Source organism: Pongo pygmaeus, chromosome 17 (assembly GCF_028885625.2).
Source record: "Pongo pygmaeus isolate AG05252 chromosome 17, NHGRI_mPonPyg2-v2.0_pri, whole genome shotgun sequence".
Classification (NCBI taxonomy): Eukaryota; Metazoa; Chordata; class Mammalia; order Primates; family Hominidae; genus Pongo; species Pongo pygmaeus.
In genome coordinates this window covers 69,587,229-69,826,440 of record NC_072390.2, presented here as the reverse complement: position 1 = coordinate 69,826,440, position 239,212 = coordinate 69,587,229, and the positions used below count along the sequence as shown (strand labels likewise).

General features: G+C 37.7%; 1 protein-coding gene across 3 annotated transcripts; it reads right to left on the bottom strand.

Annotated features, from left to right (window-relative positions):
- Window positions 1-5,520: 5,520 nt before the first annotated feature.
- Window positions 5,521-190,620, bottom strand: RAB27B (RAB27B, member RAS oncogene family). Of its 3 annotated transcripts, none has more exons than XM_054460512.2 (7): window positions 190,547-190,620; window positions 190,337-190,415; window positions 23,299-23,470; window positions 21,591-21,676; window positions 16,496-16,599; window positions 12,888-13,011; window positions 5,527-11,783 (listed from the first exon to the last, which is right to left on the bottom strand). In XM_054460512.2, the coding sequence occupies exons 3-7, from the start codon at window positions 23,449-23,451 to the stop codon at window positions 11,594-11,596; spliced, it is 657 nt and encodes a 218-aa protein (XP_054316487.1). In that variant the 5' UTR covers window positions 23,452-23,470; window positions 190,337-190,415; window positions 190,547-190,620; the 3' UTR covers window positions 5,527-11,593. The 3 variants fall into 3 exon arrangements, with proteins under 3 accessions (XP_054316485.1, XP_054316487.1, XP_063509775.1); XM_063653705.1 differs by having other exon boundaries at window positions 190,343-190,415; XM_054460510.2 differs by lacking the exons at window positions 190,337-190,415; window positions 190,547-190,620 and adding an exon at window positions 73,271-73,517 and having other exon boundaries at window positions 5,521-11,783.
- Between the last annotated feature and the right edge of the window lie 48,592 nt (window positions 190,621-239,212).

The following is a 239,212-nucleotide window of genomic DNA, read 5'->3' as shown; positions in this document are numbered from 1 at the left end:
ATATTTGAAAAAAGAGTTATAAAATTAAGAGGAACACACACACACATACACACACATACACACACACACACACACACACAACTTCTCAGATTCATTCATGTTTACTTTGAACATCTCTACCTCTCTTCTGACCTGCAAATAAATACAGAATCCTCATCAATATCCAAGTAGTTACTCTATCCACCCAGAATTGAAAAGTCCCCCAACTAATATTGCAATCATTATAACTTCCTTCTTGTCTCCCTTCCTTCCTTTCTTATTTTTTGGTGGAAAATATTAAGGAGGCAATAAAGATTTAAGTGATAATATTAATTGATTTGTTATTAAAGTATATACTAATGATGGCTTTCAGGACATGCTACCCCAAAACATGGCACCTTGGCATTTGAGAAAACAGCAGAAGCAGGAAGCCCACTCTTACTTTTCCCTCCTTCTCCCCTGAAGCAGGTCACAAAATCTAGCAAGAATTTTTTTTTTTAACTTTCCCCTATAGGACCCTCATTCATGAGGTGTCCCCCTTATACCCACCGGAAAGGAATATCCTTATCTTGGAAGACACAGGGACATAGAGAAGAATCTGAACAAACAGGCCTTGCTAATTTCCCCCGACTTTGTTAACATTAGCTCATACTCCTTTTCTCCAGTATACTTCTTCACAACTATCCACATCTTCATCAAAACTAGCATTAAAAAAAACACAGCTTTACCCATCTCTTCAGGTCTTAATTTTTTTATAAGGCTCCTATTGCTACATACAACTTAAATAAATTTGTATATTGGTCTCTTATTAATCTATCTTTTATTATAGATGCTTCAGCCATGAAACTAAGATGGGAAAGAAATATATTTATTTTCCCCTACACAAAAAAATTGTTTAAAGTTGTGGTAGAATTATGGAAAATTGGGATTTATCCTAGGCATGTAAAGTTGGTTTATCATTAGAAAATCAACTAATGTAATTCACCATATACACATAATAAAGGAGAGTAATTATATGGTAATTTTAGTACATGAAAAAATCACTTTACAAAATTCAGCACCTTTTCATGATAAAAACATTAAGCAAACTGGGAATCATAGAAAACATCATTTCTGATAACGAGCATTTATGAAAAGCTTTCAGTTAATATAATTAATGGTGAAAGACTAATGCTTTCCCTACTGATAGTGGGAAAAAGGCAAAGATGCCTGCTTTTGTTACCACTTGTCTTAAACATTGTGCTGCAGGTCCTAATCATTGGAATATGGCAAGAAAAAGAAAAGAAATAAAATGAAAAGAAAAATAAAAGAAATAAAATGAAAAGAAAATAGGAAGAAGAAAAAAAGAGAAAGAAAAGAAAGAGAAAGAAAGTGAAAGAAGAAAGAAAGAAGAAAGAGAAAGAAAGAAGAAGAAGAGGAAGAAGAATAAGAAGGAGGGAAGGAAGGAAGAAAGGAAAGGGCATACAGATTGGAAAGAAAAAAGTAAAACTATTCACTTTTTGCATTTCATATAATTATTGATATAGAGAACTCTAATAAAACTACAAAACTACCAGATATTGTATACTTGAACTTTGCTAAGGGTATAGTTCTTAAATATTTTCACCCCACCCCCCACACACAGAAGGTAACTATGTGAAGTGATAGATATGCTTATTAGCTTGATTATAGTAATCACTTCACAATGTTTATGCATATCAAAATGTTATATATCCTAAATATATATAATTTTTATTTGTTAATTATATCTCAATAAAGCTAGGAAAAAAACTGGAAAAAGTGAAGTTAACAAGGTCACAGAGTACAAGATTAACATAAAAGAATCAACATATTAGCAGTTGGTGAAAAGACAGATATATCAATGGTTGGAAAAAAGAATCCATAAATAGATCCATCTAGATGATTGATTGATTTTTGAAAAAGATGTCAAGGCTATCCAATGGGGGAAGTAAAGTCTTCCCAATGGTACCAGAAATACTGGAAATGTCTGCATGGGGTGGGGGGAACAAGTAAACATTGATCCTTACTCAATACCATACACAATAATTATGCCTAGATGTAAAGCTAAAACTACAAAATTTCTAGGAGAAAACCTAGTAGATTATCTTTGCAATATTAAGGCAGGCAAGATTCTAAAATAGCACACAAAGAACATAAGCCAAAAAATAAAAATAAATTATAAATCAAATTTTATTAAAATTCATCTCTTTTGCTTTTTGAAAGACACCACTAGAGAAACAAAAAGTAAGCCATAGAATTAGAGAAAATACTCACAACATATATAGGGTTTGAATCCTGAATACATAAAGACTCTTAAAACATAAAAATAATAATACAATAAAAATGGGCAAAAATGATTGAACCATTGCTTTACAAAACAAGATATACAAAAGCCAAATACACACCTGAAAAATGCTTAATATGTTAATACAGTCAAATGCAAATTAAAACCACTAAGAGATGCCACATTAGTGGTGTCTAACACTCTAACCCATTAGAACAACTAAAATTAAAAGGACTTGCCATTAGTGAGGATGTGGAAAAACTGGACTTTTCATTTAGTACAAGTGGAAATGCAAAAATAGTATAACCACTTGGAAAACAGGCTGTTTCTTAAAAATTTAAATATGAACTTGCCATTTGATCTAGTCACTCAATTCCTCATTATTTTGCCCAAGGGAAACAAAAGATTCTTTCCACAGAAAGAATTGTATGTGAATTTTCATAGCACTTTATTTGTAAGAGCCTCAAATTAAAAACAAATGTCCATTAACCGATAAATAGATAAACAAAATGTGGTACACTTATATATTAGAATATAACTCAACAATATAAAACCACCAAATCACAAACAAATATATACAATGGATAAATCTCAAATCCTTATGCTAAGTGAAAGAAGCCAGAGGGAAAAAGAAGATATACTATATGACATCATAATGACAGAGAGCAAATTAGTAGAGTTGACCTTGAACAACACGGCATTGAACTGCAAGGGTCCACTTACATGCAAATGTTCTTCCACCTCTGCCACCCCTAAGACAGCAAGACCAACCCTCCTCTTCCTCCTCTTCCTCAGTCTATTCAGTGTGAAGGCAAAGATGAAGACTCTCATGATGACCCACTTTCACATAATGAATAGTAAGTACATCTTCTCTTCCTTAGGATTGTCTTAATAACATTTTCTTTTCTCTAGCTTACTTTATTGTAAGAATACAGTATATAATACATATACCAAATATGTGTTAATTGAATATTTATGTTATCAGTGAGGCTTCTGGTCAACAGCAGACTATTAGTAGTTAAGTTTTAGGGGAATCAGAAGTTATATGCGAATTTTTGACTTCCTGGTGAGGGGATGGTCTGTGCTTGCAACCCCCACATTGTTCCAAGGTCCTGGGGACAGGAGTAGAAGGAGGAAGAGACTACAAAAGGGCATAGGGAAACATTGGAGGCCATAGCAATGTTCAGTGTCTTCAAAATGGTGTTTTTCATGGGAACATTCATGACAGTGGTCATTACATTATACAGTTTAAATATGTGCAATGTATTGTATATAATATTTGCTTCAATAAAGTAGTAAAAGACATGAGCACTGTTATTCTACAGTCCACCTAATCAGGTTCTCTGGCAGGATTCACTCATTTTTCTTTCAACGAATATTTATTGATCACATCCTATTTGCCAGGCACTGTTCTAGATGCCAGGGCTACAGTAGTGGGCAGTTTGGTGGTGGGGTAGACAGGGAGGGGCAGGGAAGAAAGAAAAAGTCTTTAACTTCATGGGAATATATTCTAGTGAGGAGGGACAGATAATACAGTCAGAGGTGTCTGAAGAATTGAAGAAAAATAAAGCTGAACCCACAAATGGGGAGTTTTAGGGATGACAGTGTGGTTGCAATTTTAAATTGGGTGATAATTTAACAAATGTTAACTATAGATTTGCAATTTAAGTAGGAGAGTAAGACTCAATATCATCTAAATCCTTAACTATGCATATGTTTTGTCATATTTCCTTTGTGTAAATCATTCCTTTTATTGGATTAGTAAGTTATCCTTCCAATTCTTTGAGTGCTGAGCAGTAATTAGCCAACAATTTTTTGGAATCTGTATCTCAACCCCCTCTGGGTCTAGTTTCCCTAATATACTGAGAAAGCCCATGTTCTCTGCAAAAAGCATCAAAAGAAAAACTGCGCCTAGATGGTTCAGTTAAGTGGTCTTGCTTTGATTTCTCCTCTTGGCTAGAGGAAAGGCCCTTGAAAGTAAGGGGAGGAGAAACGGCCCAAGGTTGCTCAGAGTGGGAGCACTCATAATTCAACGTTCTAACCAGCACAACTCCAAATCACTCCTTTTGGTTCACTTTCTCATGAGAGTGAACGAGCTCGTGATGTAACTTTCTTGGGGGTATCAATTGAACAGATGAAATCCTCTCTTGTAATCTTGCTGGTTTTAATTTTTATCCTTTTGGTAATGGACATTCTTTTGTCTTTCTCAGAGAAATGGTCCAAAACTATGATCATTACAAAAGTCAGATTACCATCACAAAACATTGGGTACCTATAACATAGCTTTAGTTAAACTTCAGTTAGTGTATAGGTTTCCTAAGCTGTAATGCAAGTCACCTAAATGAGTTTCTAAGAGAACAGCCATGCTCACACTATTATGGCTATTCTTTCCCCACAAGTAGCAATCCATATTAGAAATTAAATTCTCCTTGGCATGGAGAACTGTGAATAATACACCTTATATATGGCTTCAAAAACAGAAATTCTATAATTACAGTGAATGTCCAGCAGCCCTATTTTATTTTTCCTCAATATGGGGCATGCTATGACTTTTTAAAAATTCTATAAAACCATTAAGAAAAATGAGTTCTCAATTACTTATCTTGAATTATTTAAGATGAACCCAGTGGGCAAAAGATTCTGCCTGTGAGAAACAGCATTATTGCTACTGGGGAATAAAGTTGAGAGAATGGTGCCAAGGATTTATTTGCCTGCAGTGGGAGAGCTGTTTATCTTTAAATTAAGAACTTATCATTATCTTGGCAAAGCCGATCTAAGTAACATATGGAGGGAGATCCACTCTGGGAACAAGTCAGCCTTTGCAAATGAACTTTGTAAAGGAAGCTGTACAGTTGTCGTCTGGAGTTGGCCTCGAACACCATCTTTCACCATTGTGCCACTAAGGTGGATACCACCACCCGCTCAGCATTTTCTTATGGAGAAGAAATAGGTTATAATACGTGGAAGTGCTTATGTACTAGGGAACACTTCAACATGTTAATTGCTAAGTTTAATAAATGTTTCCTTCAAAATTATTTTAAAAATTCACTTCCAAAGCCCAGTCTTTAAATAATTAATGAAAAGTTTGGAGAGGTAAGTAAAAATCACTTTGCTAAGTCCAAATCACTTATTTCCTAGTTGGGAATGGAATCCATTTTTAATGTGATACAAGTTCCATGCTAATACTGGTTTAATGTTCCCCACTCACCATACACTCAACTTCAGCACAGAAATAAAGTTGCTTTGAGTACAGAAAATAATTAATAAAAATGCATTTTTTATTTGAAAAGTGTGCAGCAACAATCACTGAATACAATTCTCAACCATAGTATTCAAACCCAGACACCAAAAAATCATTGGATGCTATGATTTCTGAAGCCACTAGAACTTTGGTACAACAAAATAATGACCTAACAGTGTGCGTCAGGAACCACAGTCTATTAAGGGGCATATAGAATAAAAACTCCATGTTTATAGTTTTAAGTTACATTCATAGCACTAGACAAAACAGATCTATGTAGGAGACAGCCAAAATAATCAAACGTGCTTAGCCTAAAAATAAAGATAATATTACTTGAAGGTAAACTGTTGGGATACAATGAAGCACTTCAGTGTTATATTAGAACATCATCTACTTTTAACACACTAACTAAAGCAGGATAATTTATTTTTTTTTTAAATAATTTCAGATACAATCAGTATCTCTTACAAGGCTGTGGACACAGAAGCCCTATTTGTACATGGAATATTTTGACCAACTTGTAATATACTACCTAGAATTCATTGGTTTCCTTGAAATAAATACAAGATGACATATTTTGTCAGTAATGAGACGTATTAAACATTTTCAATCAAATACAATGACTTCAAGTTGCCTTCCCATTTTCAGTTTTCAATACCTCTACTGTACGAAAATTAGTGTGTTTTCCCTGCTATGATACCTCTTTTTACATCAAGCAGTTTAAATTACAACTGTGGTTTTTTATTAAATTTTAGTTTGTGAATAGTGTCTGTTTATGAAATGGGACATAATTTACAAACCATTTTCTTATACATATCTCCTTTGAGCCTGACACGAACTCTGTGAAGCACATATAAACACACACAGGATTTATAAGCCCTATATGTGGATAAATCACTAAGCTATTTAATGACCTACTCATGGTCCCAAGTTGTTCTTTCTGGCCACTTTCCTTTCTACAACACTAGGTGTTTTCGCAAAGAGCATTTGAAAACAAAATCACCTGGAAAAAGAATAAAGATAAGCATATGTTATTACTTTTCTAGGAACAGAAACCATTTTGATATGCCAACAGACATAAAGACAGAAGCCACTGATTGAATAAGGGATCCATTAAGTTAAGGTCAGACATGCTTGCTCCTACAGAATTTGCTAATAATCCTTGTAGACAAAGTCAGCTGAGGGATGTTAGCCATTACTTCCACAACCAGCTGGAAAGGAACCAGGGAATCCACTTAATGAAAAGATGACTTCTTTGTACATTTTTTTCTCAAAAGATGACAAAATAGTTCCACTATTTTGGCACTAAAGTTTTTGCTTGTTTGTTAGTGATATTTTCTCTATATAGGAAATAAGAAAACGTCTCAACCATAGGCTGTTGATATGAAGAACTCTGCAGGAAAGCATCTTTGTGATGGTACGCCTTGAAAAACTAATCAAGTGCTTTATGAAAATATCATAAACCTAATTTATGGAAAAATTAGATTTATATGCAATAAACAAAATGTCTCTAAGTGTACCACATTTTTATGCCAACAACAAAAGGTTTTTTGTTCAGATATTCTTACTAGTTTAGTTCTAAGGGCATAAACCTCTACTTGGTAGAAGAAAATGGACAAAAAAAAACTATCTGTTACTAGGTTTTTCTTTGTTTGGACTCAAAATCGACCTTTGAAGTCCTTCTCCAGGTTCTGCTATATTTAAGGGCACAATTTAAACAACTTTTAACTCTAATTATCTTTATAGTTCTTGCATGACAATGTCATTGTAGTTGGGTCTCCACCCAGGAATTCTAAGGCAATAAATTTATAAAATTCTCTATATATCCAACCAAAGTTTGTGTCACTTCTACTTTATGAGACAAGCAGCTTCATGGATTTATAAAGCATCGAAATGACACTCATCCCAGATAATAGCCTATATCCATTTTCATGTATAAGAGCTCAACACCTTCCCCAGAAATAAGCTGACATCACCTTGGTCAAATATCCAGAAGAAAATATAGCTCATGGTGAATTCTTAGACAACTTTTGCAAACATAAGCAGCATCTTGGCATCTTAAAAAATGATAAAGCTTTCTCTAAAATATTCAAATACACTAGACTTCTTTTAATGTCTTAAAGCTTGGTAGTAGAGAGGAAAAAACAACTCTTCTATCACTTTGGCAAATACCAGCTCTCAGATCTTCTTTATAAACAGTTGTTATGTATCTTAGGAAACCAGAGACTTGGAATATTATTTCTTTATAGTTGAGTTTTAGATTATAAATCCAAAATCCTTTACGAATGAGGATTTTTCCCTCAAACGTTTGGTGTAATATGCAATGAGGAAAGAATTGTGTGCACTTTTTAAATGAAGAGAGATGCAGAACAATGAACAACCTGTTTCACGAACACAAGGTTATACACTACGATTAACTCACCACTGCACCAGTTGCACAATATTGCTTCTCTTTCTAACTGCTGCACTCACTCCACTGGTGAAGAGATAGACAGGCTTCATCAAATTTGTTGATTCCCAGTGTACTCAATTTGCAGCTTAAAGAACATCATATTGTGGCTACTAAATTATTTTTAATGTACTCATGTCCTCCTCTATGGCAAGCGTCTCTTTCTTACAAAGGGGACAAGAAAAGATTGATTAAAACTCTTCCCTGGTTCATCTACCTGTACAGGCTGGCAAAGAACAATTTATAGTAGAAGGATGACAAAGACACCTATCTGGTTAAAAGCAACAGATAAAATGTTTACTTTAGAAATAGCTGGTTTTGAATATTTTACAGGGCGATAATAGGAAAATGATAGCAAATTGGATAAAGTGGTAACTTGCAAGAGTTTTAAAACTCTTACAGAGAGACCCACAGGCTCAACTCTTGGCGTTTAGTATTTTCTATGCCAAGCCTTGACTTCTTATCATTATCAGACCAAGACAAACATTATGTTCTCTGGATTATTTTTGATACATTTTTCAAAGGATCTTTCTTTTTCTACCCTAAAAGGTAAGCTTGTACCTAATCACAGCTAAGAGTCTCAGGTAATGCCAACTTCATAAGAAGTAAGTGAGGAGACCAAGAGAAGGTGGTTAAACTCTCCAGATTCCAATAAAGTCCTTGCATCCGTTGCTGATAATATCAGATCTTTAGCTGTGTTAGTGTCTCTGTGAGGTCTTCCTATGATATAACATTGTAGGAAATGAGCTATGTGGTTGGAGACAAATTTGGTCACAGAGGTATCTGAGGCACCGAGTTAGAGCAATGTAAACATCAAACCAGTGAAAATACTCCAGAAATGGTTTCTATATCAGAAAAGAGCTTCATGTACATTTTCAACATTTCTCCTAAATACAATATGTTTTACTAAAGCATTGGGAGATGCTTAGTAACAGAACATATCTTGGCTAAAATTACATGCTGTTGTGGGGTAAATTAGGGGATTTGGAAATCTTTAAAGTAGTCTGTATACTTTATGTCACCAGATCAATTTGAAATTGTAGAATGAATTATACAGAACTATTAATCCTGAAATAATGAAAGAAGGAATTTCTAATAATGATTACATAGAATCTGGGGTCAGATGTCAAACTTTATGGAGAAAATTTCTTTTAGATCAAGCATTTATTTATAAGTAGAACAATATTTTAAATCAATTTTGTCACTTCTCATTCCTCTTGAAATTATTACCCAATAATTGTTATTTTTACAGGAATAGTCTTGCAATTATGGGCATCATCAGCCTCTGTTTCATGCTACAGCTATCAAATAATGATCTTAAAACAGACCCTGAAAAAACACTCATTAAATAACTGACGGTGACAGAATCTTGGCATAAGTAAATCAATTATATAACTGAAAATGAATAGAAACAAAAAAACATATCAAAACAGAATACTTTTAGAGTTTTATAAAGGCTTCACATTCCCTATTAAGGAAATGCAGGGGACATTACAATTTGAATTCAAAGAAAAAGTTGATATAATGACCACAAAAGTTCACCAAAATTTGCCACAGCAGTGGCAATATAACTTGTTCCTGCTCACTTTCCTTCCAGAAGAAACATCTTAAATGTTAGCTTACAGTTTTCTATCTTCATGGCACAGGCATTGAGATAATGAAGAGCATCCCAGAGGAAACGCCATGGGAGGGAATACCCAGCCACAACCCATCTTAGAACCTGTTGTGATGCTGCAGAAATCAGAGGAGCTGGCCAGTTAATGCTGAGAATTTCATCAGGGGCTAACAGCATGAAAGCTTTCAAATTATTAATATTTTGATTCATGGCACATTTATGGGTCTAGTCCATCCTAAGGACATTATAAAGAGACATTTCCTTGGATCTGTCTGTGTTTCTGAAACTGATTCAGTGCCATATAGAAGTTCATAGAGGGAAGCTGAATGATGGACTGGGATTGTTAGGGTCTTCAATGTGTATAACTTCACAAAAAATATGCACAGAGTATGAAAAAAGTAGGTTTGATTGGAAAAAATTCATACGACGAGGAAACAGCCTGTCAAAAAATCATATGCTCATAACTAAAAAAAAAAGAAAGTATATTGTCTTTGTTATTTGGTAAAATTGACTGAAATAATATTTTGATAGGAATGGCTTGTGTTTATCAGAAACTAAGATTAAAAATTAATGTAATGTTAGTTTAGACACAAGAACAGAATAGGCCAATGAAAAATAATTTTGTTATTATTTTTTAGAAAGAAAAGGAAGCTTTACATTAAAAAAAAAAATACTGGCCAGTTTTTTGGTGAGATAAGATAGAGGTCCTTCCTCACCCAGTCCCTCCAATACAGCTCAACTATAGGTGTCCTGCCTTTGGCAAAATCATATTGTAATACAGAATCAGGTATTATCAATTTTTATGTGATTAATGACATGAAAATTCAGAGTGACCATAGAATTGATCCATAATTGTTCCAAAGTTATTGATCAACAAAGTAACACACCTGCATTTCTGCAATTGATTCAAAGTCAGGAATGGGTGAGATTTGGAGGGAAGAAATATGATTCCAGTACTTTTGTAAACTAAAAGGAAACCTGCAATAATTGTCACTTTTTATTTCATATCACCATCATATTTTATCTAAAAAAAATTCAAGGCTAGTTTTCCTTGACTGCATTTTAAAAGAGATTTAATAAACCGTAACTGTTAATTACTCCTTGTGACTATTTTATCAACATGTGCTAAGAAAAAATGAAATGTGAAGCTGAACACCAAACCGATTTCTAAAATTTTGTTTGAAATGGAAACCTCTGGAGTTCTCTTAATTCCAACTGATAATGTCAGCTCCTAACTGGCTTGAGTAAAATTTGGCTAAGTAACCCTTCCAGACATCTCTAACAGATACATTGAATTTCAGCTGTACAAATGCCAATTTCTCATACTTTCATTTTTTTCCCAGGGTATTTATCTTGTACTTTGTCATTTACAGTCCTGTTCTTATCAATGTGCTATTTATTAAGAATATAAAGACGGCATTATGACACTATCTCCTGCATTTTAACAGAAGTGTGACATTTACCTATTTGTAACCTTATCAGTAATTTATTCATTCTAGTACAGCTTATTGGGTGTACATAGTATATCATTCTTAATTAGCCAAATAGAATTCTTCATTGTGTATCCATTTTTAGCTAGTACGTTTTCCCCAATGCAAATCTAAAAGTACGCATCTGACTCAATATAAGAAGTAAATCCAATATTTTAGAAATTCTTCTGTGTTCTCCCTTTAGTGCCCACCCTTTTCTTCAATGTGACAGGTAACTTGTTCTTATTTAAAACTCACTGATATTTCTTCTTGTATATCGTCTTATATACTTTCTCTATAAGATAAACAAATTGAGTATCCATGATGATGAGATCACATTGGGAAATCTTTGATCATGTTTGAAAGGGCCTCAGGGATAACCAGTCAATTCTTTTGAACACTGTTGACTATTCTGGTTTCTTAAAATAGATTTTCTGGCAGAAAAAGAAAGACATGCCATTGTGCATGGTTTACTCAACAACAATTATGTGGTTTGTCATTGTTTTTAAAAGTAATATTTTGGTGGGGTTCTTGATGTTCAGTTTCTATGTAGAGTCTAGCAGACACATTTCTTCTCTGGTGGCTTTTCCCCATCCAACTTTCCAGAATTTCCACCATTGACAGTATCAGGGATTTGTGTCTTCTCCACACACTGTTCCATTCGCTTCATGATTAAGTCCAAAAGGGTTTCTACAGCTTTCTCCACATTCTGTCCAGTTGCTGCACTTGTTTCAAAATATGGTATGCTAGCATAGAAAGGATGGCAAATATTTTTGAGAGGAAGAAATCAGAACAGATACAGCAAGATGTACAAGTGAATCACACATGCAAAAACGGCTGGCTGAGAGATTGTGAAATAATTATGGTTGTGCTGGCTAAGTTGGAAAGCATCCTTGTTTTTTCCTCAGTGAGTAAAAATTGGTGAGCTGCTCTTTAGTATGATTATAACCAGTTTTATGGGCAAGGAAATTGACACAAGAGGTAGTCAGGAAGTTGAAGCCAAGGCATTATCACTGTTTAAAAAAATTAGGAGGGGAAAAATACCCTCTGATCAATAAAACTACTGACCAACATTACTATTAAAATACTGCTTCCCTTCCACTCAATTATCTGGAAATCTGCTTTAAAAGATAGGTATGCATTGAATAAGGATATTTGTGTGAATACAGTCAATGGTTATTTGGATTTAAAAGTTTCAAGAAGACGTGTAAATTGTACAGCCTGCAGGGAGAATTCTTCCATAAAAAATTGGCAGATATGATAAAACTACTTTAAATTTAAAAAATAATGACAGATTCTGCCACGGAAGTCAATTTACAATTACATGGGGTGTTGTTTCTGTTTTTTTTTTTAAGCTGCCATTCAAGCTCAGCTGGGATAAAGACCACATTTTCATACCCATGTCAGGGATTATTTCTTGGAGTTTTACATCTATTGATTGAGAGGCAGAAGAATACAGTGTTTAAGAGCATGAGCTTCGATCTCAGACTGCCTGGATTGAGTTTAAGCTCTGCCTCTCACTAACAGCGTGGGGTGGCCTTCCATCAGTTACTTAATCTCTCTGTGATTCAATTCTTATATATAAAATGAGATAACTCTAGTTATGATGGGTTAAAATGAGTTAATGTCTAGGAACTGTTGCTAGCACATTATAGGTATACAGTAAATGTTAGGTGCTCTTATTATTAAGTAATTCATTAATACATGACATATATCTCTCTGAAAGATCTTTTTAATCCACATGCTGTTCTTGGTTAAGCGGATTTCTTCTAATATCAATCTAATGTCTCTGCTCCATTTGTTGAACAGCAGTGTGCAAGTCACATGCCATCTCAGTGTAACCGACTTACCCATATTTGTCAGCCAGTTCCCGAGCTTGCCGTTCATTGACTTCCCTCTGTTCTGATAGGTCTGCCTTGTTGCCAATTAATACTATATCTGGATTTTCACAATAAGCATTTGCTTGCAGTTGGCCTTGAAAAGAAAGCAGATGGAACCAGCAAGTTATTGATAAGTAAGTGATGTCAAATGACTGCTCTTATTCCAGATTCCTGATCTAATTGCTTATCTCCAGTTTGGTTGCTTACTAGTTATATTGGCCAAGTTACTTCCTGTTCGCAGTCACAATGTGCTTACTGTAAAACGGAGATAACACCTTACAAATTGCAGATTATGAAGGGGACTAATAATATATATGAAACACCTGTATCAATACCCAACATTTAGTAAATGTTAGGTGCTTTTATTATTAAGTAATTCATTAATACATCACATGTATTCCTTTGGAAGATCTTTTTAATCCATGTGCTGTTCTTGCTTAAGGAGATTTCTTCTAATTATATATGAAGCACCTGTGTCAATACCAAATATTTAGTAAATGTTAGGTGCTTTTATTATTAAGTAATTCATTAAAACATCACATATATTCCTCTGGAAGATCTTTTCAATCCATGTGCTATTCTTGGTTAAGGGGATTTCTTCTAATAATACATATCAAGTTGCTAGCACATAGTAAGTATTCAGTAAATATGGAATACATCTGGGGAAATGCTCCCTGAGATGGCCATAACTGCTTCACACCATTTGTTCCTCAAATATAGATGGAGGTAAATAGAACATGATTTTTAAGTGGGTAAATTTGCTTTTTCCTTTAGGAAGTTGCTACCTTTCCTTTCCCTAACCTCTGAAGTGATGATCTATAGTGTGGAACATTTTTTAATCACTACAAATTCATGTAGAAACAATTTTAAGACAAGTAATTTGTTTTTCTCTTTTCTCCAAAAAACACTATGTGTAGGGGGAGGGGGGAGGAGAGAGAGAGAGGAGGAAGGAAGGGAGGGAGGGAAGGAAGGAAGGAAAGAAGGGAGGGAGGGAGGGAGGGAGAGTTGGGGCAGGGAGGGCAGGGCAGGGCAGGAAGGAAATGGTAAGAAAAAAAGGGAAAAAAATATAATAAACCTGTCAAGCTGTGTTTTTGAGGTTACAGAGGCTGCTCTAATATCTATCATAAGGCATGCTGTGTGCTACCTTGCTGAGACTAGAGGAAGAAGACAAAGAAAGGCTTACCCTGTAACACCAATTACTTGGGTGTTAAAAATTAAAGTGTTATTAGGCATGACAATTAATTATCTTAAATCTCAGCAATATCCTTCTGGAGACGTTTAAAAACAAGGGAGACTCTCATCTGCCTTTAAAAAGGATAAACAAACCATTCTCTGAAAGAATTTAATAAGCTTATTATCTCCTTGTCTCCTCAGAATCTAATGCTACCACCAAAATTTGTGTAAGGAAATACAGTATTAAATGGAAATAAAGGACAGGTCCTAAGATAAACATTCACTTGGAGAAGCAATTATGAAAGTCAGAATTTGTTTCCCCATTAGTTACAAGGTTATTGAACCCACACTGAGAGTGGTTCTATGTAATTATTATATATAATCATGAATTATATATAAAATATGTTATCAATTTTGCATAATATGTAGTGATAAGAAATATATCTATTTTGAGCATCTACTCTGTTCCAGGCACTCACCCAGGTATGGCATATTGCATTCAAATAAAATGGAAAAGTCTACACTTTCATAAGAGCTTACATTCTCGTGGTAGAAAGCATCAAAAACACAAGCAAACCAAAAATACATCACATCAAGTCAAGTGATGGCTGGGACTGAATGAACTCTAAAGTGTGTTAAGGGGATAGAGTGATGAGTACTATTTCAGATGGGGTGGTCAGTCAAGAGACAAATAAGGTTTGGGTAAAACTTGAAGTGGGTGTAGAAGTGATATGGTTTGGATCTGTGCCTCACGTTGAAATATAATCCCCAGTGTGGGAGGTGGGGCCTAGTGGGAGGCAATTGGATCCTGGGGGAGTATTTCTCATGAATGGTCTAGCACCATCCCCTATTGCTGTTCTCATGATAGTGAGTTCTCATGAGGTCTGGTTACTTAGAAGTGTGTGGCACATCCCCCTTTGCTCACTTGCTGCTCCTGCCATGTCAGATGTGCCTGCTCCCCCTTCACCTTCCCCATGATTGTAAGTTTCCTGAGTCCTCCCCAGAAGCCAAGCAGATGCCAGCAACATGCTTCCCATACAGCCTGCAGAACTGTGAGCCAATTAAACCTCTTTTCTTTATAAATTACCCAGTCTCAGGAATTTCTTTACAGCAATGCAAGAATGAACTAACACAACAAGTAAACCAAAAAATACATAACACATTATCAGGTGAGGGTCATGACCTATAAAGAGTGTTGAGGGGATACAGAGTGATGAGTACTATTTTAGATGGAGTGGTCAGTCAAGAGATAAATAAAGTTTGGCCAGAACTTGAAGGGAATGAAGAAACTGGCACAGGGCTGTAAATGGGAGAAGAGAAAACAAGATAAAGGAAATGGCAAGCTTTTCATATTGGGAATAGCATGTGAGCCAGTTTGGCTGAAGGCTAGTGAGCGGGGCCCAAGTAAGAGGGAATTATGGAGGAAGCCCAGACATCATCACAGTGACCTTGTAGGTAAGTGAAGGACTCTGGATTTCATTCCGGATAAGATGGAAAGTTACAGAAGGACTTTGAGCAGGAAAATATCATGATCTAGTTTTTAAAAAATACAACTCTAGCTACAGATGGCCCAGACAAATCTGGAAATGATAAGAGCAGCCCCATAGGACGACTCAGCTGTCCTGCTACTTGTATATCCTGCTAGGATCAAAATTCTTATTTGTAATAAAAAATACAAATGAAATATGCCCTTTATTATGACATCAAGTAAAACATAAAGGAAAATTCCAATACTTCTCTCCTGTGTTGATGTATGTCAATATGACTTTAGTAATTGATCAGGCAACATTTCAATTTGTACTATATCGAAGTTTCCACAGGGGCTGGAGATTTGTATTTACATGGTTTCCTCACATTTGAACCCTTTTTTAAAAGAAAAATTCCCAAGCGAGCTGACTGACTGACACACTGTGCTGTGCCTCACCTTATCATCATGCGACTGGTCTGCTCTGGTTTCACGCCTAATTAACCCACTAGTGTTTAACACACCTTAAGTGCCAGTGTCCCCTCAGAAAATACTGCCGATTTTCCCTGTAATCTCTCCAGGTCAAATGTAGTAGCTCACTTAGTTTTAAGAAGTCCTTCAAGACTTACTGGAAAAGTGGAATTAATGGCCTTTCAATGACAATAATAAAGATCTTAAATACAAGTGGTGATAAAGCCACATAGGCTTCCTCTAAAAATATCAATTTTTAGATATTTAGAAAATACAATTCCAAGCTACCTAGGGTGGTCCACATAAAGGCCACCACTTCGAAGGTGACACAGTGGCACAGGCAACACTAAACTCATGACTTTGAAAGTTAATCTGTGGTACCCAATCTGGTTTCATCTTGCAAGACCAACAAGCACCTAGGGCAGTTGGGTCCCAAAGCGGCCAATGCACATTACTCAGTCCCACTTACTCATCCAGTTTCTGACATTTAAGAAGCTCTGTTGACTGGTGAGGTCAAACATTAATAAGAAGCCCATGGCGTCTCTGAAAAATGCAGTGGTGAGACTCCGGAACCTGCCGAGGAAACACAGTGGGTAGTTCTGAAAGTTAGTCCACATATCTTTGACAACAACACAAACAACAGTTTCCCTTTCAGGTATGAATTCTCCGTGACTGGCCCTTACGGAATATCTTAGGGAAGTGGGAACGTGGGCAGAGAAATTGCTGAAGAACCGAGAGAGAAGATTTGGTTGTAGATTTTTTTTTTTTTTAAGACCACTTCCTGGCTTTCTGATCTCACAGCACTTTACACACACAGTTTGTAACATTCAATCATGGATTTGCTTACACAGCTTCTTGGAATCTTTTTGGCTTATGGGCATTTTGTGGTCCACAATTAAAATGTAAAGCACTTTAGAGTGGGGACTTTAACTTATACTTTCCATCTTTCTTGTCTGTGCCCAGAAGAAAGCTTGGCACACAGTAGCCTGAAAATGAATGCCTGTGATGATATGAAGGAAACCACAACTTGTTAGCTACAGGAATTGGAATTCTTTTGTAAGGAAGAATATTGATGACAAAACTCTTTTCAAAAAGCACTGTTTGGGGGTAAAACTGAGCTTCAGGTTGGCGTCTAGGATTCACGAGGAAATGGAAGATGATTGGAGGACTGAGTGGGGGTCAGGACAGAAAAGAGACATAGTCATTGGGGAAAGAAGGAAAGAACTCTCATTTCTAATGAGGATTTTAGAGAATTTGCTCTTTCGTGTGCAATGCAAAGTTCTTCCCTGCCTGGTCAGCTTTCCATGCCCCCACCCCTGAACCCAGCCACCATCAACCATCTTTAGTGAAGTTAAAGATGTGCTGAGATTCACTTCAATATGAGCAATGGGCAAAACCAGAGACCACATATAGGGACCAGAGAAGGTTTTGAATTTGGCAATGGGTTTTTAGAAAGGCACATAACTTTGAACTAGAGATATCACTTCCTATCCTAAATGTTCTTCTAATTTTTGGTCTCCTATTTTAGCCTATTTGTAGATCCTTTTTGTTGGTTTCCTCAGAGGTCTATTCTTGACCCCTCTCACTCTATATACATTGACTGGATAATCTTATCCACTTCCCTGGCTCACTTGTAGCCTGTGTGTTGAGAAGCCCAAAATTAGAGATCTAGAGGTTCCCTGCCTTTCACATTAGATGCTTAATTACTTGTTGGATACTTCCACCTGGAGGAAACTCAGGCATCTCCAACTTCATACATCCAAAACCAAACTGGCCACTCTTCCTAATTTCTTTTTCTGTTTATGACATCACCATCCTTCTGGTTGCCACGATCCCTTCCTCCTTCACCTCATGTCTACAGTTAACACATATCTTTTCACCTTCTCATTTCTGGCCATCTACTCTGCCACTACTCTACTTCCAAACCCATTCTCTCTCACCTGGACAACTTCAACAGCTTTCTCATTAGGCTTCCTGTGTCCAGTTTTGTTTGGGACCCTACTCCTATCATCACTCCATTTCTTCCCATAGATTGTATCAATGCTCTACTAACAATATTTTAATGATTAGACATCACTCGTAAGCTAATGCACAAACTCCTTACAAAGCTGGCAAGGCTCTGGAGGAAGTGATCTTTGTTCATCTATCCAGCTTCAATCCCTTTGACTACCCACAGACATGCTGATCTTCTTTTAGTTCTTAGAAAGTTCACTCTGCTCCCCTGGGCTTTCACACATGCTGGTCTTTCTGTGGGTTACTTTGTCTTAGTGCTTCCTTTTCTTCCTACCCCTTCGTTGAGCCTGGATAGCACTCACTCATACATTGTGCATGAGCAAATACATAATGGTATCAGAGGAAATATCACTTCCCCAAGGGGCCTTCCTAACACTGCATGTGGGCTATGGGCTCCTCCTGGTGGGCCTGCCTATGTCTTTGTTTTCCTGTTAGTATCCTAAGGCTCCACTGCAATTGTTTATTCATCCAAATTCTACCCTAGACTGTAAGCTCCAAGGGGAAGGGAGCTGTGTTTCTAACTTGCTATCCATCATATTTTCATGGCTCAGAACATGGTATTTGCTCACTAAATATTTGTGAAGTTAAACAGTGCAAGCGAAAGAAAGAAACAGTAAAAGATATACAATTATTAAATATTTTAAATGACTGCAACAGAGAATGATACTTTTCATACCAAAAGATGGGAGAAGAGATATTTTCATTGCTATTTATTTCCAAAGTAGGATTTGTTTGTAGGGCATCATCATGATCTAAAAATGTAGAGCAAAAATACCAAAAAAATTTATTCAATTTTTTCTTGTGGATTTGTTTCTACCACTCCTTGGAAGCCCACAGAGATTATAGTGCTTTGATTGAATAGTTCTCCCTCTTTGGAAACTAGCTGTACCCACAAAATTGTCTCCTACTCGACCATAATTGTGTCATGCCAGGAAAACTGCTCTTTGTTCTCTCCTTAAGTGTGTGTGTCTCATTTGAGGACAAAACTGTGTGTTATTCCCTCTCATTGCCCAGAGCGTATGACAAAGTTACTCAAAAACATGCTTGCCATAGTGATCTGATTAGGGCAAACAATTTCTCCTCCACAGCAGCATGGATAGGACATGCTTGTTCCAGAGCAGTGACAGACATCCTGCTCTATTCTATCCAGTATCTTTGATATCCCCCATTTCCCCCACGGGGAGACAAGTAATTCATTTCCAGCCTCCCCCACCCATCTCATTCTGTCTATTGAGTCAGCAGGGTGGAGGAACCAGTGAAACCATGTTCCAAAGAGTTAAAGAAACCAATGATGAACAGAAATTGAGTTTGCAGGATGGCAGATAAAGAAGGAAATAACTTGCTGAAACACTGAAACTCCGTCTGCTTATGAGATAAGAGAACTGGCTGAAATCGACTGGAACCAATATGGCCGACTGGAATCTGTACAGAATGAGCTTGCTAATGTCACAGCCTGAATTTCTACCACGTTTCATACTAACTCCCCTTGAATTTCCACATGTGACCCCTGAGATAGAATGCAGGGATATGTGCCCATGTCCAAGGACTTTCCAGCCCTCCCCTTTAGAACCCACCCCTGCCACAACCTTTTCTAATAAAAATACTACTTCAAAAAGCCAGAACAAAAAGACAGATTTGAGCTTGACCCTCCTGTCTCCCTGCAAGTCGATTTGCAATAAAACCTTTCTTTTTCTCAAAATCCAGTGTCATAGTATTGGCTTCTAGCGCATTGAGCGATGAGCCCCTTTTGCTCCAGAACACTAGGATCATAGAAGAAACAGACCCCAAAGCCACATTATCACTCCTCCCCTTCACTGGGAATGAAGTCTGTGCCCTGTATCCTTTAAGTTTCCTTAAGGGCAACTTAAAGGAAGTTTTCCTTAAGGAAACTTAAAGGAAACTTAACTTCCTTTAAGGGCAACTTAAAGGAAACTTAACTTCCTTTAAGGGCAACTTAAAGGAAGTTTTCCTTAAGAACAACTTAAAGGAAGTTTTCTCTTCCTTCTCATGATGTGACTTCTATCAATACCCATTATCTTACATGGATTGCACAGCCAGATGTCCTTAGGCACAGGGCTGAGGTGTGAGGCATTGTTTATCTTGTTGCTTAGTTACACCTTATATATACACAGAATGCAAAATTCTCAAGCGATGAATAACCCAAGTGTTCTGAAGGCTGCCCTGAGTATTCCCCATTTCCCCCATAGAGCAGCTGCCTTCAGGGGACAGACAGAGAAGGCTGCCATCATGCAAGGCTGACATATCATGTGCGAGGACATATGGGAACCACATTTTCTCATATTACTTCTTCAAAAATGAATTAAAGTGCTCTATAAAACATACATCTTTGTGACAACAAAACTGACATATGAACAGAGATTCTCGTGAGGAATGGCTTCAGAGGAACCAGCAGTGTTGAAGGGTGTGTGTAAATGGAATTCACAGTCAAAAAAGCTAACAGAGAGGGCCCAGCACCTCTCCTGGCGTTTACACTCGCTGAAAGCGAGAACGCTTTGGATGCATTTCAAAGACGGAAGTGTTTACAAGCATAAGCATTCTAAGACATACGATGCAGGATTTGGAGGTATGTGCCTTCTAAATATCCTCTCTGCCAATTTTTTGCCACTTTTAATTTAATCTAATATTGAAAAGCTTCATTAGCTTGGGGTCTTTTGCACTTTGAAATTTTGGATCCTTTTTTTTTTTCATCTAACAATGGAATAGTACCTCCAGCTCTAAGGAATTAACACTACTGTCTACCGAGTATTAGCTTGGACACTGTACCAGAGACAATGCTGGAAAGCCAGGCAAGATCTCCACACCTGTAAAGATGACAATTTTGTTGGAGTGAGAAGGTCCCAAGTGAATCAGTGAACAACAGTTAAAAATACAAATAGAATGTTCATTTCATGACAAGGTGGCATATAATTATTTAGACCTTAAGAGTGAAATAACTGGTGTCTGCAGTAGTTCAGAGGAAAAGTGGGAGTTTGTTTCAGCTGGGATGTTCAGACAGGTTTCATAGAAGAGAGGAAATATGAGCTGGGCCTGGTACAAGGAGAGGATCAGAAAAAGTTGGAAGAGAGTAAAATATTCTGGCTGGAGGGAAATTGTTTATGATCAAAGTCTGAAAGGACAAAGCCAGTTGCATGGCATGGGACAAAGAGGCTGTGTTGAAATAACAGAAAGAGACAAGGAAGATCTTAACATCCTTTCTTCAACTCCCTCTTCAAGTAGCACTTATAACGGTGTTAATTTCAATTAAATTCTGGAGAACATTTTTTTTCTTCTAAAAAGTGCAAAGACAGTGCATAGCAAGAATCTTCAGAGAGATTTTTGAAAGTCTGATTTTTGAAATTCATACCAACTGCACAGTGCTACTGTGATTAATTAATTACAAATCATTTATTTTTATTTCTGGATACAAAGGTCTATTTTGAAACCAGCAGAAGAGTTGCATATTCTTTTTTTTCAAGTTCACATACAGAATTCATTTTAAAGTAAGTTTTTCTAAGCTATGTGTAGCTACAAATAAAGCAATTTACTATTACCGCTCTTGTCCCGCAGTGTCCCAAAGCTGAAGATGCACTTTAAATGCTTTCCCTGAAGATCCATTTGGTCCTTGTGCATTATAAACCTGAAAGATACAATGTTCATTAGTTGAGGTTGCTTTAGACTTTGTCAACACTCAAATTCTTTGGGTTCACTCAGCATGTTTTTTCTCAATTACTATAATCAAAGTTCATAGTGCAGAATAAATATTTGCTTTATTTTTTTCCAGAATTATCACATGTACTCTCACTTTTAAATGTCAAGTGCAAGTATGATTTTCAACACAGTTTAGGCATATTGCAAACTTAAATTAGACACCTTCTGTCATTTCCTCATGAGGCAGCAAACATCAGATTTAGGACCCAAGTTCTAGGTTCAAATACAAACTCTTCATTTAACCTCTTAGAGTCTTATTTTCTTATCTCTAAATTGAGACCCATAACCCCTTCCTGATTTACAGAGTTACTTCAAACTGCAAACTTCAGTGAAATCACAGATGTTAAAGCATTTTTTTTTTTAAACAGTAAAGTGCTTACAAATACCCAAATATCTTTTACTGTGAAATGGACTTTCAAAATGACTTAGCCATGAAATATGCACAGACTTTCTCAATAAGTTGACACAGGACATTTCAAGCCTTTCTTCACTAGTCATTTAGTCAAAGGCTATTTTTAGGTAAGTTTAATTTTTTAAAAAAATTCTGGCCTTTCTATTGTTTAAGCAAAGCCTAAAATATTTAATATTTACTCAGTTCCTTAAGTATAGTTTAGTGAATACGTTTTAAAGGGAAAATTCTGCAAGGACATACACCCAGATACTGGAAAGGAGAGAAGGCAGGAAAACCCTGAATGGGTTGTCAGGGAGTTTGCTAAGCCTACACAACCATGTATTGACTTTCAGATCAGGTCCAGCACATTATAAAAAACCGTGATTCAACTTCCCAGGCAATGGCTTCCAGTTACCATTTCTTTTGTTTTCTTTCCCAATTCTCAAGGAATGAGTAGATTTGTGACATCAACTGGAAGCCACAGCCATCTTGGCAATCAAGAACACCCAGGGTGGCAGTAAATCTGGCCTAGCTTCTGTGCCTATGCTACACATCTCACATGTCACAATATCCTTATTCCTGTCAATAGCGTCTAGCATGGGAGAAGGAAGTGGTTGTGATTCTCACTTAAACTCTCTTATCTTGGAAAATAGCATGATTGGTCTCACATTCTGTTCATAAGAAGTCAGTGATTGATGGCTGAGTCTACACATAAATAAAAATGCAGCAAGAGCTTACAAAGCTCATGTTCCAGATATTTGCCAATCATACTTTTAACTTCTTAAGAGTGTGTAAATGATCACTTGCTCTTATTGAGGACTTTAACTCAGATCAGAGTTAATGTTTTTAAATTCTAATAACTCAAGTTTTGAAAGATTTCTTAAGAATTTGTAGAAAACACACTATGCAAATCAGTAAAATATTGATTTGGGTTGCCTTGTACACTTTGGGAGACAAGAGAGAGTGCCACTTAATACTTTTCTAGGAAAATGTTATTTATAGTTGAAAAGTAGTAAATAATATTCGAAAATAAATTAAAATGACAGGTTATTAATTTCATGTGACAAAAGACAGACTCCAATGCAATAAACATAGCTTCTTGATTCTTATTTTATATAGGGGGATGAGTGACAAGGTTAGCAGTACAATTAAAAACTCACCACACGTTTTTCCCGAAAGTCTATTCCTACTGTAGTGATGAATTTGGGATTGAATTTATTATCTGTGTATCTATAAAGAAATGTTGTCTTCCCCACCCCTGAATCCCCGAGGGCCAGGAGTTTGATCAGATAATCATAGTCTCCATCGGTCATAGTGATGGTCTTGGTCGGTCTGTATAGGAGAGGGAAAACAAGTATGTTTTGATTAAAGTTGATTTTCCTTTGCTTTATATCAAAATACGACATAAATTTAATTTTCAGGGTTAAAAAGTTGAATACCTCTATTCTGCCATATTTGAAATTAACTTGATCAAAGCAGCTTTAGGGGTGAAGGCACATCTAATGTTTTACTCAATGCAAATCTTTTTACCTCATATCACCTAATATGGAAAAATGTGCAAAATATCAATTGCCACAGTGCATTAGTCTGTTCTCATGCTGCTGTAAAGAACTGCCTGAGACTGGATAGTTTATAAAGGAATGAGGTTTGACTCACAGTTCCACATGGCTGGGGAGGCCTCAAGAAACTTACAATCATTGTGGAAGGAATCTCTTCACAGGGTGGCAGGAGACAGAATGAGAGCTGAGCAAAGGGGGAAGCCCCTTATAAAACCATCAGATCTTGTGAGAACTCACTATCATGAAAAAACATGAGCAGCATGAGGATAAATGCCACCAGGATTAAATTACCTCCCACTGGGTCCCTCCCATGAAACATGGGGATTATGGGAACCACAATTCAAGATGACATTTGGGTAGGGACACAGCCAAACCATATCACACAGCAATAGTAGAACTTAATGTAAAAAGTTATAGACTTGTGTTTTAAAACCAGTGCATTTGGGATTAGGAGGATGGTATTAGGAAGAGAAGAGAGTCACAGGGAACAGAAAACCCAGTCCAAGATGATGCAGATATCCTACAGAGAGACATCACTTATAGACAGATAATGGAATAAAAAAGGAGAGGGAAAAGTTTTACATCTATCCAAGCAGGATGAGCCTTCTATATAATCTGTAAACAAATTATTCCTTTTTAATTTAAAACATTTAACAACTGACATGACAAGTTTTAATCCTGTACTGGTAACACTGAGAATACCAGGACATGTATTTGAATGACGCAATTACCTACTTGGTGAAATCTCCACTCTTGAGTTGAGCAAAATAATTTACTGCTCGGTACAACTTTCTGAATCATGGGCTATATTAATTGAAATGGGTTTGTCATATCTCATGTAAAGGAAGGCCTATGAAGATTTTTCTAGAATGCAAAGTTTTATCTCAGTATTATGTGACAGGGAGGAAGACTTCCCCACCTCTGAAGATCCAGAAAACACTGTATTCTTTAAGCATTCTGGGGTAATTAAAATTAAATTTCAACAACAGCCTATTCTATGGGCATGATATGTTAGGCTTTGTGTCCCCACCCAAATCTCATCTTGAATTTTAATCCCCATAATCCCCACATGTCAAGGGAGACCAGGTGGAGGTAATTGAATCATGGGAGTGGTCTCCCCCATGCTGTTCTCATGATAGTGAGTGAGTTCTCATGAGATCTGATGGTTTTATAAGGGGCTCTTCTCCCTTCGCTATCTCTCTCTCTCCTGCTGCCTTGTGAAGAAGGTGACTAGCTTTCCCTTCACCTTCCACCACGATTGTAAGTTTCCTGAAGCCTCCCCAGCCACGCTGAACTGTGAGTCAATTAAACCTCTTTCCTTTATAAATTACCTAGTCTTGGGCAGTTCTCTACAGCAGTATGAAAATGGACTAATAGAGGACATATCTAAAATCATTAGCTAATTCTAATAACTTTTTATGTGTAAAAAATTGGTACATGTACAGGTACAAAAAATTAAAACAATTTTTTTTGTTTTTATATTGTTACTTTAGTCACCAATCAAAACTGAAACCTTTTATGTCTTTGGGTAAATAATGATGCAGACTAGAATGAGGTAGTCATCAAATAATCCAGTATCATTATATCATTTGGAATATTTGCATTGCTTTACATTATACTTTATTATGAATGTATGTTTCTTTCATGAATTAATGCTTTTTGAGGTAGGATGTTTTTAAAGCTGCAAATTCATACTTTTGCTCTAAAGCTTTCCTGCCATATAACACACTTTCTTCACTAGTAGAGCTCTCTGGATGGATTTTTGCTGACCACGGATGTTCTCGTTTTTAAAAAAAAAAAAAAAAAAAAAAGATCTAGACAAAGAATAATCATTTCCCAGGAAGAGATCCATAGCACCCATCAAGACCAGTCTTCCTTAATAAAAGGATACACATGTCTCAATTATTGCCATGAAGTATACACATGTCTCAATTATTCCAACATAGACATTGGAAAATGTCTATATTGTGTGACTGCCTAGAATGAACTGGTTTCTCAGATTCTCCAAAAAAAATTTGTTTCTGGAGAAGACAGGATCTCACTCTGTCGTCTAGGCTAAAGTGCAGTGGCATGATCAGGGCTCACTGCAGCATCGACCTTCCCTGGCTTAGGTGATCCTCCCAACTCAGCCTTCCTGGTAGCTGGGACTACAAACATGCGCCTCCACACCTGGTTATTTTTGTGTGTATTTTTTGTATAAATGGGGTTTTGCTATGTTGCCCCGGCTGGTTTCAAACTCCTGGGCTCAAGCAAATCACCCTTTTCAGCTTCCCAAAGTGCTGGGATTACAGACATGAGCCACCACGCCCAGCCAGGTAAAATATTTTACCAGGACTGTATCATTGAATATGTTGCTGCTCTTATTCTTAGTTGCTGCTCTTAGTCAACCCAAATGGATAGCCAGAGGAGCTTTCTGCTGTAGTATGATTTCCCCCCACACTTAAGGTCTGTTATCACCATCACTCTACCTTTTTCCCTCTTCCCCTAAACTTACTCATGTAAAACTATTTTGGAGGGTGATGTTTGTCATTTCACTAGTAGAATTGGATGAAACTGTTAATTTTCAGAAAAAACAAAGTGCTTAAATTTATTATAAGATATTAGTAACTAAAGCCAAATTCTTCCCTAGGCAAAAGCCTTAATTTTTTGAGCAGAGTTTTTGTGGTGGGGGTGTGAAATTGAAGACACTGGATTCCGTGGCCCCCAGAAAAAATGAAAAGAATAGAGTCAATAAGACACATCTACATACTTTAAAATTTTGCTTAAAGCTAACTGTTTTTTTTTTTTTTTTTTTTAGCAAATGTGTGTGTATGCATGGGTGACAGTCTCAAGAAATGCTAAGTCATGAGCAAATCTAGTTAAATGTCTTCAATACATAGTGTCAGGCCCAAAGATGAAAATTTTAAAAATGGAAGTTCTAGTCTAGCTTCTGACAAGGTCTGAATTTACTTAAAAGTGAAATAAGGATCTGAGAAAATACAACATAATTTTGCAAGGTAGAATGATTAATTGATAAATGAGTCAAATCTTGGTTGTGTTTTTAATTCAAACAAAACAGTGTCTTCATGGACTGCAGTGATCCAAGAAGACTGCAGAGGAAGGAAAATTTGCATTTAACCTTATAGCATGGAGGGGAATTAGACATGAGGAGAGGAGATACAGGACCATGGCATGGGAGATTACTTCCCACTTGTAGAATGAGACTATTACCACTTGCCAACTACACGACCTATCATGTTTTCCTGATTGGCAGCCAGACTGTTCTCTGTCTTTTGTACATAAACCTGCCTGGGGCAATAATGGTGCCACCTCCCAGTCAAAGTCTAATCCAGAGTGAACAATCCAGGCTAACACAAATCATTTCCACTGTGGCCCACATTGCCTCTTTTCTATAAGCGAAGGGTGCTGGACACTTTGTGACATTTAACACAAATTCCACCTGAAATGAATGCAAAGCTTGGCACTGTGGAAAAATCTTTATTTTTCCAATAGGCTATTTGACTATTATTCCAATAGGCTATTAAGCTAGGTATGAGATAGTTCACTTCTAAGCTCCTTTCAAAAATGAATTTTATTTCTTATTTATTATATCACTACTCTCCTTTCTCACTCTATGTCTATCTCTGTCAACACACACACACACACACACACACACATACAGGATTTGGCTCAACTCCTCTTTTTATTATTACGTGATTTTTTTTGAGTCCTAAAATCATATAGCCTCAATATTCTATTGTTGGTTGTTGGCATGGCAAATACAACACCATAAAAAAAAGCCTTGGCAAATTTTCCTAGAACTGGGCTAAAAAAAATGATGTGGGAAGGATCAAAAGGCTGACAAGTTTAACAGTATTGTTTATTCCTGCACAATGACTGATGGTCTTGCTGGTTCTTGGTTCTGTGGATATAAAAGGGAAGAAAAGGCCAGAAGACTGCAGGGTTTCAGGAAATGCATCTCACTTAGTCCTTATCGTGGTGTCACAAGCTGTACCACAAGAACCAGAAGGACTTTTAGACACAGACAAGCCCTTCATGGGAAGGCAAGGGGCTAAAAAGAGTAGGGAAAAGAACTGAAATGTATCACACCCATGAGGCTCTGTTTAATGAAGAGTCGTAAAGGTAAAAAGGAATTCAAGTAATCAGGTGGTCTAGCCCCTCAGTTTTTGGATGAGAAGTCATACACAGAGAAAGAAAATCCAAGATTATTATTATAATTTGAAATACAAATTGTGTTAAAAACAAAGTAGGAATATTTTTATTTTATATGGAAAGGGAATTTTATCCTGGATATATGCAGAAACAGAATTTCCATAGCTAGAATAACTCAAATGAAGTTGCTCATGGATTCACTCTTCCCCACTCTCTCAGCTCCCGCTATTTTTGTTTAATGTAAGTTCCATTAGCACTGAAATCTTTTTTGATCTCTTTTGTCTACTGCTGGATCCACACAGCTCAGCTCAGTGGCTGCCATATAGAAGGATCTCCATACATATTTGTTGAGTGTATAAATTTATTTAAGCTATCTTCAGCCATGCAAATGTCATGATTAATGAAATTAATCTCATGAGCCATTTGTGGAAGTGGTGTCCATCCAAGTGCAAGGACTTGGATTCTCCCTTCTTATCAGTGAGGTAAGTATTTAGATTAAAGACTCACTGTAGTGCTTTCCAGGTCTGGCTTCCTGAGTTCATTTTTCTTTTCTTTTTTTTTCTTTTTTTTTTTTTTAAGACAGAGTTTCACTCTTGTTGCCCAGGCTGGAGTGCAATGGCGCCATCTCAGCTCACCGCAACCTCCACCTCCCGAGTTAAAGCCATTCTCCTGTCTCAGCCTCCTGAGTAGGTGGGATTACAGGCATGCACCACCATGCCTGGCTAATTTTGCATTTTTAGTAGAGATGGGGTTTCTCCATTTTGGTCAGGCTGGTCTCGAACTCCTAACCTCAGGTGATCCGCCCGCCTCGGCCTCCCAAAGTGCTGGGATTATAGGCATGAGCCACTGTGCCTGGCCCCTGAGTTCATTTTTCTATCTTAAGTTTGCACAAGAGTACAAAACCTTCTCAAAATAGAATATATATTCAGAGGAATAGTTTCAAATGACATGAGAAAAGGCAAAGCACAGAGAAACTGCACTTGAAAGTAAAATTTGTGCTAGCAGAGAACACATAAAGCTGTCAGTTGAATAGGTCAGGGCTCAGAGAACTGGGCTCCTCCGTATAAGCATCCATTTGCCATCTAACATACCCTCATCACCACCTCTTACTTGCATGGCATTTTGCATGGCTCTGAGGATATACTCCTTGCTCGCCAGTGGGGAGCTTGGCAAATGCTACAGTTGCTGTAGCATTTGTGTGTTGATGGCTACTCCACATTTGGAATTACCCACACAAACTTTGGTGCTCTTTGCCAGTCTACTGGATAACAGTCTCAAGAATGCCTTGACAAGCTATGAACCTGTGACTTTAACGTATTAAATTAACAGAAACCAACTTAATGTTTCTTTTTTTTTTTTTTTTTTGAGACGGAGTCTTGCTCTGTCGCCCAGGCTGGAGTGCAGTGGCCCAATCAAGGCTCACTGCAGGCTCTGCCTCCCAGGTTCATGCCATTCTCCTGCCTCAGTCTCCCAAGTAGTTGGGACTACAGGTGCCCGCCACCACGCCTGGCTAATTTTTTGTATTTTTAGTAGAGACGGAGTTTCACAGTGTTAGCCAGGATGGTCTCGATCTCCTGACCTCGTGATCCTCCTGCCTCGGCAACTTAGTATTCTTAAGACACTTTGGAAAGCTCAAAATAGTAGGCAGATAAGGTATCAGCGATATTTCTTTGCATTCCATGTACAGAGTTTCAGTAAAATAAAGCTGTCAAGCACAAGATAAGCAGATGTTTTATATTTCCTCATTTATCTTTGTTGGATTGGGTTATGTCAGGCTTTAGTAGGTACATTTTCAGATCTGGAACTCTCACAGCAAGCACTTCACTGTCTGAATGATAGCCTCAGGGTGGTTCCCACTAATTGACTATGAAATATTCGTTCCCGTAACCACATTTATGTCCTGAAGGTTAGAATTAAACTATGGGTGGCTAAAGTACTCTAAGGACCTGCAGACTACCAACAAAACAGAAGGCACATTTCTGAGGGAAGGGGAAGTTTCTTTAGTGTATTCTTTTAGCATTTTGTTCTATTAGGAAAGCAGTTAATTTTTATTTCAACTCTTCTTAAAGACTATTTAGAATTAATTGATGAATGCCCATATGAAAAGTTTCAGATCAAATTGCAAATATAAATTAACATCAGCCAAAAAATTACTTTTTCTCTAAATAACATATTTGCCTTTGGCTTAGTTTAGTTGCATCTTTTGAAACTATATGAACATTCTTTCACTTTTTATTGTGGAAAATTTCAAACATATACTAAATTTGAGAGAATAGTATAATCAATCACTCAGCTTCTAAATTATCAATATACGGCCATTCTTCTTTGATCTGCCCTATAACTCTCCACCTACCAGATTATTTTGAAGCAAATGTCAGACATCATAATGTTTTTTCATAAATAATTCAATACATATCTGTAGAATAAGATCTCTCAACCTTACCACAATTGGCATGGTGTGTATCTATACAGAAGGTTCTTAAGTTGGCTTTTTAAGAATCAGATAGGTCTGAAATCATGTGTTAATGATGTTTTAACCTATATTTCACTTACAACAAATCAAAGTCAAATATGTTTTCATATGTTTAATGGTTTTTCAATTTATTATTTTGAATTTTCTAGATGTACAATCATATCCTTTCTTAATAGAGCTTTAGGTCTTCCTCTCAAATTCTTATGCTTCTATTTGTTTTTTCTTATCCACTTTCACTGGCCAATACCTCTATTATAAAATTAAAGAGTAGCAGTGGGGATTAGACTTCTTTGTTTCTGATTTTAATTGAAAATTTTTTTAGTGTTTTCCCATTAAGCAACATGCTGGCTGCTTTTAACATGAGTAGATATTAAATTTGTCGATTGCACTTTCTTCCTCTATTGAGATGATCTTCTGATTTTTCTCCTTAGCTGGATTTTAATAGATTTCCTTATGTAGAATCATCTTTACATTTCTGAAATAAATTTTACTTGTTCATGATGTATCATTTTTAATGTGCTGTTGGGTTCTGTTTCTTATATTTTATCTAATTTTAAAAATTGGTATTCATAAGTAAAATTTGTCTTGTTTTTGAAACAATCTTTGGTTTTGACCTTTGCATTATATTAACTTCATAGAATATAAAATGTTTCCATCATTTCTGTGCTCTGAAATAGTTCATGTATTCTTGGGATTATCTGATTTTTAAATGTTAGAAAGAAATTCTATGTAAAACCACGTTGTCCTGGTGATTTTGTCTGGGACTGTTTTCTGAATTATCTTCTGTATTCTTTGGTAATTGGTCCATTTAATCCTGTTTTTTCTTAGGTCAATTTTGTAAAGCTGAAGTGTTATAGAATGTTAACCATTTCATCTAGGAATTCAAATGTACTTACATGGAGTTGTACAAACTATTTTCATGTGATTTTTTAAATTCCCTCTGTTTTGATACTTATTTCCTACTTGACATTTTTAATTCTATATATTTGAACCTATTTGTGGAAGGCTTTGGAAAACAAAGCAACAGTGTTATTTCTTCAAGAGTTTATTTTTATTAATAATATAGCTTAGGTTATTAATCCTATTTTCTACCACCATTCACTTTTCACTTAGAATGTCCTCTTCAGCACTGCTCTATCTTCTAAATTTAATCACACCCACAATTCTGCTGTCCATGAGTTCTTGCACTTCTCCAGTTTTACTCCAGTTTCTATACACCCACTAAAAGACAAGTGCTGTGGGGTCAATTTCTAGTGAACCTTCAAAATCTGGACATGAATTTGCTAAAACCCAAATTTGCTCAAGGAACATTCTTGCTGGGAACTCTGATGCTTGTCAATAATGTTTTATAATCGGTGTTGGGAAAGGACTTTTCCATGATCTAAGACATTTTGCCTGAATTGAATGTGTTTTTAAATCACTGTTTACTAATATTGATCCATTCAGATCAACGCTTGTTATGCATTTCCCTGCTACAAATGACTACAACTCAGCAGGACCCAAACCAGCACAAAGCTATTTTGTTCCCAGGTGCAGAACAATATTGACAGATACTCCAAATGGATTCCATCTGAGAACAACATGAAAGCAAAGAGCTAGTATTATCCCTGAAGCTCACATATATCCATGGATAGAAAGTGAATCCCTAATTAATATATCCTTTAAAACACTGTTTTGCAGACAAGACCCAAATCTCAGCGTTAGTTAAAACAATTTAGGCTTTTGTCTTCAGATGAGAAAATGATCAGGAGGAACAAAATAGTACTACACAAATTTGCTGTTTCAGATTCAGAGAAGCCTTTGTGAGGGCTTGTGTTTATGGGCTATAAGTAATTGAGAAACATTTTTAAATGCTGATAGCCTAAAATAACTCTTAATAAAAACAGAGAGTTTAGTTCGTGACCAGCCTGGCCAACATGGTGAAACCCCGTCTCTACTAAGAATGCAAAAATTAGCCAGGCGTGGTGGCACATGTCTGTAATCTCAGCTACTTGGGAGGCTAAGGCAGGAGAATCACTTGAACCTGGGAGGCAGAGGAGGTTGCAGTGAGCTGAGGTCACCCCATTGTACTCCAGCCTGGGCAATAAGAGAGAATCTCTGTCTCAAAAAACAAACAAACAACAACAACAAAAACAAACAGTTTAGAATGTCACATACAACAATAAACAGAGTTTAGAATGTCACATCCTTCTTGGAAACATAAATGATAAATGTGTGCAACACCAAAGTGTGCCCAAGGTTATGCTGAGGGCTAAGTGTACTAGGCCTTTCTTGAATTGCTATAAAGAAATATCTGAGACTGGGTACTTTACAAAGAAAAAAGGTTTAATTCACTCACGGTTCTGCAGGCTTTACAGGAAGCATGGTGCTGGCATTTGTTTGGCTTCTGGGGAGGCCTCAGGAAGATTACAATCATAGTGGAAGGCAAAAGGGGAGCAGATACATCATATGGCAAAAGCAGGAGCAAGCGAGAGAGCTAAAGTGAGGGGGGAGGTGCCACACACTTTTAAATGACACAGCCAAGGTTCCTGACTGGGCCTTAGAAGTAGAACACCCCACTTAATTAGTTCAAGCTGGTGGCCAGAATAAGGATTTAGAGGCATCTCCCCCACTTAGAATCTCTCCCACTTTTATTTTAATAAAATAAGAACTAATCTTGTGCGAACACACTCACTATCACAAAGACAGCACCAAGCCATGAGGGAACCAACCCTGTGACTCAAACACCTCCCAGCAGACCTCACCTCCAGCATTGGAAAACACATTTCAACATGAGATTTGGATGGGGACAAATCTCCAAACTATATCACTAGGTGTGTGTGCAGTTCCATGGGAAGCCACCAGTTTCTTTGGTAAGTCATTTGCACTACTGAGGTTTGAGGTGGTGAGAGAGGCAGGCAAGTTCTCACTTTTCTCATGGATTCCTATTGAATCTTGTTTCCCCCACTTCATGTCCATCTTTCTTTGCTGCCCCTGGTTCTGCTAACTTCAGGTTCATAAGACATAAAAGCACCAGGTGGCTGGGCATGGTGGCTCACGCCTGTAATCCTAGCATTTTGGGAGGCCGAGGCAGGCGAATCATGAGGTCAGGAGTTTGAGACCAGCCTGACCAACATGGTGAAACCCCGTCTCTACTAAAAATACAAAAATTAGCTGGGCCTGGTGGCACGCGCCTGTAATCCCAGCTACTCAGGAGGCTGAGGCAGAAGAATCGCTTGAACCCAGGAGGCAGAAGTTGCAGTGAGCCGAGATAGTGTCACTGCACTCCGTTCTGGGCAACAGAGCGAGACTCTATCTCAGAAAAAAAAAAAAAAAGAAAAGAAAAGAAAGCACCAGGCTTACAAAGATATGCCCAGCCAGCTCCTACGATTGCATAAGGTCTAATCTGATTAATAATGCTATTGTTCAGTACCACTCTGCAATGGGAACAGCACAGCCAAGGTTGTTGGCTGCACATTAGCAGTAGAATACCACACCTAATTGGCTCAATCTGGTGGCCAGAGATAAGAATTTAGAGGTACCTCTCACACTTAGCATCTCTCCCACTTTTATTTTAATAAAACAAAGACTTATTTTAACCAAAAACTCATTTTTGGTTATTTTGGTTAAAATAGGTTTTTAAACTTAAACCAAAGAAAGTGGGCTCCTCACTTCCTGCTCTTTCCTTTAAAGAGACTGTTCAGGAATTTGCCCAATACTTTAGTGTAACCCACAACCTACTCCTTATATACATTAGTTGCCACGTGCTACTTGCTCTTCTTGTTCTCTGACTCTTCATTCCTGCCTTGTGTGACTAGGGGATGAAGGACTGTTTCACTGACTCATCGCACCCTCCCTGCCCAGGATCTGTACATAAAAACCTTTGAACTTGTTTCCCGTTATGGTGGTGCCTTGAATTGGTGTCTTCCATCTAAAACACGAGGAGCTGCCCCACATCGGGTTTTCTCCAAGACACCGAGGAGAAAAAATGGTTTGGCTCCCAGTGCCAGAATGATGGTCAGTCAGGCATAAACTGGACACAGGTCAGACAAGAGCCACAAGAGTGTCTGTCAGTATAAGCATTACCTGTTTGAGGGACCCCTGCCCTCCCCTCCCCTCCCCGTCACAGGTAGGACAACTAGGCATCTGGCTGTCTGCCAGGTAAAAGAAGGATACCTGCTGGGCACAGTGGGTCACGCCAGTAATCCCAGTACTTTGGGAGGCCGAAGCAGGCGGATCACCTGAGGTCAGGAGTTTGAGACCAGCCTGGGCAACATGGTGAAACCCCGTCTCTACTGGAAACACAGAAAAATTAGCCGGGTGTGGTGGCCCATGCCTGTAATCCCAGCTACTAGGAGGGTGAGGCAGGAGAGTCGCTTGAAACCAGGAAGCGGAGGTTGCAGTGAGAAGATATCGCGCCATTGCATTCCAGCCTGGGCTACAGAGGGAGACTCCGTCTTGGAGCGCGGGGTGCGGGGGGCGGGGACGGGGAGGCCGGGAAGAGAAGGATCCCACCAGGATCCCCTGAGAGTCACACTGTAAACACCCAAGTCCAGCTGCCCTTCATTTCCCTTTAGGACGGTGTTGCTAGCAGGTCTGGGATTGGAACCCTAATTTAGCTGGGGGCTCTCAAAACACACTCATAGTGATTCTGGTTTTTTTTGTTTTTGATAAAACTCTCACTGATAAAACTTTCCAGAATGCTGATAATACAGCATGAGGTATCTGTCTTTATTTTTTAAAGTTTAGAAAATTAAAGCATAGCTACTGTTACAGCTAGGATAGGGCCATGGACTGAGCTGCTATTTCAAATCTGATATGCTGCATAACTTACTTCCAACCTATAAATTCCAGTTTTGAAAGACAGCCATATAATTACCATATGAAGGTATCCTGCTTATATATCCTGATAACCAGCTGAGAGGGTCTTTCAGTGAATTGGCGTATAGTTGAAGTGTTTATTGCATATTCAATTTCAGTATTTCTATATCCACTGAAACACAGTTATGAACATTTAACATTAGCTTATTTAACTCTAAGGTGTAGTTTTGGCATTTTCCTCCAAATTCTTCAAAAGAAGACCTGTGGATGCTAACTTGTCTTAAAATCAAATCGCAAATGGATCAAAGAACTTTTGCTTCGTATCCACGTATCAACCTTCAGCTCACATTGATGACAAGGAAGGGAAAAGTTTGGCTCCTTGTTCAATTTACAGCCTATTAAGCCAAAGGAAGAATAACTCTTTCATGGTTTGGAATAGGGCACCTTCAGAGATTACTCTTAAGTTAAAGGCCTCATGAAATCCATAAAGGGTAACTGGAAACTTCATAGATAGTTCTTTACAACATTATGGTATAGAATTTTATGGTTATTTCCTCAGACAGGTATACTTGGCAATTCTTATGTACCAACTAACATAATTTCCACATAAATCTAATAAGTTTTTATCAAACAAAGCAAATAGTGACTATGAAGAGAAAAAGGCCACAGACACACACACGCACACACACACAAAAGGTTATTGCAGTAAAATTAACAAAAAAATAAAAAATTAGAAAGGAATATTTGAGGCAACTCAAATGATAGTAGAATAATGATAAAACGTGCCTGATGTATTTGTATGTATTTAATCATAAATATACTTAATCATATATAATACATATTTAATCAGGTACTGTTCTATCACTATTCCATTATCATCTGAGTCTATTATCATTTAGTCTAAGCACTAAACACTAATAATTAACACATTTAGTCTTTAAAACAATGTCACAACACTACACATTTAATTTAATCCCTCTCAAAATCTAGTTGCCTTTTCACAAAAATCACAAGCTGATCCTAAAATTCATATGAAAATGAAAGGGACAGAATAGCCAAAATGATCTTGACTGAAAAATAATAAAGTTGGAGGACTTATACTTCTCAATTTCAAAACTTACTGCAAAGTTACAGTAATCAAGAGAGTGTAGCACAGGCATAAGGATAGACAAATAGATCAATGGAAGACAACTGGGAGTCTAGAAATAAACTCTTAAATTTACGGTCAGTTGTGACAAGGATGGCAGGACAAATAAATGGGAAAAAGAATAGTCCTTTCAACAAAGAAGCTTTTATAGAAAAATTATTTTAAATGGATCACAGACCTAAATATAAGAGCTAAAACCATGAAATTCTTAGAAGAAAATATAGGAGTAAGTTTTCATAACTCTGGATTAGGTAATGATTTCTTAGACTCAAAAAAGAAAAAAAAACAGATAAATTAAAAACTTTTGTGCTTCAATAGACACCAAGAAAAAGAGGAAAATACAACCCGTAGGCTGGGTGAAAATACCTGCAAATCATATATCTGATAAGGAACTTATATCCAAGGCTACATAAAGAACTCTTATAGCTCGATAAAAAGACAAATAACCAAACTTTAAAAATGAGCAAAGGCTTTGAAGAGATATCTTCTCAAACACTACATATAAATGGCATGTGAAAAGAAGACAAAACAGCATTAGTTATTAGAAAAGTATGAGTCAAAACTGCAATGAGATACCGCTTTACACCCACAAGGATGGGTATAAAGAGATGGACAGTAACAAGTGTTGGTGAGGATGTGGAAAGTTGTAACCCTCCTATATTGCTGGTGGGAATGTAAATGGAGCAGCCACTTTGGAAAACAGTTTGGCAATTCTCCAAAAATTTAAACATAGATGTAATGCATGATCCAATAATTCCACTTCTGGGTCTAGACACAAAAGAAATGAAAACATATATTCACTCAAAGATTTGTACATGAATGCTCATAGCAGCATTATTCATAATAGCCCCAAATTATAAACAAACCAAATGTCCATCCACTGAATGTGTAAACAAAATGTGGCATGTATGTACAATTCAATGTTATTCTCCATAGAAAGGAATGAAGTGCTTATGCATGCAACAACATGGATAAACCCTGAAAACGTTATGTTAAAGTAACAAAATCAGAAGCAAAAGGCCAAATATTTTATGATTCTATTCATATGAAATACCCAGAATAGATAAATCCATATAGACATAATGTATATGCACTTTTGCAAGTGGCTGGTGAGAGGAAGATTGGGGAATGACTGCCAATGGATATGGGTCTCTGTGGGGGAAGGGTGAACGTGTTCTGGATTTAAATAGTAATGGTGGCACAACTTTGTGCATATTCTAAAAAAAACAGTGAACTGTACTCTTTAAAAGGGTAGATTGTATGATACATGAATTATATTTCAATAAAGCTGTTATTTAAAACCCCAACAAGGTAAGAATATTATATTTTCTCTTACAATAATTTTTCAGGCGTAGCTCCACAATGTTTGTTTGCATTGTAATTACTTACTGGTAAGTATCATGCATATTCAAACAATATGAAACCCTCCTGAAACCAAATGGAAATTGCCTATAGAATACATTTTATCTATAGGCCATAAAATACATTTCTTTCAAAAATTAGAAAGGAATATTTGAGACAACTCAAATGATAATAGAAAATGATACAATAAGGCCTGATATAGATGCATATATTCAATCATATATACCTTTAATTATCTATATATTTAATCATATATTATATATACTTAATCAGGCACTGTTTTATCATTATTCTATTATCATCTGAGTCTATTATCATTTAGTCTAAGCACCAAACACTAATGATTAACACATTTAATCTTTAAAACAATGCCACAACACTACACATTCAACTTATTCCTCCTCAAAATCTAGTTGCCTTTTTGCAAAAATCACAAGCTGATCTTAAAAACTCATATGGAAATGAAAGGGACACAGAATAGCCAAAACAACCTTGACTAAAAAATAATTCTCACAAATAATTTCTCACAAATAATTTATTATTTATAAAAATGTTTGTTATTTGACAAAGTTCCAACAGCCAATCTTCTGTGCACATGTGCTCACAGATCAGGACTGAATAATTGAAAATCACTGAGAAACAGCAGGGCAGGTTGGTGATCCAGGCACCGCCAAGCAATACTGGATCAGAACTGGAGTGTGTATATAATGCAGTGGGTCCCACGCTGGGGATCATCAGTATTCCCTCTGAAGTTTACAAATACCAACTCGAGGGACTTTCTGGATAAGCTGAAACAGAGTGTCTTCAGGCAGGTCTTGGACCAGCGGAAGCTTAAGCATTCCAGTAGGAATCAACAGAAGAGCAGCCAGGTCTGAAAACCATTTTTCTCCATCCTCATCCTTCACCTTGAGACATGTCTAGAGGGCACTATTCCAGAATCTTGAGACTCTGTAAACCCCTTCAGCACCCAATTCCAGTGCAGAAAACCCATTGGTCAAGAAAGGAGCCCATTTATCTATTAATAATTTGATCCTGTGGCAGTTTAGAGTGATTTCTCCTTACTGATGGCTATCAGCAAAACTTGGCACATAGCTTGCGGATTTCTCCTTCTGCTGAAAACTGTTATAAATGTCCTTAATGTGCTTTCCCCACTACATACGATTTTGTTCCCTCACAAATTCTAAATTTCCCTGAAAATTAGGAGTAGCCCCCAAAATATTATAATTTTACTCACTCAAAACAGATGCACTGAGATGTTATATAAATGTTTGGATTAAATAAACTCACTTCAAGAATTTTTGGAAAGACTTATCATTTGATTTCAAAAATTTTTCTGCTTGTCTTCTTAAGTTGGTTGCATGACTCAGTTTTTCTAAGGGAATCATGCTTTTTTTTTTTTCTTTAAATGCTTTCCTAGATCCTTTCTGCCAGGACTCCAGCTAGGGAACAAGAAAAATAAATGTAAATTGCTTGAAATTCTGTAAAGCTGTATATTGAAAGAATCTTTCACATATGTCTCTTCTAAGACTGAAAACACTTGTGATGAGATGAAGCAGAACGAATGTCCATTGAGCAGACTAGGAAATACACACAAAGAGGCCAATGCCTTCCCTGAGATCAGTCACCAAGACAGAAAAATGGGTTTTCCTAACTCAGTGGTTCTCAAACTTAGCTGCTTTAAAAACTCCCCAGTGCCCAGGCCATAAATCAATTTAAGTATTGTAAATCTGAATTCTGATATGACAAAAGCATGTGTACCTTTTAACACTCTCCCTAATGATTCCAACATGTAGCCAGGGTTAAGAAGCACTGCCCTACCTCTTAGCCCAGAAACTCTTCACTGCCAATTAATGATTCCTAAGTCTCACTCTACAGCTACTAGAAGAGTAGACCACACTCATAAAGACATATCTTTTTGTAGGACAGTGCTTAGTTAGGAAGATGATTCCTTTCCCACCATAGGCACCTGATTCAATGGGCTAACCAGCACCAGTCACAGCATGATTCATTGCCCTTATCATGAAAATGATATGCTACCCTCAGTGAAGCAGATAATCCATTCTGTAGAGTTATGTGATATATGAAAGGATATTAAATTTATATATGCAAATTGAAGTTTCTACTCCTAAACAATGTCTCCATAGAGAACAAGATTTGGTTTTAAATTAAAGATATGGCTTGTTTAATAAAATGATTTACTAAGTTTTCTGACATTTGCCTATTACTTGCAAATTGGGTTCATTTTCTAGCTGCCTGCTGCTTTGAGGAAGTCGTGCCAAAGTTCCACTGCTTTGCTTTATTATCTAAGAAAGGGCAAACTAATCAAAATATCTGCCCACAAGTTCTGCCTCCCTGAGATGTGGGGAAGTTGAATTAGATAGCATCTATGAGTTCATAGGCAAATATCTATGAAAATAAGATATGTCATTTTATTAAAAATTTCTCACTTAAATATAATTCTAGATAACTCACAGAGCCATGTGATTCCAAGGAAAAGCCAAGATCTCTTTAGAAAAAGAATGTTGGCTATTCATTTTTTTAGTGGATATTTTACAAGAAGCATTTTATGAATTTAATAAATACTGGAAAATGGAGATTATATCTACAGAGTATGGAATTAGTCCAAAGAAGGTACTTGTTTGTTTCACCAGGCTCTTTCTACCCTACATAGAGGCCTATAGAAATAAAAATCTCTGACTTGGAACTTTCCTTCTGTGATGTGCATGATTTGAAGCTGAACAGAAAATAAGGAAGGCAATTACATATGATTCTTAACTCTTATGTGATTGGGGAAAATGTTTCTTCATCCGCTAACTTATTTGGAATGAGTTCTACCTCAGAAAATCTAGGGCTCTAAATCTGACAGAGGAGTTCAGAGGAGAGAGGAAAAACTCATAAAGGGATGTTTGGTGGGGTGGGCAGAAATAATCAGGAGGGCTTCATGGAGGAGATGAGATGAGAGCTGGAGTTTGATAGGGAAAGGAGAGAGGGAGAGCTGGAATGAGAAGAGTGGTGGTCCTGGAGGTAGAATGTGCCTGAGTGTCATTGGTTACAGGAGATTCGGCTTAGATAGAAGCAGAAGCTTCTGGGGGCCATGGCAGATGAGGAGGGTTCCGAAGGGTCATTGTTGTCGATGGTATAATGGAAAGAGGCAGGCACTGGAATCCACAGCCCTGAGTTTAGAAGCTCAATTTTAGCCATTTACCAACTACAGGAAAAAGTACTTAACCCTTGATTCTTAGGATGTTTAACTGCAGTCGTGAGTATGTAACATAGCTGGCTCCCTGCCTTGAAGAGGAATTCACCATGAATTCCTCTCCACTCTTGACATGCCAAGAAATAGGGAACCACAAAACCCTTTTGACAAATACCCAATGTAACAAAAACACAAAACAATTAATCAATTATTATAGGCTACTTACTAAACTAATTGAAGTCACCAACTTCATCAGAACAAAGGTGGTATAGAAATCCCAAGGGAAAGGCATGGCTGAGTTTTTAAAATCTGGTTTTACTTCTGCTTCACAAAGCCCTAGATTATTTCACTAGATGATTTCAGCCACTTCATCCCCTACTGGAGCTCTGATTAAAAATACAATATGTCAACAATGACTAATTACAGCTTTAATAAGTCTATTGTTTACTTCTTGGCAGTAACCTAATTGATTGACCATGTTTCAAACTCACCTAGTGTTGTCAGATATAAAACATTTATAATTTTGTCTTTGTCGAGTTTCACTCCCCAGCTGTTACTAGTGAGAAAAGTCATCATTAGCACAAAGACATTTACAGCTATGACCACCTTTCCTTCTGTTTGGTGCATTTTAATAGAAGAGAGCAGAAGGCAGATTCTTGGTGCCTCATTCAGAGCCTGCTAAGGTTCTGACAACGGAGGGTGCCATTCCCAATTCTACAATATTCTTTAGCTTTCAAATAGGTGATTTTTCTTTTTTTTTTTTGGTTAATTGAAATTTTTGGCTGACAAAAGTCATGAAATATTTGAAAGTGGATGGTTTGATGAAATTACACTTATAAAAAGGTTGCTACTTAGAATTTTGCATTATACTTTTGCTCAACTTTTCATTAAGTTGAGACAGGGACCTTCATATGGAAACATATCCTGTTGACTACTCATATTCACAGTGACTGTTCTTCCTGAAAAAGAATCACAAATTCAGCAATAAAATAAAATAAACATCAAGAATTATAGTTCTTACAAACTAAGATTTGTTATAAGACAGTTGTTATGAAATAGCTTTGCCTGTATTTTCCAGATTTGATCTAAAAGGAAAGTTTATGGCACTCAGAAAGGACACAGACTGGGGTGTGTTACATCTCATCTCTGCAAAGTCACCGACCTGAAGCCTACTCCTGGCCAGGAAAAAATATGACAATTTCCATTAAAAAGTGATATGTTAGTTTCTCATATTTTTGAACAAAAGGACACATATAACTTACTACATTAAGTCAAACACTATAAGGTAAATGTTAACATTTTAGTGGAAGAAAGATCACAAAAAGCTGTCATTCACAAAGAATAGATTTGCTGTGTCTGACACTTCCAGTTTATTGATGGTCCAGTCTCAAAGAAATTCTTGGGAATCATTCTACTCCTCCAGTGTTGGAGAATGCTCTTCCTAACTCGTTTCTGTTAATTTTTAAAAAGGAAAATCCAAATCCAAATTTTATTGTGTAAGTTTCTAAAAACCTAAACTGCAAGCAGTGGAGTGGAGAGAAGGAGATTTTTAATAGCTAAACGCAAGAGTTTTCCTGGCCGGGCGCAGTGGCTCACGCCTGTAATCCCAGCACTTTGGGAGACTGAGGCCGGTGGATCACGAGGTCAGGAGATCGAGACCATCCTGGCTAACACCGTGAAACCCGTCTCTACTAAAAATATTTAAAAAAAAAAAATTAGCCAGGCGTAGTGGCAGTCACCTGTAGTCTCAGCTACTCGGGAGGCTGAGCAGGAGAATGGCGTGAACCCGGGAGGCAGAGCTTGCAGTGAACGAGATCGCACCACTGCACTCCAGCCTGGGTGACAGAGTGAGACTCCGTCTCAAAAAAAACCAAAAAACAAAAAAACAGTTTTCCTGCTGGAAGCTGAGCCCATTTTGGTAGGTGTTATTCTTACAACAAAAGGCATAATTATGAAAACTAAACGCTTACATATTAAATTTCAAGCATATAAATTCTAATGCATAGGATAACAAAATAGAAATGCTTCACATTTGCTCTATGAATACATTAAATTGAATATATCATTGTATGTGACTATGAGAGGGTTTATATTTTAGGAGAATGTTAGCACTGTCCTTCTCTGATAATATTACTCAGTAGTTAATCAACTATTTCATATTTACACGATGATGAATACAGACTAACATAAGGTCCATTATCTTTCTCCTAATCAAGCAAAGGTTGGGATTATGATGTTGTAAACTTTAAAATCTTCCAACATCATCCGAAAGAGCTGATTTTCCCTGGGATCTAAAATGGAAACTAGTTTTATAAATCTAACTAAAGGGAAGATGCTCTTGTTGAATATCCTTTATCTCATGGTACATAGGTTTATATTTTCTTAAGCAATCTAATTTAATAGGATAAAATAGGAGGAATAAGGATGCAAGCTGCAACATTTTTTTCTGAAGCATAACAGCATTGACTGGGCTATATCAGGTTTATGGATTATAGAGGATGAGCAGGGTCATAATGAGTGCATGTGCACATGTGTCTGCATGCCTGCCCACATGTGCACACATGAATGCACGCACATGAACACATGAACATACACGATATACACAGGCACATCAAGCGTGTCTCCATCATTAAGCTCGTGCATGCACATCTTCTATTTATATGCCAGTCTTCTATTTAACCTGATCGTGTCAGAAGATATGTCTATTTTGAATGTTTATGGAGTAAGCCATAAATATATACAATTAACAATACAAATTTTATAAGATACAAATTTGAAATTTTTTAATATTCATAATTCAAAGTAGGAGAGTGAGATGCTCTTTTTTATTGATAATTTGATGAAAGTTATCCAACATGCAAAAGCTACTCTACGTCTAAAGGGTGTGGTGGGTACAATGGAAATGATTCATAGGTCTCTTTACCCGGAAGTAAGGTGGAATTATTTCCCGGATGGGCAGAAGAGAACAGAGGAGAGAGTTTTTTGTAAAAGGTGTGAGTGGGTAGGTAAGACAGCACATACCATTAGACTTGTTAAATGAACTCTGACAGTGTACCCAGGTGGAGACCTTATGAGGTTGGGCATTAAATGTGGAACAGGATGCTTCAAAAGGAAAGATCAAAAAGTTTCCTGGGGACACTATACTGTTAATGGTCTCTCTGGTTCCTGACTTTGATTAAAATGAGTACAGCAAACACATTTATGAAACCTTTGCATGTAGAACGCTAAACCCAAGAGAGGGAAGAAAATGAAGAAAATGGAAATGCATGTACAAATGTTTAAAAACATTTGAAAAGCAGCAATTATGACGTCTTAGGTAAGAAATTAAAGAAAGAGTGTGGGTTTTATCATTGGAATTAGAGTTCACAATATGCTTGTAGCATAGATTCTTTTAAGAAACGAAGATACTAATCTTCCCCAGATTAACTGATTTACTCATTAACTCACCCAGCAAACATTTATCAGGTGCTAATATGCATTGGGAACAGAGTTTATTGTGAAGATTACATGAAGCATCCTAAAAGGCTCCACAGCTCTCTCTCCAGCAAGACCACTGTTAACAGCTGAAATGACCACATGCCCTGGTCTGCTCAGCACAGGCCCAGTTGACATTCCCCGTTCTGTTAGTGGCACCCACTTTCACTCTCTGAAAGGCCCTGCTTTGGATAAACTGCATGGTCACTGCAACCAATAAGAGCCTCCTAACTTGTCTCCATGCTCCCAGTTTTGCCCCATCCATTCTCCACATAACAAGCAGAGTTATCTTTTAAAAATCTAAGTCAGACCACATTACTGTTCTGCTTAATATTTTCCAGTGGCTTCCCATCAAGCTGAAAATAGAACCTAAAGCCACTTGTCTGGCTTACAAAATGTTGCATGATCTGGCTCTGGCTAGTTCTCTACTAAGACTCTTTGCCCTCTTTGTTATATTCCTTGAAGAAGCCAAGTTTCATCCTGTCCCAGGGCCTTTGCACTGCTGTTCTCTCTACCTGAACTTTTCCTCCTCCCCGACTTTCATAAGCTGACTCCTAATTATCATTCAGTTCTCAGCTGAAATTTTTCTTCCTCAGAGAGATCTTGCAGAACCTGTATCTAAAGAAGGCTCCCATTCATTTTCTATGGCTTCCCCATATTTTAATTATTTTTTATAGCCTTTCTCCCCAGCCAACGTCTGTCTTCTTGTTCATTATCACTTGCTTTTCCCTCTAGCGTGCAAGCTCTAGGAAGGCAGAAGCTTTGCACGTCTTGCATTTATTTCAGGGTCTAGCTCAAAATCAGTGTTCAACAAATGTTTGCTGACAACACTAATATATGCCCTGTTGGATCTAATTCAGTGTGGTTGTATAATAAAGACTACTGGTCTTGGAGAACTTCAGGGTGTACATTTAAGAAAACTGAATACTGCACTTTATATAAGAAAAAGTATCTTTACTCAAAGGTACCTTGTATGTTGAATCCAAAGAAGAACCCAGTCTAAAACTCACAAATATAAAGCTATAGAATTAAAGGACTCTGTTGAATGAGTATATACTTTTCAATAGTATACTGAACCCTGTCGATAGCTGCATTTAAGACAGTAAATTACTGAATACATACTTTTGCTTCTGTGGTTTTCAGAACCATGCTCAGCAAAAATATGTGTTGGGGATTTTAATGAGGTACTGGAACAGGTCTTATTTAGGTGCTCAAGGGTAAGACTACTGAAGAGGGAATTCCACTCAAGAGAATCATTGGCTGAAATGCTTACTTCTATCTTGTATCCAAGGCTGCTAATGGAGCAACAGAATACCTTGGACACCACCCTTTGATGATATATAATACAAATAATTTGTAGTTTAAATGAAGGCAAGAATCATGTTAAATCAGGGGTCCCCAACCCTTATGCCATGGACCCTTGGCATGGTCCTATTGGTCAGTGGCCTGTTAGGAACTGGCCTGCACAGCAGGAGGTGAGCAGCCAGTGAGCAAGCAAAGCTTCATCTGCATTTACAGCTGCTCCCCATGGCTCAAATTACCGCCTGAGCTCCGCCTCCTGTCAGATCAGCAGCAGCATTAGATGCTCACAGGAGAGTGAATTCTATTGTGAACTGCACATGCAAGGGATCTGGGTTGCAGGCTTCTTATGAGAATCTAATGCCTGATGATCTGTCACTATCTCCCATAACCCCCAGATGGGACAGTCCAGTTGCAGGAAAACAAGCTCAGGGCTCCCACTGATTCTACATTATAGTGAGTTGTATAATTATTTCATTATATATTACAAGGTAATAATAATAGAAATAAGGTGCACAATAAATGTAATGCGTTTGAATTATCCTGAAACCATCCCCCCCCACCCCAGTCTGTGAAAAAATAGTCATGAAATCTGTCCCTGGTGTCAAAAGGTTGGGGACCACTGTTTTAAATGGATAAATATGGCTAGTGTTTCAGGAAAATTCAAGAGAACATTATCATTAAAGGATGTAAATAACTCACATTATATGTAAACTAAAGGATGAAGCTTGTATGGTACCATTATTTTTATTTTGGACTTGATTCTTCAGCAGCTGATGAATTAATTGTTCTGTAAGGGACTGGACTCTGAAAGCAGGTCTGCTTGTGGACAAATTTCAGCTATGCTGAGTTCTCAGAACCTGTATTATAGAGATCTAAATGGTGGGTTAGGAAATTTCACACTTAATTATTTTTTTAATCTCTACATATTTTTAAAATAAAGGTTATGTTTAATCTCATTACTCACACAACCACCTAAACTAAGCCTTTCATTGATTTGCAGAATAGCTGGTAAAAAGAGGCACAACATATTTGTTGAATGGTTAATGGAAAAGACACAAAGAAAGAGTTGGAATGGGACGTATTTCTACCAATGAAAATCCTAAATGGGAAAGTGGAGAACTAGAAGCTTACTAGAATAAAGTCAATAGGCACATGGAGAGACACTTAAGAATGAAAAAGTGTGTATGTGGATGAGTGGGAGGATCTGAAGTCAAGCCCCTGTCTTCTCTTTCTGACAATTTTGTTCCTGGCTGACTCTAAAGATATTGTAACAATTTCTAAATATCTGTATTTTAACTGGTCTCAGCCCACGTTTGTTGAAATCTTGGGATTCTAAAGACAAATGTAAATAATTAACCTGGAAGAAACCTCTCTGCCCCTTACCGGTGGCATTTAATTGAATGTACAAAAATCTGCACTTTCACTAATCCCTAAAACTAAAGCTATGTGTTGAAACAAGATGCAGTAAATGGTGGGGACTAAAGGAGGAATATTAAATTGTTCATCTAGAAGTTATAAAGACATATTGGCATTACTGGATTCTGGATGTAAAAGAAGCCACAGGCAAAAAGCTACACAAAAAAATACAAATGCAAAAGGGTGGAAGAAAGAGGATAATGTGAGGTGAAAAAATATCAGACATGAGATAATGAAAGGTCTAGGCTGGAAAAAAGGGAATTTTATAAACTAACAAAAGCAACACATCATTCCGAGCTTATAACAGGTAGTCCACCCAAAAGTGGATGAAGGGAATTACTAACAGTAATACCCATAAAAAAACCCCACTGTATATAAAGCATGCATGATTGTGATACTTCCAAAAAAGACAGAATCAAGAAACTTCATACCGATTAATAGGATTAGCAAAATACTAAGTAGTTAACCTAGTTTCCATTTCTCTTCTTTCACAGTACTAGAGAAAACTATACTTACAATTTCCTTGTTGCTGTCACAGCATTATCTTTTGAATTCTGGGTCAAGACCCAAGTCAAAACTACTGGAATCAATCAAATTGTGGTTTCATGGATTTATATTTATATATAAAGCAAGTCCACAACTTGCCATAGATTGCCAGGCATCAAGTTCTCTCTGAAATTCACTGACTTTATAAAGTTCTTTCTCATCTACTTATTGCTGAATGTTAAGATTTCAAGTTCAGTTGCTCTTCTAAAGATGCTTCTAAATGAATTGAGACTGCCAAAATTAAAAGAATTTAAGATCCCATTGCAGTTCTATGGTCTCTGACTCATAATTGTGCCCTCACTGACACATTGCCAAGTTACTCAGAACACAGCATATCCTCAGTTTTCAAAAAGAACGTCAAGACAGTTCATCCAACCTTTACTGAACATCAACTATATGCAAGAGACTTTCAAAATTGCTTTAAAGATGGAGACATAGGGAAACAGCTAAGCCAGGAATAGAGTTCAGTCCTACTCTCCTCCCTGAATTTATGCCTCAAATTTACTGGAAGATAATATTATCAGGAAATGACCTTGAAACAGATACTCATATTGTGTTCTCCGCTGCAGAAACTAGAATGGTTTTGTGGTCTGTCTCTACATCCTGCATTTCAAAACACACATTCATAAAGGAAGAGAAACAAGATAGTTGGCATATGCAGGAACAAGATATTCACCCTTAGTGTTTTAAGTCAATTCGTTCATTTTAGTGGCACATCAAGACATGGATATGATATACCCACAACTTGAGGGGAAGGTTCATTAGCAAAAGACACTACTTCCTTTCCCCCGAAATCACAACTTATATACTTTCAACAATTTCTTTTAATAAGCCCTTCATGCTCAGGTGAACCAAGGCATGTGAACCAACAAACACAAAATCCAGAACTACCTTGTAAAGGCTTTAATACAGATCAAAGAAACTTGAGCCTGAAGAAATTTGACCTGTTTGGTTTCTCTTGATTGGTTCTCTGGAGAAGGCATTTTGGCTGAGATAAGCATCTGCTGAGAAACAAATAGCTGTTCTCAACCATTTTCCAAATTAAAAATAGGAGTTTCTGAATCGTGTGAAGAAAGGTGGAATCTCAAAATTATGCCATATTGAGAAGTATCCTTACTAAGAATTTGGGGTTAAACATGTGGTTTGAATCCTAACTCCTCGCAATATTAGCTATGTGGCTTGAACAATTTCTTTAACCTGGGCCTCAGATCCCTCCTGTATAAGTAGGGATTTGTAGGGTCATTCAGTATATGTGAAGCACCTGGCGTACCACTTAGCCAGTGGGGAGATCTTGAGTAGGTGGAAATGATCTCTTGGTACTAAATACTGTCTGCAACTATTTCTTCGCAACCTTTGCATTTCTTTGTAACAAGTGTTGCAACTGCAAACACTCATTAATAACATTTCTCATTTTGTGCATTAAACCTAAATAATGACTGAAATAAAGAACTCTGTTGTTAGTCAACCTGTATTTATCTGAAACACAGAATGCTCAAGTCCTGTGAAGAAAAGTAGCATAAAATACAAAGCTTGCTCTAAAGGGTTTACAATTTAAGAACAGATTTTTGGGTGATCACCAAAATAATTATTAAGTAAAAACAGGTGTATAGATTTGTCATTTAACTCATTGAATGGTACACTTAAAATGGGTGCCTTTTTGTTAAATTATTCCTCAATTAAACACAATCACAGAAAAAAATACTGTTGCCCAAGAATGATCCTTGGAGATTCTGATGAAATTGGTCTGGAGTGTGTAGCTTGGGCGTGGGAGTTTTAAAAGAGTTTTAGATGATTCCAATGCAGAAAAAAAGAAAAAAAAGCAGACAAACAAGATGCAGAATAGGGTGGATAATAATTTATGCCAGGTTTAGCCAATAAAATTCAGGACACCCACTTTAATTTGAATTTCAGATGAAACACCAATTAATTTTTTAGTGTAAATATGTCCCAAATACTGCTCATTTAACTGATGTCCCGTATTTCATTTGGCAACTCTATATAGTATGCTAATTCTTGTGCAACAAAAGGGAAAATAATTATATTTGTGCCTAAATGTTTTTATATGCATAAGATAGATTTTGCAGGTTTGCTTCTGGGTAGATGAACTATGGCAGGAGACAAGGAGGAAAAAGATGTTTTTACTGTATACTTGGGTGGTTTTTGAATTTTGAGTCACATAAACATATTACATATTTTTGAAACAAACACTATTATGAAGTTGAAAAATAAGCAATTTCTAACAGGAGCTAAAAATCAATATAGGGAGACAAAATGAATAATACATGTGATGCACTTAGCAAACCAAACCAATAGAAGTTTGCCCAAATATTTGGTTCTATTACACTCTGATCTTCTCAGTGTAGATATATATAAAATACTAACAAACACTTGTTGTGTTGCCAGACTGTAACTCAAATTAATATTAGCAACCTCCTGTTGCATTGCACTTTCATATATTAGTTAATTGAATCTTCAAAATAATCCTCAGAGGTTTTGCCAATTAAAAGGCTTAAACTCAGACCGGGTAAATAATTTGCCCAAGACCACACAGCTAATGAGTAGCAGGCCTGAGGTTTGAAGGTCTGTCAAAACCCACAGCCCTTTGCTTTTAAATAGAACACAACACAACACTCTCTTTAGGAATATGTATTCCTAAAGAGTCAGAAAATTAATATTTTAAATAATTTTAAAAATATTTAAATTAATATTTTATTAATTTAAAATTAATAAAATAAATATCAATGCATAAAGGAAAAGCACTGAATAAGTCCCTTCATCAGTCACCAAGCTATGAAATATGACACACTGGCAAAAAAATACATTCTGAGGCCAGGCACGGTGGCTCACGTCTGCAATCCCAACACTTTGGGAGGCCAGGATGGGTGGATCACTTGAGGCAGGAGTTTGAGACTAGCCTGACCAACATGGCGAAACGCCATCTCTACTGAACATACAAAACATAGCTGGGCATGGTAGTGTGCACCTGTAGTCCCAGCTATTTGGGAGGCTGAGAGCATCGCTTGAACCTGGGAGGCAGAGGTTGCAGTGAACCGAGATCGTACCATTGCACTCCAGGCTGGGTGACAGAGTGAGACTCTGTCTCAAGAAAAAATAATAATTCTATATATATATATATATATCTCCTGTTTGTTTGCTTTTAAATAAATATACAGGTATACTTCACTTTGTGTAATGCTTGTGTTCCAGGAAAGTTGTTTGTAAATTACATATATGCAAATATAATTATATTTAGAATAAAATTGGGAGTCTGCTTCTTAGACAAACTCTGTTAAATGTTTTTTTAGACAGGAAGATATTTTTATAATATGCCAGAGCCCAGTTTGTTTATTTTTGGACAGGATATAACGTGAGATGATCTAGGAGTTGGCTAATTGCCCTTCAGATTTGGGGGTCTTAATACAAAACATGGTTTTGTATTAAGTGGTTTATGTGTGAAGAGGAATTTTGCCAAATTTCAAAGGATTTAACTAGTTAGATAAAGTTTCTAACTCGAGCCTACCTTTAGCTAATTTTTCCTTTTAAAGGTATGAGTAAATATTTACCAGAGAACAGCTGAATGCCTCTTAAGTGATGGAACAAGTACTATTTTCATAGCTTATTGGAGACAAGAGTGTCAGAGGTCTATTCAGTTTCCTTTTGTAAATGGATTCAAAAAGGTTTTTTCTAAAGTCTATTTTGTCATATAATTTCTATATATCCCCTAGTGATTTACCTTCTTTTTGTTTGTTTGTTTTGAGACGGAGTCTGGCTCTGTCACCCAGGCTGGAGTGCAGTGGAACTATCTCAGCTCACTGCAACCTCCACCTCCTAGGTTCAAGAGATTCTCCCGCCTCAGCCTTCTGAGTAGCTGGAATTACAGACACATGCCACCACATCTGGCTAATTTTTGTATTTTTTTAGTAGAGACAGTGGTTTCATGAAGTTGGGCAGGCTGGTCTTGAACTCCTCACTTCAAGTGATCCGCGCTCCCTCGGCCTCCCAAAGCGCTGGGATTACAGGCATGAGCCACTGCTCCTGGCCAATTTACCTTCTTTATAGTGCAGGTGCTGGTGCAGAGTGGGAGGAAAGAAGATTTGGAAATGGCAATAGAAAGCTAATCTTTCAAGAGCTGTTAAAGTTAATAATTTTTTAAACAGTTGACTAAAAGCTAGCATCCCATTGGAAAGAGATCCACAGGTTCCCTGGATAGTTGGCAGGATCTCCAACCAACGTCGGTGTGGGAGTGGTAACCAGGAGGTGAAACAGCCCTTCGCAGATCTCTCTAGCCCGAGTGTACCAAGGCTGGGCCCATGGAGGTTCAGGTAGGCCCTGAATTCCCCATACATTTTCTCCCATTACATCGACATTTCTGAGCTGGCGGCATTACAATGCCAAATCCATGCTTTAAAAAATCAGCTCAGGACTCAACATCTAAAATGAAATCCCAGACGTTCTGCTGGCCTGGCGATGGCTCCATTTGTCCATATCATTGCCTTTCTATTGCAGTGTTTGAGCCATTATCTGAATATTCTATTTCTTATTTATTTCTAATCAAAGTGATACTTTTTTTGAAAGAACAAAATGAAAGAATATGTATAATATGCTAGATCTATGTCATCAAAGATTATGTCTAAAAGCAGCAAGTAATTAAAGAGTTTACATTACTTTTAGCTCCCTGGGAACAGACACCCCTCCTATCCCCTCTCCCCGCCATACCATGAAATCTTTTTATGTTTTTACATATTTGAGTCAGCAGATACTTTCCAGAATGCATTACATTCTGGTAAGGTACTGCCTACAGTTAATCTGCATTAAAATCGTGTTATTTTCAATAAATCAAATTGCATCTCCATTTAATTGTATTTGTTACATTTAATTGAATCAAATTTTTGTTTACTCTTCTAAATATTAAAAAATAAAGGAACTGAATGGTTTATATCTTTTATAAACTATGATAGTTTTAAACTGAAGCTCTCATTTTTCTCCTTGAAGATCAGCAGCCCATTCTTACCCAAACAGTTCTTTACCTGTAGTCTGGGGAAATAGATGAACATCTATTTATGAATAAATTCCATGATTTTTCCTATTTAATATTTTAATGATATAAAGGACCAAGACCTAACATAAAAATCTCTATAGTGCAAAAATTGCTGATAATGCAGTTATGAGACAGCCATAAACATTTATTTGTATAAATTAATTCTTCCAGAATGTGTATTCCTAAAGAGTCTGTTAAATCAAGTTTAGCCTAAAGCTGCCTTGTTACATATTTAAGTTCAGCCTAAAGGTTTCTCTGTACATCATGAACTATACAAGTGGAGGTGTAAACCGACCATATCCCACACCTGTGCCAGTCACCGAGTTTGGCCAATCAAATGTAGCCAATTGTTCAAATAGTGTTCAAACAAGGCAAACGCAGAGCTTGTAATCAATCCAGTTGTTTCCATACCTCACTTCTGTTTTCTGAACATCACTTTCCTTTTGCTGTCCATAAATTTTCTTCCACCATGTGGCTGCGCTGGAGTGTCTGAATCTGTGTGATTCTGGGCCTGAGGGATTCGTGAATTGTTCATTGCTCAATTAAACTCCTTTAAATTTAATTTGGCTGAAGTTTTTTTTTTTTCTTTCTTTCTTTTTTTTAATAAGTCCCAAATGTGTTAATAACCAAGTTTGGAAAATCAGGACAAATTAAGCTCAAAAATTTGGGCATCAACAGCCAATCCATAAAATATATGGGGAGGTTTAAATGAGTTGATAAGCTTTTACTCAGTCTTCTGTTTTTTTCTGAACGTTTCTTTACTCACTATTTGAACCTATATTTAGTATGTTTCTCCACATAATATCAGAAAATTTTAACATCAGTAGTGAGACAAATTAACAAATTAAAATGAGCATAGGTATTTAAAAGAGTCAAGGACTTGGAGAAGGGAGTTTCAGATACATCTAACGTCATAATTAACACAACACTTCTAACATCATATTCCTAATTGGGATAGTCTATAATGGGTTGGAGACTATTCTCATTTTTCTGGGCTGCCCTGTGTTGACTCTTCAATCTTTAGGTAAATGCAGATGTCTTCTTTTTACAGTGGTTTTAGAGGTACCAACACAGCAGCTCACTGAAACATATCTCGCTTTCCAGTTTACCAGAGAACTGGGTATTTCCATCATTAGGATAACTTCACATGTGCAGTAGAAACGTATTTTATGTCAGAGCCCCAGAAACACACAGAACTTCAGATCCCTGTAGGAATGCGTTCATAGGTCAACAAAAATAGCATCAGTGCCTTGAGCTTCATTATTGTCAATTTAAAAAGCAGTCATGGCCAGGCATGGTGACTCCCTCTTGTAATCCCAGCACTTTGGGAGGCTGAGGTGGGCGGATCACTTGAGGTCAGGAGTTCAAGACCAGCCTGGCCAACACGGTGAAACCCTGTCTCTAGTAAAAATACAAAAATTAGCCATGTGTGGTGGCGGGCGCCTATAATCCCAGCTATTTGGGAGGCTGAGGCAGGAGAATCGCTCGAACCCAGGAGGTAGAGGTTGCAGTGAGCCGAGATCACACCTCTGCACTCCAGCCCAGGTGACAGAGGGAAACTCTGTCTCAAAACAAACAAACAAACAAACAAACAAAAACAGTCATGTGAAGTCCATTTCTACTTTATTTATAAAACTACAATGAGAAACATTGCCATTATGTGCTTTGTGGCATAAAGTTACTCTTAGAATTTACTGATAGAAAACAAAAATGTGTCTCTCCCAAAAATCTGATATATTTGCTTTAGCCTTATAAGAAAAGCTTATGATATTCATTGCCTTCTTTTTTTGCCTCTATTGCCTGGAAGCTCAGAGTTCAGTTTTTTGCTCAAATATGGTAGGTATCAAAGGTTCTCTGGTTCAACTACTTTACCTCTCTCTACTTCTAGACTTGGCTTGGTTCTTGCTTGTTTTTTATTCTTCTTCTACGTATTTAATCTCATTTTTATCTCTGTTCCTAAATAACTGCAAATTATTTCACGGGAGGAGATAAATAGAGTTCATTCTTGTTATTCACAAGAGTTATACGTTCTATAAAGTTGCTACAAACACTGAATTAGTGAATACCAAGCCATTGCTATTAGAGGAAATGGGATTAGGCTCCCACGAGCCTCTGGCCACCAGTGTTTTCATCAACTGAGCAAAACAGAACCTTGTTTTCTATGTGCTTTCATTTAAAGATATCTTATATAATATATAGTTGATTTGTTAACACTGAACTCATCGTCAACAGCACTATAACTCATGCCTGAATGAAACTTATCTATGTATCTTCTCCTTAAGGCACATATAGCCTGCTTGCCCTTAGGAACACTAGACAGTCCCTCAGCACTGCCTGTGGGGGACATTTTAAACAGAGAGACCACCACTTGAAAGGACAAAAATGTGAAAAATGTAACATTAAATAAATCATGAAAAGGACACTTGTTTACAATATGAGAGCTAAAACAAGAATGTACAGCACCAACTTGTTTGACCACAGCTGAGAATATGCAAGTTGGATGACTCAAATTTTTACCACTCTGTATATGCCTGCAAATGACTAGAAAAGCACCATGGTATTGATTCTGGGGTCACAAATAAATGTTATTAAGCAGGCAGATTTGCAAATACATGATGAGTGAATCAAAAGGATTGATGGTATGTTATCTCAAAATTAATATTATATTTTGGCCAATTAACATATTTACAACAATTAGAATAGCAGGTTAACAAACAGAAAGGAAGGTTCTGTGGGAATGGAACTGGTGAAAAGTACACTTGGATAACCTTGTAGCAATATGCAAAAGGCTAGGACAAAGACAAGACAAACATATTCCAGGGGGCAGCCAGGGGGTCCGACCAGCGACTCAGGGCCCTGGGAACAGACTAGGAAAAACAAGGTGAGGCTAAAAAGGAGACAGCATTAACTTATTTCACAATTTTCTTTTTTTTTTCTATTGCAATGATCCTTTTATTATATTCATTATTGCTTAGCTAGAGGTATCCGGAGGGACTTATTTTCTTCCTAAATAGATTTTATTTCCTTTTTTTTTTAGGTGGAGTCTCACTTACCTCCCAGGCTGGAGTGCAGTGACGTGATCTTGGCTCACTACAACCTCTGTCTCCTGGGTTCAAGTGATTCCCCTGCCTCAGTCTCCCAAGCAGCTGGGATTACAGGCATTAGCCACCACACCGGGGTAATTTTTGTATTTTTAGTAGACACGGGGTTTCACCATGTTGGCCAGGCTGCTCCCAAACTCCTGACCTCAGGTGATCCTCCCACCTCGGCCTCCCAAAGTGCTGGGATTACAGGCATGAGCCACTGTGACAGGTCCTAAGTAGATTTTTACCCTACACTTAGACAAATACATCAGGCCATGTGAGTGGGCATTGTGATGCTAATACGTATGTCTTAGAAAAAAGTAGCCTAATACATAAGGAGCTTTGGCCAAATTGTTAGTAAAAGTTGAGATATCAGATTCTAAAAGAAACCTGATGTCATATTTCTAGAGTTGATGATGAAAAACTTTATTAAACCTGAAAGAGCCAACTCCCTCCCTATACCTCCATTTTCACAGCAACACCCACATAAAGACACCCAACCGGCAAAAACTGGTAGAAAGGCAGGCTGGAAAATAAACATGTGAAATTTGTAGGACAAAAGAAGCAGATCAGCTCATTTATTTAGGATGCTGCAACATAGTAGATTCTCAGTATCTCAGGGATCTATTATGTAAGAAGTAGATCTACATTTGGCCGGGCACAGTGGTTCACACCTATAATCCCAGCACTTTGGAAGGCCAAGATATGCACATCATTTGAGGTCAGGAGTTTGAGACCAGCCTGGCCAACATGGTGAAATCCCATTTCTACTAAAAATACAAAAATTACCAGGGTGTGGTGGCTAATGCCTGCAATCCCAGCTACTCGGGAGGGTGAGGTAGGAGAATCACTTGAAGCCGGGAGGTGGAGGTTGCAGTGAGATGAGATGGTGCCACTGCACTCCAGTGGGTGACAGAGCAAGACTGTATCAAAAAAAAAAAAAAAAAAAAAAGAGAGAAAGAAGAAAGGAAGAAAGAAAGAAAAAAACAAAGAAAGAAAGAAGAGATAAAAGTAACTCAAAATGAAAACTACGTTAGTTCATGAAGTGAAAATTCAGTAAATTTTCTGTCTGTACTGGGATTGTCTTCAACTTTAACCCTCACAGATCTTCCATTTAGTGAAAATTTTTAGGATTATTTACACCACAGACCTCCTTAGAAATTTTAACTCATAATCATTTGTCAGGGTGATTGGCTAATTCACTGTCTCTTCCCACAGTTATATCCCTCAGAAGATATTGATATATTGAAAAACTATATATGTTGTGTTTTATTCATGAACTTGGCTCAGTTCTCAAAGTGGCACCCTCATTATCTCAGACCCCACCCTGATTAATATGACACTCTTCTCCTCCTCCCTGTAGCCATCTCAGGGTTATGGGATGGCTTTTCTTCTAGTTCTGTGGCTCTTATCCTTCCTGTCCTTCATTTGGACTGTGGTCCTAAACTTGTTTGGATGGGTAACCAACGTACAGATTATAGTGTAAGAGGGACCGTTGCCCATATATTCATGATTTTTAACATTAAATGTTTTGATCTTGTTATTTGGCCAAATTTTATAGAATTTGAAGAAACATTTCAGAAAAGACTTTATATTAACATTTTCCATTTTAGAAGAATAGAAATAATCCTCATGTTATTATGATACATTAAAGTGTTAGAATCAAGTAGATTGACTTGAAAGTTAGAATATGCAGCCGGAACACACCAGTGTGGTTTATTTTGATTGATCAGCAGATGTCGTGCTAGTTGTTCAATGTGTTTAATATCACCCTTAGTCCTTGGAGAATCAGGAGAGGAAACAGCAGAGATGAGTGCAGATATATTCCTGACACTCTTAAAAATGACTCTTCAAGTGTAAATTCTCTTTGCAGTGAGTCAGAAAGAAGCATCTTCTTAATATAGAATAGGTTAGCATTGCTAAAAAAAAAATGAGTTTTATTGAAAATCTAAACTTATAGGTATGTTATTACCACAAAGCTTTAACAAATATCAACTCTACAGGGCATTAATTTATTGTAATTTATTGTAGTGCCTTCTTGAACTTCAACAATCAGAGATATTTTTACTAAAAATTCTATGCAGGTTATATTTCTTGCTGACACAATATCCAGTGACAATGGTACAAATGAATTTGAAAGACAGCGATTTACTTTATAGAAGTTTATGTTGCCTGTCCATTAAAAAATAATATTATTGGCCGGGCACGGTGGCTCACACCTGTAATCCCAGCACTTTGGGAGGCTGAGGCGGGCAGATCATGAGGTCAGGACATGGAGACCATCCTGGCTAACATGGTGAAACCCTGTCTCTACTAAAAAATACAAAAAATTAGCTGGGCGTGGTGACGGGTGCTTGTAGTTCCAGCTACTAGGGAGGCTGAGGCGGGAGAATGGCGTGAACCCGGGAGGCAGAGCTTGCAGTGAGCCGAGATCCCGCCACTGCACTCCAGCCTGACTGACAGAACGAGACTCCATCTCAAAAATAATAACAATATTGAATAAATTCAAGAAACTTGCAACAAATACTTTTGTCTGAAACTAGTGGATGGAGGGTGAAATTAGTTGCAGCAGCCCTGCAGACTAAGAATGTTTTTAAATAAGCATTTTGTTCTTGAGAGTAGATAGATAAGACATAACAGCAAGATGTGTCTTAAAATTTTAGTCAATGTTTTGATTTTTGCTTTGACGCATAGGAAAAAGATTTCTACCTATCCTATTAATATATAAGGTTACCTTGTTTATCTTTCTTGATATTATCTTCTAAACTTTGATGGGCTTAAGAATGTCCTGATAAATCTAGTTATGCTTAAAATTACTTGAAAATGTTAAAACAAATTTTCTTTTATACATAAAGCTTTACAGAAATCTCTTCTGAAAGATAGTTCAAAAACCGTATGCCCTTGAAGTAAGACTGGAAGCTATTTTGGTATAGTTCATTAAGTCCTCTAGCAGTTCTGTAAGAAAAACCCATAAATTCTCTCTAAGAATATCAATAGTTTTATCTGATCTAGGCTTTCCTTGTGCTAGAATAAGCAAGAAACTGTTTACATATCTTTTCTTACAAACAAGTGGGAAAACCAATTCCACATTCGTATTCTAAATTTCTCTGACTTGAAATTATCATTTGGAGATAAGCCAAGTACAGATAGAAAACCAGAACTAAATTTCTCTGTGATGAACGAATTAGTTTAGTTTAGAGCTATTCCTCACATAGCAGTCTTCTGCCATTAGACATTTGACCTAACTTGTTCCTTCACAGTCACACACACATGTTCATGTGGCAAATACTGGACTCCATTTAGCTTAATTAATAAGATATGTTTTTAAGGAGTCAAGCTATTGTCTGTGATCCCTGCGAATTGTCTAAATCCTTAATTGTGAGCCATTTTATTCTGTGTACTGAGTCTATTTTTCTAGGCTGGAGGACTGGAAATTGGACTGAATAGTATATTGGTGTCTTATTTCTGAAGGCAATCACTCAGGAGGCAATATAGCATTAATGATTACTCTAAAATTATTAAGGTGCAATCAACCAAAAGATCTTTTGCTATCATATATCTTTGAGGTTGGCCATTTAGTTTGCAATGGTGGACCTGTTTGCTGAACCTACAGTTATTTATAAGCCCACCTCTTATCCTGGTAGTTGGCTAAATTTGGCTTAGAAAATAATGTCACCATTCTCAATGGAAAAATGCTCAGGCTAGTTGATCAGTTACTAATACTTTAGTCTGCAGAATTACCACAGCATATGCCAATTCACAAGTTCAATCTATTTACATATACAGTAGTTTCTCAGTGTTCATGGGGGATTGGTTCGAGGACCCTCAGTGGATACTAAAATCCACAGGTGCTCAAATCCTTGTATAAAATGGCATAGTATTGGCGTATAATGTTCTGCTATATATTTTAAACCATCTGTAGATAACTTATACCTAATGCAGTGTAAATGCTATGTAACTAGTTGTTATACTATATTGTTTAGGGAATAATGACAAGAAAAAAGGTCTGTACATATTTAGGACAGATGTAATCATTCATTTTTTTCCCAAATATTTTTGATCTGCAGTTGGCTAAATCTATGGATAATGAATCCATGGATGGGGAGGACTATCTGTACTTTTCCCGCCCCCCGCCCCCCCCCCACCCCATAGACAGAGTCTTGCTCTGTTGTCCAGAGCTGGAGTGCAATGATGTGATCTCGGCTCACTGCAACCTCTGTCTCCCGGGTTCAAGCAATTCTCCTGCCTCAGCCTCCCGAATAGCTGGGATTACAGTGTGCACCACCATGCCCAGCTAATTTTTGTATTTTTGGTAGAGACAGGGTTTCACCATGTTGGCCAGGCTGGTCTCGAACTCCTGACCTCATGATCCGCCTGCCTCAGCCTCCCAAAGTGCTGGGATTACAGGCTCGAGGCACCCACCGTGCCCAGCTGGCTATCTGTACTTTTAAATGTTAAATAGGTGGGAAACTGAGAACTTATTGTCAAAGATACCCAGTCAAGTGTTGTTGACAGTATTGGTGAATGAGCCTCAAATTCTATGAAATTCCCTTCCTGAGGATGGACTTAGAAACTCTACAGGAGGAAGACAAAAGGCCCTTTCTACAAGAGAGGATAGTGACCATATTTTCAGAACTATGGATCAAAATGTTTATTTAACTTGTTAAATATTTATTATTCATTTAACCCTGACTCTGCCAGTGTAATAGAATATTTAAAGCAGTAGCTGCTCCAGAAATTCCAGGCCATAGCACTGCCATCCACATGGGTCACATTAGATTTTACTGATAAAGTTATTTTTGCCCCAAATTCTTCTCGTACAACTCTATTTTTAAGCCTGGAGCCTCTAACATTAGGCATGACTTTGGATTTTTGTTACATGTAAACAAGCAAATATATTTACTGGGAACAGTAATTTATAGCTGTTTTTAGCCATAACTACTTTAGCAGAAATTAATTTATCAGGAAGACTGGCCAACAAATCATTGATTTCCTAGCTTTGGGGCTGCAAAATGGCACTAAGCACTGTAGAAAAACATCAAAAGAAAGAAAGATGGGCTCTGAAATAAAGTTCTAAGAAAGGCCTAATTTTACCCATGATTTGTACTACAAGGAAAGAACTTTACCCTCAATTAATATGAAAGATACTCAAGAAGACAATCTTACCTTCATGATAAAATAGACAAGTCATAACATTATTTACCCAGACAGAATTTTAGGAGCCATAGAGAATGTTTGGCCTTATAAAAAGCTTCATTATTTCCAATTAAGTAGGAGAAGCTGAGGATATATTATTTCTTCACAAAGTCTGCAAAAAAGCATCTTTTTTTTCTTCCTTAATAAGGTGTCATGACAAAGCAACTATTATTTAGAATGTTATTGACTTATGTATAGACATTATTGCTATAGTGTAAATGTACTTCTGGAAACATCACTGGAATAAATTTCATAAAAATATTCACTCCTGTAATTCTAGTATAAATTCATTTCTGATCCATGTGTACAGGGTAATTTTTTTATTTTTATTATTATTATACTTTAAGTTTTAGGGTACATGTGCATAATGTGCAGGTTAGTTACATATGTATACATGTGCCATGCTGGTGTGCTGCATGCATTAACTTGCCATTTAGCATTAGGTATATCTCCTAATGCTATCCCTCCCCCCCTCCCCTCCCCCCACCCCTCCCCCCACCCCACAACAGTCCCCAGAGTGTGATGTTCCCCTTCCTGTGTCCATGTGTTCTCATTGTTCAATTCCCATCTATGAGTGAGAACATGCGGTGTTTAGTTTTTTGTCTTTGCAATAGTTTACTGAGAATGATGATTTCCAATTTCATCCATGTCCCTACAAAGGACATGAACTCATCATTTTTTATGGCTGCATAGTATTCCATGGTGTATATGTACAGGGTAATTTTAAAGTCAGAGTAATGAAGTGATATTTGCTGCTAAAAAAGCAAAAAGATATTCACCAGTCAGTCTATTTCTTAGACTTTTCTTAATTAGTGTTGGATTTGAGGTATACTCTCAGCATCTGGGGGTGCTAGATAGTACATCAGGACAAAGAAATAGGACCTTAGTAGATAAGAAACATTTACTTTTCTGCCCTTATATTTATTTGTCCTTGGGACCCTGTGGTTTGGAGAAGACCTAACTGTTGCCTGCATCACCTAGTTCAGTTGTGCCTTGAAATCATTCCTTGGGCTGATTTTGGTAATTGGGTTACCTAAAACTGGACTCAGAAAGATTATGGCTACAATGGGAGGATGTTTGTTACTTTAACTCTCTTTCATCTTTTCCATGCTGTGCATATTTATGGCACAAAGGTCTTGTAATCTTAACAAGTTATATGTAAAACTTATTCCAAAGAGAAAGCAGTAGTAGGAAAAAATAGAATTTGCGAAACTGTTCCCATTAAAGTCAAAATTACTAAACTTTTGATTTTCTTACACAATAGCCTAGACTTGAACCCCATTATATTCAATGAATGTATGCTTTTGCTGATAATAGTTCAAGGTGAAAATGGGGATGTTTATTGTCAGTCTTTAGTCAAGGGTTTAACATCAATGCACATTTTCACCCTTGATAACCATGTCAAATAGTCATCATTTAAAATGATTCACAAGTGTTCATCATAAGTTGTAGGAGGACTTTTTTTCCAGCAATATTTGTGTCCTTTTTCCATATTTATTATTACTGTCTCATATAAGTCCATATACTCTTTACAAAACAAGAGATTTGTCCCTATAATGTTAGCTTACTTAAAAACAAAACACAAGAAAAAACACATTGATATTTCCCAAAAGAATGTGAAATGTTGATCAATTTACAGATGGGGATAACATAGAAGATTAACAGTTGGATACTAGTTTAGTGAATAACGTAAGTAGCCAAATGCTTAAGAAAAAAAATTAAAGACCGCAAGATTGTAATCAGAAATCTTGCCTGGAATATTTGTAGGTATGTGTCTAACTCGTACATGAGTCATTTAAATGTTCTCCATCTATGATCTCCACAACAGAAATAACTCAGATATTGCCATATTATAAGGAGCTTTTATGAAAAACATATTTGTTCAGAACTAGATGTCTCAAATGATGGATCCATAACAAAGAAAGTGTTATACACCTGAAATCCAGAAAGAACACAGAGAATATCTCAATCGAACAAGTAGGCATACAATATGTTCTCATACTAATTATTAAATAGTCAGAAATACTTGTGATGGAGAGTGTGAAGCACCCAGATGGTGGTATAAATAATTTTTATAAATGTAATAGAATATTCCCCAAACTTTTTCAAACAGTGGACTAGAAAAAAAATATTAACACGGAGATGAAGAAGGGGAAGAGAAGAGGCAGAAGAAGAGACAAGGTAACTTTCCCTAAATTTGGTCAATCATTTGACGTGTTTTCAAGTCAATTTCTTGACAATATTTTACATATTATTGGAATCTACACAAATACTCATTACTAGACAATTATTTTGTAATTTCTCTAGAACATCAAGATACATTTTGTTATGCTTTGGTAAGTAGATCTTGAGGATAAAAGTGTTATCAATTTAGTGACAGCAGAGCTAGAACAAATCTACTAATTAAAATGAAGAGAATGGGAGTTAATTTGCACTTAAATTAACATTGGCTGGACATCAACTATTAGAGCATGATATTAATGAGCCAGAATCACTTGATTCGATCACTTTCTGTTGAGTTCCCAATCTCTAGTACTAGAACATATTTCTAATTGAGACACGACTTGTCATTTTTCACAGGGTGGGTTGGGAGAGAACATAGGTGAAAAGAATTATACATGAAGGAAACATTACTTAGTGATTGCCCCCACAGAAGCTACAGGCATATTTATTATGTCCTTCAATTTAACAACAATAATTTTAATAATAAATACATATATATACACACATATATATAATTAGATATATAACCTTAAATTTTCCCCAAGTCCTTCCAGAACTTAAATGTCTTTATTAGCCAAAGCAGAGTAGTGCTTGCAGAAAATAAAGAAAATAATTATTCCTCTCTTATGGTTACTCCACCTCCTTCTTTCCAGGACCTCCTTGACAGATGGCATTTGGTCTCATAGATTTTGGAGATCACCCCTGTGCCTGCATTTCCCAGTCATTATCACCAGCCTGACCTCTCCTGAGAGGTCTAGATTTCAAGAGTCATTTTCTTGAACATATGCAATTGAATAACCACAGGTACCTCAAATGCAGTACTTCTTCCTCCCCCAACCTGCGTTTCCTTTTGTATGCCTGATTTCAATTTTGAGGACCACTATTTATCCATCTATTGCCTTAGTACAGCCAGAAATTTAGACTTTATAATAATTTCTCCTTTCCCCCAATGTCTGGTTAATGCCCACCCTTGCTAATTATTTCTTTAATATTAATGTAAGTTATCTTCTCCAACTTTACAATTTCAGACCTTTTGTATTTGCCATTCCTCACTGATCTCTCTACAGTTTTAACCTCCTTAAATTTATCTTCCTCTTTATTACCATAATACTGCCTTCAAACCACTAACTGAAAACTTATCAAGTTTCATTAAAATTATCTGCTCATGTAACTCTCTATTTTACTAGATTCTAAGTTCTTTAAGAGCAGGAACTATATCTTACTGACCATTACAACTAAAGTATCTAATATGACCTGACAGATAGTAGACACTTAATGAATGTTTTAAGAAAAAAAAAATTATACCAGAGATTAAATTGGTATTGTCAGGTTTAACATGGTGACCAGGTCTTTTGTTGTAATAACATCATCAGCTTTAACCAACTTAACATTTTTCCTAATGTTTATAATGTCCTACAACAGGCAGAAATTTTGCTCCTCGAAGAATGTCATTAATTCTTGGATTTCTTATTTTCGTCTTTCTGATCAAGTGACTATGCACAATGCATGTTTACTGTGGAAAACACCAGTTAGAAAGCAGTTTTGAGCTATGTTTAAATCCTCCGATTCTAATGTCTACACACTTTTAGAAAACATGATTCCTGAAAAATAAGACAAAAATATTTCTACTGGTTATAAAATATTGCAATGCAAACAGAGCATCTTTCTTTAAACATACAGTTAATATTTATGAATTTTAATTGTTCCTTTTCTATTTTGAGTTAGTTCTCTGTTCTCAAGTTGCCAAGCTTACACCTTCATGTGTCTCAATATTTACAATATTGATTTTAAGAATCAACCTCACTGCTCTGGACTACTTAGACTTTGAAGGCTTTGTTTTACTAAAATCACTAGAATCTAATACCGTCTAGAACTGAAGAATGGGAAACTGGTTTCTGGGTCCCTGGCCTCATGCATAAGCCTACCTTAAAAGTCAAACTGAACTTTGAAAGGGTGAAAACTGTAAGGAATCAGAACCATGGAAAATACACTTGATAAGAAGATCTGCTGGGAAGCAGAATAACAATATAATTTGAGGGAAATTCATCTTCAAAGCAACTCAGTTATTATCATTTAATCATTTTCCAATGAAAACCACAACGTAGAATTTTATGACTTCCTCAGAGCTTGCACAGGAAACAGATGCCCAGCAAGGTTTCTTCAAGTCTACAGAGGACACAAAGCCTGCAGGTTTGTGTACCTGCACCTAGTGATCAGTATGTTCTGTCTTTATCCATTTTTCATCTCCTCCTCACTTTTATCTAAATATAAGCTGCTCTGTAATCACAGATGCATAAATTCTCATCAAGCACGTACATTCCTGAGGGCACCCAAATTAAGCATGTTCAGAAACAATACTAATGAGTACTTGTTGGGTGCATTTTACTTTTGTCTTCTTGGTTTTCCTAGTAGGTAAGTGAAAAAATAAAATATAGCAAAGGATATCTGGGGAGATTGTATAGGCCAATTTCAAAATAAGTATCAGCTGATGATGGCCTAGTGCAGTTACAAGAGAAAAGCAAACCCGAAGTTGCTCATTTCATCTTATTACTATTACTGCTATGCAGGCTTCATCAACTAGCATCTCGTTTCCAACTGAAGATTAAAGAATAGACTTTTCAAACATGATGCCCTATTTAAGTCTATTTTATTACATTTTAACTCTCAGTTATAAATATGAGAATATTTTCATTACAGCAATTTTTTCCTGTAACATATGTTTTGCAGTGTTGTTTCCTAGGTTCTTCCTAATAGAAGCATTTACTTCCAAACCTTGAGAGGCAGTATTTGAGAATAGGTATTACAAACCTTAGGAAGATTAAATCAAAGATTGAGTGAGAGAGGGATAGATATAGGGACTGGGAATTACAGTTTCCATACAGTTAGTTGTGATATCTATCTTTAGTTCGCTTAAAGAATTAATAAATTAGCAAACAGGTTGCATTGCTCCTATATTTTGCAGCATTTGGGAGAAAGTTCCAGAAAATTAGAGGCTTAAGTTACTCCAAGGAGGCACCTGAGTCAATATGTGGCACCTCTTGATATTAGAAAAGATGTCTACTTTTTTTCAAAGGCACTAAGACATGACTAGTTTCTCTTTCCCTCTGAAAAATCTAATTTCATTTTGTATTTTTAATATTTAGATATGTACAGGAACACTTATCAACAGTCTATTTTGTTTATGAAAATAATATATTTTGAATAATAGACCATAAGAACTGAATAATTCATTTAACGAACTTCTCAGGCTCTGATTACCTTGCCTAAGTTAGATTGGGCAAATATAATACAAGCTGATTTTGATTTTACTAATTATTATTGTGCTGGTATATCCCTCAGGTCAGATTTCATACATAATCTCATTTTTTTTCTGAGCAAGTAAAGGAGAGAAACAAGAAGAAAACAGATTAAGTTGACCCCAAGTTCAATACGATTGAAAATAAATTTATGTGCTAGAACGAAGCCAGAAAGAGGACTAAAATGAAGTCTTGTGCTTTTTCCCTAAACATTTTAAAATGAAATTTTCCCTCTATTATAGAGTTCATATGTTTCTATCTCTTCTTCCATGTTTACATATATGCACACACACACACACACATATACACTTATGCACACAGATTTATGTATAACATAAAGATAACCTTAGGTAGATCTAAGGTTATCTATCTATCTATTTATCTATCTCTACCTATCATCTATCTAGAGGGATAGACACATAAATGGAAGAAAGAAAAGGAAAAAAGAAGGAAAGAAGGAAGGAAGTAAACATCAAACAAGAATTATGTGTTGCCCAAGTCTAGAGCTGAACAGTAGGGATGTTAAAATAATCAACACTTACCTTTTATTTTACACAGGAGAAAATCAAGATCCTTAAGGAGACTGAATGCCCTGTCTATAGTTATAAACTACTCAACACTAGCAATATTTGACTAATAATAGACTTTCTACTGGTTTGATTTAAATCCTACCAATATATGAAGTCTATATCTCCTTTCTATGAAACTGTCCCCAAAATTATGTGAGTGGGTCTTGGTATCCTTGAATACAGCTGTAGCTACCTAGAAACGTTTTTCCTGCTTTTCTGGATATTAAACATTTGCTTTATATGGCAGCTACTACTTAATTTGCTTTGATCTGTTTTATATTTTATAAGTAAACTTTCACTATCAATTCTTAATTTTAAAAATCTAGAACACATTATCAAATATTAAACAAATTGTGTTCTTGTATTTGTAGGATTATAGCTTTGGATGAGAATTGGAGGATTGTTTAGTTCAATCTCCCAGTAGAAGCCATCTCTATAACAGCTCTGACAAGTAAGTTTTAGGTTGCTGCACTTCCTGATTTTCACTGGTCTTGTCTAGTTTCTGCAATGACTTCCCCATTGGTGCCTCCAGACTCACCTTGTGCCTCTCTCTGCCACCTGCTTTCCATTCTCCAAACTCCTTTTCTCAGTTTCTTTTTTTTTATTTTATTTTATTTTATTATTATTATTATTATACTTTAGGTTTTATGGTACATGTGCGCAATGAGCAGGTAAGTTACATACGTATACATGTGCCATGCTGGTGCGCTGCACCCACTAACTCGTCATCTAGCATTAGGTATATCTCCCAATGCTCTCCCTCCCCCCTCCCCCCACCCCACAACAGTCCCCAAAGTGTGATGTTCCCCTTCCTGTGTCCATGTGTTCTCATTGTTCAGTTCCCACCTATGAGTGAGAATATGCGGTGTTTGGTTTTTTGTTCTTGCGATAGTTTACTGAGAATGATGATTTCCAATTTCATCCATGTCCCTACAAAGGACATGAACTCATCATTTTTTATGGCTGCATAGTATTCCATGGTGTATATGTGCCACATTTTCTTAATCCAGTCTATCATTGTTGGACATTTGGGTTGGTTCCAAGTCTTTGCTATTGTGAATAATGTCGCAATAAACATATGTGTGCATTCCAAGCTCTTTCCCAAGTTAAGAATTTAGCAAATCCTTTTGCACCATCTGGTTTGTTCTTTCTCAACCCCTTCACCTGACTAGCAACCAGGCAACCTTTAGGTTTCAACTGAAATGCCCTTTCCTCACAGAGGTCCTCTTGACCACTTCTGCCATTAGTCTTTCTCATTTAAAGAAGTTATTTGCAGTCACAATAACTTCTCAGCTTTCTTTGATTTTAATTTTCTTTTGGTGTTGTCTAGACCTTCCATTTTGAAGGCTATTTTCTTTCATGTAGAAAGAAGAGGGATTCATGGCTGGGTGCAGTGGTACACACCTGTAATCCCAGCATTTTCGGAGGCCAAGGCAGGTGGATCACCGGAGGTCAGGAGTTCAAGACCAACCTAGCCAACATGGTGAAACCGCACCTCTACTAAAAATACAAAAATTAGCCTGGTGTGGTGGCACATGCCTGTAATCCCAGCTACTTGGGAGGCTGGTGGGAGAATCGCTTGAACCCCGGGGAGGGAGATTGCAATGAGCTAAGATCGTGCCATTGCACTTCAGCCTGGGCAACAGAAACTCCATCTCAAAAAAAAAAAAAAAAGAAAAAGAAAGAAAAATAGAAAAGAAAGAAGAGGGAGATGACCCTTCTTTATTCAGTGCTTTGTTTCAAACAATGTGAAAATAATCTTTTGCTTTCCTGAGCATTTTTTTCCCAAGCTTCAGCTCACTGTGCATTACTCTTCTTCAAACTATGCTTACAGCTCAGACAACACCTTTGTTAAGTATTTCTAATTATATGTTTCCTTTATTAATCTGTTCTACAAGTCATCTTTAAAAAATTGAATTTATTAGAGCTTCTATGTACGTAGTCTCATGAGTTTTTCTGGGGGCCTCTTTTCAATTCTCTTTAGAATTAGGTGAAATGCTATTTTCAGAATTTTTTAAAGTTTAATTTAAAAAATTAAACTTTATTATTATTTAATTTATTTAATTTAAATAATAATTTAAATTAAATTATTATTTAAATTAAATTTTTAAAATTTTCTGAATATCTTATTTTGAGAACTCCATCTCTTTCCCGAGCTGCTAATGATTCCACACCACCACATGCAATCATCACTTCTCTGTCCTCATCTCACTGTTAATCTTGGCCCTGTCTGACACCATTGACCACGCCCTTCATCCTAAAAAAACATCCTGGCTTAGGTTCATGATGACACTCTCTTCCGGTTTGCCTTTCACTTGAATGGCTTTTTACTGACTCCTCCCATGCAAGGTCCCAAATGTCCGAATAAGCCAGAGCTGCATCCTCAAGCCCCAATTTTTTCTCTGTAATCTCTGAGTGATGTCCTCAAGGCTATCACTCTAAATAGTATCCATAGCCACTCTCAAATTTCTATATCCAGCTATGATGTCCTCTAGGTGCTCCAGATTCACATATGCAAAAGCCCAAGCTGATAATTCCACTTGGATGTTGAAAAACGCTTCAAAAGGCTGCAAAGAAATTCTGCATTTCCCATTAAAACCGTTTCTTCCCTAGCTTTACCCATCTTAGGAAATGGTCTTCTGTCTACCCAGTATCTTCAGTAGGAATCCTGTTGATCATTTGGTTCTTTCTTTTCTTCATCTCCACTTTTATCCAATTTATTAGCAAGTTCTGTCAGCTCTGCCTTCAAATGTTTCCTGAATCTATCTACTTCTCTTGGAGGCCACTGTTCTGACCCTAATCTATGCCACTGTCGTAGTTGGTCTACTGGAATAGCCTCCTAACTGGATTCTCTTCTACTCTGGTCACCCTACGACTTACTCTCTTCAAGGAAGCCAGAGTGATCTTTTAAAAACATGACCTGGCCGGGCGCAGTGGCTCACGTCTGTAATCCCAGCACTTTGGGAGGCCGAGGCAGGCAGATCACGAGGTCAGCAGATCGAGATCATCCCGACCAACGTTGTGAAACCCCGTCTCTACTAAAAATACAAAAATTAGCTGGGCATGGTGGCACATGCCTGTAGTCTCAGTTACTCAGGAGGCTGAGGCAGAAGAATCACCTGAACCCGGGATGTGGGGGTTGCAGTGAGCCAAGATCGTGCCACTGCACTCCAGCCTGCTGACAGAGCAAGACTCTGTCTCAGTTAAAAAAAAAAAGAAAAAAAAAATCACCTCCCCTGAGGCTTTTCTTGACCACCGAATCACACAGTCCCCTTCAGGTCACTCTCATTATATTACCCTTTAACATTTTTTTTTTCTTAGTATCACTAAAAGTTCCAGAATTACTAATTTGTTTATTTACTTATCCGTCTCTCTCCAAACCCCAGATATAATGTCCATGACAGCAGAGGCCTCATATATCTCACTAATATCTGTTATCCACAGGGCTTAGAAGAATATTAAAGTTCATAGTATGCTAAGTAAATATTTATTGAAAAATGTTCAACGGGCTATATCTAAATCATAGTGTTTTGTCATTTTACTTAGAATAAAAAACAAAGGCCAACATGTTTATTAGGACCTTCAAAGTCCTCCAAGACCTGTCCCCATTATTTCCTCTCCCCCATTTCTTGCTACCCCTATCTCACTCCCTCTGTGCCAGGTGCATGGGCTTCTTTGCTGTTCCTGAAAGATGCCAGAATGCTTCAATCTAGAATGCTCTTCCTCCACATATCTACATGGATCATTCCATTACTTGCCTCAGATTGATATTAAAATATCTTCTCAGTGAGGCTTTTCCTGGGCATCTGATCTAGAATTTCAGTCCTCCCTGACACCGGCCACTGACACTTTCTGCACGCCTCCTCGGCTTTATACTCTCTGCTGAGCACTTCTCGCTACTGTGCCATAGACTCACCCTGCTTATCTGGGTTGGTCTTTGTCTCCCTGGTAAAAGATAAGCTCTATAAGGTCAGGAATTTTGGTCCACTTCTGTCCACACAGAGCCCAGAACAGTGCATAACACTCTTAACAAATATTTGTTGAACAAATGAACAAGCAACTTAATTAATTATCTCAGTATACTGAGCAGTTGTTTAGTTAAAAAGACAAAATTTATTGAAGATTTTTTCAGCCATTTGATAAATAGAGTGTTACTCTCCTTATTGGCAATCTAGACAAGTTTGTCTTATTTAAGGAGTGCCAGTGGGAGGTTAATATTTGGAGAACATGAATAATGATTGCAAAGCGTGTGAAAGAAATTGAGTAATACTATCAACTCCATATTTGGGGTTTACAATAGGTATGTTATTATGCGTAGTGATGTTGCTGCTTCCTACTTCTATAGGATATACCTAAGCCCATATATACCTAATAATGAGTTTTTAAAAAAATCATTCCCATTTGGCAGCCATCTTTAGAAAGTGACATATTCTTCATGGGAAACACCTGGTTTGTCCTGTCTGTTTTTATTGAAATCATTTCCTTGCATCTCAACATTACAATTACTTGCTTAAGAGGTGAACTATTGGTCAACCTGGCTTGATGAATCAACTGAAGAAACTGGATTAATTGTGAGATGAGTTTTTTATGAGTAATTGTTCTATATTTCATGCCCTACTGATCTGAGAGCCCAAAAACCTAACCAAAAATTTGCAGGAGTGAGGGTGGGAAAAGAGCAGGTTTCTATTCTGAACTACCTGGACATTTGGATAACTTCCATTTTTCCAGAAAAACAGTGAAATAAATGAACAGCAATTCTGAAAGCAACATATAGTTGTGGTGTAAACTGGCATACCAACTGATCTTCTACCAAGAAGATCAATTATATTAGGGTTACCTTCCCTATTGGGTCAAACATGCCTGTTCCAGAAATGACCTATGAGAAAGGGGAACTGTGGTTTGCTTACATTCAACAGATTCCCTTTATCCCTTCTTGGCAACTATGAGAACAGGCTCATCCAGTTTTATCTGCTATGTTTTGTTTTCCTTTCGAAAGCAATGACAGTAACACTGTATGGGAGGCCATAGTCAATTCTGAAACAGAAAAGCTCCATTAATATTAAACTATCTGTCAAGATTACCCTTTTGTGGTCATTGGTAGGAATCACCTCTTGCCTTTAAGGATGGCTGACCCCGTCTGGGTAGAGGATTATGCTAGGAAACTATGAAAAATAACTATTTGAGGGGCAATGGCACATGACAGGTATGTCTCTTTCTTCATCACTGCAATATGGACTTTACAGCAGCTTGAAAATTCATTAAACTTAAATATATGAGTTTATAATAATGCTTAAGTCTATCTTTTCCCTCAACTTTTCAAAATTTATAACCATAAAACCCTGTATATTCTATATATAAATGAATGTGTGAATATAACTAAATATTGAGAACTGTAGACATTTTTCTTATAAACAGAACAAAATAAAAATTCAGAGCTGTATTATATTAAATAATAATTTTGTTGTTAATAACCTTGAAATTATATGTTATTACTTTGGGCTTAATTTAATGATGTGCAGTTTAAAACAACTGGAATTACATACCCTTAGCTTTACATCTTGACATAAAAAACTCATAAAACATGATAGAGGTGTGAAGGCTCTAACCAAACACAGCTTTTCCCTAGGAATGCAGTCTCTGCTTACAGTTCACCTACTTCAGTAGTTTTCAGAGCCTTAATTAAGGTTGCATTGGGTGGGAAAGTCTTGAAAGCTAATTTATTGTGACCAGTTGAGTGAACACACACGCACACATATACTCTAGTTGGTGTGACACTTAGATCAGAATTCGAAAGTAACAGAGCAAAAAATTGGAAAACAGAAAGTACTCTTAAGGTCTCTGGGGCTATTTCATCTAAGGAAGTGCATATAAATGTCTTATTGCTCTCCTGGCTTGCCTCACTAAGTCATTCCTCCTGGAATGAAACTCTAAGCACATCATCATCCATGCTTTTTCTTATGCATTATTTTGGTTGTTTTTTGAGATGCAAATGAAAGGAAATTGGCATTGCTGTGCCTAGACTTTTTTTCTTTTTGCTTTTTTTGGTGGTAACCAGCTGTTTGATAAGCAAACACTCAAAGAGAGCCAGGTCGAGTTGGCCCATGCCATCCGTGCAGCACACATCACTACTGTCTTCTTTGCAAGGATTTCTGCTGGAAACCGCGATTGAAGGTGCACACGCACTCACACATGCACACACACACACACAGAGGCCTCACTTCCCACGGCACAGGCCGGCGCTGCAGCACCCGGGTGGGTGGGAACGTGTTCCAGCAGCAACAGCCCGCCTTCCCAACTCACCAGCCTGCGAAGTTTCCTTGCCGGGAGAGCAGGTGTCGGATTTCAGAGAGGTTTCCTTCCCCTTCCCAAGCCCTGGAACTCCCGGGCTCCACCGTCAGCAGGGAGACGGGATCTGCTCCACAGGGCGATGAGCACGGGGACAGCTCCTTATCTCCTCCAACCTGTGGCTCCGGATGGGTCCAAGGCCGGGCGGTCCGCAGCCCCTGCCCGTCAAAACTGCGAGTGGCAGGGCTGGTGGCACCACCCTCGGAGTCCGCCGCGGCGGCGGGGCTGGGTAAGGTTTGTGTGAGAAGAAGGCGTGTCTGCAAGTCCCAACGCGGATGTGCGGAGCTCACCTCAGGCAAGTCTTGCTGGTGACTCAACTGCTGCAGCGAGAAACACACTTCGCTCGGGGATGAAGTCTCCACACTGTGGGGCTTCAAGCCCTAACAACGAGCTCATTTTTTATTCATTTTTGTTCTGTGTTTTCTTTGATGTTGCTCATTCAAAGAGCCCAGGGCGCTGTGAGAAGAACTGGGGCCCTGGCATCGCGTTCTCTCCTCCGAGGGGATGTCTCATTAACTATGAGGAGTGAAGGCGAGGGATTGCGAGTGGGGAGCAGAGGATGGCCTTGGGAAATAAAAGAGGGCGTTGGAAAGAAATTAATATTTTAAAAGTTAGGATGTGTTCACATGAATGCATTAATCAGTATGCAACATCCAAATTCACTTCCCAAAGCCCTAATTCACTTCCTAAAGTCACTTCAGAGATCAATAGGTTACCACTAAGTAAGATAATGAACACATGGAGGCATTGAACAAGTATTTGTTAAGCACCTACTATGTGCTATGCCGTGTTCTAAACACATTAGATTCACCCACAAAGCAAAGATCCTGGCTGCCCGTGTTGGGATTACATTTTAGACACATTCAGACATCCCTAATTTACAGACTGGTAGTAAAGGTAAGAATACAAGGTTGGGTACATTATAGTAACAACCGATTTACTCCTCTGTGAACAAAATTTAAAAGTTCCAAACCTGTGTCTTGCATTCATGTTAGTAAACAATGAGATGCCAATGACTGCTTGAATTGTAATTGCTTAACTTGGTTCTTATTCGATGCCCTAGAGACAATCTGGGAGGCACTGCTGTTATCAGCTCCCAGAGGATTTCTTGTAGAAGGGAGCAAAGGAATAGCCCAAACCAAAACACAAAACAAACAATAGCAAAGCAGTGGAAAAATGGAGTATTAGAGAAAATATTTTGGTCTCATAGAAATCTGTCTATTATGAAACTATTAGAGAAGTTCTATTTTATGTCCTTCAATGTTCTTGAAAGTTGAAAAGGAGAGTAATAATAATGCCTTCATAATGTTATTGTGAAGAATTGACTTCATATCAGTGATGTGCGTAGAACGTGCCTGGCACAGTAAGTTCTATGAATGTGTTGGCTATACTTATAATTTTGGTAACACTTAATCTACTCCATTGTCCCCAAGTAAATTCCAGTTCATAAAAATTATTTTGGATCTACTGCATAAAAGTATATGAGGCTCAGATTGTAGATTTTCAAAGTATGTATGCTTGGAATCTATATTTATGATAAATCTACTTTGCATTTAAGAGCAATATCTAAGTATATAACAAATGTGTGTCCATGGGCCCAGACAGAAATAAAAGAAAGAACATAAGAACCTTGAATCTTTTCCACTGCTAACACATTGACTTAAAATCACCCTCTGTGCTATACAATGATAACCCCTATTCTTTATCTAGTGCATGTGTTCGCTACTGACATTAGTCCTAACAGCTATTATTTCCTGTATGCAATAGAGTTTCATCTCATTTGGCTTTCACAACATTACTGTGAAATAGGCAAGGCGTCTATTATATTTATTGTCTCCATTTTCAGAATGAGGTAACTGAGGTTGAGAAAGTCACAGTAAATCTGTCCAAAGTGATGCAGTTCAAAAGATGGAAGTCAGGTCTATTGATCCTGAATGCCGAGCTCATAGTGGTCACCGCTTTGTGCTACCCCCCTGCAACTTCTAGAAAAGGTTCCTGCCATAAGAAAATCTGACACACACATTTATTGATGACTCTCCTTGCCACCTTTCCCTAGATAAGTGTGTCACCAGCTTTATAGGGCCAGCTGTTGCAGGGATAGCTCTCCTGGAGTGACTTGCCACATACAGTCCTGTCTCTGAGGTTCCAAGGCTCAGATCCAGTAGCATTACATAGTGACACTACCAGAGAGTGGTGGAACATTTCCTTCCCTGGGAAGAGGGGTTCCAAGGAAGAGAAAGAGTAGGAAGACTTAAGAGAAATGTTGCTTGGCCACTCCATGAAGGCCACTTTGACCAGAGGTAGAGCAGAATAAAAAACAATGGAAAACCAGTGAAAACAAGGTGACAGCACTGTGTGTCACGATAATAACAGTAATAATGTCTTCCTGTACCTGGAGTTTATGTAGCACAACTTAACTAGACATAACATCTGTCTTATTCAATCAATATGGCACTGAGGTAAACGTTAATGTACATGGGGTGATGTGTAGTTACAAATGGCAAGATTATCACATGTATTTCATCTCTCCTCAAACTGCTTCATTACAAGAATAAATGAATTTTTTAAAATGTTACTGAATCACAAAGACAAATAAGCAGATAAAATAACACATAAACTTGTAATGAATTTTGGGAGAAGCTAAATCAGATGCAGGCGTGGTAACTGATTTGGAAGAGCAGAGGATTCTATACACTGTATGCCTCCAGGAGAGATTATGGTAAAAAGCAAGCCAATTCTTCCTGCAAAACCTGGGCAGGCTCAGGCCTAGGAGGCAGAAATCTCAGCATAGAAGGAGGCCAGGTGGTGGGGTAAACACAGGGGTTTGGTTATACGTCTGTATATTGGAATGCTTGGACCCAAAGTTCCCTTCCCCACAGTCACACAATCAACCAACCATAAGTTCCTCCATCTGCTCAATCCAGCTTCCAGGAGACTGGAGGTTTATTTTCTGGAGAAAGTAAACTAGAGTAATTTGTGGTTCAACAAGATGAACTGAACACATGCCTTTTTACCCTGCTCCTAGAGATAATGAATAAAAAAGAAATTTATATACAAAACAGGAAAAAATCTTTTGAAATTGAAAATATACTCAACATTTCCAAAAATCTGACAGATGGGTTAGAAGACTAAGTTGAAAAATCTCTCTATTTAGCTGCAGAAATTTTCAAAAAATGGAAAAAAATTCTGACTAATGGAAATCTCAGAAAGCTCTAGAAGAGTTCTTTCTATGCAGAAAAGGATAAAAACACTAATTTGAAAACAATGCAAAAACAATACCAGAAATGAAGATGATGAACTTTGGGGATCAAAAGTTTCACTAAACGTCCAGGAAAACAATCCTTTAAATTAATCAAATAATTAAACTCATCGAGATATATCATTCTGAGATAAAAGAAATGCAGGAATAAAGAGAAAAACCTAAAATATCTTCCAGAGACATAAAGCAGATCACATACAAGGAAAAAAAAATTGCATTGGATTTCTCAAGAGCAATAATGGATCCAGAAGTTTCTTTGAATGTTTTCACATTTTTTAAATGAAATTATTTTGAACTTAGAATTGTATACCAAGACAAACTGTCAGCCAAGCTTGATTTTTAAAAATTTTCACATATGCAAGGACTTAAAAAATATACATCCTGTGTGCCATTTTAAAGTAACAGTTCCCCAAACAAGCTTACAAATCAAGAAAGAGGAAGAGATGAAACCCCAAAAATGCACGCCCAACATAAGAGGCAGTAAAATAAATTCTCCAGAGCAATAAGTGTGAAGCAGGCCTAAAGAGAGGTGAACAGATGGCTTGCGGTAGGAATGTCTCCAAGAAAAAAAAAATAGAAAGAAAATGATAGATTGTTTGATACACATGTGCATTTGAAAATACAGTAGGTAGTGGGAAGTGCCCACCAGATTCCATGTTCTGCTCTTTTTCCTGAGCACCACACTAGATTTCATTTCTTAGCCCCTTGCAGGTGGGGAGGCATGTCACTGAGGTCTGGTTCATGGATTGTGGGCAGAAGTCATGTACATCACTTCCAGGGTATGCCCATAAAATAACCCCTGAGATCCTCCACACTTGCCCTCTTCCCCTCTTCCCTTACTAGTGTGCAGATGCAAAGAACCAACGAAGAGCTCTAAGCCCCTAGAAGACACGAAAGCCCCTAGATGAAAAGTCATGAACCTGAATTAGGGTATGACATGGCTACCTCAGCTGCCACACATTGGACTACCACATGAGCTAGAAGTAAACTTGTATTGTATGATGCCACGAAGATTTTTTAGAGTTGTTACCACAGTTAGATCACTCTGTTACAGTTTTAAAGATCAGTTTGAGGCAATTGTGAATAGTATACAATAGGTACAGAGTGTGCCGAACTAATTTTAAAAGGACATTATTAACTCCATGAGAAACAACAAGTTGCAAGAGAAAAGAAACATTATGATAGAATACCACTTTGTTCAGATCTGGACATAATAAAAATGTTGGGAACACTGACAAGAGAATTAACCCTAAACTACAATAAAACTACACGTGGAGGATGGCAGAGGGAAAGACTATGTGTGTATATGTGCAGGTAAGACAACTAAACCCTCAACTATTATAACAAAAATCAATAAATAATGTGTAAAGTTGCTAAATAAATAGCAAGATAAGCAAACCAGTTAGACATATAAAAGTACAGTTAAAAAGCTGCTAAAAGAGTCAAATGTTTGCCTGTGGGGATTAAGACCAGGGCTTAGGAGGCAATCTGCACTGTTCCACAAGAACTGTAGATTTTGATTTTGTTTTAAATTGAGATGTATTACCTTAATAAAAATAAAATTAATTTTAAATTACCCTTAAAATACACATAAGGAAACAAAAGATATTTGTTCTATAGAGAAAACATTATGCTTTATTAAAGTATTCACATATACTTTAATATAATGATCTACAAGCAGTGGAGAAAGTGAATCAAAATGCACAATGAAGATAGATTTGAGAGGTTTGCACAATGATTTATTCATTCAACAAACATTTATTAAGCAACTTGTGCCTGGTACACTGCCAGGTATGGGGGATGCAGTGCAGAACATGAAGGAAAAATAAAGGTGGGTTCTAAGGGAAAACAAGCATTTGTAAGCTTTAAGCAACAAACATATTTGGCTTCTTCTCTCTTGTCTTTAGTAGCATGAGCCACTGACCTTCTGGTCATGATAATGCCTTTCATCCTTCACTATCCTCTTAAAAATTTCTCTTGACTTGACCCCCTCACTGATGAGATCTGAGATTTCATAACCCTTCTCTTTCGATTGCAGGGAAGGCTTCACCAGAAAGTTAAGCACACGTGTGCCTCTACCTCCTGCTGATTTTCTGTTCATGCAAAGAAGTCTGTCTAATCACAAATAAAAATCCACCCTTCTCCAGTTTGAGAAAACCTCACAGCGTGACTAACAAGTCATAAGACTGGCCGTGCTAGTTTTCTTCCAGGCCATGCTAGTTTTCTTCACAACGAAGATGTAACTTTGAGAAATATACATGCTTAAGAGACTTTCTACTGGCAAATTACTTTAAATGTGTAGCACACAAAGACCTATTTTAGATATCTGCTCATTAAACTGGCTATGTTTTCACAATTGTACCTATTGCATCTAGTCTGTGGTGAGGTCTTAACCTTCCCAGTTCCAACCTCATGTTGCCTGTTTCTTAGAATGTGTAATGAAGATATACTTGGACCTTATTTGAGATTATTGTAATTTTGTCTAATTTTTTCTTCTTACGTTAGAGGAACATGATGTGGGAAAGGCCCAAATAATTTCACGAGTGATGTTCACATATAGCCTTGATGAAAGTCCTAACTTGCCAAGAAGTCACAGTAGTGTGGGTATGCCATGATCCTGTCTATGAATATTTGACATCTTTATTTAAAAAACCTATAAGCAGAATTTTAGAAATAATGACAACATTGTTTAATCAATTTTAAAAACTGGTTAAAGAGAAGAAAAGTTATAAAAATAAGAACTAAGTATATAGGAAAGAATAATTCATTTTCTAAAGTCATATGACAATATACATACATAAATATAGTCATTTATAAGCATATATAATCGTATGTGTGGACCTAAGTATAGTCATATGCAAATCCATATAAAATGTTTAATTATATTTGCTTTGCTGGTAGCTTTATGGTGAGCTGCAAAATAAAATGTCATATGGGCTTACCATATAAGTACAAATGAATATATGGTGATTTCTCCATTTTCCCAAAAGCTGTTACCTAAAACCAGTGTTTTTGTTACTTTTGCTACTTTTTAAACTGCAAACACTTCAAGCTGTGATGTCATATATTCAGGAATGATTATTAAATCATCTTAAATTCCTTTGCTGGCCTTTTAACCAATTATAAGGTATTTTTTCCAGGCATCTAAACTAACATTGATTAATGTAATTTCAGGCAAATATGTCTTTCCTTCTCAAAGTACACTTTTATCAAATTAATTTGATGATTGTTTCCTTATAAGAGAACTGTAAGGACTCCAATGTTAAGATAACTATCTCTTTTTTAAGGTATAATTTGGGAAATTATCTTGCCTTATTTTTGGCCATATATGATGATATAAGTTGTAAAGAATAACAGCTAGTTGACTGGGTGTGGTAGCCCACTCTCGTAATCCCAGCACTTTGGGAGGTCAAGGCGGGTGGATCACCTGAGGTCAGGAGTTTCAGACCAGCCTGGCCAGCATGGTGAAACCTCGTCTCTACTAATAATACAAAAATTAGCCGGGCGCGGGGGCCATGCCTGTAATCCCAGCTACTCAGGAGACCGAGACAGAAGAATTGCTTCAACCCAGGAGGCAGAGTTTGCAGTGAGCCGAGATTGTGCCATTGCACTCCAGCCTGGGCGACATGCGTGAAACTCCATCTCAAAAAAATAAAAAATAAAAAAATAAAAATAACAGCTAGCTAATTAAGGTTTGATCATAGCAAAGAATCACATGCTATATGATTACTTTTTTAAAACTATACTTTTGGGTAATAATGTCAATAAACCTTATAATTTGAAGTCAGGTAGCATGATGCCTCCAGCTTTGTTCTTTTGGCTTAGGATTGACTTGGCAATGCGGGCTCTTTTTTGGTTCCATATGAACTTTAAAGTAGTTTTTTCCAATTCTGTGAAGAAAGTCATTGGTAGCTTGATGAGGATGGAAATAAAGGGTATTCAATTAGGAAAAGAAGAAGTCAAGTTGTGGGCAGTAAGGCCATTTTCACAATATTGATTCTTCCTACCCATGAGCATGGAATGTTCTTCCATTTCTTTGTATCCTCTTTTATGTCATTGAGCAGTGGTTTGCAGTTCTCCTTGAAGAGGTCCTTCAGGTCCGTTGTAAGTTGGACTCCTAGGTATTTTATTCTCTTTGAAGCAATTGTGAATGGGAGTTCACTCATGATTTGGCTCTCTGCTTGTCTGTTATTGGTGTATAAGAATGCTTGTGATTTTTGCACATTTTGTATCCTGAGACTTTGCTGAAGTTGCCTATCAGCTTAAGGAGATTTTGGGCTGAGACGTTGGGGTTTTCTAGATATACAATCATGTCATCTGCAAACAGGGACAATTTGACTTCCTCTTTTCCTAATTGAATACCCTTTATTTCCTTCCCCATCAAGCTACCAATGACTTTCTTCACAGCTACAGTAACCAAAACAGCATGGTACTGGTACCAAAACAGAGATATAGACCAATGGAACAGAACAGAGCCCTCAGAAATAATGCTGCATATCTACAACCATCTGATCTTTGACAAACCTGACAAAACCAAGAAATGGGGAAATGATTCCCTATTTAATAAATGGTGCTGGGAAAACTGGCTAGCCATATGGAGAAAGCTGAAACTGGATCCCTTCCTTACACCTTATACAAAAATTAATTCAGGATGGATTAAAGACTTAAATGTTAGACCTGAAACCATAAAAACCTTAGAAGAAAACCTAGGCAATACCATTCAGGACACAGGCATGGGCAAGGACTTCATGTCTGAAACACCAAAAGCAATGGCAACAAAAGCCAAAATTGACAAATGGGATCTAATTAAACTAAAGAGCTTCTGCACAGCAAAATAACTACCATCAGAGTGAACAGGCAACCTACAGAATGGGAGAAAATTTTTGCAACCTACTCATCTGACAAAGGGCTAATATCCAGAATCTACAATGAACTCAAACAAATTTACAAGAAAAAAACAAACAACTGCATCAAAAAGTGGGCGAACGATATGAACATACACTTCTCAAAAGACGACATTTATGCAGCCAAAAGACACATGAAAAAATGCTCATCATCACTGGCCGTCAGAGAAATGCAAATCAAAACCACAATGAGATACCATCTGACACCAGTTAGAATGGCGATCATTAAAAAGTCAGGAAACAATAGGTGCTGGAGAGGATGTGGAGAAATAGGAACACTTTTACACTGTTGGTGGGACTGTAAACTAGTTCAACCATTTTGGAAGTCAGTGTGGCGATTCCTCAGGGATCTAGAACTAGAAATACCATTTGACCCAGCCATCCCATTACTGGGTGTATACCCAAAGGATTGTAAATCATGCTGCTATAAAGACACATGCACACGTATGTTTATTGCGGCACTATTCACAATAGCAAAGACTTAGAACCAAGCCAAATGTCCAACAATGATAGACTGGATTAAGAAAATGTGGCACATATACACCATGGAATACTATGCAGCCAAAAAAAAAATGATGAGCTCATGTCCTTTGTAGGGACATAGATGAAGCTGGAAACCATCATTCTCAGCAAACTATTGCAAGGACAAAAAAACCAAACACCGCATGTCCTCACTCATAGGTGGGAATTGAACAATTAGAACACATGGACACAGGAAGGGGAACATCACACTCTGGGGACTGTTGTGGGGTTGGGGGAGGGGGGAGGGATAGCATTAGGAGATATAGCTAATGTTAAATGACGAGTTAATGGGTGCGGCACACCAACATGGCACATGTATACATATGTAACTAACATGCACGTTGTGCACATGTACCCTAAAACTGAAAGTATAATAAATAAATTATAAGGTTTATTTATTTTTTATTTATGTGCAACATGATCTATTCTTTTTTTTCTTTTTTTTTTTGAGATGGAGTCTTGCTCTGTTGCCCACACTGGAGTGCAGTGCCGTGATGTTGGCTTACTGCAACCTCCGTCTCTCAGGCTCAAGTGATCCTCCCACCTCAGCCTCCTGAGTAGCTAGGATTACAGGTGCACGCCACTATGCTCAGCTAATTTTTTGTATGATCTAGTCAATTTTTATTATCAATCTGGTAACAGCTTATATGACTATAAGGAATTTATTTTTATTTTTTATTATATTTCTAGTAGTATACTAAAATACATAATGTAATAAGTATGTTTATATTTATGTATTATATTTTATAATTTCATTATCATATTTAGAATTATAATTATATAATATTGATAGTATATAATATTCATTAATAATAATTATGTTAATATATAATTATTTATAAGTAAATTTCTATTTTTAAAGTAATGTGAAAATTCTAAATACTACAGCTATACAATTCCTTCTGAAATATGTATTGCTGCCATAAACGCTAAGTAGGTTTCTATTCTATGGATTTTTTTAGCTACAGATTTCATTGCTACTGAAGGTTGAGTGGCTGGAAGAAAATCCCCACATACTTCATATAAAATATGAATATGCTAGAACCATTCAATTTATTTTAAATCAATTATAAACAATATATTTTTATAGTCATATATTTGGTATGAGTCTTAACAGAAGAGATGAGTTTTATAAGAATTGATTTTAAAAAACACGATTAGGATAAAGATACAATTAATAAGAACTTCCCATTTTCTTGCATTTCTCTACCTGTAAAATGTGGTGAACACTAGTCACATTGTTATAGGGCATTCAAACCTCTTTCCTGTTTGTGGGGCTTCCTCAGATGCATATCTTAGTGGGAGCCCACTGTAAAAGTGGGAGGTCAGGCGCTCATGGCAGGAATGGTGGTGTGTAGGACCTGAATGCAATAGCACTGAGTGATTCCAGTGGAGGCATACTAACCACATGGTTGAATGCCTTTGCTTATGGCTCTAGTCCCATGCCAACATGCCCTGGAGTAGGAACAACAAAATGCCAAATGAGGGAGAAGCAATCCTACGCCAAAAAAAAATATGGAACTTCATCACTTGTATGAGCAAAGTGAGAAACATGTATGGGAATGAATTCTGAGGGTGCTCATACCAAGGAGAAAGGAGCAAAATTTTAGAAAAGGATGAATTGATTAATATAGACGCACAGGATATAATATACTAGTTTGATTAGCTGGGAGGGCTTGTAATTGTTTTCTCAGTTTGATGAAACTCAAACCCAGATTAAGCCCTGTCTTAATTCAAAGACCCACCCTAACTCTTTAGGAAGGGCATTGCAATACCATTACAAATACATTCAGAATGTCTGCTGCCTAAAATTTCCCAAAGGATTGTACGGCTATTTGCCAAGGTAATTGGCGTTGGAGAACAGGAACATTTCCAGAATAGAAAATTGATTCTAAGCTATCACTAAGATTTGGATAACAAGAAAACCACTGAAATTCAAAGATTCAAGTCAGGATTTGTGGCTTAACCAACTTCAACTTCAATGAGGGCTCAATAGGAGCCTCAAATCCACCTCATATCTATTTTGCTGTTTCCTCCCTTCCTACAGATCAAAGGATAATGTGATGGAAGAGTGAATTCAAAGATACTGAAACTATGCAACACAACTCAAGAGAATATATCCAATAGGACAGTCATTTTCTGAAAGAACTGCAGAAATTAAGGACTTGAATTCTTAATGGTGACACTAATTTCTGGTGATTCTTATGAGATCTCCTCTAGGTTCGCTACACTGACTGTGTAGAAGGTGGATGGGATGGGTCTTCAAGAATGCCAGTGAATAGCGATAAACTTAATCAGATGATTACTTCAATTGCAACTAATGCAACTAATCAAATAGATATATATTCTAATACTTGGTATACTTGGATAGATAGCTCTAAGTGACTTCTTTACTAAATTACTCGCAAGACTCTCCAACTAATCCAGATTTCAGACAAAGCCATTCTGTTTCTTGTATTTTATGCCCAAGAGATTTATGATAAAATATTTATTTGTAGTAGAACAGAGTGATGAATAAAGCCTGTGACATTCCCTTGTAGGATAATTATTTTGGAAGCCTATACATTATAAACTTGAGGGTCTTCCCAAGTTCCAGATAGTGTAAGATCAGTAAGAACTCTAAAACTAAAGCCTTGGGTATTACTCCAAGTTCTGCCAAAGATACATGAGAAATTCATCTTTGATCTTACATGTTCAAAATAGAAGGTTTTAAAATAACTCATTCTGCTGATAAAAGTTTCACACTCTTGATGCCACAATAAGTGTCCAAAGAATGAATGTTTGTTGAGTAAATAACTGAATGAATCTGCTAATTACCTTCACATCCTTAGCAAGGAAAGTTTCAAGGAAGAGAACACAGAATCTCGTGCTTTAAATTTCAGTAACTTTGATTTTTTTAAAAAAAATTGAGATGTAAAACGTTAGAAATAAAGATTTGTGAAAATGATTAAAAGTATTGTATATCAGACTCTCAAAATAAATGTGATTTGCAATAAAAAAGTCTATAGCAAATACATTTCTTGAGCCATAATGATACAAAACATTTATGTTTTTCTCTGTGAAAATTAGAAAGGGCAACTCCTTCACATTAGTCATTATATTATGACCTTATGTCACAATTAGTGATAAACATATTAGCAACTCTCTGTCCTGCATTTTAATAAATAAATCACAGAAATGCCTTGGCTATTGCTGGTTGCCCTTAGCCTCGCCACAACTCATTAATGGACAAAATGGGTTTGTGACAGTCAGAAAACACACAGCCCAAACTTCCACTTAATGATCCTAACTCTAAGATCTTTTAACACTTGGCACCACGATTTGGAACCTGTTTTCTCCAACTAACTGGAAGTGTTTTTCACTTTCTTTGAGACTATCACTGTCAAGATAAAAATTATCCTTAAATCTTTTCTGTTTCAAAGTTAAAAAAATAAATATTTGCTTAAACCATTCATTTTGTTATTAATGATCATTCAATAAATTAGAAAAATATTTAAACATATAGCTCCAAATATGTCAATCCCTCAGTCATCTTGGCACAGATATACTTATGGATTTAAAAATACTACAAATACAAGTTTTTGAAAATATTGGAAATCTGTGAAATATCCTGAAGTTGAATTCAACCCCTAACCCCATGACTCTATGACCCCATGTTTGATGTAGAAGCAACTATTATCGTATTTCACCCACTCTTGATTTGGCATTCGCTTTATACCCTCAATTTGGTCAGTGGGGACTAGACAGCATTCCCAACTTACTAGTGTTTTTGCTGGCACAATTGATATTTTTTGGCCATGACAAGGAACGACCAACTCTACATTTCACAGTAACTCCAGAAACACTTGCTACTCACACTTAAGCATATTACAATAGTGGATGTTTGTACTGGTGAATTTGTGCCATCACATACACTAACTATATTAAGTAAGCCAGTTGAAAAAGATAGGGGTTTAGATATTTAAACCTGATAAATGTACACATTGAAACAAAAATATTTTGGTACTTAAAGAAAGAAGATTTATTTAGCTGGTAATTTATTAATAATAATACTGGCCAGGCACAGTAGCTCCTGCCTGTAATCCCAGCACTTTGGGAGGCCAAGGCAGGTGGATCACCTGAGGTCAGGAGTTCGAGACCAGCCTGACCAACATGGAGAAACCCCGTCTATACTAAAAATACAAAATTAGCCGGGCATGGTGGGACATAATGAGCTATAACTTTAAGAATTTTTGTAGAGTAAATACCATCATGAATTGCTTTGGGTGGTTTCTTAAAATGGTCCTCAATGTAGAATAATTACATTAATAGCAAATTATTAAAGATTATCAAGAAAAATAGTAAGAGCTTCTATAAGGGAGTGAGGGGTTTACAAAATGATGCTCCTTGAAGATTTGGCTAAATCAATAAATTGATTTTAGAGTAAGGAATTGATAGACTATTCTCAGGTACACAGATTTTGATAAGTCCAGAGGCAGAGGGATTTGAGGCTATATCTCCCAGGAGTGTTTGGAAAATAGCCATTACGTGTTGGTGGTTAAATGAGAATCATTGTCCTTTAGCCAATGAGGTAAGATGATGTCATGAAAGCTGAGAAGTCTGACATGGCTATGTCTGCACAAAGGGGTCCCTGTTTCTGCCCAAGTTTAAAACAGGGGAGGATCCTCTGCAAGTTTGTTCTAAGCCTTTTCTCTAATACATAGTTACCATACTCCTGCAATAATACTTCATGGAAGATTAGTCTGACCCTTGGAAAACAATCGAAGTAGTTATAATCCATGCATTTTTCAATGAGAAAAATATTGCCCCAGGGAGGCAAAATTTGTTGTTAGGAGGTGACATAATGTTACTCTTTTTATGTATAAAGCACAGATATATCTACGGCACATAAACAGATACACAGTATATCTGTGGTATTAAATTCTCATTTGGGTGACAATGAGGGAAAAAAAATTCTGAAAAGGCTTTTAGGGTGGGGTTGGGGGTTGAGATGGTGGTTGTGAAATAAAGGATGAGAAAAACTGATAAATACCAAACACAAAATAATAACAGCACATTCCTTTCAGCCCTGACTCACAAAGGTGTTCACAGACACTTAAACGTATAAACTTGATAAACATAACCTCATTCAATATCCTACAATAAAAACTATTTATAGTATATATACTCAAGTAACTGAATGGATTAACTCAGTTAAATGTTGAAATATATCTATTCAAAAGATTAATGTGGTTTTAGAATATTAATATTTTGGCATGGTTGTTATTCTATTAATCCCATTTTTGTGTTGGGAAGATAAAAATACATGCTTAACAAACCTTGCCTTTTTATTGTCTACAAAAGAGGGATTAGATATAACTAATCTAGGAAATATATCCTGTCAATTGTTAAAAATATTTTTAAAATAGCCAGGAGGGTAATCTGCTCTGGAGTATTGAGTTACTCAGAGAAGGTGGGATCACTATTTGGGATTTAATTTTTTAAAAATGTTTTCCCATGGCAACTGGAGAAACAACACAACAACACATGAAGAAAAGCCATAGATTTCCCTCCTCCATTTGATCCTATTCCCTTGAGCTAAACCAAAAATATTTTCACATTAATGTTCAAACAAATACTAATTTATGTAGGGTTTTAAAAATAGAATAGTTTTATTCAATAAATCTGGATTGTAAATCTGGATCTTTCACAGCTTTCCCAGTGCAATGGCAAAGATGAATAGTTACTGCGACAAAGTAGTTGTCATAGCCTACAAGTCTGAAATATTTATTGTCTGGCCCTTTACAGAGAGAGTTTGCTGTCCCTAACAATAGAGGATTTGGTTAAATAAATTACTGTTCATCCACTCAAAACAGACTGAATTTATTGAAATGTTATTGTAAGAGAGTGCTTAATTAAATGAAAATAGATGCACAACGCATATGAACTAAGCAATTGAAAACAGCATACATGGTGAAAGTCTATTTTTGTTGAAATGTGCACATATACAAAAAATACTATGTTAGGTGCTTAGAGTTAAAAGAGCTTGGCTATCAGAGTTTCATAGACCCAAGTTCCATTACTGACCATACCAACTAATTATCCATTGTGTGGAAAAATCAGTTACTTTATCTTCTTTCTCCATTAAAAAAAATAATAACCTGGGGATGTTGAAGTATAGATATCTCTCATCTCCTTCCAAAAATTGATTTGAGGTGAATTCATATATTTATATCTATTCCTGTGTGAGTCTGTTTATGTTGCTGTAAAGGAATACCAGAGACTGGGTAATTTATAAACAGGTTTATTTTGGCTCATGGTTCTGCAGACTGTACAAGAAGCATGGCACCAGCATCTACTTGGCTTCTGGCAAGCCCTTGGGAAGCTTACAATCATGGCGGAAGGCAGAGGGGGAGCCAGTGTATCACGTGGTGAGAGGGGGAGCAAGACAGAGGGCAGAGGTGCCATGCTCTTTGAAACAATCAGATCTTGAGTGAACTCATTTCCACTCATTACCATGGGGAGAGCACCAAGCTATTCATGAGGGATCCAACTCATGACCCAACATCTCCCACTACATCCCGCTGTCAACCTGGGGATCACATTTCAACATGAGATTTGGAGGGGACAAATATCCAAACCATATCAAATCCCTTATGGAGATTTAATTATTAAATGAAGCACATAAACTTTCTCATAGCATGTCTAGTACATGGCACAGCAGACTACATTTTTAAATGTTCCTCTTACCTCTGCTTCAAGTAGGCAATAGAAGAAGGTAAGAATCTCCTATCTTATTTATTTTTCAATAAGAGATGGGATACAGAAAAGAGTAAAGAAAACCCCTTCAGTGCTGGGGTATTCTCCAGCCACAGCAGTAGACAAGAACCACAGAACCTCAGAGAAAAGCCACAACCGAAAGTAGCATGAGAACAAGGCGTTAGCATATTTCTATGCCATGACATTTTGTTTCTTCTCTGAATTATGTCAACTAGGGGGTATAGTTGCAGAGGGTGAGAGAGAATCTATGCTTCTTTATTCACTCTATTTCTCAGGCTGAGACAGAATTATCATTTGCATCAAGAAGATGGGGAAAATATTTCTTGAATTATTAGTTTTATTTGCAACTATTTGGTATAGATATTGTATATAGATGTACATATACATATATATGTGTGTTTGTATATATTTTGTTTTCCTCACACTACGATTTAAATTATTCTAGTATTTCATTTTAAACCATTAGAAATAAAGTATTAAAAATTAATTCCTAAAATGTCCTTGTTAATTATTATGTAGAGTCATAGAATCTCAAAATTTGAAAGCAATTGTCTAGGTTAGAATTTCCCAAACTCTCTTCCATGGAACACTACACCTGAAAGGTATTAATAAGTGTGTGTGTGTGTGTGTGTGTGTGTGTGTATGTTAAAGGAGTTCCATGGTCAGACTTCTTTGGGAAATTCTGCCCCTGCTACTCTCTCTGCAATGAGTACTAACACATTAAGGTTTCCAAAGTAATGAAACTTCTTTATTTAGCCTGTCTCATCCAAAGTAATTTGGCAATAAAATTTCTTTACTCGTAAAACTCCTATTTAACATCTCCTAGGGTTATTTCCAGAACATCTATAAATTTTCATGTAGTTAAACCCACTCATTCTACAGATGAGGAAATATAATCATGTACGACAAAAAAGTGAACCCGGCAACTCAAATCTTCCATTCATTTCTGTTTGCCAACTATTGATCTCAATATTACCCAGATTCTAAAATTCTGTTTAATACAACAGCATGTTTATCTTTTCTCCATCCCAAAACCCCCCAAAATGTCAATGAAACTAATAGAGAGGTATTCATTCATAAAGACAATAGCAAGAGAAAAGTACAACAGATATTTTGACATTAGCAAGTGTGTGCTTATTACCTTATCAGAGCAAATTTACACAAAATCCCTTCACTAGGAGTCATGGAGGAGAGTGATGGATTCGCTCAGAACCCATTGAGATGTTCAGCATTTAAAAATAGCAGGTACCGTAAAAAGTATTGGGTGGACAGGAAGTTGCAATATAGGCATTGAGTGAATGTCTTATGAAAGAAAAATAAATCTCAAGACCCCCAAATCATTAAGCCAAAGGGAAAAGTCGAAGTGGAAACTGCATCAGGCAAACTTGCTTCCCGTTTTATTCCTAAATAAGATAGCTACAAAGATAAAAAGCCACATACCTCCCTCACAATTTGTCCACAAGGAAATTCCTGAAGGCCTAAAGATCTTTACCCTAAAACACAGTTCTGTTGAATTTCACCCTGACAATGTAAATCGATAGCTGATCTTCACAGGTGTAGGACAGAAAGTCATTCCTCTGCTCACCTGAGACAAATGCATATCTGATTGCTTCCTCTGCACTACTGTTTATGTAAAAATGCAGATTCACTGAGCCAGACTAAAGCGTAAGTGACTATTCCTCCATCCTCCTCTCACATGTAAATTGTGTATCAGCAAAAGACTGATCAAAGACCCAAAAGACTCAAAATGCCGTGATTTGTCTCTTATCTACCTATGACCTGGGAGCTCCCGCACTCTTGAGTTGTCCCACAGTTCCAGACTGAACCAGTTTACTTCTTATACATAATGATTAATATCTCACATCCCCCAAAATGTATAAAAGCAAGTTTTACCCCAGCCATCTTTGGCACATGTCATCAGGACCTCCTGAGGCCATGTCACAGGTATGCCCTTAACCTTAGCAAAATAAACTTTCTAAATTGATTGAGACCTATCTTAGATACTATTGAGTTCACAGTCTCTATGTAGTGTGCCTCTTCCCCCATCTAAAAGTTTAGGAAACTTATTTCTCAGGAGTGACTCAGATGGGTGATAAAGCATGGGGAGACTAACCAAAAGTAATAAAACAATTCAGATTCTAATATTATAATATTAGGCTATATTTTTTCATAGGAAATGTATTCGTTTCAGGTAACATTTATTGAGCACCTATAATAATGGACTAGATGCTGAAGATACAAAGATAATTTAACAGCAGAATTCATACAAAAGCCATGATTCCTGGTCTCAAGGAGTCTACAATTGCAGGGGGAGGGTTCGCCGAGGTTTTCTTATTTTTTTAAATTTTTTTTAATTTTTATTTTTTGAGACAGGGTCTTGCTCTGTTGCCCAGGCTGGAGTAGAGTGGCATGATCTTGGCTCACTGCAACCTCCGCCTCCCCGGTTCAAGTGAATCTCCTGCTTCAGCCACCCAAGCAGCTGGAATTACAGTGCCCACCGCCACACCCAGCTAATTTTTGTATTTTTAGTAGAGATGGCGTTTCACCATGTTGGTCAGGCTGGTCTTGAACTCCCGATCTCAAGAGATCTGCCCACCTCAGCCTCCCAATGTGCTAGGATTACAGGTGTGAGCCTTGGCGCCCAGCCTAATTTTTTTTTTAATTCATTCATTCAACATTTATTTAGTGAGCACTTACAAACTCTGTGAAGTGCTAAGTTTAAATTTCAGAACTATATTAACTCAGACAAGTTCCAGAATCTCTCTAAACTTTTGTTTCCTCTTTTATGTAAATTAGATGATAATAACAATAACTATTTTATAGGGTTGCATGCCTGAAACACATTTTGGTAGGAATTTCTGATAAATATGTATTATTAGGAAAGCAAAATATTTCCTCGAATTAATTTTTATTTGAGCAAATTTATTGGAGGCATACAAATGACAGGCCTCACTGTGACACCTGAAAATTTAATTTTACCAAGAAAATATACACACAAATACCCTTTAAGGGAAAGACATCAGCATCTTTTAATTTAACTCTTTATCCTTCCAACTCTGACTCACTCAGTATGGGTACATTCTAGGCACTTGTTGTTCTTTGTATATGTTGAGGTTGTTCACTTGCTTTCATATGGTATATTTTTAATAATATTTTCAGATCAATTATTCTCAAAACTTCAATTTATGCAAATGCTGAAAAGCTGAACAGTTAGAATAATAAAATTATGATTATTTAAATTCTTAACAGTAAAACGTAACTGTTTACACTTTTAAAAAATCAGCACAATTCAAAATATCATTAGCTGTACATGAATGCGTATGTTTGTTACAAAGCAATTAAGAAAGGATAGCCCAATTTTCTAAGAAATTAATCTTAATGTAGGATCTGTTTAACAACATCCATACTTAATTTTTGAAAAGTGTCTTACATAGTCTCTGGCATGTAGGTGGATTCTCAATAAATGTGGAATTGTATTAAGTGGGTAATTTATTTATAATCAATTGCATTTACTTAACTAAAGCATTTCCTAACAGGTTTGCCTCCAAACACTCGGTTTGACTTATGCATTAGCTAAAACTTTCCTTCATTAATGAGCTATAATAAGTCTTTTTAAATTTCAGTGGCTTAAGCCAATGTTTATTCTCTTGCTCACCCATCTGTGGATTGGCTGCAACTTAGGTGACCTAGTCTGTGCTCCAGGTTCCAGGATCCAACTTGCAGGTTGAGTTCAAGTCTGTCCCATGTCTTTCCTCCTCCTGGGACCAGCTGCTCCCTGAGGCATGTGGTCTGCTCCATAGTTCTCACTCTGGGGCTCAGGTTTATAGGGGTAGCAGTTCTTCAGTGCATACTCTACTGGTGGTAGACTTCAGAAGCCACCAGATCGACAAACTGAACAGACGAAACTCTTAACACCCATGCTTGAAACTGGTATTATTTGTACCCATGTACCATTGTTCAGAGCAAGTCATGTGTCCTATTTCAACAACAATATGTCAAAAAAGTATAATTGTCTCCTGAGGCAAGGTGGGAGGGTGTCAATGTTTCCTAAATAATCATATAACCTATTACAACTTTCTACTAGAAACTGGAAAAATTCTCAAGAAAATACAGTTCAATGACACAAATTCATTGGGGAAAATTAAACCAAAGAATTGATCATGTACTAATTGCACTGTCAACTGTCTTTCCTAAGGAAAAGTTCTTCTGTGGACACTGGGTTACATCTTTTCACTGTGGCCTCACCTTAGCAGCATAGTTTTCCTTTTGTTTTCCCTTTGCAATTTTTCATAACTTCTGGTATGTTAAAGGTTCTTCTTCTCATTTTTAGCACAGTTAGATTTTTATTATTTTCCATATTTTTCTGTTTTTAATAGTTCATATTAATCTGTTCATTTAGTGAGATGGAGAGTCTTTAACTGTATGTATCAATTTGGAAACTGGAAGTCTGTAAGTCATGTGTGTATATGTATGTGTGTGTACATATGATCATTATTTTACATTTTTTACTATAGATTGGAAAACATAAATTGATTTAGATTGGTCAGTAAAGAACTGCATGATCAATTGTAAACTAGCCTTTTTAGCATACTCACATGGATATCGGCTTTGTTTGAACAGGTTGACACATGTCATCTTTATTTGTGGAGGCTGATAATAAGAGATTTCTAATGTTCCTCAACATCTAGTAGTTCTCTACTTCTACATAAATGAGAGTTTATACTTCCTTGCCCTCTGAATTCTGGTTTGGCTATATGATTGGTTTTGGCCAAAGAAATATGTACATAAGTGATGTGTGTCCCTCTCAGGGGAAACATTTATGAGTTGGTGCACAGTGGGCCTCAGTGATCATGAGAGTGTGGATTGAATTGGAGATGCCATGATACCACAGCAGGCTGGAATCCTGGGCCAACCTGTGGGGACTGCTGCCCTGGAAGATCATCTGTACCATGCCTGAGTAAGAGGGAAACTGATCAGATACAGGGAATGTGTGTTACCACAGCACCACTGGGCCTATCTAGAGGATTACAAACAATATGTAGAATCTTAAGCAGTAAACAATGAACAAAATTTAATTTTCAAAATTATATAATATGTAACTAGTTTTGTTTATGAAGGACACCTTCCTTCTATTATTATGGAAACTCCTCTGGCTAGTGTTTTATCAATGTTTAGCACCATAATTAGTGCAAAATTAACTCCTGCTTCAAAAGATACAAACAGACTGGAGACAACAACAAGATCTAAAAGACCAAGACCAAGTAATATGGATTTCTACGTTCAGAGATAGATGATATCCCCTGAAGTGACGAATAAGGCAAATTTTAATGTCTCATGCTGTTTACGGAACTGTTTTTTTCTTCTAGTTCAGACATAGTGGTGTTCACAGTTTGTCCCCTGCCAGCACAGAAGTATCCCATTTTCCCAGAATTTACCTACACATGTCAAGTAAAGATCAAGGGCATAGTAAACTTGATCAGTTCCCCAATGAATGTTCAACAGGAAAACTACCAAAACATCACTAACAAGAAATTACAGATGGTACTTAAATACCACAAAGGTGTCATTCCTTATAAATATTCACTATTAATGAGTTGGGCTTGTTTCCATAGCTGGCAACCAAGTGATATGCACATTGATAGAGTTAAGAAATGAGCTGGTTGTGTCAAAGGCTGGAGACTTAGTGATGAGTCAAGGTACCATGTTCAATCCTGTAAAGCTCCAAGTTCCTGAGGAGATTATGTCCTTAAAACAAGAAGGTAAGGACTTGTTTAAAGCTTGCCCAACACTTCTGCCCACTGCTAAAAGCTGAACCCTCAAGGAAAGGTTTATGCGCAAAGTCAGTGCCCATAAAGACATGCAAAGACTTCTTCCCAAAACACTGATGCAGTATGTGATGGTGATACCTCAGAGCAGGAAAAAATACTGAAATTAAAACTAAAGGCTAGTTAATTTTACTAAGCCACAAAAAGCAGTTCTGCATTTTAAAATTAGCTTAGGCCGGGCACGGTGGCTCATGCCTGTAATTCCAGCACTTCGGGAGGCCAACGCCGGCAGGTAACGAGGTCAAGAGATTGAGACCATCCTAGCCAACATGGTGAAACCCCGTCTCTACTAGAAATACAAAAATTAGTTGGGTGTGGTGGCACGCACCTGTAGTCCCAGCTACTCAGGAAGCTGAGGCAGGAGAATCGCTTGAACCTGGGAGGCGGAGGTTGCAGTGAGCCAAGATTGTGCCACTGGACTCCAGCCTGGATACACAGCGAGACTCCATCTCAAAAAATAAAAAAATAAATCCAATAAAATTAGCTTAATATGTAGTCAACTGTATTTACTCAAACCTACTCATTTTTGCTTTAACTGACTTAGAATGTTTATGTTTGATATTGAGCAGATTGGTATTGATATAATTCTTCAATTTTTTTGAATGTTTTTCTTGCTAGTTGTTAACATTTTAAACACGGTGTTAATGACTCATGTTTTCCATCCACTTAACCATCTCAGCTTGATAGTAACTAACATAACATCCTGAAAGCCAATCTAACCATCCTGTTTTACACTTGAAAGATGTTATGATACGATATCAAACATAAACATTCTAAGTCACTTATATTTATATAATTATATATATAAATAATACATAATTGTGACTTCTATATATATTATATATATAGTTATATATATAATCATTACTAACATTCTTGGACCCATTTCTTTATCCATTTATTTATTTATATATATCATTATATATAAATATATAACATATATTACATATATGTATTCATTTGGCTAATCCATGCTTGTATATACTTGAAATCAAAGTGAAAAGATATAAAAAGAGAGACTGCTTCTCAAACCAGTCTCCTATGCTTCCCATACAGTAACACACCATAGAGCTCCATGTCATACCACACACCAGGCTGCATCTCCCTAAGAAGAGGGCAGTTCTGCATTAAGCAGATGATTCAGATACCAGCCAGTTTCCAGTCCTTGACCAAAGGCTAAGTACACTGCTTATCTGTGCCGGCCGTCAACATATTTCAAAAACTGTGACTCTCCACAGAGCACAGGATGTGGGTATCAGAACAAAAAAGGAAGAACTAGCACAGTGTTTTATATCTTTAAAGGAAATCCCATGGGTTGCAAGCAGATCAAATGGACTAAGTATATCATTCATATTTTCACAATGGGTCATGATGAAACAGCTAAATTAGAAGCTATACAATTGAGTGACCTGGTACAAAAATGAGCACATGGTTTCACATGAATTGGGTTTGTCTCAACTTACGAGTAATCAATGTATGATTTTGATGGAGTAGTACTTGCATTTGAGGACTTAAATTATAATTTACAATGGAATAAAAATTAAATGCTTCTCTGAGCCATTTGTATTACTCAGTATAAGATCCAATCTTCTGAAACCTGATCTTCAAATTAGGAATTTAAGTTTCATACAATAACTACAACAAGTGCTTGGTGAATGATGCATTAACCTCAAGAAGACATTCAACTGTATTAGTGATTCTTAAGAATTTGTACTGTGCTTTCAAGACATAAATAACACATGACTCCTGAACTCACAAATTACCTATGCTAGAATTTTCACATCAACACTACTGGATTGTAGTCTTGTGTTTTTTTTATTATTATTATACTTTTAAGTTTTAGGGTACATGTGCACAATGTGTAGGTTAGTTACATGTGTATACATGTGCCATGAAGGAAGTCTTCAATCACAAAGGACAAAGTTGCTCATGAATTCTCTAAGTATATATAGAAAATTACCACCATTTATTGTTGTGAAAATTGTTTTTGTGCCTTGTATATGTACCTAGAATAGTACCCTGACATTTTAAATAGGAAGACATAAATTTCTACAAGCACAGAAAAAGGAAAGTATGAAGTTTTATACAGTCTTTGAAGGAATAAATAAACCAGAAGGAAAAGAGACCCAGACCCAGAGTAAATCTTTTTGTAGTGTTTTCTAGCACAGCCTTTCCTAGGGATGAATGTCACAGTGACCCCTTAGTCTACGAGAGTTGTTTTCCAGCTACATCCCTGGCACTTGATAAGATTCCCACTTGCTGTCTGTTATGCCAACCAGAGCTGAATGTAAGGGAAGTGTGCAGAGTGTCTCATGTCCCTGGAAAGGCTTTGCTGAGGCTCTTAACTCACTGAGGCTCTAGGGAGGGTGCTCAGAGTGCCCTTGGATTAAGGAGACCTCCAGAAACCTCCCTGTCAGCTTGAGCACATCATGCAATGGTGGAGAGCAGTCAAAAATTTAAAAAACAAAGGAACAGAAAACTGAAAAAAAAAGAAATGAAGGAGGGAAGGAAAGGAAGGAAGGAAGGAAGGAAGGAAAAGAAAAAGAGAGAGAAAGAAAAAGAAAGAAAGAAAAAGAAAGAAAGAAACAAAGAAAGAAAGAAAAGAAAAGAAAAGAAAAGAAAAGAAAAGAAAAGAAACCTTTTCAAAGATATATAAAAAGAGTGGCCACAGCAGAAAGAAACTCTCATATACCTCACCCAGAGATCCCATTTCCCATTCAAGTCTGGCCAGTTGTCTGAAAAATATCTTCCAGAGCAAAAGGATTCAACTCCAGTTCTGCATCATGTATTACACTTAGTTTTCATGGCTCTTAATTTTTGTTTAGTATAGAACCACTCTAAAGTCCTCCTTTGACCCTCATGATCTTGGCACTGTTGGAGATTACAGGCCAGTTGAATTAGTCTGTTTTCACACTGCTGATAAAGGTATACCCGAGCCTGGGAAGAAAAAGAGGTTTAATTGGACTTACAGTTCCATATGGCTGGGGAGTCCTCCAAATTATGGCAGGAGGCAAAAGGCACTTCTTACATGGTGGCAGCAAGAGAAAATGAAGAAGAAGCAAAAGCAGAAACTCCTCATAAACCCATCAGATCTCACGAAACTTATCATGAGAATAGCATGGGAAAGATTGGTCCCCATGATTCAATTACCTGCCCCTGACCAACATGTGGGAATTCTGGGGGATACAATTCAAGTTGAGATTTGGTGGGGACACAGTCAAACCATATCACCAGTTATTTGGCTGAATGTCCTTCAGTTTGGATGTTTCCTTATCATTAGATTAGCTGCTCTTTCCTAGAAGTCAAACTTTAATGTGCATAGGCATCTCATGGAGAATTTAAATTGTAGATTCTGATACAATAAGACAATAGTTTTGCATTTCTAACAAGCTCCAAGGCCATCAATGGGACTGACCACATTTTAATAGGAAGAGCCCCATAAGACACCAATCAAGAAGAGGGAGAAATAATCAGGACTGATTATCCACCTTCCCCCTCATCAGGACTAATCCCATGATCCTTTGTGATGATCTAATAAAGTCACTTCCAGAACTCCAAACTTTCCTAATCATTGATTTCACCACTAGAAATTCCAAACTTCCAGAACTATTGATTCTCCTATTCCTAAATGAACCCCCAAACCTGTCCTAACCAAATTATCATCAACCCAGTGAGTGGTTCCATCATCCTCCCAGTTGCTTAAGTCCAAGGCCAAGAAATCACCTGATTCTTCTCTTTTGCTCAACTCATACTGCCAGTCCAGCAGAACCATCTAACTCCAAGACATATCCCAAATCTGTTCACTTCTATTTGTCTCTATTGTTCACAATGTATTGCATATCCTCATCAATCATCTCTTGCTTACACTACGCTGTAATTTCCTGATTGGTCTAACTGCTTCCATTCTTGACCCCCTCCACCCAGAAGCCAGGGAGAGCTTTGAAAAATAAGGTAAGTCAGGCTCCGCTGCCTGAAACCCCTACTGGCTACTGATCATGTTTAGGGGAAAACACAAATGCAAACTGCTCATTTTGTTCTCAAGGATCTTTGGGATTGTTCTCATGCCCTCTTGCTTGCTGCGCTCTGGCCACACTGGCCTTCTTGTGTTTTCTCTGATCAGTCAAGCCTCATGCCCCTTCTGCCTGGCATACACTTCATCCTGAACATCACATAAGCTTGCTACTTTCCACTCCCAATTCTGCTCAAAGCCATCTCTTAGGAGGACTTCCTATTGCCTTATCTGAAAGAGCCTGTTTTCCCAGTTTCTGTACTTCTCTATCCCCTATCTTTATTTATTTCATCATAAACATCACCCCTATGTGAAACGATGCTATTTTTTTCCTTGCTTAGTTAGCATTCCTTTCCTCTTCTAGATATACATTCATAAGGAAAGAAATATTGTATTTCTTTTTTCACTCATGTATTTCAGCTTCAGTGCCAGTTATAACAAACTCAATAAATATTAACTGAATAAATGAATGAATAAATAAATACTACTTTAAATCAAAATGCTAATGTAAGCAAAGGACTGAATGGGGAGTTGGTAAAACTGCCACTCCTCACATGATTACTCACCACTGACAAAACCTTTCCAAAGCAGCACGTGTCCCATTGACAAAGACTTGACATAGCCCATTCTCTTGCTATGTTCTGGAGCTTATCTAAAGTTTCACAGAATGACCCTGGTCCAGTTAGACTTTATAATGCCAATGTCCCCCATTCTAGCCAGGAAAGTTTTCCTGACTTCTCCTGGTTTCAAGACAGCAAATTGAGCTTACATGTTTAAACTCTCTTTTGCCTTATATTCCATTGAAATAACTGAGGAATTTAGAAATAAATATCTGTAGCAGTTTAGGAAAATAGGGAAGTGTAAAATCACACATCAAGAAATCTTGAAAGATTTCAGGAGGGAATAGAGATGATTTGGCCTGAGAGAAAATCTCCCAGTTGCTGACCATTCAGTCAAAACAGAAAGGAGCAATCTTGGACATACATTAAGAGATTACTGTAACAAGTCCTAGAAAAACATTGACTCTTAAATCACCACATACCAGATATAAGATCAGGCACTGAACCAGTGGGCAAAGACCAATGGAAAAGCTATGGCAATAGTGACAGTACCCCAAGCACTGGCTAACTTCAATTGTCCAAAGCAAAGGAACAATGGAAGAAACTCAGCTCAGCTCAGGAGTACAACCTCTGTGTTCTCCTTCTCCAAGGATTTCTACTTCTAACAGTATCACATGGGTGTGTGTTTTCCGTTCTAGCAAATATTGCAAAGATTGTATTTGCAAACAATGTAAAGATTATTTGAACTTGATTTCATTGTACCATGAATAACTCTGATCCCTCGCTTTACTCCTTCACCTCTAACAAAAATGAAGGTTTTGTAGCTTAAATAATCCCATAGTCAAGTATCTTACTCAACAAGAGGGACCAAGGTGCCTGATGGTTGATTGCTTCTGGCCTATGTATTCTGCAAGTCCATCAGCTGTTCCATCTCCTTCTCACAGGCCCCAAATTGGAGCTTGTCCTCAATTCTCTGTAGCCCTCCTCCACACTAAAAAAAATAGGGCTGACAATTTTAATAGGGGATAGCAAAAAGTGACCTCCATAGTTGCTGACTGAGCGCATATCATCCACAGGTTTAACAAATCTAGATCAGAGGTCCCAAATCTTAAGGCAGTGGTTCTCACAATGAGGCCACTGTCCTCCTCCTGTGGCAATGGCTGGATATATTTTTGGTTGTCACAACTGGGTGGTAGAGTGTGTGTTACTGGTATCTAGTGGGTAAAAGCCAGAGATGTGCTAATCATCCTGAAATGTACTGGACAACTTGCCAAGCCCCAACAAAGAATCGTCTGGCTCAAAATGTCAACAGGCCTGAACCTGAGGAACCCTGCTCAAAGGTCAACAGGTCTAGATGGGCAATAGTAAGTGTGAACCTGGCCATGAAGCAATAGGGCATCATGGAGAAGCTGGTGACCTGGGATAGAGTGATGACAGATTTTCCAGTTTTTTAAGAGAGAGAAAGAGTCTAGGTTTTTAATAGTCATATACATTGTTATAAATCAGTTTTATAGTTTTTTTATAAATGTTGAAGATGAATTTTAGAATGTTGAAAAACTAAATTAAAACACAGGAACAGGCCAGGTGCGGTGGCTCACACCTGTAATCTCAACACTTTGGGAGGCCAAGGCAGGTGGATTACTTGAGGTCAGGAGTTTGCAACTAGCCTGGCCAACATGGTGAAACCCAATCTCTACTAAAAGCACAAAAATTAGCTAGGTGTGGTGGTGTGCACCTGTAATCCCAGCTACTAGGCAGGCTGAGGCAGGAGAATTGCTTGAAGCCAGGAGACGGGGGTTGCAGTGAGCCAAGATCATGCCACTGCACTCCAGCCTGAGCAACAGAGCAAGACTCTGTTAAAAACAACAACAACAACAACAAAAAAAAAAACAGGAATGAAACAAATTTAAAAATTAAATGACTCCAAAAAATAAAATAAAATAAAATTTAGTGGTCTGGATCTGGCCCATGGATTGATGGTTTGCCATTGCAAATTTAGTACTTTACTTATTACATATGAGCTGATAATAACAGCATAATAAAGTCTGAGCACCCATGAGAGCAGACAGCAGTTAAAATGTGGGCATTATAATAACAGTAATAACCAGAGAAAATGACTACAATGGAAAAAAGTTAGTATAAACAAGAGGCTAATTTACAGCATCATATTCTTGGTGAGGTTAGAGATGGGGCTAGGAAGGTAAGCAGGAACAAAGTCTTAATATCTGTAATCCATAGCAGTATTTCAAATAGGTACTGCAAGGAATACTCTAATAAAACTGTAGACAAAAATTACAAAAGGTACCTCTCAAAAGAAGAACGGCAAACAGTTGCAAGAGATGAATAGCTGTAATGACAATGAAGTCAATGCAAATTAAAATGAAATGGTCTTCATCAATTATACTAAAAAGGAATTAATGCCCAGTGCTGTGGAGCATTGGTGGAGAGGAGGAAGAGCACCACTAATGCAAACCTGGCAAACGTAAACATTCTTTGCAATCTAGGCTTTGAATCACATTAAAAATATACATGTTCTTTCATGCAAAAGTCTACCTCTAGGGATTTATCTTAGGGAACTAATTGAACAGGTGAATACAGGTAAACACACAATTCTGTTCATTGTAACATGGTTTATAATGGCAAATAACTAAAAATAATTCCAATGTGCATTTAAAAAAGTTTGGTTAAATATAATTTATTAACAACCACACAGTGTGGTGGTTTACAGCTGCCAAAGGGAATGAACACATCTATGTATGGAGGGAAAATAGATTATAATATTTTTATAAACTCCAAATATTATCAATGAATAAAAGAGATGGAAGAGCTGAGGGACAGTGAGTTAAGTCTTTGAAAGAGAAGTTCTCACTAGTTCAAGTTCCTGTTGGTTGATGTCCTTACTGATTGTTTCTGTGTGGAGGGATAATGGTTATTCTGCTTTAAAAATCATTTTGTTATATTGTCTGTTATTTATTTTTTCCTGTATATATTGCAAGTATACCTTGCTTTGGTAATAAAAGTATTAACCATTGCTTTTAAAAAACATAAATTATTATTTTCATGTATAAATCAATCTGAAACACATATATTTAAATTTATAAAATATTCACATATTATACCCTATGGGGAAACTTAGTAATAGTATTTTATGACCTACTAAATTATTAACCCCACATGTCACTTGGTCTTTTAAGAATTAAAACAATTCCAGTTGATTTACTTGCTTCTCCTTAAGTCTGAGAGAAATCATTAGTTAGTAAAAGCAAAAGTGCCATTAAGTTAGGGATACATTTTCTGTCATCGATGATAAACGAAGTGGTCCAAACAAAACTAAACTAATCATGTAAACTTACTATATTTTCCCTCATGATCCTAGCATAATCAATAACACAAATTTGGAAGTTAATGAGTCACAATTTTAGTTAAAAAATATTAGTCTAATATTTCACAAAGTTTAATTTTTGTAACTTGTTCTAAGCATAGCCTAAAATAAAAAATTGTTTCCAGGAAGAGACCAATGACAATAGTAATTTTAAGTTAAAATTGCCAGAAAACTTGAATAAAAGACAGTCCTTACATATGTGACCCTCTTGCGATTGTGGCTGAGAAAACATACAATTTGATTTTTGCCTTCATCTTTGTCCTTGAGGATTTTGATGTTTTAATAGTTTCTTAAATGTTAATAATACATTTAGGACATGGACAATTATTCTTTTGAATTTATAAGATGTGGCTCTACACTATATTAGTTCTTAATAACATGAATGAAAATAAGTCATAAATAATTGTATTTAGTGTTCAAGCAACTAGTACATCTTTGATATACAGAATAATGTGACTGAATGTTAGCAACTTAGAAGTTTCAGAATCTCCAAGTCCTATCGTCTTCATGTTAAGTAGTACTTTGAAACGCTGCCACTACTGTCTATGTTTTTCCTATTTTCTTTGAAGGCCTAACACACAGAAGAACTTCCCAAGTGCTGGTTGACTCACCTATGCAGAATGGAATGGCTTTTCTCTGCCTGGACACTTATATGAAGAGACTCAAATACTCTCCTATGAGAGAGGTGGCCCCAGGATGGAGTGGAGACAGAGAAAGCCTGGGTACCCGAGGCCTTGGTTCTCATCTAGCTCTACCAGCACTAGTTCTTTGATCCTGTCATTTTCATGCTTCTGTTTTGTTGTCAGCAAAATGGAAGAGTTGTGCAATTGCTGAGGTCTCTTCAAGACCTCGCCGTCTATGACTCTGTGACCAGATCCAAGAATACACTTCAATCATGGATTCTTCAGGGTCTCCTGTTAGCATCTCAGCCTTGGAGGAGGGCTGCCTCTATGTTTAGTCCCTCTACGGTGGATGGTTGCTTCCCAGGCTTGTGATTTCTCAGGAAACAGGATATGAATTGCTAACCAATGGGAAAGAGGAATGAACTCTCAATATAAAACATTAATGAGAAAGAGAAATAGATCAGAGAAAAGGAAAGAGAAGTCAGTTGTTAGATCATAGAATAGACAGAGGTTCTTGCATTAGAACCACCTAAGGAGTTTTGAAAAAAAAAAATCAATGTTTAACTTATCCCAATCAATTAAGTCAGAATCTTTAGGGGTAGAGCTGACACTAATACTTAAAGAATAAAAACAATGTCTCCTGTATATTTCTATTGCACAGCCAGTATTGAGAACTGCAAGACAAGTTGATGGTGAGCGTATCATTTGAAGAAGGGAAGAAAATAAGTCCATTCAGAAATACCATTATGCAAATAAACTGTCTTTAAAAATCTACAAACTTGGAAATGTTAACTATTCTCAGTTTACAGAAATGACCCAGACCACTCCCTAGACGAGTCTATTGGACAGCCAAGGTTAGACCCGCTAGACCATAAGTCACTCTGCAATGCTTTAATATTTGCTCCTTATTAGACTCCAGACTTAGGTCATTGGAAAATAGAGACAGATGGTTGTTTATTTAGTCTGTCACCATGAGTGAGAAAGGCTGTTCTTTAGACTAGACTATTCTGAATAAAGAAATTGATGCTTTTGCATTTTATATCTTATATTTTATTTTGACAGTCTCACTCTGTGGCCCAAATTGGAGTGCAGTGGTGCAATCTCAGCTCACTGCAACCTCCACCTCCCAGGGTCAAGCAATTCAGCCTCAGAGTAGCTGGGACTACAGGCACGTACCACCACGCCTGGCTAATTTTTTGTATTTTTAGTAGAGATGGGGTATCACCATGTTGCCGGGTTGGTCTCGAACTCCTAACCTCAGGTGAGCCACCCACCTCGGCCTTGCAAAGTGCTAGAAGAGTGCCTATAAGCCACTCTTACAGGCATGGGCCACTGTGCCCTGCCACTTTTGCATTTTAAGAGATGTGATTCCCTAGAAACAATTCCCAATTCTTATATGCCTGTGCACACATTTACACTCAAATGTCTGTTTGCCTTTCTGCATATATCATTTATTTGCACCCACTTACACAGGACTAGAAATACATTTTCTCGATGTTGACAGAATTAGAGGCATTAGTCACATTAGACATGATCAGGGTAGATAAAAGTCTGCATCTCTGTTTCTGAAATGGAGAAAAGACAGCAATGACTCCTCTTAAACTCAGATGTTGTGGAAAATTATGTCTTTACATCTTGCTCAGGACCAACTACTGTGTGGCCAATCTGTTATTACAATTATCATGCCACTATTTTGTCTTATTATCAGGGAAGTGCTGGGTAGAGAAGGACAGGGTCCCAGGCAAGGGGTCCACCCTCGGGCCTGTGTTTGCAGACCTAAGTGGGAACAGGCACTCCTGTTCTTGCACCCAAATGTTGCATATTCCACCAAGACTACTCTGGCCTGCCATGCCCTCACATCCTGTGTCCATATAAACCCAAGACCTTAGCAGGCACACACACAGTGGGTGAAAGTCGAGAGGAGCAGAGGAGTAGAGCAATAGACATCAGCAGATTGGCAAACCAGTGATGGCAGAATGACACAGCAGAGTAAGAGAGAGGCGGAGTCTGCCTCTGGGCATCCTGACTCCAGGGGAAGACCACCTTCCCATTCCATCTCCCCTTCTGGCTCCCCACCCATCTCACTGAGAACCACCTCCACCACTCAATAAAAGCTTGCACTCACCCTTCAAGTGCACACGTGATCCGATTTTTCCGGTACACTGGGCAAGAACTCAGGATACAGACAGCTGTCATACTGGTCCTCTGCCCTTACGATAAGACAGAGGGTCTATCGAGCTGATTAGCACAAGTTGTCTGCAGATGGCAAAGATGGAAGAGCACACTGGAATGCATGCCCACTTGGACTTCAGGAGTCACAGAAACCCACCCCTAGATGCAGCCATGGGGCCAGAGCCCAAAAGCACTCCCCATGGCCTCTGTACCTGCCCTTCTGCATGCTTCCTCTAGGGGTTTGAGGAGTGGGGCAGCCAAAGGAGCAAGCCACACCCCTGTCACACATCCTGCAGGGTGATAAGGGAACTCTCCCATTTCACCAGTCTATAGTAATAGAAAGCAGATCACTGTTTGCCTGGTGGCAGAGGGACACAAGGAAACTTTGGGGGTGATGATTATATTCATTTAATTATTGTGATGGCTTCATGGGTGTATACATGTTTCAATACTTATTAAATGGTACACTACATATGTGCAGCATATGTTGACTAGACCTCAATAAAGTTGTTTAAATAAAAATGTTAATGATAAATACAGGTTTTCTGCATAACTCACCTTCACACCTGATTCAAATGTGAAATTTAAGCTTTTATCTTATGCCTTCATCCATAATACAATGCATACATGCGAAACTGACCCAATAGTCTTAGAGAGTTTCTGGGATATACATAAAAATTGACTCTTCTAGTTTTAAAGCTTGAAACTTACATTTGTTTTATCTGAGTTTCTTCCTCAGGAAAGGATACCCAGGCCTCTCCAAAAGTATCAAAGAACTGAAACTCACTAGATCATCACTTCCAGCCAAATGAGATTCCAGGCCCTTCATTCATCATGATTGCTTCCTAACCATTCCCTACTTCCTCTCTTCCCACACATAGTCACATTTCTTCCCTGCTGCATAAATCTCTAATTTTAGTTAGGGAGATGGAGTTGAGACTGATCTCCCATCCCCTTGGTTGTAGCACCTGATTAAAGCCTTTCTTGGCGATACTTGTCATCTCAGTGATTGGCTTTTTGTGTGGCGAGGACCTAGATCGAACCCTTGGCATTTCGGTAACACATGTACATCCATAATACAATGTTGGCCTTGTTGCTATGGGGTAAGTTTACCAGTGAAAGGTGAAACATTCTCATTAAAACTGGGGGCCTAGCCCAGCTACTTCCTAGTCTGGGGCGGGTGTGGGGGGCTCAAGCTATATTTCAACTCTCTTGACTCAGGCATGTGACAGTGGATGGCATTGTGGTAGCATCACAAATTCTGTAAAATTAACCATAAGTGGGAAAGTTTTAAAAAATCACTCTAAAGCTCAATTTCCATCCTGGTATAAAGATGATAAATTTGGAAGCTGGTGACAGGAAACAGACCAGACTGCCATGCTGCAGTTAGGAATGGAAGGTTTCACTTTGAAAAATAATGCTTGTAGTCTCTACATTAAATAGGAGTAGTCAAAAAAGTAACAAATATATAGTAACCAGCCATGTAATTTAGAGGACAACTTCATTTGTGCATCATATGACAGGATTGCTGGTCTTGTCTCTGTTTCCATTTTGAATTGTTTTGTACTAAATAAAAGAAGCAGGGACACAAACACATTGGGGGTGGGGGGGAGCCCAGAAACTAAACTGCTGGAGATGGTGGCATTCTGGAAATTGCTTCTGCACTCTAAAGGGGACCACTTCTGTTCAGCGCTAGCTAATCATCGCCATTGGACATATTGTCAGGTCTCTCCTTCTTCAAAAAAAGCTGGGAATTAAGATTTTTTATGTGAACTTCCATTAAAACAACAGGAACAGCCATCCCAATAATTTTTCCAACATTGTGTGGATCAATTACACACATCAGTATGTGATCTCTGTCAAAACCATTTTAATATCCTCAGACAGAGAATCATCCTACATGTAAGACTGAAATTTCATGTCTCAGAAAAATCTGAAGACTTTTGTTTTTATGCTATAAGAGCTCATGTCAAACTTATGCAAAAGGCACACCTTTAATACAGCTACTGGAGCTCATTTTGATTATTTTCAACTTTTTATTTAATAAAAATGCAATCTTACTGAAATGTCATTGATAATGACACTCAGAAGAATATGCAAATGTGTTCACCTAGCACTCAAAGTGTATAGAGAGTTCTAAGAAGGCTAGAGTGTGCAATGAAGACTAATATTATCTAGTGTTTTCTTAGTTCAAGGTGCTATACTAGCTACTTTGTATATATTAATTTACTTAATTCTCATAGCCAATTGAAGTACTAGTTTTATAATCTCCATACAGATAGAAAAACTGAAGCATAGAAATTTAAGTATTATGTCAAACTTCTTACACACCTAGGAAGTGGCAGAGCTAGGACTCAAACCCAATCAGGTTGGCTCCACAATCTAATTTTAATCCCTCTGCCAGTCTGCCTTTCAAATTAAAAAGTTAATAAGTATCCAAATGATTGTGCATTTTTATGTGGATCATGACAATTACAGCAGAATTTCATGCCATATGCATTCTTGTGATGCAGTAAATAGAATAAATGTAACTATTTTTAAAAATAGAGATGGGATCTCACTATGTTGCCCAGGATAGATTTGAACTCCTAGGCTCAAGAGATCCTCTCACCTCTGCTTCCTGAATAGTTCAGACTGCAGGCGTGTACCACCATGCCTGGCTTCTAATTACTTTCAAACTTGATTGGATCATTACAGTGTGCCATCTTCTGAATTTATTACAAATCACCAGTGGTGTTTTCAGCCCAACATGCAACACGAGGAAGACTTTATTTGTTCATCACAAGACTTGATGTGCTTACTTGCTGTTATTTCAAACATATCACAATATCCTAAGAAATGAACACTGGAAGAGACAGATCCTAGGGATTATCTGGTCCAAACTCCCCTTAATTGAGAACTTGGGAAAACCCTGTGAAAAGGACATCTCTCTTCTCTGTTGACTGTCAAAGTTGATTCAGTATATGTGGGGATTCTTGTCTTTTATGGCCTATCTATGTTCCTCTCTCATTATGTGGCATATCACATGAAAGAGGATACTCTTTCTGGATAAAGAATTATCAGAGGAGGAAATGAGAAGGTGTGAGATCAAATGGCTTTTCCCTAAGTCTGTTTGCCACTAGTGGAGTTGAAATATTTTTAATCCAACCAATTCTGTTTCTGTTTTGTCTGCTGAGACATTTTTGTTCAAAGGCCCAAGGAGAATTCAAATATCCATTCATTTACCAAGTTTCATTTACATCAAGAACTGAGATAGTCTCAATTTTCACATAATAATATCATACGTTAGCCATTATGCTGCTGTCAATAATTTAAAAAAAAAAAAAAACTACAGTTGATGCTTGCACAACAGGGGTTTGAACTGCATGGGTCGATTCAAATGCAGTTTTTTCAACCAAATGCAGATTAAAAATAATTCTTGGGATGCAAAATCCACTGACTTCTCCTGACTTCTCCTATACTCCAGCTCTGCCAGAGGACTGTGGACTTGAATCCTGGAACCAATTCCCCTACAGTCAAAACTGAGGAACGACTGTATTGTGCTATTGACACTGGTGACAATTTTGCAAATCTCTTATACCTGAGTATTTTCTATTTTATGAGTACTACCGGAACTTTAGAATACCTACTTTTTGTTAGAAATTTGTAAAACACATTTTCTTCCAGCAGTAATCCAGTGTAGAGCTTCATGAGTTCCTTAACGCCAGAGATGGTTAGGTACTGGAGCAGTGAAGAAAAAAGTATTTCTTGTTTGGAATATAAAAGATAGTAATAGCAATTATAGTAATAACTAGAGGAAACAAATAAAACGATTATTTAGAAAACCAGGGTCTATTCAATTTATTCACTATCTTGCATGCATAAATATATTTCTTCTTGTTCATTAACATGGGTGTTCATCTAAGTTCTTAAATCTTACTCAGTTTATGCAAATGAATAAAGGGGTTTAGATTATTTGACCATGTAGAGAGACTAAGGCGCGGGGCACACAAAGTTAGTTTATGAGTCTGATTTTTTTTTTAAGATAGGATCTTGCTCTGTTGCCTAGGCTGGAGCGCAGTGGTGCAACCATGGCTCATGGTGAAAGGGGAAAGGTTCCCTTGTTCCCCTCGAAGGGCATGCGATGGGGGTGTGGCTCGCTTCTTCAGTGCCCCGCTGCTCAAACCTCTAGGGGAGCATACAGACAGGCAGGCTTTGGGGCTCCGACCTCACAGCAGTGCCTAGGGGTGAATGTTTCCAGCTCCTGAAGACCCAGTGAGCATGTGTTACAGGGTCTCTTAGTTTGCTGTCTACAGGCGGCTTGTGTTAACCAGCTCAATTGGACCCTCTACCTCGTCACAAGGACAGAGGGCTTTCTGTATCCCCAGTTCTTGCCTTGGCGTACTGGAAAAATCGGATCACACCTGGGCTTGGAGATTGAGTGCAAAATTTTATTAAAGGAGCTGCCCCACCACGGAGAGCCAGAGGGAGATGGTTTTCCCCTGGAGTTGGGCAGCTTGGCGGCCCCTACTCTCCTCCCACTGCCCCACCAAACTCCACCTCATCCCGCGCGTTGATGGCCTGCCGGCTTGCCAGCATGTGCCAGTGGGCTCTTCAGCCAGCGTGCGCTCTAGATGTCCTCTCTCTGTCCAGCTGCTTGTGTCTTTGTCTGCTGATATGCTCCTCTTGACGTCTGGCCGCCTGTGAGTCGGCCTGCTATGTCTCCGGTTTTTATAGGCCCAGGATGGGCAGGCCCAGTGGTCTTGGAAAATACAATATTTGGAGGCCAAGGCACGAGTGCCTGTCCTCACCTAGGTCCGTGGAGGTGGAACCCTAGCCAGGGACCACGCCCTCCTCTACCCAGCACTTCCCTTCCCCTCTTCCGTATCATTTAAAGGGACCACACTCTTCCCTTCCCAGGCCTCCCTTATCAAAGGCAGCCTTGACCTTTTGGGCTCAAGTGACCTCCTGCCTCAGCTTTCTGAGTAGCTGGGACTAGAGCCGTGTTCCACCACACCCAGCTGATTTAAAAATATTTTTTTAGAGACAGGGTCTCACTATGTTGCCCTGGCTGGTCTTAAACTGCTGGCCTTAAGCAGTCCTCTGGCCTCAGCCTCCCAAAGTGCTGGGATTACAGGCGTAAGCCACCGCACCCAATCAAGTCTGATACACTTGATCCATACAGAGTTGAGGTTTCTTCTTTTCCTTTCTTTAACTGTTTCTTTCTTTTTTTTTTTTTTTAATGCTCTAGATCACTATTGTGAGACAAGCCTATAAAGTAATGAGAAGGATTAAAATGGAAAACAAATATTGGATGCTAAAATCCAAATGACAAATAATACCTTCTTGGATTAGTCATCTGGAGCCACCTTCTTAATGCAATGTTCCTGTTCAAGATGTTTTCAAAATTTCTACTTTTAAAATTGCCCTTAGTGTCTTTGCAATAGTCTTAGCAACAGAAAAATTTTGGTACTTTGAGGATGAAATTTACATTTAGAAAAAGCGAAAAATTATTCTGAATCTAGTGTGATAAATAGAAGAGTTGAAGAAGTTCAGTGATGTCATTATCTGCATGGTTCAAAATTAAGGCTTGAAGATAATTCTACAAGTGCTAAAATGTTTTACAAAAGTGTTGACAATATTTAACAAGTCATAATTTTCCAGGGCAAAAAGTTTTTAGAGATAGCACTTAATTGGATTTCTAAATTATCATATGCTTTCTATAAAAATATACTACACATAGCTATTCTGTAATAATAAATTTTGGAGATAGCATATTGAGAATGTGCACACCTTATACAAAAATATCTCCAAGAAAAAATAAAATGTTTTTGTTTATTGAAAATTGTGCCTATTAATATATATGCTAATTACCTTGCTTTTTGAAAGTAATCTGTTTACTAAATTTCTTTTTTTCTGTAAATTTTAATGTGCAAAACAATCTTATTGTGCTTCTATTCTAGAATCATACAAGATTAAATCACTGATAACTTTTATGTAGTCAACCTTCAAAATGCATCTAGGTATGGTCATGGCAGTGGCTAGAGAAAACGGTTGGGAGTATTTGAAAAGGAATAATTTTTCACAACTGCACTCATTCATTTTGAAAAATGTTTTGATGTTTCCTGGATACTGTCTCTAAATACTGCTGCTAAGCCTCACTTTTACAACCATCTGGTTTATATATCTTTTTTCTCTTAAATATGCCATACTTCACACGTAGTTTGATATAGTTTATATTTGTAGAGATGAACGTTTAGAGAATATTTTGTAAGATCAACAAATTGTGTGTGTGTTTTAATAAAAACATCTTTAAATACTCTTTTTTTTCCCGACAAGTATCAAATGGCCAGGTTTCAATGATTCATTGCTCAACTTCATTAATTTTCCTTCAGTAAGGAATTTACCTCATGTTAAACTGTGACTAACAAAAGCTATGAAACCTAGCATTTTGAATGAATTGATGGATCAATTAAAATAATTACAGAATTTAGTTTAAAAAAGTATAGCAATTTATCTCAATTTATCAAAATAATACACTGCTCAAAGGTAAAAGCAAAACCTTAGTAAATATAGAATGCACTGGGATAGGCTGTTCACTTGAAAAAGTCCTAGTAACAGATTGCTTTATTGTATTTAACTTTAATTCCAAAAATGAAATAGGAAGGATACAGAAGGTAATTTTAACATAACCAGTCCTTCTGATATGTTAATTATATTACAGAGATTATTTGATCTAAAAACCTATGTAAAAGTTACAAAAAGTCACTCGTCATATTTTTCCAAACAGTAGTCATTTGCAACATCTTACCAAGTTCAAATAAAAAACATTATTTTGTGTTGGAAGACAGAAAAAAGAATGTAGGGATAAGACATATGAAACCTGTATTTGGATAATGATATATTCAAATGAACATGTATACGTATATATTTAGGTAGCAAATGGTATTTGTATATATTACTTTTCTATTATTTATTAATTATTGGGACAATATTATCTAAACATCTTTCTAATATTTTGTTTACCTAGTGTTTAAAAAGGAATAATTGTTATTTAAATGGTATTCCACATAGTAATTTAGAAAATATTAATCACTTAGACTAAAAGCATACTATGGTATACATAATTTTATGATTTTGATGCATAGACAACAGCATAAAGCCAATGGTATGAATATAGAAATAATATGTTTCAATGTTAACATGTCCTTTTCATTCTCATAATTTTAAGGATGCTATGGATATGATCATCAATAAGAACTGAAAATTTTCTTACAGCTCTGCGTATGATGGCCTACATTTCTTCAACGGCAATGTTGCAACAAAAATTAAATTACTCTGCCAAATGTCTAAAATTCCCCTTATTGGCAGGATAACCAGGCACAATACCCAGGATAAATATATTAGGAAAAAAAAGTCACAGTTACTTAGGACCATGAATTTGTGAATTTCATAGTTTGCAGTTTCAGTGACCTCTTAAACACTGAAAATCACACATATTCTTCATCCAAGTGACCATTCCTGTGCTACCAAGTTCCTTGCAATGCAAGCCTTGAGCAAAGGGGTGAGATACTGACCAAATCCATATGTTTTATTCCCTGACAGACAGTTTGGGGATGGAAGCAGAGGCTCCTACACAAAAATAGCTTCTTCCCAGATGCCACTGTTGGGAGATCTACTCTAGTTACTAACTCTTAAGTATTATTATCCTTTATTCTTTATTTTCTAATATTACTTTAAAGTTGAGGGAGAGAACCAAAGGTAAAATTAGAGCATTTCCAAGGGACATAGTTGTAGACTTGTTGTTCTTAAAAGTCAGCTGAGCCTGGGTGCAGAGGCTCATGCCTGTAATCACAGCACTTTGGGAGGCCAAGGCAGGAGGAGCACTTGAGGTCAGGAGTTTGAGACCAACATGGCTAACATGCTGAAACCCCATCTCCACTAAAAGCACAAAAATTAGCTGGATGTGGTGTCAGGCACCTGTAATCCCAGATATTCAGGAGGCTGAAGCAGAGGAATCGCTGGAACCCAGGAGGCAGGGTTTGCAGTGAGCTGAGATCGTGCCTCTGCACTCCAGCCTGGGTGACAGAGTGAGACTCTGTCTCAAAACAACCACAACCACAACAACAAAAAACACACATCAGTGGAATCACCATACTTTAGTACCATGTACAATTAGCAATTACTCATACAAATATTAAAATGCTTGGAGAGTTTAGAAGTCTCTAAACCTGTGCCTCTTTCAATGAAATTTCTCCCATTTGAGTTTGTATAAATTCAGCCTGGGCTAATTCTTTCCACTCTATTTTTTGTCTGGCCTTGCTTAGAAAGTAAAGCAAGGAGGGACACAGGAAGAGATATACCAAAAACATCGATGTACATAACTGGTGCTAGCAACACACTCAAAGTTGATCTTTTCTTGGATCCCACAATAGCAAGTTCTGAGTGACAATCGGGGACCATGTAGATTCAGCTATTTCTGCTTCAACATTCCTTGAGTGGAATCTTTTACTGGAACTTTAAGCCAATTAAATTGACTTGAAAACAATGTGAGTAAATTATATGGCACAAGTGATAAACACTTAACTTAGGCATGTACATATGGAGCCAAAGCCATAAATTCTTCATAGACCTCATTGGACCATCTCACTAGGGATTGGCAAGTTAGAGAAGGTTTTTTTTTTTTTTTTTTTTTTAATCCAGTCAATTTTTCTTCTGAAAGCTTGCACTCACTGTTAAAGATTTCTGTGCATTTTATTATATTTTTGAAGTTTGATGCCATTACTGCTATTACTTAGATTTCATCTTTTAAAAATTCTCTCTCTGCTTCTGTGTTTGTGTGTATGTTTGCATATGCTGAGAAGTCAAATTTTCTGCCTGCTAAGCAAGATATAAGGCCTTCTCTCTGCAAAGGAAACAATATGATCCTCTCCATCTCTTCCTGTGAGAGTTACTTTAGAAGCTCCCATGGGGCAGTGAAGATGTCTCTTGTTTTGGTTTACTCAGAGCTTCTTCCCCTTTTGAAAATAACAACACTATAGTTATACTTAGAGAATGATTCTTTGCTCACCTTTAGACCACGTGGTTCCTGTAGGAAAGAGAACCTCCCCCAGAATCAACAGTGGGCACGTGACCAGTGTGAAAGGCTCAAAAGCAGTGAACTACAACTCCAGATAATTTTGCGTGAGAAGGAAATAAACCTGGACCAGCTGGCAGCTGGTACCTCTACAAGGCAAGAAACTGCCTGTCCATGGAGCCAACCTCGGAGAACTGAGCCAAGATATGGAGACTGAGACCAAATGACAATTCAGATGGTGATATCTATTACTCCGCCTTTAGTATTGGGAGGTTTTTGAGCTTCACTATTCAGAATATCCACTGTGTCTTGAACTGTTAAATTGCCCTGGGCATGATGAATTAAGGAAAGCAAGCAAACTTAACTCAGTGTCTTATTAGTTGATGCATATGGACAAAACAGAACTTTATTAATGTCTGCTCATGCAGAGTGATGTGCTTAGTTTTATTCAGGAGGCAAACACCTTGCAATAAATTGCAAGGCCATGTTTATGGCTTAATAGCTTATTGAAGAGAATTTAATTGTCAACACACCTCTTCCAGTTGCAGTTGATAAACTTCAGATAGTCCATTTCCAGATAAATATGTTTCTGAGATTTTTCAAAAATAATTACTTGAACATTTGGGTTTCATAGTGATTTTAAACCTCTCAAATGTATTATGTTAACATTTTCAATGACTTATAGAATAATTACAGAATAATTTAAAGAACTTGTAGAATAATTTAAAGACTATTCTTATGCATTTCCACTGCATATGTTAAAGACACAAAATATGTGTCTACAGTTAAATGCTACTTAATTAAGTATTGAAAGACATGTAACTTGGGATTTCCATGATATTTCAGATGAGACACTTTTCAGACAGCTGTGTCCTATTTTATTGCTGATTTGTATTAACCAAAGTGGCACATTAGGGTATCATCAGGGAATGAGACAGAAATAAAGCCTGGGTCCCAGCTGTTCTCCGTGAACTTCCATTCTTTTCTCTCTGTGTGAGATGACACAGAGAAAGAAAAGTAAGAACAGGTCTGGAGAGGCAGTAAGTGTTGTCAAAGGCATGTGACTGTTAATGTTATTTCTCTTCAAAAATGTGGAATTGGTTAGAATTATTCAGGAAAGACTCAAGGAAAGAATTTTTATACAAAGTTGAAAGGACATCCTTTCTCAGACATTTTACTAACAGACATTACATTATCTGAGGAAGGAGGAAATATTCTGCAGAAGACAAAAAAAAAAAAGATGAAATAGAGGATGAAGAGTGGTATAGAAAATCAAGAAGAAGGGGGAGGAGCCAAGATGGCCGAATAGGAACAGCTCCGGTCTACAGCTCCCAGCGCGAGCGATGCAGAAGACGGGTGATTTCTGCATTTCCATCTGAGGAACGCAGTTCCTCACCAGCAACGGAACAAAGCTGGATGGAGAATGACTTTGACGAGCTGAGAGAAGAAGGCTTCAGACGATCAAATTACTCCGAGCTACGGGAGGATATTCAAACCAAAGGCAAAGAAGTTGAAAACTTTGAAAAAAATTTAGAAGAATGTATAACTAGAATAACCAATACAGAGAAGTGCTTAAAGGAGCTGATGGAGCTGAAAACCAAGGCTCGAGAACTACGTGAAGAATGCAGAAGCCTCAGGAGCCGATGCGATCAAATGGAAGAAAGGGTATCAGCCCTGGAAGATGAAATGAATGAAATGAAGCGAGAAGGGAAGTTTAGAGAAAAAAGAATAAAAAGAAACGAGCAAAGCCTCCAAGAAATGTGGGACTATGTGAAAAGACCAAATCTACGTCTGATTGGTGTACCTGAAAGTGACGGGGAGAATGGAAACAAGTTGAAAAACACTCTGCAGGATATTATCCAGGAGAACTTCCCCAATCTAGCAAGGCAGGCCAACATTCAGATTCAGGAAATACAGAGAACGCCACAAAGATACTCCTCGAGAAGAGCAACTCCAAGACACATAATTGTCAGATTCACCAAAGTTGAAATGAAGGAAAAAATGTTAAGGGCAGCCAGAGAGAAAGGTCGGGTTACCATCAAAGGGAAGCCCATCAGACTAACAGCGGATCTCTCGGCAGAAACCCTACAAGCCAGAAGAGAGTGGGGGCCAATATTCAACATTCTTAAAGAAAAGAATTTTCAACCCAGAATTTCATATCCAGCCAAACTAAGCTTCATAAGTGAAGGAGAAATAAAATACTTTACAGACAAGCAAATGCTGAGAGATTTTGTCACCACCAGGCCTGCCCTAAAAGAGCTCCTGAAGGAAGCGCTAAACATGGAAAGGCACAACCAGTACCAGCCACTGCAAAATCATACCGAAATGTAAAGAACATCGAGACTAGGAAGAGACTGCATCAACTAACGAGCAAAATATCCAGCTAACATCATAATGACAGGATCAAATTCACATATAACAATATTAACTTTAAATGTAAATGGACTAAATGCTCCAATTAAAAGACACAGACTGGCAAATTGGATAAAGACTCAAGACCCATCAGTGTGCTGTATTCAGGAAACCCATCTCACGTGCAGAGACACACATAGGCTCAAAATAAAAGGATGGAGGAAGATCTACCAAGCAAATGGAAAACAAAAAAAGGCAGGGGTTGCAATCCTAGTCTCTGATAAAACAGACTTTAAACCAACAAAGATCAAAAGAGACAAAGAAGGCCATTACATAATGGTAAAGGGATTAATTCAACAAGAAGAGCTAACTATCCTAAATATATATGCACCCAATACAGGAGCACCCAGATTCATAAAGCAAGTCCTGAGTGACCTACAAAGAGACTTAGACTCCCACACATTCATAATGGGAGACTTTAACACCCCACTATCAACATTAGACAGATCAACGAGACAGAAAGTCAACAAGGATACCCAGGAATTGAACTCAGCTCTGCACCAAGTGGACCTAATAGACATCTACAGAACTCTCCACCCCAAATCAACAGAATATACATTTTTTTCAGCACCACACCACACCTATTCCAAAATTGACCATATACTTGGAAGTAAAGCTCTCCTCAATAAATGTAAAAGAACAGAAATTGTAACAAACTGTCTCTCAGATCACAGTGCAATCAAGCTAGAACTCAGGATTAAGAATCTCACTCAAAACCGCTCAACTACATGGAAACTGAACAACCTGCTCCTGAATGACTACTGGGTACATAACGAAATGAAGGCAGAAATAAAGATGTTCTTTGAAACCAACGAGAACCAAGACACAACATACCAGAATCTCTGGGATGCATTCAAAGCAGTGTGTAGAGGGAAATTTATAGCACTAAATGCCCACAAGAGAAAGCAGGAAAGATCCAAAATTGACACCCTAACATCACAATTAAAAGAACTAGAAAAGCAAGAGCAAACACATTCAAAAGCTAGCAGAAGGCAAGAAATAACTAAAATCAGAGCAGAACTGAAGGAAATAGAGACACAAAAAACCCTTCAAAAAATAAATGAATCCAGGAGCTGGTTTTTTGAAAGGATCAACAAAAGTGATAGACCACTAGCAAGATTAATAAAGAAAAAAAGAGAGAAGAATCAAATAGATGCAATAAAAAATGATAAAGGGGATATCACCACCGATCCCACAGAAATACAAACTACCATCAGAGAATATTACAAACACCTCTATGCAAATAAACTAGAAAATCTGGAAGAAATGGATAAATTCCTCAACACATACACCCTCCCAAGACTAAACCAGGAAGAAGTCGAATCTCTGAATAGACCAATAACAGGAGCTGAAATTGTGGCAATAATCAATAGCTTACCAACCAAAAAAAGTCCAGGACCAGATGGGTTCACAGCTGAATTCTACCAGAGGTACAAGGAGGAGCTGGTACCATTCCTTCTGAAACTATTCCAATCAATAGAAAAAGAGGGAATCCTCCCTAACTCATTTTATGAGGCCAGCATCATCCTGATACCAAAGCCTGGCAGAGACACAACAAAAAAAGAGAATTTTAGACCAATATCCTTGATGAACATTGATGCAAAAATCCTCAATAAAATACTGGCAAACAGAATCCAGCAGCACATCAAAAAGCTTATCCACCATGATCAAGTGGGCTTCATCCCTGGGATGAAAGGCTGGTTCAATATACGCAAATCAATACATGTAATCCAGCATATAAACAGAACGAAAGACAAAAACCACATGATTATCTCAATAGATGCAGAAAAGGCCTTTGACAAAATTCAACAACCCTTCATGCTAAAAACTCTCAATAAATTAGGAATTGATGGGACGTATCTCAAAATAATAAGAGCTATTTATGAAAAACCCACAGCCAATATCATACTGAATGGGCAAAAACTGGAAGCATTCCCTTTGAAAACTGGCACAAGACAGGGATGCCCTCTCTCACCACTTCTATTCAACATAGTGTTGGAAGTTCTGGCCAGGGCAATTAGGCAGGAGAAGGAAATCAAGGGTATTCAATTAGGAAAAGAGGAAGTCAAATTGTCCCTGTTTGCAGATGACATGATAGTATATCTAGAAAACCCCATTGTCTCAGCCCAAAATCTCCTTAAGCTGATAAGCAACTTCAGCAAAGTCTCAGGATACAAAATCAATGTGCAAAAATCACAAGCATTCTTATACATCAATAACAGACAAACAGAGAGCCAAATCATGAGTGAACTCCCATTCACAATTGCTTCAAAGAGAATAAAATACCTAGGAATCCAACTTACAAGGGATGTGAAAGACCTCTTCAAGGAGAACTACAAACCACTGCTCAAGGAAATAAAAGAGGATACAAACAAATGGAAGAACATTCCATGCTCATGGGTAGGAAGAATCAATATCATGAAAATGGCCATCCTTCCCAAGGTAATTTACAGATTCAATGCCATCCCCATCAAGCTACCAATGACTTTCTTCACAGAATTGGAAAAAACTACTCTAAAGTTCATATGGAACCAAAAAAGAGCCCGCATCGCCAAGTCAATCCTAAGCCAAAAGAACGAAGCTGGAGGCATCACACTACCTGACTTCAAACTATACTACAAGGCTACAGTAACCAAAACAGCATGGTACTGGTACCAAAACAGAGATATAGATCAATGGAACAGAACAGAGCCCTCAGAAATAATGCCACATATCTACAAGTATCTGATCTTTGACAAACCTGACAAAAACAAGAAATGGGGAAAGGATTCCCTATTTAATAAATGGTGCTGGGAAAACTGGCTAGCCATATGGAGAAAGCTGAAACTGGATCCCTTCCTTACACCTTATACAAAAATCAATTCAAGATGGATTAAAGACTTAAGTGTTAGACCTAAAACCATAAAAACCCTAGAAGAAAACCTAGGCATTACCATTCAGGACATAGGCTTGGGCAAGGACTTCATGTCTAAAACACCAAAAGCAATGGCAACAAAAGCCAAAATTGACAAATGGGATCTAATTAAACTCAAGAGCTTCTGCACAGCAAAAGAAACTACCATCAGAGTGAACAGGCAACCTACAAAATGGGAGAAAATTTTTGCAACCTACTTATCTGACAAAGGGCTAATATCCAGAATCTACAATGAACTCCAACAAATTTACAAGAAAAAAACAAACAACCCCATCAAAAAGTGGGCGAAGGACATGAACAGACACTTCTCAAAAGAAGACATTTATGCAGCCAAAAAACACATGAAAAAATGCTCACCATCACTGGCCATCAGAGAAATGCAAATCAAAACCACAATGAGATACCATCTCACACCAGTTAGAATGGCAATCATTAAAAAGTCAGGAAACAACAGGTGCTGGAGAGGATGTGGAGAAATAGGAACACTTTTACACTGTTGGTGGGACTGTAAACTAGTTCAACCCTTGTGGAAGTCAGTGTGGCGATTCCTCAGGGATCTAGAACTACAAATTCCATTCGACCCAGCCATCCCATTACTGGGTATATACCCAAAGGACTATAAATCATGCTGCTATAAAGACACATGCACACGTATGTTTATTGCGGCATTATTCACAATAGCAAAGACTTGGAACCAACCCAAATGTCCAACAATGATAGACTGGATTAAGAAAATGTGGCACATATACACCATGGAATACTATGCAGCCATAAAAAATGATGAGTTCACGTCCTTTGTAGGGACATGGATGAAATTGGAAATCATCATTCTCAGTAAACTATCGCAAGAACAAAAAACCAAACACCGCATATTCTCACTCATAGGTGGGAATTGAACAATGAGAACACATGGACACAGGAAGGGGAACATCACACTCTGGGGACTGTTGTGGGGTGGGGGGAGGGGGGAGGGATAGCATTGGGAGATATACCTAATGCTAGATGACGAGTTGGTGGGTGCAGCGCACCAGCATGGCACATGTATACATATGTAACTTACCTGCACATTGGGCACATGTACCATAAAACCTAAAGTATAATAATAATAATAATAATAATAAAAGAAAAAAAAAAAGAAAATCAAGAAGAAGAAGAGGAAGTAGAAGAGGAGAAGAAGGATGAGACAGATTGGATGCTAAAAGCATGGAAAGAGAATGTGGTTTTGGAAAGTATCAGTCAGACTAACATAGTTTTACACCCATTTCCAATGCTTAAAACCTTGGACAGTATTTTCCTTTTTGGGCCTCTATACTCACAACTGAACGATAAGAAGAATCTTTATGTATTGGTTTTGTCTTAGATGGCTGATAAATAAGACATTTGAAGCATCAACCATGGTTGCTGGCCCTAACTGTTCATAAACATGCATTGCATTTTCTCCTTATCCTTAGGCAGTGTATACATATCACATGTTTGAACAACACATGCCTATTTAATACCTTTCATGTTCCTAACACTGTTTTAGGCATTGAGCATAGAACAGGGAACAAAACAAATAAAATCCCAAGCTTTCATGGAGCTTATATTCTGTTGGCAGAAGATAGTTATAAACAAAATAAATCAGTATACTGTATACAAATTCGTGTGTAAGGTGTTGTTACTGAGGGAAATATAAGGAGGGGGATAGTCAGTATGGGGGAATCAATTATTTAAAAGGGTGGTTAGGCAAAGCCTCGCTGATAAAGTGGCATTTTGAAAAAGAAAAAAAAAAAAAAAACCTGAGGAAGGTGAGAGCAAAGAACATTCATCCAGGGCTGGGTTCAGTGACTCACGCCCGTAATCCCAGCACTTTGGGAGGCTGAGACAGGCAGATCATTTGAGGTCAGGAGTTCAAGACCAGCCCAGCCAACATGGTAAAACCCTGTCTCTACCCAAAATACAAAAAAAATTAGCCAGGCATGGTGATGTATACCTGTAATCCCAGCTACTCGGGAGGCTTAGACAAGAGAATCGCTTGAACCTGGGAGGCGAAGGTTGCAGTGAGCTGAGATTTTGCCACTGCACTCCACCCTGGGTAACAGAGCTAGACTCTGTCTCACAAAAAAACAAGCAATTAAAAAAAAAAAAAAAAAAAAAAGAACATTCAGCCAGATGGAAGGGCAGGTACAAAGGCCCTGAGGCAGGAATGTGACTGGCTGATAGGTTGGGAGGACATTGTGGCTGGAGGCATACACCAAGGGGAGGGGGCAAAGGGCATATTTAGTAAGGCAGAGGTGGGCAAAGTAATAAGCAGGCTTTCACCCTGAGTGAGAGGAGCATCCATCAGAGGAATTCTATCTGAGGAATGACATGATCTGATATATGTTTTAAGAGTATCACATTGTCTGCTGTTTTTGACACAGTAATCCCATTACTGGGTATACACCCAAAGGAAAATAAATCACTCTACCAAAAAGACACCTGCACTCATATGTTCACTGCAGCACTATTCACAATAGCAAAGACATGGAATCAACCCAGGTGCCTATCAACAGTGGACTGGATAAAAATTATGAGATATGTATATACCATGGAATACTATGCAGCCATAAAAAAGAACAAAATCACACCCTTTGCAGCAACATAGATGCAGCTGGAGGCCATTATCCTAAGTTAATTAACACAGGAACAGAAAACCAAATATTGCATGTTCTCACTTATAAGCGGGAGTTAAACACTGGGTGTGCACTTGGGTACTCCCAGACACAAAGATGGGAACAATAGACACTGAGAACTCCAAAATGGGGAACGGAGGGTAGAGGGTAAGAGGTAAAAAACAATCTATCTGGTACAATGTTTGCTTCCTGGGCAGTGTGATCATTAGAAGCCCAAACCACAGCATCAGGTAATATACCCATGTAACACATCTGCACATGTATCCTCTGAATCTGAAATGAAAAATACAGTGTTTAAAAAAAGAAAATGGAATGCAAAAAGGTGAAGGCCAGTTATGATGGCAATTTGAAATTTGGATATTATTTGATTCCTTGGTTCAATCTACATCTGTGGATCGGAAGCAGCCTCTCTCCTTCATTCCCTGTCACTCTAACTTCTGCTTTGATTGTTTCAATTTATTACATGACTCTCCAGCCATAGGTTATCAACACCTTTCTGTAATGTGATCCAATTAGCATACTATAGTGAACTCCCTATGGATAACTCTCCCAGTACCCTTGTCTCTGAAAACCATCTCCCTCTCATTTCTTTCTCATATTTCTATATGGGAGCAGACATATTTGGGTAACATTGACCCTACCTCTGGTCACAAACAAGTGTTCAGGGCCAGGCACAATCCAAGTGGCCCAATGTGCTCCTACCTATGTGATTATGAGAGTCCAGAGTCTGGCTGCTCTCTTGAGGAGTGACTGTAAACTTGGGACATGTTAGGCATTCATTTTCCACCTTGAAGACTGCAGTGGAAGAATATGGTTTCCACGGAGAGGGAAGAATGAAGCCTATGCCCAGAGGGAAGCAGGGACAAGAGAGGAGCAAGCACAAAGTGTCTGCTTCCTGGTCATTTCTGAGGTCCAGTTTCCTGGGTTTCCATTAGACACCCTTGCATCCTCACAATAAATTGCCTTTTCGCTTACCTTAAGCTAAAGTTTGTTACAATCATATGTAATATTAAAACTTTAAGAGACTGACATGACAACAAGAAATCTAAAGTAGAATAATCACTGTGTATTATGCTATACACACACACACACAAACACACAAAGCCATAGGCTCCATAATTAACATTTTAAAGCTGAAGCAAAATATTTACTAATTAAGTAACCACATTTAAAATGCTTCTTACAAATGGCTATCAGAGCCATAAAAATCACAGTAGGGGAGGTGATAAAACACATTCTTCAAACTCCAAAATAATTGAGATAATGATAATCATCATCTCGGTGTGTTCCCAAAAGCATTTAAAAAGTTATCATGAGGCCAAGCATGATGGCTCATGCTTGTAATCCCAGCACTTTGGGAGGCCATGGTGTGTGGATCACTTGAGGTCAGGAGTTCAAGACCAGCCTGGCCAACATGGTGAAACCATCTCTAATAAAAATAAAAAAATAAAAAATAAATTAGCCAGGCATCATGGTGCATGCTTGTAATCCCAGCTACTCAGGAGGCTGAGGCGGAAGAATTGTTTGAACCCAGGAAGTGGAGGTTGTGGTGAGATGAGATCACACCACTGCACTCCAGCCTGGGTGACAGAGTGAGACTCTGTCTCAAAGAAAAAAAAAAAAGTTATTATGAGACTCTTGTCAATGTTATCCTAAGAAATCCATAATGACCCCACCATTGTGTCAGATGCCTACTTTTTTCTGTTTTCATACAGGGTTCTGATACTTTATGTTTATATCTTCAATGGAACTGAGTTGAATACTGCATGGTATATTTTCAGTTACAAATGGTAGCCTCAGCTATTGTTTACTGATTTGTTACTATGATTTTCTAAAATTGTACAAGAGTCATCTTCACTCCTATTCAGAAAATACTCAGGACATGTATGAACAGTCTGTGTTTTATGATCAAATTTAAAACAACTTCAGTCTTAATAACAATTTTGAAAATCACTGTAGAGGTTTTCTTGGAATTTCCATTACATTTATATGACCATCAATGACACAAATATATCAGAATAGCCAATAAGGTTATACCTTACTGTTGTGTTATACAAGTAAAGAAATAGGAAGAAACAACGGAAGGAAGTGAAGGTTCTTAGAGTAAGTAGAATGCACTAAGTTATTGCTGCAAAAAAAGTATCTTTTCATAGTGGCCCATCCAAAATGTCTCCTACATTCAAATTTCTTGTCCTCTTTACGTTACATTTTGCAACCACGCTATTTGGCTTTATGATTAAATTTTCCCAGTCTGTGCTAAAATACATTCAGTAACTTCTTGAAGTCAAATTTCAATACATTTTGTTTTGTAAACAGGACATGAAAATGACATATCAGATTGGCTTTATATTGCTATTTTGTTAAAACTTTGTGGATATCAGAATAACAACTGCACATTCTGCAGGATATTCTTTAGAATAATGAATTCCAACACTAATTAATTTCTTTACCCTGAGCACAGAGTATGGAATGTTAACTATTGCTGGGCATGATAGCCAAGAGAAAATAATTTTTCTCATTAACTTTCTAAAACCTTATTCTTTATACTTCAGAATAAAATATCCCTATAATTAATAAATTCAAAAACATTTAACTTTTGAACTCATTAAAATTTTATTTAAAAGCTTAGTGGGCACATTATTGTACAGGATTGGCACTTGTGCTATTTTTATGAGTATAATTGGTATCTAACATTTAATTTTTGGTGTGAAAAAAATTTCCCTGAGAAAAATGTAACATTTCAGAGTAGTCCTATCAGTAACCCCTTTTTGATCCTAAATAGATATCACAGCTACCTGATTATAATGTTTGCTCATTGGTTATATAGCTACTGCTTAACCAGCAAAGAAGTTTGTCAGCTACCATGTGTTATATGCAATGCTATAAATGTTGTAACGTGGTGCCTGTGGACAGCATACTGGGAACTCCTGCAGAAAAAGGTATGTGGGATGGAGCTAGAACTGAAATGGATGGAAGCTGCAAAAGGAAAAGCCCAAATCTAGTATCACAAGTTGAAAGTTTAAGAAGCAAATTCAAGACCAGTCTGTGCAAGTATCAAGTTATTAGAGATTCAAATAGACAAGCAGGACTAGATGCAACCAAGACTTTGTGGAAGAAAGGATTTATAGTGTTAGGCAAGCTCTCTGGACCTTGAATCATGGCTAATACTAATAAAGTGTGGTCAAATTCAGGGGCCTGCCGAGAATGAAAGCTGGCTGAACTAAGCATGAAGGTCAGGGATAGGCTCCATTCTCCTCACCGACTGCCCTCTATTCTCTTGAAAACTGACACTAAGAACCCAAGCAGAAAGGCCAATGGACAGGTAGTTTGGCCTTCTATACTAATGTTAGAGACAAAGACTGCATTGTGATACTTTCAATCAGGTAGCAGCATGGAGTGGCTGAGTATTTCCACTTCCTGCTTGGTGAGTAGGAAGGAGCCACAACTAGCTGGCCAGTTGGGCTGTCACTGGGCCTTAGAGGTCAGAGACAATGCAGGGCAGGTAAGGTGAAGCCAGCTTAGCCTCACCCAGCGGGTGAAAGAGACCCAAGACCCACATTATGCATGCCCAGCATGATCCTAATAATTTGGGTACTTCTCCCAGACCCGCAGGTCGTGGTATAACCATGGGTGTAAATATAAGGCTATGTAGAACACTATTAATGAGCTGTTAGCCTATACGCTACTCCCAGTACATAGCTCAGCATTATCCAACCTCCCAGGTGGTTTATCCTGTGGTTTGCAAACCTCAGCGTTCAGCAGAATCCCCTGGAGAATTTGTTGAAACAGATCACTGAACCTTCTCCATAGTTTCTGATTGGGTAGGTGTTATGGGCTTATGTCCCACCTCCCCCAAATCCGTATGTTGAAATCCTAACTGACAATATCTCAGAATATGACCATATTTGGAGACAGGGCCTTTAAAGAGGTAGTTATATGAGGTCATGTGGGTTGGCCCTAATCCAATACGAAAGGTGTCCTTATTGGAAAAGATTAGGAAACAGACATTTAAGTGCAGAGAGAAAAGGCCACGCGAGGACACAGTGAGGGGGAAGCCATCAAGAGAGGGGAGACACGGTGAGGGAGAAACCATCAGGATGGGGGAGACATGGTGAGGGGGAAGCAGTCAGCACGGGGGAGACACGGTGAGGGAGAAACCATCAGGATGGGGGAGACACGGTGAGGGGGAGACTATCAGGAGAGGGGAGACAGGGTGAGGGCGAAGCAGTCAGCACAGGGGAGACACAGTGAGGGGGAGACCATCAGGAGGGGGAAGACACGGTGAGGGCGAAGCCTTCAGGTTAGGGGAGACACTGTCAGGACGCGGAAGACACGGTGAGGGCGAAGCCATCAGGACAGCGGAGACATAGTGAGGGGGAAGCTGTCAGGAGAGGGGAAGACATGGTGAGAGGGAAGCAGTCAGCAAAGGGGAGACAGAGTGAGGGGGAAGCCATCAGGAGAGGGGAGACAGGGTGATGGGGAAGCTGTCAGGAAAAGGGAGATACGGTGAGGGGGAAGCCGTCAGGACAGGGAAGACACGGTGAGGGGGAAGCCATCAGGAGAGGGGGGACATGGTGAGGGAGAAGCAGTCAGGAGAGGGGAGAGAGGGTGATGGGGAAGCAGTCAGGAGAGGGGAGACATGGTGATGGGGAAGCAGTCAGGAGAAGGGAGATACGGTGAGGGGGAAGCCGTCAGGACAGGGAAGACACGGTGAGGGGGAAGCCCTCAGGAGAGGGGAGACACGGTGAGGGGGAAGCCCTCAGGAGAGGGGAGAGAGGGTGAGGAGGAAGCTGTCAGGAGAGGGGAGACACGGTGAGGGGGAAGCCATCAGGACGGGCAGAGACGCGGTGAGGGGGAAGCAGTCAGGATGGGGAAGACACTGTGAGGGGGAAGCCCTCAGGAGAGGGGAGACACAGTGAGGAGGAAGCTGTCAGGAGAGGGGGGACATGGTGAGGGAGAAGCAGTCAGGAGACAGTAGAGAGGGTGAGAGGGAAGCTGTCAGGAAAGGGGACAGCCAAGGGGAGAGGCCTCAGAAGAAACTAACCCTGCTGCCATCTTGCCTTGGATTTCCAGCCTCCAGAACTATGACAAAGTAAATATCTGCTGTTTAAGTCACCCATCTGTAGTATTTCGTTATGGAAGCCCTAGAAAATCAATGCAACAGGTCTTAGGTGGGACCCAATAAGGTACATTTCTAACAAATTCCCATTGATACTGATATCACTGGTCTGAAGAATTGCACTCTGAGACCCACTGACCTAGTTTTTCCAACTGAAGGAATAGCTTTCACATCCTGGACCTTTGTACGTTGCTGTGTAGATTCCTCCCCGGCTGTGCTGCACTTGAGTTTGGTCATGTCCTAGTAATATGAGGCATTAATCTTGGGATTCTGTCTGTGTTGTGCCCCACTGAGCAGTCTTGGGGATTTGTCCAACTCCCTCCAAGTCTCTGGATGTGGGATTCTCAATGGGATAATAGAAATTGTGTTCTGCTATGGAAGTGACTTCGTATTTTTTCCAAAACCTATACTTTTGATCTCAACACTAAGCAGGCTGCAATATAATGTAATATGTGTTAATGGGACCTGGGAATGGCACCATCAATAAGATTTCTGGTTGATTCTTATATTGTCAATGGTGAGGACCACAGCTACAAAATTTTAGAAGATGAAGACATAACCGCTATTTAAAATAATCTAGAATGACATAATTGGAGCTAACTAATTCTTGAAGTGTGAAAGGACTTAACTGGGCTGGGTACGGTGGCTCATGCCTGTAATCCTAGCACTTTGGGAGGCCAAGGCAGACAGATCATGAGGTCAAGAGATTGAGACCATCCTGGCCAACATGGTGAAACTCTGTCTCTACTAAAAATACAAAAATTAGCTGGGTGTGGTGGTGCGCACTCGTAGTCCCAGCTACTCGGGAGGCTGAGGCAGAAGAATTTCTTGAACCTGGGGGTGCAGATTGCAATGAGCTGAGATCATGCCACTGTGCTCCAGCCTGGTGACAGAGCTAGACTCTGTCTTTTTTTTTTTAAAAAAAGGACTGAACTGTATAGAAAGTAAAGAGAAAGAGATTCTAGGTTAGTAGAAGTTAGGCTGAACAAAGCAGAGAGGCAAGAAGTGCAGGATGCCTTTAGAGACCCTCCACAGATCATTTTTATTGAAAGAAGAATGGAGAGGAAGGAAATGGGGGCAGAAAACTGGGTTAAAGCAGAAGAAGATGGCCATAAATAGAAAATAGTAATCATTTATGGCTTCAATTTACTGAGCATTTACTAAATGCTATACTCCAGGAGGACAGAGTCATTCATCCCTAGAACCAAGCAAATTATCTGGCACAAAGCAGAAGCTCAATACAAATGGGCTCAGTGAAGAGATTCAAAGGCCTGTGTTAGTTGGTTTCATCAAAAGTTGTCTGCAGGTATTGTTATCTCCCTTTACAGGCTCACAGGACTAATTAATTAACCCAAGTGTCAGAGGCAGATTTGAACGCACAACTTTGTGACTCAAACATCAGTTGCCTTCATTCATGCCATGCTCTTCCAGCTAAGGAGTCAGATTCTTATGCTGAAGGACGTGGGGAAACAGTGGAGGATTTGGAGCAAGAGAAATTGGGATTCAGGCAAGGTAGCCATTTTGGAGAACAGATGATAAATATGGCTTTAAGGGCAAGATGCCCAAATGCTAACCCTGGAAGCACCTTAGAGAAAGGAATGGCAATTATATTATTTATGAGGTGTGTCAAGAAAGGAGACATGACTTATTGGTAAGAAGGAAATTGCCAGGTCAACATTAGGCTGAAGATTTTTGAAAGAAAAACTACATATACGTGTATAATTATGAAAAGCTGTAAATTGTTCCTTGTACCTTCACTTGTACCTTGAGTTCTGTAGCAAGTTGACTTTTTAAAAGTTTTCATTGCCCAACAATATTGCTACCTTATATTTTTGCCAGAGACATTTAGTGAAAGTAAGAGCTAAATTAAGAGCAAAGGAAGAAGAGAAATAAAAAAGAAGAGGTGGGGGAGAGAGAGGACGCCACTCCATTATGTCCGAAGAAGTACTTTAAAACTAGTTAATTTTAATTAAATTCATGAAGAAATTTGTTTTTTATCATAACATAAAGAAAATAAGAAAATACACTTTGCAACTTAAATCTATGTTTCAAAAGGTAAAATGGAAAATTAAGACAAGTAGTAAACAAAGTTTATAGCTAATGTTAAATACAGTCACCCTAAAGAACTACAGCCGAGAGTACAGATAATTTACTTCGTGAGTACACAAACTGCATTTGCAGTTCTCTTCTCTGATTACTTAAAACAAAAGTTGAATTATTTCCATGCTGCTCCACACATCTCTCTCAAACCCTTCCAATTTGTATTCTAAAACTCTCCACTGAATTTAAGTGCAGCTAGAGCTCAGGCGGAGTTTGCATGCATGCGGGGCTACAGAAATACTGCACCCATTTCTAACCCTGTAAAGATCAGTTTTCAAGTCAATGCATTTCTAGTAACATTTTCTCATTCACTACCTGCACCCATCCCTGTACCCAAGAGACCTAAGAGAACTGCAGTTTCTCTGTCCTGAACAAGTACTTTCTCTTCCTTCTCACTCACTGTTAATTATTTACCATTCTTGATGCCCTTCTTTGCTTAAACAGACCAAAATTCAAATTCTTCAATCCTGTAACATTTAATGCATTTTATTAAAAAGTTATTGTAAATTTGAGGATTTCTCTCACATTTCCCAGAATGTATACAAATAATGCATGCTTCTAAGCACCATATTTTTATATGTGATCTATGTTATTGTGGTCAGATTTATTTATTTATTTATTTTTTTTTGAGACCAAGACTTGTTTTGTCACCCAGGCCCGAGACAGTGGTGCCATCTTGGCTCACTGCAACCTCTGCTTCCCAGGCTCAGGTGATTCTCCTGCCTCAACCTCCTGAGTAGCTGAGACTACCAGTGTGTGCCATCACACCTGGCTAATTTTTGTATTTTTAGTAGAGACAGGGTTTCGCCATGTTGTCCAGGCTAGTCTCAAGTGATTCACCAGTCTCGGCCTCCACAAAGTGCTGGGATTACGGGTGTGCCTAACCATGCCAGACCTGAGATTTATTCATTCATCAAACCTTCACCGTGTGACTGACATGGTCAGTCTGGAGATAGTCTAGGCATTTTGGTCATAAACTTAAATAAGATTGCAAAGGTGTTCACAGTCCAAGAGGCAGACACACAAACCAACAACTGCAGAACATTGTTGACATGGCCCACACAGAAATCCGCACAGGGTATCATGACAGCACCCACTAGAATCTATCCTCCATGAGGATAAAGAAGTTGTCTGTTTTGTGCACTGCTGGTTTTGCAATCTCCTAAAATGAGTGATGACTACTCCCTTCTGGATTGTCCTTATTATGATTCATTCAACCACAAGAGATGGAGGTTTCAGGAAACCAGGGTAAGAGACCAGCCAGTTGGGCTTTACCGACCCCTGTTGCCTACAAAATGCAGGGCTCAGTAATACTCAATATGAATCAAGCTGTTCCTGCTTTCTGCCTGAAGGTCAGAGGCTTGATTTTATTGAGGCCTCAGAAAAGGTTTGGTTTACTTAGTAGTTGGGGTGGAATAGAAAAGTATGGGGAAGGGATGGAAGGCGTCTCTGCCTGTAGCCGGGCTTTGCCTGCCTGAGCAGGAGACCATTTCCAGGATTATGGGCAAATTTCTTTCCTCATCAGAAACACTAACAGGCCACTTTCTATCTGTTTTCTTAAAAAAAATAAAAACAACAACAACAACAACAAAAAAACCACTGTCAAGCAAATTCAATTTAATTTGCAAACAAATAGGATTTATACACAGGAATTTGCAGATTCTACACATTCTGATTTTTGTACAACTCCAGCATCTTTTCCACAAGAGATTTTTGGTGGAGATGCCAGCAAGTCTTATAATTTTCCCACGATTATCTTACGACATCACCACACTTCCTGGTGCTTGGTGCACTGCAAGGCACCTAGACGCCCAGTAGGTGGATGATGTTGAATGACTGTGCCGAGGCTGACCATGCGCTGATATGAGTGATGGGTGCATTGGCAAGAGATTGGGGAATATTAGAAATTGGCTAGGTGACAAAGAGGGGAGTTTCATGAGCATTTCAGGAAGAGGCAGCAGCATGAGCAAGAGCTCTGAGTTGAGGCAGCATAGATGTGGAGGAAATTACAAGTAGTTTCATGGGAGAGGGATGTAGAAGTTGATGAAGAGATAGACAAAGTTAGATTGCAGGAAACATCATACGTCAGATTCAATTCACTGCAGCAGATATTTATTCTGGGGTCAGACTCCATTTGGTACATATACATTAGTGGCATCCTGAAGGCCAGGAGGCAAAACATGACAATTGACAGAAATAGGGAGAGTTTCTGCATGATGAAATGACCAGTTTGTAGCCTGAGGCAGCAGGCTTTTGGAGACAAATCTCTGGACACATTTTCCTTGGCAATATGATGCCAAGAGGACAAAACTTAGGCCAAGAAATCTACCTTGTTCTCTGGAAGAGTAATGGCTGGAATATTGTTAATTTGGCATCAATTCCAGATTTAAGAATAAGGTCTGAAGTGCAGCTGCTCCATTCTATCATTTAGCTAATGGGAGCTTGAGGATTTGCCAGACATTGTTTCTGTGCCTTACATGATTTCAGAGCTGTTTTATGTTGATGCTGCAGTCATGGCCTCTAGGAAGATGCCACGCCAAAGAAGGGGAGACACAGTCCCAAGTTGTGCGTGGATGAGAAGCTGAACACCTGCTCTGAGGTCAGGCTCTCTGAGGAAGCAGTGGGAAGGACAGAGGCCAAGTTCCTCCCAGGATGCAAAAGCAGTGACTGATAGCTCCCGACAGCACACAGGCTTTTTTGTGTTTATTCATTCATCCACTGAGCAGATATTAATTAGGTGCCAAGCATTTTTAAGGTATAGTTCTAGGCTCAGGGCTCAGGGGATACAGCAGTGAACAAAACACAAGCAGCCTCTGATCCCGTGAGGGGAGGCTGTGAATATACAAATAAATATCAGTTATTTCAGATAGAGGAAAGTTCTGTAAAGAAAACAAAGCAGGATAACGGGATAGAGAATGACCAAGAAAAAGAAAAGATGCTATTTTACTGGCTTGAACAATTGTTGAACAGTGTTTCTTTATTATAGAATAGAAACAAAAGTGGAAATGAACAGTCTTGACCTCTCTGGATTGTAAAGGGAATTAAAAGGAATGTGTTTATGAAAGACTTAGCTATCTCTCTAAAATGCAATAAGCATCAATCATCAGTTGCTTACATTTCTACTGCCAGTTTTTAATGAGGATGAGGATATTCTAGAAGTTAAGCTCTCTTAACAGTAGTCAGGAGAACTGGCTTCAAAGCCTGTCAAATGCTCTGTGTTTGGATTCTGGTTCTACCCTGAAAACCATGTAACCTGAGTCAGTTACTTTATCTCTATGAGCTTCTGTTTTCTCACCTATAAAATGGAAAAATAATAGTAACTTCTTTAAGTTGTTGGAAGGATTATTGAGATTACACATCAAAAGTGCTTGGTTCAGTGACTGGCACAGAATAGATACTCAATATAAGTTACCTATTAACATGTTAATATTTTTGGAAAATTTTCCCAACATTAAAATCAACCTTCTAGGGTTATAATTGTTTCTGAATAGTAATACATTATTTTTTTTCTCTTACCATCACTTGTTGGAAGAGGTAGAGTAGAATGCTGGTTGAGAGTACAAACTGGCAGGGATGCCATGTGTGTTAGCTACTCAGTTACATAGTTTCTTGAAGGCGTCTCTGGTTATTATTTGAAGACAATAATATGATAGGAAAAAAAATAGAAGTTGTATTTAGTTAAATTAATTAACTTATTCTGGCTGTAGAAAGTAGATTGTCTCAGCCGGATGCAGTGTCTCATGCCTGTAATCCCAGCACTTTGGGAGGCCAAGGCGGGTGGATCATGAGGTCAGGAGTCCAGGACCAGCCTGGCCTTGGTGAAGATGGTGAAACCCCATCTCTACTAAAATACAAAAATTAGCTGGGTCTGGTGGCGGGTGCCTGTAATCCCAGCTACTCGGGAGGCTGAGGCAGAGAATTGCTTGAACTTGGAAGGCAGAGGTTGCAGTGAGCCGAGATGATGCCACTGCACTCCAGCCTGGGTGACAGAGTGAGACTCTGTCTCAAAAGAAAAAAAAAAAAAAAGAAAGTAGATTGTCTCTGGCTTTATGTCTCTGTGTCCTCTGCTAGAATGTGAATCCTCATGGCAAAGAATCCTTCTTATTCGTGTGTATCTATAACACCTAAGATAGTGCCTGGCAGAGTTATATGCTTGGAAGACAGGACTACCTGTGACAAAATTCACGGCGAAAGAGTAAAGACTGTCATACTGCATCATAGAATGAAATTAAGGTTCATGACTATGGCAATACCTCCATCCCTTTCCTTTGCAGAAGCTTTGTGGGACGTTTCCTTTTGGGAAAACCAGGCCAAATTCATCTCTACCTTTGGTGCAGCCACTCTGCCTCTACAGCCCCTTCACCAAAGTAGCACGCCATGGTTGCTGAGCTTCCATTTAGAAAGTACATCAAGAGCATCTCTGAAGAGAATGGGCATCCCTGTATTGAATGATGACCTTAGTAACAGGAAAATTTTGATCCCTCTAACTGTTTACTTGACTCTAAAAACATTTATTTCCTTTAGTGCTTTAGAAAATGAAATTTCAAAGCTAATGTCTGCTCAATTTAATTAAATTCAGGACAGAAATATGAGATGGCCTTTGCCAAATGAACCAAAAAAGGATTGGTGAGGATTAAAAAAAAAAAGAAGAAGAAGAAGTATTGGCATGGCAATTGATCTATGGCTTTCAAATCCAATGTATTTTCAGAATGTTTTTAAAGTGCATGTAAACACAGTCATGGAGTAAGAAATGTGTGAAAGGAGCACCGAATTAAATTCTGAAGCAAATTGATATTATTCTTCCAGATGGCAAAGGGAAAGTTGTACAAAGAGAGGAGGAAACAGATGAAAGCATGAAGGACAGCATGTAATGAAAAATACAAGGTAGGTATAATCACCATACCTAGCCTGATGATTATACCAAGCACGTCCCTAATGAAAACTTGTTAAATTAGTGAATGAATAAGAAGCATGGCTTATAGGATTGATTATGCAAGAGATTCAATATTAAATATAACATCTTAAGGGTTTTTTTTAATAATTAATAAAAGAGACTGAGTTTGGAGTAAGGATTTTAACTGTCTTAAGTCAATGTAAGTAGTTCAAGGCAAAATGTCTCTTGTTTTCACACTGGATGTCTATTTGAAATTTGGCTGCATATAACGATTAAAACGAAAGATCTCACATTTTGATTCAAACTGCTGTGTGGAATCATAGGAACAATCAATATGGATAAGCCTAGAGGCCAATACAGAATTAAGGATGAGCCACCACAACATTCTCTTTTCTCCAGCAGAGGCAGGAGAGCTCTAATTCCCAGGCTTCATTTGCACATGCTGTTATTCACAGATGAATAAAGTGTGTCACTTTGTTAGTCACCCCCTGGGTCCATAGCACGTAAGCACAGAGAGGAAATGGTCCAAGAACCATTGGCATCTAACCCATGATACATTATGTTACTAAATATCTGGCATGGAAATTGGCTAAACCTCATCAGGCAGTTGCCAAATGTCATTTAACAAAGCAGTCCCTATCCAGGACCTCTATGTGACTATACTGATAATATTGTCACTAGAGGTGAAGAGACACATTCCCTAAAGAAACTCATCATTAGAAATAAACATGGCAGCTCACCAAAAAGCAAAAGCAACATGAAGAAATTAAAGAGGAGCTTTTCAGTAAACCGGTGTGTTTGTGTAGGTTGAATGTGTGTGAGTCAATGTGTTCAAATGTGAAAGTCTTTATTCCATTAAGTAATAGAGATGATATATTTTTCTCTTAAGTGCCTAAAGTAGTGACTAGGCTTTGCCAACATCATAAATGAAACAAATCCTCATTCTTGCTTGTGGTCTTCAGATCACAGTATTCAAGGCTGCTTGGGTTTTAGTCCTTTCTTCTAATGATTTTGGAAAAATTGAGTGAAGATTTCTCCTCAGCCTGGCTTCTTTATAAGTAGAAATATCCCCTACTACCTTGCCAAGCATGAAGTCATATGTGAGTTTTTAAAGAGAATGTGAAGTTCTTTTGATGAACTTTTTTTCTTACTTTACAAAGTCTTTTTAGAGCAATCACTCACACACACACACACACACACACACACACACTAAACTATTAGCTCTTTCACCATAATACCATTTTATACTTCCAACCTTGATTTCTCACCTCAGCTCCAAATTTCCAAATTGCCATCTATTATTAGGCAATTCAAAATGAAATGTGTCTAATGTTGGGCTCGTTGTCGCTCTACCCTTAGAAATGTTTACCTCACTCCGACTTCTCATCATGAATGGCACAGATATGAGTCCAGTCACAATCTAGCCAAGACCCTGAGACATTAGACTCTTCTGTATCCTTCAACTTCCACACAAGTTCTGTTACAAACTCATGTTATTGCAAATTCACCAAATTGCATACACTAAACGTGCAGTATTTTTATATCAATGCTTCAATAAAACTGTTTATGAAAACCAATTAATGTTCATTTTATCTATAAAATGACTCTTTTTTCAGAGCCTTCTTGGCCAAACTGACTGTCACTGCCTTAGCCAGAAGTCAGCATTTTCTGGATAGTGGCAAAAAATACACATTGGTCTCTCTCGCTCACCCCATCTTACTGCAGTCTAACCCATCTTCCATCCTCATGCTGCATGGAGCCTTCAAAATACACATCTGTTCATGTCTAGCCACTCCTGAAGACCCTCCAGTTTAACAAGAAAGGGACAGAACCTAAATGAGAAAAACTAGTGTCTCTGCTCCTAGAATTAACATATAAATACAATGCATTTCTAATTCGAACCCCAAAAAGATTTTTTGAATTGAATCAAATGATGCTGGTGTTTATAATGGAATAAAAAGGGCTGCAGAAAATGTTGAAAAACAGAGAGGGATATGCCTTATCTAATACACTAGAAAGTACTATACGTGTGCTATTAAACAACATGGTATAGCAATAGAAAAAAAAAAAGATCAAAGAAACAGAACTGAGACTAGAAATAGATCAAAGAGTAGTGGTCCCCAACATTTTTGGCACCATGGACTGGTTTTGTGGAAGACAATTTTTCCATGTTGGTTGGGGGGTGGTTTTGGGATGACTCAAGTCCATTACATTTATTGTGCACTTTGTTTCGATTATTATTACATTGCGCTAGATAATGAAATAATTATACAACTCACCATAATGTAGAATCAGTAGGAGCCCTCAGCTTGTTCTGCAACTAGATGGTCCCATCTGGGGGTGATGGGAGACAGTGACAGATCATCAGGCATTAGATTATCATAAGGAGTACACACTTAGATCCCTCAAATGCATAGTTCACAATAGGGTTCATGATCCTATGAGAATCTAATGCCACTGCCAATCAGACGGGAGGTGGAGCTCGGGCGGTAATGCAAGTTACAGGGAGTGGCTGTAAACACAGAAGAAGCTTTGCTCATTCACCTCCACTCACCTCCTGCTATGTGGCCCTGTTCCTAACAGGCCACAGACCAGTAGCAGTCCATGTCCCAGGTTTTGGCAACCCCTGTCTTAGAACATAGATCTTAGTGTTTGATGGCTGGGTGTGGTAGCTGACACGTGTAATTCCAGAACTTTAGGAGGCCAAAGTAGGTGGATCACTTAAGGTTGGGAGTTTGAGACCAGTCTCTACTAAAAATACAAAAAATTAGCCAGGCATGGTGGTGCACACATGTAATCCCAGTTACTCAGGAGGCTGAGGCAGGAGAATCACTTGAACCCAAGAGGCAGAGGTTGCATTGAGCCAAGATTGCACAATCAAGCCTGGGAGACAGCAAGACTTTGTCTCAAGCAAAAAATAAAAAATAAAAGAAGAACTTAGCATATGATAACAGTTGTATTTAAATTCAGTGGAGAAAAATGTGGTTTATTTAATAAATAGTGTTGGTCCAATGGACTATTTAACCAGAAAAAAATGAAATCAGACCACTGATTTACATTACATAATACAAAAGCAAATACCACATGGATTAGAAAATTAATCGTGTATATAAAACCTTAAAATCTTGCAAGAATATCTAAGCAATCACATGGAAGTCCTTCTTAACCACAACTGGAAACCCTAATAGTGTAAACAAAAAGATATCAGATAAAGTTAGATCTTTTGTATGGGAAAATATGCTACTAACAAAACCAATAGACCAAATCATAGACTTTGAATAAATATTACTGTTGCAGAGGATAGAAAAGAACTCTCAAAAATTAACAACAACAAAAAAAACAAGATGGACAAACAATAAAAGAGGCTATTTCTAGAAGATCAAATTGAAATGGTGAAGAAATATACTTTAAAAAAGATGTTCTTATGTAATCATCAGATGGCATTTTACACACAGTGGACTGCCCCAGACAGATGTGAGATGTGGAGACAAAGGAAATTATTTTGGAACTTTAAGGATTACCCTATTGGATTTCTGACTTGCATGGGGCCTGTAGCTCCTTTCTTTTGGACAATTTGTCCTATTTGGAATGGGCATATTTATCCAAGGGCTGTACCTCCATTGTATCTTGGAAGTAACTAACTTGCTTTGATTATACAGGCTCATAAACCGAAGAGACTTGCCTTGTCTCAGATGAGACTATGGACTGTGGACATTTGAGTTAATGCTGCAATGAGTTAAGACTTTGGGGGACTTTTGGGAAGGCATGATTGGTTTTGGAATGCGAGAAAGACATGAGATTTGGGAGGGGCCTGGTGGAATGATATGGTTTGGCTCTGTGTCCCCACCCAAACCTCACCTCGAATTGTAATCCCCATAATCCCTACATGTCAAGGGCAGGACCAGGTGGAGTTAATTGGATCACGGGGGCAGTTTCCCCATGCTGTCCTCATGAGAGGTGATTGTTTTATAAGTGTCTGTCATTTCCCTTGTTGTACTCACTTCATCCTGGTACCCTGTGACAAAGGTGCCTGCTTCTCCTTTACCTTCCACCATGATTGTAAGTTTTCTGAGGCCTCCCCAGCAATGCAGAACTGTGAGTCAATTAAACCTCTTTCCTTGATAAATTACCCAGTCTCAGCTATTTATTCACGGCAGTGTGAGAAAAGACAATAAATCCTGAGAAAAACATGAGAGTTAGATTGCTGACATTGATTACCTTGAGAAGGTAGTTTAGCGATGACAATAAAGAGGCAAAGGTGGAATCAAATAAGGAAAGCCTGCATATGACCACTTTTAGTACATATGAAAATTATGTATCTATACATAAAGAGTAGGAAAAAAAGTTGCAAGTTACCAATGGCTCTTCAGTACCATCAAACAATGATTTTTTTTAATTAAAATTTGTTTGCCATTCAATACCTTTCACCATGCAGCCATTGCCACATATTGCTACTTCCAGCCACAAGCCACATATCGCTACATTTTACAAACACCTTTGTGCTTTATCCATAGGAACATTTTTGTGTTCCCATAACACACCCCATTCTCTAATCCCCTGTTTTTGATTTGCTGTTATATCTGAAAAGATTCCCTCTTTAATTACCTAATAAATTTCTACTCATCTCACAAATGCGAGCCCAAGTTTTACCTCCTTCAGGTATCCATCCACTCCCCCTACATCTTCCTTGTCTCTCCTCTGCATTGGCCCCTATTGGACAGTACTGTAATTATTGCTTTCCCCATCTTTCCTCTCCAAATCTCTATTAGCCGGAGATTCTTGGAAGAAGGGACTATCTCTTATTTATTACTATATCCCTGATCATTATTTAATTTTCCCACTACCTCCTCCAACACAAGCACTCCCTGAGATGATTCTAGGCAACTTTATGGAACAAACATCCCTTTACAATCTGATTACTTGCTGGAGATAGGCTGACTTCATTGAGTCCACACAATAAGCAGAACTCAGTCATACAATTATCACAACATTCCATGTGCCAAGGGTGGCATTTATGCTTATTTTGTGTGAATTGTGGGAAACAGGCAAAATAATCAAGGTCTGACTTCAGCTGGTTGTGGACAGACCACATGGAATGAAATGAGTGTATATTAAATAAGATAAACATTGAAGATAATCAACATCATTGACTTCATACTATTATTCATGGTCATCATCTAAAACACAAAAGTGAAGTGATTTTCTAATTGTGTTTATGAACACCTTGATACAAAAGTTCTTTCCTGTATTGTTTTTCGTTGTATCTTGTTTTTAAAAAGAGCCACTAATTAATCACCATCTACTGGTGGTATCTCAAAAATACACAGCTGAATAACTGTGGTGATTAAATACCCTCATGACCATTACCTTACCTGATAACTATACTATGACCTTTAACCATTTTAGTTAGAAGAGCTGTATAACTCCTGAAAAATCAATACTGCCCACCACACACTGGCATGAGCCACTGGGTAAACAGTTGTATGTGGAGTTATTTGCCTTTCCATGTTATTTACCCAAGCAAAAACCTGTTTTAGGAGTATTAGAGCAAACATTTAGGAGAGCAAATGGAGAAAGTATTTGGGTGTTTCATTCCTGTAAGCAATCTGTTTAAAATGCAAGATAAAAGAAAGAAAAATCTTTGGTTCCCAGCGTGGTAAAATCTGTAATTGACTAAAGTTTCCCCACCTTCTTCCCTATGTGTTTAGAACTGAAATTTGTGGTCACTCACAAACCTCGTGAATTGGATGGTCCTCAAAAGTTCCTGGTCAGTTTTGGCCAAATGCCTGCATTCTTGTCATTTGGCACAATTTAAGGAAGAGCCAAAACTGAACCAGTCATAATCTTCCACAAGGCTCCATTAGAAAAGTCACATTACAATGCATTAGTGATGACTTAGCTCCATACCTCACATTAAAAACTTCCCTAGGCAGCCATTGTTTCCTCACTTCAGAATGAATAACAGAAATGACATTTCACAACTAACAACCTGAGTTCATTATCTCTGGGGAACCAGCACACAAACTACCAGAAGGGATATGCAACATCAACCAGTCATTTTCAGGAGTTCCTCACCATAGATTTCTAATATTTCATGCACTACCCCTATGTCTTTAGGCATATTTCACGGATTTGTGTGCAGAGGTGAATCCCGACTAAAATGTAAAGAATCTGCATTGCAGAAACATAAACATTAGATCTAGGAGGTATTTTAGCACTTATTTAATCTAATCTTTTCATTATATAAATGGGAAAACACACCAAAAAACAAAAAAACTAAAAAAAAAAAAGAAAACAAAAAAAAAACCAAAAAGGAGATGTGGAGACATTCAATGATCTGCTCAAATTTTAAGGCAACTGAAGGCAAAGCCAGAAATGAAACCCAAGTCTCCCAAATCCTAACCTGGTGCTCTTTGCATATGCCTGCCTGCTTCTACTCAACTGCAAAACAACTTCTTTAGCCTCAATTTACAGGGCCATCACTGTCCTTTCATTAATCCATAATGACTCCATTTACTGTGTTTCCTGTTGACTTTGCTTTATATTTGTTTCTATTATTTCCTGCTTTTGATTATTTCTGGAGGGTCTACCATGAAGATGATGAAGTGGTAAGATGGAAGAAAGCCATGTGTTATTCCATGTAACAATTACAAATCTAAGACTGAATTCCAGGAATTCTCAGGCAATTCTGGATGTGTGATTGTTGACCATTCATTCTAAAAATGTGTCTTCACCAAAAAGTTGGTGTTTTCAAAATAAATTTCGAAAACTATAATTTCATCTAGAAGAAATTAATGTCCTGCTGTAAACAAACTGGTTTAGCTTTAATTAACTCATAATTTCCCAAACATATTTGAATGTGGAAGCTCTTGTGTTTACCTAAGTTTCTGAAACAACTAATGTTTCACAAAACAAACAGTAAGTTGCCTTATCACAGTGAGCAATGGGGTGTGGGCCAATATCTCCTCCTTCAATACTTTATTTTACCAAAAAGAATTTACAAAATGTTTCCTGTAGGCAGCTAATTGTGTGGTTGAAGTGGGTATGGGGAAAGGAAAGGAAAGGAAGGAGATATAAGAAGTTAAAAATGACTCTAGATTTCTTGAGTTTATAATTGTATTGGGTATAAACAAGACATGCAACAAGCAAGCAAAACCCTAAGGCAGTACATAATTCAGTGTCCAGTGTCTCCATAAGGTACAGATAAAGGCATTGGGATTTTCAATTTGAGCTTAACTGGAACAAAGAAAATTTTAAATTAGATCCTGAAGGACACACAGAAATCAAAGTGCCTGGCACAAGGTTGACCAATGCATAGTTGCTTAACAAATGAAGGACATCCTTGGTTAGGGAACAGCATGAACAATATCTTGAAGTCAAATGTAATGAAACATGTTATTCATGGGAATGTAGAACCTAGGGTGTCTGGGACAGGAGTGAGGGTGAGCACTGGGCTCCAGGGGATGGGAAATTAAGATCAGAGAGAGGCCGGGCACAGTGGCTCACACCTGCAATCCTAGCATTTTGGGAGGCCAAGGTAGCAGGATCATTTGAAGCCAGGAGCAAAATAAAGACCGAATTGGGGGAATTTAAGCAGAATGTAAAAATCGTTGTGCTAATGAGAACTCCAGAATCTTCCCAAAGTCATGTGGTTTTCTTTTTGTTTTGTTTTGTTTTTCCTTTTCATCCCTAGCATCTTGCAACCTGCCTGGGCATGAAATGGGAATTTAAAAAATGTTGGTTAATTAAAATAACAAATGAGCATGAATAAAGGAAGCACAATGGATAAGAACTGGAGGATTTCTGTTTGGGAAGTGAAATGACACAAGCAGTCTTTTTCAAAAACATTTCTGGTTGGTGATGTTTGATGGGAGTTCAATTGTGAGATGCCACAGACAGCATGCAGCAGTTAGAAGACAAAGTTTGGAGTTTAGGACAAACACCTTCCCTGGAGTAGATAAATTTGAAATGCATTTTGAAAGAAGAATCAATAAGCCTGAGGAACAATGAAATAAAAGGGACAATGGAAAAACAACATCCAAGTTTAGACCTAAGGTAGCGGTAGTGTCAGTCACAGAGAAAGGAAAATTCTAAGAGGGAATAGGATTGGTGGAGGGATTCTGTGTTGGGAAATAATAACAAATATCCAAAGGGAGATGTTCTGTCACCTAATGGTGGCATAGGGAAGGGACAATTACCCAAAGAGCTACTCTCCCTCCCATCTTAGCCTATTTCCCAAATGAGATATAGATATGATTATTTTCATCCCCATTGTTCAGATGAGAAAAGTGAGTGGCAGAGATATCAGGTATTTGCTTTAAAATACACACACTCAACATGGAGTATGGCTAAGACTTTAATTCCTACAATATTTACAATATTGCATTTCAGGAGATACAGAATTGAATTACAAAGTCTGGTCAAAGATAGAGTGTTGAAATTTACCCATATGGATATGAGAGTTGAAGTAGCAAAACAATACTTATTCCTTGAGAATTTAGCCCAGTTTGATGGGTGTTCATTAGGTGTCTGGTCTGTGCTTGGCTCTGTGACACAATGAGGCAATGCAAATGTGGTAAACACAGAGTCAATGACATCTAGGGAAAGCTAGGAGGAAGAAAGAGGAATCCATAAACAAGCTGCAGTAAATAAAAATCAAGAACTACTGCCTTATAAGTATCTACTATGGGCAAGACAAAGAATAGTCTCCTGAAAAGAAATGTGTGCATGAGAAAGAGCAACATTCAGATGTCAGTGCTAGCAGAGAGATGGCTTGATTAGAGGTGACAAATGCCACAGATAACCAGTGAAAGAGAACTTAGAAGGTTTCCCCTTCTCAATACTTTTTTTTATTTAAAAAATCCATTCCCCATAATTTTATTGAGACACTTTCACATAAGATAAAATTCTAAGTGAATAGTTTAATAGATTTTGCTAATTGTATACAGCTGCATAACCACTGCCATGATCAAATTAGAACATTTCCATCACCCTAGAAGTTCCCTTGTGCCCCTCCAGTCAATATATTCCCCCAACTCTTGGCCCCAGCCAACCAACTACTGATGTGCTTTTTGTTGCTATGGTTTTGCCTTTCCTGGAATTTCATATAGACAGAATCATAGTATGTAGCCCTTTGTATTTACCTTTTTTCACTTAGCATAATATTTTTGAGATTCACCTATGTTGTCGAGTGTACTAATATTTTGTTCCTTTTAGAGTAATACTCCATTGGATATACCACAATTTGTTTATCCATTCACTAGTTAGTAGATACTTGGGTTGCTTTCAGTTTTGATGATTATGAATAATGCTGCTATAAACATTGATGTAAAAGTTTTGCATGGACACATTTTTATCTCTCTAGGGTAAATATCTAGGATAAAGATTGCTAGGTCACATGGCTTGTATATGTTTTACTATATAAGAAATAATACCATTTTATACTTTCACACAGTCAATGTATGAGAGTTCAAGTTGCCGCCCTACCTCTTCACCCATTGGGGGGAGGGATAGCATTAGGAGATATAACTAATGCTAAATGACAAGTTAATGGGTGCAGCACACCAGCATGGCACATGTATACATATGTAACTAACCTGCACATTGTGCACATGTACCCTAAAACTTAAAGTATAATAATAATAAAAAAAGAAAAAAAAAGATATGCAAAACATATCTGAGAAAAAGGCTTGTATCCAGAATATATAAAAGATACTTACAACTTAAGAAGGCAAGAGCCCAACAAAATGGGGAAAAGATTTGAAGAGACTCTTTACAAAAGAAGTTATACAAATTCCAATAAGCACATGAAAAGATGATCTACATCACAAATTATGAGGGAAATGTCAATTAAAACCATAATGAGCTACTACTACACACTTGAGAATATCAAGGATGGGTGAAGAGGTAGGGCAACTTGAACCCCTTTCTCAATACTTCTTCTCTTAGCACAAACCAAAGGTTGAAAACTAGGCTCCATCACACCTCTCATTCATCCAATTTGCCATTTTCTACCGAAACCAGACACTTGCTGGAGTCCTGAATTGAGTGTGGGACTTTAGTACTTAAAATGGATGTGCCCAGGGGAGAAGAAACAAGGCACAAGGATTTAAGGATAAAAGCCTGAGTCATAAAGTTGTTCAAATACATTCAAATGGCAGAGACTCTTCCTACCCATTTCTCTCTCCTTCGAACAGAACTAGAGGAATCCACTTAACATCGTACCATAGGTAGAATATTTCAGCCTGTATTTCCAGGCTTCTCTCCCGCTAAACCTGGACACAGTGCACATCTGTTACATCCATGATCTTATTTGCTATCCCTGGAGCATGTACTGATAATCTCCACCTACCAAAATCATGCATCCCATCATAGCTTTGCTCAAATACCACCTCCTCCAAGAAGCCTTCCCTGAACAACTTGGTCTGAAATGGCCTCTCCCTTCCTGGGCTCTATAGCAATTTTGGTTTTGGAAGGAGCTTGTCCCTCATTGGTCTGTATTGTGACCTCTCAAAAATAAATAAATAAATAAATAAATAAATAAATAAATAAATAAACACATATATATAAAATGATGAACTTATTAAAATACATTAAAATATTTCAAACACTAAAAATACCAGCACAGTATGTGAACCATAATACTCTCACTGTAGATTCCTTTCCCTTACCCTCCCTTACTGCTTTTTGTCTATATTATTTATTTACTCTTTGAAGTTTTAAGTTTCCTGAAAGCTTTTCTTGCCTTCAGGAAACTTAAAACTTTAAGCGTTGCTTTAAAAAAGCCTAATATTCATCAAAGCCTTGAGCTTAGAGACTCAATAAATATTTGATGAATGAATGAATGCATTAAGTAAAAATAAATTTGAAGGAAAATAAATTAATTTACACATTTATTCCTTTATGCCTAGGTATACTCATTGTGGCACACACTGAACCCCCCAGGTGTGAGGGATATAGGAGCAAGCGAAAGAGTAAAAATCCCTGCCCACAGAGCCTGCAAACCGGAGCAAGGAGCTGTAATATGCAAATGGAGGAGTAAAATATTTGTCTGAGTGGTAGGTACTGGGAAGAATAATAAAGCAGGGAAGACAGATAAGGAGTGGGGGCCTGGTGTGTTGGGGAGGAGGAAGGTATGTGATTTTTTCAATTAGATCACCAGGGAAGACCTCAGAGACAAGTAATCTTTCAGAATGTTAAAGACATTACTGAGAAAGCCTAGCACACATCTGAAGGAAAGATACTCCCAAGAGAGGAAATAGCAAGTGTCAAGGCTCAAGTCAGGATTGTGCTTTGGATTGCCTAACTTATTGCAAAGTGCACAATGTGGCAGAACGAACAAGGGCGGGAATAGGAGGAAATAAAGTTAGACTATGGGGGAGTGTATTCATTTCCCAGGGCTGCCGTAGAAAATTACAATCAACTGGATGGCTTAAAGCTACAGAATTTCCTGGCCAACACGGTGAAACCCCATCTCTAATAAAAATTCAAAAATTAGCCAGGCGTGGTGGCACACTTCTGTAATCCCAGCTACTCAGGAGGCTGAGGCAGGATAATTGCTTGCACTCAGGAGGTGGAGGTTGCAGTGAGCCGAGATGGTGCCACTGCACTCCAGCCTGGGCAACAGAGCAAGACTCCATCTAAAAAACAAAACAAAACAAAACTACAGAATAATCAGAAGTGTGAAATCAAGAGGTCAACGGGAGATTCTTGAGGAGGTTCATAGGGAGAATCTATCTTATGCTGCCAATCTCTGTTGTTCCTTGGCTTGCAGACGCATTACTCCAATTTCTGTCTCCGTCTTCACATCTCCTTTGCTGTGTTTCTGTATCTTCTCTTTGTCTGTCTCTTATAAGGACCCTGACACTGGATTTGGAGCCCATCCTAATCCATTAGGATCTCATCTCAATTCTTACCCTAATTACATCTGTAAAGACTTCATCCCAAATAAAGTCACATTAGGAGACTCTGGGTGGGCATGGATTTTGGAGGGACACTAGTCAATCTGCTACAGGGAATAAGGGTGAAGCAGCCAGAGCATTTAAGAGGCCATTCAGATATCAATAATCCATCAGAGCCATCGTCTGGTAACACAGAAGTGCTTCTATTTTAGATTTTTTAAATAGAGCCAATGAGATTTATTGACACATTGGATTATTGCCTCTTGAGTTTTTCTTCTTCACTACTTTAGAAATAAGAGAAGCATTGGTTTTTGGAAGAGAAAGGGCTATGTGGCAGCCCAGTGATTGTTATTGCCTACTTGAGTCTGCTGTGAACACAGGATAAACTGAGATGAAGGTTTATAACCGTTGTATGTAAGCAGGGAAGTAGGGTAACTTTTCCTGTTTTACTGTTTGGTATTTTCTATTAAAAATACCCATAGCTTAGTATATTTTGTTGCAATTCAAATAGAGCAAAGTTTTGAAGGTAAATTGTTCTGAAGATAGGAAATGCATTTATGTGGCAGAGATGAATAAATGTGTTGAATTTCTCATGCAAACTTTAGGACTGTAACAACTCTATATTTTGATTCACTCTATCTATTTGAGTGAAAATATTTCTTTTTAGGGAAGGAAACTGATTTCACCTATCTAAAAGAAAAGCAAAGACTTACATCTTAAAGGGTCTAAGGAGTTGAGCTCAGCCTGAAAAACTACAATGGGTCTCAGTATGAACTTCTGAGTGCTCTGGTATCAATTTAAGCTGAAATCTTGATTTACTTCCCAAATTATAACTTCTGGGAGACAGGGCATGCAGGGAGAATGAAGGAAATGAAATATTATAAATTATCCCATTTGTGATATCAGATTCTCAAGCAAATATCTTGATATTCAGTACAAAAAAAAAAAAAAAAGAATACCTCTCCTTTAACAGTTGCCCCTCCATAGACCTTTCCCATTGATTCGACAATGATCTCTTCCTATATATGATCTAAAGAATATTCTCCCATTTCCTAAGAGTATTATTCAAAGACCTTTCATCTAGCTGTAATGCTTTATCTCCCTTCCATGAGAGAATCCAGGGCTTCAGGTACAGCTACTCCATGTCCCTCCAAACATGGCATCCTTATTGTTGCCTCTTGAGCTCTGCCTGAAGAGAATTGCCATCCTGCCCACTTAAAGTTCTTCCCCTTTTCATGATCTGGTTTGAATATCACCTCTTCTCTATGTTACGTTACCCTGTAGCATCAATTTGCACACCACACTTTTCTCCTTTCACTAAGATGTTTATAGTCCTGCCATGTCCAAGTTCAAGTCATCATCTGTTGCCTGGACTAAAGCAATGGCCTCCTGCCTCCCTGCTTCCATCCTTGACCCCTAAGGACTATTAGCTCCCAAAATGATATTTTCAAAACTTTAAATTACGTATTTCCTAAATTATGTATATAAAACCCTTCATAGCATTTCACCTCACTCAGAATAAAATTTCAAGTTGTCTATAAGCTACATCCCCACCTCCTTCCCCTACATCCTCTACCTAGATATGTAGTATATTTCACTCAGCATTCCTAGTTATCTTTGTATTCCTATCCCTCTGAATTTACATCTGAAGTGGGATGGTTCCCTTGACCCTTTCACAGGACTTGCAAAGGGGATGGCACATTTACTCAGCCCCCAACTCTCAACCCCTCACAGGATGGGGAGATTGTAGGTAAGTGGGTGCAGGGGCTGGGATGAGTGCTTCTGGGCACCGGCAGGAATAGAACTTTGTGTGGCCCCCCACAGCAGCTTCTGGGTGATATCCACAACCTCCAGAGTCCCAGAGGGTGTGTGTTACAGTGTGCTCTTTTAGCTTTGCTGTCTGCATATGGCTTACGTGTTTAACAGCTCGGTTTGACAGCCCTCTGTATCCCGAGCTCTTGTTTGGTGTCCAGGAAGAATCAGGTTGCAGGAACAAATTGAAGATGGTAAATGCAAAGGATTTTATTGCCAATGAAAGTGGCTCTCAGTGGTATAAGGAGCTGGAAAGGGGATGGACTGGGAAGGTGGTCTTCCCCTGGCCAAACAGCCGTCCCTGGCTGGACTCTTCTCTGAAGTCCAGCCATCAAGCTGTACCTCTGAAGTCAGGCTGCTCCTCTCCAACACCCAGCTGCTGCTTCTCTTCTCTTCTTCCCTATCACTCTGCTGCCCCTCTGCCAGTAGAACCTGGGTTTTTTATGGGTACAGGATGGTGGGGAGGGGTGGGCCAAACAGCTCATTTGAAAAGGGAAACAGGAATGCACATTCTCACTTTAGGCCACAGTCTTAGGCTTGAGGGTGTGGCCCTCGCCAGGGACTGCCCTCCTCTACCCAGTATTTCTCTGCCTTCTGTCTGTATCACACCTAACTTTCTCAGTACCAGTGACTTCCACTTTGTAGGCTGTATTTCTTGACAATAGTAGTGATTCAACATGTGCTTATTGACCAAATACTGTGTGTTCTACTGTGTTTCTCACTGATAGAATACAAAACTTTGAAAAATTAAAACGAAATGTTTACTTCTTGTAAGAATATAATAATAGAAATTGGGGTTGAGTTTGTGCTAATTATACAATTTCAGAGCTATAGAGAGACATTTGAAGTCTTCTAATCCCTCAACCTCATTTTAAATGAGGCCCAGGCTTGTGCAAGTTAAATGACTCAAAGCTAATTAGTGATTGCTCAGGGACAAGACACCCAGTCTCCTGTTTGTTGGTCTGGCATTTGCTCCCACTTCAGCATACTACAGAGCTCATTAGAATCACCATCCAATGCCTTCATTTGAGGGAGGTTTTCTGAGAGCAAGTTATTCATTCAGAATTCCTGGCAAAACTTGGTGTTAAAATCTGGCAGGGTCTCTTAGCTCTGTCGTTGTTCCTTTTTTTTTTTTTTTTAAAATTGTTTTTGGTCACTTGGAAGCTGGAGAGACATCATTGTCTACCAACTGCCCAACATTTAAGAGCCATCTCTGATGGTCCTTCATACATGAAGTCTTTCCTGATTTCTCCCAAACCTGATATATTTTTCCACCTTTTGTATCCTCTTAACATTTTGTTTAAAACACACTTTGGATATTTCTCTTATTAAATTTTGTACTGCATTTATTTGGATGCTAGTTTAATCGCTTTAATTGAGATTGTCATTTCTTCAAAGGAAAACCCTTTCTACAGCCTTTCTTCATATCATCCACAGTTACTAACACAACGCTCTAAACATAATGGCTCAGGTTAAGTATTAAGTACATTGAATGGAACGAATGAGAAGTTACTGAATATTTTTTTAAATTACAGTGAAGGCAGTGTTTGCATCAAATGACCAGAGAATTGACAACAATCTTAATTGTCATATCTCTACCTAGAAATTGAATTGAAAAACACTTGGTTATTATCTAACAGAGGGCAACATATTGTCTAGAAAATACAGGCTTAAAAAAAACCTAGGTTACAAAGCACAACATTAATCTCACACCTAACACTCAACAGAGCCGAGATCGCGCCACTGCACTCCAGCCTAGGCAACAAGAGTGAAACTCCATCTCAAAAAAAGAAAAGCAAGTATTGTAGAGGCATGTCAGATAATTTACTAATAAAAATATTTCTAGATGTTGTGATTTTTTTGTATTTGTCAATTTTCAAAAGAATTTGTAATTTCTGGGATTTTTGTCATTTTGAAAGATTGTTTTCATACCTAATTTTGTATTTATAATTAATTATATTATAATTAAATCAAAGAGGCCTTCTCAAATTTTACAAACTTCAAGTCCCATAAAACCTATTATTGTCCTGTACTAGAATGATCTCAACTAGTACAGTTCAGTGTTTACAAAGAAAAATAAGTAATCTTTTTTAGTCCCAATTTTATCAAATTGGTCCTTAAAGATAAATTACATTGTCCCTTTTGTAATTTATACAAATTTGTTCATATTCATTTTTTAGTGAACACATATAACCATTATATATACAAGAGGTTGTAAATAAAATTACATATCAACAGCTTTCTCGTGAAAGAGTTGATTTAATTTCACACCATGTTTTTTACTATTATGCAATCGTTGTTTCTCAAATTAAGATGAAATAGTTTACAGTCAAAAGGTATGATAATTGCAAAGTTTAGAAGGAAATAGTCTTCTAATTGATGTCCAACAGACATCCAGCAGAGGTTAGAGCCACTCTGATGTTGGAGCAATAGCTTTTTTCCTGAGCCCTCAAGAGCTCGAATTTTCTCTCTACATTTTGATCCTGACTTTCTTTGATACTGGTTTGGGAATCCATGGGCTCCCAGGGTCCCCTATTCGTTTGACTCTGATGTCCTTTTAAATGGTTGTTACCTGTACACTTTCCTTTTCTGCTTGTGCTTGGCAGGCTAATATCTGGGTCTGTCTCCTAATTGAGACTTTTGCCTACTCCTGCTCTGAAACCAGGACCACTGGTGTCCATCTCTCATTGAACAGCAACCTTGAGCCTAATGGATCTCTGACCATTTGTGTCCTGGCTCTATCCAGACCTCTAGCAATCACTGCAGGTGCCATACTATCTGAACCCCATACTGCTTGTTTGCCAAATGGAATAGCTTTGGTTGATCTGTTTCCATGAAGATTACCGTATACATTTTTTACTAAGATGAAATATGAAACTTTAGTTAGATATAAAGGAAAAACCTGATGAGTACTATGATAGGTACAGAAATTCATCATCTTTTAAGTCAAATGAAGTTTCTCAACTGACCTTAGTAATGTATTCCTGTATCTGTCACCTTCATTCTTCATGCCTTCTTCTACCCATTCATCCATATTCATTTAACATAAATATCTGGTACAGTACTAAGGTAAACCAGACAAATATACATCAAAATCTGGCTTGTTGCTAGCCCTGCCCAGACGCATAAATACATCCAGTCCAGAAGACAGCACAGTAGGTTTCTGTTCATCAATACCAGCTCTGTGGTATTCTTCAGAATACTACAGCTGTAGTATTACTATACTCTCCACATTGAATTGGTAGCTCTGAATGACAGTATGGTAAGTTCCTAGGGGCTAAAGAAGGCTGGGGGGAAAAAAGCATGCTAGAAAAGCAGTATTTTAGGGGCTGGAAGAATTGAACCTACATTCAGGGTATCAATGTTGAGCTCCTTAAATAATGTGGGAGACCTAATTAAGTACAATGTGGAATAGAAAGGAAATGCTCCAGTTTCAACTGAAATGGTGGCAATGATTCCAAGGAAATGTAAATTAGTACTTTCCCATTGTCTTTCTGTTACCTAAGGAAATATCACTGGTACAGAACAGGCAAACTTTTGGGTAATTCCTTCATCTTTCCTGTTGATTTTTGTACAGTGGAGGTCATGTTTCACAGAATGACCTACCTGAAAAATCAATTATTGTCTCATACTTTTTCAGTAGGTCGATAATACTACTCAGTTATGATTCTTTATTATTCAGTGATAGATGTTTTCACTTTTGTATAGAGACACAAATAAACTGCAGATAGAAAATACTACCTATATCCCTACTGAAACAGCCAATCAAAACAGTTACTATTAATAGGTTGAAGTCTTTGCTGGTTGTTTTTTTATTTCAAACATGGCTGTGACAAAGGATAGATTTTTGTGGCGCTGGTATTTGCTTTCTATGTAATATTCAGCTTCCCCTTGTGCAATAGTTTAATAAGATCATTGCCCGCTGATACCAAGATGATTTTCCTACACATTCATTTGGCTGATGGAACTCTGATGGCTGTGCTAAAACAGGGGCATTTGCTATTATTGATTTTTCCTTCCAGGAATTCAAACTAAATGTTAATAAAGATGGAGATCTGGTGTCAGATAAGGCATTTGCACAATAAAACTACTGCAAAGTAGTGATCTGATGCAGACCATACTGTCGGCCTATTTTATCTGACCTCTCCTTAGCTCTGAAAAGGGTGAAATACCAAAGTGCCTGGAAGGGGAAATCACCTACTTGTAATTTATCATGGTCTTTAATTATAAGGATTACACTGTCGTTGTCACATAGGGGAAGAATTCTAGAGACTCTCCCTTAAACCTGATGCCACAGAGAAACTATTTTTGAATACAAAACCCTTTTCAGGTGAAAGTTTTAAGTTATTTATTCATTTATTTAATTTTTTGAGATGGAGTCTTGCTCTGTTGCCCAGGTTGGAGTGCACTGGTGCAATCTCAGCTCACTGCAACCTCTGCCTCCCGGGTCCAAGTGATTCTCCTGCCTCAGCCTCCCAAGTAGCTGGGACTACAGGTGTGCACCACCATGCCCGGCTAATTTTTGTATTTTTAGTAGAGACGGCGTTTCACCGTGTTGGCCAGGCTGGTCTTGAACTCCTGACCTCGGGTGATCCACCTGCCTCGGCCCCTCAAAGTGCTGGGATTACAGGTGTGAGCCACTGTGCCCAGCCTTAAGTGACATGTTTAAAAATGCGAGTAAGCAAGCATTTCCAAAGTGCCAACAGAGCAATATGCTGTGTACTGAAAATGTGCTATTTTCAACCTTTTTTTTTCACAGAAGAGTCAATAAATCATCATCCTAATAGCAATAATGTCAGGGATGCAGGAGCCTAGGAGAGCCAGAGTCGACACCATTTTAAAATCAACTCCATCTCAAAACCAGCAAGGCACATTTATTGCCGGTCACATGGTCATAAGATATTTACAACTCAGGAAACAATTTAAAGATACCTATAAGGACAAACTCCTACAACAACAGAAAGTCCAGATGTCCCAATACTCATAACAATATATGCTTTCAGGATAATTATAGTTATGCTTTGATGTATTTACACATTAAAATGTCAGGAATAGTTTTCTTTAAATCAACAAAATGATAAATTTTGTCATGCTGTCAGCCCACCTACACATAGTCACAGCTTAGTTTACCTTTACATAGACAAGACCCCTATATAAGAAAAACTTGAAACAAAGACGGTGCATTCCTCCACTTGCTTTCTGAGGACGCCCTACTCTGTAATGGAGGAGCTTTCAATAAAGCTCAATTGCTTCTCACTGTACTTTGCAATTCGCCTTGAATTCCTTTCTGCGCTAGATCCAGGAACCCTCTCTTGGGGTCTGGATCAAGACCCCGTTTTCTGCTAACAATAACAACTTATATTCATATAGCTAATTGTATTAGTCCATTCTCACACTGCTATAAAGATACTACCTGAGACTGGAAAATTTATAAAAGAAAGAGATTTAATTGACTCACAGTTAGCCATAGCTGGGGAGGCCTCAGGAAACTTACAATTATGGTGGAAGGCGAAGGGGAAGCAAGGACCTTCTTCAAGTAGTGGCAAGAGAGAGAGAACAAGAGAGGAACTACCACTTATAAAACCACCAGATCTCATGAGAACTCACTCACTATCACGAGAACAGCGTGGGGGAAACTGCCCTCATGATGCAATCACCTCCCACCCAGTCTCTCCCTCAACACCTGGAGATTACAATTCAAGATGAGATTTAGGTGGGGACACAGAGCCAAACCATATCATTAATGCAATTTATAAAGCATTTTTTAAACAAGGGTACACATTCAAAAAGAGCAGTCCTGTTCAACCCTCATTCTGTAAACAGGGCACCATTTTATTGGTCTAATCTCTCTAAGTGGAAATAGAGAATCCATAAACAGTTGGGTCTACTGGTATAAATATTTCTTCTAAACACCAAGTGTGTGAGTGTGTATGGCTCCGGTGGGCTGGAAATTAACTTACTATTTTATAAAATGGCAAAACTACTGGGTGTGATAAGTGAAATAAATTATGCATTGAGATAAATTACGTACAAATTACCAAGCAATTAACGTACACAGGTATTTCTTATTTCTTCTGTTGTTCATTACATTGAATGCACCTGTGAAAGTTTATAGACTGTTTTTGTTTAAGGGAAAAATCTAGGTGAAGAAGAAAACAAATAACAAAATAAATTATAAATCATGCGTAGAACTGCACTGCCACTTGATTTACACAAGGACTGGCTACTTTATCATGGCTTCCATTAAAAAGAAAAATCACCATTTTTCTGTGGGCTTACAATCTGTTTACCACTGAGATGGGTACATTAGATGTATTATCTGATTTTACCCTCACAGCAAACTTATGTACAGATGAAGGAATAGAAAGTAGAGGAATTAGAATAACTTGCCCAAGGCCAAACAATGATTAAGTAGTTAAGCCTGCAGGTTAAACAAGGTACTAGAATACAAGGCATGGAAGAAAAATGGTCCATGAATATGCTGCTGGTTTCTCACTCAACCTCACTTCTGAGTTTTGCAGGGGCATTGCCACATTCCAATGACTTCCTAAATTTATTGTGTCCAAATTAAACTCAGAGTTTTTTAAATGATCCCTTTAATCTTGTGACCCCCAAATTTATTTAATATCTCACATGCCCAGACTCCTACATTCAAATTTCTAATTACCTGTGATGGCTCTTCCAAGGTGACACAGGCACCTCAAATCAATGTTAAGCAAATTGATCATTGTCTTCATGTCTATCCCACCCCCAAAATTCTGAGTCACTAGCACTGCCCTCCATCTAGCCACCCAAGCTAGAACTTGGGATGTCTTTCCTGACTTTCCCCCTCTATATCACTTCCCCTATCAGTCAATCCCTAAGTGCTACAGATCTCACTTTATATCTCTCTGGAGATAGATACAAAAAGTAGACAGCCAAGTGGATAGCTTGGAAAAAGCGGCAGACTCCCCAAGGCAGGTAACTATACATATGCAGCTGGTGGAACTCTTCCATGGTGGGATGAATGCCCTGTCAAATGCCCGCAACAGCGCACATCTCTGCTCTGCTGATAAGGGACTTTCATAGAGCTCCTGGCTGCTGGGAGGAACACAGAAACTTCTAGGCTGCCTACTGCTCCAGTCAATTGCCTACCTTCCACAGGTAACTTTAAATGCTAAAAATAACAAACAAACCCCAAACAGAAAATCTTTCTTGCTGCTTTCTTAGGACTCTGCTGTTTCACTCCTCAATGCCCCCACCATGTGAATACACTCTCCCACACATTCCCTATTTTATCCAATTTATTCACAGCTACTCTGATTTGGTAAAGCAGGTGTTTCCTCACTTTACAGCAATGATTCTCAATCTTGTTTGCACATGAGAATCACCTGGGGGACTTTTAAAATTTGTGAAAACTTGGGCCCCACCCCAGAGCAATTAACTCATAATCTTTGTAGCATGGATTGTTACATCGGTCTTTAATAAAAGCTCCCCAAATGATTCCAGTTGGTAGACAGAGTTGAGAGTCACCACCCATAAGCCTGAATGAACCAAGGCTATGGCTTAATGTGACAGTTAGTGCTCATATATGGAAAATTATAAATTGTCAGCTTACAATTTTAAAATAAATTTTAAAAAAGTGAGCTCACTACCCACTGTATTCACCACTGCCTCAATTTACATGCAAAGCAAGTACTGAAAAATGCACACCTGTATGTCATGATGTGCTAAATTGAATGGCTGCAAGTAGTAATAACTTCTGTGACGGGAGGAACTAGCTCCTTATCATAACACCACAATTAGGATCTAAGGGCATGAGCCTGTTGGGGCCACTGAGGACTATGAAACCCCAGCTAGCGTAAATTGTTACTTTGTAGCCCAAGAGAAATGATAACCAGAGAAATTTTCATTTCAGGAACTGGCTCAGTATTTTCTATAATTTCCTGGCTCAGTATTTTCTGTAATGACTGTGTCATCTCCTCAACTGCTTTCCCACAACCTCATACATGCGATGCTCAATTTCTTATGGAGCTTCTTTATTCTATGCTTCATCTATTTCCCTATATCTCTTACATCTTCCTCCAGCACCTGGGTAGATTTAACTGCCTAGTCAGTCATACTTTGTGTATTCTCAGAGAAATACAGTCCATGAATATGTTCTGGTTTTTCACTCAACCTCACTTCTGAGTTTTGTAGGAGCATTGCTACATTCCAATGACTTCCTAAATTCATTGTGTCCAAAATAAAACTCAAAAGAGTTTTTCAACGATCCCTTTAATCTGTGACCCCGAAGTCTATTTAATCTCTCATGTGCCCACTCCCACATTCAAATATCTAATTACCTGTGATGGCTCCTCCAAGGTTACACAGGCACCACAAATCAATGTGTCCAAAAGCAAATTGATCGTTTTCTTCATGCCTATTTCACCTCCAAAATTCTCAGTCACTAGCACTGCCTCCATCTAGTCAACCAAGCTAGAACTTGGGGTGTCTTTCTTGACTTTCCCCCTCTACATCACTTCCCCTTGTCAGCCAACAACTAAGTGCTGTAGACCTCACCTCATTTATATCTCTCTGCTACCATCCTCTTTAGCACTCCTGTCCCTGCCCTCCCATATGAACTACTCCAGTGCCTCAAGCTCCTAGTATTGTCTTTCTCAAACCAATTGGCTATACAATTGCCAGGGTGTAAAATGTAAAAAGCTGTCTGACTGCCCTCTTAACTTCAGTGTCTCTTGAAGGCAGGATAAAGTCCTTTCTCTTCAGGTGGCCATGGGCCTCTCTGCAGACTGTCATCTGCCTTCCTCTCCACTTACAACTCTCTACTCTCTGCCTAGAACTCAATTCCCCAGAAGTAACATTTTGTTTGTTGCTCCTCTCCGACATGCTTTGCAACCTGTGCCTGTGGCCTTCTGCTTTTTGCTTGGCTAACTCCTGCCCATCACCTAAGACTCATTTCTGTTATATTCTCTTCCAGAAAATGGCACCTTGTTTCCATTGACTTACAGGTTCTTTGCTTTTTGAAATATTCTGTGCAATTTTCTATCATTAGACTTATAACATGGTATTATAATTAATCATTCTTCTCTATAACCTGAGTGTCTTGAATTGGGTGAATGTACTCTGCATCCTTAGCACTGAGACAGAGCCTGGCGCTCAAAAAATGAATGAATTTCTTCAGTGAACTCAGTATCTGATGCTTCCACAGTACTTACTAACTTCTGTTGGGTTTACTGTGTCCTTCCTCTGTCTCTGCAACTAGATCATTAACTCTGGGAGAGCTGTCAAAGGCTGGGTCTTTGTTTCTTTAGTGTTAGCCAAATTGACTGACGATGAATAGGTGTTGTATCAGTGACAATGAAAAGAAAGGCAGAAAAGAAGGAAGGAAGGTCCAATTACTATATAGTTGTTCAGTGCAATTTAAAACTTTAAATATTAAAAATTCAAGTAAAATTTGTAATGTTATCCTTCTCTACTGAAGCAAATAAAAAACAAAGATTCTTAACATTTCAAGATATAGTTACATCTTCACATTGCTGACTGTAAATAGAATATTTGTTTTCTAATATTCTAGCACTGGATCATTATAAGATTCTGAAAATGATCATTAATTTAATTGATAAAAAATGGAAGGAAGCAGTTCCCTTTACAAATATGAATGGACAGAGACATACTAGAGTGACTAGTGAGGAAAGCTGGAACTTCTGTTGTACATAAATATAGCAAGAGTCATTTATCTTTTTAGTTCAAGCACAGAATTGTTGAAATTATGACATTAATTGATGCAAAATCCCAAACATCAATGATGAGCCACTCAATAACAGTAGGTATATTTAAAAGCTTGTCTCTATGGATTTTTAAACAGTAGTTATTTTTGAAAGTCCAAAACAAAGAGCACAATTACTAAGACGTATTAATTGACAGTAAAAAACACAGCGAACATTATTAGAGCTTGAAGCAAAACAAAAAAATAACCAACCCTCCACTCAAATCCAAAGCCTCTATTTTACACTTATGAATATTAGAAAAATGTTATTCCTTTCTTCCTTCTGTATTAGCTCTCCCTATGTCAAGATAAGTCGCTAATAATTGTAGCTTTCTTTGGACTATTTTATCCCACTCAGTAGCTTTTTAAAAATATAACATTATTTTTAGAAATAAAAAAATTGTTTTTCAGTTTTCTTTGGAGGTGGAAGTGAAACACAATCTAGAGAACTCCTCTGCAATCTCTGATAATACAGTTGAGTAGGAGGGTAACTCATTAGGAATTAGCAGATGTTAGCACCTGTCGTAAGGAGTTAGGATCTGTGAGCCAAAACTCCTTTGGCTGAGGATGTACCCCAGCGGGTCTTAGAAACTGAGAGTTAGAGCAAGGGATTTGGGCTGGAAGGAAGTTAAGAGGTCTATTTGAGATTGGTTGCCTTTGGTGAAGTCAAGCTGCCATTGGGGCTCAGAAAATGATTCTCCACAACCTGGCGTTTCAGCATGCTGAGTGCTTTGAAAATGGAAAGGCCATAGAAATAAGCCTAAGAACCAAGTTCTCTCTCTGACTTTCCCCTACCTCCCTGTCTCTCAGATCCTCTTTCCAGAATCACTGGGAGGGACTCTTTCTGAAATTTTCTTATCTAAGGAAGATTCTTTGCAAAAGAAATGCAATTGTCTTAAGGCCCCCTCCCTAGAAACCCCATCAAATAACCAGGAAGGATCACACCAAGGAAGAAGAAAAGAGATTGGGAGTCATCACCATGCCCGGACAGTCTTTTCACCTATTCTTCTAAGGGCAACTCCCAGAAGTTACCTGGGGAACTTTACCTGCATAATAAGACAACCCGTGTTCTGCCCCTCACCTTCCATAATTTGTCCCATCCATCTTCCGCAGAGAATCACAGAATAGTTTACAAAATGATGTCTGCCTCTTGGGTCTGTACACCTTTCTTCTACGAAGAGCATATGTGAACTTCAACCATTTAGTTCCTCTTTGAGTTTCATACACTGGGTATGGCTTCTGTGTCCACATATGCATTAAAATAAATGCTGTATGCCTTTTTCCCCTATTAATCTGTCTTTTGTCAGTTCATTTTCAGTGAACCTATAAAGGACAGATGGGAAGCTTTCCTTTGACCCCATCACCACTGTTTGTGAAAATGCGATGTCTATGCATCTGTGTCAGAATCACCTGAGTTACTCATTAAACATGCAAATTTGTGCCTCAACCCAGGTTGGGTCTATCTATCTGCATTTTACCAGCCTCCCCAGGGGACTCATAGTCCCACTATAGTCTGAGACCATGTTTTAAGCCATACACAAAATATCTGTAACTACTGCCTTTTTTCACACTCAAGAGGACCACACTGTTTTAGGGAGTTTTAAATCAATGTAAACTTAAGTGATTCATTTGGAAATGGTTGTATTTTATTAATAAGAAATTATTTGTGACATATATCATAGTGAATCCCAGTGTGTTAAGGCATAGAAGTGAGAACTGCTGTGAGGTTCTGGGAGAATCTGTCTCATCAAATTCCGACAATAATCATTCTGACTTCTGCAGAGCACTCCAAAGTCCCTTTAGTGCTTATATCTTTATCACACCATCCTCACAGGAAATGTGTAATTCTTAAGAGAACTCAGATGATTTTGTAGATATAATTAAATATTATAATTTTAAATAGAATAGGATCAACCACTGAGAAAATCTTGTTTTTGTTTTGTTTTTTGTTTTTGAGACAGGGTCTCACTCTATTGCCCAGGCTGGAGTGCAGTGGCACCATCTCAGCTCACTGCAACCTTCACCTCCCTGGGCTCAAGTCATCCTCCCACCTTAGCCTCCCAGGTAGTTGGGACAACAGCAACATCACCAAGCATGGCGAATTTTTGTATTTTTTGTAAAGATGAGGTTTTACTATGTTGTCCAGGCTGGTCTCGAACTCCTGGGTTCAAGTGACCTGCCTTCCTTGGTCTCCCAAAGTACTGGGACTATAGGCAGGAGCCACCATGCCCAGCCAAGAAACATTTAATAAAGTCTTTATGCACAAAATCTTCATGAGAATATAAAATACTCAAGCTGCAAAGTTCTAATTACACAATTTAATAACTAACATTGGCTCTGAAACCCATGCATATTTTGGAATATCATAATTATTTGGTAGGCAAAGTATGAGAAGCAAAAGAATTTAAATGAACTCATATACATGCAGGTGGGCACATACATACAAACACATGTGCGCTGAAATGTCAAGACCTATTATTCAGATTTTGTTTAAAAGTCTTCTCACATTCCTCAGACTGAATTACCCATTGTGGTCATTCATTAAGCATCACCAGCCATCTTTCTCAATTTACAATTCATATCCATGGCAAAATGGCATTGGTATTACCCAGGTTTTTATTTTTGTTTAAATCTATTTAAGACTAAAACAAAACGATGTATTAAAAGGACTTTGCTAGTTTATCCACGTCATTTGGAAGTAGGCCATAGATATTAACAATCACTATTATATTAACTAGTATTCTTCTATAAGGTAATATGGAGAGTGAGACATTGGGCTGGCAAATTTTCATCACCAGGAGGGGACAGAAAATTTATGCAAGATAGAGTTCTTCTTTCACAAGCAAAAATGAAGGCAGTTGAGGAGAAACTTGAGGCTATATAGGATTGGAGATTGTGGGGAGGAGGTGCTGCTCTATGGAGAGTAGGCTGGGGTATAACAAAGCCAAACATAAAAATCCTGTCTTGGTCTTGCCTGGCAAAACTTTACAAAAGAATCCGAAGCAGATACAGATTTTTTAGATACATGGAGACTGATTTTATTTTACTTACAGGGAAACATTAAATCTCTGTACTGTTTTTCTTCACTATCAGGAAGCATATTCTCATTATAGCCCCTCAGCCAGAATTCTTAGATAAAGGTTGGTTTGTGTTATATAATTTAGTATGTTACTTGAGGCAAAATAATTATGAAATGCAAGTGTACAAAAAGTGAATTGTGGATCGAGTATAATAAGAAATCTTATGCATTAAGTACTTAACACATGCCAGCCATTTTGCTAAGTGCTTTACATATACTGATTGTGTTTCCATCATAATTCTGTGATGAAGGCACTATTATTCTCTCAATTTTTTGGATGACAAAACAGAGGCTAATTAAAGTAAAGAAGGACAGCACGTAGGTACTAGAGCCAGAATCTGCATCAAAGCTGATTTATTCCACTCTCTCTATCTTAATAGTAAGCTTGAATGCCTCCAAAGACGAAAAGAGTGTTAACTACATAAAAACAATTAGTTGTAAGATTCTTATATCTACAAGCATCTGTGATCTGTATAAAATAGGGTCAAATTTGTTTTTCAAAAACCCTTGCAATATTTCAGGAACCTTTTCATGGAATAAAGTATGACCTGTGTAGCAATACTTCAAAACAAGTCTTTAAAGATTATTGACACCACTGAGGGATCAGGTCTTACCACAAATCCTCCCAATAGCAGTAACATTCTTATCATCCAGAAACCAAAGTCAACCTCCTGATTTTTGTCTCATCCGATTGGCAATTAGAAGTCTTACCTCATACCTGAGATCTAACTTATGGATATTCTTGCCATCTGATGACACTGGCATAATCTTCAAGTTTTTCTTCAGTTGTGGACTATTTCATTTTTAGAGGGAATCCCTACTAATTTCAGTCTTCTCAAACAAAGACTAAAACTTGTCAGTGGACCTCCTTGTCCACCTGCATCTCCTTGAAGCTTCATCTCACATATCAATATCTTGTGGCACGCTTCACCCATATAGAGTGAGACCGCCTCCCTTCTCAGTTTTCATAGCATCCTGCACATCTGTATCCTGTGATTGGCATCGCTGTATATTAGTTGCTATTTCATCAACCAGACTGCAGTATCCATCTTTGTATCTATTTATCTTGGCCAGCAGGGTAGCTAATAAATATTTATAAATACCTATATTTATTTTATTAAATATTATAAATAATAATATATAATATATATAATAATAAATATAAATATTTATTAAATATTTATAAATACTTATAAATATTTAATACTTATAAGTAAATATTTAATTATTTATTCATTAAATAAGTATTTAATAAATACTTATAAATAAATATTTATAAATACTTATATTTATAAATATTTATGAATACATATCCCAATAAATATTTATAAATACTGATTGACAGTGTGAATGCTTCTAATGACGCTTTTAAATTTTTTTTTTGCTTTTATTATTATTAATGTTTTTAGAAGCTGATGGTTATTTTCCATCAAGCTTATTTCCATCTTGCTTTAGAGTCTGCGGAAGAACTGCTTAAGACCTCTCAGTGGTTGTTCCTACCCATCTGGTAGCCTAAGCAATCAAGTTGCAGACCAGGCTTCTGTGGCAGGCCAAGAGCTCCAGTCTTGAGTAGGGAACTGCTGAGTGGGCCCAGGGGTATCTGCAGGCTGAGTAGCAGTGAACTCAAGATATGCAGCAGTCCAGTTACCCTGAAATTCCTCCAGGGAATTTCAGCCACAACCTGCTCTTCCTAAGATATGCAGCAGTCCAGTTAGCCTGAAATTCCTCCTGGGAATTTCAGCCACAACCTGCTCTTCCTATTCAATCTCTTCAGGATCCCTGTAGAAGTAGCGATGAGGCATGACCTCCCATGGGCATTCATGGGAGATGATGCCATGCTTATGCAGAACTTCCCAGGCTGGCATCCACCATGTCAGGCCCACTGAGGGGCCTCTCTTGGTGTTACATGGGATGGCAATGTCCACATAGCAAAAAGGAGAATCTGTGTGACCCAGAGCAATGGTAGGCAGGTTAGTGTAAGATGCCTATGTGAGAGGCTGGGATCAGTAACCACCAGCAGACACAGCTCCTGGAAGGCTGCCTGGATCTGGTGCAGGAAGGTTCCAGGAGCAAAGTGGCCAGCAATAGGAGTGACTCAAGTGGTAGCAGCAAACTTCAGCAAAGCCCACTTGCCAGTGTTCCTGGAGAATATGACACTGACATCAACAGGGCTTTCAACAGTGATGATGGCATGAGCCACCAGCAGAAGCTTCTCCCAGGTCCTCTTCAGATTTAGGATGCAGATGCCATCACTTTTCCTTTTACAGATGTATTGTTCCACTTGGAAGTCAAGCTTGGTGCCACCCAAGTGAGTTCCTGCTGTAAGAAACTTGAGGACATCCTCCTGTTTCACGTTCAGGACATCACAGGCTCTGGCCATTGTAAAAGTTTCCCTTTAAGTTCTGAGAGGAATTCAGAATAATGTCATAGGGACCCTCTCTGGGTAACATGGAAAGGTTACTATTATTTTTAATTGACACATAATTATTGTACATAATTATGGGGTATATTGTGATAGTTCAATACATGTATACAATGTATATGTAATGATTAAATAAGAATAATTATCGTATCCATTACCCCAAACATTTGTCATTTGTGTGTGTGTGATAAAAAGAACATTTTCTGAAATATTTTTCTTCCTCAGATAGCCTTGGGCCTGACCCTCTCTACATTCTCCTTCAAAAAGAAACAAGCTGTTGGGTCTAGATTGCTAATGATGAAATATAGTCACCTATTGTCTAAGCCTCAAAATGCTAGAATATCAGTATAGCCCAAATCTTAAAGGAAAATAAAAACAGGTTTTTATCTTCTCTTAGAAGATTTCTTTATCGCATTTTGAAATAAAAATAAATAACTAAAACTTTGCCCTAAAATGAGACAGGAAAGGTAGAAGAAATATTAAAGATCCAAATCTGCTAATCATTTTGTCTGGGTCCAATATGAGCTACCTAAGAGATACACAAGTAGCCATGGCTCACACACTTTCCAATGAATAAAATCAATCTATCTTCTTGATATAACATTTATTCACTGTTTATTTTAATAAGTTAGTACAATGGTAAAAAGCACAGATTCGGGCAAATTGCTTGGCCCAAATTATCTTGAGGGATGATTGCTGGATATAAATTACATCTGAATCACTCCTCTAGGCACTGGTTTTCACCACTAACATCTCTTGTCTGGACTGTGATGTGATATCTCTGTAACTGGTCTGTGCTTCTCCCCAGCTCCCTTACAGTCAATTTCCTAAGAGCCCTCTAGTGAACCATTAACATGTGACAGCACATGTCTCTTATTTGTCCCACTTCTTCAAGGGTTTCTCATCTCACTGGGCATAAAGGCCACAGTTCTATCAAGGATCTATGAGCTGATTCGCTCTGTCCACCCTGGCTCTTTGTTGTGTATCTGATCTCACCTCCTACTACTCTCCTCTCTTCCTCTTTATTCTAGCCATATTTACCTTCTTGCTCTTCCTGGAATGTGACAAACACACTGCTATGCAAGGACCAGGCATCCACCAGTCATCATTCCCTCTGCCTTAGGTGCTCTTTCCCGCATTTATTGTCTGAATGGCTCATTCCCTCACTGAGCTCAGGACTCTGCCTAAGTTCCACATGGGCTAAGTTTTCTTCCCTCATGATTCAATGGAAATCAGCTCCTACTCGCTCAGCCCTTGATCTTCATTAATTATTCACATCTGACATATTATAGATGCATTTCCATATTTGCATTGTACTGTCTGGAGCTCCAAGATAACAGGAACTCTATTATCAGCCCCTAGAAGAGGATCTGATTCATAGTAGGAACTCAATCAATATGGGCTGAATGAATAATAGAATACCGCCACAAAAAGAGCTTCTAATTCAGTTATGCTAATATAGTGACATAAAATGCTGAAAATTACAATGACACAAAATGTTGAAAACTACAGTATGTAAAAGCTAAATAGCACAATAGCTGAATGAGATGCTGCAGAGTAGTGTGGAATTAAGGACCAGATACACAATCATTGGCTTAGGCAATAAGAGTGGGTGTCCAAGAATGCTTGAGATTATGTTATACAGGACCAGGAAGAAAAGTGATTTTCTCTGTTTCCATCTAGGCTTGAAAATCTTGTTCCAAATTGGAAGACACACTTCTGAGGATTGCCAGCAACTTCTGCAGGCTTCCAAAAGTACTACATGGTCTGGTCATCCTGCCAAAAGCTGACCTCACAGGGTGAGTTGACATAGATGCAAAATTTGCAAGGCTTTCCTGCACACTTTAGGAGGCATGAGCCCTATTATCAAGGTCCTGGGATATGGCCAACATCCACAGAGGAAAGCACAGTGTTATGCAACTGGAAGCTTTTGGTCTTCATATGCAAGTGGGCAGCATCCTCCTTGTGGTTAGACTCCAGGGATTTGCTGTTTTCTGTCTCACAGTCTAGAAACATAGAAAATCTGGAAGCCAGACTGCCTTACACCTACCACTCAGCTGTCTTCAGGGCACTTGTTCTCATAATTATTTGCTTTATACTCAGAAAATGCAAATAAACTTGATTATTAGCAGAGGCAAAACACAGAAATGAAGGCCAATCTATTGCAGACATAGCAAATGTATTCTTAGTAAATAAATTACGAATGATTTAAATGACCTTATACTTTATAATATTTGTATCACTGACCCCAACTTCCTCCTGCCTTCCGTTCTGATAGATTGAAGTAATATCATATACATGTACTTTTAGGTTTTTGAAAAACAAGCTAGGGTGCTTATAAACTCAGAAAGATGAAACTGCTTCCAGGCAATTTAATCATCAAATAAACTGCATGTACAATAATGACTTCAACACTGTGTTCCACCTACCATTACGACTGCCAGAAAAGTCTCTCCTGTAAGTTTCCTGAAGGACAGTGTTACAAGAGGCTTACAGTTTCCTCCAGGGTGATAATTAAGTCATTTTGCAAACAATTGCCTTAAAGGCTTTCTCCTGGTCATTTGTCCTAATCAGAAAAATAAGACTGCTTTAGATTCTCTTTCTCTTTCAAACTTTGCATATGAAAACATTCACTCCTCTATGAAAAGCTGCATTAACTTTTACGCTGAAATATATTTTTATTTGTAGCACAAGCCTTCAGGCTAAAACAAACCCCTTAAGACTGATTTTGCCAGAAGGTAGAATGTCAGAATCCTCAGAGCTTGTTTTCACAAGTATTTAACTCTGGACTATGTATTCAGATATTATAGAGGCCTTGACTTCTTACCTACTGCCACCTTCTGTCTCTAGGCAAAAGGAGAACTAAGCCATTGCCAGGAGGTAGGTCACTTTTTACTTAAAGAAAGCTTAGAGGCCAGGTACAGTGGTTCACCCATGTAATCCCAGCACTTTGGGAAATGGAGGTGGGTGGACTGCTTGAGCCCAGAGTTCAAGACCAGCCTGGGCAACATGGCGAGACCCTCTACAAAAAATACAAACAAACAAAAAATTAGCTAGGCATGGTGGTGCATGCCTGTAGTCCCAGCCACTTGGGAGGCTGGGGTGGAAGGATGGCTTGAGCCCAAGAGTCAGAGGTTGCAGTGAGCTGAGATTGTACCACTGCACTCCAACCTGTGCAACACAGCGAGGCCCTGTCTCAAAAAAAGAAGAAAAATGAGCGTAGAGTTCTTGGTTCAGCAGCACAGTACATAAGATTGGAATGATTCTTAGTAGCTTCTGATGGCCGCTATATTTCTTAAAAGCCAGATGCACAACAGTGAGCTTAGTATACTAACTTTTGTGTGACAAAAGGGAGGAAAGAATGTATATCCATCTTTGACTGTATTGGCAAATGGAAACACTGAATAGGTAATAAACTTCTTTAGCTTTAAGGAACAGGGCTGTGGGTGACATGGTGGGATGGGCAGAGGAATGTAGGTGAGTGTTCTAATGTCGTCCTTTTGTATTTTTCAAGTTTTGATTTACTAATTCAAAATTTAAAGGGTCTCATAGGAAGATATGGTCTTAGTAACATTTAACTGTATTTCACCTTATCTTTGAAAATTATTGTGACACCACTTGCCTCTTAGGTTTTGTATGCCAGGGATACTATTTAGTATCCATGACTTCCAGAATAAATGCTTCTTATGAAAGTAGGTTATTAGATTATCATCATGACCAAAAACCTAGGTAGAGTTTATTGACAATAAAGACCAAGTTTTAGTCTTGTCATATGTTTTCATCAATTTCTCAGCCTCCTTTCTTCTGTTAATAAAAATGCACCAGCAGTAAAATCTCATTTTATTCTTTTTATTATCTATCTATCTATCTATCATCTATCTAGCTAGCTAGCTAGCTCTATCTATCTGTATCTATCTATATCTATCTATCTATCTATCTATTTATCTATCTATCTATCATCTCTCTATGTCTATCTATCTATCACTTAGTGAGAGCCTGCTATATACTGGCTTATATATCCCAAGCTTTACATTTTACAAATGAAGGAAACTGTGGCTCAGAACTTTTAAGAGACTTGCCAAAGTTGCTAATCCAGCATGTATACCTAGCTCTAATTAGAAAGCTCTCACTGTGCTAACAGGACCACTTTAGCCACTCCCGGGTCATGATTCTACTTGAGAGAAAGTGATATGTTGACTGGAGACATTCCACTGTCAAGCTGTGGAAACTGAGGCAGGTATCCTATAAATAAAACATTGAAAGAAGGTCCTCATTTCCTTTCTTGTTCCAATATCCAGATGAGTTACACTACATTGCTCTCTTTAATAAAAATAGGTTCTGGAAATTTGTGTTGGAAAAAAATGGTCTGAATACTAAAGTGTTTATTCAACGTAAGGATAGCAAGAATGACATCATTTCCTTCATATCCCTGAGGCTCTATAAGTGTTTCTATTTAGACATCTAAGGGGTTAGGAGGACAATGTCTGAAAATTGTTTCATTATCTGGGGGATTATCTAATAGAAAGTATAAGATACAATCATTCTTATAGGAAGATCCTTAATACTACTGCTTATCCAGAATCAATCAAGTAACTGAATTTTAATAATTGTAGCCATAAGATGAATTCTTCCTCCGTGAACTTGTTACCAGACCATGAACAAACCATAAAAGACAATAATAGGTAAGTGGGACTATATCAAATTAAGCTGTTATGAAAATAATGAGACAAGCTGCAGAATGAGAGAAGAACATATTTGCAATACATATATCTTACAAGCAATTTGTATCCAGAATATATAGATAACTCTTACACATCTACATGGGCAAATGATTTGAGTAGACATTTCTCAAAAGAAGATATATGAATGTCTAATAAGCTCACATAAAGATGCTCAATACCATTAGGGCTTTGAAGAAATGCAAATTAATCACAATGAGATACCAATACATACCCACTAGAAGGGTTAAACTTAAAAATGTTAAGAATATGAAATGCTGATGAGAATGTGGAGAAACTATTTGTACTGGAGAAAGTAAAATGCAACAATCACTTTGGAATAAAATTTGGCAGCTTCTTACAAAGCTAAATGTACACTTAGCATGTGGCTCAGCCATTCCACTCTTAGGTATTCACCAAGAGAAATAAAAATATGCCACACAAAGATTTGAAGATCAAAGGTCATAGCAACTTTATTCATAGTAGCCAAAAAAAAAGAAAAAAAGAAAGAAAGAATTTAAGTGTACATCAACAGGAGAATGGATTTTAAAAAGGCAGTGTTTTTTGTTTTTTTTTTTTTTTTTTTGAGATGGAGTTTCACTCTTGTTGCCCAGGCTGGAGTACAATGGCACGATCTCAGCTCACTGTAACCTCCGCCTCCCAGGTTCAAGCAATTCTTATGCCTCAGCATCCCAAGTAGATGGCATTACAGGTACCCACCACCACACCTGGCTAACTTTTTGTATTTTTAGTAGAGACGGGGTTTCACCATGTTGGCCAGGCTGGTCTTGAACTCCTGACCTCAGGTGATCCACCCGCCTCAGCTTCCCAAAGTGTTGGGATTACAGGCATGAGCCACCTCACCCGGCCAAAAGGTAGTATTTCTATATGGTGGAGTACTATTGAGTACTAATAAATTAAAATTAAACAACACACAGCAAAACTCAAAAACATGACACTGATGAAAGCAGACATACACAAAAGAGTACATATTGTATGATGCATTTATATGAAATTCCAGAGAAGGCAAATCAACTTATAGTGACAAATGGCATATTAAAGGCAGCCCAAGGCTAGGGTTGACTGCAAAGAAGCATCAGAGAAATTTGGGGGGTGATAATATTCTCTATCTTGAAGACACCCATGGTTACACAGAGATATACATTTTTCAAGACTCATTGACTTGTACAATTAAAATAATGAGGCTTATTTTAGGTAAAGTATATTACAACAAAATTGTTTTATGAAAAACATTCAGGTAAGTTTTGTTCCACAACTAGCAAAAGGTGCAGATTAAATTAAAAAACAGATGAATGTGGTTATGTTCTAAAAAGGGATTTAAGGTAGAGGTATGTTATGGAAAAATCTGATTGCAATGTTTGGGATATGATAGGTGTATTAGTCCATTTTCACACTGCTGTAAAGAACTTCCCTGGGACTGGGTAATTTATAAAGAAAAGGGTTTAATTGACTCACAGTTCTGCATGGGTGGGGAAGCCTCAGGAAACTTACAATCATGGTGGAAGGGGAATCAGGCATGTTTTACATGGCAGCAAGTGAGAGAGACAGCAAGAGAGGAAACCATCACTTAAAAAACCATCAGATCTCACAAGAACTGATTCACTATCACGAGAACAGCATGGGAGAAACCACCCCCACGATCCAGTCACCTCCCACCAGATCCCTCCCTCAATACGTGGGGATTATGGGGATTACAATTTGAGATGAGATTTGGGTGGGGACACAGAGCCCAACCATATCAATGGGTGATCAACAAATATTCATTTCCTTCTCTTTTCCAGTTCTTCTTATGTGGAAAATGTAAGCAATGTATTCAAAGGCAGTCAGCTATAAAATAAATAATGAGAAACACATGCAGAAAGATAAGATTATGACTCAGTGGTTAGTCATCTAAGAACAATCAGAGGTCTGATATAATACGTAGGCTTTTCTCTCTTACAAACCTGTGATTTCTCTTTACCTTCCAAAGTCTGGCATCTCTCATTTTTTATTGTACCCATTCGGCAGGTAGCATATATTTTCTACATTAACCATTACATTTTTAAGCACACATTTTTCTTGTTCAACTTTGTCACAAGTTTCTAGAAGGCAAAAAACATGTCTGACACCTCTTTTTATGGCTGATTTGAACCTAGTTGGTGTTCGATAAAAGTTAAACATATTATAAATGATTATATTGCTATTCTTATGTTTGAAAAATCTTGCCTCTTCAATATTATTTAGTCAAATAATTTAGATATGATCACATCCATTTGAAGTGAAAATTTCATTTATTTAACAGAACAAGTCATTTAAAGATTTCTCCTTTCTCCTGGTATGTTCACATTCATTTTTTTCACTTGTTTATTCTTTCAATAAACATGTATTGAGCATCTCTCTTTGCCAGGCACTGCAGTAAGTACTGGAAATACAAAGATTATTTTGTGCTCACATTCGAGAAAGATGCCAAACCCAGCAACACATATTTCTAACAGAGTTGGATAAATATATCCTAAGAGATATGTGGAAAGGAAGAGAGATGATGCCAAGATGTACCAGATAAACTTCAAAATTAAATTTTGATCAATCTACTCATTAGCTAATATAAAACTCTGCAATCAAATTTAATGTTATTTAGGTATCTTAATGTAGATGGCCTATAACTGAAACTATAAATAAAGGTTGAGTTACTTTTGGCAATAAAATTGTGGTTGTTATTCTAGACAAAGGGAGTAGCCTCTTTCTCTTCTTGATGCCTAAAGTCAAAAAGCCCATCCAAGACTTAACCCATCCAGGGAAGAAGCCTTGTGTGCATAAGACAACCCAGAGAGTCAACAGTGAATGAGTAAACTATGATATGGTTCGAAACCGACCTTTGTGGAAAGTCCATGACTATGTAAGTAGTTTTTTTTTCCACAGACAGAATCATTTTGAGCAATTGTGAATGAGAAGCATGTCATTTGGAGGTGGTTTACTTATGCAGTCTTCTGTTGCAATTTGATGTATGAAGATAATCTGCACCAATTTGTTCTCTTTCTTTTTGCCACAAAAGGAAATAACATTTAAAAACTGTCCTTTCGAGTCCCTAAACCTTCCCATTCCTGATTATTACATCCCATGGGTGAGTGTACATTTCTCTTTGGCAAAACATAGCTTATTTGTTCAAACTTTGCCATTACATACGATGCTCCAGCAGTGTCCCATCCAATGAAAAAGTCAAACGCTTTTGCTATCTCTTTTGTCAGGGCTTTTCTACATGATATCTCCTTCCTGAAATTCCTCACTCATTTCCCTCCAAAACCTCCCTTAGCCTAGAAAATCCCTACTTATCCTCTCGTCTTATCGAAATATCACTTTCTTGGAGATAACTTTCTTGACTGCATCCTCCACACACACACCCAGAGACTAGAGAAGGCTTCCCTTTGTACTTCTTCATACAATTTATTAATTAGTTATTCATTTTCTATCTTCCTTATCAGTCTGCACCCTCCAGATGGGAAGACCCTGTTTCTATATTGTTCATGTAATAGGCACCTAATAGCTATTAATAGCCTTTTTTTTTTTTACTAAATGAAGAAATTCACAAAAATAATGAAATTCAGGGAAATAAGACTTTCATTTTGCTAATGAGAAAACCATGGTAAAGTAGTTCTTTATTATAAAGTTAACTATCTCCATTTTAATAACATCCAATTAGATAATGTATTTCCTTACTGCACTATTGGGTGCTATTATAAAACTAGGTTCTATTGAATATGAAAGTTACTTTTGCAGCAATATTTGTAATTCCATTTCATCATAATCAAGCATAGAAAAATAAAATTCCACATGAAGCAAAAGGCAGCACAAATTTTCTTAGATACTGTGGTTGCCTTATCTCACATCTTCCAATTTTGACCCTACTCAGTTTTACCAGACCATTCACAAATATCCCAACTTGCATGGTTTTGTAGAGGTTAACTGAATCAACCCCTACGAAACCAAGTAAACCAAGTAATACATACTATATTTTGGTAATATTATACATTTTTAAAGTGTGTGTTGCTCTAAAGCCACTTCTTTAAAATGTGACACTACCAAAAAATATTATGTATCATTTAGTTTACTCATAAAATTATCCAGTTTGGCATCATCCTGATATATGAAAAGTCCTATCATGCAACAGGCGTTTACTACCTAATTTTACTTTTAAATGGTTATAAATTCTATCACAAAAGTGTCAGCTGGGAGTGGTGACTCACACCTCTAATCCCAGCACCTTGGGAGGCTGAGGCAGGTGGATCACCTGAGGTCAAGAGTTCAACACCAGCCTGGCCAACATGGTGAAACCGTTTGTCTACTAAAAATACAAAAAAATAAAAAATTAACTGGGCATGGTGGTAGGTGCCTATAATCCCAGCTACTCAGGAGGCTGTGGCAGGAGAATTGCTTGAACCCAGGAGGCGGAGGTTGCAGTGAGCTGAGATGTACTCCAGCCTGGGCAACAGAGTGAGACTCCATCTCAAAAAAAATAGTGTCAGAAAAATTATCTGAAATAAGGCAAAAAGGTGGTCAGCATGTTCCAGTAATATCATATAAGGGCCATGGTCACCCAAGCATCGTCTAGATAGGCACAGCTCTGTCCCAAAGAAATTTCTGTGATGTACAATGTGGTAGCCTCAGAAAGTGTAGCTACTGAGCACAAGAAAAGTGGAGAGTGTGACTGAAGAACTGCTTTTTTACATTATATTTCATTTTAATTGATTTAAAGTTACATTTAAGTAGCCATGTTTCAATAGCTAGTGGCTACCTTACTGGACAGCACAGCACAGATGTGGAGGAATGCACTTAGTTTGTCTCATTTTTTGTTATTAATGAAAGGTTCTAGTCTTTGTAAAATTACTTGTTAATTTGTAGAATTTTGTCTGTTAGATATGCCAATAATTTTTGCCTGGCGGAACAAGTAATGCCGAAGATTTATGGTAGATATTGGCCAGTTTTATAATGTGACTCAGTAATTTTGTTTTAACAAATCTTTGTTAAATTGTCTAGATACACATAATTTCTCACATTTTCCCAAACCAATCATAAATCTAGTTCTTATTAATTAATGTGTTATACAAAATTATTCACATATGTACATTTATGTTTGTCTGAGATTCATAATTTGAAAATTATATTTCAGCTTTGGATCCCCTAAAATTCACCCATAGAATTATTTCTCAGGTTTCATAGAGGGCACCTGAGAAATTTGTTCTTTTATCTTATAAAATGAGAGATGCCAGAAATACTTAGGTTTGTTTGGTGGCTCCATATTTACTAATTTGTTCAACACCATTCCAAGAGATTTGTGGAAAGAATAGTAAAATCAAAGGAGATGCCCAGGCTTCCTTAGGCTGTTTATATAACTAAAATATTCATATAAATATATCAGAAATTATCTGCTTTTTAAAAAGGCTTTGGAGATTCTTCGATGCCTTCCATAATCTAATCTTACCTTCAGAGAAAACATTGATCAAGTCATTATGAGAACCTATTGGAGAATTTTACTGTCCTTTGTTCTTATATTATTGGTTATTGTAATAAATTAACCACAGCCAATCAGTCCATCATCAAATAGATCTCTGCTTCTTGGTGCTTGCCTGAAGTCTCTGCTCTAAGTTATAGGCTAGAATTGGTGTCTGGCACAAAAGACAGTTCCAGAGTCTCATAGAAGAGACAGTATCAAGTACTTTGCAAAGAACAGGTTCTTAGGGATAGGTTTCCAAATTCTCACGGCTTAGACAACTCTCCGACTCTACAGTGGAGTGAGTCATCATCTCCTAGGCTCCTTTCAGTCCACTAGCAGACGTATTACACGCAGGCAGACCGCTGACCTCAGATCCAGGGCAAGAAGAAAAATTAATCACCAGGACTAAATGAGCTCATGAGGAAAATTTAATTGTGATTATTTGTCTGGAATATGGCTGACATTGTTTTAATTTTCTACTTTTAGTAAGTATATAGGGAACCACCATCTTTCTTCTTGAGCTATCTTTAACCCTTTCCTTAGTAGATTATGCTTTTGTAAACTTAAATGTTCTAAATGATATCTAAATGTCACTGACTCACTCAAAATTTGGAAGCAAATATTTTTAGACTCTTCTTACTTTCCAAAGTAATAAGTTATTTGCATAGGATTGATAAGAATCTCTGCCTATTTTTACCAGAACTTAACTGCCTAAATCACTGTAGCAACCAAATCTACACTTGGAGTGTCATATTTGAGAGGGATTCATATTTAATCAAGTATGGCAGCAACTCACCATTAAGGAACATATGTGAGTTGATGCAGGACCTGCTTCTAGAGTCCTAGGACAGGGAACAGGAAAGAAGTAAACTTCTGGAAGGCTAAGGAGCTTAGCAAATTTGGGGGGGGGCCTCTAGAATAGAAGATTTCACCTAAATTTATAGGTACTACAGGAAAAATCTAGTGGACGGAATGTTTTGGAGTTGGTTTCCTAGCCTTAGAAAAAAAGAACAAGAGAGATCAAGAGTCTAACCCAAGTTCCTTCTGAAAATTTCTAGACAGAAGTGAATTTTGTGGCCTTAGTAGTTGCTCAATATTGTAGAGTTCTAGACTGGCAGAGCAAACTCAAGAAGAACTGTATGATTATTTAATGTTATTGATGCACCCCTGGAAATAATCAGATAAAACCTGGACTCTAAGAAGACTTCATTTACAGCTGGGTATGGTGGCTCATGCCTGTAATCCCAGTGCTTTGAGAGGCAGAGGCAGGAGGATCACTTGAGCTGAGGAGTTTGAGACCAGCCTATGCAACATAGCAAGACCTCATCTCTACAAAAGATTTTTAAAAATTAGCCAGGCATGGTGGTATGCACCTATAGTCCCAGCTACTTGGGAAGCTGAGGCAGAAGGATTGCTTGAGCCCAGGAGTTTGAGGTTACAGTGAGCTATGATCATGCCACCACACTCCAGCCTGGGTAACAGAGCAAAACCCCGTCTCTAAAAAAATAAAAAATAAAAAGACTTCATTTACAAAACAGGTGATGAGCTGAATTTGACATATAGACCTAGTTGGTTGACCTAATCTAAAGCATAAAAATAAGGTAAAAGATGAGCAGAAAGTAGTTTCAATAACATATGGGGGAAAAGGCCACTTAGGATTGTCTAAGGGAAGGGATTTAGTTCGTATCAAGGTTACTATTGATTAAAAGTCCCAGATTTGGTGAAGTTGCTTGTTAACCTATAGAGGTTGGTCCTGTAGAAATATAAATAACTTCTGTCTGGTGGAACAGAAAACCTCAATACCTTTTATTTTTAACTCAGCAATCTTATCCTAATATTTGTTTTTAAAATTGATGATTAATATCTAATTTCTTAAATGCTCTCTGAACTAGTCATTATATCTTACTGATATTCTTTATTAACTAATAAGCTAAAGAAATTCTTTTACACATGTTGATTATATATTTCCTGAGAGTTATGATTTTTTCTTTTAAAATTATATTTTAACAAAACTATATTATGGTACAATAATACCTGGTTAAGAATCATAAGCCATGGCTTCTGTTTCCAGTAATGATGTGTCATGACACCGGACTCTGCACCTGACCACTTAGAATCTCAGGCTTGTCATCTCTAAACTGGGTGTGTTGGCCAAGATTTCAAATGTCTCTTATATATTCTGAAACTGAAAAGTTTGAATATATTAACAGAGACAGAATATTATCGAAAGAAATAAACTTGAACATTCTGAAAAGAACTCAAACAGACCTGGAATACACCAAATCTTTTCATTGTAATAACATCTATCATGATCCATTCTAAATGAAAAAGTACCACTTAAATAACTTTGCCAGGAGAAATCGCTCTTTTATTGAGCCATTTGTTCTTTAGATAGATAACTTTTGATATGCACATAGAATGAGACAAGATTTATATCTTTCCTAGAGTTTTCTTCTTGCCAAGACATAAAAAATGGTCATTCTTTATCAGAGAGCTTACAGAATACTCAGTATGTCTTCCCACCTTTTTTATACTAACAGCAAAGTTGCTAAAGATCTGAAATAAAATTTTTATCTAGTTTGAATTTAGACAAATGGGAAATTTTAAACAACTAAAACTTATCAAGGGAAGAAATTGAAGTAGTCTGTTAAAGGTCATACAAATTTCTATGTCCCAAGATTCTGTTAAAATAGCCTACAAAATAATTTTTTAACATTGTGAGTAAAAGATGTTAATTGTATGACATTGATCTTTGTCATTTGTTAAGACTTGCTTTGTGTCGGAACCTAGTACATTTCTGTAAACTTTTATGCCTAAAAAGAATGTGTATGTATACTTAAAAAAGAGTAACTTTCTTTTTCTGTTGTTGTTATTTTTTTGAGATGGAATTTCGCTCTTGTTGCCTTTTGGGTTCAAGCAATTCTCCTGCCTCAGCCTCCTGAGTAGCTGGGATTACAGGCATGTGCCACCATGCCCGGCTAATTTTGTATTTTTAGTAGACATAGGGTTTCTCCACATTGGTCAGGCTGGTCTCGAACTCCCAACCTCAGGTGATCCACCCGCCTCGGCCTCCCAAAGTGCTGGGATTACAAGCATGAGCCACCACACCCGGCGGATTGGGTGAAGATTTCATATGCATCCACTGGATTGAGATTTAAATTGTGTTGTTCAAACTTCCTATATTGTTATGAATTTTTGCCCAGTTTCTGAAAGAACTTTGGTCAAATCTCTCACTATGATTGTGGATTTCCCCATTTTTTGTTGCTCTATATATTCTGTTAATACATTTTAGGCTACATCATTAGGTGCTTACAGGTTCAGTATATATTGAACTAATGAATTATAACTTTTACCATTATTTCACAGTCCCTTGAAATCCTAATTTTTTTCTGCTTTAACATTTATTTCCCTACTAGGATAATTGCTATTCCAGCCTTCATTTCATATCTGCTTGTTAGACATTTGTGTATTATACCTATCCCTTATGTAGTGATATGAATTTATTCCTAAAATCCTTATTGCCAAATTAAATAATTTCAAATGAAAAAATACATATGACTATTATTTCAGTAGCAAAAATGACAATGTGTTTTATCCCAATCCAAGATTCTCAAAAGCTTTCACAGATAGAAAAACAGTAACAATGTAAACAAAGTCATGTAGTATGTTAGTACGTTCTTGCATTACTATAAAGGAATATCTGAGACTGGGTAATTTATAAAGAAAAGTGGTTTATTTTGACACATCGTTGTGCAGGATGTAGAGGAAGCATGGTGCTGGCATCTGCTTCTGGTGAGGCCTCAGGAAGCTTTTACTCATGGCAGAAGGTGAAGTGGGGCCAGCACATTACATGGCAAGAGAGGGAGCAAGAGAGTGAGGAAGAGGAGTCAGGCTCCATCAACACCAGCTCCCATGTGAACTCATAACCACGGGACGGCACCAAGCCACTCATGAGGCATCAACCCCTGTGACCCAAACACCTCCACCGGGCCCCACCTCCAACACTGGAGGTCACATTTCAACATGAGATTTGGAGGGGACACACATCCAAACCATATCATATAGGTAATTAAAAAATAAAAAAGAAATAAATGCAGCACGCTCATAACTATAGCATGATGACAGTTTATTGTACTTGTCAAGTGAGGAAGACTTGATGACGGGAGGGCATTGGCAGAGAACCGTGCATTTGTTGGAAGGTGCAGTCCATGTCAGCACCTGTTTTTCAACTTTTCGGAACTTATGGTTAATTTTTCATTCCAAATGCACTTGAACATAGTTATAAGCCCAGATAACGTCTTCAGGGCAAAATCAAAACTAAATACAAGAGCACTTCCTAAATCTATGGAAACAGCGATGTACGTGACAGACTAAAACATAAAAGATAACCTCTTCACTCTCTGTTTCGGTTTACCCAAACACAATGTACAATCAAAATTATGAATATACAAATTTGTTTTTTGAGATATAAATATATAATCTATATAAATTATAAATATTTATATAGATTATATATAAATTTATAATTTATATAAATTATATATAAATATATAATATATAATAATTATATATTATATATTATAAATATATAAATATATAATTATTATATATTATAAATATATATAATAATTTATAAATATATAAATATATAAATTCGTTTTTTGAAATTCATTTCTGACCAGAAAATTTTATATTAAGTAAACTGGTGAGCATGACTTTATCTAAAAAAAACCCAAATTATCACTTCTTATTGCATCTTTCCTTAGCAAATTATACCAAATGGAGAAAAAGAGTCTTCAGTAAATTAGAACTCTTCGAGAGTCATTTAAGGCAAAAGGCATTAATTGAACAATCACTAATGTGAGGCTGGTCTTAACTTTCAACATTTTTTTTGTCCTTTTGTCTTAACGGTATCTCTTATAAGAAGCACATAAGTGGATTTAAAAAAAAAAAAAAAAAACCTAAAGTTGATTAGATTAATTCACTTATAGTATCATGTTCTCTGATGGTGGATTTATTTTGTGCTTTCCATTTACTAAGTTTTTGTTGTTGTTTTGCTTGTTTTTACTATTATACTTGCCTGCCTTCTATGGGTTAATCAGGCTTTAAAAATTCCCTCTTATTCCTTTTCAACAACTTTATAACACACTTGACTTAACAAAGTCTGAAGCTAATGAACAGAATTAACCTTTTCTCAAGCAATACAAGATACTTTAGAATGCTGTAAATCAAACGATTGCCCCCATTTTCCATCCACCTTGCTTTTAAACTCATTCAAATTTTATCTTGTCATTGGTGTTCCACAATCGACCTCTAATATATTGAGGATGCAGGCTCCTTTCTAGATACCCTTCTTGGGGTTAAGTTTGCTTAGTATCTTCCTCTGGCCTTTTTCAGGAAAGCTCTTGGTTGTTAACCCTTAGAATACCACTCCTCTCCTTTTCTCCCTAGTCTCTTATCTTGAAATTCTTACTAGGTAAATATTTAAACTTAATCATTCTAGGCTCCTTGTATTTATGCTTCCCTTTTAATTTTCCCGAATCTTTAGTTAGAGTGATATTTTGTATTCCAAACAGCACTAATAAATAGAAACTTTACAAATATGTAAGTCCCTGTAGACTGTCTCCTTGATGTTACAGTTTTCACAGGTAACTACGTCAGCCTATGACAAAGTCCATCAGGCAATGTTATGCTTTTTGCTTTTAATAGTCATATATGTTATAATGAATATAAGAGGTGAAAAATAGCCCATGTTGTTCACTCAGATATTTAAGATTTCTACTAATTTTTTAACAAAAATCCCTGAATTTGTAGGCAGGTTTCCTTTGGTTTTTTTTTTTTTTTTTTTTTTTTTTCCGGACAGAGTCTTACTCTGTCTTCCAGGCTGGAGTACAGTGGTGTGATCTTGGCTCACAGCAACCTCTGTCTCCCGGGTTAAAGCAATTCTCCTGCCTAAGCCTCTCAAGCAGCTGGGATTACAGGTGTGCACCACCAGGCCTGGCTAATTTTTTGTATTTTTGGTAGAGACAGGATTTTGCCATGTTGGCCAGGCTGGTCTCAAACCCCTGACCTCAAGTGCTCAGTCTGCCTCTGCCTCCCAAAGTACTGGGATTACAGGCATGAGCCACCACACCCAGCTGGTTTCCCCTTTTAACCATTTCCCTTCCACTCAAAGAACTTCCTTTAGTATTTCATTTAAGTAGACCTACTAGTGATGAATTTGTTTAGTTTTCACTTGATAATTTTCTCAATTTGCTCTATTTCTGAGAGATTTAATTTTGCTAGATAGAGGACTCTGGATTGACAGTTACCACGGGCTCCACCCCTCAGGGTCTGAGACTGTCTTTCTAGCTGAGGGGGGCAAGAGTACAAGGTAACAAAAACTTCACCCCACTGAAGCTGCCATCCCCACTGCCACCCCCATGAGAGGGAGGGGAGGGCTGCCAGTTCTTTGCTGACACTTGGATGGAGATGGCCAAGAAGAGTCTAAAGGCTTTTCTGTAGCCTCTGCATCCCTACCCCACTCCCATCTTCTGGTCAGAGGAAGTGAACTTTTCTGGAGCTTTTTTGGTGTGTCCCTATTCAAAGCTCTGCAGTTTAGACTGATCTGGAGCCTGTTGGGATATACAAAATGTAAATAAAAACCCCAGGAAATGCACTGCTCAGTCTCCCCTCTATTTCTGGCTTTCGTATGAGTCCCCTTGTTCTTATCCACTTTTCAGAGCCCTTGCAGAGACCTTCAAACCTGCCATATTTTATGCAGTTTTTAGTTGTAGTCAGGGAGCTGTAGCGTGGAGTGTGATTATTTCATCTGGCCAGCTGTTAAGGTGATTTTAATATTCCACATATGAAACAATAAAATACTATGTAAAATAAAGGAGCACCAGCATTTTAAACGGTGGCATAATAATGTATATTTTCTCACCGACGCTGAAACGAAACATATTACTATAAACAAACAGTTTTATCCAAAGGTGTGCTGTTGCTAAATGCTGTGGATTTTTCCTGACTATATTAAAAGGAAAAAAATAATTTATAGTAATGCATGTGATTATATCTAAAAGGCCAATCTAAATTTGTTTAAAACAATATACAAATATCTTTATTTAGTATTAAGAACTCACCCACAAATATTTGGTTTTTTGTCTAACAAATCCTTTACACAAAGCTTGTTTTAATGCATACACTTTTGCTATCTGCCTCCGAGGCACCCCACTACCAGAACCGAAGCTCTTGAAAGTAAGAGAATGGACCTTAATTGCCTGCCCTTATTCACCCACTAAGGAAATCCCAAATCATATTTATGAAGTTGAATTTGAAATCAAAGTTAGCTTTCCAAAATTTTCTGTGTCTTAGACTTACATTTTGCTTTTTATTTTATATATACACCTGACTCTCTACTGTTGTGTGTCAATTTGTATTTAACAAATTTAGATTTAAAATATATATATAAATTCTGGGCTGGGCACAGTGGTTCACACCTGTAATCCCAGCACTTTGGAAGGCCGAGGCAGGCAGATCACGTGAGGTCAGGAGTTCGAGACCAGCCTGGCCAACATGATGAAATTCTGTCTCTACTAAAAGTACAAAAATTAGTCGGGCATGGTGGCACATACCTGTAATCCCAGCTATAGGCTGAGGTAGGAGAATGCTTAAACCCGGGAGGCGGAGGTTGCAGTGAGCTGAGATTGTGCCATTGCACTCCAGCCTGGACAACAAGAGCAAAACTCTGTCTCAAAAAAACAAACAAACAAAAATAGAAACTCTTTTTTTAAAAAAATAAAATCTTATTTTGATATGACAATGAAGACAACAGGCCAACATGGATTTTTAGTCATTATTTATTCTGCTGTATCCTTGCCAACAGGCAAAACCCATTAGCAGTCTAGAGATTCTTTACGAAATATATTTCAAAACTGGCATAATGGTTGAAAAGGTAGAGTTGCCCTTGCAGAATAAATGAAATTACTGTAAAATTAATGACACTGATTCACAATTTGAAGGTAGAAGTGTTTATACAAAGAAAATCATATAAATCGTAATATATTTTACAAGGACCTAAAACAATGTTTCCTCAAGTATTATTACTGTAGAATTAAACCTATGCGCCCTTCAAAATATGGGTAAAATGGCCTTTTTGTGTGTTTACTTTTAATCTTGTGTGAAATTAGAAATCCACTTCCTAACAGGGCTTTTTTTGTGAAACAATTTGAAATCAACTCTGCTGAATGTTAGCAAACAGCAAGAACAATGATGGAGTCTGTTGATAGATGTTCATAACGCAGGCTAGTTTAAAAGGCAGGCTGTGGGGAAAATCTTACTGCTAAACATCATGAATTTTTTGGAAACCTGAAAACAAGCAAAAATGATGTCATACTTCAGTGTAAGATGTATTAGAAATTCTCTTCAGCCAACCACTTTTTCTTATTGTTGTGGCCATCAGTTTAATGACAGTATCACCTAGATAATTTAAACTGGAATACTAAATATACTTTGCAACCCTCAGATTTATGATACTTGAGTTTTTATTTTAAATACGATAGGCTATTGAGTAACTTGGGGGAAAGAGTAGGTCTAGAGTCTTTCTTACTTGAATTATTATTCAACTTAACATTTAAAAGTAGATTTCTAGTATATTGGACCTTGCTTATAAAAATACAGTCTGTTTCATGTAAAGTGAAATGTTTTAAATTAGTTCCACTCTAACTTTCAGGACATCTGCAGGTCTCATAGATGAGCTGTCATGAAGTATCAATATATTGAAGCTGTCTTCTTTCACTTTATTATGCAGAAGGTTCACCAATTATTTCCATAACAAGTTAGATTCCAAAGAGTTCTTTACATTTTCTATAAGCTAGTGTTTATGAACACATTGCATAGACTATGATATGATTTGGCTGTGTCCCCACTCAAATTTCACCTGAACTGTAATTCCCATAATCCCCACATGTTGTGAGAGAGACCAGGTGGAGATAATTTAATCATGGGGGTGGTTTCCCTCATCCTATTCTCGTGATAGTGAGTTAATTCTTATGAGATCTGATAGTTTTATAAGGGGCTTTCCCCTTCACTAGGTTCATTCTCTCTCCTGCCACCCTGTGAAGAGGTGCCCTCCGCCATGATTGCAAATTTCCTGAGGGCTCCCCTGCCATGCCGAACTGTGAGGCAATTAAACCTCTTTCCTTTATAAATTACCCAGTCTTGGGCAGTTCTTTATAGCATAATGAGAATGCACTAATACAGGCAACAAACATTACCTTTTAAAGAACTGACACAACTCCTATAAAGTAATCCAGTATTGTGTTTTTACATGGAATTTCAATGAGATAAGTAAGGTACATTAAAGTCACGTAGTTCAGTCACTGTTTGGAAACTTGAATCCTTAGTAAACTCATCCTGAAATGGTTCTCACTCAAAGGTTAATTACACTGCCAGAGACAGAAGGAAGAAAAAAAGAAGAACTAACATTTACTGGATATCTATTGTTTTCAGTGCTTTTCATATATTATCTCATGTAATCATTCTGGTAACCTTGAAAGGCACTCTTTCCATTTTTCTTTTAAAGAAGTATAGATCACAGAGATAAGTCATAAGTGGCACCATTAAGAGGTGCCCTCAGATCTATCTGATTCCTCCAACCATATTCTTCCCTCTGCACCACATTGCCATGAAACACACTTCTCTGCCACAGGAGTCACCATCCCTAATGAGGTCCACTGAGCTCTCACTGAGATTCCACTATTGGTCTAGAAAAGTTCTCTTACTGTGCCCTAAAGTACAAGTCTCATTCCTCTTTCATGTAATAGCATTCAAATTGTTAATGACAGATTATAAGAATCAAGGTTGCTCTTAACCATTCTGTTCACCAAACAAAATATCCTCTGTTCACCCTTTGAAAAAGTTTGAAACTTCTCCATCCTCTTAAAAACCTCTTTGATATGGTTTTTAATGAATCTAGAGCCCTCCTAACATGAGAATCCCAGAACTGGAAACAGAATCACTGAGTAATACAGTAGTACAGTAGGTTCTTGTTGTTTGTTTGTTTTTGTTTTTGATACCTCTGTTACCCAGGCTAGAATGCAGTAGTGTGATTTCGGCTCACTGCAACCTTCGTCTCCCAGGTTCAAGCAATTCTCCCACCTCAGGAGCACACCACCACACCTGGCTAATTTTTGTATTTTTATTAGGGATGGGGTTTCACCATGTTGGCCAGGCTGGTCTCGAACTCCTGATCTCAAGTTATCCACCCGCCTAAGCCTCCCAAAGTGCTGGGATTACAGACATGAGCCACGGCACCCAGCCAGCAATACAGTATTATTGGGCTGTCACCTCCCATGTTCTAGATACCTTGTTCCCTTTAGTGTAGCCTAAGCATGCATTAACTTTTCTAGTAGCCACATCACATTAACTTTTCTGGTAGCCACATCACATTAACTTTTCTAGTAGCCACATCACATTGTCCACTCACAATTGAGTACCAAGAATTCAAACTACTAAGTAATTTTCTATATATGCTGTTGCTAAGTCATGTCTTTCTTGACCTGGTTGAATTTTTGGATGCTTCTAAAATTTTTAAAATTTTTCCTGCTTCATCAGTATTTTGTGAGACTCAGCCAGTTTTACCTTCATTTTGACATCCAACTTTCGACGTAAATAAAAATTCCCCACATTTACACACATGATACTCCTCACCACTAAAATCACATTTGAAAAATCAAATATGAATTTACAAAAGTACGTTCCCTAAAGAGTACACATTTTGGCCACTATGGCATGGTTCTTGCGCCATCCAACAGTTGGATTATAGTCTCATCTTTGCAAATAAATATTTATATGAAAAAATATATTTATATTTCATGACCTGTTGCCCTTATTGCTTTATGACATTTACTGGTAGATTAATTGGTAGTGACACTGAAAGGAATCATAGTTGTCATAATTAAAACAAAGTTGTAAATAATTTGGTGTTTTAAATAAATACTCAATTGACTGAATTAAAATGTGGGAGAGAAAGAATTATGCAAGCTGCTAGATGCATACCTTGAAGATTGTCTTTAAAAGTTGATGTGTTACTAGGGATTTTATCTATCTATCTATCTGCCTACCTATTATCTATCTATCTATCTATCTATCTATCTATCTACCTGTATCTATCTAATTCTCTAGCTATCTATTGTTTCTCTCAGAATTACACAATGTTAATAAAATTTTTTATTATTTACCGTCAATATTACTACTTATATTCAGGATTATACTATATGTGAAATTAGTAGACCTCCTGAACTCACTTGTTCCTTCCAGATTTCTAATGTTGTATTTGCAATAAACATAAGTTCCAGAGTTGTTCCAAGAATAATAGTTGAATAATAGATAAATTTTTGAAGAAAATGACAAAATAACTACCTGATATTGTTGATTATCATAAAATCCAATCCCAATACACAGCAATAAAGAATAGGCCCCAAGTAGATCAAGTTACATCTCCAATAACACGCCAGTGGGGCACCTCAGAGCCGCAGGTAGATTTTAGACAGTAGCAGCACAAGGTCTCATAAACTTGAATTTTACTCCTGGCCTAACTCTCTCCCACTGCTTCTTTTATCCCCAGCAAGAGCCTTTGCTCTTTCCTGGTTCTAAACAACGACACATTTTAGTCTGAACATGTCAATTTGCCTGTGGCTGCCACTCAGGGAAATTCCATTTTCTTTTACAAGATTGGAAAGTTGTCTCAATCAAGTCCAAACCCATCACAGACATTTTCCCCCAACCATGCCTCTTTTCTATGCCAGACTTTTCCATTTTAAAAAAATTTAGTTTAGTTTTCTGTTTTGACTTTTGTTTGATAAAGTAGCTTCAAATACAGCTAGCTGATAGACTAGGAGGAAGGTTTTCCTTTGAAATAACTGGGGAAAAATATTGTTGAACCATTTTGATCCTATGCATAACTGTAGTGTCAAGAACAATAGAAGGAAAATACTTAAAATCACACCATAGTGATTTTCTACTTAAAAAAAATGTATAGCAGTTGCTTGGGGGAATATATGTGCATGTTTGTGTGCAGGTATGTATTTCATGGCTGCACACCTATGAGATGACAAAACCCCAAGCATCTTTAGATGTGAATTCCCCAAGAATCAATGAACTACCTTCTTTATCCATAAATTTATCAAAGAAATACTTATCTTTATCAATTGCCTCTTCCACTTGAGCCTGAAAGCTGTGCTGTGCACTATGAAATACCATGTGCATCGCACTCAACTTCTCAAGAAGTGGGATGTGATGGGCTGAGCCCAGTAAGCACCGTCCTTCCAGAGGCTATGTCTAACCTCCGTGGATGTAGTTAGCTCACTCCAGCATTGCCTGAGAGGAACAGCACCATAATCAACACCCATCAACCAGTGTGTTGGTGGTTTCTGGGGAAATAAGCAAAATTAATAACATCTGCATCTAACAAAGATTCTAGCTGAGGCTTGCTCTTTAGAAGATTCGGAAACAATTCTTTCTTTTTCTGTTGTCTGTAGAAGTGCCAGTCTTTTCTCCCTCAACTCTGTGATAGAATTCACCCAAAAAATTTAAAGAAAGGGGCACAGGAGTGGTAAAACAGTCAAATACTTGTTTGTTGGATGAAGTATTTGAAGGAGTTAGTTCATAAAGTCGTAGCACTTCGTAAGTCATCATGGAAATTAAATTCTTCCATAGTGTCATAGACACTCAACATATATCATCTCATTTTTCCTCTTGTCAAAATTCTGTAACATTTTATCAAATGGGCTCCAAGGGTAAATTGCTCAAGATTTCAAGGTTTAAGAATGACACAGAATGGATTTAAACTGCCGCAGGTTTGCTTCTAAATCCACACACTTGCTGCTGTAGCACCGTGCTGACTTTATCTGGCTAACTTTTTCACCTGGATCCCTGATGATACATCACTTTTTCAGGAAGTCTTCCAAACAACCCTAACTGAAAATGCCACAAACCCATTCATTATCACAGTATCCTCTTTTAATTTTCCAGTTAGCACTTATCAGATATATTCTGGTTTATTTAATTGGCAATAAATTATAGTAATAATAACATAATTTTAGTAATAATGCATTTGGTTAATAATATTTAATTGCTTGCTTTTTGCCTCTATTCCTTCACAAAATGATGGAAACTGTGCAAGGGGGGACATAACTTGTTTACTGCTCCAACTCCCATACTTGTAATACAGCGAGAGATCATTAATACATATTAATGAAAAATAATTCAAAGACATTAAATGCTGTGTCCAAAAAACCTTACACTGATTCCAGCGTGCAAACTCCAATGACCACTATTATGTGAATCTTCAGAGCAGATCTTATTTGCAATTTAAACATCTGTGAAATCATGATTAATATTTATCAAAAAGTTTCCTTAGCATTAACTTCCTCCCTATCACATAATATATTTAAGGGAAAAGGATTGAAGGTATATTAATCGTCTCCCATGTTCACATCAGTTATAGTTGTGTCAGCCAGGAGGGACAAGTTAAAGCAATGTTTTGGATAAACTTGCATATCAACAAATGCATGAACACATTGCTCATGTGTCCTTTACACTCAAAAACTGAATCTCATATATTTAAAAGCTTTCTGCTATATCTATAAACTTATTTCTTTATAAGTAATATCCAGTTCTAGAAACAACAAAACCTTTGCTCTGGAGAAAAACTTCTTCCAAAACTATATGGATAATAACTTTCCCTTTTGCCAAACTCCAACAAAATACATAATTTGTGCCTCCCAGTTCACACAACTATAACTGATGTGGAGATGACACATCACTTATATACTCTCATTTTCTTTCCTTTAGGTCTTTTATTTAAGGGGAAATCATAATGGGAAAATCTCAAGTTACATGTAATTCCTACTTATTGTGGCAGGTGTATGTGGCCAACAGATTCTTAAAAACTCATATTAGAATTGCAATTACCTTTCATGACAAATAAAAAAGGACCGTTTGTTATTCTTCCACATTTCTTTTTCTCATCCATTCAGTAAACACTGTCTCCCACAGGTCTACCATTGGTCCCTGGATGACTTACTGCATTTTTCTGTGGTTTCTACTAGGAGATATATTTTCTTACTTATACAGATGCTCAGAAAAAAAAATTTGAAAAAGCAAACTGCAATACTAGAATAATTTTGCTGATACTTCTTCCTTTATGTTAGCTTCTTCTGGATGGCTTAGTACTGTAAATGCTATATTTTTCTATGTGGAAATAATGTAAAATCTGTCTTTTAGAAATGCCTATCTAAGTATTCTATTCATGAAAGAATTTCTGTTAGGGAATATTGTCTGTCTTTTTGGATGGAAAAGCACTACTGTTGGTGAAATTGGTGGAATGAGATTTACTATTTACTGGAACCCTTTTTGCTAAAAATATGTATGTTAAAATCCACCTACTAGAAATGTCTACCTTAACACTACCCAGTAAATCTATATAATATTGATATCCACCTGAATCTTTTGGGATGCAAGACTTTTCAAGGCCTTGGGATACCCTCAGGCATCAAACTCATTGACAAAGTAGTGATTGTCTAATGACATTAATTCATTAATGACATTGTCATTAGACAATCACTACTTTCACATTCTAACACATTCGTTTTAGCCTTTACATTTTATTTCTTAGCTTAAGTCCCATTTGTTTGCTAGTAATTCTGAATTTCTGCTAAGCACTGTGCCAACTGTCTTCATTTGATTAGGTCAAGCCAGTGGACTTAATTCTAGGACTTAAATTCAGGAAGAAAGTTCAAAATTCATGTCCTGAAAAGTGTGTCTGTCAAATTCTGAATAAAAACATACATCTTGGGACTTTTTCCCCTATCATCATTGAATTCAATGAATCTTTATACTTAACATAAAATGAAGTAGGTTATTTAAAATTATTAACAAGACATGTAATGATGAGTCTGACATGAAACTAAAGTTTAAGGCTGCAAATCATTATATGATGGGTAGGAATTTTCAAAACTAAGTTTTAATTTGAAGAATTGCATCATCTTTACAGACTTGGAATATAGGAAGTATTTTAAAAAGAGAAAGGAGAAAACTTTAATAACACAAGTTTATGAAGATATGTAATATACACAAACTTGAAAATAAATTGTAGGTGCACCAATGCAAAAATAGGTTTAAAAAATTACTTTTGCCCAGAAACTAATGAAAGTTTATTACCACCCCCAATCTAATTTCCCTAACTTCCTTCAGAAGCAAGTCATTATCTAGAAAAAATGACTTTCTCTGCCTAAGAAATGTTATATAGCAATATAAAAATGTTTTTGATATATTTATTTTCATTTGCTACAGATACTGCAAATTAATGATTACAATCATTTGTAATTTCAGTTACATTTAAAAAGTATAGGTAGCATACCTATATAGTAAATATTATATCAGAATATTCAAAATATTTAAAAACCAATAAAGTAAAACTTAGTCTCTTTCTCCCTCATATCCTCTGCCCCTCTTTTGTTTACCAAATAAAGAGTGTTAAGGGAACTACAGATACATTTTCAAAAATTTGATACCTAAACATTTTGAAATCACATTTAGGGTATTTCAATATATCAAATACAAGAAACTTAAACATATACTTTTTTGAACCATTAAAAGTATTTTTAAAATTATTTAACAAATGTTTTTCATTAAAGTCACACTTTCAATGTTGATGCCTTGCATTGTGTCTTAGTTAAATATTTTCTTTCCTGAAATAAATTTTGTTGGTACTGTTTATCTTACAGTGAATTTTGTCTTACCATGTTTATCTTACCATGAATTGACCACTAGCAGAACTCAATATTTTGTTCATTTATGAATACACTTGCCCATTACATTTTGGCATAATGTATACAAATTTAAACTAATTACTGTGGTCAAAACCACATCTAACAGTTTGGGAAGGCTTTAAAGTTTTAGAACAGTCTTGAATGCATAAAATTGGCACCAAGGCTCTTAAAAAGCACCTTCAATTGATTTGTAAAATACTCAAAAAGAATTTTCCATTTCCCCCATAAAATCATAATCATTTGAGTTTTCTAATAGCAAACTACTCCCTTATCACACATAATCAAAGTTATTTTTGAACAGGAAAAAAGAATCTTAGATTAGCATTGTTTTTTTAATGTTTCTGTGTGCCATCTACTAGCTGTGGTATTGAGTCAGGAAAAAGTATATGGTATATGGTTAAGAAAAAGCAAACTAGATTTCTCTTCAGTGGCTTTACACTGTGGGGCACCAAATGACTTAATAGCTTTCTGGCAGTCTACATCTATGATAGGAGTATCTGCAGAAATAAAGAAAGCATAAAAAGACTCCTACACTGCACCATGACAATGATTAGAAAGGACAGTCTTTGAGCTTTGAAAACAGAAAGCAGAATCCACGCACGCAGTCTGCAGCCCTGAGCAAAATCTCTTTCCCATCCAAACTCAGTTGCAAACCCAGCTTCTCTTGCAAACCCACAGGCTGGAAGAGGAAACCACAGCCACTCCAAAGTAGAGTTTCAGGCCCATCATTAGTGGTTTCTGTCACCATCTAGTTGCATTTCCTTTATGAATGAAATATGCAGATGGCATCTCACATTGGCTCTTTCAACGAAGAAGAGGAAGGTCAAGAGACACGACTAATACAGCCAACACATTAGAGATCTGTGACCAACGTACTCACACCTCCAAACGCCTCCAGATTGCAGCCTCTGGAAATATCTAGCCCATTTCTTTATGGCACTGTTGCTTCGATCAGCTGTGGAAATTAACATAAAATAATATAGTAACCCAATAGGTGCTGGACAGCATTTCAGAGCATCATATTGAGAGAACACTAAAGGCACGTGATAGTATTCAAAGCCTGAGTGATAAATAGCAAGTAAATACCTTCTAATCGAACAGAAGGGGGAAGGGTGCTGAGCCGATACTGATGCTGCCTGCTCTCTTCCTGTGTAACAGCAAAGGCGGCTCAGTCCCTCTGACGGGCTGTGAAGCTTGGCTGCCTATCGGCTCCTGGGCGGTCCTAGTGCCTGCGCCAGGTTAGCACACAAGGTAGCTCCAAAGAGCCTCCCTGTTTCTGGTGATTCTTCTAATGATTATCACCAAAGATTTTCAGGGATGTCAGCCAGCTAAGCATCAGGGCAGTGGGGTTTGGGTTTGGGAAAAATGATCAGTAAATAGAGTTTGGTACTGTCAATCAGACACTGCTGTTGAAACCAAAAAGGATTATAGATGATCTTGTCTGTTAAATAAACGATGCTCATGAAAATGTTGAAGCCAGAGGGCTGTTAAAAAGAAAACTAATTTGATAATATCCTATGTCTACTAAAATCCATTTGTTTTGTTTTCTTTTTTCCATGTTTAATATGTAAGGGAAAAAATTAAGAAGTAGGAGGTTTTCAAAAGTCTGATATATTTACATAACTATTTGCAAAAAGTGTTTGCTAAAAGCCTAAAAAGTCCATTAGTAGCTTATGCTGTTCAAACATTTAAAATGAAATAAATGCAAAAACAAACAAAATGGAGACCTCCAGAAGCTTATTCTATAAAAGAGACAAAACGTTCAAGTGTCACTTCATGTAAACGCCACTCTTCATCTTTCTCTATTCATTTCCCCCACCTTTTCCCCATCATGACATTTATATTTTTTAATGTCATGAACTCCCCTGCAATGTAGTATCTGTGAAGGAATCTGTTCTACTGACTTTTTTTTCTTTTTTTTTGAGACAGGGTCTCCCTCTTATCACTCAGGCTGGTGTACAGTGGTGCCATCTCGGCTCACTGCAATCTCCTTCTCCCAGGTCAAGCAATTCTCCAACCTCAGCCTCTAGAGTAGCTGGGACCAATGGTGTGTGCCAGCACGCTTGGCTAATTATTTGTATTTTGGGTAGAGATGGGGTTTCACCATATTTCCCAGGCTGGTCTCTAACTCCTGAGCTAAAGCAATCCACCTGCCCTGGCCTCCAAAGTGCTGGGGTTACAGGCATGAGCCACCATGCCCAGCCTCTATTGACTTTGATAAAGTAACCCCTGGAAGATTACCCAGCATGCAACAGGCCCTCAGTAAATATTTGTGAAAAGATGAATGAGGCAGTAAGCTGAGAAATTACACTATAGAATATGGGTACAGAAGTTAATCTTGTAAGTGGTTAAATTCAATTTAGCATACTTCTCTGCATAACTACTTTTAATAAGGGACTGTGCTAAGTATATGTTTGCCTCTAAGGAGCTTATAATTTTCTATTTTTTATTTTTTTGAGTCAGAGTCTCGCTCTATCGCTGAGGATGGAATGCAGTGGTGCAATCTCAACTTACTGCAGCCTCCTGCCTCTAAGGCTCAAGCAATTCTTGTGTGCACACCATGCCCAGCTAATATTTGTAGTTTTAGTAGAGACATAGTTTCACCATGTTGGTCAGGCTGGTATTGAACTCCTGAGCTGAAGTGATCTGCCCACCTTGGCCTCCCAAAGTGCTGGGATTACAGGTGTGAGCCACTGTGCCCAGCCAGGAGCTTATAATTTAAATATAGAAAAAAATATTAGTGTATGTGTATAATCAAATAATTACATGTACATAAAATACTTGCCATAAAGAAGAATGGACAGTGTAAGTCAGAATATGCTATATTTGCTAAGGGCTTCTGTGTCTGGATGTTATGAGTATGGAGTGGAACTGGGCGATTGGGTTTGAGAATTCAACCCAATTGATTTCCTTTTTTCCCCAGAGTACATAGAGTTCGGGTGGCAGTGGGCAGGTTGGTACAGAAGGGACTAGAATCTGGAAAGTTAACTCTAGTAAGATTGGTTAGCAGAGTAAATACTGGTACTAAGACAGGTGAAGACAGGGAGTACAGGTAGAGGTATGTGGGCACTGTAGGCCCTGGATCAAAGCCTCACATTGGCAAGTAGTCATCAGGAGAGTGTTCCTCTCCACCAAGAGATGGTTGCCTTCCAAAGCAGGGAGGGCAGCTCATACCTTGTGGTCCAGGCATTCAGACCACATGATGAAGTGTAGCAGCAGTAACAAGGTATATCAGCCCATAACAAGGCAACGTGCCATTGAGGCTGAGACTCAGGGCTTCTGAGGGAGGGAGAGAAAAAATCAAGGTAAGATTCTTGCTATGGAGAACTCAAGGCTAGTGTTTCTCATGGAAAAAGTACAGATCCAAAAGGCATGGGGTGAGACTGAACCCAGCCACAAGGAACAGTGATGTTTTACATGATCTAAGGATCCAGAAATCAATCTGCTTGTCATGTGCAGGACAAACAGCTTTGACTGTGATTGGGCAACTTCAAGACTAGGGAGCCATGTTGATCACCAGAGTCAGGTGAACCCAGAGTGATTAGTGATCAATGAAAGAATGCCTTGTTGAGCCCTGAGGATTGTGGTTTGCTTATCCATTGCACTTCTTTCCACTTCTTCCTAATTCAGCATGTTTTCTGAAATGAGACTTTTTTTATTTTTAAAAAAGTTGATCAGCAGCAAAAGACACTAATGTACCCTCAATTAGATCCTTGTTACTACAAAGTGGTGAATGGGCTGGACTGTAGAAGAGGAGTGGCTAGCATGTGAGGGAGGCAATGCCCCATCATTAAGCACTTCTCTGTAGCTACTGATTTTTATAATGTTGGAGAGCTCCCTGAGAAACAAAGCACTATGTCCATGATTGGGCCTCAGACATACATTGACATGTCATCTGTGCAATGACTCCAGGTGGAGGGAAGAAAAGTGGGGCTGCTGAGAGACATGTCACCAGAAATCAGAAGGATCCCAGCTTGAGGAAATAGACCTCACCACAGGACCTGTGGGTAGAGGGGAGTGGTGGGTCTCTGTAGATCTTCGTGACTGAGATGGACATGATTGTAATAGAAAAAGACTCCACACAAACTGAAAACACAAAGATACTGCTAATGGACTGAATATTTGTGTCCCCCCAGAATTCATATGTTGGGATTCTAACCCTTAATGTGATGGTTTCAGAATGTGGGGGTCGTTGAGATTAGGTCATAAGGGTAGAGCCCTAATGGGTGAGATCAGTGTTCTTATCAAAGAGACTCGCAAGAGCTCTCTCACCCACTTTCTGCCATGTGAGGATCGAAAGGGAAGTTGGCAGCCTACAACTCAGAAGAGGACCCTCAGCAGAACCTGACTGTGCTGGCACTCTGATCTTGGACTTCCAGCCTCCAGAACTGTGAAAAGAAAATTTATGTTGTTTATAAACCACCCAGTCTACACTTTGTTACAGAAGCCTGAATTGACTAAGATAGCTCATAAACTCTGTAGTATTTTGGCCCTGAGAAAACTTGAAATGTGTGGGTGCCGTTATCCTCTTACCTTTCAGTCTGCTTGGCTCACACAGGTGTGTGAGATTCAGTGCCTGGAAGAATCACTGGGGAACCCCATCAGGTCAGGAACTGCTGGTTCTGCAGGGACAGCTGTGTCACAGTGCCCAGGTTTGTAAAGGCGGATGCTGGTATCACAGATCTTTGGCTCAACTTGCCAAAAGCCAATGGTGACTATAAGAACAGTGTGACTTGGACCTGTCTGTGGCTTTTCAAGATGACTGTGCAGTGAAGGACATTGTAAGGAGCTGGAATTCATGGATGAGCCGGTGAAGGGGGGGTTCAGATCCTGTGGGACTGGTTATCAATTATATGTGACCTTATGTGTATTCACGTGCTAGTGAATTGTGGCAGTCAGGTGCCATATGCAAATGCACCTGTTATAGAATAGAGTGGGATAATCACTGACTTTGGGACTACAGACCTGGATTTAAATCTGACTCTTTGTGCTTCCATATAGTTTAATAAATAATACTTCATAGGTTTCTTGTGATGACCCCATGTCAACTACATTTAAAGGCCTAGCACAGAACAGCCTCCCATTACAAAAAGAAAACCAGCCGGGCACGGTGACTCACGCCTGTAATCTCAGCACTCTGGGAGGCCGAAGTGGCTGGATCGCCTGAGGTCAGGAGTTCGAGACCAGCCTGGCCGATATGGTGAAACTCCATCTGTACTAAAAATACAAAATTAGCCGGGCGTGGTGGCGCATGCCTGTAATCCCAGTTACTCGGGAGGCCAAGGAAGGAGAATCACTTGAACCCGGGAGACAGAGGTTGCAGTGAGCTAAGATCATGCCATAGCACTCCAGCCTGAGCAACAAGAGGAAGACTCTGTCTCAAAAAAAAAAAAAAGTGTTTATTTTTAAAAAAGGAAACCACTATATTTAGTAGCATAAAGCCAAAGGCTGCCACTCTGGAGATGTGCAGCATTGATAACAGCAATGACTTTCAAGCTTCTTTCACTTTGAAACTTTACAAAGTGAATCTCAGTTTCCTCATAAGTATAATCCAGTAATAATACCTCTGCAAAGAGTTTGTTTAGGATTAGATAGGATCATACATGCAGAGTGCTTAGCATGAATATTCTATACGTGGATCAAGGAATGGTTAAATAAATTGTGGTGGTTAGTAAAATAAAACAGAACCTCTACCTCTTGAAGGTGATACAGGAGGAGGGTAGGGAAATGCTGGGTAGAGAAAGGCAGGTCCCTGGCTAGGCCCTAGCCCCACAGACCTAGGTGAGTACAGGCATTTCTGCCTTTGTGCCCAAATGTTGCATTTTCCAAGACCACCCTGGCCCACCACACCCCCCTCTTGGGCCTATAAAAAGCTGAGACCCTAGCAAGGCAGAGACAGAAGGTGCTGGAGGGTGAGAGGAACACATCAGTGGAAAAAGACAAGCTGCTGGACATCGAGAGGACACAGAGGGAGCATGCTGGCAGAAGAGCACACCAACAAATGCTGGCACACTGGCAGGCCATCCACTGGCAGGAGAGGTGGAGTTTGGCATGTGCCTGAGTGGCCCAACTCCAGGGGAAAACCATCTCCTTTCTGGCTCCTCCATCAGTGGAGAGCTATTTCCACTCAATAAAACTTTGTACTCATTCTCCAAGCCCACTTATGATCCGATTCTTCCAGTACACCAAGGCAAGAACCCAGGATACAGAACGCCCTCTGTCCTTGTGACAAGGTGTAGAGTCTAATTGAGCTGGATAACATAAGCTGCCTATAGACAGCAAACCAAGAGAGCATCCTGTAACACAAACCCACTGGGGCTTCAGGAACTATAGACATTCACCCCTAGACACTGCCGTGAGGTTGGAGCCCCACAGCCTGCCTGTCTGTGGGCTCCCCTAGAGGTTTGAACATCAGGGCACTGAAGAAGCGAGCCACACCCCCATCACACACCCTGCTAGGGGAACAAGAGAAACTTTTCCATTTCAAAGGCATATAAAATGTAAATCATGTGCTTTCTGGATTCATGTAGTAAGAGAAATTTTCTGTCTCAAAACAAGTTTGTCATGCTTTTCATGATCTGGGGTGATCAAATGCTCAGAATAAAAACACCAAGTAACACGACTCATCTAAGAAAAAGATATGAGATGAAACTATACTACATTGTATTATACTGCAAATGCATTTCTTACCAGCCTCACTGTTCTTTTAAATATTTGAATTCCACAATACAGTCAACATCTTGTGTGACTGTTATTTGTATCAACACTGAGAATAATTCATATTTGTAGATAAAGCTCTTTTAAAGAAACTTCAATAAATCATCATTGCCATCACTTTTGCCTCAACCCCAGTCCCAATGCCCCTCATTTTAACTGACTTGCTCCAATCTACGCAACAAAACATGCTGACTGATGTCCACACATGTGGAAGGCTAGTGTTTACTCCCAAGCAAGTCCGTGTTCTTCCATTCTATTTGAGTTACATGTAAACCAAGATTCATTAGCGTATAGTACCAAACCTGTCAATGTTGGACGTATTTTTAGTGTAACTATATAATTTAATTGAAAGGTGTTTATACTGATAAAATATGAGTGCAAAAGAGAGTTATTATTTCTAAGAAAAATAAATGTAATGCTTTGTAACAACTAGGTAAAGATGAGTCGCTAAAATAAATTGTTGCCAAATCAGGTATGGGCCCAAAATATTCTAGAGGATTGAAAGTAAATTTTATGGCACGGTGGTTCATGCCTGTAATCCCAGCACTTTGGGAGGCTGAGGCAGGTGGATCACTTGAGGTCACGAGTTCAAGACCAGCCTGGCCAACATGGCGAAACCCTATCTCCACTAAACATACAAAAATTAGCTGGATATGGTGGTGCACACCTGTAATACCAGCTACTCGGAAGGCTGAGGCACAAGAACTCTTGAAACTGGGAGGTGGAGGTTGCAGTGAGCCAAGATCGCATCACTGCAGTCCAGTGAGAGTGAAACTGTGTCTCAAAAGAATATAGAATTACGTATTCAGATGGCTTTGCAAGGGTGTGTTCTTGCTCCACTTAACAGAACTAAAACTAGAAATTATAGACACTCAATACTCATACACACTCAAAGGAAAGAACTTTTCCTCATTGTAAAAGAGTGACAAATAAGTTAACATTTATCTATTTTAAGTTGAGGTAAAAGATTTAAAGTGTATGTCTTATGCTTTCTAATGTAACTAGCATTTTTTTAAAATGACCAAGGTGGCATCCTGATCACATCAGACTTCCCTTGTAGTACATCATGTGCTTTGTTTGGATATAACTTCGGTAGCCTTCCTGTCCTGAACCAAATTAAACATTTATAGTGGCACAAGGAAAGGACTTAACATGGACTTTACCTCACTATATGTAATAGAAATTAAAGCAGTGTCATCTAATATAAATGCTTTTAATCACATAGCATAGAGAGCCTTTGCCAATAGGCTAAGTAGAGTCCAGGAAGTGTACATAGACAGGAGAGCTCTACACAAAAATTCCTAATCAGACTGAAGGAGTCATACCCAGTTTGTCTGTATATTTAATGGCATGTAAGGTATGCTCTACCAAGGAAAGGTCATCTTGAGAATATCTTGAAAACACATTCTCTAAAGTCTATGAAAATGAAGACCAAAAAATGGCCACAAATAATCTCATCAGTTGCCATCAGTGACTTTTTCATTATTTACATAACAAAGCCCCATTATGAGGAACTTCATCATCATCATCATCATTATCGTATAGCTTTTAGTTGTCATAAAAACATGATGGAAAATGAATATGGTTATGTTAGCAGTGGTGAATCCATACAGGTCTGCATCAGCCCCAATTCTTGCCTCCTCAGAAGAAAGAATTCAACTGAGGGGTCATAAGGCAGAGTGACAGACCAAGGCAAGTTTTAGAGCAGGAGTGAAAGTTTATTAAAACGTTTTAGGGCAGGGATGAAAGGAAGTTAAGTACACTTGGAAGAGGGTCAAGCAGGTGGCGTGGGAGATCAAGTGCACAGTTTGACCTTTGACTTGGGGTTTTATATGTTGGCATACTTCTGGGGTCTTGTTTCCTTTCTCCCCTGATTCTTCCCTTGGGGTGGGCTGTCCGCATGCACAGTGGCCTGCTAGCACTTGGGGGGGGCCCTATGCACAGTGTGTTTACTGGAGTTGTATGGATACTCACTTGAGGCGTTCTTCCCTTACCAGCTGAATGTTCCTAGGAGGAATAGTTCAACTCCGTCACTTTACCTCTTAATGCGCATGCTTGAGCCCACTCACCCAACTCCTGAGATCTTATCAGGAACCTATTGATCATCAGTTTCAGGTTTTTCTATTGGGAGACTGCCTTTCCCTCGCACTAGCGGTGACCAATTATTATTTTAGAGAAACAGTGTAATAACTGCTTGGCCATCACCTGATGGTTGCCTGATATTCCTAGGGAGGCAGAGGGTCTCCTGCCCCACGCATGCCTGACTAGCAACCTACTGTAACAGTTATGGTATATCAATAATTAGTTAATCTACTTTCCAAGACACTTTCATCTTCACTGAATTCTTTGTTAAAGGTGTTGAAGTTATTTTGTATTCTTCAGAATTTTCATGATTGCAGAATAATTGCTAAAAGATGTGTAGTGAATATGCCTTATTGCTTCTTTACAGCTAAGCCTTCTCTTGCCTTTACAAGAAGTTGTAGCAGAAAGTTTCTGGGAAGACCCCAGTTCGTATTTCTACCATTTAGTGTACCTGGCATTCACACTATTAGAAGGGCTAAACTGGAGGTCATTATTAAAATAATTTTTGGTCGGATGCAGTGGCTCACTCCTGTAATCCCAGCACTTTGGGAGGCCGAGGCAGGCAGATCACTTGAAGTTAGGATTTCAAGACCAGCCTGGCCAACATGGTGAAACCCCAACTCTAATAAAAATACAAAAAAAAAAAAATTTAGCCAGGCATGGTGGCACATGGCCATAATCCCAGCTACTCAGGAGGCTGAGGCACGAGAATCACTTGAACCCAGGAGGCAGAGGTTGCAGTGAGCTGAGATTGCACCACTGCCCTCCAGCCTGTATGACAGAGAGAGACTTTGTCTCAAAAAAAAAAAGAATTGTCAAATTTTACTTTGAGCTGCTGTGAATTTCAATAGGGGAAGCCTTTTTATTCCATCTGTATTCAATCACTGTCCCAGTTTTCTAAAAACTAGGAATGTGCTTTTGTGGTTTAAAGAGTTAATTCACAGAAGACCTTGCACATCTAGTGAAACAAGATGCCCTCAGTCTGCTCATCATACCCCATGGGGTATTCCAATATTGCTGGTGTCACTAAAATGAGATCATATGGGAATATTTCATGAGAAGACACATTCATTTATTTAACACCTATTTATTAAGTGCCCACTATGCTTCAACAGTTGTGTTAGGCACTGAGGATATGAGGATAAACAAAGCTATGGACAGTCTATTTTCATGGAGTCCACAGTCTGCTGTGGGAGACAGACATCAATCAAACAATATCACTGTGAAATTTCAATTACAACTTGAGGTGAAGTCTTGAAAGTAAAGGGAAATGAATCTTGAAAGCAATTGACAATAGAACCAAATCTATCTGAGTATGATGAAGGCTTTCCTTAGCAAGTAACATCTGAGCTGACATTTAAAAGATGGGAGAGAGTTAATTAGGTGAAAAAAGGAAGGCAAAAGAGGAAGACTTCTGAACCAACAGCTTTCAAACCTTCTTGTAACCACAAATATATACCAAATATTTTAAATTATCATACCCATGCAAACATATACATATATAAAATTTAAACAAAACTTTCTAACAATGACTAACCTTTACTATTTGCAATCCACATTAATTTCTTCTATTCCTTTCAAATTCATTTTAAAAATTTAGTTATAATTTATTAATCTGCAGTTAAACTGTAATAATGGTATTCAACTTTCACTTTAGCATTAGGAACAAAAACCTTAAAACACACACACTCTCTTTCTTGCACGTGCACTCTCTCTCCTCTCTCTCTCTCTCTCTGGTATAGCAGTGTTCTCACAGGTCACCAAAGAAGTCTCCATGGATATCATATTTGTTGAATATGAAACAAATAAGAAACACAAAACTAATTACTTAAGCTCATGCCAGGATAATAAGCTGCCTGTAGGCCAGTGACAGGAATCAGTACCTGGAAAGGGCAGGGTTACCCCAGGATGGTTGCTCACAGCATTTCTTCTCTCTGCAAACTGGTCTTTAGGTCATCTGCAATATGCATAAAGGTATCCTGGGGATAGGTGTTGGTTTGAAGTCCTTCTTTGGCAGGAAAAAATTATCTCTGGAGGAATTCTTTCCAATTCCCAACTTAGAAACTCAGTACTCCTAATAACTAAAATCAAGTATTAATACACAATTAAACATCACCAAATGCAAACTACAGTTTGGGAGAAAATTTTTGCAATCTATCCATCTGACAAAGGTCTAGTACCCAGAATCTACAAGGAACTTAAACAAATTTACAACAATAACAACAACAAAAAAAAACAATAAAAAGTGGGCAAAGGACATAACAGACACTTCTCAAAAGAAGACATTCATGCAGCCAACAAACATATGAAAAAAAGCTCAACATCACTAATCATTAGAGAAATGCAAATCAAAACCACAATGAGATACTATCTCATGCCATTCAGAATGGCAATTATCAAAAACTATAGAAACAACAGATGCTGGAGAGGTTGTGGAGAAATAGGAATGCTTTTACACTGTTGGTGGGAATGTAAATTAGTTCAACCATTGTGGAAGACAGTGTGGGGATTCCTCAAAGATCTAGAACAGTAAATGCCATTTGACCCAGCAATCCCATTACTGGGTATATACCCAAAGGAATATAAATCATTCTATTATAAAGATACATGCACACATATATTCATGGCAGCACTATTCACAATAGCAAAGACATAGAATAAACCAAAATGCCCATCAATGATAGACTGGATAAAGAAAATGTGGTACATACACACCATGGAATACTATGCAGCCATAAAAAGGAATGAGATAATGTCCTTTGCATGTACATGGGTAGAGCTGGAAGCCATTATCCTCAGCAAACTAATGCAGGAACAGAAAACCAAACACTACATGTTCTCACTTATAAGTGGGAGCTGAACAATGAGGACACATGGACACAGGGAGGGGAACAACACACACGGGGGCATCTTGTGGGGTCGTTGAGGGGAGGGAGAGCATTAGGAAAAATAGCTAATGCATGCTGGGCTTAATACCTAGGTAATGGGTTGATAGGTGTAGCAAACCACCATGGCACATGTTTACCTATGCTACAAACCTGCACATCCTGCACGTGAACCCCAGAACTTAAAACAAAAATAAAAATAAATATCACCAATGTACAAAAAAGCCACAATAAGAGAGAATCACTCAAATGTTCAAAATCCCATATTTAAATGATCAAGTACTGCGATTTGAAACAACTAGGTACAGAATACAGAAGAGCTGCGTGTTTCATGCTTAAAAAAATAAGGAATATGATAATAAACTGACCAATGAAGCAGAAATAATCCAGGAATAAACATGCAAATTTGAGGAAAAGTGGTGTTTCATAAAATAAAAATATAATTGTTGAAATAATATCTACATCCATCAACCTAATAACATAGTAGATACAGCTGAAGAGAGACTACATGAGTTGAAATATGTATCATTAGAAATTATCCAGAATGCAACATAGAGAGGTAAGGAGGTAGAAAATGAGAGACATTAAGAGATACAGAGACTAGAATAAGAAAATCAAAAATACATCTAGTGAAAAGCCCAAAATTAAAGATTAAAGAAAGTGGAGAAGTCACAACATTTAATTTGATAATGGATCTAAATTTTTGAAGCTTAAAAAGAATCTGTATGGATCTAGAAAACACAACATACACTAAGCAGGATATATGACAATAACAATAACAATAAAAATTCACAGCTAGAATCATAGTGAAACTACTTAACATCAAAGACAGAAGCTCTTAAAAGTGGGGGAACAGACAGATCACCTATGAAGAAATTAAAATTAGATCAGATTCCTCTACAGCATCTGTGAAAGTCAAACGACAGTAGGATCAATGTAGAATCGAATATCCAGATAAAAAGCATCCTTTAAGAATAAAGGTGAGGCAAAGACTTTTATGGATTTAAAAATGTGGGTGTTTATCACAAAGAGAACCATATAAGACAATTTCTAAAGGATCATAAATAGGAAAATAATTCAAGGAGAACATCCGAGATGCAATAAAGAATGATACACAAATTAAATTATAATTATGCTGTATTTCCATGGGGGGAAAAGCAGACAATGAAGTTTAATTTTTGTAGCTAAGAAAAAAGAATTAAATAGCATGGAAATAGAAAGAGAGTTTTGCGGGAGGAGCCAAGATGGCCGAATAGGAACACCTCTGGTCTACAGCTCCCAGCGTGAGTGATGCAGAAGACGGGTGATTTCTGCATTTCCATCTGAGGTACCGTGTTCATCTCACTAGGGAGTACCAGACAGTGGGCGCAGGTCAGTGGGTGAGCGCACCGTGCGCCAGCCGAAGCAGAGGCGAGGCATTGCCTCACTCGGGAAGCGCAAGGGGTCAGGGAGTTCCCTTTCCAGGGGTGACAGACGGCACCTGGAAAATTGGGCCACTCCCACCTGAATGCTGTGCTTTTCTGACAGGCTTAGGAAACGGTGCACCAGGAGAGTATAGCCCGCACCTGGCTCAGAGGGACCTACACCCACGGAGTCTCGCTGATTGCTAGCACAGCAGTCTGAGATCAAACAGCAAGGCGGCAGCGAGGCTGGGGGAGGGGCGCCCGCCATTGCCCAGGCTCGCTTAGGTAAACAAAGCAGCCAGGAAGCTTGAACTGGGTGGAGCCCACCACAGCTCAAGGAGGCCTGCCTGCCTCTGTAGGCTCCACCTCTGGTGGCAGGGCACAGACAAACAAAAAGATAGCAGTAACCTCTGCAGACTTAAATGTCCCTGTTTGACGGCTTTGAGGAGAGCAGTGGTTCTCCCAGCACGCAGCTGGAGATCTGAGAATGGGCAGACTGCCTCCTCAAGTGGGTCCCTGACCCCGACCCCTGAGCAGCCTAACTGGGAGGCATCCCCCAACAGGGGCAGACTGACACCTCACACAGCCGGCTGGGTACTCCAACAGACCTGCAGCTAAGGGTCCTGTCTGTTAGAAGGAAAACTAACAGAAAGGACATCCACACCAAAAACCCATCTGTACATCACCATCATCAAAGACCAAAAGTAGATAAAACCACAAAGATGGGGAAAAAACAGAGCAGAAAAACTGGAAACTCAAAAAAGCAGAGTGCCTCTCCTCCTCCAAAGGAACGCAGTTCCTCACCAGCAACGGAACAAAGCTGGACGGAGAATGACTTTGACGAGCTGAGAGAAGAAGGCTTCAGACGATCAAATTACTCCGAGCTACGGGAGGATATTCAAACCAAAGGCAAAGAAGTTGAAAACTTTGAAAAAAAATTTAGAAGAATGTATAACCAGAATAATCAATACAGAGAAGTGCTTAAAGGAGCTGATGGAGCTGAAAACCAAGGCTTGAGAACTACGTGAAGAATGCAGAAGCCTCAGGAGCCGATGCGATCAAATGGAAGAAAGGGTATCAGCCATGGAAGATGAAATGAATGAAATGAAGCGAGAAGGGACGTTTAGAGAAAAAAGAATAAAAAGAAACGAGCAAAGCCTCCAAGAAATATGGGACTATGTGAAAAGACCAAATCTATGTCTGATTGGTGTACCTGAAAGTGACGGGGAGAATGGAAACAAGTTGGAAAACACTCTGCAGGATATTATCCAGGAGAACTTCCCCAATCTAGCAAGGCAGGCCAACATTCAGATTCAGGAAATACAGAGAACGCCACAAAGATACTCCTCGAGAAGAGCAACTCCAAGACACATAATTGTCAGATTCACCAAAGTTGAAATGAAGGAAAAAATGTTAAGGGCAGCCAGAGAGAAAGGTCGGGTTACCATCAAAGGGAAGCCCATCAGACTAACAGCGGATCCCTCAGCAAAAACCCTACAAGCCAGAAGAGAGTGGGGGCCAATATTCAACATTCTTAAAGAAAAGAATTTTCAACCCAGAATTTCATATCCAGCCAAACTAAGCTTCATAAGTGAAGGAGAAATAAAATACTTTACAGACAAGCAAATGCTGAGAGATTTTGTCACCACCAGGCCTGCCCTAAAAGAGCTCCTGAAGGAAGCGTTAAACATGGAAAGGCACAACTGGTGCCAGCCACTGCAAAATCATGCCAAAATGTAAAGACCATCGAGACTAGGAAGAGACTGCATCAACTAACGAGCAAAATAACCAGCTAACATCATAATGACACGATCAAATTCACACATAACAATATTAACCTTAAATGTAAATGGACTAAATGCTCCAATTAAAAGACACAGACTGGCAAACTGGATAAAGAGTCAAGACCCATCAGTGTGCTATGTTCAGGAAACCCATCTCACTTGCAGAGACACACATAGGCTCAAAATAAAAGGATGGAGGAAGATCTACCAAGCAAATGGAAAACAAAAAAAGGCAGGGGTTGCAATCCTAGTCTCTGATAAAACAGACTTTAAACCAACAAAGATCAAAAGAGACAAAGAAGGCCATTACATAATGGTAAAGGGATCAATTCAACAAGAAGAGCTAACTATCCTAAATATATATGCACCCAATACAGGAGCACCCAGATTCATAAAGCAAGTCCTGAGTGACCTACAAAGAGACTTAGACTCCCACACATTAATAATGGGAGACTTTAACACCCCACTGTCAACATTAGACAGATCAACGAGACAGAAAGTCAACAAGGATACCCAGGAATTGAACTCAGCTCTGCACCAAGTGGACCTAATAGACATCTACAGAACTCTCCACCCCAAATCAATAGAATATACATTTTTTTCAGCACCACACCACACCTATTACAAAATTGACCACATACTTGGAAGTAAAGCTCTCCTCAGTAAATGTAAAAGAACAGAAATTATAAAAAACTATCTCTCAGATCACAGTGCAATCAAGCTAGAACTCAGGATTAAGAATCTCACTCAAAACTGCTCAGCTACATGGAAACTGAACAACCTGCTCCTGAATGACTACTGGGTACATAACAAAATGAAGGCAGAAATAAAGATGTTCTTTGAAACCAACGAGAACCAAGACACAAGATACCAGAATCTCTGGGACACATTCAAAGCAGTGTGTAGAGGGAAATTTATAGCACTAAATGCCCATAAAAGAAAGCAGGAAAGATCCAAAATTGACACCCTAACATCACAATTAAAAGAACTAGAAAAGCAAGAGCAAACACATTCAAAAGCTAGCAGAAGGCAAGAAATAACTAAAATCAGAGCAGAACTGAAGGAAATAGAGATACAAAAAACCCTTCAAAAAATTAATGAATCCAGGAGCTGGTTTTTTGAAAGGATCAACAAAATTGATAGACCGCTAGCAAGATTAATAAAGAAAAAAAGAGAGAAGAATCAAATAGATGCAATAAAAAATGATAAAGGGGATATCACCACCGTTCCCACAGAAATACAAACTACCATCAGAGAATACTACAAACACCTCTACGCAAACAAACTAGAAAATCTAGAAGAAATGGATAAATTCCTGGACACATACACCCTCCCAAGACTAAACCAGGAAGAAGTCGAATCTCTGAATAGACCAATAACAGGAGCTGAAATTGTGGCAATAATCAATAGCTTACCAACCAAAAAAAGTCCAGGACCAGATGGGTTCACAGCCGAAGTCTACCAGAGGTACAAGGAGGAAATGGTACCATTCCTTCTGAAACTATTCCAATCAATAGAAAAAGAGGGAATCCTCCCTAACTCATTTTATGAGGCCAGCATCATCCTGATACCAAAGCCTGGCAGAGACACAACCAAAAAAGAGAATTTTAGACCAATATCCTTGATGAACATTCATGCAAAAATCCTCAATAAAATACTGGCAAACTGAATCCAGCAGCACATCAAAAAGCTTATCCACCATGATCAAGTGGGCTTCATCCCTGGGATGCAAGGCTTGTTCAATATACACAAATCAATCAATGTAATCCAGCATATAAACAGAACCAAAGACAAAAACCACATGATTATCTCAATAGATGCAGAAAAGGCCTTTGACAAAATTCAACAACCCTTCATGCTAAAAACTCTCAATAAATTAGGTATTGATGGGACATATCTCAAAATAATAAGAGCTATCTATGACAAACCCACAGCCAATATCATACCGAATGGGCAAAAACTGGAAGCATTCCCTTTGAAAACTGGCACAAGACAGGGATGCCCTCTCTCACCACTCCTATTCAACATAGTGTTGGAAGTTCTGGCCAGGGCAATTAGGCAGGAGAAGAAAATAAAGGGTATTCAATTAGGAAAAGAGGAAGTCAAATTGTCCCTGTTTGCAGATGACATGATTATATATCTAGAAAACCCCATTGTCTCACCCAAAATCTCCTTAAGCTGATAAGCAACTTCAGCAAAGTCTCAGGACACAAAATCAATGTACAAAAATCACAAGCATTCTTATACACCAACAACAGACAAACAGAGAGCCAAATCATGAGTGAACTCCCATTCACAATTGCTTCAAAGAGAATAAAATACCTAGGAATCCAACTTACAAGGGATGTGAAGGACCTCTTCAAGGAGAACCACAAACCACTGCTCAAGGAAATAAAAGAGGATACAAACAAATAGAAGAACATTCCATGCTCATGGGTAGGAAGAATCAATATCGTGAAAATGGCCATACTGCCCAAGGTAATTTACAGATTCAATGCCATCCCCATCAAGTTACCAATGACTTTCTTCACAGAATTGGAAAAAACTACTTTAAAGTTCATATGGAACCAAAAAAGAGCCCGCATCACCAAGTCAATCCTAAGCCAAAAGAACAAAGCTGGAGGCATCACACTACCTGACTTCAAACTATACTACAAGGCTACAGTAACCAAAACAGCATGGTACTGGTACCAAAACAGAGATATAGATCAATGGAACAGAACAGAGCCCTCAGAAATAATACCACATATCTACAACTATCTGATCTTTGACAAACCTGACAAAAACAAGAAATGGGGAAAGGATTCCCTATTTAATAAATGGTGCTGGGAAAACTGGCTAGCCATATGGAGAAAGCTGAAACTGGATCCCTTCCTTACACCTTATACAAAAATCAATTTTCAAGATGGATTAAAGACTTAAATGTTAGACCTAAAACCATAAAAACCCTAGAAGAAAACCTAGGCATTACCATTCAGGACATAGGCATGGGCAAGGACTTCATGTATAAAACACCAAAAGCAATGGCAACAAAAGCCAAAATTGACAAATGGGATCTAATTAAACTAAAGAGCTTCTGCACAGCAAAAGAAACTACCATCAGAGTGAACAGGCAACCTACAAAATGGGAGAAAATCTTCGCAACCTACTCATCTGACAAAGGGCTAATATCCAGAATCTACAATGAACTCAAACGAATTTACAAGAAAAAAACAAACAACCCCATCAAAAAGTGGGCAAAGGACATGAACAGACACTTCTCAAAAGAAGACATTTATGCAGCCAAAACACACATGAAAAAATGCTCACCGTCACTGGCCATCAGAGAAATGCAAATCAAAACCACAATGAGATACCATCTCACACCAGTTAGAATGGCAATCATTAAAAAGTCAGGAAACAACAGGTGCTGGAGAGGATGTGGAGAAATAGGAACACTTTTACACTGTTGGTGGGACTGTAAACTAGTTCAACCCTTGTGGAAGTCAGTGTGGTGATTCCTCAGGGATCTAGAACTAGAAATACCATTTGACCCAGCCATCCCATTACTGGGTATATACCCAAAGGACTATAAATCATGCTGCTATAAAGACACATGCACACGTATGTTTATTGCGGCATTATTCACAACAGCAAAGACTTGGAACCAACCCAAATGTCCAACAATGATAGACTGGATTAAGAAAATGTGGCACATATACACCATGGAATACTATGCAGCCATAAAAAATGATGAGCTCATGTCCTTTGTAGGGACATGGATGAAATTGGAAATCGTCATTCTCAGTAAACTATCGCAAGAACTAAAAACCAAACACTGCATATTCTCACTCATAGGTGGGAATTGAACAATGAGAACACATGGACACAGGAAGGGGAACATCACACTTCGGGGACTGTTGTGGGATGGGGGGAGGGGGGAGGGATAGCATTGGGAGATATACCTAATGCTAGATGACGAGTTAGGGGGTGCAGCGCACCAGCATGGCCCATGTATACATATGTAACTAACCTGCACGTTGCGCACATGTACCATAAAACCTAAAGTATAATAATAACAATAATAATAAAAGAAAGAGTTTTGCAAATTAAATTATTCCACAGATATTTTATTGTTTGGAAGGATAAGAGATGTTTAGGTTTATTCAGATTTTTAATATACATGATAAAATTTTGAGGGTAATCACTGAAAGAGTAAAATCTACACTGAATGCATTCAATCAAATGACAGGAATACATAAAATTAGATAAACATAAGTGCAAAAAACCTCAACAATTCCTTAAAATGCATCAGCTTTGAAAAAGTCATACAATTACAAAGCACAAGTAACACAAAAGAAACAAGTACAAATAGATCAATATCCATAGTAATAAACGTCCTAAACTCACCATTTTAAGGACAAAGATGATCAGATTTGATTTTTTTTCAAAAAGGATACAGCTCTATATCGTCAACAAGAGATATTGCTTAAAGCATAAGAATACAGGTATTTTGAATGAAAAAAACAAGATAAAGTAAAATATAAACCAGTCAAATACTAACAAAAATTAAGCTGATATGGCTTGTTAGTATCAGATTAAAGAGGCATTAAGATAGAAACATTATAGGAATATAGAAGATGACTATATGCTGATGAAAAGTTTAGTGTATCATTATGTCTTAGGATGACATGTATAATCTCAAGATCTATTGATAAGAAGAGAAAGTTCTATGTCGTGAATAAAATAGTCAGAAAATTTGTAGAGCAAAAATGAATAAGAACACAAAGAGTTCTCACTTATCAATAAGCCAATAAAATTGTTATAAAAATCAAAAAGACCCAACATAAAAAAATATTGATTTAGTAGATATGAAGAAAAACAAAGAATGTATCTTCTTCTCATATAAACATGTTACATTTATCAATTACAGTTCGGCCTGGCACAGTGTCTCACACCTGTAATCCCAGCACTTTGGGAGGCCAAGGAGGAAGGATCGCTTGAGCCCAGGAGTTTGAGACCAGCCAGGACAACATGGCAAGACCCCATCTCTATAAAAAATGCAAAAGTTAGTTGGGCATGGCGGGGCATGCCTGCAGTCCCAACTACTAAGGAGGCTGAGGTGAGCGGATTGCTTGAGTGTGGGAGGTCAGGGCTGCAGTGAACCATGTTCATGTCACTGCACTCCAGCCTGCATGACAAAGCGAGACCCTGACTCAAAAAAAAAATTGATCATGTGCTTGGTCATAATTCAAATTGTAAAAACTTTTTTTTTGTTTTGAGACAAGGGTTTGTGGCTTGCTCTGTTGCCCAGGCTGGAGTGCAGTGGCATGAACACAGTTCCCTGCAGCCTTGACCTCTCAGGCTCAAGTGATCCTCCCACCTCAGCCTCCTGACTAGCTGGGACTACTTGCACATGTCATCATGCCTGGCTAATTCTTGTATTTTTTTGTAGAGAGGGGGTTTCACCATGTTGCCAAGGTTGGTCTTGAACTCCTGAGCTTAAAGGATCCTCTCACCTTGGCCTCCCAACATGTTGGGATTACAGGCGTGAGCCGCCATGCCCAGCCACAAAAATTTCTGAAGAATCAGTATCACAGAGGTCATGTTCTTTGGCCAGAGTGCAATATCATATATATATATATATATATATATATATATATATATATATATGCAATTTCATATATGTATATATGCAATTTCATATATATATGTACATCAGAACAAAATGATAAATACACCTTTCCTGTACAGTTCATAAATACAATCACACTTCTCAAAAATTAATAGGTCAAAACCTAAATCACAACATAAGTTTTAAAATAATTAGAAATCAGAAAACACTATATATGGAATTCCATGAAAGCACACTTAGATAAATTCCAGGTCTTAAATTCTTATACTAGCAAATAATAAGGCAGAAAATCAAGCTAGGAGATAGTAAATATTAGAGAAGAAATCAATGAAATAAGAAAGAAATCTGTAGTAAAAAGAAAGAAATAGTACTGAGAATCAACAGTCAAAAGTTATTTTTTATGTAATGTAAGAGAGAAAAGGCACAAAAACCATTTAAAAACACTTTAGAAAAAAAGTTTTTCAGTTTCTTAAAAATTTAAACATACATCTCTCATATGCTCCAGCCATTCATTCCACTTCTAGGTATTTGTCCAAGAAAGATAAAAACTATACAAGGACTTATATGTGAATTTTCTTAGCAACTTCAGTTTCACTTTAACTTTTATTAGTTTCACCTTAAACTAACTTTAGTTTAGTTTCCATTATCACAACTTTAGTCATGATTATTGAAAATGGAACACAACATTAATCTCCATCAAGAGATTATCATATAATAAGCAAACTGGATAATGGATAACAATGGATAAACAAGTTGTGGCATATCTGTACAGTAAAATGCCACTCAGCAGTAAAAAGGAATCAATGATTGATAGATGCAACAATGTAAATGAATCTCAAAATAATTATGCTGAATTTTTAAAACCATATTCTTAAAAGGGCACAGATTGTATGATTTCATTTCTATAAACTACCAGTGGATGGAAATTAATCTATAGTGGCAGAAATTAGATCCGTTGTTACATGATGACAGGGTAGAAGAAAGGATGGATTTACAAAGGGGAAAGAAGAGACTTTGGGAACCAATGGCTGATGGATGTGCTCATTGTCTCGATTGTGGTGATGCTTTCATAAAGTGTACTTGTGTCGGTGTCAAGTGGAGTCCTCAAGAAGCAGATATCATGACAGAAGCAGACAGATACCATGACAGGACCAGATCATGAGAGATCTACTGGGGTAATAGACCGCAAGGGAGTTGGAGGAAGCATTCAGGGAAGGCTAGGAAAGCCTGCAGACAGGTGGCAGAACCGACCCAAGTATAGGGGAGAGAAATGTGAGGAAAGCAGGATGGAAGACAGGAAGGTCAAGGACTAGAGTGGAGCTCTAAGAAAGGTTGGCAAGTCTGATGGAGAGTGCCGCCTCCTGCAGGAATGGGCCTATCTCAGTTCCCTACTGCACTTGGTCCCTGGGTGGAGGAAGCAGCCTTGGGGAACTGTGGCCCTGACACAAACACAGCGATGGATTCAGAGCCCAGCGTTGGTGTCCTCATTCGCTCACTTTCCTAGCAGTAGAAGATGTGAGAAGCACATCCCCATGGTTGCCACCCTCAGCAAATTAGACGCTTTAAATATGTGTGGTTTACTGTATGCTAATTAGGCCTGATTAAAATTTAAAGAAACAATAAAGACAGATAATGGCAGATAAAGGTAACAGGAGAACACTATGGAGAACTTCATGTCAATAGATCTGGAAACTCGAAATTGGACAAATTCCTAGAAAAATATAATTTACCAAAACAGATTCAAAAGAAAAAGAAAGTTTGATTCATCCTAACGTTATGAAAGAAATTAAAACAAATATCCTATAATCCAGTAATTCTGCTCATAGAGTAATACCCAAGAGACATACACAAGAATACTCATGAGAACAATATTTGAGTAATAAAAACTCAAACATTCCAATTGCCATGAAAAAGAGACTAAATAAACCATCGGTACTCTTTTTACACAAAGAATAAGATACAACAGTAAAAATGTAGAATAATATACAACAGTAAAGATGTAGAACCTTAAACTATACACAATCAAATTTTGGAAACGTGATGTAAACTAAAAAAGTAAATCCCAGAAGAATAAATATGATACAATGCTTATAGAAATTTTTTTAAATTAGCAGAATTAAACAACTAGTTAAGCATACATGCAAATGGGATAAAACTATGTATTCAAAAAAAACAGGGGATTATTGGCTAGTGATTACTTCCCAGGTGGGATAGTAAAGCATGACAAGCAACCTATTTATTACTAATGATCTAATTCTTGGGTTTATGGGCATTCCTTATATTATTATACTTTAACTCTTACGTGTATCTTGTATTAATCCTTTGTAGGTAACAAATAATTTTTATCTTCTCAAAAAAGAAATGAGAGAGCAAAGCCCTATTCCACTCAGAGGAAAGAGCATGTGCAAAGGCTTTAAAAGCAGCAAGTTCGTGGAATAACATGGAACAATGAGAAATAGAAAGAAAGCTCTGGAAGTTGTTAGGATGGTAGTAGGGAGGAGGAGTTCGGTGTGTGAACACCTCTGAAATACCAATGCCAGTGCTATCATAGACATTATCTTCTCACCTTGTTTGGAAGATGGTCCTTGTAAACTTGATCTTCGGCCGGGTTCGGTGGCTTATGCCTGTAATCCCAGCACTTTGGGAGGCTGAGGCAGGCAGATCACGAGTTCAAGAGTTCGAGACCAGCCTGGCCAACATGGTGAAATCCCATCTCTACTAAGAATACAAAAATTAGCCGAGCGTGGTGGGGTGTGCCTGTAATCCCAGCTACTCAGGAGGCTGAGGCAGGAGAATCACTTGAACCCAGGAGGCAGAGGTTGCAGTGAGCCGAGATCGTGCCACTGCACTCCAGCCTGGGTGACACAGCAAGACTTCATCTAGAGAAAAACAACAACAACAACAACACCAAAAATTTGATCTTGATAATTAGCAAGTGTTGATTAGCCTTGCCAAGACTGCAAATTCCCCAACAGACAGAGCTCATGGAGAAGGCTTTAAAGTTATACACCATTAATTCAGAATTCATGTATCAATGGAATTTTCCAACTCTTCATGAAGACCTGCTGGGTTTTCAGTTTGGAACCATCATTTAAGGTACCATTTCAGTTGTAATCTCATTTTACTTTTCTTACTACAAAATTTTATATAAAAATAGCGTTTTTTTCCTGATTACAAAAAAGGAGTAAATAGTTATAGAAAATGTGACAATACAAATAGGCATTAAAGAGAAATAAAATTCACTGTGATGCCAATATTCAAAGATACACTTTTTTTAAAGACTGGTATACACACATACACACATGCCACGTTTTATTTCACTAATTTGGAAAGCCTGTCATTTCTCACGTGGTTAATTGTAATTATTTAAATTGTCATATTGTCTTCAACTCACTACATATTCTTCAAAGAAAGGGGTTGACAAACCATGGCCTTTAGGTCAAATGTAGCCTGCCACCTGCTTTTGTAAACCAAGTTTTATTAGAACACAGCCATGTTTATTTGCTTACATATAAACCAAAGTTTTAGCAATAGAGTTGAGTAGTTGTGATGGAGATTGTACCATAAAGCTATTTGGCCTTTGCAGAAAAGGTGCTAAACTTTGCTAAAAGACATACTTTAGTGCCTATCTATTAATAGTATTGTTTTATGAATGTATTATAAATTAACAATTCCTCGTTATTATATATTTTAATCTTTGCCACCATCCTTACAATGAAATTGCTGGATCAAAGTATGTATGTCCTGTGTAAAGAGTTTAAGCATGTGGCGGGCCACATTTTCTTCCAGAAGGTTGTACCCATTGATATCACCACCACTATTCACAGCCAAACTTCTGGAAAGAATACATCCAAATCCTCTGCATGGACACTTTCAGCATCTCCTTGTGACCCTTTGCTCTGTCATTGCTGCTTAGTCACAGTGAGAATGCCTCGTTTACTTGACCTCTCCCGGCCTTTGACACTACTGATCCTTTTTTCTGGCTCTCTTTTTTCTTGGGTTCCAAAGCCCTCCAGTTTTCTGCTTTTCCTCTGCTCCTTCATTTTCTCCTTAGGTGTTCTTCCTCTTGTATCTTACTGGTGGAAATTTCCCAAGAATAGGCCTTGGCTCTCTTTTCTCTCACTACTCACATCTGATCTTTTCTCACACCAGCTTCTTAGCATTCTACCATCAGTCTCCTCCTCACTCTGGCATATTTTACCTCTAGACTATACCACTGAAGTAGCCTCCTTACTGGTCTACTTCTTACAGTCACATCTTCCTCAAGTTTTTTCTTTACATACTTGTGCCAGATTAAGTTTTCTTTTTAAAAAGTTCTAATTACCTTAATGTCCTCTGTATTAGTCTGTTCTCACACTGCTAATAAAGACATACCTGAGACTGGTTAATTTATAGAGGAAAGAGGCTTAACTGACACAGTTCCACATGGCTGGGGAGGCCTCACAATCACGGCAGAAGGTGATGGTGGAGCAAAGTCAAGATTGTTGGAAGTATAAGGAAAGTATCTTACATGGCGACAGGCAAGAGAGTTTGTGCGGGGAACTCCCATTTATAGAACCATCAGATCTTGTGAGACTTATTCACTACCACAAGAACAGTATGGGGGAAACAGCCCTCATGATTAAATTATGTCCACATGGCCCTGCCTTTGACATGCGGGGATTATTACAATTCAAGGTGAGATTTGGGTGGGGACCCAGCCAAACCATATCATCCTGCTCATAAATCTTCAATGAATTTAGATTGCTTACAGAATAAATTTAAAATTCCTTTAATTAGTTTTTAACACTCTTTAAATCAGCCTCAACTTGCCTTTCTGACTTTAATTTCCTTTTACTAGTCTGAATTTTTAAGCCCTTATACATTTGTGGTGCATTCTATGTGCATAAGATACCTTTATATCATTTACCCTAATACCTGCTGTGCAGTCATTCAAATCACATCAATTCTTCAAGGCCTATGTTGAAAGTCATTCATTTACTTTTCTTCATCCCATCAGTGAGAAAATGTTATCTCCTTCCTATCAACTCTCCATAGGAGTTCTATTTTATCTGTACCTGTCATATATAATATTTTCTTATACAGTGATTCCTGAAAGTATTTTATCTTGCTCTTTATTTTTACACTACATTACTATGTGCTTTGAGCCTTTGTTTTCTTTGAATCTTCATTGTGCTGTGGCTTCCACAAGATGGAGATATTAGTATCAAATTAATAACTCGGGGAATGAACTGAGTATTACCCTAATAGAGGGTAGAGAGTATTAAGGTAGTTCAATACCTTGTGATTTATGCAACATTGAAATAAAAACCAGGGAATGGTAGATTCAGGCCTTCAATAGTATTGCATAACCTATTACATCAATGCTGCTACAGCTTACTCATGGAAAAGGAGGTAATTATTAACACAATATACTTACCTCATAATACATCAAGACATAGTAGTAGAACTTCAAGTCAACAGGGACAAATCTATTTCTTTCTAATTATACTTCACAAGGGCAGCTCCTGCTTGTCCATTTCACTGAATAGATGATCTATGGTGTGGGGCTGACCTGGACAATTGAGAAGCAGTGTGGACTTCTCTATTTTAATTCATTGCATTAGACCCTAACTAGATCACGGGATTTGCCATATCCTTATAGTGTTAAAGATTTGTCTATTTGCAAACTTCCAGATGACAGAGGGACAAGAAAGTATACTGTTCATACTTAATATTATCTATGGACTATAACTGAATTCGATGGTAAAGAAGCCTTTGTTATTGGAGGAAGTAAAAACTTCCCCACCATGGTATATTAGTACGTTTGTGCATTTTTTACAGAACATTGGCTTTATTTTGACTCTTTTGTAAAATGTGGAGAAAAAACAATTTGTGCAACCCTTTTTTTTCTAGGGTCATTCGTTGTCCAGTTGTGTAACCTTGGGTAAGTTATTTCACTTCTCGGGGCTTCTTTTTCCCTACTAGTAAAGTGAAGGGTCTCAATTAAGTGATATCTGAGACCCTTTCCATCTCTGAGCATCTGAATTCTATGTCACCCTATGTAGAGAATGAAGGGCAGCATCTCAGATAGACATTCTAAACCCACCACCAAAAAGCCTACCTTATGCCCTGTGGCTGCCACTGGAAGTTTTTTTGTTGGAAGATCTTTTTGGACGTCTTCCTCCTTACCCAAAACTGAACCCTCATTATTCAGTGGCGTATACAGACTCTGTGTGCTGGGAAGGCCCCAAATCAACATCCTGGGGAATTCAATTTTCTTAGGAGCTATTCAGCTATCAAGGAATTTCTTTTTTTTTTTTTAATTATTATTATACTTTAAGTTTTAGGGTACATGTGCACAACGTGCAGGTTTGTTACATATGTATACATGTGCCATGTTGGTGTGATGCACCCATTAATTCGTCATTTAGCATTAGGTATATCTCCTAATGCTATCCCTCCCCCCTTCCCCCACCCCACAACAGTACCCGGTGTGTGATGTTCCCCTTCCTGTGTCCATGTGTTCTCATTGTTCAATAAGGAATTTCATAATATGAAAAATATGCTATTTTCTATTTAGAACTCCCTTGGAGTTCAGTGGTCTAGCAGCAAAGTAGACACCATGTCCTGGTCAGCATGAATTAATGAATTCATGAAGCCCACCTTTTTTCAATGACTGTCCGCATCAGTCATGTGTTTTCCATGAATTTTTACATAATCTTTCTTTCTACATTTATTTTTACAATATTGCAATTTCAGTGACTTTTCTGAGAGCCATGATTAAATCATCTTTGTTATAGTAGTCATCAGACCAGGACAGCCCTTTTTGCAAGTACCTGTTCTCCCCAGATTGCTTTAGCTTATTTTCCTTATACTTACAGCAATCTTGACTGTGTGTGCTACCAGAGTCAGCTTCCTAACATACTTCCTTGCACAAAAATTTCAGTGGCTAAATTATAGTAATGGTGTATCAGTGCTGAAAAGGATCATAGAAATAATTTAGGTAAATCCCTTCATTTTACAGTCAAGAAAACTGAGGACTGTGAGATTTAGTAGCTTAAGGTCAATGTATTAACCTAGGTTTCCTAGAAAATATTACATACAGAACCTGAGGCAAGGCTTAAATACTAATGCTTTATTGGGAAGGAAAACCCTTTATTGGGAAGGAAAATGCTTTATTGGGAAGTAAGAATTTTTAAAATGGTAAATGAGGGAGGCAAAGATAGAAAGCAAATGCACAATGATGCATCACCAAGCTGACCACTGATTCCCAGAAAGCTCAAAGGGACCAAGCAGGCCACTCAGCAATATATGTGCTCAGTCTAGTAAGAGAGTTCCAGACATCTGTACCATGCCTCAAAATAGTATGTCAGAGCAAGGAAGAGAGGATTTACTGCTGGATCCAATCTGTTTCTCTTTCTATCACTCCTTGAGGTTTAACATGAAGGGAGTTCACTCTCTCCTACACCTCCAGGTTGTGTCACCTGGCCACTTCGGCATCTTCTGGGGAAGACGAATCCCATGCACTGTGATGTGTTGCCTAGAAGTATCGGTAGGAGCCAGAGGCTCTAGATGTGGCACTGGAAGCCACAGGGAACAGAAACACTACAGCCCAAATGGAGTTGGTTTCTATTTTAACTGCCAAAGCAGAACAAGTAGCTGAGTATCTGGGAGACAGGGAAGCCCAAGAACAAACTGAAGAGGGCTCCAATATTGCCAAACAGCTTCATAGTAGCAATATCCACTATCCTGACACTAAATTTAACACTCAGAAGAACAAGCAAATTTTTCAGCATCTTTCAAGATTCTCTATATTCCAAATTTGCCTTATTTAGTTAGCTTATTGCAGCTACAATGCTCTATGTGAATTAACATCACCCGCCTGAAAACAACTCAACCATAAGGATTGAGAACTAAGAACACTTGTGTCAACATGACGACTATTTGTTCTGGAAAAATTCTTGTCCAATTTTTTTAAAGTCTCTGTTTACATTAGAAAATTAAACCAATTTTTTTAAAGTCTCTGTTTACATTAGAAAATTCTTGCAAATCCATCTGTCTAGGAAAAGTTTGCTCATCTGGGCAAACAGCTTGCTATATAACACAACAATTTATCAACACTCTATTCAAGACCATCCCTCAATGGACCCACCAAGCCTAAAATGCTCTGTCACAAACATTACCCAATTTCTGTCTTCCACCTTAAAAGATCTACTTTAAATCCTGGTGCGCAGATCACTGTCTTTTGAGACAAACATTTTATTGACTCTGTTGCCCCCAAAACCTATCAAGAGATAAGAACTTATATGTTTTGTAGCAATTCAGGTATAAATGCCCAATTAATTCACAAAAACAGAAAAATCATTGCCTGAACCTCAAAATAAAGTCAGAAAAGACCCTAGTTTAAAGGAATAGGATTAACTACCCATTCAGTTCTAAAAATTCAAAATGCCCAAGAAAAGAAAACATATCTAATTAGAATTATATGACTATCACCCAATTTTGTTGTGCATATTCTCCTATTTTATTGCATAAACTCATATTTTATGTAAGTTTTCTAACTATTTATAAAATAGTGAAAAAGTTTTCCCCAAAGGTAGACTGAAGTGAAAGTCAGCCAATATAATAAAAGCTTCAGACTCTGAATTATTTCATTATATCTGCAGGTTGATTTCTCACAGACGTTTAGCCATGGATGATTTGATCATGGTGGAACTAGTAGAAGCACTCTCTCTACTGTTCTTCAGCCATACCTCCTACAGAATTTTTCAAACTACAATGTTAGGAAACACCTTTTCTCTTGCAACTCTTCCTTGTCCACTGAAAGTCACATGTGTTAGTATGACACCAAAAATATAATTTTAAAATTGCTACCTAAGGTGGGGCCCTTAAAAAACAATTTTATCTGGGAGGCCAAGGAGGGCGGATCATGAGGTCAGGAGTTCAAGACCAGCCTGGCCAAGATGGTGAAACTCCGTCTCTACTAAAAATACAAAAAATTAGTCAAGTATAGTGGTGGGCACATTGTAATCTCAGCTACTCGGGAGGCTGAGGCAGAGAACTGCTTGAACCCAGGAGGCGGAGGTTGCAGTGAGCCAAGATCGCACCACTGCACTCCAGCCTTGGTGACAGAGTGAGACTCTGTCTCAAAAAAATAAATAAATGAAAATAAAAATAAAAAACTATAATTTTAAAATTGCCACCTAAGGTGGGAGTTGCGGTGGGTGAGCTCAGGAGAAGGTGTGCATCAGTAGACAGCTCTGTTTCTTTGTTGAATCTTTCCTTTTCAGGTCCCCTTCCCTGTTATTCTGTTATTAAAACTATTTCTTCATTATTTATATTTGTAAAATCATGTAGCTTGGTAATATGCTAAATATTAAACAAATGGCTCTGAGACAAATGCAGCATTGATTCAGACATGGGAGAAAACTGCAAGGAGTCTAAGAAGGATGTGTGGGACGAGTGGGTAGAGGTGGAACTTGGCTTGAATAATAGTTACAGTCAGGTCAGGGTGCGAAGGCCCTGAAGCCAGTCACATGGAATAGCTAAGTAAAGACAGGAGTGTGGGTTCGATCTCGGTCAGTTAGAGAAGCTAAATAAATAAATCCATAAACACTCAGTAACCAATGAGATTAAAATGTTATGTAAGATGGATATTCCTAACAGCAACAAAAATATATGAAATCTCTATGTACAAACTCAACTAGAAATGAGCATGAAGAAATGAGAAGAATTACATGGAGAAATTCATGAAGAAAAGTATTGATCTTTATTAAAGGACATAAAAGAAGATTCAATTAAAACAGACACTGAGAGAGAAATAGAGAGAGACTAACTTCCTATATTGAAAGAATTTAACATTATAGGGATAAGTTTCACTAAACTCATCTATAAACATAAGGCCAATGAATATGACATTACCAAAAGTATTTTTATGAGAATTAAAAGCTGATTTGGAAAAGAATAATTAGCTTTCCCTTGCTAATTCTCTATTAAATATCAAACCACACCATAAAACTAGAATAACTTGTAAAAGTGTGGCATTGATGCATAATCTACAAATTTCACAGTGGAACAATTCAGCATGAAAAAGAAAGATATATATGAAAACATAATATGAAAATATTATTTATGACAAAGGTAGAATTTAAAATCAGTAGAAAAATAACAGACTATTTAAGGAATAGTATGGGTACAATTGGCTATCCATTTAGGGAAAAGATATCAGATATTTATGTCATACCAGACACAAAAATAAATCCAAATAGATTAAGTAAATAAAAACATAGAAATGAATACAAAGAAACTATAATGGATTATCTTTATAATCTAAAGAGTTTTTCTAAGCAATACACTAAACATAGAAACTATAAGATTGATAAATAAAAATTTTAAATACATACAAATTTAAATGAAAACTATAAATCAGAGCAAAGATTGATCTCCATAATTAATACAGAACAATATCAAATTAAAGAAAGTAAAAACAGGTCACCTAATAGAACAATGGTCAAATTACATGAACAGCAAATTTTCAAAAGAGGAGGTAATAAGATAAATTAAAAGATGCTCAACCTCATTATAAATCTGGGCCATTCTAACTGAAATGAACTAAAATCATGTTTTGTGTATCACACTGTCCAAAATTCAAAAGATTAATTACATTTTTAAGTAAAAAGAGAGTGAGATTAATTATGTTTTTAAGTAACAAGAGAGTGGGGATACTCACTCTCACACTTTATTTGTGGCACCCTAGTGACACTCCAGAAGGTTTCTCCTGTTTCCTTCCAAACAGAAACACTCTGCACCCCTCCCCACTATGGGAGGTAATCATTATCGTGACACCTACAACTAATATTATTTTTGCCTATGTTGTTATTTTATATAAAAGGAATCATATACTGTAATTTTTTTGTACCTGGCTCCTTTGCTCAATATTATGATTTTGAGTCACTATTATTGCAGTTTCAGATTTTTCAGTCTCATTGCTTTCTACTAGATGTGCATACCAGAATGTATTGTCCACTCTATTGTTGACGGTCATTTGGGTAGAGCTGCACTGATCACTCTTCTACGTCTTTTGGTGAGTGAACATAGGTATACATTTCTGCTAGGGAAACACCCAGAAGTGGACCTGCTGGCTATAAGCTTTTCATGTATTCTTCTTGAGAAAGTTGTTGCCAAGCATTTTTCAAAAATGGTTTTTATCAATTTCCACTTCTAGTTGTGGTGGATGGAGTTCAGTTTACTCTACGTTCTTGCTGACACTCGGTATTATCTGCCTTTTTCCTTTGCCTATTTTGGTGGTTACTTGATGGCATCTTGTGGTTTAACTTGCATTTTAAAAACATAACTAATAAAGTTGAACACCTTTTTACAGATTTAAAGCACATTTAAATATCCTCTTTTATGGAGTATCTGTTCAAGTCTTTTGTCCATGTTTCTATCAGCGTTTTTTGTTTTTATTTATATTTTTTCAAATATATATATATACACATATATATTATATATTATATATACCTATATATTATAATCGATATATATTATTATACGGATTATAATATATATCAACATATATATCTATATATATATATATAATCTGCTTTCATTTTTTGGGTTGCTTTTCCTAACCTTTTAAAGACGTTGTTTGGAGAAGTTTTTTATTTTAATGTAATTCATTCATCTTTTTTTCCTTCATGCTTAATGCTTTTGGTGCCCTGATTAAGAAACCTGTCTACTCCAAGGTGACAAAGATGTTCTATGATGTTTTGTCTTATCTAATCTTTGAAAAGCAATACAAATATAAAAGATTAGTAAAATGTCAGATGTAGTAAAATGGTGAAAACACCAGAAAATGAGAACATTAACCATCTATAAAATTTCATCAGGAAAGTCAGTGCTTTCTTACGACATGATATTACCGGGAGGAGATTTATCACTCCCAGCTAACATTATAAAGCTTAATTCCACTTCAACATTTATAAGTGAAATGCATCATCGCTTGACTGTAAGACTGATAACTACAGTGAATGGGCATACACAGAAGGCATAGGTGAATGCATTGGAAAAATAATAGCTTAGAGTACCTTCAGATTAGCATTCATTATCCTGACAACTAAAGAGAGAGACATGCTCATCACTGTATGGAATACAAAAACAGGACTTAAACGATACAATCTGCCTTCAGTGTTAAATTGAAAATGGTTATTGGATTTAGCCAGCACAAACTGGAAAGCTCATTCTCTATCTTACTTTAAATGCTCTTTATTTTCTCTCTTTAAAAAATAAATTTCCTCTTCCTCATTTTCTTGGATTAGCAAAAGGAATATGCTAAAGATGAACTTTACTGAATGAAATCAAGGTCTTTTTTTTTCTTGTTCTCTTCATTCTTTTCTTCCTAATGCTCGGTGATATTTTTGTTTAGAGTTTCACAGATTTGTAGAGCTCAAAGAGATTGTAAAATTTTACCCTATCCATCCTTCAAAAACATCTAAGCCATATGAAAAAAAAAAGAAAAAGAGAAAAAAAGAAAACCAACCCTGTCTGTATGACAATTTGCAAGCCTTCAGCTATAGGGAATATAATCATCTGGTTTTGTTTTTATTTTGACTAAATAAAATGTGAAGACTATAAACAGTACTTAAAAATCACTGAAGTAAACTAGGAAAATTGATTCATTCTATGTCAGTTTTTTTAAATAATTCTTTTTACTACTCAATGTATTAAATTATCATTGTAAAGTGTTAAAAGATTAAATATGTTTAGTGTCTTAATGAAGAAAGTGGGTTACATTATTCTCCTAAGGGTTTGGAAAGAAATTATATTGAGTTGCTTGATTTCCTACGTATAATATTTCTTGTATTTATCTTCCTTTTTTAAAAAAAATCCACTTTTCCACTTATTTGCCATTGAAATAGCTCCTAACTATTCTTTCCTTTAGTCTCCTAAACCTCCAATCTACCCTATGTATTTTCAACTTCCTCTTAATGACCTATTTTTTATGTTGTTTCCTTTTGCTCATTAACCATCAGTGGCTCCCCATTATTGGGGAGCTAAAACTTTAAATGTCACAATCTAGCAACTAAGGTCTTTTAAAAAATGGTATGAACCTACTTTCCTAACCAATGCTTATAACATTCCTTTACACAAAACCTAATGACTACTGGTCTTCAAACATCACAAACATAAATATTCCCACTTTGCACCTGTATTCAAATAATTTCCTCTCGGTCTCAAATGCTCTTTTTTTAAGGGGAGACTTGTCCCCTTTTCTCTAAGTGAAATAATAGATCTGGTGGAATTTCCCCTGAGGGAGGTCATGGTCCTGGTTGATAAGCGCCAACGATGGATTAGAAGGCCACCTGGGATTGCTGGAAAGAGAGTCTGAACCTATAGGGATTTAGTTGTAGACAAATGGGCAAATTCTTGCTCTTTCTCTGAACCCTATTTATGAGAATGTATGCTGGTTCTGAAGCCCAAGATAATATAAATGCTTGAAGTTTCTCGCCTTTAGATAAAGGCCAGAAAACAGTGAGGGAAATATCCAGATAAAGGCCAGAAAACAGTGAGGAAAATATTTAAATACGCTTTCACCATTATTATTAAAAGAGATTATTTGTCTTCTGTTGTCTATAATTTATTTCTCATTGTGATGAAAAGAACTATGGTAATTTCTGGCCAGAGAATGGAAGGAAGGATCCCTAATTTGGGCAGATACTAAAACTCCAATAAATTAATACATAAATGTTGAGTAAATGAATAAGATATTCCATCATCCTCACCATGATTAAATATTGGAAAAGATTTAATATATGCAAAGATGTTTGACCCAATGTATAATTTAAAAACAAGCAAGGAAACAAAGGTATGGAGTCAATCAATGTCAGTTTTAACCTAGTTTCTTCGTTTGTGTTTGTCCTAAATTCAGTACTTTTCATTTGCTACAGCACAAATATGCAAAAATCGGAGGTATTTGTTTATATTTGAAATCAGTATTTTATTTTTCTTGTATAAAATGTTTCTCTTAGCAGGTCTATATTTTAAGCAAATCTAAAATGACTTTCAAAGGCATTCTCTGTGTGATTCTTTATAAAACTTGAAACTACTTTCTATTGGACTAAGAGGTTTGAAACTAACAGTTTCCAAAATTACATGATTAGAAGTCATTGAAATGAGTTTCTGAAGCAATTTGAGAGAATTTTTAGAAATCAGAGAGAGAATTAGAGGCAGGATTTTTTTGTATTTCCTATATTTCTTCTTGTTTCTTTCATTTTGATATTGAGTCACCAGGCTTGCTCACATCCTGAATTAATTTCTTTTCATCTCTTTTCTATGTTGAAGCTGTCTGTATAATTGTTAGTACGTCATTACTTCATCTACATCTTGTAGACAACTGAACTGAGGATGAATGACTCGGTTTGGGACCAAGTTGTTAGCCTGGGTATACTTTGAGCTCTCAGCTGGAAAAGCACTAACCGTTGTAAGATGTTGTAATTACAATTTACGGCCCCTGATTCTGCAGCACGTTGCTGGGCTACTAAGTCATCCTCCTTGTACTGTAATCTATACTTTCCCTTCTGGGCTATTTCTCTTCTCACAAAAGCTATCATCTGGATATACCTCATTGTAACTCTTGTCTTCTCTATGTACGAAATGAATAATTCTGATCACAACTTTATTTCCTAAGAGAGCGAAAATAATCTGTGAAGAGGAGTGCCTATTCATTTTTATAACCTTTCATTTTTAAAATGACATGTCTGTTGTATCTTTAATATTTGTGCAATGCTGCAAAATATTCCCCATAAAATGGTGCATATACAGGTTTGGGCTCTTGCTCGTGAGTAAAGCTTTAAATTAAATGATTATCAATGCTTTTGGAATACATCCATAACGCATTGACCATCTGTCTTCTAGATTGCATTTTTCAGTAACCGACTCATGAAAAGCAATTCTTCTCAAATTCAGCAATATGTGTAAATAACATTTAATAATATTTTTATTTCTGAAAATGTTAAATACTAAAATATCTTATGGTCTTTTTGTTTCCCCTTATATGATGACTGATGAATTTCAAAAATAATTTTATGTAATAATTTTGTGTTGAATAGGAAACAGACTGTCTGTCATTTAGAAGACTAAAACCTAAATGCAAAAATAAGATTTAAAGAAATTACATAAAACTGCACGTCACTGTCACTATAATAGTCAGTACATAATAGTAAGATTCAGATCCTCAATGGTGTGAGGAAATCAAGATTAGGAACAGGTTCCATAAAGTTCAGCTAATTCAGTAGGACTTCAGAGAGCAGAGAAATATAAAATTTTATTTGAATAAAATGTAAGATGAGTAATGTCAGAAGGTGATGACAGTCATGGGAAGAAGGTTTTTACATAGTAGAACAACAGAGAAATAAATGAAGAATGAACAGAGACGGTAAAGAAGTGTGCTATGTAATTTTAAAGTTGTATACTGGGATGATAAGTGAGATGACAACAATTGACAGAAAACTTTAATTACCAGGCAGATTAAAAATTTAAATTAATCAAATAAGAAGGTAAGGTTTAACATACATTAATAGGAAAAATATAGGAGCTATTACATGATAAAAGTGAACATAATTTTTGCATGGGCATTTTTCTTTTTTGAGACAGAGTTTCGCTCTGTTGCCCAGGCTGGAAAGCAGTGGCGTGATCTAGGCTCACTGCAAGCTCCACCTCCCGGGTTCACGCCATTCTCCTCCCTCAGCTTCCCGAGTAGCTGGGACTACAGGCACCCGCCACCACGCCCGGCTAATTTTTTTGTATTTTTAGTAGAGATGGGGTTTCACCATGTTAGCCAGGATGGTCTCGATCTCCTGACCTCGTGATCCACCCACCTCGGCCTCCCAAAGTGCTGGGATTACAGGCATGAGCCACCACGCCCCGGCCTGCATGGGTATTTTGAGTGGTATATAGAACTGAGTAATAGAAGATGTTTTCTAATCATCTTAATGAGCTGAAGACATAGAGTGTTTCAATGATAGGATGAGCATAAAGAACAGATTTTGGCATTTTATAAAGTAGTAATAAAAATAAACTTAGAATATACTACCAAAGAATTTAAGAAATGAGAATGAATTCTATCTTAAACTTTAATTAAATTTACTATACTATGTCTGTATTCTTTATTTTATTTTTTTTCAGACAGAGTGTCACTCTATCGCCCAGGCTGGAGTGCAGTGGCTCACTGCAACTTCTCCCAGGTTCAAGCAATTCTCGTGCCTCAACTTTCCAAGTAGCTGGGATTACAGGTGAGCACCACCACACTAGTTTTTGTATTTTTAGAAGAGACATGGTTTCACCATGTTGGCCAGGCTGGTCTTGAACTCCTGACCACAAGTGATCCGTCCACCTCAGCCTCCCAAAGTCCTGAGATTACAGGCGTGAGCCACCATGCCCGGCCAGAATTCTTTAGTTTGTACAATAATATTATTTGGGTGAAAGTTTTCTGAAGTTGTTTGCATCTAGCTGTACAATGATAAATAAAGAGGAATGCAAAACTTGGAAGAAGTTTGATTGATAGCCATAAATTATTGACCACTATTTGGTTTAATATTGTGGCTAGATAGTTGCTACTCACCACATAGCTCATCTGCTGCACTACATTCTGCAAATCCCATGTAATTAGTTTACAGTCACATGACTATTTCTGGCCAATGAACCGTGAACAATAATATGTAATGTGCATCACTTCTAGGTCAAGACAGTTAAATGTACATGTTCTCCTTTCATTCTTCCTTTTTCCTTGCTGCAGTGACTTTGGGAGCTGTATGCTGAAATAGGGACATTGCAAGATGAAGAAATTATGGATCTCCAAGTCACTAGATGGAAGAGAGCACGTCAAAAACTTTATAAGGAAGAAGTAAGCTCTTCTTGTGCTAAGCCAAGAGTTGGCAAACTATGACCCGTGAGCCAAATATGGCATACTTTGTATGGTTTGCATGCTAACAATGGTTTTTAAATTTTTACACAGTTGGGGAAAGACAAGCCAAAGAAGAATAATATATTGTGATATGTGAAGTTATGTGAAATTCACCCTCAATGCCCACAAATAAACTTTTTTTTTTTTTTGAGACAGTGTCACCCAGGCTGGAGTGCCGTGGTATGATCTTAGCTTACTGCAACATCCACCTCCTGAGTTCAAGTGATTCTCCTGCCTCAGCCTCCCAAGTAGCTGGGATTATAGGCACGCACCACCACGCCCAGCTATTTTTTTGTTTTTTTAGTAAAGACAGGGTTTCACCATGTTGGCCAGGCTGGTCTCGAACTCCTGACCTCAAATGATCCACCCGCCTCGGCCTCCCAAAGTGCTGGGATTACAAGCATGAGCTGCCACGCCTGGCCCCACATATAAACTTTTTATTGAAACACAGATACTCTCATTTGCTTATGCATTGGCTGCTTTTGTGCTGCAACAAAACTTGAGTATTTGTGACAAAGACTATCTGGACCACAAACCCTAAAATGTTTTCTATCTGGCTCTTCATAGAAACCTTTTGGAGTCAATGCCCCGCATCTCCTAGACACACACAGGATGGGTCCCTAGCATCATGTTTCTACTAGTTGATTTCCCCCCCTCCCTAAGGATAGCTGGTTAGACAAGAGTTGAAAACTGACCCAGAATGAACAAATAAAATTATCTATTTATGGATATTGGAGTAAAACTTGGAATTAAGGAGATTATAAAGATATGCCACGTGTTTATAATTGCTGAAAGTGAGACAAAGATTATTTGGGAGCTAAGTTCAGTTGTTGTTCAACATGGGTTCAGAGGAGCAGAGATGAGAGCCACATAATTACAAGAAGGAAAGTGTGAGAGAAGGATTCTTGGTCCCTTTATAGCTCTTCCATTCTTGGTTACAGGTATGGCATATTTCCTTTTCTCACATAAAATATCCCTTTATATTTATTTTTAATACTCTTTAATTAATTGGCTGATTTACCTACTCAAGCTGGTGTGTATGCGTTTCTTATACTTGGAGTGGAAAAAAGCATTCACAGATACTGATCTCAAAAACCTGTAATTAAAATTTCAAGAAAGCTTTCATAGATAGATAGAAAGATAGATAGATAGGCAGACAGAGTCTCACCCCGTCACCCAGGCTGGAGTGCAATGGCAAGAACTCAGCTCACTGCAATCTCTGCCTCCTGGGTTCAAGCGATTCTCCTGTCTCTGCCTCCCAAGTAGCTGGGATTACAGTTGCGCACCACCATGCCTGGCTAATTTTTTCTATCTTTAGTAGAGACAGGGTTTCACCATGTTGGCCAGGCTGGTCTCGAACTCCTGACTTTGTGATCTGCCCGCCTTGGGCTCCCAAAGGGCTGGGATTACAGGTGTGAGCCACCGCGCCTGGCCCTTTCATCAATACTTAATAGAGGAAAGCTCTAGTGGAAAAGAGGCAATCTATCACAGAGACAGCAACAATATCCTAGAGATATTCTAGAGCCTTTTGCAAAGTTTCTAATACATTCTGCAATGTTCAAGGTAATGTTTATAAGTAAGTTTTATATGTATTTCCTTGTATAGTTTGACATATTAACTAGAGAGATTTCTTACATGTAGTAAAAGAGGCATTTGAGCCTCAAATCCATTACTTGCTATATGACTTTATAGAGTAACTCAGGCAGGTAAATTGCTAGGCTCACTTTTATCCTTAATTAATGAGAGCAATTGTCCATAAGTCTAATAGCATAATTTCTTAACTTGAAATTCATGGATGAAATTCAGCAAGTCCTCAAATCTCCTGAATATTGTAAACAATATTTTCTATGTGTACATATTTTCATTTTTTTCTGTAAAGGGCACATAGCTTTCATCAGATTGTCAAAGGTATCCATGACCCAAAACGGGGTTAAAAATACATTAATGTGAATAATAATTATAAAGATTAATGAAAAAATGTTCGGAAAGTTATTAGCACAGTACACTGAACACTCCATGCATGTTTGTTCATTTCCCTTTCTCTCTCTCTTTTTTTTTCTTTGAAATGGATCTCGCTCTGTCGCTCAGGCTGGAGTGCAAGGGCGCGATCTCAGCTCACTGCAGCTACCGCCTCCCGGGTTCACGCCATTCTCCGGCCTCAGCCTCCCGAGTAGCTGGAACTACAGGCGCACGCTGCCACGCCCGGCTAATTTTTTGTATTTTAGTAGAGACGGGGTTTCACCGTGTTGCCCAGGCTGGTCTCAAACTCCTGAGCTCAGGCAATCCGCTCGCCTTGGCCTCCCGAAGTGCTAGGATTACAGGCGTGAGCCACCTCGCCCGGCCCCCTTTCCCTTTTATCACTTATTCAAACTTCCCACCTGTTGGAGCCTTATTCTCCTGATTATGTTACAATTCTCTCGAGGGGAAGGCAGAGCATACCTTATATTTCTTTGTACTGCTCCCATTGCAATAAAGTACAGTAGAATACTATTAAGTATTTATTGAATAGATTGCAAATGCAGTGATCCCAGGCGTGTGTATGTGTGTGTATTATTTGATACTGAAAATATCAAACGGTCCTTTTCCTTCTTTTTATTTTTTCTTTTGGCTTTTTAGACATGGAATAAAATGTGGGGAAATGTGAAGAGAAATGTTTCAGCAACTAGATCTCTTTTGATTCGTATCCATAATTGCATTCTCCTTTAAAACCTCAGGGATCTTCCTGTCGAGTAAGTTTTCTCAGAAATGCTGCTGCTGCCCTGTTCTGTGGAAATTCCTTTGCCACTTCAGGACCGCTGACCTGCTGCCTTCTTTGCTTAGACCTTTCCTGCTACCGCATCCCTCTTTTGTTGCTATGCAACCAGTCCCGGGAGGTGGTTTTACTGTGCATGTGCTTTCCCTCAGATGGATGATTTGTTTTACCGTTTTTTATTTGTTTTTGCCACAATTTGAATCTCATTTTTTTCCAACATTCTGAACTGTAGCCCTGAATCTTGTGTTTTGACAAACTATTATAGTATACAAGGCCTTAGATTTTTATGCTTGATTTCTATCTGATTTCTTCTTTAGGAAGCCTTCTTTTTTGATGTCTCCCAGGATTTTTTTTTTTAATTATTAAATGTTGGCATGAGTCTCATGGGCAACCAGTTAAGACTTCTCAATCTTACATTTTTTCACTACACAATGTTCATTTTTGACCTGATTATTTAATTGTAGATTGCATTATAAGCACTAAAACAATTACATTTAAGAATCACACATAACTTACTGACTTTTCCTCTAGATTTTACATCATATTCTGGAATTTTTCCACACTTAAGGTCAAAAGCTCAATGATAAAATTGCACTCATTAGTAACTCTTTTTCCTTCAAACATTCATAAAACTAGCTATAAGCTGTGTGAGGTCATTTGGGAGACTGCACTAAACAATTAAATATGTTAAAAGCTAAAATTATTTGTATTCCCCCCAATGAATTACCATTAAAACCTAATTAATGTAATACTTTAATTTATTTAAATATGTAGGTTCCTTTCTAAATATGTGAAAATAAACCCCCTATTATTTAACAAAAATCTGAAAAAATATAAGAAAGAAAAATGTAAATATCTGACATTGTGATTTGGACTATTCTACACTAACACTAAATCAAACAACAAAAAATAGATCACTTCTAACCTACCAAATTGCCAGTTTTTGAAAGGGTAATAACTAGCATTCATAAAACATGATGAAATGGTTGTTTTGTACTTTTTGAAGCTTGATAAACCAGTATAACCTTTCTGGGAGTAATTGTTGTGTATCAAGAGTCTGAAATCATGGTTTCATTTTACTTCCCAACTTTTTGACCCAGCAAATTGACATCCAGATGTCCATCCTAAGAAAATAACTGAAATTCAGGCAAATAATTAAGCTTAAGAATGATCGTTATACGGCTGTGATAATGAAGTCTGCAATGACAAATTACATCATCCTAGCAAGCTTCCGTCCCTTCACGTTCCCCTTCCACCACCCCACAGGGGTGCACATGATCTAAGCCCGGCTTCTTGGAGTTTCTCTCGCAGATTATTTGAGTTTTGAAAACATGCACAACACACAGGGATGAATGATGAGTGAAGCCAATCTTCTGACAGCAAGGTGCCAGAGAGAAATTCTAGTGAGCTCTTTCTACTGTGATTCCTACCGCTGCCCTGGTTCCTGTTTTTTCCAAGACTTAAGCACGTAGTTCTTAGTTTTTACAATTTTTCTAGTGATCCAGTCTTCTTATTTATTTTGGTGTTAATTTAATAGAATCAATTTCTTTGTCTGAAAAAAAATCTTAATTGATACAGAAATTAGGATCATAATGTGCATTATAAGCACACTCCCTTAGGGAATTCTGGAATGTTTGGGATGAGTTACAGAATCACAATGGGATCAAAGGCAGAGAAACTTTGGCTGTATCCTAGGAAAGAAAAATAGCATCCTTAGGTGAGCAGTGGAGAAACTGTCAACCATGTTACCTACCATCCATCTCTTGAGACCATGTACCACCCCAAGAGGGAGTTCTGGGAAGGTCAACCAATTTCAAAGTCACTATGAATATCAAGACCAGAGGGTGGAAACAAAACAAAACAAGACATTCTAATCTCAAAATTATTACTTTAAGATAGCACACAATAAAACAAGATCACTGTGTGCCCAGGTGCCAGAATTTCTCTCGTCTTAGCTAAGAACATCGAAAAACAGATTTAGATTTCACTTTAGAGATTGGTCTCTAATTCAAAGGCTCTGAGTTATAGCTTCACTTGAAAGAAAAACCTTGCCAGATCTCCCATGTGAGGATTAGAGAATGATGCAGAAAGGTTGAGATCTCAGTTAGGGGTTTCTAAAAACTAGGACATGCCAGTAATACTCTGTCTCTGTAGATTTATAGTAAGTTTGAAATGGAGAAGTATGAATCTTTGACTACAAATAACAAAAGTTATTATAAAACACAGGTTAAAATTAAATAAACCCTGGAAGAGATACATAAAGAGTTATGATACTATAGTGAGATTAATTATCAACCCTGAAAGAGAACTTAGAAATGGGGGACAGCATGAAAGTTGAATGTGAAATAATGAATAAAAATGTTAATATATGGAGAAGGAGAGGGGAGAGGAGATTATATATATATATATATATATATATATGATTTTAACAAAACTTAGACAATAAAATTTATATTTCAAATTGATCAGTGGAACACAACAGAGGACCAAGAATTAGACCTAGTCAACTATGCTCAGGTTATTGTTCACAAAGGTACAAAATCAATTCAAAGATACTAAAGCGATTTAATATCCATAGGCAAAAAATGGACCTTGACCTACCTCTCATATTTTATACAAAATTACATCAAAATGAATCATAGAATTAAATATAAAATGTAAAATTATAAAATCTTTAGAAAAATACAGAATCTTTGGGATATAAGGCTAGGCAGAGTTTTTAGACATGACACCAAAAAGTATGATCTATAAAAGGGAAAATGGATACATTTTCTTCAAAAAAAAATTTTTTTTTTAAGATGGAGTTTCACTCTTGTCGCCCAGGCTGGAGTGCAATGATGCTATTTTGGCTCGCTACAACCTCCCCATCCCGGGTTCAAGCAATTCTCCTGCCTCAGCCTCCCAAATAGCTGGGATTACAGGTGCCCACCACCATGCCCAGCTAATTTTTGTATTTTTTTAGTAGAGACGGGGTTTCACCATGTTGGCCAGGCTGGTCCCAGACTCCTGACCTCAGGTTGATCCACATGCCTCAGCCTCCCGAAGTGCTGGGATTACAGACGTGAGCCACTGCACCTGGCCCAAAATTTTTAAAATTTGCTCTATGAAAGCTCATATGAAGAGTATGACATGATAAGTTTTAGCTGTAAGAAAATAATTGCAAACCACATACCCAACAAAGGCCTAGTATCTAGAATATACGAGAAACTCTCAAAACTCATAGTAAAACTCCCAAATAATAATTGCAATTAGAAAATGGACAAAAGACACAAACAGACATTTCATTGAAGAGGTAAATAAGTGTATGGCAAATAATTATATGAAAAGATGTTCAACAGCATTAACTATTGGGGAAATGTAATTAAAACTACAACAGGGAATTAGTACACACCTATCAGAATAGCTAAAATGAAAAACAGTGACAACATCAAATGCTGGCATGGATGCAGAGAAACGGGATCACTCAGATATTGTAGGTAGGAACTTAAAATGATACAATACTCTTGAAAACAGTTTAGAAAATTGTTAAAAAACTACATATACCCTGTGACCCAGAAATTACAATCCTGAGCATTAACCCCAAAGTAATGAAAACTTGAGTTTATACATAAACTTGTCTATGAATCTTTGTAGCAACTTTCTTTTACTGTAGAAACAGTAAAAGCAAAACCTGTCCACATGTCCTTCTAAAGGTAAGTTGTTAAACATGCTGTGGTATATACATATGCCAGAATGCTACTGAGCAATGAAAAGAACAAACCACGGATACACATAACAACTTGAGTGAATTTCCAGGGAATTATGTTGACCCAAAAATGCCAATCTCCAAAGATTACATGCTGTATAATTCCATTCATATAACATCTGAGAAATGAAGACATTGTAGAAATGGAGGATCGATGGATGATTGCCAAGGTTTGATGGGAGTGAGGGGAGCTATGAGGCGGGTGGAGGGAGGAGGATGTGATTAAAACTGAACAGTTACAAAAGCACAGGAGGGTCCTGTTTAGTATCTCTCCTGTACGTGATGAATACACAAAACTGCACATTTGATAAATTTACATGGAACTAAACACATACACACGTGCATACATACTAAGCATACACAGTTGAGTACAAGTAATATTGGAAAAATCTGAAAAAATTGGGGGGTTGTATTAGTATCACTATTTTGCTTATGTTGGTATAGTTTTGCAAAATTATAGTATTGGGAGAAACTGGGTAAAGTGTACAAGGAATCTTTATTATTTCTTACAACTGCATGTGAATCTATAATCATCTCAATAAAAATATCAATTTAAAATTGATTTAAAAATTCACACCTATAGAATAGACATATTAGGGGTTTATTATTCCCTTGACTAAATGAAGAAAAAGATTTTAACCTCACAATATAATTGTCACAGATATTTTTTAACTAAATTTACATATGTATTTTTTCTATGACAAATTCACAAGGAGGAAAAAGTCTATACTATGCAGAAATATACCCTTTGTTTAAAGTGAGTCATGTATTTCTAAAATTTTCTTCTATTATTAGAGAGCAGGCAAGCCCTGACAGAAAGGGATGGTGGCTTCGGTCATCCCTGCCTTGTGATAGGCAAATCCTGCTCTCTAATGATTTTGCTTCAAATATTTTCTTTACAAAATGAACTCAGGGTGATTGCTTTAGTGTTAGCAAAATCCGGAAAATCTTAACCCTGACATGCTGAAGAGGGTGGGGGAGAGTCTTTAGCAGCATGTGATTTTCCCAAGGACAGTTACCCAGCATCTCAATGCTCCAAGCTCCATCTCAGGGGCCCACCACTGGGGTGAGCAGGAAAATGTTTAAAAGGTAAAACAGGTAGAAGCATGAGTTCTCAGTGGTCCCCAGAATTCTGAGTCATCTGTACTGTTGGACGTTTTTTACTGCTGTCCTGTTTCCTTCCATAGAACCACTTCCTCTGCTATTCCGGGTTGGAACTGTTTCATAGGAAATGAAGTATCTTTTCTCAGTGTAAACTTCTTTCACCTGGATACACACTTCTGAAGTTACTAATGTGATCATTTCACAAATTTTTTTCAAAGTTTCATACTTGCTCATCTTTGTAAGTAAAACACACTTTTTAAAAAGATAGATGTGCAGATGTTAGGTTTATTTTCAGAAAATATAGAAAACTTATTGTTGAAGAGTTTTGATATATTTCTAGGGCACTTGGTCTCTCCCCCTACTTGCCCCAAATAAAAGGTACAAATGTTCATATCATTGCATTTCCAAACCCACAGACATCTGTGGCTAATCGTGCAAGAACATGATCAACTGAAGCACCACAGAGACATCTACTGGTTGGTTTCTTTTCTTGTGGTCTGGATTTTTAGAGATTATTTTCTGGGTCATAAGGAATCCTAGCTCAACAGCACTATTCAGCATTGCATATAAGTACCATGTAATTCAACGCTGCAGACAACTATATTGTCCAAAACCTGGGACGATTAATTGGAAGTCTGGAGGGACTGATGTACTCACAGTCCAATCTTCCCATCACAGGCATTCTACTGTTTTTTATAGCATTTCTGACAGTCAATGGCAAAGAGCCAACTCTGTTAAATCCAGCAAGTGAGGCGGAGGTTAGGCACCAACAGGGAAATTCACAAATACAGCCCACTTAGAAAAAGATGTAGATGCCTTTCCAATCTTTTCATGGATTATTTTCTATCACTCGGGCAGAGGCAATAATTATGAAAAGGGTTAGAAAAACTTGTTTGCAACATTTTCTTAGAATCACATCTGAAGCTGAGAACTTAAGGCTTACTTTTCAGAGGAAAGATCAGGTAGTAAGTCTCCAAGGCTATTGGGCTCTGCTCTAGAAGAAGCTGACCCCTTGGACAGAAAGGGATGGTGGCTTTGGTCATCCCTGCCTTGTGACAGGTTAATATCTTGCAAGCCTATTTTTACTTTTCTAGAACTACTCAACTGTTATTCTGTATTTTTATATTTCATGGACATCTTTGGAGGCCTAGTGGTTTTAGGTTTCACTCCATGGAATACTTTAACCCCAAATACAATTGTGGAGAACAACAGCCCTGCCTGAGCTGTGCAAAACTTGATTGAATTTTGAATCAATTATAGAATGAATTTGGAACATATGAGGTGATTCATGGATTTGTTTGTCTGTTTTTTTGAGACAGAGTCTCGCTCTGTTGTCCAGGCTGGAGTGCAGTGGCACTATCTCGGCTTACTGCAAGCTCCACCTCCCGGGTTCACGCCATTCTCCTGCCTCAGCCTCCTGAGTAGTTGAGACTACAGGCGCCCACCACCACGCCTGGCTAATTTTTTTGTATTTTTAGTAGAGACAGGGTTTCACCATGTTAGCCAGGATGGTCTCGATCTCCTGACCTCGTGATCTGCCCGCCTCGGCCTCGCAAACTGCTGGGGTTACAGTCATGAGCCACCGCACCTGGCCGATTCATGGATCTTAAGTCATCATAGGCCTAGCTATTTGACACAAGAGTCATGATTTATGCCTATGGCCTTTCCCACACAAAGAGAAACCATACGTTTATGCTAGAACCAAAGGGAAGAAACTTATCTGTCTAGCAGATTTCACACAAAATACATCTCCATTACCATGTAACTGAAGAGTAACAGTACATTGATATTGATTTGCAGAAGAGAAATGAAGAGGCACACAAAAGAAAAGGCACATTTCCTTTGGTTTACTTAAATTAATTTTAGAATTGATCATATTGCCATAAGTATTAGCCACGAAAAAGGATTCCTATTGTTTTTGATGATTATAAAAGCACATGCACATTGTAAAAATTCAGACCCCTCATTATCCTACCATTTTCCAGGGAAGACCACTGCAAAGAGATTGCGATGTGTTTTTCATTATTTACATGTATATATAAACACACATATACACACATAAACATAAATGTAAAAACCTACCATAGTATTCATTTGTCACCTGGTTGCTGCTTGCTGCTTTTTTTTCTAAACTAAGTATGTTTAGGAAATATTTGCTTACAATACAGATAATATTTACTTCATCCTTTCTAAATGCAGTCTATATTTACCCAGATTTGGATCTCCCCTCGTTTCCCTTTTGAGAGGACAGGGTTCTTTGACACAACACGTTAAGCAGAGGGTATGATCTTTCTACTGAGGGTCTTTCTCCATTTCTCACAGCTCTGCTATGAGCCTCTATCTCCTTTATCATCTATCACCTCCTATACAGTTTTCCTCTAAATCCAGAAAGTAGATGGACAGTCTTCTGTTCTCACAATGCCACAATTAATTCTTCCTCTTACCTCTGGAGTCATTCAACAAGTAGGACATAGAGTGCCTCACATATATCAAGACCTCTGCTACACATTTAACAGACGTGAGTCAGCAAAACAGACATGAGCCCTGTCCTCATAAAACTTATAGTTAATGTTGTATATATTTCTATTTCTTTTTTTTTCTTTTAACTGAGTTTCGCTCTGTCACCCAGGCTGGAGTGCAGTGGCGCAATCTCAGCTCACTGCGACCTCCGCCTCCCAGGTTCAGGCAATTCTCCTGTCTCAGCCTCCCGAGTAGCTGGAGTTACAGGTACGTGCCACCATGCCTGGCTAATTTTTGTATTTTTAGTAGAGTCGAGGTTTCACCATGTTGGCCAGGCTGGTCTCGAACTCCTGACCTCATGATCTGCCCGCCTCAGCCTCCCAGAGTGCTGGGATTACAGACGTGAGCCACCACACCAGGCCTATATTTTTTGATTAAAAGAATGTATGAGGCCAGATACGGTGGCTCATGCCTGTAATCCCAGCACTTTGGGATACCAAGGTGGGTGGATCACTTGAGGTCAGGAGTTTGAGACCAGCATGGCCAACATAGTGAAACTCTGTCTCTACTAAAAATACAAAAAATTAGCTGGGCATGTTGGTGCATGCTAGTAGTCCCAGTTACTTGGGAGGGTGAGGCAGGACAATCACTTGAACCTGGGAGGTGCAGGTTGCAGGTTTCAGTGAGCCAAGATGGACCACTGCGCTCCAGCCTGGGAGACAGAGCAAGACTTTGTCTCAAAAAAAAACCAAGCTTTCTGTATATTGCTTAGAGGGTGAGGCTGTTGACTGTGGATTTTGCCATTAGATGATCAGAAAGAAAACCCCTAGTGTCTATAACTATGGATCTTTTCATTTGGGCAACTCAGAAAGTTAAACTCTCCTATCCTGCTGTAAGGTATAAGGTATGGATGCAGCTTCCCCCCTCCCCAGATTGCTGTTAAATACAGACGCTGTTTATTAAGTATAGTTCACATTTTGCTTATTGGTATAAGATCCCATCTTTATTACTGAATTCTTATATTGAGGGGAGGGAATCTCTTTCTAGATTGTATATGTTTTTGCATGGGTCTCTGTCTGCCAGTACCACACTGTTTTAATTATTAGTTGTTGATAGCATGTTTTATTACCTGGTTTATTACTCTTGATTGCTCTACTTTTTCAGAATGTATGAAAAATATCTGGACATTTGACACTTAGAGGAAATAAGGCCCTTTCCCAGAGTAACTCAGATAATAAGTGGCAGAACTGTCATTGGAACCTCTCTCATAATCACCACCTTTCATTGATTGAAATGCCTTTGTTAAAATATCTACTTATCTCCTTTGGGAAAAATTCAAAGGAAGAGATATTTCTTCCTCTTTCAAATGCTTCAAAACTCAAATTTCCTTTGGGAACCCCTGGGGACCTGGGTCATATGTCCACTGAGGCTCATGGCCAACTCTCTAGGAATAGCTGGAAGGTGGGGAAACATAGCGGGAAAGAGAGCTCATGTCTCCACATCCAATGAGCAAAGCTAGTAGCAGAGTCTGCTGATACCTTACTTTTTAGTGTATATTTCAAGAAGTGTTATTACAGGCATGTTCCTTTTCATAGTGGGGTCACAAATATCAAATAGTTATGTCTTCTTAAAAAGTCATTAATTTTCAGAAAATTTGTCTAAACTTAGTAATAAAAATATATCACTTTTATTTCAATTTCTATATATTTAACTATAATGAGGTCAAGTATCTTACCCTCTGTTTTTATTCATTACATAGACTTCTTCTGTGACAAGCACATTAATGTCCTTTGTTACTCTTTCTTAGTGTGTGTCTATAAAAATCTTATTAATTTGTAAGTACTCATTATATGTAAACAATATTTAAAATTTTTTTCTATGTGTTGAAAATATTTTTTTCTCGGTTTGTTATTGACTTTGGTTTATTGTGTCTTTTCCATGTGAAAATGGAAAGACTTTCATGGATTAACATTTACTAATATTTATTTTTATAAGTCTTAGTTTCGGTATGAGAGAAACAATATGCTTGTATAAATAGGAATTCAATTTTGTCTCTAATTTTTAATGAAGTAGCATAACATAATATGCTAGGTGTATTTTTTTAAATTTAGATCGCTCTCAAAATATTTGTTATACACCATATCAGTTAAAGTACTTAGAAACTGCTCATCATATTTCACTTTAGTTCTTTCCTTGAATTTATACCTAGGTGAATTCTGGCAGAGATAAATTTGGGGCAGAGCCTAGGATCTAAAGAATGTGAA

What these genes read in the sequence shown, in the direction of transcription:
- RAB27B (XM_054460512.2), bottom strand. Translation starts at nt 23,451, where the DNA reads ATGACCGATGGAGACTATGATTATCTGATCAAACTCCTGGCCCTCGGG. An exon ending in AAATGTCAGAAACTGGATGA is followed by an intron (nt 13,012 to 16,495) that starts GTAAGTGGGACT and finishes TTTCTTTTCAAG; the next exon opens with GCCAACTGCAAGCAAATGCT. An exon ending in GAACTGGCTGACAAATATGG is followed by an intron (nt 11,784 to 12,887) that starts GTAAGTCGGTTA and finishes TTTCTATGCTAG; the next exon opens with CATACCATATTTTGAAACAA.